Source organism: Neofelis nebulosa, chromosome 9 (genome assembly GCF_028018385.1).
Source record: "Neofelis nebulosa isolate mNeoNeb1 chromosome 9, mNeoNeb1.pri, whole genome shotgun sequence".
In the NCBI taxonomy this organism is placed as follows: domain Eukaryota; kingdom Metazoa; phylum Chordata; class Mammalia; order Carnivora; family Felidae; genus Neofelis; species Neofelis nebulosa.
Genome location: NC_080790.1, coordinates 39,818,242 through 40,024,728, shown reverse-complemented (window position 1 = coordinate 40,024,728; position 206,487 = coordinate 39,818,242). Strand labels below are relative to the sequence as shown.

Genomic DNA, 206,487 nt, shown 5'->3' with positions numbered 1-206,487 from the left:
CAAAACCTCTGAAGACTAGCGATAAGATGTACTCTTATGTTGGTTTTAAAACTGCAGGGTTTGATTTTGTGGGTGATTAGAATGCTGAAATGGATTAGAAAATCAAAGTACATCACTGCAGTAGAGTTGTTTGGTGATAAATTTTACAGTGCAGTAGAAATGTGTAGACACACATGTAGAAGTCTATCTGGTCATGATGTAAATTATTTTCCTGCTGGTAATAAAGTTTAAAAACATTGAAATAGGATATTTCTGAGATAGCCGTCAGTAGGAGCAAGGAAGTTCAGGGCAAGTTTATAGACTCCTTTAGATCAGGTCTTCAGAGGCAGAGTGGCAATTTACCAAAGGAAAGTTTTTGATTTGGTTGATGAGAAGCAATGTGTTAATAGAATGGCCAAAATAGGAGGTGCACAGGGTCTGGGTAGTGAAGGAATGTCCAGCCAGGCCCACGAAGCAGCCTAACTGTAAAAACACTGTCCATCTGATCCACACAGCTATGGACTTAGACAATTTGGGACTACTACAGATCAAGCCCAAGAATTTACACAGCTCAGCAGGATTTCAACCTCTTAAACCAAGAATGTCCAAGAGGAATCAAGGTCTTGATAGAATTTATTCCCAGGGAAACCTAAACTTTGCCACCAGTGACAGTGGGATTTGTTCTTACAACAATGGCACTTCTCCGCTGGCTCTTGCCTCATAACCCCTCCAGAACTTCCTCTTCCTAAAGATCCGGGGCAGTGTCCATACAGATAGCTTGAACTTAGAAGGCAGTGAAACCACATCACCTACCCATACACAATGGTAGAGTGGCCAAGTAAACCCTCTTTCTCTCCATCCCCCATCCATTCTTAGGTTCTCCTGCTGACCTCAGGACCCCTAAATGCATCAGGGGGGCCAAACCACGGAAGCTGAGCTTTGGTTCGGGGAAATGGTGACCACTGGACCTGATGGAAGAGTGATTTGCCTGATAATCCTTTTTATTTCCCATTTATGTATAACTCAAATTATCTGTTCTGCTGCACTGAGTTCAAGCGAGTTACTTTAAAACTGATGGGACAACTCATTTGGGACTTGGAGGCTGCTTTTTTCCAGAACCTGTTAAGAGAGCAGAGGATTTATATTAATGCTAAGCAATAGACCATGTGCCTTAAAAAGATGGTCTAAAACCGCATTTTAATTTGTTACATTATTTTGAAACTAAAAAACAATTTTACAGCAAAGACCAGAGTTTTAATGTACCTGGAGAAAGTTTAAAATGCTGAGGGATGCTATCCTATCGCACTCAAGAGTGAGGCAATAAGGTAACCCAATATAAGGCTAAAAATTGATAATGGAAGACAAACAATGATTTGCTTCACATGATCAAGTCCAAAGTGGCAGAGATTTAAAGTTTAAATGAAACATGCTAAAGTGAGTGGCCCTGCCCTCTGCCCAGGGCTATATCCACCTTCCAATCTTGTTCCTTTGGATTCTACCTCCTTGAAGAACTGAGAACCCAAGTAAAGGCCCTTTTCACTTGAAGCATTGCCGAGTCTTACTAGGCACAAGAAGAAAATCCAAGCCAGGTCAAGAGTCCCCTTTCAACATACTGTTTTCCAATATGCAGTGGAGGTAAGGAGGTTTGCTAATGGAACTACTAAAATTTGAAAGCCAGTGGTCTTTTGATTTGCAGACCTAAAATGAACCAATCAGTATTCCTAGGAGTTCAGATAATCCCATCTGATGAGAGTTGTTTCTGGGCTCCTACAGAAATTTAGATTTCCTTATAATTGGTAGTATTTTACCTACTGTATAAATTACAAACACCTTTACTATGACAAACAGGTAAGTCAGCTTTACAAGTTAATGTATTTTGCAATTTCATGCCATTCCAAAGGGGAAGGAAGGCTGAATTTAAGAACAGCCTCATTATCCCCTGGTAAAAGTCAGCTCACTGTAACTGCAGAAATTAAGAATCTACTTAGGAGGAACATAATGAATAGCATTATCAACCGAGGCCAAAATGGGACCAAAATACCCGCAAACCAAAGGGCGAGTGCCATGCAAAGTTAACGTAACAATCCAAATTCAGGGTCTGGCATTTACCCGCAGAAATATAAAAATTCATCTCTCCTTCCTCCTCTATGATCTGCAGATACTTTGCTCAGATAAAAGTGCCTCCTCAGTCTGTGAACACATAAACCCCAACAAAAAATAATTACGAAAAAAATTTTGACAGTGTTGTCAAGGAATAAAAAATCAAAAGTTAGGGATTTGTTAATGTTTACCCCGTATGGCAGTCGTCTTAAGCTTCAGAGATGTGAACTAAAAGTTCTCTGGGTTTTTATGGCAATCCAGTTTAAGTATACCACAAAATTATTCAATCCCTTTTAAGATTCCAGACTCACCACCCCCACTTCAAAGAAGACATATTCAGTCCAAGTACCAGAAAGGAACAAGGTCAATTACCAGTGTTTCAGAACTGAGAGCTGTGACCTGTTTTGAGGACTGCTGAAATTAATTTGTGAGTAGAAAAGAAACTTATTAATAGGAAACAGATCAGAAAACAGTACATCACCTGTAGAAAGGGGCTAATAAGCAGTGGTTTGAAAAGTGTTTAATGTACACACACGGGTGTGTATATATTCGTTCCCAAGAGAAAAGACAACTTTTTCTTGTAGCACCTTAAAAGTTTCAGATACATACTACTTCTGGTGCCTTGTAATCACCAGAATGCCATGTCTCCCATTGTAAATATATTGGCATTTTGGCTTGTACGTCAGTCTTGAGTTTGAGCAGGACTCAGTTCACCAGAACCTTCAAAGCCAAAAACAGACCTTGCACTTTTGGAATCCCATTCATGGCCTGGAAACTGAGTGCCCAGGACTTCCTACTTCTGCTGTTGCCGCTTCTCAAAAAAGTTTTCTGCACATACAGCAAACTAGAAATGGCACTTCTTGAAAAGGGATATGCTACTCAGTTTTCATCTTTTTGTTTTATTCAGTTTGCTCCAAGGGCAAAATCAATAGTAATAGGGATCACAAACATTATTTTTGAATGGCTCACGAGCCTAATCAGTAAAACCTGAAAAACGGAAAATGTTACACAAGTTGCAAAGAAATTACTCCTGGAGTTCACTGACATGATAGCAAGTGGAAATAATATAAATGCAACAGGTGTTAACATTTAGAACAGTACTTATAACCTGCTCCTTTCTAGACAATTCTGGGACCCTGTTGCAAACCCTTCATATATCGCTGATTCCCATTCACGTAAAATAAGACTTTACAAAACTCTTCCTAGACCTTACTCTTGCTGCACTTGAGTGGTTCCTATTCCTACGGCGCTGGCATATGCTGTCAGGATTTCCACTATCTGTTTGGTTTCTAGGGTCATTCGGGCCTCCTTCAGCCAGTCCTGGGCCACTCGTCGGGACTCCCCTTTCAGCTGGTTGACAAACTTTGCTGCCAGCTCCAGATCACCATGCTCAATGCAATAGGAGGCATAGGACAGTAATTTAAACGTGTTTATGTCCTCAGGGCAGAGCTCCGCTGGTGGCTTCAGTTGCTGAGGTGGGAATAAGAGCAAGGACTGCAAGTAGGAGAGGAAGTACTGGTATAAGCTATTTCTGGTTTCATCAATCATTGCTACCCTTCGGGCCAGTTTTTGAACAGCATAGAAACGGACTCTAAGGGTCTCTTCGCTGTACACCCCACGGGTCAGGGACTCTGGAGGGATAGCTGCAGTTAAAGCTTGGGCAAATTCACTATCAGAACAGTTGACTCTGATGGCCTCAACTGCACTACCCAGTGGAACAGTGGGCAGGTCTGCAGACGCGGTCTTCATGCTGTACTTTAATGCCTCCACCGAGAGCCACAGTTGGTGGGCTTTTCTGGCCTCCTCCTCAGCAACTGCATGACCTACAAAGAAAAAACAGGCAAAGAAACACATTTTTCTCTCCATCTGACTAAATGTCCTTCCCATACCTGCAGAGAACTGATGTAGATGTACCTGCACCCTCAACAGGCTAAATCCACACGGTAAATGATAGGGCCAGAGAGAGCCTCTTCCAACCCCACCTGACACTTATTTCTGGCATGTTCTTTCCGAGGAAGTCGGCCTCTTCATGAGGCAACACGGTAAACCTAACTTTTTAGTCAAGCCATGGAGAAAACTGGAAGGATGTATGTGCACAAGCACAAGAGAGTCTCTCCCCTCTTACTGTGACATCCAGAAAAACACACAGTATCTGATTCAAGGATAATTATTTTAGGATGTATGAGGAAAAAAACATTTAAATTAGGCTAAGACTTATTTATGCTAAGGCCATCAGAAACTTCCTGCAAAGAATGGAAGACTTCGAGTAAACTTAATGGACTACGTGATCTTGAATCTTGCAACTTCCTAGGTATTTATTTTTATACTTATCTGACAAAGATGGCTCTATAACACCCCCCAAAAAAACCCATTTTATCAACATTCTGTCAGAACATTTCCCTTTCAGTGTGCCACGCTGAAGCCTCAGAAAAACTACTGTCTGTTTGGTGGGTGGAATCAGCAAATAACCACTTCCAAACAGGGCTGGACAGCAAGCATGGGGATACGCTGACCTTTTGCTCCACTCAGGGCACATAAGACATAACCAAAGTGTGCTGGGTAACCTGCCTCGTAAACGGCGATCTCCAGTCTGACACACTCTTCAAGTATTTAGATTTAATTTTTAGATTCTTTTTAATTTCCTCTCATAAACACCCTATGTTCCAAACTTACTAAACCTGGGCTAATTTTCTCAGAAATGAATAAAATTTAATAGAATGACTTCACAGCATCTTTATGTCCTAATGCTGACGCATGTAACCCATTGTCCTAACAAAGAAGTTGGACTGAATAAAATATAAGAGGCCCATGTGCTCACTCTGAACAGCCTGTTCGATTCCTCTTAGTCTAGCATAGGCAGTGTTTATATCCAGAGTAAAGTTGTCAATTTGCTCTTGACTGAGGCGACGAAACTGTAATTCCTGTTCGGCGAGTTTCTCAGACAGGTCCTGAAATAAAACATAAATAGTGTACAGAAGAAAGTGATGCTACTTCAATGCATGTCAGTCACTGGGACCCTAGAGTCTACCACCAAATGCTACCTCCAAAAGCAAAGAGGGCCTTTAAAAATCTCAAAACATTTCTCATGAAACTCCTATATTATGTGTAAGATTTCAAAAATTTCCTAAAACTCATAGTTGATGTATGTAATTCCCTACAAATTTACTGACAGAACTCTGACTGATCAGAGGAAGTAGACCAGGAGAAGAAAGCAATTAAAAACTGAGAAAATACTAACTTTAGAAAGTAAAGTAACTGCACTGCCCCCCAATGTAATAGATTTGCTGTGATTTCCAAACTTAACCTCTCTGGGAAGTTTCCTCAGAAATAAACATCTGAGTGCTGCTACATAACCCACAGGAGATTGTGGAAATAAAGCAGGAGATCTGTGTGTCAAGTATTATCTGCATTTTTGAAACTCACTGTACCAACGCTCCCTAAAACTTGAAGGCTCCAAATGACTAGGACATAGATACAAAACACATCTGATCAATTACACACAGGTACATCTTTATGTAAAAAGGAGCAGTGTTGCAAAATACAAAAGCCCCCTGCACCAAGGCTGGGTACCATTCGCATTCTTTCCCCATTCTTCCATACCCTCAGAGGGAAGGACACACAGAGGACATGAAGAGGAGAGGAGGCTGAAGGGAGCTGATGCGCTGTAACAGGTGCCCACCTGTTCATATTCATATTTGAGTTCCTGTTCTTGTACCCTAAGGACATCGCGTAAGTGATCAGTGTGGGCAGCAGCCTGTCGGCGAAGCTGGGTTCTCATTTCATTCTCCATGGCATCTCTGACTTCCTCTACCTGTGAAACCACAAGAATGATTACTTCTCATTTCTCCACATTTGCTCTTAGAAAAAAAGACTAGTAGCAATGATGATGGCAGCTTCCATGTCCTGAACCTCTACAATGTACCAAGCATGCGGCTAACATCCCTGACATCGATCAGAGCTGAATGCTGGAAGGGGACTCACTCAGCTATGGCAAAAATCAGATTCCAAACAGGTGTCTTTCTGCCCCAAAATCTGTTTCTCCCAAATGATCAAGCTGCCTCTTATGCAAGGTAAACACTGTCATTTCCTGAATCGCACACTCCTTTGAGGATTAACAAATCCTCAAAGTTATTTTGGAAAAAATAACTACAAAGACTTGGGATCAAACACAGCTTCATCACAATAATTGGGGAATTCATCTTCTCAAGTGTCCATTTTTTCATCTAGGAATAATGCCAAGAGTGAAGTATTAAGAAAATTAATAAATTGATTAATATCTGGTACTTACTCTACAATTTCTCCTAAACAAAGAACACTGCTCTGAAACTGCTTACTTTACTATGAATTTAGATTCACAAGAGAGCCCAGATCAAAACAAAAATATGAAAAGCCTATCATGTCTTGCCTAACAATTGGCCATATTACAAATTATTTAGTACTGATTACCTGGAATTCATAACTTACTTTTTTCCTAGACACAACATTAAGTAAATCCAATCAGTGCATAGATATTTATAAAGTGCCAACCCTGTGCCAGGCAGTGCCTACTATATCCTTGGATACGATGGTGCTCAAGACACACAAACTTTTTGTTCTCATACAATGTACATTTCAATGAAGCAATCAGACAGTAAGAAGTAAACAAAATGGGCATCTCAGACTGTGATACTTCTTTTTTAAAAATAAGGCAGTATGAGAAAAATACAGAGACTCTACATTGAAGAAATAGGAGAAGCCTTGCTGACAGCATGACATCCAAGCTTAGAACTAAGTGACAGGATTTAAACTTCCAAGTCACAGGACTAGATAAGAGCACTTGGAGATAGTTTAGATGGATAAAAGGTTTCAGAACCAAGGCCAGCACATGCCAATATTGGGGAATCTGAGCAAAGAAGGGGTCCAAGGAATGGCCAGCAAGGTGGGACAAAGGCCAGGAGCTTGTGGTATCCTAACAGACTAGGGAAGAAAGCACTTCACAGAGGAAGCAGTGCTCAACTGTGCAGCTGAGAGGACAGGAAGGGAGGATGGGTACCTAGGTTCCCGAATCAACCCGCAGACACCTATCTAACACATGATGGACCCAGACAGAAAACTAGAGGAGCTGTTGCATCCATTCTTAACCAAAACACTGGCGGGGAAAAAATACCTTCAGAACCCAACAGAGAGTCTTTCCGTGGTGCTTTAGGGGACAGGCTCCACAGGGGGAAAGATAAAGTAGATAATCCTGGATACCAAGGGCTTGTTACTTTCTTACACTTCTGCATCTGCTCAACATAAAGGAACGCTGCTCCAACAATCCTTCCCTAGAAGTTCAGGCTAGAACAAGGGCCAAAGCTCCATTCAAGAGGCGGCTGGCATGACTTACATCTAATATTTTAAAGTCGGGACTGTTGGTATTATCTCTAGAAGCAGATAATCAAGTAGATTCACTTTAAATTTCTCATTTCCTCTACCTTTCTGTCCTGTTCAGCCTGTATCTCACTTCTGTGATGTTCTAACGCTTTTGCCACCGCAGAGTCAAATGCCCGCTTTTCTTCCAGCTTTTGTTTTTCCAGGGCTAATGCAATGTGCTGCTTCTCTGTGGCCTTCTGTTCTGCTAGCTCTCTGTTTAGTTGGTCAATGCGGCGATGTGCATGAGCAATCAGGGAGTTCAGATCATCGGTAGACAGCTTGTCGGCTAAACAGAAAACGACATTAAAATGTTAATGATTTCACCAAAATTACACATCTACAAGGTAACTTGCTTCAACTGATAACAATTTAACAGCTGTAAAGAAACCAAAGGGTAGCTAACATTTGAAGACAGATTTAGATTCTCCACTGCCATCAGAAATTCATAGCTTGTGTCCAACTAAGGCATCTTCAATCCCAAGCAAAGTAATTTAGTTGAGCCTTCATGTATATAATCTTTTCCAGGAACCCAAATTAATTGAACTAATTATAAATAGGCTTTATAATTCATTATAATTTTGCCTCTAAAGACAGTTTACATATATAATCAGTTCTGTACTCTCATTCATGCATAACTATGATCAGTCATAATAGGCATCCTAATATTCTTTTCTGCTAAAATTCAGATTCGAATTCTGACTCTTCCCTAGTAAGAGTTTTTGTGCCTCTTCCTAAACAGAGGTATTACCTAGGACAATGATCAGCAGCCAGACTGTCCACCAGAATCCCTTGTAGAGCTTCTCAAAAGAACACACGCCCAGAGATCCTCATTTAGGCTTAAGCATGTGTTTTGTTTTCAAATCTCACCTTCCACAAGTATTCTGATATGTTACTATGGGTTCAGAGTTACAACTTTGACAGCAAAATACAGAATGAGGGAAATACTACATAATAAATGACTCCACAATAAGAGCAACAGAGAGGCAAAAAACAAAGGGTTCAGAGATTTATTGACTAAATTCAACATGTATAGCTCCTTTGGGTACGGATTCAAATAAAACAGCTACAAAAATTCATTCTACAAAATGGGATATTTGAACACTAAATATTTGATGATATTAAGGAATTATTGTTTTAGGTGTGATAATGGTACAGTGATTGTTTTTTTTAAAACATAAAGTATTTACAACTGAAAAGGATATATCTGGGATCTGCTTCAACATAAGCTGGGGAAATAAATGACAAAAACTAGCCAAGTGCTGATAATTACTGAAGGTGGATCTATTGGGAGTTTATCATAGCTTTCTTCCTACTTTTTAATGTTTGAAATTTTACAAAATGAAAACTTAAAAAAAAAAATACACACACATATATATACACACACATACATACAACAGGTTTCCAATTGGTGAAACATTTTTGTTCCTGAGAGCACACGGATGCCAAAAATATATCCAAATCAGATTTATCACTTGCAACGTAATACTACATTATAAATTTAGATGCTTTAGTATAAAGAATCATAAGCAAACAAAAAAAACTTCAGTATTTTAAGAGTCAAAAGACTTTAAACATAAAACACGCATAATTACTCACCTAGGTCAGAAATACCTACAAAGGAAAAGAAGAACAGTTTGAAAAAAGAATGTACATGTTTCAGTTATTAAGTAGGAAGCTGCAAAAAAGAAACAAGGAACCAGGAACTAGTAGTACAAAAAATCTATTTTATTTTTATTCTATTCTATTCTAAGAAAGATTCCCATCAAACCTACCATGCAACATTAAAGTGTAGGGACAGGCATCTTTTTATTTACTTATTTTGAGAGAGAAAGAGGGCACGAGTGGGGGAAGGAGAGAGAGAGAATCCCAAGCAGGCTCCACACTCACAGTGCGGAGCCCAAGACAGGGCTCGAACTCACGAACCATGAGATCATGACCTGAGCTACATCAACAGATGCTTAACCGACTGAGCCACCCAGGCGTCCCAAAAAAAGCGTATTTTAATATTAGAAATCAAAACAATAGAGTTTATTTCCTAAAACCTAAAAGGATATAGAACAGTATAAATCAAGGTAAATTCTAACATTTTATAAAATAGGAGTCATTCATATTAAAAGTAGCTTTGGTTTTCAGGGTCATCTCTAGTTTTGCTAGAGCAATCTAAAACTTAGTTTTTACACAGAGACTACAATTCTTATTTATTCTCCTCATTTACACTAGTTCATAGAGTATTTCACTATGTCCCAGGCCAGACTCTGTTCTCAATACCAGGCCTCCCCTAACATTTCAAATACTTACGAAGCTACTGTTTCTTCTTTGGAAGCTTAAAAACAGTGAATTCACATTAAATATGCATTTAGCCTGTGCAAATTAAGCTAAGAACTATGACTGACTGATTTGATGGTAAGGAAGAAAAAGATAACATTCTAAATAATTTGGATGATGCTCCCCACCAGGATCACAGGCCCCACCTTGAGGACACGTGACAGGAAAGGGGAGCTGCAGCCAGTCTCCTGCTTCTCAGCATGAGCTTCTTAACATCATGGGTATGACCCCTGCCTGGATTCAAAAAGTTCAAAAACAGGTATTTTTTCATCCAAAATGGCTCTAAAAGGCAACTACTTAGTCTGGTATTAAACCAAAACCAATCTGTCCCAATGCTGTAGGAGGAAAAACTGGCAAGGATGGAAAAAGCTGTCAGTCCCAAGAAGGCACATGAGTATGACAATATATACTAGTCCTCAGCAATAAAGGAAATGTCCCTGGGATACAATCTACAACCTGCACTCAATCTTCCCATCCTGACAACACCCACCCACCCTCCTCCTAAGGGCTCCTCCTCCCTCCCCGCACCGTGGTATCCACTAACTGAATATGATGTGTATCATTCATTTTGTCATACTTCACGGATGTATGCATCCTAAAACAATGCGTAGTGTTGTTTTGCATGTTCTCAAGCTTCATGTAAGTGGTGTCCTACTCTACATATTCTTCTGCAACTTGTTTTCTTAACGTTTATGTGTGAGAGAGTTTTGGTTTATTCATTTATACTGCCACATGGAAGGCACATTTAGCAGTTTCTGATTTTTCTGCTCTTACAAACAGGGCTCCTATGAAAATTTTTATGAGTCTCCTTATGCACCCGTGTGTCTTCCCGAGCACATACCTAGGAGTTGACCAGCTGGATCAGGGAGAATATACATTCTGAATTTCACTAGATACTGTAAATTATGGTTCAACAAATCAAATGCTAAATGGTGACTTCTAAGTTTCTTCCTATTCTTCATCTTCAGTGCCCCTGGTACACACAACAGGCAACCCCTATCACTCTGCCCTTAAGATAACTCTAGCAGTTTTTAATTAGTTTCCTTGCCCTTAGACGTCCCTTCCTACACCCTCAATCTCATACAAGTTAATTTTCTTCATTACAATCAGATCATTTCTCTTCTCAAAAGCCTAAAAGGGGGTCCTATACTACCAGTACAAATCAGTCAGGCAGAGAACAGGGAGGCTAATGGTAAGAGTGAAATCTTGGCTCTATTCCCAACCTTGGGCAAATTACTTTAACCTGTGTCTTGGCTTGCCCATCTATAAATATGGCATAGCAACACAACTTTACCTCATAGGGGTGTTATAAGTTTTACTTTTTTTTACTTTTTATTTTTAGAGAGCACACACAAGATACAGGAGAGGGGCAGAGGAGGAGAGAATCTCAAGCAGGCTTCATGCTCAGCCAGACATGGGGCTTGATCCCACAACACTGGGATCCTGACCTGAGCCAAAATCAATAGTTGGATGCTTAACCAACTGAGCCACCCAGGCACCCCAGGGCTGTTACGAATTTTAAATACATGTGAAGCACTTAGAACACAGTGCTATATACAAAATAATGCTCAATAATGTTAGTTATTTTATGTTTAACACTGTGCTCAGCTACAGAGAAGAAAAAAAATAAAGGAGTATCAACAGGACATTTATAACTTAGTGAAATAACACAAATTAAGAGCAAAATAAGTGACAACATAAACCATTACTAAGGAGCCTGGTGTATAAGTCTTAAATGAATTCAGATTTCAGAGGTGAGGATATTTATTAATAGCTGGGGTAACTGTGAAATAATAAACTATCTCCAGGACTACACAAGAAATCAGTTACACTGGGAAGAAAACTGTGGCTATGGGAATGGGGGGTAAGGGAAATGTCACCAGATGCCATTTGTACTTTTCAAATTTTGTATCATGTGAATGTGTAATCTATTTTTAAGATTAGTAAAAGAACGATTGAGATTACGTGCGCACGCACATGGTCGGAAACTGCACTGCAGGGGTCTTTCACTTTTTATAGGATACGTTTTCTTTAATGCCAAGTTTCTCAACTTTGGTACTACTGACATTCCAGACCAAACGACTGTTTCGAGGGGCTATTCTGTGCATTGCAGGATGATCCGCAGCATCTCTGCCCTCTACCTACTGGATGTCAGTAGCACCTCCCTAATATTACAAACAAAAATGTCTTCAGACACTGCCAAATGTCCTATGGCAGGCAAAAATGCCCCGGGTTGAGAACGACTGCTTTACTATTTTCATGTTTTATAATGGGCATTTTCAAAATCAGCAAAAGAATTTTTATAGTTAGCAACTCTAGAGGTTATCATTGAAAAATCAGTAGCCTTTAACCTAGTGGGAAGTGCACAGACAAGTAGTTTAGATGAGAGAATGCACTCACTACTAACTCTCCACAGGCAGACCCTGTCCCGCCTTCCAACCTGATTTCATCTACTGCAGCCCACCGAGGCTCCCCAACTAGCCACCAATGTCCCATTTTTTGCCAAGCAGATCACACCTCATGGACAGAGATATGCAACAAACACCAAAAACAATGAAAAGAATTTCAAAAGGATAATTGGGGTGTCTGGCTGGCTCAGTCCATGGAGTATGTGACTCTTCATCTTCGAACTGTGAGTCTGAACCCCATATTGGGCATGGAGAGTACTTAAAAATAAAATCTTAAAAAAAAGATAAAATAAGGTGATATGGTAGGGTGACTTCTGGAGGAAGATGGTCAGGAAAGGTCTCTGGGGTGGTGACAACTATTTCAGCTGTAACCTCAATAAAGCACAGCCCTTGGGAAATTCCGATGAAGGAAATGGTGCAGACGTGGCTTAACCGAGCCTGCTCAAGGACAGACTGCCCACACTGCCCATTTTGCCAGCTGCTACTCAGATTAAACAACCATGTACAAATAAGATTCACTGTCCCCAGAATGAACTGTGTTTCTCCATTTCATCCTCTTACAAATCTTTTTTGATTTTCTTTGACAAGAGTCTGAATCTCCCTCTTAAATGTGTCAACTGCATTCAAAACACTTAACTGTCTGAGTTATTTGTTAACAGCTTTGACTCTGCTTCTTGCCCTTACATCTCCCTGGCTGGGCGTTACGCAGCTGAAACTCCCACAACGGTCTTGATTACCTTAGCTCCACAGACCAGCTGATGCAAACTGGTCACCTTCAGCCCCGAGAGGCCTACATACCAGTTCAGTTCCTGCCGGATGTTTAGCTTCTAACGGACGCTAGCATTTAAAGAGCATTTTGATCTGGTTGAGACTGCTAAATTCTGTGATTAGTACTCTTAGAGCACTTCAGGGACACCTGACTATTCTTTGCAGTCACTCTGTATAACTGCTTAACCATCACACTTCCCTGCAGTGTTTTTTTTTTTTTTTTTTTTTTTTTTTAACATTTACTTTTGAGACAGAGAGAGACAGAGCATGAACAGGGGAGGGGCAGACAGAGAGGGAGACACAGAATATGAAACAGGCTCCAGGCTCTGAGCGGTCAGCAAGCCCGACGCGGGGCTTGAACTCACGGACCCGTGAGATCATGACCTGAGCCGAAGTCGGACGCTCAACCGACTGAGCCACCCAGGCGCCCCCTTGCAGTCTATTTGTAAGTGGACAGTCATACAGATGATTTCCTTTCACCATGTGAGCTTTCAACCGTAGCGTTGTCACACAAGCAGTCATAAGGAGTGCCATGAGTTATTCATTACTAATATTTGTAAAGTACCAAAGGCTTTGAATAATTTTACATATATATAATATTCTAACAGATTTAAGGTTATAATGCCACTCTCACTTACTTGGATCCTAAACTTTTTTTTCCTTTTTCCTGAGTAGCAGAATCATGGGTTATAGAATTACACGCTGGCTGGAACTTGTGTCTACCATGACTAAAACCATGGGAATACTGTCACAAGTGTGTCACCTACCATGGCTCTGAATGAAATAAAATGTGGCAAACACCATACTGTACACCGCACAAGATATGCATACCACAGGGGTTTGGATTAGACGAATGGGGCTGAAGCAAGTTTAGTCAAATAGCTATTAAAAAACAAAAACAGTGAGGCACATGAATGGCTCAGTCGGTTGAACATCCAACACTTGGTTTTGGCTCGAGTCATGATCTCACGGTTTATGAGTTTGAGCCCTGCATTGGGCTCCGTCAACAGTGTGGGGCCTGCTTGAGATTCCCTCTCTCTCTACCCCTCTCCTGCTCACTCTCAAAATGAATAAACTTTTAAAAAAACTATAAAAAAATAAAACACAGAAAAGTATCAACAACAGTTCAGTTGTACTTACTCATCCCTTTCCACCCTGGCAAGACTTCTGGAGTAATACTGTCCAGTTCTCGTTTAAAGTCATCCCGGGCTTGGACCACGAGCTCATGATACTGAGACACAACCTTAGCCTCAGACTGAGCTGCTTGGACCTAAATAAATACAAGATGTATGTGGTTAAAGTGAAGACAAAATACCATAAGCATCCAAAGAAAGATAAAGTATATTTACATTATTTACACAATGGCCGGGAATATGTAAATAACAGAGAGAACACTAAAGCTCAAAGGAACATAAGCCTTGTAATTCTATTCAAATACTATGGACAGGAGCCTTTCCAACTTACTATCCCCCTGTCCCTCCTTCTCTGGGTCACAGGAAACTACCCATATAGACTACATAAATGAAGGCAGAAGATCTGAAAATTTTCATTTAATAATCATGACCAAAAATGCTGCCTATTATAAAAAATATCACTCTAATGGACATTCCAAGTAAGTTTTTAAAACCAGTAACAATATTCTTCACAGGGGAAAAGGGAGAGAGATAGGAATCTTATTATTTTCCTGAATTCTTCAAATCCTTTGACTAAAGGATTATATTTAAAAATGTTGAAATGCTGTGAAAGACCGAAGAAACCCACCTTTTGGACCACATTATCCAGATCAACTATCATGTTGTGAAGTTTCCCCTCTGCAGCAGTGATATGAGATTTGGCCCCAGCAACCTCTTCTTTCTTTGCATTTTCAATTGCACCTTTCATCTTCTCTAGCTCTTCTCTGGAAATCAATAAAGCATAACAAAGATCTAGTATTATTTCTTACCAACTTTATCAAAGACTGTGATGTCAATATAACATAACTGTTAAAAAGTCTATGAAAAAAATACAATTTGAAAGAAATTACCGAATGCGTTTTCATAACAAATATACGCAAAGAAGCTTTCCTTACAAAACAACTGAAAACAGCTTGGTCAGAAGCCAGATTTACTAAGGTGAACCAGAGAAGCAGCGTGGTATAGAGGGAAACACACAGGCTTCAGAACCAGACAAACCTGGATTCCACTCCAGATCAGCCTCTCCTCTGTTGCTCACCTTTCTGAGGGAATTAAAACTAACTGATGAGAAGAACCTGGCACAGGTGCACTCAATAAACAGCAGCTTTTCCAGGGATTAGGCTGATTCCCCTGCCAATGAGAGCTTAAGGAAGACAGCAGCAAGGGAGGAGGCCAAAGAGCTCACTGAGCAAAAGCTGGGTCTCAGGGAGCTATCATGATTCAAAATGTTCCACAAACTGGATGAACTGTGGCCTACCCACCACAAAACACAGAACTCAAGAGCCCCGACTCATGGTCGAGTGATATGAGCATAATGTCTTAAGTCTCCTAAAAGATATTCTGGCTTTACTAGAAGGCTTCTCTTTCTCCTTCGATAATATTTTGTTAAAAATGACAGCATCATTTTGAATGACCACGATCCCAAAATGTTGTTAAGAACTTTTTGTCAAATGTAAGTTTCCATAATGAGAGGTGGATCGTATACTTGGAATGCTTGACCTAGTTTTAGCCAACTTCCAGGAATCAAGCCCAAGGTGGCATAAAACTAGACCTATTAGACCTACTGCTTCCTACTTTAGTTAAGGCAAAGAGATTGTAACATACTGTCAAGATTCTGATAAAACCGTCCAAACCACCCCTGAAAAATCTTGAAATTATGGTAGGCTCTCAGGAAATCTGTAGAGCTACATCACCCAAGCAATAATCTAAAGAAAAACTGCTTTTTATACAAGATCCTTTATATAGGTCATGGCTAAATTTACTTTGGCCTAATTATATTTTATTCCCTCTTTCCTTTTTCAGGCTCTGTGTTCCTGATAACCAATACAGATCAAGGACAGGTGAAGGGAGGGAAGGGTCTCTCTGCCTTCTCTTTCTATACAGACAGTACAAAGAAAACCCAGCCCAAAGAAAGCCACCAGGAGGCCCTAATTACTTGTTAAAGTCCATGAGTAATTACTTGGCTTTGAGAAGGGCATCAGCAGCCTCGTCGACTGCCTTTCTGCGCTCTTTCAATGCACCCTCCACCGTGCGCCACTGAGCCGCCTTCTTCTCACCTGCAACCTAAACAAAACGTATAAAATGTGAATAACTGCTTTTACTGACCTAGGATAGGCCAATGTGGCTAAATTTAGAAACAAGGATATTAAATTCAATGGTAAAAACCTATATATAATATTTCATCAGAGCAGGATCTCTTAATCTAAAGTTCATGGTTAGGATCAAAGAAGTCCAAGACCCTCATCAACAGCAACCACCAAAACTGTAAGACTGTGTTCTCGTGCATATAAGCATTTTCTAAGAAGAGATGATATTTTTATTAGATTCTCCAAAGGAGAAATGAAGCAGAAAAGGTTAATAAGAACAGTAACTTCATAAATTATTTGCTGATTAAATTATTCTGCAACGAAGCACCAATACTTAAAATTTCCTTCACTGCAGGTCTACCAAAATCACAGTTTAAGTAGAAAGTTGACACACTTGTAGAGTCCTTATTCCTCCAAAACATTATCCTAAATACCCTCTGTAATTTGTAAAGTGAAAATTATTGTCAAACCCACTCCCCCTTAGGCTGAATTTCATAAAATGTTAATTACATATATATATAATTATGTATATAATGTAATTACATATGTATATGTAATTAACATTTTATGAAATTAAATAGATGTAAGTGTATACATATACACACACATACACACACACACACACACACACACAAAAATCTTAAAAACCCGTCTAGAGGTCCAAGCATAAGCTGCTCTGTAGAATAGATACCAGACTCCCCCACCATCAAGCCAAGTCCAACGGTTTCCAAACACTGCTTTAAGAAAGCAATTCAGTAAGAGTCCTTGTGCACTTGCAGGTTTTTTATTGGACGAAACAGAAGTTGGAATCTATTAACATTTCAAAACTTGCGTTCATACATGTTTCTGATTATTTTGTTAACACCAGCTAATACTTCCTAATCTAGTTAACCACTAATATAAAATGTCCTTTAGTTGTAAAATCTTGATTTCAATAGATTTCATATTATCTAATTCACATGCACTATATATTATGTGTTCACTGGGAGGAGGAAATACTCTCTTATTTAGCCTTCCACCAAAGTAAATACCATGGGCATTTAAAACTTCCAGTAAGTGTCCTTCTGAAAGATACCAGTACACTTGGGCTCAAACCCAACTTCCTGATTATCATACAACATCCAGCCTTCCCACACCTGTATAACCAAAATATTAGGCATTCTCTGTGTGGTTTCCACTTTCCTGATTGAATTCGGACTGAAATTTACATTTTTTTCTTGGACTTTGAATAAACCAGAATTTTCTTTTAAGTTTTAAAGGTTGTAATTTCTGGCTGTTTACATCAGAGCTCTAATTTAACTTTTTGTTATGTATGTACATAGGAATAAAATAACACGAAGTCTGTTTAAATTTTTTAAGCACACAGTTCTAGTGGCAAAGAAACTTCACTGATCGTACATGATCCTGATCCCTGAGATTCATAGCTTACATATTTATTTTTACTCTTTAAATAACCTGGTGTCAGGATATGTTTTTTATATACCGAATAACTGAATATAATTATAAAAGAAATTTATTAAGTCCCAGTATTATATTTTTAAATTAATGTAATTATTCTCTGAAGTGTTCAGTGTAAATTAAATAATCAGCATAAGCATTTAAAATAGCTGATATAGGGGCGCCTCGGTGGCACAGTCGGTTAAATGTCCGACTCTTGATCTCGGCTCAGGTCATGATCTCACAGTTCGTGGGTTCAGGCCCCGCATCGGGCTCTGTGCTGATGGTGCGGAGTCTGCTTGAGATTCTGTCTCTCCCTCAGCCCCTCCCCTGCTTGTGCTCTGTCTCTCAAAATAAATAAACTTAAAAAAAAAATTTTTTTAACAAAAAAAATTAAAGAAAATAAAAAAAATAAAATAGCTGGTATTTTGGGGTACATGGGATCTCTGTACTATTTCTTACAACTATGCATCCATCTAAAAGTATCTCAAAATAAAAAGTTTATTTTAAAAAGTGGTTGGCAATTTTAAAGCAAAAAAAACACAACAAATTCAAGCACTGTTAATGTATGAAAGCAAAAAATCTGACCTAATTCTTGTACCATATCACTGTCGTGATGTAAAAGCTTTATATAAAATTCATTAAAAACAACACTTAAAGGTTTTTTCCTGCCTTGTTTATTTAAATTTTTTTTTTTAACATTTATTTATTTTTGAGACAGAGAGAGACAGAGCATGAATGGGGGAGGGGCAGAGAGAGGGAGACACAGAATCAGAAGCAGGCTCCAGGCTCTGAGCCATCAGCCCAAAGCCTGACGCGGGGCTCGAATTCACAGACCGCAAGATCGTGACCTGAGCTGAAGTCGGATGCTCAACCGACTGAGCCACCCAGGCGCCCCCTGCCTTGTTTATTTAAAAATAACAATTACCCTAGACAGTCTTCACTTAGTGAGAGAAAGCCCATGGTAGAAAAATCAGTCTTAAATACCACAAGTCTACTCATTCTCTGGCTTACCTCAGAATTGTCCATGGCTGCCTTCAATATGCTGGCGTGTGCACTGACGGCCTGCACCGCGGCATTCTGGGCTATGATGGCCTGTTGAGTGATGCGAGCAGTTTGGCTCAGAGCATCTTCTAAGCTCTTAGCTACCGCTGAAATACAAAAACCGTTAGAAAACAAATCCCTCCTTCCTAAATAACTTTAAACTTCCCTGCCAATCCTACTGAGCCTTCCATTGCTTTCCCCAAAAATGTAAAAACAAAAATAACATACAGACTGAGAGAATCAGTTTCATTTGAAAGTATGGTAAAATATTAGTAATTACCAAATCTGGTGGAAACACCTATGGGGGTTCATTATACTATTTTTACTTTTATGTAGAACTGAATTTTTTCAAAATAAAAAGTGTTTGGGGATTTTTTAAGAAAAAAAAAATGCTTAAAGGCAGCTAGCATATACTTCAAAAAGGAGGAACAAAGTTTAGGACACTATAGCCCCTTTTAGCTATCAGAGGCTATAAATTTAATATAACCACCAGCATTTTTAGGTTTAAATAATGATCTTATAAAAAAAATAAAGTAAATAATGATCTTATAGAACCACAGGGAAAAAGAGGTACCCACTTCATCTACTCAGGAGGAAAGGATACTCCTAGCAAGTTATGTATATATACACACACACGTACACACATACACATGACAGACACACAAGAAAAAGAAAAAGACAAGAAAACATGCGAATAAAAAAGAAAAGTTGGTTTGGGAATGGAAAGTGTTTTGCTACAAAAGAACTCAGGAAACAGCCAGACACTGGTGTTCAAGAGGCTACGACCTATTAAGATCATATTTCTATTTGCTGCTTCAGGAATCAAAAAGAAACCTAATTAAAAAAAATAAATAAATAAAGCAAGGGATATTAGATACAATGCTAAAATGGCAAAATGATTCATTTGAAGAAAGAAAGCCAGTGAGAACAGTAATTTAAATCAGATAACAGATGATTTTTTAAAAAGGCAAAAATATTTGGCAGTTGAGACAAAAACAGAAGGTGATTCTAGGCAAAAGCAGCGTAAACTAGAACAAACGGAACCTAGGAACCACTTGTGGTACCTCTGCAACAAAGACAGAAGGAGCAAGGTGCTGACAAGAAAATACAAAGCTACGGATGTGAAGTTGAGGTTCTGAAGACACGGGATATGAAGAGAGGGATATAAAGAGGAAAAGAGGCAGGGAGAGAACATGCATGAATTAATGGGGTCACATCGAAGCAGTGTGACAAATAACAGTATACTACTTCACAGCGGCCCACAGGCTCGAAGTCTTCTTTAAGAGTCTATTCACTGTATTTGATTCCTTGTTATTGTTGTTGTTATTTTGTGGGGGGTTTTTTGCTATTGAGTTGTAGGAGTTCCATATATATTTTGTGTATCAACTTTTTTCCTATTCCATAGGTTGCCTTTTCATTTTGTTAGTTGTTTCTTCTGCCATACAAAAGCTTTTTTATTTTTAGTTCGATGTAGTTCCACTTGATTTTGTGTGCTTGGATTCTTGATCAAAATTACAAACGCATACATTCTTAAAGGAAAGCTTGGGAGAAAACTAAGAGGTGATAGACAAAATCCTTAAAATTTCCACTTTGCCCAAAATGAAATATAAGAACTGAACAACAACAAAGAGCACAATGAAACAGACATCGCCATCTTGGATTTACAACTTACTCCAAGGTGTCCATTTAATAAAAGGGGAAAAGTGAAAAGTATAAAAATATGAATAAAAGAAAAAAATAATCTTGACTTGAATTCAGGAAAAATTCTCCCAGGAAGTGGGAGTACAGAAATATTTCACTTATTTACAAGTCTTTATTCAACATTCTCAATTATTTGTAACCATGGCCAAGAACTCAGAAGAACACAAAAACACGACCAAAATCCAAGCAGCCAAACTGAAGCCCTACACCTATGCTCCTTCTGTCCCTTCCACTCTTGGCACAGGGAGGCCAATTCTAACAAACCTGCCTCCTCAGCATAGGTCAGAACCAATGCATTAGAAGGGAAACAGGAACCACTCAGGACAGACAAGCAGAAGTACGTGATGGAGAGAGACAAATAAAAACTATAAACAGCTGCCATAAGACTTTATTTTTTTTTTTGATTTTTTTTTCAACGTTTTTTATTTATTTTTGGGACAGAGAGAGACAGAGCATGAACGGGGGAGGGGCAGAGAGAGAGGGAGACACAGAATCAGAAACAGGCTCCAGGCTCCGAGCCATCAGCCCAGAGCCTGACGCGGGGCTCGAACTCACGGACCGCGAGATCGTGACCTGGCTGAAGTCGGACGCTTAACCGACTGCGCCACCCAGGCGCCCAAAACAGCTGCCATAAGACTTTAAAACAAACCTCTCTCAATCCAGCAACAACTACATATCCCCTACCTACAGAGATCACTGTATTGCAGCACAGTGCAATAAATTATGTTACCTATGCCTTCTTTAAGAGAGGAAAATATGTTTTTAGGTATCTAACATCTTTTTCTAGAACCATCAAAAAGTTTACCATAAAGTCGAAACTTAAAAAGGAATATGCTTCAGTTAGCTGGAAACCAGCCATATATACAATATTCCATCCTCCACCAATGTCAGATAAGGGGGCTACTACAGAGAGAGTCCAGAGATTGGTAATGAAGCAGAGCAGGAGCCATTCTGACCTGCACAAATACTGGAGTTAAACAACTGAAAGACTCTTCAGCAAGTTGCTAAAACATAAACAATTTCTATTCCCCAGCATACAGACTCTTTAGCACTAACCCTAATAAACACAAATGGAGAAAGTTATTATTTGGAATTTTCTCCAGATGTACACTAAGAATGCCTTTGCCACCTGGGTAAAGAAGTTTAAATGGAAAGAATACAAATGATGAAATAAAGGTGGTGCACGGAGAAATGCCACTAAAGAAACCAAACTAGCTGACAGAGGAAATGTGTGCCAATGACTGGAGAAGACAGCAACTGATGGAGATGACCCAAAGTACTTAAGAAGCCATCTGGTTTACATACACTCAATCTTAACTTGTTCTTGCTTTTCCTGTTGTGCAAGGCGAGCTGCAACTTCTTCGGGTGGTCGCTCCCGTACAGAAGTTGAGGATGCTTCCTCTTGCAGCAAAAGTAAATAAGAGGAAATCAAATTTCAGCACAGAATTTCAATAGCTCACAGGGGCATAAAAACACCACTGTACCTGCCAGCTCTATCAACTGAGGGCATTTTTGTCATCAGGATTCTAAAACCACATCATCAATGATTCCAACATGAAGAAACAGGTTTAGAATCAGCTCTAAACCTTTTGCTTTAAAAGATTTACACAGACTCCGAAATTTAAAAAATTCTCTAAGCAACACTGCAAATAAAACCAGTATATATGGGTACATACATACTGTCTAGAGGTTGCCTAGGCATTAAATAGTTCTGATGAGCAAATCGTTATAAAACCATAAATATAAATAAACTACCTGAAGCTGTAGGCTTGGATTTTCCTTCAATTCCAGGGTGATCAGTTTTTACAGATTCCTCGTGTTGAACTGCAGGGGCTGGGACTGACAGTGTATCACCTGCTGCAGAAATAATTTGAGCTGCCGCTGTAGGTCCTACAAATACACGTTACTCATGGTATTTATAGTTTCCTGGGTTAACAAAGAAGCATATAGGAATCTACTACTACTAGCACCAGGCAAGGCTTCCAGTAACAGTATTAAATGGCATTAAATCTTAAAATATAAGACACGCGCATAAGATTTACATAACACGGAAAAGTAGTAACAAAGCAGATGACCGAAAAATATTTTTTAAGAGTGGTAGAGAAGAGAGAAGAGGTGTGAGCAAGAACAGGATGACAGTTCTAAACACAAAAAGAAGAAAGGAAGGCTGAAGAAATTCAAGAGCTTATAAACAAGTGTGGGAAGAGAAAATGAGTAATTCTAGAGGTGAAAGGCAGGGGGGAAAAAAGAGCAACAGAATAGAGAGAAAAAAAAATTAAACCGAAAGCCTCATTTAAGAGATAAAGCTGGATTATCACAAAGCCTATTAACTGGTCTCTCTGCTCTGCTCTTGATCCCTTTATCTATTCTCCACCAAAGCCACTGATCTTATTAAAAGTCAGGTATCAATCAATACCCTGGCTCAGAACCCCCCTAACAGCTTCCCATCACACTCAGAATATGAAGCAAAATTCTTTTAACGGCCTCCAAAGAGTACCACAATAGGCTTTCTGCTTCCTCTCGACCTCATTTGCTACTGTTCTCTTCTCCACTCCAGCTTCATATGCTCCTTACTAGGTAAATATACCAAGCCTTTGCGCTAGCTAATCCCTCTGTGTGGGATGCTTTTCTCCCACCAGCCTTTTATACATGTCTTATTCCCTTATCTCTTTCTAGTCTTTGCCCGCTCCATTTTAAATTGCAATATTCCCCCCAACACATCACTTCTGACATCCTATACGCTTCACATGTATTTATGTGATTTTCTTCTCCTCATCCCACTAAGGAATATTTGCAGAGTTTGTGTTTGTTTTTATTGTTTTGTTCATTGCTACAGCCCCAGTGCCTAAAAGCATATTTGGCATATAGTAGACAATTAGTGAATATGTGAATAAAACAAAGAGGTTTAATCAAGGACAAAAGTGACTAAGGAGGAACACAGAAGTTCAAATGTATACTGAGCAGGTTAGTTAGGTAAGTGCCATAAATTATTGGTAACTCATGAAGGAAAAAAAAAATCCCCAGACCACAGCTAGACCAAGACACTTTCATCACTGAGAGGAGAAAGAAATGGTAAAGAGGTAAGAAAAGAGAATAAATCTTAAAATTCAAAGAGGAGAAAAGACTAGGAGTCAGAGGGGAAAAACATAAAAGGAAAAATGTTGGGGCACCTGGGTGGTGCAGTTGGTTAAGCACCTGACTCTTGATTTTGGCTCAAGTCATGATCTCACAGTTGTGAGATTGAGCCCTTCATCGGGCTCCATGCTGAACATGGAACCTGCATAGGATTCTCTCTCTCTCTCTCTCTCTCTCTCTCTCTCTCAAAATAAATATTAAGAAGAAAGAAAGAGAAAGTGTTGCAGGCAAGACAATTCTTGCTGTTATCCTCACTCAGTAGCTATTCAGAATGAGGTCCAATTCCATATCCCACTCAACTCCTCTAAAATGAGTGCCAAAATGACAGGTGTGAATGAACACTCCTTTCCCAGGGTAAGAACTAGGGACCCGAAGAGTTAACGTGGGGTGGGGGCCCCCTCTTGACTCTGAGTACAAATACATTAAAACAGTTCATTTACCTATAATTTAAAAAAAAGGATTCTAAATGTAAGTACCTGTTGTTGAAGCTGGAATGTCTCCCTTCTGTTTTTGTACTTGAGAGGCAGGCTGTTTAGACTCTTTCATTACCTCTGATACACTAGAGATTTTTAGTGGACCAGACTCACTCTTGGAAATAAAACACAGGTAACATTTCAGACACAATATTATTTTTTTTTTTAAGGCAGCATACTGTAACTTGTATTATTACAAAAGTCTTTCAGGCTTTTCATACAAAGTTAACACTTTACAATATAATGTATTTTATTAACCACAGTAAGGGAAGAGAAGTCATCATCCTAGAAAAATGCAGTCCCAAAACTTCATTCCAAATGACTGGCCCACATTTTAGTAGTAACAAAGGCTTTTCTTAGGGCAACCAATAAAGTACATGATGTAGAACCTTCCCTTTAAACACCATTTCTTTTCCACATACAACGCTGAGAAGACCATTTCCATCTGCTTTCTAAATCAAATTTTGTTGCGTTGTGTATACATTCAGTTAGAAACAAGTAATTTTCAGAGGGTCTGAGTAAAACTGAAAGTTTGTTTCTTTAATCTCCCAGATTCATGCAATTGCACACTAAAATACACAACCCAATTTTAATACCCACTTTTTCTCAGTTACCATCTGCCTCAAATTTAAGGCCTTATTCATTAACAAGACTGCCAGATGATATACTGGCAAAAGTGACTGAGTACCAAAATATTTTGCCAGAACTTGACAAGGGGACTCAGATATCTCTAACAGGACTACTCAAATATAATAAAAATAGTTCTGATCTCTGTCACTACCGGAAATTGGAAATATATGCATTTTCTTTTATTAATTTTTTATCATTTAAATCATGAAATACATGATCACTATAATAAGCAAACTAATACCGAGACATGCCTTTACTGCTCCCTTCCCTTCCAGCACTCTCAGGTAGCCATTGCCAATAGCCTGAAATCTATCTTTCCACCCCTGAGCATAAGCTCAGGTATGTATACACATATACAATTTTTCATTTTTTAAACAAACTAAAGTAGGGTTATATTATACAAATTACCACGTAACTCAGTTCCTGTTTTTGTTCTCATTTAATAATGTACCGTGGACAGTCTCTTCCAGGTCAAGAAATTATTTTTAGTTGCATAATATTCTAATTTAATTGCATATCTTAATGTAGTTGTAAACCCCACAATTTGGTCAACCATTCTATTTTGGAACATTCAAGTTGTTTTCTGCTTTTTTTGTTGTTGTGAAACATCTATGTCCACGTAACTGAAGAGTACTATAGTGTGGTCTCTGCGGGACAGTTTGCCAAAAAAGAGGAAGTGCTGGGTCAAAAAGGTTGTATATTTTTAGAAGATATTAACAGATCACTTTCACAGAAGGATCTAGCAATTCACACTTTCACAATAAACGTGTATGTACATGTATCTGTGTATAAATAAGATCTATTTTCACACTAAGTTGTTCCATTCCTCTTATTTCCAATCCTGTGTCAAAACCTTACTGTTGTATTAAAGTAGGATTATAACAAAGTCCAATTACCTGGAAAAGCAAGTGTCCTCTGACCCCTCCCCACCCCAACACTGTTCTGAAATGTTCTTAGCTAGTTTTGTACATTACTTAATCCTTTCATGTGAACGTTAAAATCATCTTATCTGATTCTTCAACATGTAGAAAAATTCATTAGAATTCTTATTAGATTTATGTGTATATGGTATGTATATACAGCTATACAAACATCATTTCTCTCGAAATTAAATCATTTCTCTCTCTCTTAAATTTCTAATCAAATTTAAGGGAAACTTGAGAGAAATGCATATATTAGAGAAAAATGACATTTTTTATGGTATTAAGTCCCATCCAGGAAAGTAACATTTGTCTCCATTTAGGCAGATCTTATTCCATGTCCATCAAAAAGATTTTAAGTTTATCTTCTCTCAATATTTATGATCTATACATAAATAATCACTTCGGCACAAAAAGGATTATCATGAAATAAAATGTAAAATGCAGTTTCTAAAAGCAACAAGTTGGTAATAATATTGAGTAGAGAATGAATAAATAGTAATAAAAACACTACCTGCTACTGTACTTCAGAGGGGAGAAAATACACTTTGGTGTATGCAGTGAAGGATGCAGGTCTTAAACAGAATATTAGTAGGCAAAAGAAAGGAAGTCACTATGGGTACAAGACCACTAACGGAAAAACTGTGCAAATGGAAAGCAGCTTTGTTCTCTGCTTTAACACAGGCCCTTGAAACACTGCCTGGTACATAATAATCACTTGATGGACATTTGCTGAATAAATGAATGGAAAGCACAAGGCATATTTGTAACGTAAACTGGCACAAAGCCAAGGATTTATGCGCAGGATGATTTGGAGATAAGGCTGGAAAGGTAAGAGCCAGACTGCTAAGTGTGTTAAATAGCAACCTGAACACCATCAAAAACCATAAACTACAGAAAATAAAGGAACAAATAGGCAGCTCCTAGGCTCACTTTTAACCACTCCTGGTTCTACTCTCCTTAGTCAGAACATGAAACAATCTCGAAAGTCTCTCTACATTCTACAGTCTCTGTCTTTCAAACGATAAGAAATGTATAAAACTTGCTGATTAAGTGATATCATGAAAATATCATGAAAATGTAATAGCACTTATTTTAGAAGATTCTCTGATACTGGTCAAGAGGATGGTCTAGGCTATGATGGGGGGTGGGGAGAGATCTCAGGGGTGGAGACTGGAAAGAAAGGGTTGGGGGCACAAAGAAACAGGTCTAGCTTGGAGATGATAAAGGTCAGAAATGGGATAAGGACAGTAGTAATGCAAGAAAAAAATTAATATCAGAGATTAAACAAGATAGGATAGCTAACAAAATATAGGCAACTATGAAGATGAATCCAAGAATCCTAACCTAACTATGTGACAGCATGGCACTATCTTTAACACAAAAAAAGCAAATCAGGAAGAGTGTAACTCTTGAGGTAGTACAGTATGGACCTGCCAAGTAATCCAAGTGGAAATGTTCAGCAAGATAGTTAGAGTGGAATAAGGGGAGGCCATGACGAGAGAGACAGACAAATCATCTACCAAAAATGACACTTGAAGTCATGTCAAGCAAGAAAAGAACACTACTCTGAACTGTTCAGCCTGTCTCCATGCTCCTAGAATTATGCCCAACCATTTCTCCTGGGTCATGTAAGTTCAAATAGACCCAACATTTTAGAATGAATCCACAGAATTCTGTTCCTTCACTACTAAAGCTGCAAAACTGTCTCTCTTGGCCAGCAAACACAGCAGTTTTAAAGTTCATATGGAAGAATAAATGATGTGGAAGACTGTTTTGAAAAAGCATGATAGGGCTGGGGGAGGGTGTGAGAGGACATTTGCCTTTCCAAATATTAACTTTGTTACAGGAATGGTCTGTAGACTACACTAGAGAAAAGAAATCCACCCAATTTCTAAGGAAGGAGTCAGCTATGTGCAGCCTCACAGCATAAACACCCAAGGCTAAATCAGCAAAAATCCACAATCTCTTTTGTAAATTTTTATTCAAAGCAGTTGTTTGAATGAAGAATATTTAAGATGTTTAAAAAAATTTTAGGCCTGATTTGGGGCGGGCGGGGGGAGGTGATACTCTGAATATGCACCAAGTCCCAGAAATACCAGAAGATATTCCTATCAACCAATCAGTAAGTAGCTCAAAATTCTGTGACTCTTGTTTTGTGGTCTAAAAAGAGCCAGTACTAACTAGAACCACTTGGGTTCTGTGTCATGACCATTCTATGTTTATGTTTTTAGTGTTCTAAGTCACAGCTTGATAGCTGCAACAGTGAAGGCTGTCAGAGAACACTCTCCGTCCACAGGGCAGACACAGTTACCTCTGCCCAATCGGCCTCTTCCATTTACCCTCGTGTGCCATGCAATTATTTTCTATGTGGTGGGTACTTAATGAGAACCCTCAACTCCAAAGGGATAAAAATCCAACTCTACAGGTTAATGTTAAAGAAAACTAACAAACACACATCTGGAAAATTCTATTTAATTATACATATATTTTCAAGATGAAAACAACATGCTTTTACAAGTACTCCGTAGGATAAACTGAAATATTTTTATGACTCTTACCGGCTTCTTTGGCAATGGAACAGGATAAGGTGGGGAACCAAGAACCATCTCAAAGAGTTTGTCTGAGTAAGGTATGGTTTTCTCTACACTTTCCCGAAAATGGGAATCCCATTTTGCATACAGGATAGTGCCACCAATACCTCCACCAACAAACAAAAGGCCAGCTCCCGCAATTTTGCCAGGAGACAACCTAAGTGAGAGAAATAGGAAACACATTTATATTCCTTGGCTCTCCCACACCAACTTCCTTAGACCAATGGTAAGGGTCTTAAAGACCCCTAACCTCTACCTCTCCACTGCTGGTTCAGATTTCAGCAGCCAAGTTTATTTCTATAGCTGCACATCATCTTTCACTGATTTGCTTTAAAACATATCTGCAATAGAAAATAACATTTATGGATAACTACATTTTTTAAGTACAGTAATATCTAGAGTAGGAAGAATTAAGTAACCTTAAAATTCAAGACGTTAAAAAATTTTCAAGATGTCCACAATCACAAGATTTCCTCTGAACCCAGAAAAGAAATACTAACTTTCAAAGCTCCTCTCTCCTTAATAACATTCCTGTAAATACAGTAAAATAAACCCTTTACAAAAGAAAGACAATATAAATATCAAATAAAACAAACACTTTTGAAGTTACAATGTGCTAAGTAGTAAATAGACATCTATTTGCCACAGAATGGAAGACAGCACATGAGGGAGGGAGGCTGTCTACCTTGGATGTCACCTAACTACAAAAGAACTAAAAGGAGGATCATAACAAATTTTCACCTACAAATAAATAATGCTCCAAAAATATTACAGCAAACCTCCAGTGTCTGTACCCCTTAACAAAAAGATTTTAAGCAGCTATTCCCATATTCATGGAAAACACATATGCACACACATTCGTCAACAACAGCTAAAAGTCTGTTGACAGGGAGACCACATACCTAGAACTGCCTGAAGTAGAGTATCTACGGCATGGTCGTAATGGACGTAGGACAAACTTCCCACAGAGACAGCTCTAGAGAGGAAAGAGAAAACGTCACAACCAATGCACAAAGAATCTGGGATGCTTTTAGGGTGGTAACTCAGATGAAGAATTTTTATTACAAATGTCTTTGTTAAACAAAAAATTATTTTACTTTGAGAAATTAACTTATAGACCCTTAACAAGAGTGATGCTTCCAGTACCCCAAGGTTCAGGTTAGATAATTTTTAAGATTAAAAAAATTATCAGATTATGATCAATTAGCACTTTCAAGTGTTATGTATGCTAATTATTTCTTGGACACAACTGGAATTTGCCATATGCTTTTCTAGTTGGCAAGAAAAAGTAAAACAATAGCATAAAACATCTATTTTTACTTTGTAAGCTTTAGACATCTGAAAAATCACCCATACAAAACACCACATTGTAGGATGTATACAAATCCATTCAGGGGAGAGATCCAATCTTAGGTTAATTTATCTAGAAAAATTTATCTTATCCCGTCTATACGATAACTATGGGGCCAGTCAATTCCCAAAGACACTCATTTAAATCTAAAAGTACATCTTGGTTTTTGCATAGTGTATAATTAAACTAAAAGCCAATAATTTTAAGAAAAAAATGTCAATGTTGTAAATGCTCAGTAATTACCTCCATGTAACTACTAATCTATTTTTACCCGAAAGCAAATGATCGGACCAACACTTTGAAATTTGTTTTAATCAAAGTAAAGCACATAAATGCAAATGTTTCTTAACAATATGCAGATCCCTTAAATAAAACAAATGAACATGTATCTAAATACCATTGGGGAAGGTTTTGATAAATTTAAAGCTATTCATAGCAATCAATCTGAAATTTCAAATTTATTGCATCAACAAAATCTTTCTTTATACCAAGTAGAAAATCAAACTGCAACAAGTCAAAGGGGAAAAATGTGTTCTCCAGGTTTCTTGATGAATTGCATTCAAAGAATGTCAGAAAAACACAAACTTTCTTTTAGAAGTATTGATCAAAGGACACATAAAATTACTCTAGAATTACAGTTGCAATTTACACTCTATTTGCCAAAGCCTAAAGGTAAACATTAATGTCACAACACGTTTAGGAAAAAAAAAACAAAACAAGCAGCTAGATGTTTTACAACATGTAAAGCAGTTATAGTTGGTATTTTAAAAGTATTTCAATTGCTACCTAACATCGAGAATTCTCAACATCTTTCTACTGCATTTAATAGAAAGGCATGTTTTCCTACTATTCTATAAAGTGGGTTATGTAGGGGCACTTGGATGGCTCAGGTCATGATCTTGCAGTGTGAGTTCAAGCCCCACATCGTCGGGCTCTGTGCTGACAACTCAGAGCCTGGAGCCTGCTTCGGATTCTGTGTCTCCCTCTCTCTCTCCGCCCCTCCCCCGCTCATGCTCTGGCTCTGTCTCTCTTTCTCTGTCAAAAATAAAAATAAACATTAAAAAAAAATTTTTTTTAAAGTGGGTTATGTGGAAGTTTAAACAGAACTGCATCTACTTTGATAGGTCAACAACTCCATCTTGTTGACTTAGAAAAGAAATATTAGGAAACCACTAAAGTTGTACTTATTTAAGGTTCTATTCTTTACTTTCAGAGGTACAAAAAAGTATTCGACTCAAAAGTTAAGACACTTTTTTTTTTTTAATTTTTTGAGAGAGAGAGAGCGCGTAAGCGGGGAAGGAGCAGAAAGAGGGAGACAGAATCTGAAGCAGGCTCCAGGCTCTGAGCTGTCAGCACAGAGCCCGACATCGGGCTCAAACCCATGAACCGAACAGTGAGATCATGACCTGAGCCGAAGTCGGCCGCTCAACCAACTGAGCCACCCAAGCACCCCTCATTTGTTTAGATTCCACACACAAGTGAAATCATGGTATCTGTCTTTCTCTGTTTTGACCACTTTTAAATAAGACTGAACTTCTTCATATTCTTTTCTCTTTATATATAAAGAGAAATTAGCCATGTGTCTGCTAATTCCAAATGTTTTTATCCAATTTGTGATCTGATTTTTTCTTTGTTCATGGTAGTTTATGCCATGCAAAAAACTACTTTCATGTAGGCAAAACTGTCAATCTTTTCTTATATGGCTTCTAGGTTTTCTCATATTCTTAGAAAGCCACCCTCAGATTATAAAGTGATTCTTCAATATTTCTTCTACTCTCATAGTTTCATTTTTTAAAATATATAAATCTTTGAAATTAGTGTAAAATATGGATTCAAGTTTATTTTTTCCAAATGTCTATTCAGTCATCCCTAAATCATAGACTGAACAATCAGTTTTTTTCCAATAATTTGAAATGCCACCTTTAAAACACACCAAATGCCTTGCTGCATTTAGATTTCTTATTTTGTTCCACTGATCTACACTAATTCTACAATGTTTTAACTACTGCATCTTAGAATTAGCTTTTGGGGCACCTGGGGAGCTCAGTCAGTTGAGCATCCAACTTCAGCTCAAGTCATGATCTCTCAGTCGTGGCTTTGAACCCCACGTCGGACTCTGTGCTGACAGCTCAGAGCCTGCAGCCTGCTTCGGATTCTGTGTCTCCCTTTCTCTCTGCCCCTCCCCAGTTCGCGCTCGGGCTTGTTCGCTCTCTCTCAAAAATAAATAAACACTAAAAAAATTTTTTTAAAAAGAAAGAATTAGCTTTTAATCTGGTAGGGCTTGTCCTCTCTTAAGTACTATTATTTTTCAGAATTTTTCTGGATATTCCCTTTTTTTTTTGAAAGCTGAGCTATCAAAATGCTTTCAATTAAACATACCATTATAAAATGAACCCTGACTTAAGAGTGTATTAAATGTGAAAAAAAATTATCTTTTATGGCCAAAAATTGATACCAATAAAGTTTCCTACTTCTGTATGAGAAAAAAGTAGAAATGATGACTGTATCATGACTCAAATTTATAGGGTGTTTATCTAAACCAGTGGCTCTTGATTTTAAAAAATTTAAGTATCCTACTCATTAGCCAACAATATGTAGCATGTAATATCCTAAAGCAGTTGTAAAAGTTAGAAATTTATGGTTTTACCACCCAAGTATGAGTATGAGCCCATATACCATACGCAGTTTTACCTATATTTAAGAAAAAAAATCTCTTCTAAGTCTCTTTTAATCTATGAGTTTTCCCTCCAATAATTAATTTATTGAAGAACCTGGGTTACTTGATCTGTAGAATTTTCCACAGACTAGATTTTGCTTAAGATACGATTTAACATGATCCTGTCTTCTGTATTTCCCGCAAACCAGAGTTAGAGCCAGACACCTGCTCAGACTCAGGTTTATTTTCTCTGGCAAAACTTTAGGTGGTGTCGTGTTCTCTCATCAGGAGGCACTCAAAGGCTGGTTATCTCTTTTTATGATGTTATCAACTGTGTTGATGTACAATGTCTAGATCCATTAATTTACTGGAAGTTGCAAAATGTGGTAATTCTACTATTTTTCATTTATTATCTGACATATTTTTCAAAGAGATATTTTTCCTCATCTACAGTTTGGTTGCCCAAAGTACAGTTCATAAGGCAGGATAAATGCTTCTTTTTATCTTTTTATCCATTTTTATCCATTTATTATCCATTTTTATCCACTTATACTCTGATAATCACCAATTGTGGGTTTTAGGGGTTTTTGTTCATTTATTCATTATGACAAATTGTATTTTCCAAAAATTATTACATTTCCCATCTGACCTGGTTTTCCAGAACCTTGCCATTTTCCCCGGAACCTTGCAACTTCATGAGACCTCAAAAATCTCCTAACACAGCCCAGAAATCTTCAGAACTAAAATGTAATATGTTATTTATATAATCAATGTTTTCATTTGTATAATTTTTACCTATATAATACATATTATTTATTATTATAAGATAATAAATGATGTTATTTAATACCACTAAGTTTGGGGTAATCTGTTATATAACCATAACCAAATGGATACTTGTACCTAGAAGCAACGGGCTGCTGCAGTAAAACATCAAGCATGTGGGGTGGATGGAGGGTGAGAGTTGGAAGGACCTTGAAGAGACTTAGCAGAAGCCTAATGGTCTTCATGGAAACCACTGGTGAGGGCTTCAGAAAAGTGAGAAAAATGTTTTGGAAACCTGGAGGAAAAAGGATCTCTGTGTGTGGTGTCTGAAGTTTGTCAAAGTTGTCACCTGTGGTAAGGCATGACAAACAGAAAATTAGGAGCCATACCTAATGAACTGATAAGATTTAGCTAGAGAGTTTCAAGCAGAATGCTCAAGAGTACCAACTAGTTTCTTTTAGCAGAGTATAAGGGTAAAAATGAGCTTCAAACAAGCCACAAAACCTGTCTAGTTTTCAAGTACAATTTAAAGGAAATATTAAGGAGCTAGGACTTGATAAGTTCAAAAATAAAACTGTTTCTCATTCTCAGCCTTTCCAGTCTACAAAAATACTTGAAGACCTCCAAGTTCTAAGGAGGTGCTCTTCACAGAATCTTTTCACACACAGAAAAGGCCCCTTGCGAATCCTAAGGGGATACTTCCACAGTCTTTTTGTTAAACAACAGGGCTACAAAGAATCTTAAGGGTTTTACTCCATAGCGGCCTCACAGGGAGTCCAAAACGGCGAAGGGCTTAATCTTAATATTTGTGGGTGTAGCTTTTGTCTCATGGAGAAAACCCCAAAAAGACCCACAGGAAACCCAAAGTTAAGATAATAATATTTTCTGGAAAAGGAAGGATAATTCAAGGGATGAAACCATGAGCCCAGAGTAGAACCAAGGGCTACGAAGGATCATTACCAACCAGTACAAATTAAGAAATCAGCAACACGTGCTGTATGTAAATACAGCTATATTCCTCTGAAAGTTAGTTTGAACACCTGTTTTCAACTTTTTGTTGAGGTGGAATTGCAGGGTCATATGGTAATTCTATGTCTAACTGCATCATTTTACATTTCCAACAGCAATGTAGGAGGGTTCAATTTCTCTACATCCTGACACCTGTTATTTTCTGTTTTTATTATAGGCATTCTAGAGAGCATGAAATGGCTATTTCATTGTGGACCTGATTTGCATTTCCCTAACGTCAACAGATTTTTAACATCTTTTCATGTGCTTTTTTTAATGTTTATTTTTGAGAGAGAGAACTCACACAGGGGAGGGGCAGAGAGCAGGGGGGGGGGGGGGGACAGAGGATCCAAAGTGGGCTCTGTGCTGACAGTATCAAGCCTGATGTGGCGCTTGAACTCACAAACCATGAGATATGACCTGAGCCGCGGTCAAACACTTAACAGACTGAGCCACCCAGGCGCCCCTCCTGTGCTTCTTAATTACTTATATATCTTGTTTGGATTAATGTCTATTCAAGTCCCTTGCCCCATGTTTTATTTGGGTTGTCTTTTAGTTGTTGACCCGTAGGAGTTCTTTACATATTCTGGATATTAGATCCTTATCAGATACGTGGTTTGAAAATATTTTCTCCCACTCTTTTCACTCCTTTGATGAATAAAAATTTTTAATTCTGATGAAATCCAATTTATCTTTTGGAGTCATATCTAAGAAACCAATGCCACATCCACTTTGACATCTAGAGCTCTCTTTCTTAAGCAGCAAGTTAATCTCTCCATATAAACTAAATATCCTACTTTAACACACTTCTGAGTTCTGGAATTCCTTTTACTAATAATACTAGATGATAATAATATCTAAACTTATGATGTAGAAAAACCTATGCTGTTTCAAAGCAATCTGCCTTGACACATGACTTTGTAATAAATATTATAAGGTTAGCATTGCTATTTCTAACCTATAGAAACATGATTTTTAAAAACTGATATGATAAAACATACAACTCCCATATTATGTTCTTGCACAAACCCCCTATTCCTTAGCTCCAAACTAACACGAACATACAAAAAGAAACCACAACCTGGAAACAAGTAACTATAATAAATAATCCCCTCACATGAACCCTATCTGGAGGTTCCAGGTTTTCCCTCTAGATATTGCTGGTTGCTATAACTGATGTTTTGGTGGGTTTTGTCATAAGGATTCCTCCCACACAAACAAGACACCCAGAAGTTAATGCCCAGTTCTACATCTGAAATGCAGATTAGTATGTGACAACTTAAGTTTTTCTACAGTTAACTTAAAATATTTTATAAGAATCATGAAGGGGCAAAAAAAAAAAAAAAAAAAAAAAAAAAGAATCATGAAGGGGCGCCTGGGTGTCGGTTAAGCCCCGACTTCGGCTCAGGTCATGATCTCACAGTTCATGAGTTCAAGCCCCGCATCAGGTTCTGTGCTGACATCCCAGAACCTGGAGCCTGCTTCAGATTCTGTGTCTCCCCCCCCCCCCCCCGCTCCTTCCCCAGTAGTGCTCTGTCTCTCAAAAATAAACAAACATTACAAAAAAAAATTTTTCTTAAAGAATCATGAATTAAGGTTAAAAATATATCACACCAAAAAAATGCAGTAAGCAGCATTATCTCTCAGCATAGACACATTCTGTATCTAAGTACCCTTCAGTTACAACAAGGAAATGGCAGATATTAATCAATATGGCAAAAGAAATAACACTTTAATTTTTCCTGCATATATGTATGTATATGATTCATATATTCTCACTCGCATGTCTTAAGTTACAGTGTAAAATTTATTCCAAAATGGTTTGAAAGCCACTGGCCTAAAGAAATGAAAATAAGGAAAAATAAAAATGACTCTAGTATGGGTAAAAGCAAACAGCAAGCTTCATGATATATTAAACTACTTTCTACCGTGTGTGCTTGGCAGACATTACTACTAACATATTGTTTCACAGTCCTAATTAAAAAAAAAGAATTCTAGACGATGACAGCTAAAAATGTCCACACACAAATTCAATCTGAAACTAGTCCTGCTATCAAACTGGTCATAAACAAACTGGCTTTGTCAACCCTCAAGAACAATGTTTCTTTCTCTTAAGTGATACACAGATAAGATTCTGTATATGCAGATGACCACTACCAAATGGATAGTTTGGGAGAGGGCTAGGCTAGGCTGAAAACCCAGGTCCTCCAAACACCCCCAACTCAACAAAGGTTGGGCCTGGTGATGCAGTCAGTACTGGGATTAAGATGACAAATGGTGTGAAGTCTGAGAAATAAACTGAGGAAAAACTAGAGCTCTGAAGCACATTTCTGGAAAGAAAGAGGACACAAAACAGAATAATTCATTTCTATTGAATATCTACACGTAAGGAATTTAGGGATGATAAGTCCAGACACAAGTAATAAGACAGATGCCATGTGACGGTTAATTTTATGTCAACTTAGAGGGTGTTTTTGGAGGAGACTAACATTTAAATCAGTGAATTGTGCCGTAAAGCAGATTGCCTTCAACAACGTAGGTGGGCCTCATCCAATCAGTTGAAGGCCTAACCAGAACAAAAAGACCAGTCTCCCCCAAAAGAGGGAGAATTCTCCAGCAGACTGCTTTCATTCTGGAACTGCACATCAGCTCCCCAGGTCACTGGCCTTCAGACTAAAACTGCACCACAGGCTCGCCTGGGTCTCTGCATACCAAGCCTGCTAGCTCCATTGCAGATGTTGGACTTGCCAGCTTCCAAAACTGCGTAAGCCAATTCCACACAATAAATCCTTTTATTTATATACGTATCCTATTGGTTCTGTTACTCTGGAGAACCCTAACACATGATCAGAGATTCTAAAACCTATGGGGCTTTAAGTGAGGTCACATGTACTCATGGAGATTAAGAAAAATTAACAGAAAATAATTTATTTTTTAATTCAAACATGTCATAAATATTTACTGAGCATCTATTAGAAGCCAAGGACTAGGGTCAGTACTAGAAATAGAGCAGTAAAGGACACAATCCCGTTGTGGAGCTTACATTTTAATGTGGCAAACACGCGATAAATATACATTATGTCAGCTTTTGGTAAGAGCTGTAAAGTAAATGTAGGGTAGGGGTAAGTTCAGAGGCATGCAAGGAAGGAGAGAGTGGTCAAAGTTCTATATTAGATAGGAGAGGCCTCTCTAAAAGGAAGGTGATATTTGAGAAAATATCAAAATGAAAGAAGCTAAGCAAAAATGTGTGGGAAGACTTCAGGGCAAAAGAAACAGCAAATGAAAAGGCAATGAGACTAAAATAAAATAGGAACAAAAGGTAATGAGGTATGTGCTAGAGATATCAAGACGGAACAAGGCAGAGTAGGAAAATGAAATAGGCAAAGAGTAGATCATGAAGGGCCCAGTGGGTGTGGTAAAGAGTTTATATTTTATTCTCAATGTGATAGGATGTGAATGAAGGGCATGTCATGATCCGTATGCTTTTAAAAAAAGACTTCATTAACTACTACATAAAGAATTGACTCTAGAAGGGCAATGGTAAAAGCAGGAAAACATTAAAGAAGATGAAGTTTGATGGAGTGGAAAGGACTGTGACAAATAGAATATTCTAGATAAAGTTGACACATCAAACAAGGAAAAGAAAATCTGAGTACAAAGTTCAAAAGAAGCTAGTTAGTCATCTGCTTCGGAATTAAAATTCTCAGAATTGATATAATCCCAAGTAAGAGTATATAGAGAGATGGAACAATGAGATCTCACTACACATGTATTAGAATGGCCCAAGTCCCTAAAACTGACAATACCAAATGCTGATGAGGATGTGGAACACAAACTCCCATTCAACACTCCTGAGAATGCAAAAACGGTTCAGCCACTCTGAAAGATAGTTTGGCAGTTTCTTACAAAACTAAACATATAATACAGCAATCATGCACCTTGGTATTTACTGAAAAAAAGCTGAAAACTTCTGTCCACACAAAACCCTGCACATGAATGTTTAGACCAGGTTTATTCGTAATTGCTAAAACTTGGAAGCAACCAAGATATCTTTCAGCAGGTGAATGGATAAATAAACCGTGGTACATTATTATTCAGTGCTTAAAAAATTAAAAGAAAAAAAAAAAAACTATCAGGCCCTGAAAAGACATGGAAGAAAGTTAAATGCATATTACTAAGTGAAAGAAGCCAATGTGAAAAGGCTACATAGTGTATGATTCCATCTATAGGACATTCTGGAAAGGCAAAACTATGGATAATAAAAAGATCAGTGGTTGCCAGGAGGTGAGGAAAGAAAGTGATAAGTGGAGAATAGAAAATTTTTAAGACCGTGAAAATGTTCTGTACAATACCATAATGACTGATACATGTCATCATATATCTGTCCAAACCCAGACAATGTACAACACCAAAAGTGAAACCCAATGTAAACTATGCACTTTGGGTGATTATAATATGCCCATGTTAAGTTCATCGATTGTAATAAACGTTCTACTCTGATGGGGGATACTGATGATGGAAGAAGCTATGCATGTGTAAAGCTAAAACCGCTCTTAATAAAGTTAAGTACTGGGGCACCTGGGTGGCTCAGTTGGTTAAGCATCTGACTTCGGCTCAGGTCATGATCTCGCAGTTCATGGGTTCAATCCCCATGTCAGGCTCTGTGCTGACAGCTCAGAGCCTGAAGCCTGCTTTGGATTCTATGTCTCCCTCTCTCTGCACCTCCCTCATTCCCACTCTGTCTCTCTCTCAAAAATAAATAATAAAACACTAATTTTTTTTTTTTTAAGTCTTAATTAAAATAAAAAGGAAGAGAGATGGGAAAAGAGGGCCTTGGGGATATATTCAGAGGTACAAGGAAGACAGATTCGAGAGGAAAAAGGAAAGAAATGAAGGGTAAAATGAGCCCCAAGATACATGAGAAAAGCCAAAAGAGTAAAAAAAAAAAAGTTTCACAAAGCAACAATATCAAATGCTACAGAACAATTGAGGAGATAGTTAACAATAAACCAATGGAGGTGCCTGGGTGGCTCAGTCGGTTAAGCCTCCAACTCTTGATTTTGGTTCAGGTCATGATCTCACGGTTGGGGAGATCGAGCCGTGCAGGGGGCTCCACACTGACAGCACGGAGCCTGCTTAGGATTCTCTCTCTCCCCCCCTCTACTCCTGTTCGCAAACATGCTCTCCCTCTACAAATAAAGTTAAAAACAAAACAAAACAAAAAGAATAAACCAGTGAATTTTACAAAATACCAATTTTAAGACCATAAGAAAATGTGAATGTTGGGGCGCCTGGGTGGTTCAGTCAGTTAAGCGTCTGACTTCAGCTTAGGTCATGATCTCACAGCTTGTGAGTTTGAGCCCCACGTAGGGCTCTGTGCTGACAGCTCAGAGCCTGGAGCCTGTTTCAGATTCTGTGTCTCCCTCTCTTCTGCCCCTCCCCTGCTCACACTCTATCTCTCCTTCAAAAATAAACATTTAAAAAAAAAAAGAAAATGTGAATGCAAGCCAGAAAAGGGTTCATATTTTAGTATGAAGCTTTAGTCTGTTTTCTTCTAACTTCCTAATTGGGAGCCCAGTAAGTGGAAAATGTTTTGATGAAGGCAAGGAAGAAAAAATAATTTTGGACTTTATGCAGAAATAGGAGACAGAGCCTATGAGATCTGGGGGAGAGCTCTGTGTGCCTTCCCAGGCTGGAGTGTTGCATGGTCACTCAGCAATTCAGCAAGGGTCTGATAGGGGAGCTGGGTAGCTTCCCAGGGTCCTGGGTGACAGGTATCAGCTGTGTAACTTGGTCGTTTGAAGGGAATGCCCAGGACACAGACATGTCAGTGATTTTCATGCATTTTTCCCCCATTACTACAGCCTCCCTGTATAAGCTCATAATTACATCTTCAGCCCTGGAGTATGTAAAGAGATTAGTATAAGGGCGCCTGGGTGGCTCAGTCGGTTAAGCATCCGACTCGGTTTCAGCTCTGGTCATGGTCTTGCAGTTTGGTGGGTTTAAGCCCCGCATCAGGCTCTGTGCTGACAGCACGGAGACTGCTTGGGATTCTCTCTCTCCTTCTCTCTCTGCCCCTCCCCCACTCACACTCCCTCTCAAAATAAATAAACTTAAAAAATTTTTAAAAGAAACTAATGGGCCTAGTGTATACTAGCCTATAGACCATATATGCATATACAGAATAGGCTGTTCTAGAATAGTCTATACTCCTGCCTCCTTAGTCTCTTAGATCTGTCTTTTGTGCTTGGATCAATTTCCTAAAACATTTTTATGTTACTTCCTTCCTCTGAAAACCTTCATTGACTCCCTGTAGCTTGAGAAGAAACCCAAAGTCCTTGACTGGCATCCACATTCAAGGCCTTCACAATTTGAGCCAAGGTAGCTTCCCATTCTTATTATCTGTGGGCCCTTGACAAGAAGTGTGTACTGTGGCCAGGCTCATCTGGTCACTGTCCCCGCAACAGGACTTGTGTTTCTCCTCCTTCATGACCCTATTGCTATCATTCTCTTTCGAGTGTGTCTGCACACCATCATCTCTAAATCCCCTCCATCCTGGCTCCCATCTCCACTGCTTTTGCTGATGGTGACATCTACCTATACTGTCACTGTGGCAATGAGATGATTGCTTTGTAAGTGTCTCAGGCTGTGCCATGAGCTCATGACAACCATGACACAAACTGAGGGCAGAATAAGAAGATTGTGCCAGGAAAGGAGAGCTCCAAAGACAAACCAACATTTCTGCCCTGAAAGGCAGCTCAACTTCCTCCATTCTTCTAGTCTCATTTGGGTACTGCATTAGGAGAGACACTAAGATGGTCCCCCAAATCCTCACCCCCTGTTAAGCCATGATGATTAGGGTTGTATGGCAAAAGGGATTTTGCAGGTGTAATTCAGGTTACTAATCAGTTGACTGAGTTCATCAGAAGGGAGGTTTTTCTGGTGGGCCTAGCCTAATCATATAAGCCCTTTACACGTTGGTCTAGAGATAAGAAGCAGGAAAGTTAAGGGAAACTTTTGAAGTCAAAGAGACAAGCTCCTCGTAGCCTGCAAGAAAGCAAACACCCATGTTATAAATTGGCGCTGAGGACCTTGTGGCAAGACACTTCTAACAGCCTCTAAGAGAGCTAGGTGAGAGCAGGCAAGAAAAGAGGAACTTCAGTCCTTCAACTGCAAGGGCCTGAATTCTGCCAATAAAATGAACTTGGAAGAGGACCCTGAGCTCCAGATGAGAACCATAGCAGCATCAACACCTTGACTGCAACTTTGTGTAGCAATGAACAAAGAACCCGGACCATCCATGACTGGAAACTGTAAAATAATAAATGGGTGTTTTTAACCTGCCAAATTTGTGGTATTTGTTATGCATCAATAAAGAACTAATACAGACCCTACTTTCCTAAAGGAGAAGCTGCTTCTATCCCGGCAACAAGTGGGGATACAAGCAAACTTAAAGGAAAAAAAAAAAAAAAAGCTGACTTTTACTATTTCTAACTCACTATGACCAGGGATTTTGTTCAATTACTGCCTGAGTAACAGTACCTGTTTTGCAATAATTTTTACAAAATATCAATGTTCTGCAAATTGTGAGCAATGTTAACAGGTTTACTTTTTTATTTCCAATTTTAGAAAATTACTTTGATAACCATGCAGGAATAAAAGTCACTGGGTGTCTAGGCTTCTTGGATGTCTGCCAAAGTTGTGCCAGCACCTGGAGAGATATATTCCTAGGCTAATCTCAGAAATGAGCCAAGGTCATGGCTCCTGTCCTTCCTTAGTACCAAGAGTTTTTACTCCATAAACCACAACCTTTCATTTTTGTTTAGAATAAGAATAGCTCAGAGGAGCTCTCAGCTACAAAAAAGAAAGTCCCTCCCTAATAATTACAACCTTGACCCCTAAAGCGCGGACTCTAACAGTCTAAACATCTTATTTAAGATTCAAAAAGCCAAGGCTATGCATTTCCTGCTGGGAACTGTAGTTCTCCCCTCGACCTTCAACCACTGGCTGCGCGAAACCTATCACGAGCCCAACCGGCGACCCCAGCGCCGGCAGCCACGATTGGTCCCCGACTGGGGCAGCGCGGGGCTGATTGGATGACAGGTCCCCGAAGCCGTGCCTACCTTCCTGCGCCCGCCTACCCGCCACCGACTCCTTTCTACACCCCATCCCGCTTCAGCAATAACCCTCAAGTCATCCTGTTGGGCTAAATCCCCAACTAACTGCCTCACGGGTCCGCCCGGGACTCTCGCGGATGAGGGCGACCCTGACACACGCCTCTCTCCCGGGGCCTAGACAGAGAGAAAGCCTCCCCCATTTTCCGTTGGTTGCATGCATGAAGTCAGCCTGACCACGCGCTCTCTCTCCTCGCGCCCCCGCGCTCACCTGGGCGGCGGCAGTCACACCCGATAACTGACAGACCCGCAGCATCTCGGCCAGGGGGACCGCACTGCTGGCGTACGCGGGAGCTACCGCGGCGGCGCTAGTAAGGGAGAGCGTGCGTGAGTGCGTGCCTGCGTCCGTGCCTCCTCTCCGCGCCGGGCGGGCGTACCGGAAGGGCAACCAACGTCGCTGCGCACGCGCAGCTCCCTCTCTCGACTCCGCCTAGGCGGCCCGGAGAGGGTGGGCCCTCCTCAGGCGGAAAAGGCGATTTCTCCTTCCGGGTCTCTTTCGGAATTCTTTGTAGCCCCAAGAAGGAGTTAGCTGGGGAATCAGGAGGGTGAAAGGGAGTCGAAAACATCAGTGCGGAAAACAGCTGTGATTCTTCGAACAATTCAAGCCAGAAAATATCTCAGCCGCCTCTTTCACCTGGATACTTAGTAGAAAGCAGTCGATCTGGCGAAAGTTAACGTAAACAATGGTGTTGTCTTGGTTTGCGTGTTCGCTTCATTTGGTAGCCTTTCTTGAGGAAGTCATCCTGATTACGGGACACTGAAGGAACAGTGGAGAGACCTTTGTGCGGCGTGTGTTTGTTGTTCACGTATCTAATAAGTGGTAGCGCAGAGATAGAAACCCAGATTCTTCGGGTTCCATCGCTTCTACTCCTAGATTAAACCACACTGATTTTTCCACCACGTTTTCATTTTACAAAAATAATTTTGGCCGCTTCTGTGGAATGGGTTGGAAGTTAAGGAGGTCAGTGCAGAAGAACTGTTCAAAGTGTTCCACTAAGTCTATACCCAAGGTTTGGCATGTTAAATACTGAACATAGTATTCTATACTATTAGCATTAATAATGATCTTATCATCAGCACAGTATCAAAGAAACTAACTTGCATAAATATTGTATTTACAAAGTACTTTCAGGTCTTAACTAGGTAATTTATTACAGTATGGTGTTGTTAGAGTTAGGGTTTATTACAGTATGGTACTGACCCCACTTGTAAAATGGAGAAGAAATTTGAAAATTACCTAAAATAATCATGTTTGTGTATGTTCGATGCTTTTCAGAGTACTTTAGTAATCACATTACACTATTTTGTATCACCATCACCTAACGGCCTACAGGGTAGTCGCCCATTTTTTAAAAGTAATTTTAGCAATTAAATTGCAATCTGCCCATCCTATCCCTGCCCACTGCTGTCATGCTGGGTGATGCCAGTGTGATGACTTTTCTAACACCTTGGCCATAAACCTGTCAATTCCAAACAGCAATTTCTGTTCGAACCATTTGTGGCCCAGCTACATCTTGGACCTGAAAATCCCTACCAACTTTTCCAGCTTCAAGATCTCAAGCTTCAAAATTAGTTTCCTGATGTCTCATTTAACCAAATCCTTAATCTTCATAACCTCTACATGCAACTTATGAAAACTTTTTTGCTTTAAAAGACTCCCCTAAAGTAATACACAACTTTTAAGTCACTTCTCTGCTCAAAAATGTGCAATAACTCCCATCGCCAGTTCAAAGAACATTTATGAAATGTCTCCGTACTTTTCCAGCATAGGGGAATGTTTTTAAGGCTCAACATGGCCATCTTAGGTGGGAGAGTAATATAGCAATGATAGTGGTCAAAGCTGATCACCCATTTACATACTCTAAAACCCAGAGGAACTAAAGGATAACCATCTCAGTGGTTCTCAAAGTGTGAACTAGGGAGTTTGAGACCTTTTCAGAAGATGCATAAAATCAACACTACCTTCATAACATTAAGATATTTGCTGTTTTCGCTCATCTCGTAATTTTAAAGTAGATTTTTTCCAGAAGCTAGGTGACAAGTGATATCACAATAGATTGAATGCATAAGCAAATTTCAGAATCCAGCTATTAAACCAGATCTTAAAAGAGATTTGCAAAAGAGGTTAAACAATGCCACTCTTCTCACTAATTTTTTTTATCTTGGAATAGTTATTTTTCCTGAGTATATTTTGTTATAAAAATAATTGTTTTAAAATTAATTACTCAGTATGATAGGCAGGATAATTATTCCCAAATATATGTACATTTTCCTAATTCCTGGAACCTATGAATACATTTACACGGCAAAAAAGATCTGCAGGTGTGATTAAATGAAAACTCTTGAGATGGGGAGACTATCCTGAATTATCTGCATAGGCCCAATGTAATGACAAGGGCCTTTATGAGTAACAGATGGGGAGAGGAGGGCCAGAGTCTGAAAAGGAGATGTGACAATGGAAGCAGAAGTCAGAGAGATGTGATTACTGGCTTTGAAGATGGAAGGAGGCACAAGGCGGGGAAGGCAGGCAGCTTCTAGAAGCTGGAAAAGGCAAGGAAACATATTATCCCCTAGAGAATATGCCTCCCCTTCTGGAGGCAGAAGGAACATAGCCCTAGATGTTTTGATATTAGCCTTGTGAAACCCATTTTAGACTTATGACCTACAGGGGTGCCTGGGTGGCTCAGCCGATTAAGCCACCCAACTTTGGCTCAGGTCATGATCTCACGGTTCGTGAGTTTGAGCCCTACATCGGACTCTGTGCTGACAGCTCGGAGCCTGGAGCCTGCTTCGGATTCTGCATCTCCTTCTATCTCTGCTTCTCCCCCACTTGCACTCTGTGTCTCTCAAAAATAAATGTGAAAAAAAAATTTAGACTTATGACCTACAGAATTACAAGATAATTTGTATTGTGTTAAGCCACTAAGTTTGAGGTAATTCATTTCAGCAGCAATTGGAAATATAATTAAAAGCTCTCTGGGGTCCTCAACTTTTAAGCATGTAAGGAAGTTCTAAGACCTAAAAGTTTGAGAACCACTGCTGTCAATAAATCCTGTCTTTCTCTCTGGCTCCCTCTTGTCTCATCTTACCTCTTTGTGTTTGTATTGCCACGAATGATCTTCCTCTTGTTAAAATCTTCACCTTTCTTTAAGCCTCACGTTATATTCTACCTACCACATCCTCTATCATTTGCCTTGTATTGATGGTCTATGCTTGTCTCCTTATTAAATGTGAACTCGTTGAGACCTGTGTTTGATCCTTACCCATTTCAACTAGTATATGGTGTCATGGATTGTATATGCATGGAATATCCTAGCCAACAAGGATGGGAGAGAGATTTGTTGTTTTGTGTGTTTGAATGACATTAGAAAAAGTGTATGATCACTAATTATGAAGAATAAAGTAAGGAATGTAGAATTGTTTAGGTAAGAAGAGTAGAGATGCTATTCTACCAAATAACAATCAGTGCTAATGATTAGAAAAGTGTGTGTGGTGTGTGTGTGTGTGTGTGTGTGGTGTGTGTGTGTGTGAGAGAGAGAGAGAGAGATCCTTAGGATATTTACATTCATTTAATTATGTTTGGCATTTAATTAAAAAAACAATTTTAATAACATTGATATTTCCCAGTCATTTAGCCTGACATTCACCAGCTTTGACTGGAAAATAGGTTCTTTTCTGAAATTGAATAAAATTGAGCATAAAGAAATTGTGTTTCAAATTGTGTGCTTTAAATAGATCTGTCAATCAAATGCTCCGTAAAAATTTGAGAGCTTACTATATGCCAGACACTCTTTATAGGCACTTCTTTTCCAGCGGTGAAGAGCAGCCTGGCGTATAGAAGACATTCAATACAGGGAATGTTCCCTTGACCGTTCCTTTATTCATTTTTTTCTCCTTCCTCGACTCCACCCAAGTTTTGTTTTTTCTTTAAATTCCCTTTTGACCTGGAGCTTTTAGACCCAATGCGACTGCCGTAGGGCGGGATGGCAAGATGGCGGCCTCTGCCTTTGCCCGTGCCTTCAGAGCTGCATCAGGTCAGTGGAAAGCGACACGCTCGATTTATCCCTTCCCAGAAAGCGGGAATGGCGCGGGATGGAGTAGGCATTTAGCATGGAGGTGAACAGGAAAAAAAAGGCCAGAGGATTGTTCCAAATTTTCTCCGGGGCTGTGTTCGGCCCCTCGCATTGGATATTCCCGACACTCTTGGATCCTCGCGGACCTGGGTGTCCCCGGTTTCTGCTTCCTTACCGGCTCCTGGTCGTTCCGCCTTACTTTGAAAACAGACTAAAAGGACGGGACGGAAGGGGGACAGAGGAGGCAGCGAAGTCCCCGCTAACCTTCTGATTTAGAGGCTAGGATTCGCCACTCGTGACCGTTGGGCTTGAAAAAGTAATTTCTCTGAACCTCAGATTCTACAGCTCTCAAACGAGGATTGACACCATCTACCTGAGGACTGAATGACCTCGTGCACGTAAAGCGCCCTGCGTAGTGCCTGGCTCACAGTAAGCTTGTATGTATGAGATTCCCACAATGTGCAGGGAATCTGACTCTTTTGCACACTCAGTCCCGGGCACAGGGGCAGTCCTAAGGATTTCTTGACCGAGAGAGATGACAGGAGTGAAGGCAATTAAGTTAAGCTGCCTTCACTAGAAGGACTTTTGCAAAAATATTTAAATGATAAAATTATGAGTAAATTAGTTAAGCACAAAATACATTAGGATAAAACTCTGTGGAAACAATAGAAATTTAAAAAAAACTACAGTGTAAATTTTCCAACTATTACAGAAGAGCGTTTTTACGTGGAGTAATTTTTGATTGTGAAAATACAACATGTAAAGAAAAACATGTAACACGTGAATGGCTTAACAAATAAGTCTAAAGCAAACGCCATGTAACACCCAAGGCAGGACTTAGAACACTACCAGGAGCCTCTTCTCTGTGTGTTTCTCCCAGTCAAAATTCCCTCTTTCTGCCAAATATAAACACTATCCTCATTTTTATTACCTTGCTTTTATTTCTGTACTAGCTTTAATATCTATGTATGCATCTCTAAGTAATATAACATATTGTTTAGTTTTGCCTGTTTTTCTACTTTACGTGAATGGAATTACACAGGTAACCCTATGTCTTTTAATTTGTGAAATTCATTCATTTTGGGTGTGGCTGTAGTGCTTTCTTGTTGCTATGTAATAGTCTCTTATGTGACCACTCCACAGTTCTCCATTTTAGGATACTGGGCATTTGAGTGTTTCCAGTTTGGGGCAATTAGGTCGAAAGCTGATTGACCTTGTGTCCTGGTACCTGAGTGCAAGTTTCTCTAAGATGTGCATGTGTGTATACTTGTAAAACTGGCCGTGGAAATTGCTGAATCAGAATGTGTGTGTGTGTGTATTGCATTGCCTGATACTGTAAAAGCGATGTGCTTCTTCAAAGTCACCCCAGCACTGTATGTGCCACATCCTCACCAACAGTTGGTATTGTTAGACCAGCAAATTTCTGTGAGTCTTATGGGTATTTAGTGGCATCTCATTGTGGTTTAAATATCATTCCCCTGCTTACTAATGAGTTTGAATACCTTTACACATGTATATTGGCGACTTGAATTTTTGATGAAATGTCTACTTAAATATTGTGCCCATTTTTCTATTGTGTTGTCTTATGGGTTCATAGTAGTTCTTTATATATTACGAATGTGCATCCTTTCTCATTTAAGTGTGTTCCCAGGATCTTCTCCCATTCTGGCTAGCCCTTTTAGTTTATTTAAAGTATCTTTTGATGAAAAGAAGTTCTTATTTTCATTGACTTGAATTTATTTTCCTTGCTTTTTTTTTTTTTTTAATTTATTTTGAGAGAGAGAGAGCTCAGGGAGGATCAGAGGGAGAGAGAGAGAGAAAGAATCCCAAGCAAGCTCCGTGCTCTAAGCTAGGAGCCCAAGGCAGGGCTCATAGTTTGTGAGCTCATGACCTGAGCTGAAATCAATAGGCAGCCATTTAACTGACTGAGCCACTCAGGTGCCCCTGTTGTTCTTGCATTTTTTTAAATAGATGATGTAGGTGGGTATCAACTCACTATGATAATTAGATTTCATTGTAAGCATTTGAAAGAGTGATGTGACAGCTTATTTTTAAATGTATTTTAAATATACTGGACATTATATCCTTTTTAACAAGTTAAACTATTTAAAATTTTAGATGTTACTTAAAATTTTGTGAAAGGGTAAATAATTTTTCAGAATTCTTTTAGAGGGTATGGGATCAAAGAAGCTTGAAGAGCACTGCTTTAGACAGTCATACTCACTTCGCTTCCCACTCCCTACCATTCTTTCGATTCCTGCCACATGGGACTATTTGTAATTCCCCAAACATACTATGCGATTTTTGCCTCTTCACCTGTGCACTCCGTTCTCTCTGCCTCCTCATTCCTTCAAAATTCTGGTTCTGTGTCACCTTCTTTGTTAAGATATCCGTGTTCTCCATACAAGAATGTGTTTAGAGAAAGCTAGTATGTATTGAAATGCCCAAACAGGGCAGAAGACCGAAGGAGCAGTTAAATTACTGCCCTTGATTTGTGTGCTACCCTTTTGTTAACACATTCCGAGTTAGACTGTGTTCAGTTTTTACAAGGTAAATCGTGTGGTTGGTCCACCTGAGAGTATGGTGGACAAGGGCCGAACTGCTCTCAAGTAAGGTTCATCCTTCATTTAATGTATTTATCCCAAATTACGTCTTAATTAATTTTGATCCATTTTACCAAGATCACTTTCAGTGCAGATAGTCTTTGGACTTTGCTTTTATGCAGATGTGACAAACATGCTTTACGCAGCTTCAGGACCTTCATAAAAATTGGGGAAAATAGTCAATTAGGGAGCCAGGAAAAGACTTTCATCAGGAGAATGGCAGTCAACTAATTTGGGGATAGTTTCTAGTCACCTTGGGATTTACCTACCTATCCTGTTATCCTGTCCACATTTATCTCTTTAGAATATAAAGAAATCTTTTCACATGCCTTTCTAAAATCAGGATATGCTGTGTCTAGACATTTCCATGATTTCCCAGGCTAGGAACTGCAATAAAAAATGAAATGAGGTACTTTTTAAGGAACAATTCACTCCCAATTGACGATGTAGATTTTTCTCCTGTGGTGAATTCTCTGTATCCATTCTAACATTTTGTTTTGTTTTGTTTCGACAGATGAGCCTGTAGTTTACCTATTTATATATTCTAGACCCTTACCTGCTCACTTCCTTCAGGAGTGGTTTCTAAGAATTTCTGAGGGTTTTTTTTGTTTTGTTTTAACCAAAACACCAAGTTTGGATGACCTTGTGAAAATTGGGACATTTTCTTGTCTACAGTCCTCCTCTTCAATTCACTTAATCTTTCAAAAATTATTTCCTAGCTTATCATGTCTGCAAATATTTTCAGTTCTTTGAAATACAGTTATTTATACCTGGAGACTTGAATGCCTTGTACTGAGTAGAGAATTTCACTTCTAAGTTCCCCCCAAAAGGGCTCTCTCAAATGTCTCCTGAATCATGGATTTCAGCTAACTTATTAATGTTTATGCTACCCTTTTTAGTTTGAAAATTGTTATCTTAGATGGAGAACAGAAAAGCAAAAATATGGGTTTTAAGTATTCAATCTTTCTCCTGCCCCCAGGTAACATTATAACATTTTTACTAAGCATTTCTCTGCTCTTTATTATCTGCCATTAGCATTCATTAAATGTTTTCCCTGTGCCAACCCTTCTTCCTAGCACTTTTCATGTTGTCTCATTTAATTCTTGTTAACCTCCTCATGATTAACCTTATTTAAATTTGAGGAAACTGGGGCAGAAAAGGGTTAAGTAACGTGCCCGTGGTCACACAGCTAGTGAGTAGTAGAGCTAGATTATGAACCTAGACAGTCTGACTCAAATACCAGTTCTTCCGTTCTACACCACACTGCCTCTTATTTGTGATGTGAAATCAGTGCAGTGGACAATAAGGCAGTGGTTCTAAGCCCTGGCTGAACATCAGACTCCCTGTGGAGTTGTTTTTTGTTTTTTTTTTTTTAAGTTTATTTTGAGAAAGAGAGTGTAGGGGAGGGGCAGAGAGAGGGAGAGAGAGAATCCCAAGCCAGTTCCATGTTATCAGCTCAGAGCCCCATGGGGGCTCGAACTCACAAACTGAGATCATGACCTGAGCCGAAATCGAAATCAAGAGTCAGATGCTCAGCTGACTGAGCCACCCAGGTGCCCCAGAGCTTTTTTTTTTTTTTAAACCAACTATTGAGGTGTAATTTACATACCATAAAATTCCTGTCTTATGTGTACAATTTGATGATTTTTAGTAAATTTAATGGGTTGTGCAACCATAAGTACAATCCAGTTTGGGGGCATTTCCATCATCCTGTGGAGCTTTTTCAGTGTGCACATTCTTGAGTCCCACACTAGACTCACAGCCTGAGTGGAGTCAGTGCTCCACTGGCTTTGCAGCCCTGGACTCTTACTTTGGCAATAATGTGAAGATTTATGCATTCAGTCCATGCATCTAGGGCCCCTCCACCCCCTTCTGATCTGTCCCCAGGCATCTCCACACATAACTTCAGGCAAGCAGTGCTCAACCTTGCGCAGGTCCAGTCCCCGCTCCAGGTGTATGTTTGCTTCAGCCCCCTTGCCTTCATGTATGTTTATCCTATCCCGACTCTCCACCTCCTCTTGTGGCCTGTTCATTTTCTAGAGGAGAGCTCAAGTACCTGTTTTGTTCTTTAGGAAACCTTCTCTTGCTACTCTGTTGCATCTGCAGGGAACGGCCAGGCTTTTGCATCTCTGCCCTGCCTTTGCCCTATGTGCTATGGAGCCCTACTTCATCAGATTGTAAGATCTGGTGGGTGGGACTTAATGTTACAACTGTTTTGTTCCCTACTGTTGAACACAGAACTAGGACACATCAGAGTGGATTGTGGTGATGGTTGTACAGCTTTCTATGTTTATTTAAAAAGTATTGAATTCACACACAGTTGGGGAGTTTTATGGTATTTATGTTCTACCTCAATAAAGTTGGTAAAGGGGCACCTGGGTGTCTCAGTCAGTTAAGTGTCTGACTTCGGCTCAGGTCATGATCTCACGGTTTGTGAGTTTGAGCCCCACGTTGGGCTCTGTGCTGACAGTTCAGAGCCTGAAGCCTGCTTTAGATTCTGTGCCTCCCTCTCTCTCTCTGCCCCACTCCTGTTTGCACTGTGTCTCTCAAAAACGAATACACATTAAAAAAAAAAAATTTTTTTTTAAATAAAGTTGGTAAAAAGCTCCACCGGTGAGTCTGATACTCACCTTGCTTTGATACATTACTTAATTTTGAACATCTGGATGCAGAATTTGGTTTATCATATTAAATATGTTTCTCTCTCTTTACAGGAGTCTTACAGCCCCTGAATGTTTTGGTGTCTTCAGCCTGTCAAAACGGTGTCAAGAATGCCTGTCTTAGTTCTGCACTGTCCATCCGGCATTTTAGTTCTCTGCAGACACCAGTTGTTTCCTCTGCTCCCAGACTTGCCACGTCTGTCAGAAACCTGACGTGTGGACATACTGCAGCAATCCTCAATAGGTAGAGTATATTTCAGTAAACATGATGCTGAGACAAAAATTCTAAAATACTCATGCCTGCAAAGATGTTTTAGAAGCAGACTTCTAATATCTAGAAGCAGACTTATTATATAGACTTTGCCTGGTGGAGGGGAGAATATGATTGATAGCCATGTGCCTACCTGCCCGACAGAGCACACTTCTGATGTTCTAGATGTGGTTTCCTGGATGGAAGCTGTCAGCCAAAGCGGAGGGTGAACGAGATGCTCAGCGGGCAAGACTGCTATCCATTTAGTCAACAAATACTTAGTTAAGGACTCCTGGGTACTCAGTACTTGGCAGAAAGGATGCGAAGATAAAGTGATGTCCTCAAGGAGTTAGAGATAACTCTGAATAGATAAGAAGTCAGATGATTGGGGCGCCTGGGTGGCTCAGTCGGTTAAGCGTCCGACTTCGGCTCAGGTCATGATCTCACGGTCCGTGGGTTCGAGCCCCGCGTCAGGCTCTTGTGCTGACAGCTCAGAGCCTGGAGCCTGTTTCAGATTCTGTATCTCCTTCTCTCTGTGACCCTCCCCCGTTCATGCTCTGTCTCTCTCTGTCTCAAAAATAAATAAACGTTAAAAAAAAAAAAAAAATTAAAAAACAAAAAAGTCAGATGATTAAAATACAATAGGATAAATTCTCTCATGGGGATTGAGGGGGCAGATTATGGAAGGCTTACATGTTGGCGATGGTTGTTATTCTTATTTATGCTTAGTGTCCAGGATCATTTGAAGTAACAACGTATATTAAAGTCAGCTGTATTCCAGTGGAGCTCCTCCACTCATTTTTTTTTTTTTTTAAGTTTATTTACTTTGAACTAAAAAAAATTTTTTTTAGTGTTTATTTTGACAGAGAGACAGCGAGCAGGGGAGGGACAGGGAGAGAGGGAGACACAGAATCCGAAGCAGGCTCCAGGCTCTGAGCTGTCAGCACAGAGCCGGACACGGGACTCAAACTCATGAACTATAAGATCATGACCTGAGCTGAAGTCAGATGCTTAACTGACTGAGCCACCCAGGCACACCTTTAAGTTTATTTATTTTGGGATAGAGAGAGGGAGAGAGAGCAAGAGAGAGAGAGAGAGTGAGTGAGTCCCAAGCAGGCTCCACACTGTCAGTGCAGAATCTGATGAGGGGCTTGAATCATGAACTGTGAGATCATGGCCTGAGCCGAAATCAAGAGTCAGATGCTTAACCAACTGAGCCACCCAAGCGCCCCCACTCATTTCTAAGTATAGAAATGGATTTTATCCTTTAATGAGTCTTATTGCTGAGTTATATTTTTAAAAATATATTTTAGAGCGGCCCCCTTGCTTCCAAATGTCCTGAAGCTACCAGTCAGAACCGTAACATACTTCAGTTCACGGAAAGGGAAGAGAAAGACTGTGAAAGCTGTCATCTACAGGTTTCTTCGACTTCATTCTGGCCTGTGGCTAAGGAGGAAGGTGAGTCTTCACACTATTAGATTGAAAAAGGATTGGGAAGAGATTAAAAAGAAGCAGAATTCAGTGAGCCTATTCACTAATGTACCTTCCTTTCATTTACCAGCAGCTTTTACAGTGCTGTGCTTAAGTACCAATTTGGCAGGCATCTCTTAATGTAAATGAATTCATGTGAAGAAAACACATTTAAGCGTGCATAAAACGAAACACTCTTCACAATAGCTAACGTCTTCAATGTAGGATGGGTCCATCTCAGGTCTTTTATATGTCTGTGCATCTAATGATCACCAGAAGCCCTTTGAAACCCCCAATGTGTAATAACCTGTGGGGAAGCTCTGTTTAAGCCTAGAGTGTTAGAGCAACAGAGTTGCCTTCAACAAGGACTTAGTCTCGTGGCTCAGATTGGGGACTGAAGAGCTTTCAACCAATTTTGGATTGGATTCTCTGTGGCTTAGTCTTTATGACAGAACATTGACCCCACATGAACTTTTTTTAACTTTATGTTTTTCTGTCTGTTGGTATGTATGATTGGGCTCCATATCAGACAGAACCCTAACACTTACTCTGACCTGGGACCATAGCCTGTGTGGGGGAATTCTGACAAATTATTACTGCTCTGTCCTCTCTCACAGCATGTCATAAGCATGAATGTGGGCTTTTTCGTTCACGTCTTTATTCATGGAAACAGATGATGATTAGAAAGCAGTTGAAGACTAGAGCTTTGTAAAACTACCTTTGAGTTTTAATAACTATTCAAATTTTAATTCCTTTTCACTACTTGGAAGTTAATGAATGATTCTTAAAGATCGAAATTTGTTTCTCCATAAAAATAAAATACTTAATTGGTGGGATTTTCACTAGTTGAAAGGTTGAAAGGATTATCTCCTATTACATAAATAATCCTAAATTTATAGGTAAATATGTTGATTGGAACTCTCCGCTCATTCCTCCTTTGGAACAATACTGTGGTAGTTCCTTTGCTACACTTGTAATTAGAAGCTCATGTAATCTGTAAGTAGCCAAACTAAATAAATGTAGTTCAGTTAATAGTTCTGAATTTTGTGAATTTTGGACCATTGGAAAATTTCCTCCCCTTTGTTGTCATATTGATTATAACCAGGTCTTCATCTAGCCCTAGATAAAATAAGATGGGTGGTTTTCTTTGCCTTCCTTTCTATGCCCCTTTTATTGGGCTCTGAAACCATCATGTTATTGTAAAGGACCTGGTCACATTCTCTAATCATAATGCCTCGTCCCCACTCAAGGTCCCAAAAGTTATTCTATATGCAGAATGGCCTGCTTCACCAAAATGCAATTTTTAGGGAAAAACAAAAAAGCTGGATGGGTTAATTTATATTCATGTTTAAAAACTGAAAATACTTTCTGCAGCACAGTTTTATTCTCTCTCATTTCTGAACCTAGACATTGTCTGAAAAGTTTCAAGCACTTTCACAGTGGTTGCATTCCATAGAATAATGATCAAAGATACTCGTGGTAATAGGACAAAAAATTAACTGTCTGTAAGTCAGAAATCCACAGGGACCCAGCTTGGCTTACAAACTAGAAAATTATTACACAAATAGGGGGATTAGATTTGAATCTTTCCATTGAAATTGTAAGCTCTGAGTAGTAAAAATCTAATCTCTGGCATTTTAAAATCAGAACTCTTAAATACTGTTTTCTTATTTCTGAGTATTAACTGTACTGTAGAAGTTGCTGGTCAGAGTGATGATATCAAGACATGTCAGAAACCCAAGATGATTTCTCAGCCCAGGGCTAAGGTTTTGTTCAGTTAGTGTAGTGCCCTAAAGAGTAAAGAGCCCTTGGCCTGAAAGGACTCAAGGGCTCTTAGCAAAAGCTTGAGTTCTAGTCTCCCGTCCCCACTAACTTTCTGTGTGGTTTTAGCCACGTATTAACCTGGGTGGCACCTAAAGTCTCTTCTGGTCTAAACAGACTATCCTTGTAGTTTTTACATTCAATCGAATCTAATTTTTCTACAAAAATTAATTATTGTCTTTCAAAATTAATAATGCTTGGATGCTGTATCTGGCAGTTCTGAGTTAAACATACAGGCTAACACCACTCCCAATAGCAATTTTATTGTATTCGGTATTCCTTAGAAAAGTACTTACACTACAGAAGTCAGTCCCTACTGTGAAAGGAGGAAATGAAGCTATAAATTTAGGTGCTGTGCTCATCGGCCCTTGTAATACCTAGTCCCCTTAAATGAACATAAATCTTATCAGCCTAGCTAGTGATGTCCTTCCTCAGCCTTACACTGGGAAAAATAGTAGAGTAGTGGTTAAGAACTCTTACTAGTTCCGTGACCTCAGTTGGCTACTTTACTTCTATAACCAGTGGTGGTTTTTCTTGAATCTGTAAAATGAGAATAATGGTATGTTGTTGAAGATTGTTGAAGAGATCATAAGGTAATGCATATAAAGTTAGCGATTATAATTATACATCATTACCCTGTACTTTCCCCACCACAAAGATTCATCAAAGTATTAAATTACTAATATTTCTTTTTCAAACTGCATATACTTTTTCTGTATCTCCCCCTCATTGAGAATCACATCTTTCTGAAAAACATGACCAGCCCCAATGAAAGTCTCATCCTTGTTCTCATTGGACCTATAAACCATGAATAGTGAAGATATCTGTTGTTTCCTACATAACGTCTTGTTTTAAATGTCTTTATAATATTATCCCACAGGCTGGTTATAAGAAAAAATTATGGAAAAAGACGACTGCAAGAAAAAGGCGCTTGAGGGAATTCGTGTTCTGCAATAAAACCCAGAGTAAGCTCTTAGATAAAATGACAACGTCTTTTTGGAAGAGGCGAAACTGGTATGCTGACGATCCTTATCAGAAGTATCATGATCGGACAAACCTGAAAGTCTAGATCAGAAGTTTTAGGACTTCCCAGTTACTGAATATGTATCTTTGTGTAAATGATGTCTTTGCAAAAATGAATAAGTGTAAAACTTGATGTAAATTGTGCCAATTGGTATGGAAACATACAGTTCCAACATTAAACTTATTAAAGTTTTAAAACTTAATGGATTAAACATTTCAAAATTTGTTCAGGGAAATGAGAGTTTAAAATTGTTGATTATTTTTAACAAATGGTAATGGCTTAACTGTTTCCACTTAGGCTTATCTAGTTGCAAGGAATTTGAAGTTAGAGCAGGCATCAGAAGACTGAAAGCCAACAAGTTACCTCAAGCAGTGTGACATTATTTGAAGTATGTGTGCCTGGGAACTCAGGAACCACCTCACCAGCTCCATCCCCCTCCCAGAAATAACCCCCAGGTCTCAGGAACGAACAGAAATTGTAGGGTGTTCCAAGATCCAAGGCACCTCTAAGGGCCTCAAGAGCAAAAGATGCTAGATTTTTAGGGTTGGGGGGGTCTGCCATGCATGTGCCTCAGTTTTTGCCCCCATCATAATCCTAGCTCATACCTTTCGGGTTGTTTTCTGCGTCCTAACCCTGAGCTCCCATCTCCAGGCTCCAGTTGCCAAGAGTCTCTAACTGGGCCAGCTTATCTCTTTACACCAGGTCTTCTCAGGGGTCATTGACCGGTGTCAGGAGCCCACCCTGCCTCAGTTGGTTGTGTTAGCAGGTTCACATGGAGCAGTTTCGCTTAGAGGTGAGCTTGGGGTTGTAGCACACATCTAGTATGCTAGGCTTATTGGTTCATAACAGTTCTCAGTTTATTGGACCAGGATTTTTATAGGGAGAAGAGTAAATCAAACAGCCTTTCTGTATGCCCATTCATGAAACAGAAGAGGCTTTACAGGTGAGGACAAAAACTTCTTATTCAAGAGTTGAAAGGTACTGTGTTTTCTAAAAGATGATTTATCTACCAGAGATTTCATGTTTTTAATTGTGAGGATAAACATTTTCCAAAGGCACATTGTAGACACTAAGCAAGAGTTAAGCATTGTTCATTTGAAGAGGGCTGGGTAAGAGGCATTAAGGAAAATTCTCTTCACCGTGTGGTTAAAGCTAGGGCAGTGGTTCTGAGCTGTCCCATCAGAGTCATCTGGGAAGCATTTTCCAACAAGAGAGCACTTGGCCTGGTTGAAAAACCACTGTAGATCTTAACCAACTTACGATGGGGTTACACCCCAGGAAACCTATTGTAAATTGGAAATATTGTTAAGTCAAAAATGCATTTAATACACCTAAGCTACCAAACATCGTAGCTTGGCCTAACCTACCTTACATGTGCTCAGAATACTTGCATTAGCTTACAGTTGAGCAAAATCATCTAACACAAAGCCTATTTTATACTGAAGTGTTGACTGTCTTGTGTTTATTGAATACGGTACCAAAAGTGAAAAACAGAAAGGTTGTGTGTGGGTGAGGATGGTTGTAAGTCTATCCGTTGTTTACCCTTCTGATCACGTGGCTGACTGGGAGCCTCGGCTCACTCCCACTGCCCAGCATCACGAGAGAATATCTTACCACATATCACTAAGCCAGGAAAAGGTCAAAATCAGAATTTTTAAAAGTACGGTTTCTACTGAATGTGTGTTGTTTCACACCATCATAAAGTCGAAAAATCTAAGACCATCGTGAGTCATGAACTGTGTCTATTAATTAGAATTCTGCCTCAATTACTACTTCAAATCCCTTAATAGTTGATGATAAGATGAAGTTTCTCTATTGTTAATAGAATAAGGTTAAAGATAACCAAGTTGAAATTCTGTGGCAAGTCAGGCTAGGATTATGAGAGGAACGTCTTGAAACCAGTGCATGTTCCTTAAAAGGAAAAGGGGTGACAATAGAGTGTTCCAAAACTAGAAGGCCACCTGTATGTCTGTTTATGTGACCAATTAATAAAGAGCAGACATTTGATTGGAGATGAGGTAAGACTGCAGCGTGCAGTGGCATTCTGTTTTGATGGGTTTTCATTTTCTTGTAGCTTCTGACATGGCAGAATCTAAGCACTTACAAGGTTTCCACATCACTTCTCACCCACCCCGCTCCCGCCTCCACTCACCCCTGGTAGCAGGATGGAACTGGTACCTGAAGAAGTTGAGGAGGAGGCCACTTTCCCACTGCCTCTGTGACTTCGCTAGTGCAAATACAGACAACAAAGCTCTCAGTTGTAGGGGCCTCAGAGCACCTTGGTTTTTCCCGTAGACCCAGGGTAGGAGGGGTAGAGACCAGGACCGGCAACCAGACCTCAGCATCCAGACACGGACTGAGGTGTGAGGGCTGCCACACATGTGATTTCGGAGAAAGGGAATTTTCGTGTATATGACTTTTGTTTTATGGGTAGCAGGGCTTATCATCGATACTGATTTTATACTCTGACAACCAAACATCTTTCATTAAAGAGCCTACTGAAATGGCACCAAACTTTATGTGAAGGTATAATTTATTGAATACCAACTGCGTTCCAGCATAGGGATGGGCATATAAATACAAAACTGAATCCTCATTCCAACTTTGCAGGGGAGGTTTTTTCTTTATTTATTTTTTTAGTAATCTCTGCACCTGTTGTGGGACTAGAACCCACGACCATCAGATCAAGAGTCTCACACTCTTCCAACTGAGCCAGCCAGGTGACCAAGGGAGATACTTTTTAATCCCTGGTTTAGATTTGAGGAAACTCCAGCTTATAGAAGGTTAAATAAATTACCCAAAATACAGCTAATAAGTCACAGAACCTAGGTCTAACTTCTTGGAATCCTATGCATTTCCTGGAGTCTTTTAACATGAAAATTCGTATCTAAATTAAGTGACTATGACCTAGCACTAGAAATACTAAATACTTATTCATGACACTGTACCAAGTCAGCCTTTGCTTTTCTGTTATTTGTCAGTTCTTCACCTGGTTAATCTCAGTTCTGTTGCCATTGGACTTGGCTCAATAAATGAATAAATGAATGGAGTTTTAGCGTTTCTTTCCACCTCTTTGTCTTCCTTTCAGCCTTCTGAATGTGGTCCTTTGCTGCTGCTTTCTTTTATAGCCCTCATGCCAACCATACAGAATATAAGACTATAAATGCAAAGAAAATGAGTGTTGCATTTTGATGTTTCAAATTTTAAGTGTTCAAGTCTTTGTGACCACCCAGTAAAGCTTATATGTGCCTGTTCACATTTTTTTTTAATGTTTTTTTTGAGAGAGAAAACGTGTGCACGTGCCTATGTGAGCAGGGGAGGGGGAGAAGGAGAGACGGGGAGAGAGAATCCCAAGCAGGTTCTATGCTGTCATCACAGAGCCTGATGTGGGGCTCGAACCCACGAACTGTGAGATCATGATCTGAGCCGAAATCAAGAGTTGAACGCTTAACCAACTGAGCCATCCAGGCACCCTGTTCATATTTTTTTTTTTTTCAACATTTTTTATTTATTTTTGGGACAGAGAGAGACAGAGCATGAACGGGGGAGGGGCAGAGAGAGGGAGACACAGAATCGGAAACAGGCTCCAGGCTCCGAGCCGTCAGCCCAGAGCCTGACGCGGGGCTCGAACTCACGGACCGCGAGATCGTGACCTGGCTGAAGTCGGACGCTTAACCGACTGCGCCACCCAGGCGCCCCACCCTGTTCATATTTTTAAGTAAACTTTGCACCCAGCATGGGGCCCAAACTCAGGACCCCAGGATCAAGAGTCATATGTTCTACCGACTGAGCCAGCCAGGTACTCCGCCTGTTCCTTTTTTTTTTTTTTTTTTTTTTCAAGATTTTAAAAAATTGTTTGTTTTTGAGAGAGGGAGAATACAAGTTGGGGAAGGGCAGAGAGAGGGAGACAGAGGATCCAAAGTGGGCTCTGCACTGACAGTGGAGAGCCTAATGTGGGGCTCAAACTCGTGAACTGTGAGATCATGACCTGGGCTGAAATCAAGAGTTGGATGCTTAACCAACTGAGCCCCCCCAGCTGCCCCAGCCTGTTCATATTTTAAAGACAAGGGCTGCAGCAGTATTAAGAGCACCCATGTCACTCAGTGCTCCTCTGCACATTCTACCCTCTTCTGACCTGCATATGTACTCCCTCACTTGCAGGCGAGGGAACAGGTACCAAGAAGGAAAACGATAGACCAAATTTCTGCTTGCACAATTAAAACTGCTTACCAGATGAGCTGCTCTATTTTCATAGCCACACAGATTCCACTAGTGACTTTTAAAAATGTAAAACATACTACCAGGTTTCTATTTACATGATCAACTATTTTTCAAAACACCCATTTTAATTTTTTTCCCACAACAATTCTATGCAGTAGGCATGGGGCCAAGGCACCGGGCCAGTTAATGACTGAGCACTCAGCTTCTAAATCCTTGCTACCTTCCACATTTTAAAAAAGTATTTTCCCTTTCTGGGGCTCCTGGGTGCCTCTGTTGGTTAAGCGTCCCAACTCTTGATTTGGGCTCAGGCCGTGATCTCATGATGATGGGATCAAGCTCCATGTTGGGCTCTGCGCTGAGCATGGAAACTGCTTGAGATTCTCTCTCTCCCTCTCTCCCTGCCCCTTCCCCCACTCAAGCTTTCTCTCTTTCAAAAAAAAAATAAAAATAAACATTCTAAAGTATTTTCTCTTTCCTCATAAGCTCGACATTACAAAGATGTTTTTTAAAAGAAAAACGTTAAGACTTTATTCAAGGTATATATCAGGCATTGTAACAAAACAGCAGAACTTCAACCTTTGGAATACTGTAATTTTACATCCCTTTGATGCACAGTCCAGTATACTATTTTATCACAGATCATTCTATAGGGACTACAGGAATAAACTAGGGAAACTGCACAGTCACAACCGAGAACGTCAGCTCTTTGAGTGTGTGCCGTTTGAGAATGAAGCACATCCTTTGCCGTTTCAAATACTGTGCAAGGCGAGGACTAGGAAGATACTCAGCTGTGGTCATGGTGGACAAGCACTGTTATCACAAACACACGGACAGTTTACACACATTTCAGAGGCCAGTGAAGTGAGCAAGCTATTCACACAAAGCCAGGAGGGATTATGACTCCATTTTCTAGTGTATAAGTACACCACCCCATCTTACCTCCTCAGAAACAGAACAGGTGCTCAATGGCAAATAACTAAAAGTTATTACATGAAAATTACAGACTTTCAAGCTAGCATTTTGTAAACAGCCTATGTCTGTAAATCAGGAAATTAAAAACGTTCAGTTATATCCTCTAGACAGAACACCACAGCACTACATGTACATTTGGAGGCATTCACATTTTATGTCAGTCCATACACAAATATACAGCTTGTTGGATAAGTAAACACATTTTGCCAGAAATATGACAGCTGCTCTCATTTGTACAGTGAGTGTTTTTAAGAGAGAAACCAACTCCCTAATCAACACTTGAAGGAAAAATAGTTACATTTACATTAAGACAGCAGTTTGGATACCTTTAAATTTTTTAAATCTTGAATGAGCAGTAATACAGCATGTCTGAGAGTAGAGTGCTTCAAACTTGTTTTTGGCATAGTTGAGTGCAAACTTGATAGCTTGTACTTGTTAAAACTTTACATTGTAAAATGGTGAAAATATAGTTTGTTCACGAAGGATCTCTGCTGCTAAAGGCATTTATTATTTTGGCAAAGAAAAGAAAAAAACACTGCTAAAAAGCTGCTTAAGCTGTTTCTCGTAATTCTGGGTACTCCCAACTAACAGGTAAATACATTTAAAGCATATATTTTTCCTCTGAAACTATTCAGTGAGCTTTAAGAAATTAGATTTTCTGTCTTCCCTAGTGGGTTTAGGGATTGGTGGGTGTGGGGGAAAGATCATAAAGAGCCTACGTTTGCCCTCTGAACCACAAATTTGCTTTTAGGTTTGTTTTCCTAAATCCCATTGTAAATTACAAACTCACCTTCAGAGGAATTGTGGGAAGAAGGGATTTAAATGTGCATATCTGGCAACAATCAACTTCAGGTAAAACCCTTTCTCGGGTGGCTAAGATCCAGCCAGTGTGCCATCAGCAAAGACTACTGATATATGTTGGTGTATGTAGCTCAGTAATGAGACGGTCTTTAACTGGGCCTGTTTATAGCTGGTTGACAGCAAGTTCTATGTGGTACATAACACTAATTCTCTAGTCTTCAGGGCATATCTATGAACAAACACAATCCAAGTATTATAAGTGACTGGTTTGTGACCACTGCATGCATTACACTGAAAGAAAACACCAACTCTAAGCACAAATATACAAGTCCTACATTTTAGGCTCAGCTCTCCAAGGGGGTGGGGAGCAGCTACCTCGGACTGAAATGCTATGTAAACCAGATTCTTCTTTTCAGATAAAGTTCTCAGTCTAAGTAGAGAGTCCCCTTAGCTAGTGCTCTATTATACTAAGCGATCTCGGCTTGCATAAGACGTCTGGTAAGACGCGGAGTGCCCATGAGTGCGACTTCTCTCGTTCACATTCTGCACAAGCCGGGAAGGGTGTGAGCCACAGCTGCCCAAGGAGCTGAGCAGCAAGTCAGTCCATAAAGATCTCAACCTCTGAAACCTTTCTAGAACCCAGCATTTTGACAGGTGTCTCAGACGTATTTGACAGCATATCTGAAACATAGTTTTAGGTTTGTTTTGGGTTGATTGGTCGGTTTTTGCTTACTGTTCTCTTGATCAAGTGCTCAGATTATAGGCTCCTCTACCTGGGGAAATAAGTCACAGAACTGGTTACTATGAAGGAGAAACAATCATTTGTCAAGCACTGATGGAACACTCAAAATGATTCCTCACAACAGCCCTGTGAGTTCACATCCCCAGGAGGTTTTACCAAAGGTGAGCCACCTGCCTAAGCCATTGGTACATCCCTCGACAAAATTCAGAAGCTCTTAACCCAGAATCCAGGGGGAGACAAGCTTCTTGTGACCTCTCTTATTCTGGGCTGTTCCGCTGGCCTCATTACACTCGTGTCTGTCATTACAATATTGTCTCTTCATTCTAAACGTCCCTGGTCTACTGACTTAACATCTATCTGAAGAATATGGACCATCGTCCTACAGGAAAAGGGCTGTTTTACTGGAGTTGTATTTGGAAGCTTTATAAGCACATCTGAGACATTCTCTAGAATCAAAATAATTTTTTACATATCTCGTAGTTTTCTTACATATCAGAACCTCTGGCAGCCCTTGCGAGTCCATTACATTAAGCCAAAAGCCATAAATATGTACACCGTAGTCCAAAGTATTAGTACCAAGAACAAAAAAAGTTTAAAAAAATTGCTTTGTTTGCATTTACAGGACTAAAAACGAAGTATGCAACAAATAAATTACAAATGTACATCTCAGCAGTGTGAGGGTGATCTCTTATATTTCTAAAACCACACTGCTGACAATCCAATTGCAGAAAACTACTAACCTCAAGACTTAAAGGTCACACCCCCCCCCCCACACACACACAAGCTACCTTTCCCTTTAGCCTCTCCCCAGCAAAATAAAGAAAAGGAAAATAAAAATCTTAAAAGTGTAAGAGGAGAGAGAGAAAAGGCTGTGTCTGTGAGGCTGCACACTCAAAGCACGCCAGCTTGCGGATTTCTATGTTATTAGTGACTAGCTCTTTAAGGCAGAGAAGAAACATTCTGTGGGTCCGGTGCTGTTGGCTCATCTCACTCACGTGGTTTCAGTGGCTGAGGATGAGGTACTTTTCTTCCTAAAGCGGGATCGAAGGACTCTAGGCGGTGCCTGGCAGAGAAAACACAAAAAGGCATCCCTCAATTTGGTGTATGCATTGAACCTTTAAAAAAAATTTTTTTTTTGAACATTTATTTTTGGGAGACAGAGCACAAGTGGATGAGGGGCAGAGAGAGGGAGACACAGAATCTGAAGCAGGCTCCAGGCTCTGAGCTGTCAGCACAGAGCCTGACGCGGGGCCCAAACTCACAAGCCGTGAGATCATGACCTGAGCCAAAGTCGGACACTTAACCGACTGAGCCACCCAGGTGCCCCTGCGTGGAACCTTTTGAGGTGAGCACCTGTGTGCGTTTTGTGTTGAGACACACAACTCCTTTGGTACACGAACACTTGTGTGACACAGTTGGCTGGGTGGAGGGCTCACTCCTAAGCAGGAATCAGGGTCACACCCCAGCATCCTGAAGCTGAGCACCTCCCTCCCTCTTCACGCTCCCTAAGTCCCTGAGTCTTGGGAGCAAAATGACCCTAACAAGTGACTCAGCACAGAGAAACGCCTCCCTAACTCTTCCCTTGTCTTTGTTATTTCCTTTGGGAACCAGCCTCATATTTCTAGGTACGTGCTAAAAATTTCCATCACCAAGTTTCCCGTGTTCTTTCTGGATGTGAAATCTTTTAATGCACAGCAAGCCACACAGCAAAAGGAAACACTGTCCTTAAGTATAAAGGTGTCCACCTCATCTCCCCCACAAATGACTATCAAGGGAGCCCTCCTACCATGGGACACACAGATCACAGAAATTCCTTCTACAATGAAAGAAAAAGAAATTTTTCTCCTGGCATAGCACTCAAGGCGGGGGGGGGGGGGGGGGGGGGGGGGGGGAGGGGAGGAGGAGGGAGGAGGGAGTGCAGTCACACAACTGGCTCCAAGCTACCCTCAACCCTTGTCTCTGTCCACTTCTCTCTACTAACTTTTGCTGTGGCATCCTTCCACACCTCTGTTCCTTCTGACCTGAAGCCCTCCCCTTCCTTCTCTGTCTTGCTGTTTATTGTCCTCTCTAGCACCCAGCTCAAAAGTCACTCCTGAGCCCCTCTCCTCACAGCCCAGTGACACACAACCAGGGCCACTTTTGTTCTCCTAGTGTTTTGCACACAAGAGGACATCAGGGGACTTTGCATCCTTGGCAGAGTGTGTTTGCTCTGGTCCCTGTCTCCCCCTCCACACTGTGAACTTCTGGAGGGCAGGTCCACATTCGCCATTTCCCAGTAAGGAGCTCAGTGCCTGGAAGGCACACAGAAGAGAAGGAGGGAGAAAGGGAGAGAACAAAACAGGAAATAGGAAGGTCTGGTCTTCCACATCCCCAGTCCCTCACATCACCATTTTGACTAGGAAATGTTTATCAGCCACCTCTGGACTCAGAGTAAAAGAGGAATCAGGGAAACCTACCTTTAGAAACCTGCCTTAGGCTGTTTAAAGTAAACAGTAAAGCAGCTTGTGCCGTTTTAACACAACAAAACCAAAATGGCAAAACCCTTAGACCCTATGATGTTTTGGGCACCTTCCATGTGAGAGCTGAGCCCCTCCCCCTATCATGGGTTGACTCAGGCTGTGTTGGAGCGAGAACATCTTTTACCAAAACCTCTAACTTCAAAATTGATCCGTATGTGCCCCACCCTTGGAAAGGAATCTGATGAATTCTGTGTACACTCAGTGGTAATAACCACGGTCCTAGTCTGAATGGGATCGATAGGTCATGGTGCTTGAGTAGGAGAACATTTCAATGCATCCCCTCAACTAAGTCTCATGGGGTCCCTACGCTGAGGACAGGGGGACTCCCAACTTGCCTCAGATGGACTTTCAGGCCACAGTATTTAGCAGATGGGGCATGGGAGAGGAGATGTGAGGGGCAGAGAGGAAGGCTAGGGGGTCCCCAATTCTGCCAGCTCCACACCTGAGTCTAAGACTGGTGACTCCCTACCCACATCACAAAGCAAGGCCCCAAGGCTCTAGGCTTAGCCCTCCTGGTGCCAAAACTCCATCCACACCTACAACTGGCCACAGTACATCTATTAAGTATATTTGATTTAGGTCGCTTTAGAGGGCTGTGCCCTTTCAATAACATTTTATCGATATTGGCTTTATACTAGGCACTATTGCTGTGTCTTGAAGATACGATGACGAACATGCTTTATTTACAAAAACTTGTCAAATAACATATTTTCTTCCCCTAAAACACACATTGGGGTTGCTTTTCATTTCCACATCATCTTATATTAGTAGTTGTAAATTTTTGATTTCTTAAAATTTTTATTAAAAAGTTTTTTAATGTTTATTTATTTTCAAGAGAGAGAGACACACACACACACACACAGTAGGAGCCGGTCAGGGAGAGAGATTGGGAATCTGAAGCAGGCTCCAGGATCTGAGCTGTCAGCACGGAGCCCAACACGGGGCTTGAACCCACGAACTGTGAGATCATGACCTGAGCCGAAGTGGGATGCCCAACCTACTGAGCCACCCAGAAGTCCCAGTAGTTGTAAATTTTTAAATTTTATTCTAAATGCTAGATCACCTCTCCTATTTCTAAATAAAATGAGCAGAGTATTTTTCACCCCTCGGCCAGTCTCTGGATGCTACCTAGTGGTCTGTCCTGTTTGATGGGGAGAGATCTTCCTACCCCAGGCGCTTGGGAGGTGCTGGGTGCCCCAAGGGATGCCACTCCTGGGCCCCCCAGGTCTCCAGGGCAAGGCCCTTGTGCAAACACATGCTCCACCACACAGCCCCAGACACCGTGTACCTCCAGGGGGAACTCCGTCTTTCGAGGCGCCTTATACTTGTACATGAAATCCAGCAGATCTTCCTCCTCCTCGTCCGAAAATGCCAACGGGTTTTGGACCTCGTGGGGCTCCCAGGCCTTCACACCACCCTCATTCACATCTCCCTCAACCACTTAATGTCCATTTACAATCTATACAAAGGAGACAAAGTACAGCAGGGAGGGATCAGCGGAGAAAGGAGCCAGGAAGGGCAGGCAAGGGCAAGGTTAGGCACACAGCATGACGAGCCATGCCTGTTAGGACAGCCGAGGTCCCCGTGTCTGAAGAAGCAGCCAGTATCCCCCAGGCCTCCCTGCAGGCCGGTCCACGACTAGGAGGTTCCAACTGGAGACTGGCAGGCACTGTGCACAGGAACAAGCACAGGCTCCGGAACCTGATAAGCTGGTGAGCAGAACCGATAAGCTGCCAAGGGAGGTGGGGGCACCGCTGCCCCGGGACAAGGAAGATGCTACCTAAACTGAGAGGTGTCAAACCCTGCAGCTTGGACATGTGACGCCACACCAAAGAGTGCTCAGGGGAAGAATCCCCTCTAGAATGGATCAGTGCGGTGATCTGAAGAGGGGACTAGAGCTCCCTCTCTTACACAGACGAGCCCTGTTGACAGTGCATTACAACTGCATACTCAGCTCACGTGTTCTTCAAGACAGGATGTCAAGTGCCAGGAAGCCTTAAGAGAGAACCTTAAGTGAAGTTATGTAGATGGTTCATTTCAAAGGCCAAGTCCTAGAGAAACAAAGAAGCCTAGTGGAAAGAGAATCTAGGAATACCCTTCCCTCCAGAATGACAGCAAGATTCCTGTTTTAATCTGCCTTGGCTAAATCCACAGGAAAAACTCCAGAATTAATTCATGTCATGGAATGCACAGGGTTTTTTTTAAATGTTCAATCCTTAAGCATATTCAACGTCCTCCTATTTCCTGCCCATACCTGGCTTATCTGACACTCAAAGACATATCCTTCTAGGTTTCACATATTGTTTTTACCTAGAATCACAGACTGCAGATGTATGGGGCCCTCATCATCCGGTCAACAGCCCTAAGGCCTGCAGGAAAAAAAAAATCAAAAACAGACCTCTTTCTGGAACACCCTGCTCCTACTCCTAAAAACATAGCCATCAATGTGTTCTCTCCATCAACACAGAACTCACTCGACTATATGAGCACCAGGTGTGGGTGAAGCAAAACTCACAACAGACCTTAATCTCGGGCAGCTTTTCCAGGTACCGCTGCTGTATTCCCAACAGCCAGCAGGAGGCAGCATGAGAGCTCGGCTGCTCGTTTGTCTTCACCACAAATTGCAAAGCAGAATTGTAGGCTGGGAATGCCCTGCACTGACAGCTCCTTGGTAAGGGCCAAGATGGAGGTTGTTAACCTTCCTTTGATTCTTTTGCTCTGTGCATCCCCCAGCCTGGGGGGTGGGGTGGGGTCAGGTTGTCCTCTGGGCCCTTCTTCCCTTGCCCAAATCAGCTGCACCCTCAGGACTCTGTTGAACATGAAGGCTGGCAACTCCAGGGAGCCCTCCCTGGCCTCCTCACCCTAGGACCACAACTGCACGTGGCATCTGTACCACATGACTTGCGGTGCGTGCCCGGGTTCTCGTATCGGCCTCATTCTGTCTGCCTCAGCCTGACAGAAAGCATCTTGAGCTTTGGGGACCGTGGCTGATCCTCGGTGCCTCTGAACACTGATGCAGGGCTGGGCGCCCAGCGGCTGCCCATTCACTAAAGCAGGTGGAATACAGGCATCATATGAGAGCTTAGGTCTCATCCCCAGTCAGACCTTGACACCCATCCACAGAGAAATTCCTTCAGGACACAGATACCTCTTGCCTGACAGGAGGAAAAAGAAACAGGCCTGCCCAGGGCCAAAAGGCCTCAGACCAGGACAGAAACCGCAGAAGCAGCCTGGCCAGGTCTGCCTCGACACAAAACTGCATCCTGGGTGTGGGCCTGGGGACTGGTTGGAGTCTGTGCCTCTGCACATGGGGTTCCCTCCAAATTTTGGTCCAGGGCTTTCCCTGTGCTGTTGCTATCCACTCCTTAAGACCCAGAGACAACCTGTGTGGGGAGTGACTCTCACTGAAGTTCATGGCCACAGCAACCACCTCTAAACCTTAGGTGATGGCAGCCAAGACCTTGAGCCTGCAAAGCTGCCACCCTGGTGCCCAAGGCTGGGCAGCCTCTAGGAAAGGACAGGAGTCCCTGCTGCCTTCCGCGGCCTTGCCTGACGTTTGATAAGAGTGAACGTGTCAGCAGAACCACAGCGGGCTGGCACGCAGCTCTCTGCCGGGGGGGGGGGGGGGGGCGGGGGCGAGGAAGAAACTGGCTGAGTCTCAGAGCCCTTGGAGGCCTGAGTAGATGTATATGCACGGAGCCCAAGGCTTCCCCACCCCCATAGTGCCAAAACACCCCCAGATTGTTAACCACCAGGTTAGCAAACACATCCCACACAGCACACATTAGTGGGAGCCATTAATGGAAGTCAGCAAACGTGTTGAAGGAGGGCACACCCGTCTGGAACACTTACATCCGCGTCCCCGACAGCCACCGAGGAGAAAGAAAACAATATTCTGTTAGGGAAGGGTCTCTGGGGAGGATACTCACACACACGTGCGAGTGTGCGTGCATATGCACAGATCCACGCACAGACATACACTCACTCGTTTCCCACACTCTAAACCTCACACAACCACTGCTGCTGTCTGAGGAAATGCGCTGCCTGGGGCCACTCTGGGAAAATGCAATTCTCTCTCTCTTTCAGTAGGAGGAATACAAGGCATGACTTTGCTTTTTTAAAATGAGGCCCCACACACTTGATTTTTCTATTTTAAAGGGGAAAAAATCCATCTTTACGACTAACTCCAAGCAGTAATACAAACTTCAGTTCTACATTACATCAGGGCAGGTAGGGAGAAAAGGGACAGGAAAGAGCTGTCGGGCGGGAAGGAGAGAGATTAATAGAAAGAGACCCGTGCAGGAAACAACAGGGAAATGGCTGACAGAAGGGCAGGAATGGAGCTGAAGTGGGGAGAGAATATTCTTGTGGGCTCTGAGATGCACAGATGAAAATCATCTCAAGGGACCAGGAGGGGCTCTGTGACCAAAGTGTCTGTGACCCCCTGAAACCCTCTCCCACGGCATCATTGCCGGAGAGCTGGCCTCCAATCCCCCAACACCATTTGCTGACACCTCACACCGGGCACCCATCACTTGCAGAGATGGCCACACTTTATGGAGGAGGGGGCCGAGCCCTGAAGAGCTGAGGGACTTTGCCACTCTCACAGACGGACGAAGCTCATCTTGCAAGCAGACCTTAGGGAGACTGGGAAGTGGGGGACAACTCCGGGGCACTGGGTGTTAAGAGGGCCTGAGAAAGGGAGGGCTGGGACAAAGGCTCCCAGATCACAGCTCTGAGCAGGGCCACCCCAGCCCAAGGCCCCCACCCAGCCCCGCCTGCTGCCCACTCCCCAACACCCCCATCCTCACAGCTCCTGGGGAGAGCAAACTCAAATGCCTACAGTCAACTGCAATTCTATTTAAATGCACTGGAAACGCAGCCTCTGATTTGGAAACCGTCAGGGGTCACAAGAGGTGAGGGCTTCCCAGGGAACAGCACAGAGTAGTCCCATGAGGAAAGAGTGGAGGGGAAGGCAGCTGTAGTCTCCCTGGTCCTCCAGGTGGTAATATCCCAGAACTAGAGGCTTTCAGAATGGCTCGAGGAATTTACAAACTCAAAATTGGTCAATAGTTAGAAATAACCACAGTCGCCTGAGGCCTCTGGGACCCCGCTCGGGGTTGTTCCCCAACAACCAGTAGGTCCACCAGGTCCAAGCATTAGCCTCTAGCACTGGAATGCAGCCCCTCCGTTTGTTTCTTCCTTTTGAAAACTGAGATATAACATGACATCATGTTAGGTTTAGGTGTACGACATAATCATTTGAGCCATATACATATGTATATATACATATACATATACATATACATATACATATACATATACATCCCTCTGTATCTGATGTGGACCAGGAGGCCCCTGAGGGACACAGAGCTGGTCTGAGTTAGAGCCAGGTTAGCACACTGGTCTCCACTGTCGCCCTGCTCAGAACTCCTTTGACAGTCGGTTCACATTGGGTTTATGGTCTCCAAAACCCCCAGGTCTTATATAGACTTTTAAAAGCCTTAGTGTCGAGAAGCCTTACAAATGAAGAAATGAAGGGGAAAGAGGACACTTCTTAAATGCAGCTCATGTCCTCTACTCCCACCACTGCAGGAGGGACGGCCACGCCTCTGCAGCCCCAGTGCTAGCTGCACAGGCAGTGGTGGGTGCCGTGCCTGCCTCCTCCCGCCTACCGCCCCCCCCCCCCCCCCCGCCATGCCAGCCAGCAGCTGCAGCTGCAGATGGGGTGGCCTTTTTACCTTCAGAGCCAAAGGCAGATTCTCCTTGGAGGGGCGCCCTCCATGGCAGGTGAAGGGGGAGCTGGGTCTGTCCAGCACCATCCCCAGTCCCTCATGTGTCTAGTCAAGGTTAGGGAAGCAGCAAGAGCAGGGCAGGAGAGAACACGGCCAACCGTGGGCGGGCGGCCATGGCTGCACCAAGCCATGGCTCGCTCACAAGGAAGGCAGCCTCACTGGGAGATCCCAGGCTCATTCCCTCTCCCGGAGGCTTTCTGGCTGCTCCCAGCTATAATAAAAAGCCTTTTTCACAGACATTTTCACAACCACGCAGTGAGGTGGGGAAGCAGGACCTTTATCTCTACTTTAAGTTGTGGAAACCGAGGCTCAGGTTGGTTAGGTGGTTCACGCACAGTTACAGAGCTAGTAAGTGGCAAAGCAGGACCAGGGCTCCCTTGGCTGCACCTGGACCAAAACCCCTGGAACTACAAGGCTTCATCGCTTCAGAGGACCTGGGTAAGTTCCTGTGTCCTCATCACCCACAGCACAAGGAAATATGACTCTGTGGCAGTTTTAAAATACCTCCACACATTTTTTGATACTCCTCCCTTCATGAGGTGGAGATTAATTCCCCTCCCTTTGAGCATGGGCTGGACCTAATGACTCACTTCCAACAAACAGAAGAAGGCAGAGGTGACTTCAAAGACTAGGTCCTAAAAGATACTGTGGCTTCCTGCATGCCCTCTCTCTGTTGGATCACTCACTCTGGGTGAAGCCAGCTGCCATGTCGTAAGGACACTCAAGCAGCCCCAGAGAGGCCCATGTGGTAAGAGGATCTGAGTCTGCAGCCAGTAGCCACAAGAGAGCTATCTTAGAAGTGGATCCTCCAGGTTCAGTCAAGCCTTTATATGACTGCAGCTCCGGCCGACATCTTGACTACGCCTGTTCACAGACCCTGAGCCAAACCACCAGGTTAAGAGGCTCCTGAATTCCTAGCCTGCAGACACTGTAAGATAACACAGGTTTGTCATTTCAGGGGGTCGACCTCCTGACTCCTGCCCCACCCCCCACCCCCCCCACCCGCTGCCGCCCAAGACTATGCAGCTGAAAGGGAGCCCCACGGTCAGGCGCCAGCTTATGGTTAGAACCTCCTCCTGAGGCGAGAGTCCAGCACGCTGCACAGAGGCTGGCTGCTTACTCACCTTTCCGGGTCCTGCAGGTAGAGCAGCAGGTACACACTGTGGGGATGGGGGACATCATCAGTGACACCCCTTACTCAATGGGAACCAGCCCCAGCAAACAGGGAGGCCCCAGTGAGGTGTGGGGATTCCAGTATGTTCAATATAAGGGCCCTGGGAATGCGGGTCTCTGTAGAGACACCAAGGTGGGAGAGGAGATCATTCTAGACTCAGCTTCCCCTCAGGTGCTAGAAAATGCCCTTGCCCGGCCCACACAGGTCAGTCCTTATATCCTCTGAGAAATAATTCTAACCGCACCTGCTCACACACCCCTCCACTCTATGCCTTCCAGTTCAGAAGGATTTCCAGAAACCCTTCTCAGACTGACCTCTGACTCCCCAGATTGCTTGGTATCAGTCATTCGGTCAAAGGCCTAAGTGACTGTTGCCTTGTACACTCCACTGGTCTTGGTGCACATGTGGGCCTTGGTATACAGTAGGTGCTTACTAAACACAAGTTGACTGAGTGTCTCCAAGTTCATGGGAAGCATGGATCATTCTTTTAACACCACCTCCACTCTTCCTGGGGTTCAATGCCAGACTTCCAATAAATGGTGTCTAAGATTCTGTAGGGAGGGCGATATGTTTCTGCAAATTCCATATTGTTATTTTACACCGTGGGCATGTATTTTTATTTTACATATATTGTTACATTATATCTCACTGTTTTGTACATTTTTCCACTGGCATCATGGTTTCAAGAACGTATTGTACATTGTATGTACATTTTAACCACTGCTGCCATACAGCTCCCTGGGGTCCAGCCACCACCTCTGACCTGTCCACCCCCAGACTGCCTTCAACAACTGCCACCTGTCCAGGGTTTGCAAATTCTCTTGTTTGCTCTCCTCACAAGCCCAAGACACAGGCTGAGTAGGGACTATGGTACCCATTTTCCAGAGGAGAAAGCTGAAGGGAACAGGGCTCATCTTCCATGCCAAGGTCAAATTCCCCGGTAGTGACCACCTGGGGTGTCATTCTGAGAAAGGTTCGGAGGCCGAACATAGGTTAGTGGGGACAAACGTGGTAGCTGCTTGGCAACATGTGCCTCACTTGCACTGCTCTGCACAGGCCTGCTGTCGCCCTGCCAGGACGGAAGCCCAGACTCAGGCCCTACCTCACCACGCCCAGTGTCCAAGGCCCACATAGCGGATAGGAAGGGCATACAAACCCTTGCAGCTGGGTCTCCTTTGTCAGACTTTCTGCCAGGCACATGGACCCCCAACTGCCCCAGAGCCTCTGATCTGGGTGCTTTTGCCCCACCCATGCCCAAGTCCTGGGTCATCTTTCACCTGTCTTTCGTTCTGAGAAGACTTTTATTTTAGGTCCCAGAACAGCTGGAGTGAGCGCCACATGGTCCCCGCCCTCCCTGCTGGGTCAGCACCTCCCTTCTCTGCCCCCTGGAATCACAGGAGCTGTGGCCCAGGGTGAGCAGGGGGCAGCGCAGGGTCATGTTGCAGCACAGCAGGTTCTCTGGTTCTCCATGAACTCTACCTGCTCACCTGCATCCAGGGTGACCCCACAGGCTCGCTGCTCCACCGGCAGAGGGCATCACTGCCAATGGAAGGCTGCAGGGCCAGCGCCAAAACAAAGCATCCCAAACCGTTTCTACTTAGTGCCGGTCTGGGAAAATGTTCAAAGCCCAGGAGACACTTCCCATCGCCTTCAGACCTCACCAGACTTCTCACTTTCCCAGTTCTGAGGCTGCCCTAAATAACCTACCAGGAGGAGGTCTGGGCAGGAGGCCTGGATTCTGGGCCTGTGTGGCCTTGGCACAGTGCATGACCTCTCTGAACCTGCTTCTTCCACTTGGTTCACTTTATAATGACAACACAGAATCTCAGAGGGAAAGGGACTGTGGAGCCACCTAGGCCCCACTTGCTGGCCAAAGCAGGAAGACCTCCCTAGAGCCCCGGTGCATGACCATTCAACTTTGGTTCGGGCCCTTCCAATGTCAGGGACCTTACTACCTCACAAGGCAGCCTACTTCTCTCCTGGACACTTTCATATGAGAAAGTGCTTTCATAGGTGAGTTAGATAACAACAGGAACAACAGTACCAGCTACTACGTAGACTGCGGGCATGATCCTAAGCACGTTTACGTGGATTATTTTATTCAAATCCTCACAACAGTCCTCCAAGTAGGTATTGTCATTCCTTGTGAACAGATAAGGAATCTGAGGTTCAGAGAGGGCAAGAGCTTGCCCAGGTCACACAGCTAGTAAGCAGCTACCCTCTTAGAACTTTACCCAATTTTATCTCATTGGTTCTTGCTCTACCCCTTAAGCCTCACAGAATTGGGGCCTGCTTTTCTTCCAAATAACAGTTTTCACTTGAGGCTCTGTGGCCAAGGAGCTGACCAAAGGTGGAAGTGATACCTAATTCCATTTCACATTTCTATTCCTGAAACAGTGCCCAACAGATCAGAAGTTGTAGATGCTCAAGGAAACCTAGATGGTCAAGGGGTGTGCAAACAGAGAGCACCATCCCAGGAGTAAGGAGGCCACAGGAGAATGCCAGTCCATGGGTGACCCTGGTGACAGTTCCCTTCCCTGGGCCTTGGTCTCTTTATTGGTAACATCTGAGGATTAGACTGAATGATCCCTGAGGTTTCTTCCTGCCTGGACTTTTGGGATTGCATTCTAAATTCTCCTGAGGGAGAGTTCACTCAGGAGATAGCCCCTCCGTGAGGTGATCCTCACCCTTACAGCCAAGCGTCTACCTTTCCAACCTTGCCAGAGTTAAAACATCTCCCTTCAGAGAGAAGCCACAATGTTCAAACCTGGGGCCAGGGTGAAGTGGGGTGTTCTGATGAACGGGAACACCCAGGAGGAAACTGATGGACACCTGGCCTGCCTCTAAGCTGGTCTCCCTTCCCTGGCAGGGAATATGAGCCATTATTCCCAGGGCGGCCACGGGACTCCTTCTTTCCCATCCCTGTCCAAGACCCCTAAAAGCCAGGTGGAGTCTTCGAGGCTCAGGGTCAAGATGCCCCCTGCAGGGTGCACCTCACAGCACGGGATCAGGGTCCAGGGGACTCACATGTCCCTGTTTCTGTGTTTAAGAGCAGGGCAGCCACCAGGCACATGTCACAGCCAGAGACTCCAAAAGGGTGGTCCAGTTCCCATCCTCGAGGCTCAATGTTCCGCCAAGGGTGAGGAGTAGAGGTGGCGATCCAGAACTGTGCCCTATACCCCTTTCACCGTTAACCCTCCGCTGGCAGCAGCAGTGCTCAGCTCCTGAGAGCCAAGGTCCCTGGAATCTCTCCAAGGAACGGCCTGGGAAAATATGAGTCCTGGCCCAGCTCCCTAGCCCCTAATCCATGCCCCTACCCTCCATAAGCCTGAAACCCACTAATGGATCAGACATCAGTGGGTCCCAAAGGGGGCTGCACCTCAACACCACCATATATGGGTCTCATCCCAGATTTACTGAATCCTCTGGGGATGGGCCCAGGACTCTGCATGTCTAACAAGGTCCCCAGGTCAAGCCTAATACAGGGAACCTGATGCCAGGCACTTGACAACCAGAGGTAGACATCGGGAACAGAGATGTGGTTTCCATAAAGCTGTGGCCTCTGCAGGAGTTAGATCTCAGAGCTAGTGTGGTCTTTGGCATGTAGGGACTGAGGGTGTGCATGGTGAACGGGGGCACAGGGATGGGAGCCGATGGTAGAGTGACAGGAAACATTCATGCAGGGAAAAGGAACCACAGGAGCCACAAGCCCTGGGTGGGCAGGAGGAGACACTCAGGTAGTCAAGACAGGTAAGCCCTCCTAGGAGTATAAGGTCGGAGAGGAAGAGAACAGAGAAAGCTGTCTTGACCCACGTCCAGCTGTGCCTGTTGCCTCCAGGCTTGGTTCACGTACTATTCTCCACCCCCCCCCAGCCCTTCGATAATCAGATGGAAGAGGCAGAACCCTTTGATGCAGGAGGCCTAACCCTGGCCCCTGTCAGAGTCCCCAGGCCAGCCTCGCATCCTGGCCAGAATGGTGCTCTGCCTCTTGGCTGTCCTGGCACGATCTGATGGACATCTGTGTTGATGGCTACTCCGGGTTACGTGCCACATGGTGGACGGGGCCTCTCTCCGTGAAAGCAAGGCCTGTGAACTGGAAAAGATGAAAAGTGAAATGATACCTACCTGAGCTGCCGGCGCTCTCAGAAGCACTCCTGGACATCTTAGGCTGGCCATGTTTGCCGCTGGCTCGCCCAGACCCCTGTGGTGGGGGGCTGGAGGGGGCAGGGGCACCGTCACCCCGGATGGTGGTGAGGTCCTGCATGCTGAAGCTCCGGAGTCTCTCCGATAAGGCACCCTGTCCCTGGATACAACACAGGAAGGGGGCACATGTCAGAGGCCTGCCCCACAGACCACAGGCAGTAGTGGGGGTGGGGGGAGTGCAGACACAACAGAGGCCAAGAGGAAGTTCTGACAGTCGGCAAGGTGAAACTCAAGACCTGGAAGGACTCTGCAGAGGGGCAGGTGCCTGGTGTACTGGCTGGAAACACTGAGAGGAGCAAGGCCTGGAATATTCCAGGGCCTCCTGTGGGTCTCAGCCATCGTGCCTCTGGCTCCCGGCTCCTTCTCCTTCATTTTTAAATTTTTTTTAATGTTTATTTTTGAAGGAGAGAGAGACAGAGCGTGGCGAGGGGTGGGGGGGGGGGGGGGCGAGGGGAGAAGGGCAGAGAGTGGGAGACACAGAAGCCAAAGCAGGCTCCAGGCTCTGAGCTGTCAGCACAGAGCTCGATGGGGCGCTCAAACTCATGGACCACGGGATCATGGCCTGAGCAGAAGTCAGACGCTTAACCGACTGAGCCACCCAGGCGCCCCTCCTTCTCCTTCAGATGCCCACATCGCATGATGAGCTAGAGCCACAAACAGACCCAGGGCGGAGGAAATGACTGCGACCTACAGTTCCTACTCTTGAGGGGTTATCTGCTGCTTCTCTGGCTTTACATAAATAAAAGTCCCCACATAGCCACATTTTTGCTCAGTTTCCAGTACACAAGAATCTGGTCAGAAAAATCAAAACCTAATAATCGATGTGCTCAGTCCTTACACTTTTCAAAGGAAATAAAAATCAGCTGGTATTTTTAAAAAAATGTATGACAACAGCAACTTCTTTTATCTGTTCATGTTACTGTTTATGAGACACATTTGTTTCCACTCTTGCATTTGAGCTTCATAAAATACCCAAAAGGTAATGAATCAGGAAAGAAAAAACATGACATTAAAAAAAAAAAAACAAACCTGCTGACTGTAACCATTTCATATTCTGAGAGAGTCACAGAATTCATCTCAGGGGAAAACTGTTCTTTTGTTTAGGAAAGCGGGAGATCAATCCATTATACTTATGAAAGGGAAGGTCCTTGCTGTCTCGATGAGAGAATCTGTGTCACAGTGAAAAGGATCATAATGAAGGCTCAGGGAGGGGGCATCGCCTTAGGGGTGCCTCGGGGGCTGGAGAGGGACCTTGTGTTTGGAGGAGAAGGAACTTGAGAGGGGGCTGGGGGCTGGTAGGAGACTGGGGTTAATTGAGAATTGGGTTGGGATTTGAGCAAAAGGTGACAGGCAAGTAACCACCAAGCAAATCAATGAAGTTGGGCATCTTCAGAAATACTGGAGGGCGTGCAGACTTCCCACAGGTACACGGGACAGCAGAGGACAGCAGAGGAGGTATTTTATTAGAATAATGAAGGGAAAGTGGTCCTAGAGGGCTGGGCTACTTGGGAACAGTAAGACACAACAGATATAATAGAACCAACAAATCAGCGCAAAATAGGTGGGAACAGCCAACAAGAGGGCTCTGGGTTGGGGGTGGGTTTAATAAAACAAACAAGGGCCACAACATGGCAAAGGGGTTGGAGGACTTTTTTCATTTTACTTAAGGAAAAAAAAAAAAAAAAAAAAACAATGAAAATGGCCAGCAAAGCACCACAGTTCATAGAAGTGACTAGTCAAAGGGCCAGTTAGATAAAGGAGCAAATGCAAATGCAGAATGAGTTAGTTAGAGGGAAGGGGGAAAACAAAAGGAGCTTGCAGACAGGTCTAGAAGAAATGTCAGAATAAAACAAAGATGCATTAAAATATGAAAAAGATAAGTTCTCAACATACCAAAGATCTAAAAACGTCTCTAGGAAACTAAGAGCAAAAAGAAAACTATTTAAATAATCAGATATATACGATCAGAATTATAAATCCAGACAAAGGAGTGTTTTATGTTAAAAAAAAAAAAAAGAGATGGAAATCACCCCCAGACACCCCTCTGATGTCTGATGGTGGCCAAGGGGTCTGAGGCCTCACCTTCTAGACATTAACAGCTGGGTTGTCTGTGCCATGAAAATGAGGTGAGACTAGCTGCCCAGTATAATCCCCTCCAAAGCTATCAGCCAATGATCTATGATTATTTAACTCAGAAGCACTTAAGGTGACATCTAGAATTTAGAGGGGCGCCTGGGTGGCTCAGATGGTTAAAGTGTCTGACTTCCGCTCAGGTCATGATTTTGTGATCCATGAGTTCAAGCCCCATGTTGGGCTCTGTGCTGACAGCTCAGAGCCTGGAGCCTCCTTCAAATTCTGTGTTTCCTGCTCTGTCTGCCCCTTCCCCCAATCTAAAAAATAAATAAACATTAAAATTTTTTTTTTAGAAATGAGAGGGCTAAGGAACAAAAATGAGTTCTGAAAAGAGGCAGGAAATATTGACAATGACAATGGAGTAATTCAGTGTCAGGTTCACATTCAGAAAGGCTACCCAGTGGTTCACTTTCAGTCGTCCTCCCATTCAGTCACTTTTGTTCAACAATTATTTATCAAGGATGTTCTCTGGGCAAGACACTATGCTAGGTGTTATTAGGAAATACCAAAAATAGAGTTCGATTTCTGACAAAATGTAAAAAGGAAAATGTACAAATAACCACACAGCTTGTGCCACACCAGAAGCTCCACAAACTGACAATTAAGAGCAATGGTTCTGGAGTCAGACCTAGAGCCAAATTACAGTCCTATCACTAAGAGCTGGGTGACCTTAACCTCTCTCCACCTCAATATTCTCCTCTGCTAAGGAGCATCCACATGGCGAGATATAGTGAGGATTACATGAGATTATGTCCATACGATAGTATAAAGCCCAATGCATGGTAAGCGTTCAAAAAATGCCAACTATGATGATGGTGATGATGGTGGTGATGATGAGCATGAGGATGATATGCTGCCTGAGACACACGAGTTGCTGTTGAAATAAAAAATTAAAAGACGACATCCGGCCAAAAGGACAAGGAGGGGCTTCATGAGCCCAAGCCCAAATAAATGGTCAGGGACTAAGTCCATCAATGTGCCTGCCAGCTCCTGCCAATGTTCAGCAATGTATCCGAGAGCAAGCAGCAACAGGCACCATACATGTCCTTTTCAGCAAAGCACTCAAGTCCACTCCCAGAAGCCAAGCCAGCCTAGCTCCAATATCACTAACATCATGAAGACTGGAAGTGGCAGAGGTTAGCAAAGAAAAGGGGATAATAATAGCTCTGTATCAACACAGTCCTGACTCAGACGAAATCATAGCAGCATGGGCACAAGGATCTTGAAAACAAATTAGCCTTTATCTGTCAAAACATTCTGAGGTGGTTAGAATTAATATGGCTCTCTCATTTGTAAACCTCTCAGCCCGTCTCCGTCTCCTCTCAAAACCTCATTTCCATTCATTTTCCACAAACCCCAATCCACCCTGCCACTTTGGCTCTGCTCTGGAGAACGTCCATTTTATTATTCTGGGAACAATCAAGAATTGTTCACTGGTACTCTGCAAAACTGGGTTCCTTATTTGGGAATATAAATTTGGATCCCCTAAGTTTGTTAAAGCTTAAAACCACATTCTCCATAATTCAATGAGCCACATCACCACATTAAAGCCTTTAAAGAGTCCTATACTGTTTCAGGTTAACTCACTGTATCTCCAATGAATTTGACCACACTGGGATATACTGTTAGTTGACCATCCAAAAGTCACTCCCAACCCCATTCTTGACACGATGAAAAAAAGAAAAAAAAAAAAACAAACAGATTTCCCAATCTCCCTTGTAGCTATGGATGGCTATGTGGTTCAATTCTGGCCAATGGGAGGTAAGGGAAATTTGCTAAGGGATTTCTGGGAAAGGCATTTCTTTCCCCAAAATGCAGGAGAAAGGCCTGAACCTGCCCCCTGTCTCCTACCTTTGACTGTGGTGGAACTGCCATCTTGTGACTAGGTGACTCACAGAGACATCCATTTAGAGCCCTGACTTCTCTGACTCACTTGGAATAATGACAGTACCCGCTTACTCCCAGACTTCTTGTGAATGATCTTCATCTATTTCAAGACATATATTTTTTCATCTCTGAAATTGAGGTGGGTCTTAAAATTGTTGTTGCCTTGACATCATTGTCATTGCCTACACATGAATGCATTTGGTTGTCATCCCCATGGCATGAATGGACAACTGAACTGAATTGAAACCATTCAGAACCACCCACAGAAGAAATATGAGTCCAGGTTGTCTAAAACACACTCCATTGACACCTCTGGTAAGATCAAGAAAGTGGCAGCATCCACACTGGCAGAATGGTTATCAGCGGCATGGATGAAAATCCCAGAGACAGCAGTCAGCTGTGTATTACCAATGCTCCGGAAGGTGGAGCGTGATACAGCATGGTCATAAACAGACACTGACGAGCTCAGTTGAAAAGTGATTCAGAAGAGTGAGACTCAGAAACTGAAGAACCGAGGTTAGGAAGAAATTCAATCAATTTATTGTGCTTATGTGTTCCTTTTAATGTATGTGCAAAGTGATACACACAAAAAATCTATGTCTAAAGTCTAAAAGGGTCCTTTTGATAAGTAGAAGTAACAATTCTAAGTGGAAAAGGATTAAGCCCTAATTTGATTGGCAATATTTTCCTCCTTTAGGGGTAGAAAACAATGTTATCTTAGATAGTCTTAGAAACTATCCCATTCTTTTTTAAAATAGGCTTCATGCCCAATGCAGAGCCCAACATGGGGTCTAACGTGGGTCCTGAACGGACAACCCCAAGATCAAGACCTGAGCTGAGACCAAGAGTCAGACACTTAGCCAACTGAGTCACCCAGGTGCCCCCAAACCACTGCGTTTTAGATTCAATACAATATGGTTGCACTTCTCAGAGAAGTTTTGTCTGACCATCTCCACTCCCTGTTGTATGCTTTCAGTGAAGTCTGTACTTCTTTGTAGCACCTCACACAATTACATTTAACTATTGGTATTGTTTGTTGGTTTGTCTTCCCCTCCAGATTGTTTCATTTATCAGTGTCTGTCATGTTACCTGACATACATTAGGGCTCAAGGAGTTGAATGAATGAACATACAGCCATTTATTGAGCAATTTCCTCAGTAAAGAGCAGTAACAGGAAATCTCCACCCCTACCCCAGTGCATCGGCCAGGGTCCCATACCTCAAGGAGCATTCTGTTGAATAGGGACATGTGCTCTGTCCACAAGGAGTATATGAGAAAGGCCAGAGGGCTGGAGGGTGCAAAGGACAGAGAGTGTGCATTGGAGCAGCCAGACATGCCAGAGGAGACTACGCTTGACCTGGCCTTAGAGGACTTGGGTAGGTGAAGATGGGGACCAGGTGGAAAGAGAAGTATATTTCTTGGTCATCCAGCACTCAGAGCTGCCCATTCAATGACAGATGAGGTCTTTGCAGTTTTGTCTGCTAAGGGGATGGGGGTCCAGTTATACTGTGTTAATGGCCAAATGAATGCATTTGTGAAAGCGCCTGCTGAAAGGTCACAGGGTTTCTTTTAAAACAGCTGGACCAGTGGGGGGCGGGGGCAGGAGTGACACATACTCTTCACTGCATGCCCTCTTTTGTGCTTTTGGAATTTTATACCATAAACATATATTACCTTTAAGAATCATTACCACTTCATTTTTAGAAACACTCATAGCACTTTCCCAAGATCACCTTGAGGATCCTATTTTGTAAATATAGGGCTTGCATGATGCTGACAAGTGCCATCTAGACCAAAACAGAATGACATGAGACTACTTAAAAAAAAAAAAAAAAAAACCCAAAAAACAAAAAACAAGATTAGAACAGAGAAGGAAGAAGTGGTGCCTCCAGAAACTGCAATATATTAGCTGTCCAGCCCCAAGAGCCTTGTCTCAACTCTGTTATGAGGGGCCTTGACCAAGTCACCTTGGTCTTTGTCAGCTTTGCAACCTCATTGGGAAATTAAAGCATTGAACAAGATTCCCTTCCAACTGGAAAATTCTAAGTTCAAGAATCTGTGACCCTCTTTGGTGGCTCATTATCTGGCTCTGATTGCAATTCCAAAATAAGGGTTTTTAGAATTAGTTGAAAATCTCTAGAATAATTGTTGGGTCTCCCACAGTAACTCTGTGTGTTTAACATGTGTGTGTGTTTAAAATTTTTTTTAATGTTTATTTATTTTGAAAGATTGAGAGAGAGGGCAGGAGGGGCACAGAGAGACAGTTGTAGAGAGAGAGAATCCCAAGCAGGCTCCACACTGCCAGCACAGAGCCCAACGTGGGGCTCGAACTTACAAACTGTGAGATCTTCACCTGAACCGAAAGCAAGAGTCAGATGCTCAACTGACTGAGCCACCTAGGCACCCCATGTGTCTGTGTTTTGAAAGTCCTATATCAATTTCCTCCCCAGCCAACACTCAGTTTAGAATATGAGCCATAGGAAAAGCTAAGGATGTGGGGGCCCTTTCATGAACCAAGGTCAGCCTACTTCAAGTACATCTGAGTACTCAAGTACATCTGAGTCTGCCCCTAGGGCTGTCATGTCACAAGTCAGCACTGTCCTTACCAGCCCACCTCTCAGCCTACCACCATATAATCTGTTGTACTCTTGACCTCTTCATTCCCTAGATGTTATAAGCATGTCTACCCAGTTTTGTTATTGTTGCTTATTTACATGTTGTTTTAACAGACCCACCTCGCTGCTTTCTGGGCAGGTCAACACAGGGCCTGGTGATTCTTTCAGGGTGCTCCTAGAATCCCCAGAAATCCCACAGAAGTGCCTTGAGGCATGGGAGGGTAATCCATTCCTGATTGTTCAATCTTTTTTTTTTTTTTTTTCTGGCTAAAACTCTTAGAAAATTAGACTTCAAGAGGTAAACTGTGTCACTGAACTTTCTGAGATCTTTAATTTCTAATCTTTCCCCCAGTTGGTAAGGGATGAGGAAGCCACTTAGCTAACACACTGCCGAATTCTGTATGTTTTGATGTTTTTCTTCTTTTTTAAAAAAGAAGTGTGTGTGTGTGTGTGTGTGTGTGTGTGTGTGTGTGTGTGTTTTAAATAAACTCTACCCCCAACATGGGGCTCAAACTCATAACTCTGAGACCAAGAATTACATGCTCTACCAACGGAGCCAGCCAAGTGCCTATTTTGATGTTTTTCTTAGTAAGGGGAACGGGTGTGTTCCTGGGAAAACCCAGACCTTTACTAATCTGGTATTCCGAGTAAAATAATTTACCACTAATAGGATGCCTGCCATGAGGGCCCACAGAGCCCAGATGCAACACAGCAACTAAGCTTGGCTGCAAGCCCCTGATGAGGTCCTTTTTTCCCGGGGGACACACCAAGTCACAGGGGAAGGCTCTAGCAGAGCCTTCATGGATATCGAATGCCTGTAACTAATGACAAGAAGAATAAAGACAACAGGTTTTAGTGAGTCAGGCAATGGATAACAAAGCCACCAGCATAACCACATTCCCCACTGGTAATTCAGAAAGAGTTAGTATTTCCTTCTCCGTACCCACCTCGCTGACAGTTAACTTCTATAGCCACACATGCTCTACATCAATGCCAAGCAGACTCCTTATCAACATGCTGATGAAAATGGGCCGCCTTGATTGTGACATCAAATTAGATTAACAAACAAAGGAGAAAGAAAGAAAGAGGATTTCTCCCCCAATAGCATCAGTCATCAAATTCAACTCGTTCTCCAGGCATTAAGCAAAGAAAAAAAAAAAATCCAAGTAAGTTAATCACAGGTTAGATGCTACCAAACTGACACAAAAAAGAGGCTCTGGAAGGATGCCGAAGTGGGACTGGTTCTGGATTAACACACACGAACACACGCAGGTGTCGGTAGGAGAAACACCTGGTTCCGATCCAGACCATGTACTGGTGGGCAGAGGTCGCTGCTGGCCTCTCTACCCGACTGGATCAGTTTGGAGTTAGTCACACCTCTCAACGGGGTTACCTGCCCTTCTCTGAGGTCCAAAGAGGAGACAAAATGAAAGAGTCGAGCCACCTGACAAATGGGAAAAGAAAAAAAGCCATGGGCACCAAGCCTACAAAACAGGATTGAAGGGAGCCATGCTGTCTTCACCACCTCACTCACTCACTCACTCACTCACTCACTTCCTCCTTCCCTCATTTGAGCGAATGCAGAGGGAGTGTTCACAAAGCTCTGTGTGAAGCCCCACAGAGGAACAAAGATGAACGTGAAACATGATGCGATCCCTACTCCCAAGGAGCTCACAGTCTAGCTAGGGCATCAAGACACAAATGCACACAAGGCAGCAAATGACAAAGATGACAAAATGCGAGGCAGAAGTTCCAGGGAGGGAGACAGCGCAGCTGGCTGACACCGGCGGAGGTCTCACACGAGAGCTCACACTCGAGTGGAGCCAGGGCTGTGGCACTGGAACAAAAGGGGAAAAATACTGCAGCCTGGTCATCTGATCCAGGCCTGCACTCTGGTGATAGGGCTTCGGGGTCACCAGGAAGGACTCTCCACACACAGCTGATGTCCCTGTCCTCGCACATAGACGTCCACCACTGAGTCTCAGCTAGAAGCTTTGCCTCGTCCAAGCTTCCTCCTTGGAAAGGCTAAGGCCCTGAGGGGAGGTTGATGTGGTAGCGATCCCACTTCCTGGGCAGGGTTGGGGGTGTGGTGCAGGCGGAAGACAGGAGAGATGTTGCTAAAGGACAATGAGGGGGAGAAAGGACTGGAGGGGGGGGGGGCGCATCCACAAGACAAATTTGTTCAGCTGTTGGTGAAAAGAGGAGCTATGGTTGTGTTTGCACATGTGCCCATATTATCATAAAAATGATGAAGCTCTAAAGAAACTCTATCTTACGGTAACATGTATTTGTAACCCCAATTCCTTCACCTAGAATGTACTATATCCTGCATTTGAGTGTTGCCCCAGCCCTGCCTCAGGGCAAAGAGGGAGCCTGCTTTGGTGGCATTTGTTGGCCGCCTCTTGTATATTAATGCACCTTCTTAATTCCCAGGGATGTTTGATATAAAATGGTCACGAGAGGAGACAGACAACCTTGACTGTCTCCAAGGCTGTGACCAATTCTAAAATTCTCAGTGGCAAGACAGTCATCTCTCAGGTACTCAGCCATGTGTTCTCAGGGGCTGGTGACGTAACCCAAGTAAATAAAGGTCAGGAAACATTAGCCCAATGTGTTGGGGGGGGGTGGGGTTGGGAGGGGGCCCGGGGGTGCTTGGAGAGATTCAGGGAAAACGGGACTGGGAACTAGAAAGTCTCACTCTGAGCCCAGCTTGGCCACTAACAGCTGTATGACCCTGAGTGAGCCACTCAACATCCGGGTCTCAGTGTCCACCCCTGAGAAGTGGTGGTGGTGGGGTTACAAAGAGGGCATCTAAGGCTCCTGCCTGCTCTAGCAACCTATGGGTTTGACATTCCTTGTCTCTTGGGGGAGGGCAGATGCTCACTGTTGTAAGCTGGCCCCAGGGACCCACTCACCACGAGGCTGAAGAGGAGGAGGAAACAACTGTATGGAAAATGGGGCCGAGAGCCACGAGGGACCTGAAGCCCAGGGCTGGAGGGTGGCTTGCCCAGGGAGACACAGCACCAGCAAGGCGGGCCGGGGACAAGAGTGCAAGTAACACCAGATCCTGTGCTCACGCTACTGCACCAGAGAAAAGATGGGAAGAGAGCCTAGATCCACAGGACAGGGAAATTCAGTTTCCTCTCCAGAAGAGTCTGAACTGTAAAGAGCTTCCCAACACCAGCATCTGACTTGTTCCTTTTATTCTGCTCAACAGAATAATGATCAACCTCAGAGATCAAACCAGCATACAGAAGTGAGTAACAGACAACCTTTATTAAGCATTTAGTATGAGCTCTGCATTCTTTGAAATCTTTATCTCCATCATCTCATGAGTGTTTTGTGGCATCATGCCTATTTTTCAGGTGAAAAGGCTGAGGCTCAGAGAGGTGCAGCAGTAATGTGGGAGCTGGGGTGTTTAATCGGGCCCTGCTTACCCCCAAAGTCCACGTGTGATGCGGAGTACTGCTCTATAAGCTATGACAGCTAAAAATATGTACGACAGTCCTTCATTCCTTTAACATTTACTGAGCACCTACTAGGGATGCAGATAAGATATGAATTCTAGGGGCACCTGAATGGCTCAGTCCAACTTCAGCTCAGGTCACGATATCGCGGTTCATGGGTTCAAGCCCCGCATCAGGCTCTGTGCTGACAGCTCAGAGCCTGTAGCCTGCTTTGGATTCTGTGTCTCCCTCTCTCTCTGCCCCTCCCTTGCTCATGCTCTGTCTCTCTCTCTCTCTCTCATACATAAACATAAAAAAAAAGATATGAATTCTAATGATGACAACAGAGTGCCATGTGGGGACCAAGAAGCAAGAGAACAGTTCCACCTGGAATCAGAACAGGTTTCCATGGAGACAGTGGCATTTGACCTTGAAGGGTGGAAAGGATTTCAAACAGGGGGTGACAGGGGCAGATGAAGGACCAACAAGAGCAGAGGCAGGAAAGAGAAAAGTCTAGAAATAGCAACTCTGTGTGCTATTTCTAGAACAGCACAGAAGGTGGTGCTGTAAGTGCAGTACAAGAGGAGCCAGAAAGGTAAGGAGGGACAAGACAGAAAGGCTAGGATCAGAGCTCAAATGGCAAAGAAGAGCAGCAGTGACTATCTGGGTGGCTACTGCAATAGTCCAAGCCAAAAGGAAGGGTGTGGGGAAGGCCTAGAGAAAGGGAAGAGATGTAAAATGGGCAGGACTTGAAGAGTAAGTAGGAAGAAGGAAGACCATCAAAGATGACTGAGATCTGGAGCCTGGAGGTCTGGAGGGGGTGGTGATTTCATTGTCATCAGAAAGATGGGACACAAGAGGAGGGGTGGATTCAGAGTTAGGAAAATACTAAGTAAAGATACCAAGGAGACAAGGTGAGGAGAAGTTCAGCAGAGAATCAGAAATGCAATACTGGAGTCCCAGGCAGAGAAGCTAATCTGGGAACCAGGCATCAGGGGACAGCTGAAGGTGAGATGATCCTGGGAGGGAGAAGAGAGCGAGGTGAGGCCCTGGAGAAATCCCACCCAACACTGCTGAGCGAGGGGAGGAGGAAGGGAGCTAGCAGGAGAGAAGAGTCTGGAAGGAGGAGGTGACTAAGAAGGCGCCACATCACCACAGCCAAGAAGAAGCTCTTCCTGCTCACAAGTGATCTTGAAAACGCTTTCTCAGACCTCATAGGTTCAACCAGGCTCCTCTCCAAGACCAGGTAAGCAGGGAGGCTTCTCTCTTCCCACCTGGACCCTTGATGCATCCAGCTATACACAACCTCCACAGGTAAACTTGGAACAGAGAGGGGGCCGGAGACATCCGTGTGAGTTCCTGGCCCTTCCTCTTTAGCTGACTGGTGGCACTGTGTCTTCTTTTGTTTTCCTCTCCCTAGCCATCTACCAGGTGGAGTGAGGTGCCATAGTCGTCCCAGCAGAAACACGGGAGAGGAGGGATCCAGGATGATGATGGGGTGTTGAACAATGAAGGCGAACATGGCAGAACCACACTGGCAAGAAGTGTTGTTTGGTTCTGATTCAACAAGTTGCAGAGAGCTTTAGCTCGGGTGCCAGCTGATTTGTTTGAGAGACTTAGACGGCAGGCAATACTTCCAAACTTTTTCAGCAGGTTGTTCAGCCGTTTAGATAATCTTGGGGTTTAAAACTGGTTGCCATGGTGAAGTGTAAATATTAATTTTATGTCACACTGTCCTTAGCTGAAACAGAAGAGAGAAGGCCAACTTGATGTAACCCAGCACAATGGCCTGAAAGTGTTCCTCAGCTACTGGATGGAGCAGACACGAGGGTGTGACAGTGAGGTGAGACACAGAGACATGGAGGGGATGGCAGTCTTCTTTCTTGGAAATGCTTTCTGAGAATGAGCTGACACAGGGAAGTTTTATAGAAGGAAAATCAATACCTGTCCTCTGATTAATTGTAAACAGGTGGTTTGCACCTAATTAATATTCAATAGATAGCCAGAAACAAAAAACAAAAAACAAAGGCAAGGAAAAACGACTCCAGTCTGGCCAGAAGCTGCAAATCACTGGTTTTATGAGCCTCTGGGAATGAGCTTCTGGTTCCAAAAATAAAGTTTCATGGTGGTTTGAAAGCAGTATTTTTTTCAAGCAAGAAGTTTAGATAAGGCAGTGATGGATAAAAGGTAAGGATAATAGGGAGGGGACTTTTTTGTTTAACTATGCCAAAAGCTATCTCGTAGAGTTTGTTTTGTTCTTAAGGCAAAATTGAGTGGGACTTTAAAAATGAGTGGGGAAACACCACAAGTTGTCTCTCTGTGGCTCTAGTACCCATGTTCAGGTGCCATCCTGTAACCGGGGCTTGGCTATCCCTTGGCGGCTGTTGACCATAACTGCAGGCAAAGTGCCTGAGTTTTGGCTGGCAGATTGGGGAAATGGAGGTCATGGCGTGAAAGCAGCACTGGGCCAAGGAAGAAGAAATAAAAGCAACACCATGGGTGATGCTATAGGTTGAGTTTCCATCTCCCTGTTTTGCTGGTGAACCTCATTTAAGGAGGCCCCACAGTGCTGAGTGGGTAAGAGAGGGGTCCTGTCAAAGCCAGGGCACTGCAGGTAAAGGGGGGAAATAAAGGCAAAGAGAACCCAAGACGTTTCATAGAGGGCTTGGGGCAGTGCTGCCCAAGAGAACCTTCCGTGATGTTGGAAACCGTCTATATCTGTGCCAGCCACCTGCTACCACAGCTGCTGAGGATTGGAAATGGGACGAGTACAACTGAGAAATTGAATTTTAAATTTACGTAATTGTAATTAATTCAAATGTAAGTAGCCGCACTGGACAGAGCGGGACTAGAGAATCAAAAACGTTTATTCTTCAGATCAACAAGGTTTGATGAGTAGCTATGAATGCAGAATGCTAAACAAGTAGGCACTGGTTCTTTATTTTGTTTTTTTCTAGGCAAGAGACAAAGGAAAAGAATCTAGAGTCCCTCATCTCCAGACGCTAACAATATAATAGGAAATATTAGATTCTAGGGAGAAAAACCCACACACAATCTGGGGAAGCAGAACCCCGAATCCACAGCACCCAGAATCCATTGCACTACTTGGAGCAGTGTCTTAACGGGTGACTTTAACAACAGAATTGGTACTGGAGGAGCTGTTCTAAGGATCGGATCTCCAGGGGGAGTAAAAAACATTATTTTTCAAGTTATGGGACAAGTAAAAAGCAAGGTTTGTTTACTAGGTCTAAGAACGGGGCAGATGGAAGAGACCTAATATGTGCTTCCTAGTTCAAGAGCGATAAGGTGGCCTTGGACACCTCACAGTTTTAAAACTTTTTATCAATTGGTTTTTCTCCTCATGGTTTCTCTTTCTTGTGAGAATGTGTTTTGTTTATTTTAGAGAATTATTTTTACTTTTCTTAGGTTTATTTATTTTGACAGAGAGGGAGAGCATGAGAAAGGGAGGGTGAGAGAGAGGGAGAGGAGAATCCCAAGCAGGCTTCATGCTGTCAATGCCGAGCCCCACGCAGGGCTCAAACCCATGGACCTTGTGATCATGACCGGAGCCAAAAACAAAACTCAGACGCTTAACCGACTGAGCCACCCAGGCGCCCCTCTAGGGCATTATTTTTAAAAAGAGAGAAAGATTTCCAATTCTAGTCTTTAAAAGACCTGGGGCTCAATTTCCCCTCTGGGTGAAATTACTGGCTGGGAAACACCCAGCTTTGAGGCTCAGAGCCCACTCAGAGACAAGGGACATTTAGACCGATGGTCCTAGAGAAGGGTGTCCTCAGGAAGGAGACAGAGCAGTTTCATAGAAAGAAAAGATGCATCGACATTTCCCAGGGACAGAAACCCTGGGGAAAACTGGGGGTGGGAGGGGGGATTAGTAGTCCTGGAGGAGAAACTTCCCATGTGTAATTGTGTTGTTTTCGTTTTTCCAGTTCTAAAATAAAATATCAACGTTAATAACAACTTATATTTGTACAATACTGTTTACAAAGTTTCTTCACTCCTGATGATGCAAAAACCCTGTAAACATCTGTTTCTTTTCTTTTCTTTTTTTTTTTTTTAAGGAAAGGGCTCAAATACAAGAAAAATTACAAGAAAAGAAGTATTAACTAAAAGTGTGGCCACATGTTGTACACCTTAAGCTAATATAATCTTACATGTCACTTATACTTTAATTAGAAAGAAAGAAGGAAAGAAAGAAAGAAAGAGAAAGAAAGAAAGAAAGAAAGAAAGAAAGAAAGAAAGAAAGTAACCAAAAGATCTTTTAAGCTCCACACTTTCCTCCTGGGGAGCCCTCAAAGGATGGGGAAAAAAAAGCAGAAGACAGAGGAGAAATGACCCTTCATCTAGTCACCTGATCCCAGCCTCCTTTTATTCTGAAGTAAGAGACAGTCTTTCGGTTACCTCACACTCTCTTGCATGTCCATCTGGCTAAACGCAGTAGATGTTTAGAGTGAGAACTGATTTGTGAGTTGAGGGTGTTTTCTGGGAGGAGAAAGGTAGGGCCCAGGAGTCGTAAAATGGAGCCATAAGTAGGGTGACCATGGGTCCCTGTTTGCTTGGGATTGGGTTCGTGTATATGGGTTCCTGGTGTAATTATTACAGAAAGGCATACTGGACTGGTCTGGACATTAAAATTTATGGTCACCCTAGTCATGGGTGACTTGGCAAAGTATCTTTTTTTCATAAAATTGCTCTGACTATTCCCGTTATCACCAAGGTGGTTCAGGGCTCAGCTGGGTGCAATGCACTGTGCTGGGCTCTTTGTAGCATTATAAAGAGGGAGAAGAATTTGTATTCCCACCATAATATTTCTCAAGTGGCATGAAGTCTTGAGGAAATGAAACATTCACACACACACACACACACACACACACACACACACACACACACACACACACACACCTGCCTCACTTTCTCATTCGCAAGGTTAATGCTTCTAAGAAGCCAAATCTGCATCCCAGGAATGTTAAAGAAGTTAAGTGTTTTAACCCTAATCACCTGTGCGTTTCTGGTTCTGGGTGGGGCCTCAGGCAGTGACCTGTTCAGAACTGGCTGTTTAACAATCATCCGGGCAACTTGTTAAAAATACAGATTGAGCCTACTGCCTGAGATTCTGAATCAGCACATCTGAGAATCTATTAAAAAAAATAAAAACAAAGCTTCCCAGGTGGTTTGGACATGAAAGCCAGATTTGGACTCACTGGTGAGTCATCATCCTTTGACCCCTGCCTAGAGCGATCCATTGTTGCTGTGGAAACCACTGATTTACTCCTCAGCCAGACTGGATTCCACATCTGTTTCAAAAATAGAGGGCATTATTTTTAGAAGACAAGATGTGTTTTCTCCCTTAAGATATTTATATTTGGAGAGGAAAAGCAAAGCCCCCAAAAGGCAGAAAACTTTCTCATCTGAAACAAACTCAACAGGAAGCGGGCATCCTCACGACTTGAGCACAACTAGAAAGAACTAGTGAGTGGTTATTTCCTGAGGCAAGTTTCAGATTGTCTGGAGCTTCCTTCACGTTTAGTTGTTGTAAGGTGCCCGGCTGGAGGCTTGGGCTCATGGGGTTCCCCGCATGGTCTGAGCGGCTGGTGGCGGCTCGCCAACACGGTATCAAGACTCTGGAGGCTCCAGCTTGAGGCAGACCTGGAAAAGGACGGCCCTACAGAATTACCATCGGAGTAAAATTTACCCACACGCAGCTGTATGGCCAGGAGGCCACACTGAGCCAACCCGACAAATATACCGCACTTATGCTCTATGACTGAGCTGAGGAAACAGCAGCACCCATCTTTCTTCAGGCTTCAGAAGCAGAGGAGATGGGGTGGAGAGAGGAACTGACAGAAGGTTTCTGGAGCTTTATGTCGCAAAGTTGCCCTGATGACTTAAGAATTTAGCAAGTCAGAGTTCTCTTATCTTTCAGCTTAAAAAAGGAAAGCACAAAATGGTTACATCTCAAATAGAAGGATCTTGGCATTCGCTGCTCTTTGTAAATCCTGACACATCTCCTTGGGATACCACAGCAGAATGTCCCCTCCAAAGATACTCACTGGGATCCATCACCTTGCCAGCAACGATTGGACTAAGAGGGACACCTCACTACAGTTCTGTGTTATAGAAGGAGCTGGTCCTTCTCTGAATAGGAATCATTCCGTTTTGGTGTCCCTTCTCTTTCTCCCAGCCTTTGTCTGTAGAACTCCCTGACTTCAGGTAGACAGTACTTTTCAAACAAATGCTCAGCCCCAGTGGGTAAATCTTTCTTCCTACTGTGCTTCTCTTGGGTAAGGACATAGAAAACCCAGCTCGGGCCCCTGATCCTGGCTGTCAACATGCTCCATCCCACCATCCACTCAGAGCCCATGGAGCACCAAGGTCGGTATCAACTGACTTCTTCCAAAGCCTTTCACAAGTCTGCCCCCTTGCCTACAACCCTCACGCCACCACCTAGGACATACAGCTTCCCTTTGCTCATACAACTCCCTTCCCAGTCAGTGTGTCTGCCCAAACATTAGCATAACTGCCTCTCTTCCATCCCCAGCCGACTGTAGACCCCTACTCCACATTTGGACTGGGGGTAAGGGACTGTCACCAGGAAACACAAGGCCATCTCCTGAATTTACTCTGAGGGAAGATGTCTACCAATCGAATTTTTCAGGGCTGAGCACACAATGAGAAATGGACATAATGACAAGGAGAATGTGATGTGAGAAGAAGCTAGGAAGGAACACAGAGGACGTGAATGGGGCTGGATGGAAAAGAGAAGTGATGCTTACATCACAGACCAGAGTTTACTTTGAACCTCCTTCAATGTTAATTGCGGCTGCTACAGGCATCCTCCTCCTCCATGTCTGTACCACTCACCTCCTCTGGGACCCTGGGTTCCTTCCCTCAGGTCAGGTGGGCCACATGAGCTTGGAGCCCACCCACTCACTCAGGTAGTCTCCCCACCTGGCTATTTTGAGTGTAGGTGACTCTCCCAGTGCACCCTGGGAAATTGTAGAGAAGAACTCCCTCCCTCCCTTTTCATTTTCTCTTTCTCCCAGGCTTTAGCTCCAACTCAGTCAGAGGTTCTTAATCTGGGACCCACAATGAGTTTCAGGAGCTCTGGGAAACTCTTAATATCACATACATCATTTGTGCGTGTGTGTGCACACACACAATTTTCTGGGGGTGAGATTCACTATTTTTTCCATCAGATTTTCAAAGGGACCCCCCAAAAAGATGAGGAATCCCTGATTGGTCCTGAGCCTGCCTTGTCCCATTTGTGTGGGTGAAGCAGGGCATGCTGACAGGGTCAAGATCCTCCCATGGTTGTAGTGCTCAGGGCCCCACACAGTACCTTGGAAGCAGCCATCACGGCTGCTGTGGCCGCCACATTCAAGCCCCGCTTCCCAAAGTGCACAAGGGCATCATAACTTCGGTCTTTTGCTTGGACCAGGCAATCATCGATTTCCTGTTGAAGGAAAAACGGAGGCACACTGAGTTGGAAGGTTCAAACAAATCTCTGTTCTTTCTCCCTTCTCCTGAACACTGAGCTTGGCAGCTTGCCCAATCACGGATTCTCACTGGAACTGAAAAGTCACTGGCACTTTGGGGTGTGCATTCAGAGAGGGGAAGGTAGACGGGAGAAAGGAAGGAAACGAAAGAGATACAGGGAAGTAAAAAAGGAATTTTGAAAAAACAGCCATTTACCGACCCAGGAAGGTTTCCTTCTAGCAGCACCCTACGATTGTTCCTGAAGTCCTCTAACCTCCCAGGGAGGCTCCAGGGGTCCTGGATGTGGACAGGCGTGCCATTCCACACACAGCCATCCTATGTGACACTGAAGGAACTGAGGGTGGAGAGAATGCCAAGAGTGAAGCCTCTAACCTGAGACCTGCCACTAACTGGTTGTCAGGCTTCGGCAAGTGTTTATTTAGCCTTCTGAAAAATGAGGACAGTGATAGTACCTAATTGGTGGAGCACGGGGAGGATCACATGAGATCATTCCAGTAAAGTATCTAACACAATGGCTGGTTTCAGTGGAGTGAGAACCACTGTCATCTTTCTATCTCAAGGGGATCAGGCCCTTGCAGTTCTAAAATTCTACAATTCTTAAGAAGTGCCTGGGTACTTCAGTCAGTCTGACTCTTGATTTCGGCTCAGGTCATGATCTCATGGTTTGTGAGATCGAGTCCCGCATTGGGCTTTGCACTGCCAGCATGGAACCTGCTTGGGATTCTCTCTCTCCCTCTCTCTCTCTCTGCCCCTCCCCTGCACGTGTTCTCTCTCTCTCTCTCTCTCTCAAAATAAATAAACTTTAATAAAATAAAATTCTACTATTCTGTAACTATTAAATACTCTATCCAAATACCTCTCCATGTAAGATATTGAGGGGAGATATTAGGACACAGAAAGAGATACTTGTGCTATTTTTGTTGATAAGGGAGATCATTTTACAGATAATGAAATAAAAGCAGAGATGAGAAGTCATCCAGCATCATCCCCAGGGTAAGAGGGAGGTTGGAAAAAGGATTGAAGTCTCTCTCCTTCAGGGGCAAAAATAATGGCTTACTTCAGATCTGCTTCAACGCTGGCTTTTTCTTTCTGTTTGTTACGTTTGGGTTGTTATCACTGTTGTAGGAGAACAGCTGTTTTGTAACTTACAGTAGCTCATTTCGGAGTTCAGTAACACAACGACACCTGGCCTCAGGCTCATTTGAAGTTCAGCACATTAGTGCATTTCCTTTGCTTTGAGGCATATCGTGGGTGAGTCAACCCCTGTGCATTCCTGGTTTAAGGCTTCCCCAGGAAGTCACCACACTAAGTTTTCATTGTGACCCCTGACTGACTCTGGTAGGGATTCTTGGCAGCTCTTAAGTCAGCCACGTTCACTTCAATGGAAATTAGATTGGTGGCTTCAGGGTGAGCCCAGCATCTGGGGAAAGGGAAACGGAAAGAGTAGGGATTTGACAACCAGGGGAAGAGGGAGATCCTATTCCTCAAAACCCACCCTTCTGAGACAGGCAGTGCTGTATCCTAGTTCCTAAAAGCGTTCTCAGAAATGTCTATAGTAATCTGCTCATGCAATTAACATGTTCCCTCAAAGCTTCCCTGAGAAGTCCAAAGTACTCAACTTTCAGAGACAACAGAAATTGATATACAAAGCCACCTACAGTGCTCCTATTTTATGTTAAGAATCATATCCCAATCAGTTTAGAAGGTCATGTAATATAATTAATGAATGATACAATATTGGGCTCAATAATCCCACCCTTGGCAATTTATTCTAAGACAAGAAGTCAAAAGAAGAAATCCATCTCTATGTATTGTGGTGTTCATGAATCATGAATCAAGATCAAGTACAAATGGCTTATGTGCAAACATGTTTAAGATCTCAGACACAAATATTATATGTATATTAAGTGTTTTTGTTGTTTTTAGGTATTTGGGTTTGTTTGGGTTTTTTTTGGTTCACTTAAAATTTTATTTTAAAGAAAGGTTTAATAGACTGCTATCCATAAAAAAGAAGTTACCAAAACAAATTAGTGAGGCAGAGGTAATGGATAATGGACTTTGCATTCATTATTGTATGAAACCTTAAAAAAAAACAAAACAAACAAAAAAAAAACTATAGAACAAGTCACTGAAAGCAAATCCAGCAAATTAAGTTCAGCGGAGATGTTAAACAAAAAAATCATTTTACAGACAGTGACATTGTCTTATAAGAAGCTTAGGATTAAATTTCTTTTCAAGAGATAGAAGTTGTAATTCTTACTTGAATTCTTACTTATTACTGACCCTTTCCTGCAATTTTCCCCTGTCTTATTTTTTCCATCTCTGACATTAGACAAATCTATATTTTCATTGCCAAGATATTTGTGAAGTACTTTGATGCAAAATAAACACAAAAGGTAAACAGCATGAACAAATTATTATGACTGTTCTCATTAGTACTTACCAACCGATAATTACAAAAACAGCAGGGATTCCACTGGTAACACATATTGTATCACTGAACAATAAAGCAACCCTGCACAAGAAATTTATTATCTTCTAGTCTCTGTTGGTAGCTGCCTGGGTACACGCTCAAGGCATTTAATCTCTTTATGCCTCCACTTTTCTATGTTAAGTTTTAAAAGTGATTTTTAATAGTCTATGTAAAAATCAGATCTATAGAAGGACAGGAGCTGAGCATGATAAAAGGAAGGAAATTCAGTTTAGGGAGTTGAATTATGAGCAACTCTTTTGTTGTTTGTTGTTGCAAGGTACGCAAATGTTTTTTAGCAAGTAATGATAAATAACATCTTTTTGAGGATTTCACCACTATTTCTAAACATGTCAAAAAATAGATTAAAAAGAAGATTAGAAGGAACAAATTGTTGGGGGCAAATACGGGACAATCTAGGGTCCCCTACAATAAAACACTCTGTCCTTTTTACTTATCACTTTTAAATTTTTTACTCGCTGGAAGGAGTGACAAAGGCTTAGCAGCATAAATTACCTTTTCTTTTGAAGACAGCGTGGGATGTACAAACTTCCTGTATAGGAGGCTGGAGCCTTTTGTGTAGGGAGACAGCAGCCAGGCGACAAATGCTATTTTTAGTTCATAATAGAATGGAAACCTGGAGAGAGATGAGAAAATACACATTCTGTTAGGTTCTTAGCAACACTGCCTGGGCCTATGAAGGACGAGCCCAGCACCTCTCGTGCCTGCCCAAGGCTGCAAGGCTCCCAGATTCCTCCTTTCTCCACCCATGAAGCTATACGCGTACACTTGCAAACACAGAGCAAAAGCCCAAGGCCTCTATTTTTTTTTTTTAAGATTTTATTTTTATTTATTTTTAATTTTTTTAACGTCTATTTATTTTTGAAGGAGAAAGAGAGACAGAATGTGAGCAGGGGAGGGGAGAGAGAGAGAGAGAGAGAGAGAGAGAGACAGAATCCGAAGCAGGCTCCAGGCTCTGAGCTGTCAGCACAGAGCCCGACACAGGGCTCGAACTCACATACCGTGAGATCATGACCTGAGCCGAAGCTGGACACTTAACTGACCGAGCCACCCAGGCGCCCCTAAAGATTTAATTTTTTTAAGTACTCTCTATACCCAACATGGGACTCAAACTCACAACCCCAAGGTCAAGAGCCACATGTTCTACTGACTGAGGCAGCCAGGCGCCCCCTAAGGCTTCTTTGGAAAGTCTGTTCTTGTTTTCATTTTTTGTCAAAGCCAGCCAGGGATCCAGGTTGTCTCCAGCCATCACCCTGCGGGCTATGCCTGGCAACTGCTCGTGTTTCTTGCAGGGTTCTGCTTGTTTAGGTTGGAGCTGGGGCTCCAACCACAGCCTGTAGGTTCGGAAGGCCATGTTCCTCTGTGCCCTACATCCAGTCACTCACTCTTCACTTGTGGCCAAGAAAGCACAAGCACCTGAAGGCTTTATAACAGGGAGGAGCTGACAAAGAATCTTCAGACTGAGAATAAAAGCCTCCCCTTCTTGGCTGGGACAGGAGCCAAATTCTTGACAGCAAAAAGGATGCTACTCACCCTACGTAAGTCGACGGCAGGCAAAAAGAGCTTGATCTTTTTGGTGCCAAAAGAAAGAAGGGTTCAGGGTGCAGGTAACATACAACTCCAGAGTCTGAAGTCCTGCACACTATTCATTTATGCATCACAGAAACACTGACCAGCACCAACAAGTGTCAGCTTGTGCTGAGCACTGTGTAGACAATGGTGAATAAAGAAGACCTGATCCCTGCTCTCTTGGAGCTTTTAGTCTAGTGGGAAACAGATAAGACTTTCTTGCACCCTTGGAACTGATAGTCCAGTCGGAAAAACAGTTTGATCAAATAATCACAAATCATATAGAATAGCAACCTGAGACAAGTGCTATAATGGGTCTCTGCCAGCTCACATGGTGCCTTCGTATATATAAGAAAAAGCCACCCCTCGAATGGATGCAGACCTGTGAGCACATGACTAGTGAATGAGCCTTCATTTGAACTTTAGCCCCACTTGCCACATTGGCCAGGTATCTTGCTCTATGAACAACCTGTGCAACAACACTTGGCTATCCTGATGTGTACTGATACCATGTCTTTTTTATTTTCTATATTCTGATGCTTTGACATCTTGGGTCCTTGCTGACTCTGGAGAGGGTACCCCTCCTGGGATTAACCAATTCCCAAAGATAGGAAACAACTCACCCACAAGCAAGCCTTTCATATGCAAACTGACCAATCCAGAGCCCTTACCCCTACCACCTCTTTTGTGAGCTCACACTCTGGGCCACTCTCCAGCTGCCCTCACCATCCCAGGGCCAGGTTTCAGCCACCAAAGGACAGCCCCTTCACCCCAGAGCCCACTGAAATTATTCAGTCCAGCTAATCCTAAACATGTTTACTCTGCCTTGCGTGCTCCTTCCATGGAAACCACAATAAAGGTTCTTGCCCACACTTCCTACTTCTGCCTCTTGACTGACCTCAGGGTGTGCTGTGCCCCCAATTTCTAGGGATCTGTGATTTTTTTTTTTTTAATTCTGGGGAATTTTTTTTTAATTTTTTTTTAAATGTTTTTATTTATTTTTGCGACAGAGAGAGACAGAACATGAGCAGGAGAGGGCCAGAGAGAGAGAGGGAGACACAGAATCGGAAGCAGGCTCCAGGCTCTGAGCTGTCAGCACAGAGCTGGATGCGGGGCTCGAACCCACAGACTGTGTGATCATGACCTGAGCCGAAGGCAGACGCTTAACTGATGAGCCACCCAGGTGCCCCTAGGGATCTGTGATTTTAACAAACTTCTTCCTTCATGACAGTCATTTCTGCATCTATGTGTTTTACCATACCTGATTAAAACAAATCCTGGGTACCCTTAAAACATGATACTCTGAGGGAAAAGGACACCTGTGCTATTCTGAAGAATCAGAAAAGTAAGTTCCTCCCATGTACCTTCTTTCCCAGCCCCCCTTCCCCCACCAAGGGAGCTGAAAATAAAGAGCAATTTCTGGCAAGTCAGTTCAGAGCCTTCAAGTCTCACACAGGACCCCCAAATCAGCAGCTCCACCCACTCTGCTTTCCTCATCCAGGTCTCTGGTCTGTCTTCTTCTGCCTCTGGCAGGCTCTTCCTGGATATTCCCTCAGCAACTCTAGAACACTGTCATGTCGAGATTGTTTAATGTTTCACAGCCATCACAGACAAGAGGCTGAAGGAACAGAGGCATGATTCTCCCACACTTGAACACTCTAGTGATTAATAATGGAGGAAATTTTGTCTTGGAAACAAGTATTTGCCAACCCCAAGGGGAAAGCAAATGAATCTAGCAAGCTCAGGCATCAACACAAGATACACACATAATCCCAAAGGATCTGTCACACGGCAGTGCCTTTGTTGTTTATGTAAAAGATGTGTTTTTTTCAAAACAGGTAATGCATGCATATATAGTTTTAAAAATCCAAATATCCAGAAGAGTATACAGCAAAGAATCTCCTTCCCATCCCAGACCCTTAGTCCCTTTTCCAAAAGCAAAATCATTATCAGTAGTAAACTTCAGATGCCTAAGATATAAAATCATGTGGGTATATATGGCTCCTTTATCACCCCCCCAAATATACACATTAACATTCTATAACCCCTTCCCCCCCCACCCCCCACCCCAACACGCAATTAACAGTATACTTTGGGGATTATCTCAAACTGCCTCTGGAATTATCGCACCAGGCCCTCATCAGGTATCATAAGGGGCTCCCAGTTGAGCCACTCAGACCCTGTGTTTCGCAGACACCTTGGGCCCACTTGGTTCCACCAATGCAATCACCACCAACCAGGTCACTTTCCAACTGATCTACCACAGTCCCAGCCTTCACCAAGAAGTGGAGAAGGACCCTGATCATTCCTTAATGATTAACCCTTGAACTGTCCAGAACTCTAGGATGTATTGTTTCCCCTAGGTGCAGGTGCATAGTTCTTGGGTGTATGTGGGAGGTACAGACTTCCACCCTTCTGATGTTACACTTTCACACTCCTGAGGGCTATTTTTTTTTCAATTTTATTTTATTTTATTTTATTTTATTGCTATTATTTTTTCCAACCTTATTATCCTTAATATACAGAAAGTTGCACATATTTAATGTATACATTTTGATGAGTTTGGACATAGGCATATACCCATGATACCACCACCATAGGAAGTACATATGTCCATCACCTCCAAAAGATTTCTGTCCCTTTGCTTTTTTTTTTTAATTTTATTTTTTATTTTTTAAAATTTACATCCAAATTAGTTAGCATATAGTGAAACAATGATTTCAGGAGTAGATTCCTTAATGCCCCTTACCCATTTATCCCATCCGCCCTCCCACAACTCCTCCAGTAACCCTCAGTTTGTTCTCCATATCTATGAGTCTCTTCTGTTTTGTCCCCCTCCCTGTTTTTATATTATTTTTGTTTCCCTTCCCTTATGTTCATCTGTTTTGTCTCTTAAAGTCTTCATATGAGTGAAGTCATATGATTTTTGTCTTTCTCTGACTAATTTCACTTAGCATAATACCTTCCAGTTCCATCCACGTAGTTGCAAATGGCAAGATTTCATTCTTTTTGATTGCCAAGTAATACTCCATTGTATATATATATACCATATCTTCTTTATCCATTCATCCATCGATGGACATTTGGGCTCTTTCCATACTTTGGCTACTGTTGATAGTGCTGCTATAAACGTGGGGGTGCACGTGTCCCTTTGAAACAGCACACCTGTATCCCGTGGATAAATGCCTAGTAGTGCAATTGCTGGGTTGTAGGGTAGTTCCATTTTTAGTTTTTTGAGGAACCTCCATACTGTTTTCCAGAGTGGCTGCACCAGCTTGCATTCCCATAGCTATTTTCTAAGAGGGTTGGACAAGTGATGGAATTGTCAAAATACATGCAATTAATGGGTATAGAAAATTTCTGGAAGAGAACACAAGTAACTTTTAACAGGGGTGCCCCCGGGGAGACAGACTGAAGGCCTGGAGAGAGGAGGGACTTAGTTTTTGGTGTACTGTTTCAATTTCATTTTGCCATGTGATATAGTATTTTATAATTGTTAAAAAAAAAAAACTAAATTAAATCACCTGTAGAAATTAGGAAGCAAGCCACCGTCTATCTGTCCTGTGACCATATACAATTGCTGTTTACATCAAGATAGAAAGTCTTAACTATGAAGAGAAAACTGCCCCAGGGGAGGGGCGGAGAGAGAGGAGTGAGGATGAGTGAGGAGTGTGGGGCCATCTCCAATCTTGGAAGTGAACCAAAGTTAACGATGCTCCCCAGGAAGCCAGAAGGTGCTTCCAGGAAAAACAGCAATCTCTCTCTTTCTCTCTCATTATAAAAAGAGGTCAGAGCTGCTGAGCTGGTGTCCATATCCCTGAAAGGGAAATAGGGGCTCTGTCTGTGTGATCAGCCTGTTCTGCGCCATTCCCAGAGCAAGAAGGAGGAAGGATTACGAAGATTCTGCCAGAGGACAACTATGACCTATAATGGCTGGAGGTTGGCAGAAAAAGAGAAAGCAGTCTGAGGGCATGACCAGGCTGTAGAATAAAGCCGGCAGGGAAGGTTCCCAACCTCTTCCCTGCAGAAGCAGCAGGACATGGGCAACACCTTCACTTCCCACCCATAAGCCACCTGGGCAGCTACCACTAAGATGGGCCAGATGAGGCCTCCACGTGGATCAGGAAGAGAGGGATTCTACTACCCATACCTATGCACACATGCCCAATACACCAGGTATCAGAGGCCCTTCTGTGGTAGGCAGAATTTTGGTCCTATGACTTTCTCATTCTGATGTTACTCCCAGACTTTGTTCCCTTAACATGGTAAAAGGGATTCTGAAGAAGTAACTGAGATTATTAATCAGCTGACTTTAAAATAGGGAAATTATATTGGGTTATTGGGGTAGGCCTAATCTAATAACATGATCCCTTAAAAGCAAAAGCAGAGACCTTCCTCTGGCTGGTAGCAGAAGGCGGAGATTTGAAGCATGAAAAGGATTTGACACGCCATTGTTGGCTTGAAGACGAAAGGAGGCAGGCCAAGGAAATGGGGACCTCAGTCTTACAGCCACAAGGAACTGAATTCTGCCAACAATCAAAATGAGCCTGAAGTAGACTCTCCCCCCAATCTCCAGATAAGAGCCCAGACTGGCCCACACCGATTTTGGCCTTGTGAGTCCCTAAGCAGAGGACTTAGTTGATTCTACCTGGACTTCTGACTCATAGAAACTGAAATGATACATTTCTGTTGCTTTAAGCTCCTAACTTTGTGACAGTTTGTTACAGCAGCAATGGAAAGCTAATATACTTCCCAAAATCAAAATCAAATCAACTCCAGAAATAGTTGCTAAGCATTTATTAGGTATGAAACTCTAAAGTTCCGGGGCCATGGGTAAAAACATAGTCCAGCTACCAGGGAGGGGCACATCCATCATTAGACTGGATTTTCACTTAGTCAAAAGCAGTGAGACTGAAATGCCGATGTCCCTGAGAAAGAGCTCGTAAGACTAACACTATCCCCCTTGAAGTTCATGAGGAGGGATAGGAGGACAGGAGGCCACTCAGCACCAGGCACAGGACATTGTTAAGAGGGAAGACTTAGCCATGAAGTGCTAGCCATGATGCTTAAATGACTATACAGTCCTTCACTGGGCCTAGCCTGTTGCTCTCATCTCCATGGGACACAGGAGCCTCCCCAATGCAGCTCTGAACAATATGGGGTCTGACTCGTACTGCCAGCCCCTGGACCTGGGGAAGATGAAAAATAGCTCAGCAGAGCTCTTTCTTCACTCCCAGAGACTCAGCCCCATCCTGAGTCTGTTATTTATCTGGGGGCAGGGCAGTGCAGGATGGCACAAACTTGTTAAATTAGGTAATCCACATTTCTTCCCTACAGCTTGAGGCCACAATGGTTAAGACATCTATTTCTCCCAGTGGAAGTGAAAGCTGGGATCCCTCAGGGAAGAAACTATATACTAAGGTCATTAAGACCACTGATTCAAAATAGGATTCACAGGGGACGCCTGGGTGGCTTAGTTGGTTAAGCATCTGACTCTCGGTTTTGGCTCAGGTTGTGCTGGAGAATAAATAAATAAACTTAAAAAAACAAAACCAAATAGGATTCACAGAAACAGTGTTCAGGTCTGGCCCTTGGCCTGTGACATCCTGGAGAATAAATTCATACTGCTCCTTTTTGGGTATGGACTTTCTCCAAAATGGAAATATTTTTACTATCTTCTCCGATGATAACTGATCATGGTATAACATTCATGCAAAACAGCAAATACAAAACTAACCCCATGATTCCAAGTTGCAAAAATACCTCTGGTTAACTGATAGGTATTTCCAAGCTCCTTTAATATATATTCACATATGTACAGAGAAACCCAGGCCCTTTCAATATAAATAAGATACTATATATTATTCATAGTCTCTCTCACCTAAGAAGATACAGTATATCAATACATAGACCTAGCTTACAATTTTTACTTGCTCCATTGCTGTAATAGCTGCATTGTTTATAACGGGAAATTTTTTTTCATCCAAAGGGGATTGATTAAATAAATTATGGTCCGTCTATACCATGAAATTCCATGTGGCCATTGAAAAAATATGTAGATCTATTTATGCTTATATGAAAGTGTTTAAAAAATAAATTTAATAAGCAAAGTGAGAACTGTTACGTATACTATAATATCATTGTTTAAAAAAGAAAGAAATATTTAAGTAAATATTTAAAAAGTATATACAGCTGTAAATAGTAGTTATGGTGAGAGTGAATGGTGTTTGAGAGAAACCCAGTTTTATTAGTTAAGGAGAAACTTTTGTATACTTTCTTTGCCTTTTTTTTGACATCTGAATGCTTCTTTACTAATTCCATTAACTGAGGAACTCCTTATTCTGTCCATCATTATATCATTGTATTTTAAGAAAAATACCTGCTCTTATAAAGTCACTGAATAAATATTTACTTGAAGACTTTATAGACTAATTTATTAAAAATATCCCAGTTAACATCCTGCACTTGCTTTTCTGTTCTGAAGTAAGGTTTGAGACTGCTTTCAGACCTTTCCCATCTCTCCACTGACACAAGGCAACATCTTCCCTTGAAAAGTCCCAGTTCCTGGAGTAACTTACCAACAAAGGAAGATGTCAGTAAATGTCTCTGCTGTGGTGAAAAGTGCAAATATAATCCAGTACATCATCCATTTGACCTGTTGAAAGAGAAAGCAACAAAGCTAGTAGAAAACATCGGGGCTAAATGGCCAGCTGCCCAACATCAAGAAGAAGAGGAAAAAGTGGACAATGAGGTATGTTCCGGTAGTGTATCCAGCATTCGTAACCCTTTCTCCCTATTCTTCCATAGCCCATGTCCAGTTCCACTCCAGGCCTTGGGTCTGGAGGCAAACACACTTTTTCCACAAGTGATCAGGGCTCCAGGTCCAAGTAGTCTCTGGGTGACCTTCAGTAGCCCTCAGGTAAGCTAGGGGGACCTGCAGACCAGGAGTGACTCAGGATTCAGTTAGGCCATTTTTTCCAAGACTAACACCAGGTTAGTAAACTCTCCAGAGTTTACACTGAAGAGACACACTTTGGAAAGAACTTTAACCAGATGAGACTTTCTGGAATGTAATGGTGGTCACTTAAGAAAGCTTTCCTGTGGAAAAGTCTCACAACTCCTCACAGAAACTGGATCGTTTTAAAAAAGTCTCTCCCACGTGAACATCTCTATCCATTTCAACTGCCTCTCTCCCCCAGTAAAGTCTTTGTCACCTATCTCCTGAACTACTGCAAGAGTCTTCCAACTGCTTCCTTTGTCTTAGGGTTTCCCCCTGCTCCCACCAACCCATCCTATAAACAACCTCTATACTAATCTCCCAAAACCAAAAACTTATCAGACTACTCCCTAACTTAAAATCTTCCAGACTGCAGAATTAAGTCCAAATTCCTTAGTCTTCTCCTTCTAGTTTCTGGTCATGGTGGAGTGAGGTATTTGACTAGCTTTCCTGCCAACAATGATAACAAACTCTAAACAAAATATTTAATTTTTTTAATGTTTGCTTATTTTTGAAAGAGAGAGAGAGAGCACAAGTGTAGGAGGGGCAGAGAATGAAGGGAACAGAGGATCTGAAGCAGGCTCTGCGCTGATACCAGTGAGCCCGATGTGGGGCTCAAACTCATGAACTGTGAGATCATGACCTGAACCAAAGTCGGGTATTTAACTGAATGAGTCACCCAGGCACCCCTAAACAAAATATTTAAAAACAACTGTTTGAAGGTACTAGGAAACTATCAAAAGCTGGCAGAAACTGGAAGGGATTTAACTCTTAAAATAAGGAAACCACACCAGGATAGATCCATGTTAATGTGGCTGGGAACAATCCCCAGCTGGCAAATCATGGGGCAGATAGAACTCAAGAAGAAACCCATAGTCCTTTTCTTTTTCTTTTCTTTTCTTTTTTTTTTTTTTTTAAAGAGAGTGACATGCACATGTGCATGAACAGGGGAGGGGCAAAAGGAGAGGAAGAGAGAGAATCTTAAGCAGGCTCCATACCCAGTGCAGAGCTGAACACAGGGCTAGTTCCCATGACCATGAAATCATCAGCTGAGCCAAAATCAAGAGGTGGATGCTTAACTGACTGAGTCATCCAGGTGCCCCAGGAAGAAACTCATTATCTTTTTGCCTGAGGAACTGCAGAATGAAATTTGAGACCCTAGAAATGTTGGAAATTAAGAGGGAAAAAATCACAGACAGGGATGCTATAAGGGGGCAGGACACAAAATCCACATATAAATTCCCTTTAAATATTTGCCTGGCCCCTGAATTGCACAGAATCAGGTAATACTCCAAGGTTTCTGAGAAAAAACAAAGATGGAAAGCTGAAAAAGTTGAGCAGAAATTTAATTTCACCCCACTGTAGTAGAAACAGAGTTTGGAGTTCAAGTCCTAAGTTAGAGCAACTTGGTAAACATTTGAGAATTTCCACTGAAACATCTAAAAGGCCATACCTTAGGAAGAAACATTACATCCCAGGACTAAGAGATCAGCTCTAAGACTACGGACAAAACTGAAATACCCTTGCCCCAATAAAATGTAAAATTTAGCTGCCATAAGATCAAGATGAGTTTAACTACCTACTAGAACAAAACTCAACATTCTTTACAAGAATGTAACATAACCTTATAGCAAGATTACAGGATATAAGGTTAATATATAAAAGTCAATTGCATTCCTAAACATCTGGACAAATGGAACTTGAAAGTTAAAAAAACAGTATCATTTACATTAGCAGCAAAAAAATGAATTTCTCAGGAATATATCTAACAAAATGTATAAAAGATCTATATGAAGAAAACTACAAACTCTGAAGAAAGAAATCAAAGAAGAGCTAAATAAATGGAGACATATGCTATGTTCAGGGACAGGAAGACTCAATATTATCAAAATGTCAGTTCCTCCCCAATTAATCTATAGATTCAATGAATCTAAATCAGAATGCCAGAAAATCCTTTTGTGGATGTGAACAAACTGATTCTAAAGTTTATCTGGAAAGGTGAAAGACCAAGAATAGCCAACATAATACTGAAGAAGAACAAAGTTGTAGGCCTGACACTATCTGACTTCAAGACTTACTGTAAAGCTACAATGATCAAGACAGTGTTATTGCTAAAGGAATAAATAAATAGATCTATTTTTATTTTTATTTTTTATTTATTTTTTTTTTAATTTTTTTTTCAACGTTTTTTATTTATTTTTGGGACAGAGAGAGACAGAGCATGAACAGGGGAGGGGCAGAGAGAGAGGGAGACACAGAATCGGAAACAGGCTCCAGGCTCCGAGCCATCAGCCCAGAGCCTGACGCGGGGCTCGAACTCACGGACCGCGAGATCGTGACCTGGCTGAAGTCGGACGCTTAACCGACTGCGCCACCCAGGTGCCCCTAGATCTATTTTTAGAATAGAGAAATATAATAGAGAGCCCAGAAATAGACCCTATAAGTATAGTTAATCGATCTTTGACATAGCAGCACAGGCAATTCAATGGAGAAAGAATAGTGTTTTTTTTCTCCCCCAAATGGTGCTAGAACAACTGGACATCACATGAAATAAAAAGATAAGTAAATTAGTAAGTGAATAAGAAAATGAGTGAATAAATAAATGAATGAATCTAGGCACTGGTCTTACAACTTTCACAAAAATTAACTCCAAATGTATCATAGGCCTAAAAGAAGATGCAAAACTATAAAACTTCTAGAAGATAACACAGAAGAAAACCTAGGTGACCTTGGGCTTGGCAATGAGGTTTCAAATACAACAGCAATAGCATGAACCATGGAAGAAAAAAATTCATAATTTGGACTTCATTAAAATTAAAAACTTCTGCTCTGCAAGACACTGTTAAGATAATTAAAAGATAAGCCACAAAATGGGAGAAAATATTTTCAATACATATATCTGATAAAGAACCCATATCCAAAAATACAAAGAACTCTTAAATTCATAAAAATCTCATAAAAAATAAACAACCCAATTAAAAACTGGGCAAAACACCTGAACACCTCACCAAAAAAGATATACAAATACATAACGACTTATTAACAAATCTTTTTTTATGAAACCTAAATTTTTCTTCTGTCACCACTTAACAAGACACTTATCCTAGGAGGACAAGGTAGGATTCAATATTATTTTTCTTGAAAAATATAAATATGTTAAACAATCTATAGGAAAAAGTAGATATAATGAGTGAAGAGATGAGGAATTTCAAGAGAAAGAAGGAAACTCTTTAAAAAGAACCAAATGAGGGGCGCCTGGGTGGCGCAGTCGGTTTGGCGTCCGACTTCAGCCAGGTCACGATCTCGCGGTCCGTGAGTTCGAGCCCCGCGTCAGGCTCTGGGCTGATGGCTCGGAGCCTGGAGCCTGTTTCCGATTCTGTGTCTCCCTCTCTCTCTGACCCTCCCCCGTTCATGCTCTGTCTCTCTCTGTCCCAAAAATAAATAAAAAAAAATAATAATAAAAAATTAAAAAATAAAAAGAACCAAATGATACCCTAAAACTGAAAAACAGAATATTTGAAATTTTTTAAATTACTGAACAGAATCAAGAGCAGGCTGGATGCAACAAAAGAAAGGATCTGTGAACTTGAGTACAAGACAATAAGTCAATAAGACAAAAATATAGATTGGAAAAAACAGAGAGGCTCAATACCTAAAGAACAGCATCAAGAACTAACATATGTGGAATAGGAATTTTCAGAGGAAAAAGAGAATGGGACATAAAAATTATTTTAAGAAATAATGACTGAATTCTCCAGAATCAATCAAAAATAGCAAATCCAAAGAACCAGGGAGCTCAGAAAACCTCCAACAAGATAAATACAAAGAAAACCACACCCAGGCACATCACAGTAAAATTGCTGAAAAAGAAAGAAAATCTTAAGAGGTGGGGGGAAAGACATACTACCTACAGGGGAACAACAATAGATGACTTTTCATAGGAAATGATGAATACCAGAAGAAATAAAATAACATATTTAAAGTGCTGAAAGAAAATAAATCAACCTAGAATTCTATACCCAGCAAAAATATCTTTCAAAAATAAAGGCAGTTCTGGTGAATGCACATTGTCGTTGTGATTCTGAAACATGTGGCTCAAGAGATTATTTAGAGGTCTTCTTTATTCAGAAAAATGACTGTCCCCTGGTAACCACCCTGGTTTAATCCATCAAAAGTAACTACTGTCTCAGAGACTACATGTTATCAAGAGTACCTGCAGCAGAACAGGACTGTCAGTAGGGGGCAAAGAAGGTACATTTCAAGGCATGCTAGGGCCCAGGATCCAGGAATTCCCAACAATGGTATCCAGATACAAAACCAGCAGCCTGATTTCCCACTCTATTGTCTTTTTCTTCTTAGCACTCAAACCATGCTTTAATATCTTCAATTAAAAACAAAGGACAATGAGGGGCACCTGGGTGGCTCAGTTGATTAAGCATCCAACTCTTTATTTCAGCCCAAGTCATGATCTCACCACTTGTGAGTTCAAGCCCTGTATCTGTGCCCTGGCAGTACAGAGCCTGCTTGGGATTGTCTCTCCCCATCTCTCTCTGCCCGGCCCCCACTTTCTCTTTTTCTCTCAAAACAAACTTTAAAAAAAAGGACAGTGATAACAACAATAAAAAATCCCTTTCCTTGAAACAACCCTTAGCTATAAACTTCTCTAGTGAGTCATCTATACTCGCAGTGTCTACTTCCTCATCCTCCACTTAGTGCACTACATTCATTAAATTAATACTGCTCTCACTGGGGTTCCCACTTTATAACATACTTCAAGGGAGTATAGCTGACCCTTTTTCAGTTTGTTTACTAAATTTGCTTGACTTTCAGATGGATACAAAGCTATCATTTCCTGAAAAGCTCCCCAAACACCACAACTGTCCTGGTTTCCCTCTTGACTTTCTGGCTACTTCTCAGGTTCACCAGTTCGCCCACAAGGCTTTGTCCTAGACATTCTCTTCTAACTCTAAATAAGACAATCTCCCTGGGAAAACTCTGCATTCCTCACCTAATACAGACAATCAATTCTGTCACTTCCTGTCTTTTATTTCTGTTGAATCTATCTTCTCTTCATCCCCTTTGCCATTTGCTTACTTCAGACCACCAATATCTCCTATCTAGAATAGAACTACAGCCTTTTTCTTGGTCTCTAAACCCCTGACCTAATCTGACCTTTAATCAAATCTACTAATCTATCCTCCATATTCCAGTGAGAATGATCTTCTTAAATCCAAATTTGAGATTCTCCTTCCTACTGTAAAGTCTTCAACAGTGCCATACTGTTGTTAAGACTACTGTTGTTGTTCTTAAATTGGTTTACAAGTTCTTGCATAAATGAAACCCTCATTATTTCCATAAAAAGCTCCCTTCCACCCCAATACTTTCTTGAAATTTTCACTCCAATTATAATGAACCTCTTTCAGTTCTCTGAACAGTGCACCTTCTTTTGCCTACAGATTTCAGCCCTCAGATCTCAGCCTAAATATCATTTTCTCAAGGAAGTGTCCAAAGTTTGAGTAAGTACCCCCTCCTTTCTTCCTCCCACGCTGTCATACATGCTCCCTGTCATACACTTACCAGTCTGCTTTGAAAGTACCTATTTATTTCTATGATTTTATTACTAAATTGTAAGCTACCTAAGAGTGGAGACAAGTTATTCTTGTACATCAGTATATCTCTAGTACTTAAAACCATTATTGGCACATAGTAGATACTACAGGGATATGTTTTGAATGACTCGATTAGAATGTTGGCTTTGTGAATGGGAAAGAAACGATGGGTTTTGTTTGTTTGTTTCGAGAGAGAGAGAGAGGGTACAAGTGATTGAGGGGCAGAGGTAGAGGGAGAGAGAGAATCCTATTGGGGCAGAGAGAGAGGAGGGATACAGAGAGAAGTGGGGCTCACCTGAAACAGGGCTTGTGCTCACTGGAAGCAGGACTCAAGCTCACCCAGTATGGGGCTCGAACTCAAGAACTGTGAAATCATGACCTGAGTCAAAGTCAGATGCTTAACTGACTAAGCCACCCAGATGCCCCAAGAAAGGATGGTTTTTATATGTTGAGAAAGAATATACTTTGGTAAATACTGGTTTAGGTGGCTTTTTGAGGAGAAGAGACAAAATTAGACAGCTTGCAAGGCAATAGATGTTCCCCATGAGTGCCTGTTGAATGGATGGCTGGGTATACATAGGGGGAAAGGGGCTTACTGAAGCTAAGGCATAGTGTGATATGGAGCCACTCACACCAGCAAGAAAATAAAGAAAAAGGCAATTTAGGGAGGAAGTTGAGCTGCATAATGTTGAGGAGAGTCTGAGAGGACATTCAAGAAGAATGCCTAACAGGCTCCTGATAAAGGATAAGACCAAATCTCAGAAGGGAGGTTGAACTATGGACAAAGATGAGGGAGCCATGGCAAAGAGGAGGCTTGAAGTGTTAACCTAAAGAAGTTTCCATCATGCACTCCTTCACTTTAAATATTGTCATGCAGAAAGAAGGGTCTGAGAATGATTTGCTGAGTGAGACTAACAGGGTAAATGGAATATGTGACTCAGAGATGGAAACCATAAATAAATTACCAGGAAATGGTTTTCCCCATCATGCCACGGAGAAACCAAGTAATGGCTGTTTTTCCCCAAGGTTTGAAATAGAACTTGCCAAGTTTGAGGGATTCTATGTAATACTTACTATAAGATGAGGGGAAGCCTGAGTGGGCCAGCATCCAGAATAGAGAGCACCAGAATAGAGAGAGGAAGCTAGGCTGATTTGAGAAGGAATGTCCAGAAGCAACTCAGGAATAGATCGTTGACAGCATGACTGGGAAGTCCCTCTCAACTGGTCAGGGGCAGGATTCAGGAGTGAGGAGATAGGTGAGGAGCTGAGACTCTAGACCATAGCAAGAGGGTAGGAAGCAGAGCCTAGACACTTTTCATGAACCACAAAGGCAGGCTGAGATCTCACAGCTCATCAGACCCTACCTCCCAGAACTCCTGGCAGCCTTCAAAAGGCCTCCCCCATGGGCTGGGGAGGTAGTAGGCTTAGTCACCACTTTTGCCTCACCTCATCTTTGGACCTTCCCCTACACCAGCCACACTAATATTTCTTGAGCCTTTCACACGCTCTTTCATATCTGAGCCTTGCTTCAGCCCCACAGAGAATTACCTATGCCTGTGACTGAGAAAGAAAAAATATGAGCCTGGTTTACAGATCACTCTGCACCATCTGTTAGCATGAGCTCACAGCAGACAGCTGTACAGTCAGGGGTGACCTGGAGAGAGTAGCAAAAGTGACAGTCCCCTGCAGGCAGAACTTTGAACAGTGCACTTAGCTTGGAAGGAGAAATGTCCTGAGGTGATGCCTTTACACTGCCACCAGGTATATTAACTGTATTTTCTTATTTTCTGTATTCCTGATTCTCTGGCATCTGAAGTTTCACTGGCTGGGGAAAGACCGCCCCTCCCAGCACTAGCCAAGACTTAGAGATAGCAAAGGACTTGCCCTGGAGCACATCTTTCATATGCAAACTGACCAGTCCAGACCCCATACTCCAAACTCCCTCTTTCACAGAGCTCTCACAGATTGAGCCAATATTCCCCAGCCCTAATCACTCCAGAACCCACTGAAATTACTCAAACTAGCCAATCCTAAACCTGCTTACACTGCTTAGCCTTGGCTTTCCCAAAGACACCACAATAAAGAGTGTGGCTCCCTCTGACTCCTGACAGACCCTGGTGTTCCCCCATGTGGCCCTCCATGGCACGCTGGGCCTCCTACTTCCGGGAAATGGTAAGAACTTCTTCCTTCATGACAGTCACTTCTATGTCTGCATGCCTTACCTAACCCGATGAAAACAAATCCCAGGTACATTTTATTTTTTTATTATTTTTTTTATTTATTTTTGAGACAGAGAGAGACAGAGCATGAGCAGGGGAGGGGCAGAGAGAGAAGGAGTCACAGAATTCGCTGTTAGCTGTTAGCAGGCTGTTAGCAGAGCCTGACATGGGGCTCGAACTCACAGACCTCAAGATCATGACCTGAGCCGAAGTCGGATGCTTATCCGACTGAGCCATCCAGGTGCCCCAACAAATCCCAGGTACATTTTAAAACACCAGATAAGGATCGACTAAATAGTAAGGTACCCGGAAGGAACAAGATTGAGCCATTGGTGTCGAAGTGGTTTAGGAATGATGTGAATCGGCCCACGGAATTTAGATATTTGTGGTTCTTGCTCATGCTCACCAAAAGGTCCCCATGGCAGAGGATGCTTTTGGTAATCAAGAGGATAGATGACAAGCCCTGTGGATGTCAGCAAGACACTTTCCTCAGGGTGATAGGGCATGTTCAATGTGCTCATAAACCAGTGGCCATGGGGAAGTGACAGAGGTAGCAGATGGGCTTAGTGATGTGGAATCCCTCTCACCAAGGCCGACCTGACCACAACCACTGCTCAGAGACCAAGCTGCCAGCAGCAGCAAAAACCTCCATGATGGTACCCTATCTCATGGCCTCAGCCAGACTCCTGGGAGCAGGCTCATCGTACCAGACATCTTCCCTCACAGAAAAAGTAGGAGAGTCTTTTCTGGAACATTCATTTATTCTGCATGTGGACTTGCTTTCTCCCCCCCCCCCCCCCCATGTTTCTGGCAGCCACAGAGTAAGCTGTGGACTCAGTGTCCTTTTCATTTTGATGCGTGCCACACCACACTCTTTCTAACCAAGAACCTTCTTTTATAGCAAAAGAAATCCAAGACTGTTAATAGGGTGATCCTTTTGGAAGTCTCTGATCTTACCATGCTCCCCCTCCCCCCCACCCCTCTGCCTCCATTGCCCTGAGGCAGCTGGCCTTAAATTGTGTTGCAACAGCTTTGGGAGAGTTCAGGAAGAGAACCAGGTGGGAACAGTGAGCATTCTGTGTGGTTGATGCACTGCCCAGGAAGATATAGTTTCTTCCCTGAACCGGTAACCAACACAGGCTTCCCCAGCTGAGCCAGAATCTAAAGGTTCAGGGACCAAGGAAATGAGAGTGGTGTTTCTTATGATTGGGCCTTTTGCTAGCTCCTTGCAACTCAATTTGTGGCTCATGGACCAGGACCACTGGAACCACCTAGGAACTTATTAGAGATGCAGAATCTCAGGACACATCCCAGACCTAATGGATCAGCGTCTGCATTTTAGTAAAACCCTCTGTTCGTTCCATATGCACACTGAAGTTTGAGAATCACTGGTCTAACGGATTCACATTTTTCTTTTTGCCCTCAAACCTCTGAGTTCTGCTTTTCTTTTAAATTTTTTTTTAATGTTTATTTATTTTTGAGACAGAGAGAGACAGAGCATGAACGGGGGTCAGAGAGAGAGGGAGACACAGAATCTGAAGCAGGCTCCAGGCTCTGAGCACAGGCTCTGAGCCTCAGCACAGAGCCCGATGCGGGACTCGAACTCACGGACTGCGAGATCATGACCTGAGCTGAAGTCGGACGCTCAACCGACTGAGCCACCCAGGCGCCCCTGAGTTCTGCTTTTTAATACTTAACGGTACCTGAGGGATGAATGCTTTCATTGGGGATACCAAATGCTTCCAATGAAGTGAAAGCAGAAACTATACTGTTACCTGGCCATTTCAGGACTGCGATGTCCCTAGGAAATAGACAGTAAAGCGACTCATGGGCTTTCATGGGTGACTGATTCTGATTATCAAGGGGAACCAGAGTGGCCGCTAAACAACATGGCAGGAAGGAGGGTGCATGGAAGTTAAGGAACCTTGGGGGGGAATCTGAGTGTGATCATTCATATAAGCGAGTACAGCCTTGTTCAGAGGTAAAAGTCAGTGGATCATTACCATGGCCTTACAGAGGCAAGATTACTAAGGCCTCAGATTCCCTAATAATGAAGATTTAGGCCACACCCTGGATAAGGAACCCCACTCACTAATGCGCTAACTGAAGACAAAGGGAACATGGATTAAATGGTAGAAAAAGGAAGTAATAGGAAAAATGGTGAAAGATTTTGGAATGGGTACCCTGTAGAATGCTAGATGCTGTCCAGAGCCCCCTTCTGAATTATGTTGATTCTACATGTCTTGTTTTTCAGTATCTTTGAGCTATTTTTAAATGTTGTAGGGGTGCCTGGGTGTCTCAGTCGGTTAAGTGTCTGACTTCAGCTCAGGTCATGATCTCACAGTTAGTGGGTTTGAGCCCTGTGTCGGGCTCTGTGCTGACAGCTCAGAGCCTGGAACCTGTTTCAGATTCTGTGTCTCCCTCTCTCTGCCCCTCCCCTGCTCATGCCCTGTCTCTCTCTCAAAAATAAATAAACATAAAAATTGTTTTTTAATTTAAAACATTGTAAGCTATAGAAAACTGACTACAACGCAAATGATTTTGTCCATAGAGGTACAACTGATCTCCCCACACTCCCCCAAAGTCAGCTGAATATCTATTAACAAATTCATTTAATCATTCCTGCCTGCTTATATAACGTCTGTTCTTTGGCATCTCCTTTGAATTGTTTTTATTTTTGTAACACCTTACTGGTTCCCTTATTAATTAATAAGTTAAGTAAAACTTTCAATGTGTGTCAACTTTATTTTTGTACAAAAGTCATGAGTTTGCCTTTAAAAAATTATCTTTTAGCAGAATACATAATATCACCTATGAACTCATGACTACTTACATGACTAAGGATTTATTTCTTAGTCTATATCTTATAGAAAATAGAAAGGATATAGAAGGATATAGAAAATATCCTTAGAAAATATCTAAGGATATTTTCTTCCTTTCTGTGTTATGTATAGACTTAAATATTTTAACTAGTTTTATTCTTATGCATTCTCTTTCTCTCCCTCATATAGTATATGGGGTATGTCAATGATGGTTCACTTGCTAATTTAATTTTTAGAGTTCTGCACATTAAGGTCAGAGTCTGAGGAGAAGGCTTTGCCAGAAATACTGGATCTGGTGCTGGACTCAGGTAAAAAAATAAAAATAAAATCTGGATTTGCCAAGGACATAAATTATATAGCATTCTTGTTGGAAAGTTTTTTTTAAAGCCAAAATATGGGCAAAGGAGTGAATGTGGGTGTTGATCAGCCAAAGAGGTAACTGACATGGAGATGTATATTTGTTTTTTTCTACCAACATCCAATGCCTTCTAATTTGGGGAAAGTCTCCCAGTACGAGGATGTTTGTGGGAGGCAAGGCCTGTTATATAGGCTTAGAAAAAAAAATCAAACACTTGCATTTAGGATTTTTGACTCTTCAGGGAATGTTCCCACGGCACAGATAGCTGGCAGCCAGTGTCCCTGGTGGTGACACTGGCAGCAGATTCCTCACCAGAGCCTTCCTGTGACGTGAGCTTGGCTGTCATCTCAGTGAGATGTGACTATGGAAGAATGGTCAGAGATGCTACTCGCTGGCTCTGAAGATGGAGGAAGGGGCACGAGCCAAGGGACACAGCTGGCCTGTAGGAACTGGGACAGACGAGGAAATGGACTCTCCCCTAAAGTCTCCTGCGGCGCCTGGGTGGCTCAGTCAGTTAAGCGGCCGACTTCGGCTCAGGTCATGATCTCGCGGTCTGTGAGTTCGAGCCCTGCGTCGGGGTCTGTGCTGACAGCTCAGAGCCTGAAGCCTGTTTCGGATTCTGTGTCTCCCTCTCTCTCTTTGACCCTCCCCTGTTCATGCTCTGTCTCTCCCTGTCTCAAAAATAAAAATAAAAATGTTAAAAAAAAAAGTCTCCAGAGGGAAGATAGCCCTGCTTGATTTGAACACAGTGAGACCCATGACACTTCGGACTTCTAGCACTGGGAGACAATACCTTTGTGTTGTTCTAGGGCCCTGCATTCCGGTAATTTGTTACAGTGGCAATAAAAAACTAATACAGTGGGCTACTGTAACACGCCAGGGAAAACACGAAGAGAAGTGCATTTAAGAGAGTGGCAGCACAGGAGGAGAGGCCTGGTTGAAGGATCATTAGGGGGGCAGGGACGAGGGATGCCGTCTCGAACCAGGTGTGTGTACAGGGCTGGGTGGTGAGGGGGAGGCGGAAGTTGGAAGCAATTCCAGGTTTCTTTCTTGGATAAATGGGCTTAGTGGTCAAAAGGAGGAAAAGAGGTGAGTGTAATGGTGAGTGTGAATGTGTGTGAGAGTGCATGTGAGAGTGTGGGGTGTGAGGGGTGTGTGTGGGTGTGTGAGAGTGAGAGAACATGTGTGAGAGCACATGAGTGTATGTGAGAGCACATGAGAACGTGAGAACATGTTGGGGAGCATGTAAGTGTGTGTGAGTGTGAGAGTGAGAGCACATGTGAGAGCAAGTGAGAGGGAGTGAGAGTGTGAGTGCGTGTGAACGAGTGCAGGGAAAGCAGACGGGTCTCTCCTAATACCACGCGGCTCCTCTGTCTCGATGCCATTTTTACCAAGAAACTTTCTAATCTTAACTCTCAGGTTTTCCCTCCTGGGAAAAGCTCGTGCTTGCCAGCCAACGCAAACAGCTGCTCAGCTCGTCAGTGATATTTTTCACTCCAAATTAATGAATTGCCATTTTAGTCATAAACCAGGCTCCTGTGAGTTTGGTCAGAGCAAAACAATTTACCGGCGTCTGAGCTTCCCCCAGATGAGTTGACAGAATTGAGTTTCTGCCCCTGCAAAGTAGAGGATCAGACCCCGCACCACGGTGGCCCCCATTAGGCCTCCTTACCGGGCTCAGCTTTCCCGCACCCCAGGCTGAAAGGAAGAGAGAGACAAGGCTCTCTCTTGGAAAGGCTGCCTTGTGTTTTACCCCTGTGCCAAGCCAATCTCCAATCATGAGGTTCTGTGCTTGCAACCTGACACCTATTTATAGTTCACACTCCGAGGTTCCCTCGAATATACCAGGGACCCAGTCTCCAGAGAACACACCCCTATCTAGACCCCCTGCTTCATAGCAGATGCAAGCCCAGGCCAGCAGTTCTGGGAAACTGAGGGAACGGGGCGGGGGTGGGGGGGGAAGTTCTGGTAGCAGTTGATCTGGAGGTGGCTGATTTCATCATAAAGGCACCCTGGAAAATCTGAGAAAGAAAGTGACTTTCAAATATGCTTTATTTCTTTACCTGTGCCAAACTTCCAAAATGACAGCTGAGTAAAAGAGGGAGAACAAAGACCCTTTGTCCCTCGCAACGCTAGGGGCCGGGATTGTTGATATCCACCCCTCAGATTAGGATCCAAGGCTCTTGGAAGTTAGGTTTCCTGTCCAGCATTGCATCAATCAAATGACAGAGCCAGAACTTGACTTCAGACTCCTGATGCCCAAATCCACATGCTTTGTACTTTGACCTGGGTTTCTGTGCTACCATGGGATGGGGTACCCTTTCCTCATCACCCACCCCATGTAGGTCTTTGTCGAGCAGGGGCAGTCTGATGATTCTCTTGCCTAGAGGGGCCCCGCACATCTAGAGCTGTGATGGTGCCACCCAGCAGTAATATGGTCCTCCAACCTCTAAGTATTCTGGATTCCCTTCTCAGCGCCTGCACCAAGGAGGGCATAGGGCATCCTGTTTCTCTCAACACTTCACATCCAGCTTCCCCGCAACCATCAGGCCCCCACCAATAAGAGCTACTTACATATTCTTTAATGTCCTTTGATTTCACAGCCTTGTAGGAATAATACGCAGGGTAAAGGGTGCCAAATATAAGCCTGGAGGGAAGACAGAGAGAGAGAGAGAAAAGAGAAATGTCATTTTCATTCATCCTATTTGATGGAAAAGGTCTGTCTACAATGCCAAAAACACTTCTCCATGCTCCAGAAAATGCTGCTGAGAGGCTTGATCTAGTTTTATGAATGCCCTAAAGGTTTCCTCCCCTAGCTGGGATGTGCTTGGAACCTCTGTCTTCTATTTCAGTGGCACATCCACCTTCCTTCAGTCTGTGATTTGGCAACATGAAAGAGTGATCCAGGGTCATGGAAGCCAAAACCGGGGGTGAGAGTGGGTGTGGGAAGCCAAGTTGAGCAGCCATGACCCCTGAAATTAAAGGTCAAACTCTCCTCTCCTGCTAATCCCCACTGCTGCTCTATAAAGCCCACCCATACCTTGGGCTTCCTCCTCTAAAATAAACTTTTCACTTAAAGTTCCTTCAAATTTCACTCCCCTCACGCTTGATTCCCACATCCTGCAGCCAGAATCAGCTTTTCAAATCGTAAATCCAATCAAGCCAACCCCTCTTTCCCAATACACACATCCCCAGCCTGCATTAACCTGCTTCTCACTGCTCTTAATAAGAGGAAGGAAAAGTGAGACCAGCACAACCGCTTGGGTATCAGCTCCCACTGATCCCTGCCCGGCTGCAGGGGGTCATTGAATAATTTGACTCTCACCCTCTCACCCCTGCCCCTAAGGACCTGCATGGCATAGCTCCACCACCTTGCAGCATCCCCTCTCAAAGCCTCTGCCTGTGCTGTTCTCACTTTCTGGAATCTTCCCTTTCCCTTCTTTGCTTGTTAATGCCTGTTCATCTATCAGATCCTGGCTCTATCATGACTTCCTCACGGAAGATATCCCCAACTTTACCGACTAGGTCAAATCTCCTACTACATGAGGTACACAACATCAAAATGCTCTTTTACTACTATCTGTGACACTTTGATGGACAACATCTCCCGAACTCTAAGTGCCTGCAGACCACAGAATGAATCTGTTTCATTCCACAATGTGTTCTCAGCACCTCAATGGCTCTCAATGGATATTGAGACACCTCCAAGTGTCAATTCAAGTGTAAGCTGATTGGGAACAGAGGCACTCTGGTCCCAGACCCCACATGAGCCAACATCTCCTCTAACAACCCCACAGATAGAGAGCCTCTAGGGTCCCTGCAAGGAGACACCACACTCAGGAAGCCCAAAGCCATGGCTTCCTCATCAGGTATTTAGAGGCCATACAGAGAGATTCCAGTCCAGATTCAATGTACCAAGCAGGGGTCAATTTTACTAAAAGCTCTGTGGCCAGGTAACACCTTCACATTTCACATTCATCAGGTTTCCGGGGAAAAACGGAAAGTGAGTGGAACTGAGTCCATTTCTGATGCTGAAAGAGAAAGGGCTTTGTAACCTTGACTCATATAGGCCTTGCACTAAGTGCTTTATACACATTACCTCAGGCCTCAGACTGCCTTGATTAAAAAACAAAAAACAAAACCTCTTTTACAGACAGGATACCAACACATGGAGTAGGCAGTCACTTGCTTCTCTAAGGTTGTGGGACCATAAGAAGTAAATCAGGGGCTAGGACCCAGCCAGGTTGGCCTCCTCCAAGCCTGGCTTCTAACCACCACTGCCTACTGCTTTGGAGAGCCAGGCCATCCTTTGGGAAGGCCAGAATTATGTGTGGGGAGCAAGAGAAGCCAGCAAAGGGGACAACAGAGTAGTCTGAAAGGAAGGGGAGAATGAAGGACTGGGGGAGGCAGGAAGGGAATTTTAAGAAAGAGAAAGAAGGCAACAGTTTCAAAGGCACTGGGCAGGCCAAGGGGGATATCTCTTGTGGGAGTCCACTGGGCTGAATAATGAGCCAGCTTGGTGAGGGAGGTCTCCCCAACCACTCCTCCCAAGCATCCTCAGATGTCAGGGAGTCTTAGTTTCTTGTGAGGCCTTTCCCCTTATCCAAACCACCCGTAATGGTTTCTTCAATGTCTGTCTCTCTTAAAAGACTATATGTTTTCCAAAGCCCAGGATGGTATCTGTCTCATTCATAATGCACCCCCCCCCCCAACCCGGGGCCTGGCAGGTGCTCAATAAGTACCCATTCACTGTGTGAAGTTTCAAGAGTGGGGAAGTGAAAGCCAGAGCCATCCAGGGCACAATTGTGACCTTGGGACTGAGGTCTCAGCATCCAGCGGGGAAGCCAGACGGCACCAGGCTGATTCAGCAAAGCCTCAGGCACAGTGCCACAGGTTCCGGAGAAATAAACACACCGCTCCTTTGGCACAGATGCCCTGGTTATTAGCCACGTCTGCCAGGATGGCTTCCAGCCCCTGCCTTGAGGCAGCATGTGAGCTTCAGAAATGAGAGAGGTGGAAAACACATCATGACCCAGGGCCAGCTTATTGATTTGTTCCTCTGTGAACCCCAGCAAGTAGAGTGGAGACACTGACACCATCTGAGTGGTCACAAAACCGGAAAGCCTCAAGGGCACCCAGACAAGAGAGGCTGTGCTCCATCTGCTGGACCCCTGCTGTGACATGGTGGCCAGTGTTCCCCTGCGTGCTACCCCACCCCATGTTTGACGGCACAGGGACCACAAGACAAATTTGTTTTCCAGCCTCCAAAGCTTCAATTATGCCAGCAGGTAGTGGGAAACACCTAGCTCTTCACTGCTCAGGAAAGAAGAATGAGATTAAAACGGCAAGTTCTGGGGTGCCTGGGTGGCTCAGTCAGTTAAGCATCTAACTCTGAATTGTAGCTGAGGTCATGATGTCACGGTTTGTGAGTTCGAGCCCTGCGTTGGGCTCCGCGCTGACAGTGCTTGGGATTCTCTCTCCCTCCCTCTCTGCCTGTCCCCCCACTTGTCCCCCACCCCAAAATAAATAAATTTTTTTTTTTTAATTTTTTTTCAACGTTTTTTATTTATTTTTGGGACAGAGAGAGACAGAGCATGAACGGGGGAGGGGCAGAGAGAGAGGGAGACACAGAGTCGGAAACAGGCTCCAGGCTCCGAGCCATCAGCCCAGAGCCCGACGCGGGGCTCGAACTCACGGACCGCGAGATCGTGACCTGGCTGAAGTCGGACGCTTAACCGACTGCGCCACCCAGGCGCCCCCCAAAATAAATAAATTTTTAAAAATTATTTTAAAAATGGCAACTTCTCCCAAATCTCTTCTGGAGAAAAGAAATAACAAATGAAGCAGATCCAAGCCAAAGGGTTTTGGCACTTAATGTCCATTCAGATCAAGTCCCTTCTCCAGCGCAACACTCCCCCCGCCCCCCACCTTCCTTCCCAGCCTCAGCCTCCGGATGTCACAGCCAGCAGCTCTACCCTATAAGCCATGCTCACTTGCTCCCAATCTGTGACTTCCTGCCCGCATCTCAGTGCGTGACCTTTCCACAACTCCCCAACTTCTTTTTTCCTGATAAAGTCCGACTAATCCTTTAAGACCCATCTCAAAAAAGCCACTTCTGTGTACCTTTGGTCACTTGCCTCTCAGAACGTTCTTGGCACTCTATTACAGCCTTTTATGCTGTAGTATAATAATAACAATAACAAATCAATATAATAAATAATAATAAACATAGTAAATCAATGTTGATAATGATATTAATATTGCTGAGTGCTCACTAATGCCAGGCACTGCTCTACAGGCTGTACACATTCTCTCACTTCATCCTCTGAACACCCATTCGGGTCAAGAATTCTCCATTTTACAGACAAGGACACTGAGACCTAAGGAGACAGAACAGCCAGGAGCAGAGGTGGGATGTGGACCTGGGAAGCCTGACTATGGGGCCCGCCTTATTTCTTCTCCCCGGGTTGCCTGTCCTGGCTGAGTTGTCTCCCCAACCAGAATATGCAGGTCTGGTCTGATTAGTTGGGTTCCTATTGCCTGGCGCAGCCCCTGCCCAAGTGGGTGCTTGATAAATGTCTGTTGAGTGAATAAAGATAAAAGAATTGCGATCTTGCTCCAAGGAGCTTAACCCACTTGATAGATTCATGTTACTCTCCCCACAAGGTCAGGAGGAAAGCAGTAAAATACTTAGGAGGATTTAAAGTGCTCCAGGTATTCAAGGCTGGCTCCAGCAGAGGGAAGGTGGGGGGCTTCAGCGCCTCCCTCTGGAGAGGAGACCAGGTTCTGGCTAACACCTTCGTTCCTGTTGTTACTGAACAGAACCTCACGCCACACCCCACAGCCTCAGGGCCCTGCACCTACCCTCTCTTCTCGCTGCTGTCATTTACTGCTACCCTGAAGCCCCTACCCCTAACTTAATGGCTCTATTTATCTGCTTGACTCATTTCTCCTATCTTGGCCTTGCATTCTTTCTCTTGCTCCAAGTTAAGGGCCTTCATCCAAGGGCTGCCTCTCCCACCACTTCCACAGCTGTAGTATCTAGAAGGGACCATGAGTCTCATCTTCCAAGGCAGTGGTTCCCCACCAGAGGTGATTTAGTTTCCTCAGACATCTGGACAATGTCTGGAAATACTCTGGTTGTCACACTGAGAGAGTGCTACTGGCATCTAGCAGGTGGAGGCCAGGGATGCTGTGAAATATCTTCCAATGCAAAGGACACCCCTCCCCCCAACAAATAATGATTGAGCTCAAAGAGTCCAAAGTGCCAAAGTGGAGAAACCCTGGTCTAGTGTGCTGTTTCCCAGTCCTTGGCCATGGATTCTTCACTCAGTCATCAAGGACAATCTGCCCGAGTTTGATTTTTGTTTTGTCGTTTGTTTGTGTGTGTGTGTGTGTGTGTGTGTGTGTGTGTGCGCGCCAAGATGGGGGGGTAAGGGGGAAGCCCAGTATCCCAGGCAAGACAGCAGATGCTCAGATAGGAAGGGGCTACCCAAAATGGCAAAGACCACATACCTATCCCATCGGTCAGTGTCAGGGAAAACACAACTCTGAAGCTACTTATCAACTTCCTGGAGCTCTGGCCAGGAGAACAGAGGTATTGCTCACATGCATAAACCGTAACTATGATGCCAGTTACAGTTACCAAGGAGGAGTGCTTACCATTCCGGGAGCCTGCAGGGGAGCAATTGCTGGCCTGGAGCTCAAGTACAAGCTGTGGGACAGGCCGTTGCTAACCTTGGCCAAGACTTCCACAAACCACGAAACAGTATTTTCTACAGTCTTCTCAGACATCCTAGTGTTGGACTGACATTTCCCAATCCCAAATTATGTTGAAAATTTAAAAATCAATGTTAAGGACATTTTTTTCTAAAATTAATTTCTCAATATAAGAAACATAACAGGCCTAGTGTATGGTTGTTCATATTATGATAAAACAAATTGAATTTAAGGAATAGTACACCACACACAGGCTTCTGGAATGCTGAATTTCTAGACCTGCACAGTAGTTATGCAGAGTTCTGCTTTGTAATTACAAATGTATATGAAAATGTACACATATATTCTATGCACTTTTTATATATTTGTGGATATTTTATAATTTTTAAAAGCAGTGTCCCATATCCAAAAAAATGAATTTGCACAAAAGGTCTTCCAAATCATGAAGGTACACTGTTTCTTTTGGACATCAAAAGGCTAGTAAATTTTTTTTTTAATCTTTTTAATGTTTATTCAGCTTTTGAGAGAGAGACACACACACAGAATCCGAAGCAGGTTCCAGGCTCTGAGCTGTCAGCAGAGAGCCCAATGCGGGGCTTAAACTCACTGACCGTGTGATCATGACCTGAGCCAAAGTCCACAGCTTAATCGACTGAGCCACCCAGGCACCCTGCTATTAAATTTTACATTGATTACATTTTGTGCTTTCTGTTCTTAATAAAATAAAAAATAAATAATTTCTAATAGTTTTACTCAGAAGGTTTTTTCCTAAAAGCTTATGAATCAATTTTTATTACTCTCTATGAGAATTAATCCCCAAGACCACTTTGCTCTCTATGCTAATAGAAGGATGCTCCTTGGTTTTTGAGTTCCTATTGGCATTCGAGTAAGTATACCATAATTCTTAATACGAAAAAACTTTAAGACATGGCATATATCTGAAGTTTCCTATATATTCTTTCCTGATGCATTCCATTCCCTCCCTCCCCAAAATAACCACTATCTTGAATTTGGTGTTTATCATTCTCACTATGTTTTTATTAACTACATAAGTCATGCAAAAAAAAAATTATAACTGCTTAAACATTATATATATGGAATTACACCCCATGTATCCCACTGAAATACGTTATTTATTTATTTTTGAGAGAGAGAAAGACAGCACAAGCAGGGGATAGGGGCAGAAGGAGAGAGAGATAATCTTAAGCATGGTCCATGCTCAGCAAGGGGCTCAATCCCACAACTCTGGGATCATGACCTGAGCAGAAATCAAGAGTCAGACACTCAACTTACTGAGCCACCCAGGTGCCCGTGAAATAAGTTTTTAAATTCAACTTTGTGTTTTTGAAATTTGATCTATGTTGATACATGTCTTTCTAGACCATTTAAACCACCAAATGGTATTTCACCATGTGAATATATCACAATTTGTTTATCTCTATATAAATATGCATTTATTTATGCATATTTAGGTTCTTTCCAATTTTTTACTATTTCAAACAGGGCTGTAATGACCATTCTAATACACATCTCCTGTGCAGTGTGAGTCATGGGGTACAGCACCTTTTACCGTACAATGCAAATCCACTCACCAGAGAGGTTCTGGCAGTTTCAACTCCTCCCTGCAGTGGAGAAGACTTCCCATGCTAGCCATTCTTGCCAAACTGATATAGATTTACAACTTTTTGCCAGTCTGGGGGTGCCTGGGTGGCTCAGTCGATTAAGTGCCTGACTCTTGGTTTCAGCTCAGGTCATGATCTCGCGGTTTGTGGGTTTGAGCCCCATGTTGGTCTCTGCACTGACAGTGTGGAGCCTGCTTGAGATTCCCTCTCTGTCCCTCTCTCTCGGCCCCTTCCCTGCACCTGCTCTCTCTCTCAAAATAAACAAACAAACAAACTTAAAAAAATTGTTCGCCAGTCTGATAGATGTGAAATGGTATCTCATGCTTGTTTTAATTTGTATTTCCCCAATTACAAGTGAGGGTGAGCAGCCTCTTATGCCTATTGGCCACTTGGCCTGCTTAACTGGCCTATTTACATCCTCATTAGGTTATGTTTTTCTTACTGATATTTAGGACTTCTTTGTGAATTCTGAGTATAAATCCTTCCTTGAACATGTTCATTACAAACACCTTTCTCCAATAAAAAACTATTTTAACTTTGTTTGTAGTACCTTCTGTTGTAGAAGTTTTAAATTTTACATGGACAGGGATGCCTGGGTGGCTCAGCCGGTTAAGCATCAGACTCTTGATTTCAGCTTAGGTCATGATCTCACAGTCATGGGATTGAGCAGGCTCAGTGTGGAGCCTGCTTGGGGTTCTCTCTCCCCCCCTTCTCTCTTTCCTCCTCCACTCCTGCTCTCTCTCTCTCTCTCTCTCTCTCTCTCTCTCAAAAATAAGCATTTCTTTTAAAAGTCTCTTTAAAAAAATAAGTACATTTTACATGGACAAATATATCAATCTTTTATAGTTTGTTTTTGTATCTTGCTAAGGAAATCCTGGTCACATATTTTTTCCCAAAATATGTTTAACTTTTGCTTCCTCACTATAGGTTTGAATTCATGTGGATTTATCTTTATGTATGCTGCAAGTTCAGGATCCAATTTTATTCTTTTCTGTATGGATTCCAATTGTCCCAGTAATATTTACTGAATCCTTTCCCATTGGTTTTGAGTTCTATCCATCACATATAAAGTTTTCCAATGTGTAGAGGTAGTATTTCAGCTCTCTATTCCATTCTACTGGTCTACCATCTAACTATGCACCTATACCACAGTATCTTAATTCTCATAGCTTTATAATAAATTCTGATATTATTAAAATGGTCTTGCCTATTCTCAGCTTTTTTCTATATGAATTTCCTGACAGCTTCTCAAGTTCCATGAAAAACTTAATTTGGATTTTGGTTGGAATTGCACTGAACTTGTAGGTTTACTCAGGAAGAAACACCATCTTTATGTTAACTGGGTATCTCCTTTTGAACATTATCCTTTCCATCTACTCATGCTTTCTTCAACGTCTTTTCATGATACGTTATAAATTTTTCCATAAATATCTTGGACATGTTTTGTTTTATTTACTGCTAAGTACTTCAGGGATTTTAGGTGGTATTGTGAATTTTTAAGTTAGATTTTCTTTTGGTTACTAATGGCATACAGGAATGTTATTGATTTTCCACACTGATCTCAGAACTGCTAATCCTTCTGCAATCAAAAGCACTTGGAGTCTCAAATGCATTACATTATATGAAAAGGCCAGACTAAAGAGTCAACATGCTGTACGATTCCATTTACATGCTATTCTGAAAAAGGGAAATTTATAGAGACAAAAAAAAAAAATAGATCAGTGGTTGTTGGGGCTAAGGGTGGGAGGGACTGACTACAAAGGAGAGTGAAAGAATTTGGGGAAATGATGAAACCATCCTGCATGTTGATTGTGGTGGTGGTTACAAACTGCATTTATCTAAACTTGGAATTCAAACTCAAGATTAAAAGAAAAATCACACTAAAAAGAGTGACCTTTACTAATTATAGCTCAATAAACACGACCTTCAAAAAAAACATTTGAAAAAAATAATAATAATTAAAAAAAATAAAAATAAAAAAAAGCATTTGGAGGAATCCACACTCTTAAGTGTGAGTGTAAGTGTATGTGTGTGTCTCCAAAAATGGATAAAACCAACTGATGCCTCCAAGCTCTGAGACAACTTCCTGACAGCAGAGGGTCCATATGTAATGAAACAGGACTCGCAAAAACCATAATGCACCTCCAGGGCTTGTTAATACTCTAGTCCTGAAAGACGCGCCATGGACCTGGGTTCTAAATACAGCTGAGCCAGCCCGATCTTTACCATGCTGCTGCAGGGAACATCCTCACAGCAGTAATCCAGAAGCTTACCTGGGCAGAGTTGCTCAGGCTGGGCACACAGCTCTGGGTTCCCAACGGCACAGTGAACCACCTGGGAAATGGCTGCCATGAATCCTAACCCTTGGGCCTCTGCTTCTGCTCACCCACTGTGACCTTCTAAAAGGATAGAGGAGAAACAATGAAAACAGCAGAACCGGCCCATTTGCATTTTGGCTCCTTGACAGTTATATGATTAAGATGTATAAACAACTATTTATTTATTAAATGCCCATTATGTGCCAAGAACTGTGCAAACCTCATTATAAGCATTATTACTTTAATTTTATATAACCCTGTGAGACAACTATTATCATTGTCCTTGTATTGCAGATGGGGAATCTGGGGTTTAGGGAAATTAAGTAACTGAGTTTAACATTAGTTAGGGGAGGAGGCCAGACTCGAACCCAGGTCTATCTGACTCCACTGCCCAAGATTTGTTGCTTTATTAACTTGACTGCAATGCATGGCTCAGAGTCTGCCATGATCCCTGAATGAATGAATGAATGAATGAGGATCAGAGAGAGAGAGAAAGAGGGAGAGAATATCGCCTGATTTCTTGCCCAAGACAATTCAACCCTGGCACTGTATTATATATTTATTGACACAGGTGACAGTATAACTTACAGGGTTCCAAATGCACAAACTTTTCACACAAACGAGGTTCTCTCCCTCAACCTCTGCCAAGATCAGAACACAAACAAGCCACATCTTTTGGACCACAGCATGTGATTCTGCTGACCTCTCTCTGCAGTCTTTCTTTCCCAGTGTGTTCCACCCCCCTCCTCCTCTCCAGATTTGGAACTAACACACACAAAACTCCTCCTGGGGTTATGCCCCTCACAAATATCTCATTTGCTTATTTGCTCGTTTGATCCACACCACAAGTGTCTGAGATCACTGGGGTTACTTTCCCGGTGTGCATGAAAATCAAACAAGGAAAACCACGGAACAATGAAAACCTGAGGCTTAGAGTGGTTCAGGGGTCTGCCAAAGGCCCTCCCCATCCAACCAGATGCAAACTCAGACCTCCTGCCTCCAAGTCCACAACCATTGTCCAGCCCACACTGCCTCTCTTAGCACAGAGAGGGGGGCTTTTATTGCTTACCTAGAGCTGTCTGTAATTGGTGCGATAAAAAGCATGATTCAGACTGGATTACAGAAATACTCCCAAACCCAATTTAGAAAAGCACAAAACGGAACAAACATTCTGCAAATTTTCAATTCATGCTGTTAAGCTTGAAACTCTGCAATCCAACCCACTCAAATCCTGCTCAAGTATCAGTTTGGATATTTTTTAAGTCTAACTTGTAGAGATTTTTTTTTAATTTTTTTTTAACGTTTATTCATTCTCGAGAGACAGAGAGAGACACAGCACGAGCAGCGAAGGGGCAGAAAGAGGGAGACACAGAATCTGAAGCAGGCTCCAGGCTCCGAGCTGTCAGCACAGAGCCTGACGCAAGAGCTCGAACTCACGAACCGAGAGATCATGACCTGAGTGGAAGTCGGACACTCAACTGACTGAGCCACCCAGGTGCCCCTAAATTGTAGAGATTTCTATTCTTAAGAAATCTAGAGGCTGAGTTTTGGCATCAGACCGGAGACTGAATCCAGCTCCCATCACTGACTACTATGGGACTGTGGGCACATTTCTTAACAACTCTCAGCCAGTGTCCTTGATTGTACAAACCAAAATACTTTCAACAGCTGCTATGCAGATTAAATGAGACTAGAGGTAAAGATTTAACATACTAGAAACCCCATAGATGAATGACAAATATTAATTCCCTTCCTTTCTGTAGAAATAATAACTTCAAATGACAATTACTAAACATAAAATATTTTTCGTTCAATATTAAATATCTGTTGAGCTCTTAGTATGTGCCCTGTGTCCTCTGGTAGGGAAGGCAGCCAGCACACAGGTAATTATACAAATGATGATTAATAACAATCCTGTGTTGAGTGTTGCTGAGTATTTTTTTTAATGTTTATTTGTTTATTTTGAGAGAGAGTGTGTGTGCATGTGAGCAGGGGGAAGGGCAGAGAGAGAAGGAGAGAGAGAATCTCAAGCAGGCTCTGCATTATCATCACAGAGCCTGATGCGGGGCTCGAACTCACAAAGTGTAAGATAATGACAGGAGCCCAAATAGTGTTGGACTCCTTAACCAGCTAAGCCACTCAGGCACCCTGCTGAGTGTGTTTTGAAGGGAAGAACAGATTTCTTTACAATGACCATCTCCCAGCTCATGCTCCTCCCCCCTCCCTGGGTCTGAGAGCCTGAGACCTGACACTCAGCCAGAGGGTCCCCTGGTAAAGGGGTTATGGTTTTCTCCTCCCAGTGAACTTCCCGTGAAGCCCCCTACAAGGAATGTATTTCGTGAGAGGAATGGACTGACAGAGTCTGAGAATTAGTGGGAGGGGCTCTTTGAGCTGTACTTGTGGGCTGATACCTGGGTGGTTTCCTGGGGACGTGTCTGCTCAGCTCATGCCCTTCCTGCCTCCCATACAGCAAGTGCTGGTATCATCCTGCCTAGCCCACTTAGAGGTCTGCACAGCGTGAATGTGCCTGTCTGGGGGAGGGTATCACAGGGCTCTCGGGAAGGAGAGGGGAACAAACCTTTACCGATACCCACCAGGCACTGTATCCCCCCAGCAGTCAGGTGAAGTTGCGACTATTATTCCCTTTTTACACAGGAGGGACCTGGGACTTAAGGAGGCTTCCTTCATTCATTTATTCAACAGATATTTACTCAATACATTCTGTGCCAAATTCTGAGTCCAACACAAAGTCACGGAACTACTAAGTGGGTGAGGTGGATTTGGAAGACTCCGAATGGGGTCTGGTTTCAAACCCCTTACTCTTCCCCATCCAATATGATGCCTCAAGAAGGTCAGAGATTTTATCCTCAGGGTGATCACAAAGTGGCAGGGGTGCCAGTATATCAGAACAAGATAGGTAGTAGGACAAAGCTGTGCATACTAAGTATCAAAGGAAAACTCTACGATGATGGGGCCAAGTGCCTCCTCCATTAGACTGTGAGCTCTCTGAGGGCAAGGACTGGGCCTTCTCCATCTCAGCATCTCCAAGGTTGAGCATAGAGTAAGTAATGCATACAATGACGGTGATGAAATTCAAATGCACTAGCCTAAGTGAAAGAAGTCAGGTTCAAAAGGCTATATGCTACATGACTCCAATTATGCCACTCTGGAAACAATAAAACTATGAAGATAGAAAACAGGTGAGTTGCCAGAGGCTGGGGTGGGAGGAGAAGATGACTACAAAAGATAACCTTTTCCAAAAAGGAAAATTTTGGAGGTAATGGAACTGTTCTATATATTTTGACAGTGGTTACACAACTATAAGCATTTGTCAAAGCTTGTAGCAATACACAATAGAAATAGTGAATTTCACTGTATGCAAATTATACCTTAATTTTTTTTTAAGTTTATTTACTTAAGCAATCTCTACCCCAAAGTGGGGCTCAAACTCACAACCCTGAGATCAAGAGCCACATGGTCCACCCGCTGAGCTGGCCAGATGTCTCCTCTAATTTTTAAAATGGGGGGAAAAAAAGAGAGGGGGAGTGAGAAAAAGAATGAATACAAGCAGAAGTAGATTTACAGTGAAGCTAATGAAGTTAAAGCTTCAGGGCTCCTCAACTGCATGGGTCCTGGGAGGGGTCCCAGCTATGTGTTCATCAAATTTTGTATGATTTTTTCTGAAAAAGCTCCTTCTCTCCACCCTAAAAGCTTCAGGCCCCAGGAGAAGTAGGTCCATCCCTGAAACAAGTACAAGAGAGTAAAAATGGCAGGCTCCCAAGGAGTTGTGGACTCAAGTGGAACCCTAGAGAAAGGGAAGACCTGGTTCTCACAGACAGAGGTACAAAAGACAATCCACAGAGAGGAACCAGCATGGACCAAAGTGCAGAAGCCTTCCAGGATTTCCAGTGATGGCACAAGCACCAGGAATTTGGTGGTTCTACACTACAGGTTCCCTATCCCAGACCGGTTGTCATGGCGTGATCTCCGAAGCCACACCAAGCCGTTCTAGGCAAGTAGGAAAGCTGTGACCTAACGTGATGTGAAAATTCTAGATGCCGCTAAGCTGGTCTAACAAGCATTTATCATCCTTCTGGTTCCCTGAATAGCAAAGACACCCCCCACCCCGACAACCGCCCTGTGCAGGGAGGTTTTCACCTTACATACCTGAAGCTGAGAATGGTCAATGCTCCAGCTTCCCTGGCAGCAGGGATGTGGGCTTGTGGCAGACACACCTGCCCACGTATGAACCCAGGTCCTTCCAACCTCTCACTCAGCCATAAGGAGGCTACACTCCTCAGGCTTACAATCCCATGATGCCACATGAACACACATTGCCAAAGAGGCTGGTGTTGAATGTCAAGTCACCGAGTTCTTGATGGTTAAAATAAGCCAAGTTAATATATATATTTTATATATATAAAATGGGTGAGATAAGTTATAAATATAAATATAAATATAAATATAAATAAATATAATGGAATACTATTCAGCCTTAAAAATAAAGAAATCCTGACACCTGCTATAACACAAATAGACTTTGTGGACATTATGCTAAGTGAAATAAGCCAGACACAAAAAAGACAAATATTGTATGATTCCATTTACATGAATAGACAACCTCAGATAAATCTACTACTCATGTAGATACTACTCTAGATAGGCCAAATTCATAGGAACAGAATATAAATGATAGTTGCCAGGGGCTGGTGGGGGGAGAAGAAATAGGGAGTTGTTGCTTAACAGGCATAGAGCTTCAATTTTTAATTTTGCAAGATGAAAAATTCCCAGAGATTGGTTGTACAATAACACAAATATACTTAAACTACTGAACTGTACATTTAAGATGGTAAATTTTGTTATATCTTTTTTTTTGCCACAATTAAAGTAAAATAAAATAAATGTATGATGTTTATGAACCAAAAACAAAATTTTTGACATGGAGCACCTGGGCGGCTCAGTCGGTTAAGCGTCTGACTCCTGGGTTTGGCTCAGGTCATGATCTCACGGTTTATCAGTTCGAGCCCCGCATTGGGCTCTGTGCTGACAGCCTGCTTGGGATCTTCTCTCTCCCTCTCTCACTGCCCCTTCTCTGCTCACTCTCTCTCTTTCAAAAAAAAAAAAAATCTTGACATGAATATTTGTTAAAATCATCCATATTTGAAAACTTAAAAGAACACAATTTACTTCATATAAGCCATCAGCTCATTTAATCCACAAATGGTTCATTCTCACAAATTCTAACAAAAATTCTAACAAATTCTAGCAAATTTTTAAAAAGTGGAACATATAATTGTTCAAGTTACACCTGTTCTGTTTCATGGTACAATGCTATTTATTTAATTTACTGAAATTTTCAAACAAAAGAAAATTTACCAACTTTAGAAGGCACTGTCATCTCAATTCATTACAGAGGATATCATGACATAAAATGAGTGAAAATTAACAAGTGATGCAAATATCCATTTTTTAAATGGTTTTGGTTGTAGAGAAAGAAAGAAAATGCTGTATGTTATGTTCTATCCAGAAGTCACACTACTAAATATGTTCCCTCTATTGATATTTTAAATATTTTTTTACACCTTGATTTGTTCCAGAAAGGATCTGAGGGGGCTCGGTTATAAATAGTCGTGTGATTCATAAGAAACTACCATGATTCCAGGCCACTGGGCTTGTCCGCAGAAAGGCTCGGGGCAGCTAACACAATCGCTGCTGTCATCCCACTCGAAGGGGAGGAAGGAGCTAGAGGAAGGCGAACCTTGTCTACACCTGACCCACGTGCTCATGGAAGAACAAAGATGGTCTGAAACGGGGATGTCTGGCTCATGCCCAGAATGCCTCCCTGATCAGACCATAAGAGCTGGAGAAAAGAAAGCAAGCTGGCCAACAGCCACGTTTCCTTTGGAGAGAGAAGTTTAAGTTTTGAGAGAAGAATCTCCAGCACATGTCTTCATTATGAGGGAGTTACGCTAATTATGAGAGGGAAGGCACAAACACAGCTGATGGCTGCGTAAGAACGGTCCTGCTGGGTGTTCTCCTGAGGCGGCTCCAGGGCTGGCCAGCCTGTACCCCCCACAGGGAACACCTGCCCTGCAGATGATGTAAAGCAAGTCCACTGCTTCCCTGGGAGGTGGCCAGCAAGTGTGGACCTCTCCACTTTCCTAGCTGCACCGCTCCAGGGGCTCTGGACACCAATGCAAACAGGCCTTGAGTAAGGAAGGTGAGGCCCCAGGCTGGGTAATAATGTTTGTTTTTAATGCTTATAAAGGTAATCCTTGGTACTGCTCTAAAAGGTATGGGGGAATACTGCTTCATAGTTAAGAAGGAGGAATATAACACAGTTTGCTTTGTTTAGAAAATAAAGATATTCCTCCCAATCACAGAATGGGAATTACTTTTTTTTTTTTTTTTAAGTATGATCCATGCTCAATGTGGGGCCCAAACCCACAACACTGAGATCAAGAGGCGCATGATCCACTAACTGAGCCAGCCAGGTGCCCCAAGCACCACTCTTTAACAAGTATGCCATTTGTTTCTGCAGATTTGAAAAGAATGGATAAAACTAGGTCACTGAGAAGGAGAGAAAAATTCCAAGACAGAAAGAATCGGTTTTGAGGCTGGAGATATAAGAAATTTGGTTTGCTTCAGGATGAAAACAACATGCATTCTTTCCATCTGTGAGTCCCCAGTGGCCACGATTACAGGGAGGGCATAAGGGAGTGTCTAGTGAGGGAAATTCTATTATCCAGAGAACCAACACCAAGAAGGAAAGCTTCACAGTTAGAAGAAAGAAGTTAGGGGCACCTGGGTGGCTCAGTCGGTTAAACGCCCAGCTTTGGCGAAGGTCATGATCTTGAGGTTCAGGAGTTTGAGCCCCGAATCGGGCTCTGTGCTGACAGCTGGGAGCCCAGAGCCTGCTTTGGATTGTGTCTCCTCTCTCTGCCCCTCCCCCTCCCCTGCTCATGCTCTGTCTCTCTCAAAAAGAAAACAAAACAAAACAAAATAGAAGAAAAAAGTTAACATCACATAATAACCAGTGGCTGTACTGAATGCTTGCTGGGCATGGTTTTTTTGTTTTTTTTTTTTTTTTAATTCTAGTACAATATTTTAATATTTACCTTTTTACTGATACCACATGTATGTAGTGAGTACATGACTGTGGGCACAGGAGAAATAAATTACTTTTAGAATCACATACTTAGTCTTTGCCATGGCTCAGTTTTCCTGTTGCAGTTGGTGGGGAGCCTTGGGATGAAGAGGTGGGAAACTGAGCCTGGGCAGGAGCAGGCTACAGTGAGAGAGTGAAGAGACACCTCTCCAGATGTCACAAACACTCTCTCTCAGGTTTTTTAATCCAGTAATTTCCTTCAGGAATTAAGTAATAACTGTGTTGTTTGGGGAATAAAATATTTTAATGACCCCATTAAATTCTGATGGTAACTTTAGTTATAATACATTATTTCTCTTTGACTTTTTGCCCAAATTTTTGTAAGTCCCTATAACATTTTTTTTATTTTTTTTATTTTTTATTTTATTTATTTATTTATTTATTTATTTATTTTTTTTAATATATGAAATTTACTGTCAAATTGGTTTCCATACAACACCCAGTGCTCATCCCAAAAGGTGGCTGGGCATGGTTTTAAGCACTCACGGTACATGCATTTGCATGTACAAAAACTGTGCGAAGGAGGCATGTTTACAATCTCCATGGACTAGAAATAAGAATCAGAGAAGTTAAATAATTGGGCTACAATCACACAACGAGTCTGTGGCAGGGCTGGAACTAGAATGTGAGATTTCAAACCCTGGGTGCTAAAACCACTGATGTCCCCACTTTTTTTTTTTTTTTTTTTAAGAGAGAGAGAGAGAGCACAAGCATAAGCCGGGGAGAGGGGCAGTGGCAGATACATATATATATAGAGAGAGAGAGAGACAGAGAGAGACAGAGAGAGAGAGAGGGAGAGAGACAGAGAGAGACAGAGAGAGACAGAGAGAGAGAGAGGGAGAGAATCCTAAGCAGAGTTCATGCTCAGCACAGAGCCCGACTCATGGCTGGATCCCATGATCACAGTCTGAGCAGAAATCAAAAGTCAGATACTCTATCTACTGAGCCACCAAGGCACCCTCCCACCCCCGCACTTTTTCGATAGCACAAAAGTCAGTAAAATATTTAGGTCACACATTCCTTGTATCATCACATTATTTGTGGGCTTTGCTGAGGAAATCCTTTTAAGTTATCATCAGGGTTATTAATTAATTTTTTAAATGTGTATTTATTTTTGAGAGAGAGAGAGAGAGACAGAGCGCGAGTGGGGGAGAGGTAGAGAGAGAGAAGGGACACAGAATCCGAAGCAGGCACCAGACTCTGAGTTGTCAGCACAGAGCCCAATGCGGGGCTCAAACACGTGAACTGTGAGATCATGGCCTGAGCCAAAGTCAGATGCTTAACCGACGAAGCCATCCAGGCGCCCCTTATCAGGGTTATTAATTTAAAATGATGGGCGCCTGGGTGGCTTGGTCGGTTAAGTGTCCGAATTCGGCTCAGGTCATGATCTCACGGTCCGTGAGTTCGAGCCCCGCGTCGGGCTCTGTGCTGACAGCTCAGAGCCTGGAGCCTGTTTCAGATTCTGTGTCTCTCTCTCTGCTCCTCCCCTGTTCATGCTCTGTCTCTCTCTGTCTCAAAAATAAATAAACGTTAAAAAAAATTTTTTTAAATGAGATTGTCCAATACAGAGGCCCACACACCAAGGCTCATGCCATCTGTAACACAACTTGGTTTCTGCCGAAGGCAAACAAGAGTGAGGGACTGTGTCAGGGCCGGCCACTTCTTCCTCACTCCCATGGGAGTATGTGCCACAAGTTCGGTGCACATGCAGACCCAGTACCCACTCTGGGCTGTGCACTGTGCTACAAACCACCCACTTGATCTTCCATACTCACAGAGCCTAGCGGCTTTCCCTGACCCCAGAGCTGGTCAGCATCTGTGAATGGGGGATGTGCCTGGCTGTAAATCTGCCTGCACCCTAAGCTGCCCACAGACGCAGGAACAACCTCAGAGGCTGGGGGACCTAGGCGCTGATGCACTGCACGCCTGCCAGATAAGGGTCCTTGGACAAGTGCCTGGGAACCTCACTTGTTTTATCTCCTTTGCATGATGGTGTATCCTCGAAGGTGCTGGTGGGAGGGTCAAATGGGATGATACACATGAAAATACTTTGAAAACAGAAATGCTGCACAGATCTGCAAAATTATTTTCCCTATGAGGGAAGCTCTGAGCAGAGGACCATGGACTGTAGTGTCCCCCCACCAAGAGGGGTGATGTGGGAGACCTCATGGGAGTTATTTAACCAGTCCAAGAGTGACGCTGGGTCAAGCCTTTAGGCCTATAAGACCCGGGAAGGTTCTGCATCTGGGAGACCAAGGGTAGCCATTGCCCACAAGGCAGATTCTCCCTGGGGGTTGGCGTGGGGAAGAGAACACTGACATTTCAACGCAGATATTTTTTGGAGGTATGAGGAAAGGTCCCACTGTCTCAGTAGAATCATCAAAGTGCCTGATCGCTTGGTTCTAGGTGGGTGACATCAGGGAAATGCCTCTTCCCAAAAGGTTCTGGGGGATCTCAGAGGACCCCCAGTCTGGGTCCTCCCAGAATAAAAAGAGAAAAAAATGGACAAGTTCACATGATTCCCTTTACCAGGGGAGACCCATTTACTATAAATGGTATAGATGGCCACAACTTCAGCACTTACTGGTTATTTCCTCCCACCCCACCCCAACCGGTCTGCTAAGAAATGCCTGGGCTGAGGCATCCCTGGAGATACCCCTGAGGTGTATAAGGAAGTAACTGGCAGTCTCTGACATTTCACTATAGATGGAGTAGCTCTCCAGCTCATTTGCCATGGCAGCTGGTAGAGACAGCAAGTTGTTTCTTAGGGTGGGTTGGTCAGTTAGTTGGTTGGTTTAGGGAGCTGCGGAAATCAAGGACCAGGAGGGCTTTGGAACATACACCGCTGGGTAAAGGTGCCTGGTCTGGGGGAAGATCCATGTCCACTAGGCCTCAGGATGACATCTCTGGGACCCTGGGCTCAGAAGGGGGGAAGTGGCATAGGAGAGGGGCTCCCAACTGAGGGTCAGGTTCAGCTCTGAGCCCAACTGGCAGGGTGATCCTGAGCTCTTGCAACTCCACACTCCTTTCTCCCAGACCTCGGTCTCCTCATTCTTGCACTCAGAAAACCCTGACCTACTGCCCTGGTACATATTGTACTGACCTAGCACAGTAGGTGTCCAGCACTGTTCTATTGCTGGCTAGCCAGCAGTGAACAGATGGGGTGAGCACACTGTTGAGTCCTGGGGCACCCTGCCCCACATCAGCTCAGGCATTCTTTCCTGCAATGACTGCAGTCCTACCCAGGCCCAGCCCTGGTGTCTGCTCGGCTGCTTGCACAGTACGGACACCACTGAGCATGAACTATCCCCCACCCCCAACTCTGCACCCTGAGATAGTGTGAGGACGTTAGCAAAAACCCGAATCATGGTGATAAGCCAAAAACCAAAGCTGCTACAAGGCCATCAGGGCAGACCTGGACAGTCACCTGCCACTGTAGTACTGTGGTATATTCCTGGCAGCAAAAAGTAGTGTCATCAAAGGGAGATTTTTTTTTTTTTTTTCTGTATCCCTTTGTCACCAGCAGATGGGAATCATGGTCAGAAAGGCAGAGTGCTGACAGAGCTTTCCTTCAGATTGAGGAAAACAACAAAGAATGGATGGACTGGGGTGGAAAACAGGAAAATACAGGTGTGTTTTAGTTTCCGTGGATGTGCAGATGAGCAAGCAATGAAGCAAAGTGGGGGTGCCAAGAAATGACACCATTCTTGATGAAGCAATTCCACTACTCAAAAACATTCCATGGTTCCCTGCTGCCTTCAGGAAAACATCCACACTGCTTGCCTTGGGATTGAGGGCTTCCACCATCTAGCCATGGCCCACCCCACCAGTGTCATGCGCCCTCCACCAATTCCTGTGTGCACCCCATGCACTTCTTGCCACTGTGCTCCGCCATCATTCTCTTTGCCTGGAATGTTCTTCCCCTATCTCTGTCGGCCAAAATCCTGTTTCTAGCGCACTGGATAAGAAGCCTTAGAACTACCGACCTTGGGGGCCAGATACTTCTTTGTTGGGTGGGGGGCTGTCCTGAGCAATGTGAAGCGTTCAGCAATATCCCCAGGCTCTGAATGCCAGGAACTCCAGATGTCAGTAACATTCCCTCCATCCCAGGTGTGACAGCCAGAAATGTCTCTAGGGGGGCACCTGGGTGGCTCAGTTGGTTGAGCATCTGACTTCGGCTCAGCTCATGATCTCGCGGTTTATGGGTTCAAGCCCCGCATCTGGCTCTCTGCTGTCCGTGCAGAACCTGCTTCGGATCCTCTGTCCCCCTCACTCTGCTCCTCCCCTGCTTGAGCTCTCTCAAAAATAACCATGAAAAAAAAAGTATTTCGGGGCGCCTGCCTGGGTTCCTCAGTTGGTTGAGCATCTGACTCTTAGTTTTAGCTCAGATCACGATCTCTCAGTTCATGGGTTTGGGCCCCATGTCAGGCTCTGTGCTAACAGCACAGAGACTGTTTGGGATTCTCTCTTTCTGTGTCCCTCCCCTGCTCATGCTCTCTCATTCTCTCTCTCAAAAGAATAAATAAACTTAAAAAAAAAATGTTTCTAGATACTTCCAAATGTCTCCTGGGGGCAAAATAGCCTCTGTTTGAGAACCATTGTTCTACACCCAGACCCGGTGATACTCTTTTCAAGAAACCCTTCTCTGAGCTTCTTAGAAGGAGAGTTATATCATCAGGGCACCTGGGCGGTTCAGCTGGTTAAGCATCTGACTCTTGATTTCAGCTTAGTCATGGTCTTACGGTGAGATCAAGCCTTGCGTTGGGCTCTGTGCTGAGAGCTCAGAGCCTGCTGGGGATTCTCTCTCTCTCTCTCTCTCTGTCCCTCCCCCACTGTGTGCACTCTCTCTCTTTCTCTCTCTCCAAATATATAAACTTTTTTTTTTAAAAAGAAGGAAAGTTATATCATATATATGTGCCTTCCATACACTTTGTAATATTCTACTAGCACTTAACGTGGTCTCCTTTCACTTTGATTTATGTGTGGTTATATCACCCCCTCCCAAGTTTCTTGAGGGCAAAGACCACATTTTGTTCATCTTACACAAGCCAGAACACCATCCAGAGTAGATAATACCTACTGGTCTAGTGAAATTCGATTGTTGGGTTTCACGTGCTTACTGTTAAAACGAGTTAAACATAACTCGTTCATGCAACTTGTCTATGTCTACTGCAGAAAAAGATTAATTACAGAAAAGAATAAAACAACAATCAAAACCACCCACAAACCTACCACTAGCAATAACAGTAGCCAAAATACTGCTATACTAGCTATATCCCCCCAATGCTGGCATATGGATAAAATACTTGTATATGTCCCTCTAAACTTTTCCATGCACAGAGTCCAGGGGAAGTACCTGCAGCAGAGGTGGCAGCTCACGGCCAGACTGTCATGGCCCCGGGGGACCTTGAGAGCCATCTGGCCCAACCCTAGTACATGCCTGGATCCCCTTGAGGAGGCTACTCCTGACTCTGAACCACTGCACATGCAGGAACTTGCTATCACCCAAACAAAGCAGCTTGGCCCCCCTTGGACCGTTCTAGAGCTCTTGCATCTACTGACCTGAAATCTGTTATTCGGGGAGCTTCCGTTCCTTGGTCCAATTCAAATTCTACCTCGTTAGCCAAACTGGTCCACTCAGTCTATCTCCCACTGACAGGGTGTCAATCCAGCCCTCCTTCTTCCCCTCTGAGAACTCCCCCCACCCAACCAGTGGGGTGGGCTCCAGCAGCCATGTTTACACTACAGGGCCTCCTCCTGATCCTGAGCAGTAAGGTCTCATCTCTCAGGGGTTGGTATTAGAGTTGAGAAACTGGAGTTCATAGTTGCTGGATGCTTGGAGGCAGAACTGCCATGGTAGGTGTCCATGAAAAATAGAAGTCTGGAGAGGGAGATGAAGTCAGAGAAAGCAACAGATACACACACACACACACACACACACACACACACACACAGGCACACACACACAGGCACACGTGCACAGAAAAATAAAGCAGATGTGGCTAGAGAGGCAGAGCGGTGAGGCCAGGGGGTGGGAGAAGTTTCCGAATAGCTTCCAAGCCTGGGGTCTAGTACACCACAGAGTCCAGCTGCAACTCTCTGATTCTTCATAATGAGTCCCTTAGTCCAGCTGGTTTTAACTACCCTGGTTCATGCAACAAAAACAGAAAGAAAAAGAGGTCTTGACTAAGACACAGCCCCTTGGACCTCTGACAACTGACACCTGAAAGCTCAGGCCCCCCTCAGTCATCTCCTTTCCAATCTGAACGCACAACTGCCTCTCTGACAGTAGATTGTGCATCTAATCTACTTCAACGTCGGTACCACCAATGAACCCGACTTATACAACAGTACCAAAAGGTGAGGATCTCATTCCTGAGTTGAGGGGGCTGGAAATCCAGGCCAACAGTACCCAGGATTGAATAAAGTGGCCACCAAAAGTGTATGTTTGTGCAAAAACTCTCATCAGCCCCAGTAAACACAAACAGCCAGAGAAGCACCTCTCAGAGCTCAGCCCGGCCCCAGCAGAGGCCACACAGACTTTCCCAGGGGTGCACAGCCCTATCCTCCTGAGCTGCAAATAACAGTAGCTGGCTTACACCGCCCTCTCCTCCAGCTCCTGCCACAGGCAGGCGTAAAAGAACCCCCCCGAAATACTGAGAAGGGCAGGGGTTCTGGAACAGACAGATAGAGATTCTCGTCTCATTTCTACCACTTACTAACTTTATGGCTTTGATCAAGTTACTTCTCTAAGTTTTCAGTTTCCTCGTCTACAAAAATAAGAAACAACAACCATTCCCATTTTAAGGATTAAATGAACAAGAGAGTTTTAAAGGGACCAGAGTATTAACGCAAGAGAGTTTTACACTCACCAGGTACTAGTTTATTGTCTATCCTGTTCATATTAAATATCTTCATTCATATTTTTCAATTTACTAAGTGACAATATAACATCACTTAGTTTTACAACATATAATTGCAAGACATAACTTAAGAGAGATGGTCCTCATTATATACAATCAGCTGGAAAATAAAAACTTGATTAGGGTTCGTTTGACTTTATTTTCTAGGTGTACCTTAAATGGCACCAATGCCAGAATTATGTCAACAAAAATAAGCAATACCAACAGAGCATACGTAACACTTTCACAGATGTACAAGAGGCAGCAAGTTCACTTTCCAGGCAGGTCCAATTCCTATCAGGCAAATAACCTCTTAAAACCAGTATTTGCTCCTGAGCTTAGCTGGCCAGGGGGCCCCTGCAGATGAATGCACTATAGTGACCTCCCTCCCTGCACTATGACAGCAATAAATGCTTCATCCATGCTCCATATTCCTTTAATTCCTGATAGGCTTTTTAAAACGAGACATGCTCCCCAAACCTTGAGTTCTTCATTAATGGATGTGTGGCTAATGGAGTGCTGCCTGGAACCTCATCCCCAAAGGTCAGCAAGCAGCTTCTTCCCCCCTGCTGCTTCAGAGACCTGTGCAGTCCCTCCAGGGGGCTCCTGAGTCCCAGCATCCTGCCTGGAAAGGAGCCGCTGTGCTGACAGCATTGGCCCTTGTCATTAACAGCCAAGCTCCCAGCCAAGGGCTGCAGAGCAACAGGCCTTTCTCCACCCGCGCGGCTCCTGACACAGGAAAAGCTGCCACATCCTCCAAATTGAAGCCATAGTCAATTACGAGGCCATTGGTGCTTCGTTTTTTGCCTCCATCTTCTTTAAGAATTTAAAGCCTAGCCATCAAAAAACTGGATGGGAGCAGAGATTGCTACAATCTTTCTGGGAGGCAAGTTGCCATTATTTCTCAAATTGTAACAGCTGTTGCTACCCTCTGACCTAGTAATCGTACTCCTGGGAATCCATCCAAAAGAAATCATCAGAGGCAAACAAAGATTAAGGCACAAATACCTTATTACATGGCTTTTTTATTATGTCAAAGAAAATGAAAATAATATAAACATCTAACAATTTAAAAAAAAAGGAATTGATTATAAGATTTTAAAAGATCACTAAAATCCTGTTTAGAAATCTTCTGGACACAAAGACAATATTAATTTATTAATGATTAATAAGCAAGAGACACAGTAACCTCATATAAAATTCTTGTGTTCAAAAAATCTTAAGGATCCCTCCAGAATGTATCTCTGGGTGCAGAGAATTATGAGCAGTTTTTATTTTCTTCTTTACACTTTCCTTTTCTCCCTGATCCTGCTGCCCACAGTAGCGTTTGATCCCTTATCCATCAGTGTCATGAGATAAAGATGACAGTCCTAAACATCACTAGGTTCAAGTCTAGCTGGATGACACTCAAGGAGACCATCATATCCATAATTATGCTCTGTGAGCCAAGGCTAAGCTTCTAAATCAGCAACATCCCCAGACAGGGGATGTTCCAGCAGATCCCGAAAAGTAAGCTGGCCAGGGGGTGGGGGTGGGGGGCAGTGAATCAGCCCTCTGGTAGACTGGGAAGGCAGGTGGGGGTGGGGAAGCATTCCAGAAATGGGAGAACAGCATGAGCAAACCCAAAAACAGGAGACAGCATCGTGGATTGGGGGCTATAAATGTCTCAGTGCAGCTGAGGGGAGCCAACTCTTCCCAGAGCACATTCTGCCAGCATCCATCTAAAGGCTATGGGTTGGTGGGGGAGGGAAAACTAAAGAGGGCAGAGGCAAGCCCAAGTGACTGATGTGAAGTAGGAAGAACTCCACCTCCTAGCACAGTGCTTGGCACGTAGTGCACATGCACTAAATATGAATGAGTGAATGAATGGTTGAATGGCTCAGGAGCAGAGAGGTTAGAGAAGCAGTTTATAAGACTGAAGGAAACCAGTGAGTTGAAGTTCCCCTTCTAAGGAAGGTGGGTAAAGATCCATTCACACATACGCCCTGTGGTGTAAATATACCAATAGATTCCAATATAACAAAGAAATGATTCCTGTAAAACCATTAGCAATCAAGCCCTAGATTTTACAGCAAAGAAAGATGAATGCATCCAAACTCACCACAGGCAGCACTAACTGGATGAAAGATACGTCTACTCTAGCCAAGAGGAAGGCACACAGAAGCCGCTGTGATGCCCTCTCTCCTCTCTGAGCCAAAAACCCGTCCTTCAGGCTTGCACTCCCAAACTCTGTTGTTTCATTTGTCATCACAGACCTCAGGGTCGGGGAGCAACTGAAGGCTATATACCCACCCCCACAGCAGTTCCATTCCTAAGCATGTAGCCAACAGAAGCAAAGACATAAGTGTACACAGACTTTACTTGAACGTTCATAGCAGCTTTATTCTTAACAGCCAGAGGGTACGAGCAGGAGAGTGCCTGAGGAGAACTGGGCCCCCGGCAGATGAGTCTGGCTGTGATGCGCAAGGTGGGCCACGTTTGGCCAGAGCAAAGGGAGGGAGAGATGGTTGGAAGGTTCTCGAAGTCCCCCCGACATGATGAGAAGAGTCAGGGTGGTCAGAGGAATAAGAAAGGACTGAGCAGGACAGTCCCCACAGAGAAGGCCACAACTTGAAGCCTGCTTAGTGTAGGTGCCGAGAGAGAAATCTGAACGGGTGGCAGATGTGGTGTCGCGGATGGAAACAGGGCAGTGGTCTTCAGAGCACGGTGCCTGGGCCAGCAGCAACAACAGCGCCATCTGAGGAATTGTTAGAAATGCAGTCTCCCAGGCCCTTCTTCAGACCTACTGAGTCAGACACTGACTATCTACCCACTCCCAGAAGAAAAAAAGCAATGCATCAATGTCCTCTGTACCAACAAGCTCCTTCCCAACAAAGGTTTCTGATAATTAGCGCAAACAAATCCGCAGTGGGCCTTCCCATCCCCGCCCCGCCCCCCCCCCCCCCCCCCCCAGAAGCAGCCACATCATTGCTGGAGTACTCTGTTAAGAAGTTCATTATGAAAGAAAAACAAAAACCATTTCTCCCCCACAGGTCACATTAGTAAAGAGGAAAACAGTGTGCTGTGGAATAGATACTGTTTGGCACAGCCGTGCCGCTCGGTTCCCCTCTTATAAGGACCCCCACCCCCACCCCCAGGTCATGTACCAAGGACCCTGCCTCCAGCCAGAGCTGATTCAACCAACACTGGGCCTAAACTGTGCCTCTCAGATTTTCTCCCCCAAGGATTTAGAACTGGGGCTGAGAGGTCTGAAGGCTACCTAAAAGGAAGACTGTAAACTAGCAGTTTACGGTGGCCACACCTAAGCATTTTGCTCACCAAAGCAAAAATGGACGTCTCCAGAGGCAGAAAGAAGAACAGAGAAGCAGAGACAACATTTCATGCTAAGAGAGACAGACAGACATGCCCTAGGAGGGCATGAGCTGAGTCTTTGTTTTTTTGTTTGTTTTCTTTTTAGCTCGTCACTGTTACCTAAAACTGTCACACAGGAGTTGAATAGATCCTGGTTCCATGAATTAAAAGAGGGAGAGAGACAGGAGCTGTCTGCATTCTCACTATTGTTCCCACGTTTCAGTCCTTCATGAGGTCCTAATGGACTCTACCCTCATATGCCAGAAGCTGCCCCAGCATCCTTCCTGTAAATGTTCCTCTCTTGCGGAAGCTGATCTGAAGCGGATTTCTGTTACTGGCAACCAGAGGAGTCTCACCGAGACACTCCCAAGATTGCCTTTCCAGGAGTCCTACCTGGTTATACGTGATTCCCCTTTATGAAATCTAGCATAGGGAAAACATCTGAAAAACAAAAGCAAAGACTGTACTATTACCTGTAGTCACACACATACACAAAACCAGAAATGAACGAAATGTCTCGCAAAGAGGCATCTCACATTTATCGTCCGTTCATGCCAAAAAGGACTCACTATACACTTTATTGTGCTCAATATATTAGAACGCATACAGCCCTAAAAATGACACTTACAAAATGTGTGGAATGGAACAAAACTGTTTATATCATCATGTTTAGGGGGAAAGTGGAACTCAAAGTTGTTAATATCTACAGTTACAGCTACACAGTTTTATGAATTAAGTTCACAAGTAGAAAACTACTAGTTATTGGCAGTTGTGCTGAAATGGTGGAGATAGTAATAACTTTTCCTTTCTATGTTATATATTTTCCAATTAATGATGAACTCATTTTAAAGCTATATCATAAAAATGAGGCACCTGGGTGGCTTTGTCGGTTGAGCGTCTGACTCTTGATTTCAGCTCAGGTCACAGTCCCAAGGTTGTGTCTGGCTCTGTGAAGCCTGCTTGGGATTCTTTCTCTCTATCTCAACCCCTCTCCTGTCCTCTCTTTGTCTCTAAAATTAAAATAAAAATATGGGGCACCTGGGTGGCCCAGTCGGTTAAGTGGCTGACTTTGGCGCAGGTCATGATCTCACGGTTCATGAGTTCGAGCCCCGCGTCGGGCTCTGTGCTGTCAGCTCCTTTGGATTCTGTGTCTCCCTCTCTTTCTGCCCCTCTCCTGCTCACACTCTGTGTGTGTGTGTGTGTCTCTCTCTCTCAAAAATGAATACACATTAAAATAGTAATAATAATAATAATAAACCATTTAAATAAAAATAGGGGCGCCTGGGTGGCTCAGTTGATTAAGCATCTGACTTCGGCTCAGATTGTGATCTCACAGTCCATGAGTTTGAGCCCCACGTCGGGCTCTGTGCTGACAGCTCAGCGCCTGGAGCCTGCTTCGTCGGATTCTGTGTCTCCCTCTCTCTCTGCCCCACCCCTGCTCATGCTCTCTCTCTCTCTCTCTCTCTCTCTCTCTCTCTCTCTCTCTCTCTCAAAAATAAATAAATAAACATTACAAACATTTAAAATAAAAATAAACTATATCATAAAACAAATATGAAAACCTAACAGGGCACAGGTGCCAGGCATGCCCTGTCATATAGCTCAGAGAAGATCCCTGGCTCGTGATAGAAATGTGTATCAGATTACAAGAACAAAGGAAGACAAATGCAAAGAAAATATGAAGGTCTAGGAAGACCTTGGCTGTCAGCCAGTGCGCCGTGCTAAGAATCTCCTGGATGCAAAGTTCAAAGGCAAGGATGCAAGTGGTGACAGCCCTGCGGGATTACAGAAGAAAGGGGCCAACACATGTGATGTTGGAAAGACACGTTCCAGTACGACAGAACACAGGTCTTGTTTTAAAAGGTTGGTAGCAGAGGAATAACAGCATCTCTCTCCACATAGTTTCAGAACCTCCCCGGGTCTGTTTAACAAGTTCACTGTGATAACCTGGAGGGCAAGAAAGGGAGACTGCTGGTCTAAAGACCTGAACTGCAGCCTGAACTCTGTCACTCACCACGGTAGCCCTGGGCCTCTCAGCTCCGGTTTCCCTCATCTGTAAAATGGGAGGGCAGACATTCTTTTGGTTGTAACTAACAGGAACTGACTCAAGCTGGCATAAGCAATAATGGGAATTTGTGGGGAGGACTCGGGGGTAGTGCAAGACCCCCCAGGGCAGCTGGGGCTTGCGAGTGTCTGGAACCAGGGACTGACGAGTCCTGGGGAAACCATGCAGCATCTCAGCCACCTCAGTTCTCTGAACATCTCTGTCTTCTTCCTGCTCTGCTGGCCCACCTTCTACATGCTCTTCGTGGCAGAACACAGCCTTCACACCTCCTCACTCTTACACTTGCTGTTCCTGCCTCTTGATAAACTGGTGTCTTAGCTCAGGCAACCATAACCAAATACCACAGATTGGGTGACTTAAACAACAGAAATTTATTCTTTTTTTTTTTTTTTTAATTTGAGAGAGAGAGAGAGAGAGAGCGCGCATGTAAGCAGGGGAGAGGGGCAGAGGGAGACAGAGAAAATCCCAAGCAGGCTCCATTCTCAACACAGATATGGGGCTTGATCCCACAACCCTGGGACCACAAGCAAAGCCAAAATCAAGAGTCAGACAATCAACTGACTGAGCCACCCAGGTGCCCCAGAAATGTATTCTCCCACAATTCTAGAGCTGGAAGTCAAGAATGGCCCAGTTCTGCTGAGGACTTACTAACATCCTCCTTCTCCCTGTGTCCTCACATGACAGAAAGAGAGCTCTCTGGTGTCTCTTCTTATAAGCGCACCTCCCATCATGGGAGGCTCCACCCTCATGACCTCATCTGAACCCAATTACCTCCCAAGGGCCCCACGTCCAAATATCATCACATTGGGTTAGTGCTTCAACATATGAATTTGGGGAGAGCACAACTCAGTCCACAGCAACTGGCTACTTCAAAATCTCACTTCCGTGGTGCCTGGAGAGGAGAAATGTAACTGGCTCAGTGTGAGTCAGATGCACATTTTGATCCAATCAGTCATAGTCGAGTAGAGAAGGCAGGTCATGCAGTACAAACATGGCTGCCAGAGCCTAGTATGACCTCCAGGCCTAACTGTACCTTGTCACCTGAATGAAAAGCCATTGGCAGCAGGTCAAGAAGTATTCATTTCCTTTTTGCCAGTATTCCCACAAAACTAAACACTCATTGAGGATAAAGCTTATATCTGTCTTATTCTCTACCACCTTCCCATGGCCCATCACAGACCCAGGCACACAGGAGATGTTCAATGACTGCGTTGTTGTTTTCTGGATATATGAGGTTGGGCTTGCTGAGAGAAGGATAAAGAATTTGTGCCCCAAGGATATGTACAGACATATCATCACCTTGTAGGAGCCAGGCTATGCTTTCTACCCTAAAGGTCAAGAAGATGTCTCTTCAAGTCAAACTTTCTTCTTTTTAATCTTTCCCAAACAAATAAAAATTGTCATCTATCATTGTTTAGAAACTCCTCTATATGTATGTCGAGTTTTTAAAAAATGTACAAAGTGTATAGAGGAGAAAAGGAAGCAAAAGACAGGCTGTCTACCTTTAAGCGACTAAGACCTGAGACTAAGACACAAGCCATCGATACCGGTGAAGTTAAAAAACAAAAAACAAAAAACAAATTTATGAGTTAATAAATACAAAAACATGGGAGATGCCTCAGGACAGCTGGGTAGGATATTGCCCAATGATTGGTGATAGCTAGCAGTGTGTGCTTTGAGCTTATAGGACCAAACATCCAATTTAGAATGGTCTAGGAAGAAAAAATGGGCCTTAAACATGGAAGGATATAGTTGGGGGCTGGGAGGGATGCCATTCTAGAAGAGAGGTAGTAATGACTCAAGTTGGAGCATGGAAAGCTCATGACATATGTAGGGATGGTCATGGGGAACAGTGAAAAATAAGGTCATTTAGAAGTATATTATGGAGGGCCTGAACATCAGAGCAAAATTCTACACTAGATTATTAAAATGTGAGTACTACAAACAAGAGACAAGAAACTGGGGACTGCATCGGTTCTCTAAGGACAAGTCATGCCAGGTAGCCATTGTTTCCTCTTATGATAGGGAGGCCAGCAAGGGACTATGGGTTCTCCAAGGTAATGGCCACTACATCCATTTCCTAGAGCTGTTGTAACAAAGCGCCCCAAACTTGGTGGCTTACAACAACAGAAATTTATTCTCTCAAAGTTCTGGAGGCTAGAAGTCTAAAACCAAGGTGTTGGTACAGCCACATTCCCTCCAAGGGCTCTGAGGGAGAGTCTTCCCTTGCCTTCTCCTAATTTCTAGCGACTGTCTGCAGTCCTTTGTGTTCCTCAGCCTGTGGAGGCATCACTCCAAAATGCTTCAATTGTCACATGGTATTCTGCCTGCGTGTCTCAGTCTGCATCCAAATTTCCTTCTCCTTATAAGGACACCAGTCATTGGATTAGAGCCAACCCTAACCCAGTATGAACTCACCCGAACTTGATTACATTGGCAAAGACCCTATTCCCAAATAAAGTCATATTCTGAGGTCTCAGGTGGACATGAATTTGGGGAGGGACACTATCCACCCCAGGGCAGACATGAGTAACTCTCACCCTTATGTGCTAGCTTTAGAAGCTAACAGCCATGTAAGAAACTGTTCCACTATCTATCCCTGGGCACCGGCTGAGTGACTGACAGCTCCAGGGCTCCTAAGTCTAAACGGGGACATAGACATAGAGCCAAAGGAAGGGAATGGCCATAAGGAGGGCCACTGGAAGTGACTTGCTGCCCAGCTGTCACAGATGTCACCAAAGTGGTCCTTATGCCAGAACAAAATAGGACTAACTGACTTCTAAAACCCCTTCTGATTCTACACATGTGTGGTTCAAGGTCCTGTCAATTACTTCTTTTCTGCTGATTCACCGATTCAGCCCTCTTCTTTCCTTTCCAACTGCCAAGACTCCGGTTCAACCCTGATTGCTTCAATCTGACATCAATACACTGCTCTCACGTCACTCCCCCTCACAAAATCCTTCCCTGGCTCACCCCTGCCTAAAAGCAAAGTTCTGTATTTTGACCTCAAATCTACCTTTCCCATCTGAACTCTCAAGATGTCACTACACTAATTCTCATCTCAAGCCAGCACCACTGGCACATTCTCACCACTACACCTAACCTCATAGCAACTGGAACATGCCTCCTACCCTGCAGAAGGATACCCAAAGTGCGTTTGGATGATCACTTACCCCTCTTTCGTGCAGCCTCCCCAGACCAGCCAGTCCAGCCCACAGCACCTCAGAATTTCTCTGAGTCTTACTGCTTGGACTCTCACTCTCACCGTCTTCTACTATTAATGCTCCTTTCACACACACAGGTGATGCGGCAACACTCAGGCAAAGACAAAGCGAAGGCTGTGATATAGGACAGATCCAAGGCTCTAACATTCAAGAGCCAGGCAAATTCCTTAGCCTTTCAAAACCTCAGATGGGTTATCTGGAAAATGGAAATACTACTACCTACCCCGTAGAACCTCTGTCGGGATTCAGTGAAACAAAGCGTGCACACTGCAAAGCCGACATCTGCCACAGAGTATAGACATGAGTCAGTAAAAGCACGTATTTGTATTTTGGTAGAACGGATCTAAGTTTTGCTTGTAGGTTAGGATAACAAGGCACAGATCTGTGTCAGACTGGTGCTGCAAATGACAGGTGTAAGATGAGAAATGGTAACCACCAGCAGCCCGCAGTACCTGGGCCAGGCGGAAGCTGAGCAGGTCTGGGAGCATGTACCCCGTGGGCAACCACGGCTCTGCTCAGCTGCTGCCTCTCTGGAATCCTCCTGTGGTGCCAGATGTTCTGATTCTTCATCAGAAGACAGAAATCTGCATTTAAGGGCCACATCTCTCAAATGTTAGACGTTGGTGACAGACCCAAATCTGTTAAGCACCACTTCCAGGCTGTTCTCAGCCTGGAAGCCACCACATTTGTGACCCTGTATCCAATAACAGACATGAAAGCAGTCTGAAAACCATCAGAGGCACCAGGGTGGCTCAGTCGGTTAAGTGTCTCTTAACTCTTGGTTTCGGTTCAGGTCATGATCTCAGGGTTTCGTGAGTTTGAGCCCCACACTGGGCTCTGCGCTGTCAGTGGGGATCCTGCTTGGGATTCTCTCTCTCTGCTCCTTCCCTGCTCATGCTCTCTTTCTCTCAAAATAAATAAACTTTTTTTAAAAAGCCTATGAAAACCATCAAGGTGCACACTCATGTAAAGGAAGGGCTGACCTTCAGTGACTAGTATAGCTCATCTACCCAGGAAGCTGTCTTCACATTCTCCCCCCGAGATCAGAGCTCCCACTCCGAGTGACTTCAGCCAGCCCCAGAGCCCCTTGCCTGGTGCCAGGCATATGGCAACCACAGCTGACCTCATCCTGCTGCTAGCCTGCCAGCCCAGCGGCGGCAGCTCGGCTACCTAGGCATCCGTGACAGCCAGGGGATCTGCCCACGTCCTGCAGGGAAACCACCTCCCCGCCCAGAGCCTTATTAAGCTGGATAAGCTGCCTCCGGGGAAGCGCTGAGCTCCAGTCACGCCTGAGAGGACACTGCGGGGCTGGACGGGCCCAGGCTGACCTCAGAGTTTGGATCCCAGCCTGTCCTAAGATGAGGCAGGCACAGGTGCGGTGAGGTAGGTGGCGGGCGGGGCTGAGCCAGCCAGGACAGGAAACCCAGCAAGTCGGCTAACCTGCTACCAAAGAAGGATAAAAGCATATCCAGCAGCTCCTTAAACTGATTCTCTTGGGTCTGGGTGGGCAGAAGCCACACCAACAACTCACCAGCCACTCCAGTTCTCCTCACCTCCACTTTATTCCCCCCACAGGAGTGGAAGGAGGCAGTTCCTGAAGGCCCTGCCTCTTTCCTCCTTACACCACTTGTTCTCAACAACTTCTCATCATAACATCAAAGACCCTGCAGGACTCCTGAGACTCTGGGGCGAGGCTCAGTGGGTGAGATCCTAGGGTGCCCGGAGCAGTCAACACTTCTAGGAGATACAGATGGCGAGGTGGTGTGAACCAGAGAACCTGCATGGCCAGAGGTTCAGCCCAACTCCACAAAGAGGAAGGGATGCCCAAGATCATACAGCCCATCCAGGTAGAGCTGGTACCATAATCTAAACCCCGAGTCCCACCCAGGCCTGGGCCAGGCGGTGCTGCTGGCCATGTTAGTTTCTCTGGACGTGGCTCCACCACTAACTTGCTGGGGAACCTGGGGCTAGCGACTTAGCTCTCTGGGCTCCAGTTTTATCATTTAGGAAAGAGGTAGTAATGCCCACCTTGTATGACTGCTGTATTCATGATATCACAGAGCCTTACACGAAAACTGCTATGATGGCAGTTGATGGAGATGGACTCCATTCTCCCTCGTGGTGGCCCAGCCCTCAGCCCACAGTAGCACCTCACTAAATACCAGATGCCTGAGCGCACTTGCTGAGGGAATAAAGAATGGCTTGGCAGGTACTCAGTAAAGTCTTTGACATTATTATGGAAACTAAACCTTGGTGGATATTTGCCTGTGTCTTAGTAACAGGATGCGGATGTTTTCTGGGTCCTTCCCCCAGCCCCATGCAGCCCCTGTAATTTGGAGAAGCTGATCATGGCCCCAGATCTTGGGTGGGTCTTGGTGGGTTTATGTAAGTCAGAACATACCATCCTCCTGACACAAGGATTGGCTCTGGGACAGATGTGTGGCCAAAATCAGGAGACCAAGATGCTTGATAGGAGTTTTTGAGGGAAGAAACCTCCTTGGGTCCCACAGAAGATGCTCTCCTCTGCTGGACATCAATGAGAAACTCAAACCCCTGAAAGCTTCTGGCAACCACCTTGGGTCTACAAGGGGAGCCAACCTTAACCACGGGTGCAGGGGAGAGACCAAGAGAATCTTGTGCTACTGAATGAGGCCTCGCTTGAAGTCAGTGCCATTCTAGACCTTAAGTGCTGTAAGCCAGCATGAACTGGAGACGGGTGGAGAGAACTGTTCCAGATTGGTCAAAAGACATATAGCCAAGTTCAAAGAGTAAACTTTAACTGGATCCAAATACAAGCAAGAAAAAAATAAAGGACTTTTAAAAATTGGAATTAATTTGAGTAAACTGACCACATGTTAGATGCTGCTGCACAATTAGAGTTGATTTTCTTAGGTATGGTAATGGTTTTTGGTTATACAGAATAGTGAGTGGTACTCCAAGTGCGATCCAGACTCCTAGGAGACCTCAGAACCCTTTGAGGGGGTTCCCAGGGCCCTTTCAGAGGGTTCATGGGGTCAGAGCAGTTTTAACAATAATACTAACACATTTGCCTTTTTTACTGTGTTGAACTTACACTGACGGTACAGAAACAGTGAAGGTTAAAACTGCTGTGGGATCTTTGCATGAGTCCAGGCAGTGACACTAATCTCTGCCAGCAGTTACCATATTCTCTACCATGACACACAGTAGAGGGGGAAATGCTCATTTCATTTAGGAATGTCATGAAAATCATCAATTTTATTAAATTTTGACTCTTGAATACAGGCATTTTTAATATTCTACAATAAAATGATAAGTACACATGAAGTCCCGCTGCATACCAAAGTATGACAACTGCCTTGAGGAAGAGCACCCTCATCACTGAGTTGTATGCTGATTGTCCCCTTTTGTTCATGGAACACCACTGTTATATGAATGACTTAACAAACTATGGTTATTCAGACTTGGGTATCTGGCAAGTGTTTTCTAGAAAATGAACAACATGAGCCCATTTTTTCAAGAAAAACAAACAGTATTTGTTGCCAATGAAAAAGTTTGAAATTTCAAGCTAAAATTTGAATTTTGGAAAATTTGCATTCACTACCACGAGCATCCCAACACTTAAAGACTCTTCTAATGAGCTTGATGGTGTTACTAGTTAAAGTGATTTTTGAATACTGTATAAATGCAATGTGTCATCATTTAGAAGATATGCATTTAATTTGGTAAACCAATAGTTTCCAAATGACAAATGCATGATGTTACAAATCATGCATGGATAAAATCTCTTCAAAGTGTAAGACAGATCAGGGGCGCCTGGATGTCTCAGTAGGTTAAGCTTCTGACTCAGTATGGGCTCAGGTCATGACCTCCAGGTCATAGGATCAAGCCCCACATCAGGCTCTGTGCTGGCAGTGTGGAGCCTGCTTGGAATTCTCTCTCTCCCTATCTCTCTGCCCCTCCCCTGCTCATGTACTTGCACACTCTCTCTCAAAATAAATAAACTTTAAAAACAAAAAACAAAGTGTAAGTCAGATCAACCTTTATAATAAGGCTTCAACTTCCAGATTGTGATTAAGTTTGACATGAAAGAGACTTACAAAAATGTACAATTCCCTCTTCTCACCATTTGTTTTTGTTCTGGAAAATGTAGTTATTTTGGGTAGAAAAAAATGTTATTTAACATTAAAAAGCCATGTAATGGCTTTTTATTTTAAAATTAATTGATAAATACGTATTTCAAAATGTCTCTATTTTAATTTTTAACATAGTAAGTATTGAAAAATATAAGCCACAGAAAAATTTTTTGGGATCCCCAGTTTTAAGAGTATAAAGGGTGAGGGGTGCCTGGGTGGCTCAGTCGATTGAGCATTTGACTTTGGCTCAGGTCATGATCTTGCAGCTTGTGAGATGGAGCCCAGCATCAGTCTCTGTATTGACCGCTCAGTGCCTGGAGCCTTCTTCAGGTTCTGTGTCCCTCTCTTTCTGCCCCTTCCCCGCTTATGCTCTGTCTCTCTCTCTCTCTCTCTCTCTCTCTCTCAAAAATGAATAAACATTAAAAAAAAAAAAAAAGAGTATAGGGGCGCCTGGGTGGCTCAGTCGGTTGGGCGACCGACTTCGGCTCAAGTCATGATCTCACAGTCTGTGAGTTCGAGCCCCGCATCAGGCTCTGTGCTGACAGCTCGGAGCCTGGAGCCTGTTTCAGATTCTGTGTCTCCCTCTCTCTCTGACCCTCCCCCGTTCATGCTCTGTCTCTCTATGTCTCAAAAATAAATAAATGTCAAATAAAAAAAAAATTAAAAAAAAAAGAGTATAAAGGGTGAAACCAACAAGTTTGAGAATCACTAGTGTAGGAGAATAATCTAGTCCTTGAGTGACACACTGAAGTATTAGGGAGCAAAGAGGGGTGATATCTGCAGCCTACTTTCAGATGGTTAAGCAGGAGGGAAATGTGGGTATTTATGGAGAACGAGATGGAGTGGGTATATCCAGGTTAAAGTAACACACATATTTGGGGCACCTGGGTGGCTCAGTTGGTTAAGCACCTGACTCTTGATTTCAGCTCGGGTCACGATCTCACAGTTCATGGGCTGACAGTGCGGAGCCTGCTTGGGATTCTCTGTCTCCCTCTCTCTCTGCCTCTCCCCTGTTCTCTCACTCTCTCTCTGTCCAAAATAAACATTTTTTTTTTAAAGTAACAGGTATTCACTGCGTTGTTCTTTCAACTTTTCTGTGGTTTAGAGTTTTTTTAATAAAAAAGTAATAAATTTAAAGAATCTTCCTAAGTTTATTTATTTTGAAAGAGACAGCATGGTGTGCAGGGGCAAGGGAAGGGGGGCAGGGAGGAGGGGCAGAGAGAGAGGGAGAGGCAGAATCCCAAGCAGGCTCCACACTGTCAGCTTGGAGCCCATGAACCATGAAATCATGACCTGAGCCAAAATCAAGATGCTTAACTGACTGAGCCACCCAGGTGTCACAATTTAAAGAATCTTTTAAGACATATTGACATACTATATCAATGTATGGATGTCTTACAGGCCAAACACCAAGTGAAATGAGTGCCCCAGAAAGGTAAATTAAGGGCACTTGCTGAACTGAGGCATTGAACTTTAGATTATAAGGCTTGGCCAGATGTCAACTACAGAAGACAAACTCTAGGGCAGTGCTTGTGAAAATGCAGCCTGCATAAGAAAGTTTGGGGAGCTTATTAATACACAGATTCCCAGGCCCCACCCTCAGGCATTCTCATTCAGTAGGTCTGGGGCGGGGGCCCAAAAATGTATACAGTTCTAATAAATTCCCAGATGAGGTGATGCTCGGATCCTCAGAGTGCACTTGGAGTAACCCTGCCCCAGGGCACCCTGCTATAAAGTTTGGACTCTGTTATGAACTGAACTGTGTCCCTGAAGAAGATATAAAGAAGCTCTAACCCCAGTACCTGTGTATGTGACCTTACTTGGAAATAGCCTTTGCAGATGAAATCAAGTTAAGATGAGATCATCAGGGTGGGCCCTATGCAATGACTAGTGTCCTTATAAGAAAAGAAGACACACAAAGAGAAAGAAAATCATGTGACAGCTGATGCAGAGGAAGGCCAAGGACTGCTAACAACCACCAACACCGAGAAAGGCATGGAACAGATTCTCCTGTGGAGCCTTCAGTGACAACATGGCCCTGACATTGCACTGATGTCAGACTTCTAGCCTCCACTACTATGAAAGAATAAATTACTGGTGTTTTAAGCTATCCAGTTTGTGGTACTTTGGTACAGCAGCCCTGGGAAATAAAAAGAGACCCCAGGGGTGCCCTGGGTGGCTCAGTCAGTTAAACTTCCGACTTTGGGTCAGGTCTTGATCTCATGGTTTGTGAGTTTGAGTCCCGCATCAGGCTCTGTGCTAACAGCTCAGAGCCTGGAGCATGCTTCGGATTCTGTGTCTCCCTCTCTCTCTCTGCCCCTTCCCCACTCACACTCTGTTTCTCTCTCAAAAATAAATGGCTATTAAAAAAATTAAAAAAAAAAAAAGAGACCCCAAAGAAGTAAAAGGGTGAACAAGAGACAGCCTGCTACCATGCCTGAGGGTACACACAAGGAAAATGCCCATTGTTTAGCCATAATAGTAGGTGGACAAAAAACAGTATTTCCCCCAGGGAATCTGTAATCACAGCCTGCCCTCACCCATTTGCAGCTCAAATTTATACCAACCAAGTGGACAAATAAAAAATCTCAATAATTTATTTTCTATGGGTCTAATATTGGTGCTGTCCCTAGACCCCCAAAAGAAGCAAATGCAAACTTGGAGGAAACTACCTTTAACCCAGGCCTCAAAGTATTCCTACAGATAAAGTCCCAGAGAATATAAGCTTTAGACAGACAGACAGACAGAAAAGCAAGCAAGCAAGCAAGCAAGCAGGAGGGAGGGAGGGAGGAACGGAGGAAGGAAGAAATAAAGAAACATTAAAAAAAATTTTTTTTTAACATTTATTCATTTTTGAGAGTGAGAAAGACAGAGCGTGAGTAGGGGAGGGGCAGAGAGAGTGAGAGATACAGAATCAGAAGCAGGCTGCAGGCTCTGAGCTGTCAGCACAGAGTTGACACTGGGCCTGAACTCATGGACTGCGAGATCATGACCTGAGCTGAAGTCAGACGCTTAACCAACTGAGCCACCCAGGCGCCCCAAGAAGCATTTTTGATTGGAAAACACACAATGTACCTTACACAATGTAGCCAACAGAAACAAAAGATAGTTGAGTTAGACCTTCGAAAATAATTTAGATGTTAGAATTATCAGACTCAGAATATAAAATATGTTTAATGTGTTTAAAGGAATAAACTTGATTTTAAAATATGTGGAAGGAAAAGAGACCACGAAACATGTCCAAACAGTTCTGAAACAACTAAATAAAATTTTGGAGATACAATAAATGAAATTTAACAATTACTGAGTATGTTCAGCAGCTGAGTAGAAATGCCTGAGGAGATCAATGTGAAGGAAATTATTCCTTCAAAGACAGAAAAAGGAATCAGAAAAAAGAGATGAAGAGTTATGGGGATCAAGTAACAGTATCTAACATATCGAATGCGTGTGCTAGAAGGAGAGGGAAAAAATAATGGGATGGGGGCACCTGGGTGGCTCAGTTAAGCATCTGACTCTTGATATCAGCTCAGGTCTTGATCTCATGGTTCATGGGTTCAAGCCCCGCATTGGGCTCTGTGCTGACAGCATGGGCCCTGCTTGGGGTTCTCTCTCCCTCTGCCACTCCCCTGCTTGCACTCTCTCTCTCCCTCTCTCTCAAAATAAATAAACTTAAGCAATGTTAACTATCGATAACATGGAAAAATTTTAAATGAATGAAATCGTCAAATGAATTGATTCAAGAAAATAGAGAAAATTTATAATCATGAAAGAAATGGAATAACTAGTTTAAGATCTTCCTACATAAAAGCATCTGGCCCTGATGATTTCACTGGCAGTTTTCACTGATCATTCCAGAAAGAAATCCAATCTTACAGAAACTAGTCCAGAGCATAGAAAAAGAGGATACACTTTCAACTTCATTTATGAGGTTAGCATAATCTTTTTTTTTTTTTTTAAGTTTATTTGAGAGAGAGCGCGTGCACATGTGTGCATGTGCGTGTGAGCAGGGGAGGGGCAGAGAGAGAGAGAATCTCAAACAGGCTCCACGCTGTCAGGTGTGGAGCCCAATATGGGGCTTAAATACTGAACCATGAGATCATGACCTGAGTCGAAATCAGGAGTCAGGTGCTTAACTGGCTGAGCCACCCAGGTTAGCATAATCTTAATAGCAAGACCAGACAAGGACAATATAGCCAATACATAACTTAAAAAAAAAAAAAAAGTTAAACTAAATATTAACAAATTGAATCAAGGATTGTTCTAACAACACAAAAAAGAAAAGTTGTGTGACTAAATTCAGTTTATTTGGAAGGCAAGGTTAGCTTAATGGCAAAAATAATTAATACAACTTGCCATTTAACAGATAAAGGGCCAGAAAAAAATATATTGTCATCTTAAAGGGAGCATTAGAGAAAATACAGTATCACTCATTATAAAAAGTCTTAGCAAACTAAGAACACAAAGAAACTTAGAGTGATAAAGTTTATTTCTGAAAACCCTATAGCAAGCACAATAATTTATGGGAAAATGTTGAAGCATTCCTTTCAAGATCAGGAACAAAGAAAGCATGCTTGCCTTCACAACTTTAAGTCTCCTTGCATTAGCGATCACCTTGCAGTAAAAGGGTAAAAAAAGGAATAATTTTCTGGAAAGACACACATTGTGCTATGGTCTCAGATGACATGACTATTTATCTGGAAACCCCAAAAGAATGTACAGTTTAGCAAGCTTTCATTCTTCTAACAAAGAGCTGGAAGATGAAAATTTTATTAGTATACTAAATATACTGGCATCAAAAAATACCAAGTACTGGGAATAAATTTAACAAATGACATGCAAGACACAGCAAAAATCACAACATTTTATTGAAAATCATTAAAGACCTAAATAAATAAAGAGATAGATAACCATGTTTATGGATTAGAACACTCATTATCCTTAAGAACATCAACTTTCCATTGGCCCATACATTCAACGCTATTCCAATCAAACTCCCAACATATTTTTCAGTGAGTGCGAGCATGTGTGTGTTGTAAAACATAATTCTAAGATAATTCTAGGGGCGCCTGGGTGGTTCAGTTGCTTAAGTGTCTGAATTCAGCTCAGGTCATGATCTCGCATTTCATGAGTTCAAGCCCCACATCGGGCTCTATACTGACAGCTCAAAGCCTGGAGCCTGCTTCAGATTCTGTGTCTCCCTCTCTCTCTGCCCCTCCCCCCACTTGTGCTCTGTCTCTCTCTCTCTCTCTCTCTCTCTCTCTCAAAAAATGAATAAACATTAAAAAAAAAATAATTCTAAACATATATACGAAAGAGGAGAGTGCTAAGGCACTCTTGAAGGTGGGGAACTTGCCCCTCCAGACATCAAGACTTTTCACAAAGCTATGGTCATTAAGACAGTGTTACTGCTGCAGAGCCAAACTGTTCAACAGAATAAACAGCCCAGAAACACACATCTATGGAAACTTAATTTACGATATGGCTAAGCATTGCAGATCTGAAGAGAAGGAATGAGCTTTATAATAAATGGTGCTAGGGCAATGTTTTCCTTATAAAAAAAAAAGAAAAAAAAGAAAAAATTCTGGAGTCCTATTTCACATCATATATAAAAATAATCTCCAGATGGAGAAAGAAATTAAATGTGAATGGCAAAACAATGAAACTGTGAGGAGCACTGTAGGAGAATATCTTCATTATTTCAGGTAGGTAAGGTTTTCTGGGGACACAGGAAGTATAAACTATAAAATAAAAAAATTGACAAATCCATTGCATTAATATTAAGAACTTCTGTTCATCAAAATACACCATAAAGGAAAATGGAAAAATAAACCACAGACTTGGAGAAGACATTTGTAACACATAAGTGACAGAGGATTAGAGTCCAGAATATTTAAAGAACTCCTTCTAACTAATAAGGTAAGGACAAGAGAAAATTTGGCAAGACTTGAAGGGGCCCTTCACAGAAGAGAGAACATGAATGGGCAATAAACATATGAAAAGATGTTCAATCTCATTAGTATTCAGGGAAATGCAAATTAAAACCATAATGAGATTCCATTTTGTACCCACCAGACTGGCAAAAATTCTAAACTGTGACAATATCAAGTGACGGTAAAGCCATGGTGCAACTGAAGTTATTTATATGCATCGCTGAAGGAAAACCATTTTGGAAAATAATTTATAAAGAGTAAGATATGGATGAGCCTTGCCATGCCAGAGAGCAAGAATTCTCAAAAAGTTATTATAATTAATACAGTGAAGTCCTAATGCAGGCTCAGACAAACTGACTAACTGAACATAACAAAGAGCCCAGAAATGGACTTACACATCTATGAACATTTAATTTATGTTATTTAGGCAAGTGAAAAAAGCATAGACCCTATGTCTCAGCTATTCCATTCCTAAAGAAATTTGTGCACAGGTGTACCCAGAAACATGTACAAGAAAGTTCATTGCAGAGCTCTTTCCAAGAATAAAAGAAAAACAAAAACCTAGAAAAAATCCAAATGTTCATTAACAGTGGTGATATACTGCTACAATGAAGGTAATATTCTACTTTTTTTTTTTTAATGTTTTTATTTAGTTTTGAGAGAGAGAGAGAGGGAGACAGAGCTCAAGCAGGGGAGGCGCAGAGAGACAGGGAGACACAGAATCTGAAGCAGGCTCCGAGCTATCATATCAGCCCCAACGGGGGGCTCGAACTCACAAACCGCAAGATCATGACCTGAGCCAAAGTTGGACACTCAACCGACTGAGCCACCCACACACCCTGGTAATGTTCTACTTCTTTTTTTTTCAATGTTTTTTATTTATTTTTGGGACAGAGAGAGACAGAGCATGAACGGGGGAGGGGCAGAGAGAGAGGGAGACACAGAAGCGGAAACAGGCTCCAGGCTCTGAGCCATCAGCCCAGAGCCTGACGCGGGGCTCGAACTCACGGACCGCGAGATCGTGACCTGGCTGAAGTCGGACGCTTAACCGACTGCGCCACCCAGGCGCCCCGGTAATGTTCTACTTCTTAAGCAGGCACTGAGTAAAGGAGTGTTCATTGTATTGTTATCCATTATACCCTCACCATTTGCAGTCTTTTCTGTTGATTTCTACAAATCAAGGAAAGTCTGGAAATGGAGACAAGAGATGTTAGAACATCAGAGTCTTCACCTTTCTTAAGTCTGTTTTTAGATGAACTTTCTTCAGCTTAATGGCAGCAGAACCGGCAGCCATGGGTATGGGAGGCTGAACAGTGATCCCCCCAAATAGCTGGGGCCTAGTCCCTAGAACCTATGAATGTTACCCCATATAGCAAAAGAGACATTATAGGTGTGGTAACCTTAAGGATTTTGAGCTGGGGAGTGTATCCAGGATTACCCAGGTGGGCCCTAAATGTAATCACAAGAGTGACTGAAGACAGATACGAAGACAGAAGAGAAGAAAAAGTGACTACAGCAGTAGGGACTGAAGGGATGTGGTCACGAGGAATGCCAACAGCCACCAGAAGCTGGAAGAAGCAAGGAATGGATTTTCCCCTGGAGCTTCCAGAAGTCCTAATGGCATCTGGATTTCAGCCCCAAAAGACTGACTTCAGACTTCGGGCCTCCAAAACCCTAAGAGACTAATTTCTGTTGCGTTAAGCCACGATGTTTGTGGCTCTCACAGCTGCAATTATAGACTAATACAGTGGGTGAGAATGCTCAACCTCACCCCTCTGTCAGTCCCAGACTGTTTTCACTCAGTACACCCTCTCCTCTGCCTCTTCTCTCCCAACACTGGATGCCCCAGGGTTCCCCAGGCAGAGAGATGCGGCAGCGGTTACACGCATTCATATGTGAGATGCACCACTTCCCCTGCTGAAAGGGCTCCTCCCTACAATTTCCAACCAAAGCCAGAAAAGTCATTTACACATACCCACTCAATGGAAAGAGCACTGGCTGGGCAGGAGGGACATTTGAATCCAAGTCCGAGTTTCCCACTGACTGGCGGTGTGACCTTATCAGCTTCTCAAAGATGGAACTGAAATGCATTCATCTTTACGTTCCTGGTGCCCAGAGCAGTGTGTGGTCCAAAACAAATGGTCAATAAGCAGGCAGTGAGTCAATGAATGAATCAATCAGTCAATCTTGCACAACAATGGAAAGCCTACCCACTGAAAAAGAGAATCTTTCCAATAACTCTTACCTCTCTTCCTCTACCACTATAAGGGAAAATATTAAAATCATAGTTTTAGAGCTGGAAGGTCTTAGGGCTAGAAGCCAAGAACTCATTGCCTCACATTAGCACCAATTACTAGAAATCCTGCCCTTCTATCAAGCCAAAAGTTTGTCTTCTAGTCACCACCAGTCCTAGTCCAACCCCTGTTAACAACATAAAATTAAGCATCTTCAGAAACTAAGACCCGGCCTCAAATCTTGGCCTCGCCAATCAGGCTACTGACCTTGATGAATGACCTCAGCCCTCCGGTCCTATCTTCTTTCTAGTGTCAAACAAAAACCTGAGATCACTAAAATGCCTTCTAGCTCCAAGATAAGTAGTGTTGAAAACACTCCTCCCTTGGTATTCAATCGCTCATCATTTAAACAATCCACTGAGTTTTTATTTCAATTCGTTATTTTTTATGTTTAGAATTGCTTCTTTTCCAATGGGCCCATTCCTCTCCCTACTCTGCCCCAGGATCTGTTGTTTTCTTGTATTTTCAATTCTTGATTTATTTTTTCACTTAGGAAGGCTTATTCTAAAGTCTCTAAGTAGTGGCAATTGTAGATAAATAATATATATAATTAATATATGTGTGTTATTCATTTATTTATGTCTGTGGGGCTAACCCTGCTGCTGGTAGTGTTTAACTCCAGGTTAGGGGTGGTCAGTACTTCAGGTGTTTTGTAATTTTGGGGTGTGAATTCATGTTCTTTGAGCTAATTCTGTACAATGCGTATTGAAGGTTCTTAGAGAGACTTGATTAATTCTTACAAGGTACCCCAGGGGCAACACTGGCCCAGGACCAATTATTTCTCAGATATGGGTATTCAGACCATGCAGGATGCAATCATTTAGACTCCAAAACCATATGAGGACAGATCCATGAGTGGTTTCAAAGTCCCAAGGGAGATTTCACCCCCACCAAGAACACAGAGCAAGACAGACAAGCTTCACTGTCATCTCCCTGTGCTCATAGGTTTATCCTTCTATTCAGGACTACACTGTACCCTAATGCTTCAAGTGTCAGCTATATGTAAATGTTCAGCCTCCACAGACCCAGACCCCTGTTTTCTCTATATAGACATTAAAACCAAGCTGGCCAATTCTCTGAGTTGATATGTTAAAAATGTCTGTAAATTATTTGATACCCCACCACTGAGAGATGGAGTCTAATCTGCCCCCCTTCAAATCTATTATGGCCTTAGTATTTGCTTGGCCAATAGAATGTAGTAGAACTGTCATCCTAGGACCTCTGTTACAAGGTCATAAGAAGTCCTACAGTTTCTACTGATGCTTCTTGGACATTAAATCTTGGAGCCCTGAGCCACTACATAAGAAATATGACTGTCTTCAGGTCTCCATGCTGGAGAAATCACATAGGAAGACCACATGCAGAGGCCTTGGAACAAATGTCTAGTCTGCCACTGACAATTGTACCGTCCCAGCTAAAGATCCAGACGTCATGGAGTGGAGATGAGTTTTGTGTCCTGTGCCTTGTCCAAATTCCTGAACCACAGAGCCAGGAGAGATGATAGCAAAATGACTGTTGATTTAAACTAAATTTCAGGGTGATCCATTAGGTCCCTGCTACAGTACTAGTTTATACCCTTGCAAAATGATTCCCTATCTCTTCTGTCTCCTGGCAAGGATCCTTACTTAAAAGCTCAGCTATGCTTTTGAGGGGATCAGTTATATCTTATCCAAATTTTGTAGAAATTTGAAAATTCAGCTTTATTATGGGAAGACTTCCAGACTATTTAGTTTTTCATATCTCCAGAAAGAGAGAAATCACATCTTTTATTTTATAGATGAGAAACTTGAGGCTTGAGTCAAGTCACTTGCCATGGTCACAAATCAAGGTTCTGTAAATGCAGGTTTAAAAAGGATCCTCTAAACTCAAAGGGAATACTAAGTCATCACTCATTCAACAAATATTTTTTAAACACCTAGTATGAGCGTAGTACTACTTTAGGTACTGGGAGAACAGCTATGAACAAGATCAAAGTCTCAAAAGTCATGGAGATCAAACTCTATGTGAAGAGACAGACCATAAGCCAGTAAATAAATGAATTAAAAGCATAATTTCAGGGGATAGAGCAATATGTGGGGTGTCTTTTGGAGAAGATGGTCAGAAAAGGCCTCTCCTGGATAGGTGACATATGAGCAGAGATCTAAATGGAAAGAGAGTGAGGACCATGGACCACTTAGGGGAGTGCATCCTGGACAGAGGGCAAAGTGCCAGTATAAAGGCCCTTGAGTGACACAAGCTTGCTGCCTTCCAGGGACAGTCAGGAAGCTGGAGCTGAGTGTGGAGAGAGCAGTACAAGGTGAAGTCAGGGCAGTGAGCAGGGGCCAGGCCTTGCTGCATCTCATTAAGAATGGTAAGGAATCTGAATTTTATTCTTATTTATTTATTTTTATTTTTTAGAGAAAGAGAAAGCACAAGCAGGGTAGAGGGGCAGAGGGGGAGGGACGGAGGGAGGGAGGGAGAGAGAGAGAAAGGGAATCTTAAGCAGACACCATGCTCAGCACAGAGCCTGCCTGATGCGGGACATGATCCCATGACCCTGGGACTGTGACTTGAGCCAAAATCAATAGTCTGATGCTCAACCAACTGAGGGTGCCACCCAGGCACCCCTGAATTATATTCTTAATATCACGGGAGTTCTTTGGACAATTTTTATTTTTTTTTTTTTATTTATTTTTTTTTTATTTTTTTTTATTTTTGGGACAGAGAGAGACAGAGCACGAACGGGGGAGGGGCAGAGAGAGAGGGAGACACAGAATCGGAAACAGGCTCCAGGCTCCGAGCCATCAGCCCAGAGCCTGACGCGGGGCTCGAACTCACGGACCGCGAGATCGTGACCTGGCTGAAGTCGGACGCTTAACCGACTGCGCCACCCAGGCGCCCCACTTTGGACAATTTTTAAACAGCAGGGGAAAGCTATGATCTATCTTATATTTTAAACAAATCATTGGAGGCATATGAATAGAAGCAAGAAAACAATTAGGAGGCTTTTGAATGGTCCAGGAGAGAAATAATTGGGGACTGGAACATGGAACATGATGGTGGCAGCAGAGACAGAAGTCAGTTGGATGGGGAAATGTTCTGAAGACAGAGCGAAGAGGTCTCCCTCATAAAACTGTGGTATATGAGCACACAGAGCCTGGCCTGAAGAGGTTATAGATCCTACTGGATCCTGCAACTTCCTCAGTAGGGACACATAGGGACAAGTGGTTCTCAGCCTGTTGTGCTCATGAGAAAAGGTCTCTGCATGTTCCTGAAAATCAACTGTAAGCCATCAGCATCAGCTGGCTGTGTTTTATCATGCCTTTCTCAAGGTGGGCTGTATCCCACTCTCTCTCGAGTAGTGTGATCCGCTCAGCATATTATGTCTGACAGGCATTGTCTTGGCAGTCTAAACCCCAAGTTGGGCAAAAGTAAATTCTACACAGATCACAATTAGGCAGCCCATCTGTGAAAGGTTCGTGGTTGGGCACTGGGTTAGGGAAGTCCAAGGATGCCATTCAGAACTCATGAAAAGTCATAGCTGTGATCTCTCAGAACCAGGAAGGATGGGTCACAGTCCAGCACAAATGGCTCATTGGGGATTGAATCCTGGTTCTGTAGCCAATAATGAGAATCTTAGACAAGTTCCCATTGGACCTGAGCTGAGATCGAGAGTCGGAAATAGGATGGCCAGGAAATATGTTGCCAGATGGGAAGAGGAAATTCATTCTGAAGCCCAGAGTTTCATACATAGACCCTAAAAGGAGGCAGAAAGGATGTGAATGCATAAGTACACAAGAGAAGACCAAGGTAGAATTTAACTGAGCTGTAACTGGTGAAAGGAAAAGAGAAAAAAAGAGGGGAATGTAGTATATGAGTGATTGTCCTAAGAGGAATAAGGCAGACCAGAGAGCCACTAGGCTGGACAGCCCCTATACTGGCAAGAAGGAGGTGCCATTGCCCTAGAGCTGCCTGGTGGCTGACAAGGCCTACTAGAGGTGGGATGCTGCAGGGAAGGGGGGGATGTTAACTTAGGTAGGGAAGTGTATACAATTCTGACACTGGGATTCTCCCATTTGATCAGGAATGGGCTAAATCTGGGAGAGCAAATGCTGTACCATTAGGTGTGCCCCCATTATCATCTTCCCTGAATGAAACATTCACAGGACTCCTTCCCCATGGAGCCCAAACCAGATTCATACTTCTCAAGATAGTGTTCCAGGCAACCTCCTATCAGTCATGAGATGCCACTCATTTGCAATCCCTGGTCTAGGTACACATGTCATTTTTGAAAGCCTAAACCAGATTACCTGTCAAGATTCCTTCAGATTGTGTCCTAAACACTTGGTCCTTTATATTTCCTTTAAAAAAACAAAAAACAAAACAAACAAACAAAAAAACCCTGTAATCCCAGAAAAGCTTCTGGGTGCAACTAAAAACAAACAAACAAACAAACAAACAAACAAAAAACCTAAAAGGAAAACAATGTGTTTCTTTGTGGAGATGGATGGATTTGAAAGTTCAAAACAAATATAATAGAACTATCCATCTTCCAATCCATCAGGGCCAATCCACCCAAGTCCCAGGAGTGAGAGGAAAATGTCCTCATAGCCGAAATGCAAACCCCTTAAGTTCTTGTTGGTTCTTGGAAAAATTCTCAGAGACACCAACTGGGCATGTGTGCGGCTCATCCCTGACAATAAAAATCCAAATGTGCCATATACTGTGACTATTGTCTTCCCATACCCCCCACCCCCAGACTCTTGAACCTCCTTGGAAAACACACACACACACACACACACACACACAACACACACACACACACACACTACAAAATGGCAGTCTCACTAGGTGGCCACTGAGGGCCTGACTCTCTCTTCTGTCATTCTTCCCGGAGCTCTTGCTCCCTCAAAGAATACACACTCCAAAGAAGATAGCTCACTTCAGAAGGGAAGGGGAAACTGACCCAGTAATAACTAGGTAAGGCTCTCACTTGTCAGCCACCCTTCAAATAAGACACAGTGCGGGGAAAGTGCACAAAAGCTACTTCCCAGCAGGCAGACAGGATTAATAAACAACAAGGCAGCAGAAAAGCAATGATACCTAAGCTGGTATTTTTCACTTCCTTGAGGATGTTCTTCTTGTTTATAAATAAATATGGTGCATGTTGACTAGCTGGGGGAGGAGGGGAATGGGAGGAGGACTAGAACAATTAGGACCTCCAAGGTGATGCTGGCCAACACCCGTGTCTCACAGACCAGAAGCAGGGCCCCAGCGTAGGTGCAAGTTGGCCTTAGGACTGTAACAGTGAGTCGGTCCAGTGCTGGGACTAGAACCCAAATCCTTCAACTTCCAGCTCAACATTTTCCCTCTCACAATCCAACTGAAATATTTCCCCAGATCCTACCCTATACCATACCAGGGTGCCAGGAAATAAATCCTCAACCAACCTGAACCCATAATTAATAGGATCATTTTTCTGCATTCCACTTTTTAAAGGAAGCCCCAGAGAAAGGCAAGCCCATGTTTAAGGACTTATGGCCTTTTTTCTTGATTTCCATTTGTTTTGCAACAGTTGGGGAATATCTTGAGGGCAACTCACATTCCTTCCAGTCTTCTCTGCTTGTATATCCCTGACCAGGACAACTAGACTTCATGCTCCAAATCACAGTCCTGGGACAGAGCCAGATCTGCAGCCATTAAACTAAGACTCTTGTCTTAAACATCAGATGGTACCTTCTAAAAACTAGTTTTTATTTTTTGGGTTTTTCTTTTCTTTTTTTTTTTTAAGATGTGCAATGTGGAAATAAAGGTTTCTTCTGCATAGCTTTCAGTTACCTTGAGAATTTTTAAAATTAGAATTCTCTTTTCCCCACACAGTGAATTGGACTTTTGGTCTCATAACCAAAGGGGAACCTCTGGATTCATTTAGCCAACATTTTGGGCCTTAGTCAAAATTCTATCCAAAGACAATGAGGCAACACCCTCTCCTTGGAATAAATGCTTCAAGATAGTGCATTCTCCCAAGAAGGCAGAGAGCAACCTCTGTGTGAATCCCCCAGTGCACATAAACATACTCTCCCCAGTTTGAATTTCATTGGTGCCCAAGACTTCAGTTCTCTGTAATGAAAACAAAGTATTTTAAAGGAGGCAAGCAGACCAGTCATAAATGAGCCCCTGTGTTCCATCCAGATATCAACCAGGTTTTAACAGGGCCAACCTTGCTACTACATTGAGTATTCTTTAATTTTTCCTAGGCCCAGCCAATGGAGTTAGGAGGAAGAGAACTCGCAAAACAGCAGCTTCTCAAACTGGTCCTCACTTCAAGAGCTTTGCCCAGTGGGTACAAGCAAGTCCCGATACCCACTAACCTCCATCTCCAGGGGATAACATTTGCTGGCTCTCCTGCTTACCCCAGGGACTCTGATCTCCTTCAACATAACCAGCCTTTACTGAGTGCATACAAGTGCCAGGTACTTCAAAAAAAGAGGCTTGGGAGGGGGCAAGGGGTCAGAGAGGGAAATAAACCATGGTTACAGTCCTAAAACCCCTCATAGCCAAAGGCAAGACAGATATCTAAAGGCACGGTCTGGCTGTGCCTGGATGCCACCCTCTTGTCCTGAGGCCTCTGGTTGGAAGGAAGATACTCCCTCTCCATCCTCAGAACACAGTCATAGGTCTTCCTTAAATGTTCTCTGATGTCACAGAAGTTTACAATGCCTTGAAAAAGTTTCTTACAGGAAATGGGACTGATGGATAAAATCACAGGATGCCATAGAAGAGGTCTTGAGAGCTTGAAAGAGATCAATTTTGGACAACTGTCAAGGACAGGCAGAGGTGGAAAGGGCATTGGACCAAAATTCTGGAGCCTGTTTTCTTTACCAGCTTACCTGGTGTCCTTGGGCAAGGCACATTCCCTCTGCAGTTTTAGAAATGATAGGGGAGAACTGATGTGTGGCTTTTTATTAACACTAAAACCCATATATTTTCCAAGTTATTTTTTATTTAGAACCCAAATATACAAACCAAACAAAAAGGGAGTTGTTCCCATTGATCAGGGCTGGGAGCCCAGAGCCCACCCACTCAGGCTGGGTGGCCCTCAGGGAAGCCAGTTTGAAAAACACAGGAGTAGGGGTACCTGGGTTGCTCAGTCATTTAAGTGTCTGATTCCTGATTTCAACTCAGGTCATGATTTTGCAGTTTGTGTGATCGAGCCCCACGTCAGGGCGTGGGATTCTCTCTCCCTCTCTCTGCCTCTTCCCCCCATGTTCTCTTTTTCTCTCAAATTAACTACGAAGGAAGGAAGGAAGGAAGGAAGGAAGGAAGGAAGGAAGGAAGGAAGGAAAGAGGAAGGAAGGAAGGGAAAGAGGGAGGGGGGAGGGAGGAAGGAAGGTAGGAAGAAAGGAAGGAAGAGAAGGAGGGAGGGGGGAGGGAGGGAGGGAGGAAGGAAAGAAAAGAAAAACACAGGAGGAGATTAAGTCTGTACGCATAGGGGAAAACATCTAGAAGAATATACCTCTCAAAATTACCATTAGCTATCTCTATGTGGTAATAATGTGATTTTCAATCTATTTATCTATACTTTCTAATTTCCCTATAATGAACAGGTATTATTTATGTGGAATAGGTACTGCTTATTAAATTGGTTTTAATAATTCACAACGGACACTTCCACATTGGGTTTCTATAAAGATGGTGACTGGGGGGATAGGTGGTATCTCTGACCTTCTGGAGTTGACATGGGAATAACATCCCCAAATCCCACAAATTCTTCCTTGGGGCAGAGGGTCCTGGGCTGACCTGAGGGGCAGCGCTCATGGTCACTGAAGTTCTCTGAAGCTTCTGGGGAGTGTGGTTTTAGAATGTAACAGCAACCCTGAGCCCCCTCCCAAATATATGCCTCTCTTCTCCACCCGCCTCAGCTCCCTTGGGTAGCAGAAGAGGGGGAATGCTAATGAAATTAAAGATGGTCACACAGACCCCAACTAGAAGCCCTTACTCTCCAGTGGGCCAGCCCCAGCCCAGTAGGACCTATAGAAAATGAGCCCTCCAGTCAGGCCAAGGAAAGTCTCCGGCCACACCCTGACGTCCCTCCAGAAGCCACTGCCAAATATGAAGATCACACACTAGTTCAGGAGAGAAAATACCACCCTGAAGGCAAGATAGGCCTTGGTCAGGCATGAGGTGGGACAAGGCGTTCCAGCCACTTCCCTGTATTATTCATGCCAACTCTGCCTTCAGAAATCTTCTAAATATTTAACATGCCACCTCGAGGTACAGCACAAACCCTCGGCAGTCCGCAACAGCTGTGGAGAGGCCTGCATGGAATGAATGACTTGGGGGCCAAGAGGCACATACACTCTGGCTTTGGGAAGAAAGCCCAGAATGGTGGCGGGGATACAATGCTGAGAATGACTTCAGAAAGCTGCTCCTGGCTGCTTCTTTGAAAATCAGTGAAGAAGAGTAGGAGATGGGAGAGGTTTCACAACGCTGGGAGTGATAGCGCACAATCAGAGTCTGGAGCCTCTCTTTCCCAGACAAAGAAAAAGACTGAGGTGCACCTCCGGCCCTCACTGTGCAGGCCAATTTCAGCCCCCTGGTCCCCTGAGCATGTGGCAAATCTGTCCTGACTCAGGCAAAAATAGTTAGGGAAGGAAAGGAATAGGAACAGCCATGTATATCTCCAAAGGGAAACGAATCCACGAGGGAAGGAGCTCTTCAAATGTCTACTCAGCTCTGGGGCTGGAGGGAGAAAAACGCCCCCCACGCCCACCCTCCCAATGACTTCACACAGGCCTCACCCCAGATGACTCTGCGCTCTCCTACAAGGCCTGGGAGGTGTCACCGCCACCACCCAAGTAGCTGTCTGTCACTTAGAAATTTCCCGTGAATTCCTGGAGATGCCTGCCTCTCTCTCTCCCACAAAACCCCGCCAAAGGAATCAGACATAGGGGACGCGAGGCGTCTACCCCAAGATTCATACACGTCCTGCTCTGTCCCACTTGCCTTGGCCGCTGTCAATTTGAGAAACCTAAAAAGGAGTATTCTTTCAATCCCATTAGGAGCCCCGCCTTCATCTCTCCACCCTTCCGCACGCTGACCCCTCCAGGCAGCGCCCCAGGCTCATCTGGGCTATGTCATTTTCACCTGACAAAAGCGTGGCGGCGGGGCGCGGCGAAGGGAGACCCCGCCAGCATTTATCCCAAAGGAGACAGATGCGTGTCCCCGCGGCGCGCCCATTCGGGGCCTCTGCAAATCCCACCCACCCGAGAAACAAAGCGGTCGGGGCGCGCGGCGGGACGCAGCCCCCAGCGCAGCCCCTGTGCGCCCCGGCCCTCGCCGCCCCGCCCGCCGGTCCCCCGCGCCCGGGCCTGGCCCCGCTGGGCAGCAGCCGCGTCCTGTGTCGCCCGCTTGCAGGCGTCCTCGGCAGCTACTGTACCTGCTAAATTTAGCGGCCGCCGGGTATTAATAGCCGGAGCGAACCGGGCCGGGTGCTGCAGGGGCGCGCGCAGCCCGGGGGTCGGGGGCGGAGAAGAAGGGAAAGGAAGGGGCGCGGGGAAGGCCACTTACACCACCAGCCTGGAGATGATCCATGACACCATGGCGGGCGGGCGGGCGGGCGCGGCCGGGGCAGCGCGGCGCGGCGCGGCTCGGCTGCGGGCGGCGCGGACGGCTGCGACGCTCCGGGCACGTCTGTCCGCGCACGGCAGCCGCCGCCACCAGACTGAGCGCTCCCGCCGCCCTGCCCGGCGCTCGCGCGTCAGCGCAGCCGCGGCACGTTCCGGCGGCGGCGGCGGCGGCGGCGGCGGCGGCGGCGGCGGCGGCGGCGGCGGCGGCGGCGGCGGCGGCGGCCCCAGCCCCCCGGGGCTCGGCGGGTCCGCGGCGATTGGGCGGTGAGCCGGTCGGGCACACGCGGGACCCGCCCCGTTCCTATTGCCGCGGCCCGCGGCTGAATTGGGGCGGTTCCTCTGCGCGCCCTGGTGCACCGGCCGCTCAAATGGAACCCCGAGGTGGCTCAGTTGGCAGGGCCGAAAGAGACCCGCGTGCCGCCCCACCCTCAGTGTGATGGTGGGGAAACCGAGGCCTGGAGCGGGACTTTGGGAGTATCTCTACACCTGTTCTGATTGGGGATCTGGTCATCCCTCACTTGGACACTCCACTAGCCTCCTAAGGGACTTACTGTATCCGGACCTGACCCCTCCAGTCTGTCCCCAACAAGGCATTATCTGCATAAGAAACAAATCTGGGCATGTATCTCTCCTAGTTAAAATACTCAAGTTTCTACATCATCTGGTCCCTGCCTGCAAACTCATTGCCACCACCATTCCCCAAATAGCCCTCTAGCTCTTTCCAACTCAGGCATTTTGGATTTACATGTGTTTTGTTCCCTGTCTCCCGTTCATACACTCCAAGCCTCACCTTCCTCCAGGCTCAGATAAAAGGTTATTTCCTGAGGAAGGCCTTTCCTAGGGGACTGCTCCAGCATTTCAGTGTGGAATTGGCTCAGGGGTACAATCTGACCTGGAAGAAGCTGGAAGCTGCTACGGAGTAGGACCAGTGTCCTGCTGAGCCATTTTTGAGCCTTACGCAGAAGGGAAAATGTATACACTATATACAGGTCCTTATGTATTTTTTAATTTGCATTAAATATTATTTATCTTCGTAACTGCATTTTATGGCACCCCCTTAAATTTTGCCTCTGAGGCAAATGCCTCACTTTCTTCACCCTAGTCCTGGCCCTCATTATATCAGTTCTAGTACATTATTCCCTTATGCTTGGAAAACCTTTGTCCACTGTTCCTCTGCTCTGCTGCTGCCTTCCTCCCCCCCCCCACCCCCACCCATGGTGCTCTTCTAGAGCACTCTTCTCCTTTACTGATGCTCATGTCATGTATAATTCAGTGTCAGATGTGAGAGGCACCAGAGAGAGCTAGCTTGAAGCTTTCTTTAAAGGAACCCTGCCCAACACAGCTTCCTAGCAGAGGCAAGGAGACCTCTGACCTTGACAGAAAGAGACTGGAAATATTCCAGCAGTGTGTGTGTGTGTGTGTGGGTGTGTGTGTGTGTGTGTGTGTGTGTGTGTGTGTGTGAGAGAGAGAGAGAGAGAGAGACAGAGAGACAGAGAGACAGAGAGAGAAGGGGGTGGAGGGAGAAAGAGAAAGAGATAGAGAGAGAGACAGAGATAGAGATAGAGATAGAGATAGAGATAGGGCAGAAGAAAGACCTTGCCCACAATAAGGGCAAGATGAGGTGAGACATTATAACAAGGGTCTTCAAAGGACCCATAAAATACCTGTAATTTAGTTCAGTTTTGTTGTTGTTGTTGTTGTTGTTTAATGCTGTCTTGACCCAGTTTTGAGGCCCTAGCTAGAAGCCAGTCATTTCTCTTTCTTGGACAGCCAATTAAGTCCACACCCCCAACCACCTCCCTTATCAAGTTCTTACACTTCAGGCTGCTGTATACCTGCCCTAATCACTGCAGGGTCAGGTACCATACAACCAGAGACAGCTCCTATGCCCTAGAGCCCCCTGAAATTATACAAACGAGCCAGTCCTAACTCTGCTTGTTCTGCCTTGCCCTTTCCTTCCTGCAGAAACCACAGTGCCCCTGTCTCTCTCTGCATTGTACCCTACATCGGTGTTTACCCTGAGTGACCATGCATGGCATGCTGTGCTCTGTCCAGGGAACTGTTAGTGTAACAAAACTGTAAAACTTTCTCTCTCCTGATCTGTGTCTAGCTTCACCATACCCTCCTTACCCAGGGTAACATAGTTAAAACAACACCCCACAAGAAAAACCTTGGAATACCTACTAGGTAGATCAGGACAGTACCAAACAAATAGGCCCTCCTGAGACTTCCCCTTCCCTCCCTCCATGCCCTTCTGCCCTGTACCCCCACTCCCTGGAGAGGTCAGAATATGCTGTTAGCAATCTTGGGGAGTAGAATATTATGGTTCAAATATATCTTTTTGGTGAAAAAACAGAAGAATCTCAACACATGCTGTTTCTCTTTCGGATCATGTCCCCTGTTGCAATAAATGGAATTCTCCTATAAATGGAATTTTACTATTATGTAGAACTGGACAGTTTAATTAATGAAATGAGATGATTCATGGCATTAAAATATCTGGAGGTTTCTCTGGCGTCTGAAGAAGACCAGAAATCTAACTGGATGAACCCCAGATTTCAGTGGAGGGTTGGGAAAAAAACATGTTCCACACAGAAAATGTCAACAGGCAGAGGAGGGGAAAGATTAGAGAGAGAAGAAAGTTTCATATTTACTTCATTCTATCTCAGTGCAACTGTTACACATATTACATCTCTCTACCCTGGGCCCCTTCCAGTTTGTCCCTGACCCTGGAGAACATGAGGCCAGGGGATGGACACAGTCTTCTTGACAATGGAACTCTTACAACCTTATCAGTTGGTTGGCTTTAAGTTCTTTCTCACATGAACTGCTATTATAAGACATGATTATTCTGTTTTTGCCCTACATCCTTCCCCTTTCATCTGAGAAGACCTCCCCATTTTGTATTGAAGAATGATTCTTCCCACACTCCAGTCTTAAAAAGTGTCATTTTCTCACATGTCCTTACCACTTTGGTTCAAGGGTGATCACTGGACATAAGCTGGATCAAAGTTCTCCCCCAGGATTATTAAAGTTGTAAATAGGAAAAAGAGGCTTTCGCTCTCATCCATGAAGCATTAACTGCCATGGGAATGGTCCTCATACTGTAAGTAGCTAGAAAACTAGAAAAATACATACCAAACACCTGTTTGTAAGCATTGGACAACAGGCAGCCCCGGACTGTGATAGCTATGAAAAGGGAATGAGTCCTGTAATTGCCAAAGGTGCTTGCTGTCTCAAGGAAATTTGCAGGTATTACTGCAGAAGGGGGAACCCAAACAGAGCCCAGCAATCTCAAAGAGTTCAGGAGACAGAGATCTGAGTTCAGGAAGACTGCAGCAGCTGGAATTTGTGGAGCAGAGGTTCAGAGAGGAGGGAGCTGCATAAACAGAGAGAGAGAGAGAGAGAGAGAGAGAGAGAGAGATCTGCAGAAGGAGCCCCCCAAGTCTTCAGCTGAGTACTGTTCAGAGCATGCATGGGTGAAATTGCAGGAGACCAGGGGAAGAAACACCAGAAAACAGTGTGCCCAACAATTGCTAGAGCTCACATGGAGCTGGGAATATTGTGTCTTCACACAGACAAAATGGAGAGACCTCTCAATATATGACGCACGGGCTAGAGTTCTCAAGAGGGTACTTAGTATTGGAGAGAAATTAGTTCTAGGCTGAACCTTCCTTAAAACAGCTTAAAAGGAAGACCGCAAAAGATTAAATTTATCCCAAGTAACTTAACTGTGCTCCAGAAAAACAAATAAACAGTTCAATATTATTTTTAAAGAAAAACAGGAAAATGAGGCACCTGGGTGGCCCAGTCAGTTAAGTGTCTGACTCTTGATTTTGGCTCGGGTCACAATCTCATGGTTTGTGAGTTCAAGCCCCACATGGGGCTCTATGCTGACAGTGCACAGCCTGCTTGGGACTCTCTCTCTCTCTCTCTCTCTCTCTCTCTCTCTCTCTCTCTCTCTCTCTGCCCTTCCCCAACTTGCATGCTCACCCACTCCCTCTCGCTCAAAACTAAATAAATCAATAAACTTAAAAAAAAACAGGAAAATCCAATACTCAATAAGGTAAATTTTATAATGCCCAACATGCAAACAAAAATTATCAGGCATGAAAAAGAACATGACTCATAAGTGGGAGAAAGAAAAATGATTGATAGAAACAGACCAAGAAATGAAAGAAATGATGGAATTAGCCAAGATCTTAAAATATATAATATTCAAACAGACATTTCGCTAAAGAAAATATAGAAATGACAGAAAAAGAAAAAAAAAGTACATGAAAAGATGCTCAACATCATGAGGGAAGTATAACTTGATGCCACAATGAGATACCACTGCATGTCTATAAAAATGGCTAAAATTAAAGACTGACCATACCCAGTCCTGACAAGGATGTGAAGCATCTAGAACTCCCATACACTGCCGGTGAGAATGTAAAATGATTTCTCCAAAAATGGTTTGGCATTTTCTTTTAAAGTTAAATATATACTTATACACGATTTAGAAATTCCACTTTTTATTCAGCCAAGAGTAGTGAATACGCCTGTCCTTATAAAGAATTGTCCACTGTAGCTTTATTTATAATTCACATACATAATTTTGCATGTATGGTTTTGAGGACGAAGCTCCCCAATTCTTTAAGTTTCAGGCCTGCCTATGCCCCTGCATGTTTTATTGTATTTAATTTGCATTCCCTACCGTGGTCAGTGAGGTTGAATTTTATCTGTTAGTTAGCTATTTATGTTTCTTCTTTTGAGAACTGCCTTTTCTTATTCCTTACCATTTCTCTATCGGAGTGCTTTTGCCATTTTCTTACTGGTTGGCAAAAGTTCTTTGTATAAGGATACCAACCTCTTGTCTGTTATATATGCTAGAATTTTCCCACTCTGCCAGTTGCCTTTTAAATTTGTCTATTATATTTTTGACAGACATAATTTTTAATATCTATATTCATTTATATTTTATGCCAATACAGAAATTAATCTTTATCTCTACTGCAGAAACTTTATATTCATCTCTGTTCTATTTTGTCTTTTTTATTTAGGGCTAGTGTTCCAGTTGAATCAAATTATATTTAATCCTGTTACCAGTGGTATTAACTATTATACCCAGTGTATCTGTTAGATTGTTTTCAGCTGCAAGTAGGACACCCAACCAAACAACAGGAGTTTATTTTTCTCACGTAACAAGAAGCACAGCAGAGGTTGGGGGGTTGACAGCTCATTGGCATTAGGGACTTGGGTCAGCCCCTCTGCAATACACTTGGTCTTTCTCTCATGGCTAGAAGGCTGCAGCCGTATCAAGCAATATGCCCTCACACAACCATGTCCAAAGGCAGGAAGGAAAGTGCAGAAGACTCTCTCATTTATAATAAAGAGGAGATATTTCCCAGAAGGAGCCCCCCACCAGCCCTGAATTCTCCTTACATTTCAGAGACCAGAACAGGGCCAAAAGGTCACTCCATCTAATCCCCAGTAAAAAGGGAATGAATGTTTTCTGGTTTGACTCATTTAATTTTTTTTCCTCAAGAGCTCTGCCATCTTCCCTGAGCACGTTGCTGTCTGATATTGAACAAAATCGGGGTTGGGAGAGTCAGAAAGAATGGTGAACAGCAGTCGGGTGGGCAACCGACAGTGTCTTATTGACAAGATTGATGAGGTCACTGTATTAGTTTGTTTGAGCTGCCACGACAAATTACCATAAGCTAGATGGCTTAAAACAGCAAAAATTCACTCTCTCATAGTTATGGAAGCTGGAAGTCCAAAACCAGGGTATTTGCAAGGCCATACACCTTCTGAAGTCTCCAGGGAAGAATCCTTTCTTACCTCTTCCTAGCTCCTGATGGTTGCTGTCAGTTCTTGGTGTTCCTTTTTGTAGCTGGATCGCTCCAATTTCTGCTTCTATCTTCATATGACCAACTTCCTTTCATGTCTGTCTGTGTATCTTCATATGGCCTTCTCATAAGGATACCAGTCATTGAATTTAGGGCCCACCCTAATCCAATATGACCTCATTTTAACTTAACTAATTGTATCTGCAAAGACTCTATTTTCAAATTAGGTCACATTCATAGGAACTGAGGGTTAGAACTTTAACACATCTTTTGGGGAACACAATTCAACCCCCAACAATCACCATCTATACCTACATCCAAATCTCTGATGCAATGTTGAGAGAATAGAGCCTAAGATAGACCTCAGCACACACTGCCAGTGACCTCAGCTGTAACAGTCAGGTGCCACATTATGGCAGCCTTGATAATTCATGTTCTAAAAACTCTCCCTGCTTTCCTGAAACAAGTTCTGTTATTGCCAGTCTCCCAGCCTGCAGCATCTCCTAGAATCCACTCTAGAGCATTTATTTGACTCATCATGTGTTACATGGCTTAGCTCCTGTCAACTTCCTTATCCAATGGCAATTCTGAACCTTCCTTCAAATAACCCCACTCTATTACCAAATCTTGCCTCCAGGTTCAGAACACCTACTACATCAAAGTAACTTCTTTAAGGCTACCATCATCTTTAGACAGGAGAAAGGAAGAAGGGAGGTTAGGAGGGAAAGGAGGAAGAGACAACAAGGAAAATTAAATGGTCTGGGTGAACATACAAAAGCAAGAAGGAAAGAAAGAAAGAAAGAAAGAAAGAAAGAAAGAAAGAAAGAAAGAAAGAAAGGGAATTAGAGAAAGGAATGGAAGAAATATATAATAGAAAGGAAGTGGTGCCGAGGGAGATGGTCAATGGTCTCCAACAATGGTCTCAGCTACTCATTGGATTCCTGGCTATACTTAGAAAGACCCACACCAAGGCACTGACCACAAGGGCAATTCTGGGGCTGTGGTGGGGAAAGGAAAGATGTAACAAACTTAATCCTGAGCCCTACCCCTGGCTGAAACATCTCTGAAATCCACCTGGCCTGCTTGACCCACATCTCATCTTCCCAGTATACTGAGCATGTAAAGAGCTCAGTCATCTACTTGAATGTGCCCTCGGTACCCCCAGAGTCAACACTGGCCTTTGTCCCCAGGCTCTAACAGGGCAACTCTGCACCCACTTGAGCTTAAAGACTGTGGCAAGTTCAGCACCATCTTCCACACGACCTTCCTTGATACTGAGCTCAGAGAATGAGGTAGCCACAACAACAAAACAGTTGCTCACAGGTCACCCTTGTGACTATGGGCAGCAAGTTCCTCTCTGCACTTTGGAACTAAGTGAGCAGACAATTTGGAGTATCTGCCTAATTGGTTAGAAAGTGGGAATATCTCAAAGCAGTCAATAGATGGGGCTATCTGTACCACATCAAACTAAATGTGGGACTTTCTCTCCTCATTCTGTTAATGGATTCCTGCTGAAATTACTGAATAGAACAGAAGTCCATGTAAGGTGTAGACTGTAGGGACACTAACTCCATTCACATCCTATTCACACTGTTCTGAGGTTTATCCAGGAGCCTGGACACCAAGAAGATGACTGTAGTATAAATTGAGAAATGGTCAACATTTCTCTAATGCTCAGTCTAATATTCTAAGGCAAGGCCAGCGGTCTCTGCCTGGCACCCATAGATTTTGGTCATGTCATATTGAAGTACACAATACCTGGGGTGGCGACCTGACTCATATGGAAATACTCAGATATGGGAGGGTAGAGTCCAAGAAGTCAACTCTGGGCTGTTGACACCTCCTCCCTGGTTATAGTTGATTGGTCCAAAGGTAGATACCTGACTCAAGCCAGGCCAATCAGAACACTTACTTCAGATTTTTCAAGCTAGAATTAGGGAAATGTAATAATCCCACTCTGATGAAGGATGCATCAGAAGCTGTTCTCATTTTTCTCTTCATATGGAAAAAGACCATCAGAATTATGAGGAATTTAAGCTGACATACAGATACAAGAGCAAGGAAGAAATGTCAGCAGCATTCAAAACCTTGTTTTTAGGGGCACCTGGGTGACTCATTCAGTTAAGTGCCTGGCTCTTGGTTTTAGCTCAGGTCATGATCTCACAGTTCATGAGATCTAGTCCCAGGTTGGGTTCTGAGCTGACAACTAGGAGCCTGCTTGAGATATTCTCTCTCTCTCTCTCTCTCTCTCTCTCTCTCTCTCTCCTCCTGCCCCTTCTCCCTGTTTGCACTAGTGTGCTTGCTCTGTCTCTGTCTCTCTCTCTCTCTCTCAAAACAAATAAACTTACAAAAAAAAACTTGGTTCTAGAGCTCTGAGCCCAGCTTTATCCCTACCCTTCACATATTATACAAGTATCCATACCACACATCTTACCTTGGGCATAGGGTGGCTTCTGGCACTTGCAAACAAGAGTCCTGAGATATAATTGTATTACCTTGACTATAAGGCCCTGGGCCCCTCGCCAGCCCACCTCCTCAGGGACCTCAGCGATGAATGGGCCAGCAGTCACTGCTAACTCTTATCATACTGTGTCATGACTGTTGAATGTTTCAAGTTATTCAAATCTCCTGGCCATATGCCAGGCCAGCATAGATCCAGGTGCCAGCCATGTGGGTCAATACCATGCATCAACCTGCTGAAGGCAGAGGGACAAGTCAGGGCAAAGTCCTTGAAGGCAAATGGATAGTTAAAACTCAGATAAGCAAAACCCAACATGAAGTCCGAAGGGAAGCATTAGAGCCCAAGAATGGGAGGCAGAGCTGGTAACCTGGAAAACCAATTTATTGGAGTAGATCAGCCAAGGTGGAAGTTGGGTACCTGGTCTTCCTTCAAGCCGTATTAGACACCTGTAGCTCCTTCACCCACTAGGTAAGAGGGTGTGGTCTGTTGGTTTAACAGCTCGGGTTGAGAGGCCATGAGCATAAGAAAGATCCGGGAGTCAGATATTGTCTCAGTACTTTACTAGTTTGTGGTGAGTTTCTTGGCCCTTATGATCCTCGTTTCTTCACTTATAAAATGGGGATAATGATACATAACTAGTTTTGTTGTGAAAATTAAACACAACAACCTCCATAAGGTGGCTTCAAAAAATGGTTACAAATTCTTTGGCATGTCTACCACCAAGAGGTGGGGTCCATGTCCCATCCTATTGGATCTGGGTGAGGATGTGAATGATTTGTCCAATATTTTACAGAGGAAGTGACACCATATGACTTCCAAGGCCAGGTCATAAAAGTCCATGTAGTTTCCGCCATGCTATGAGGAAGCCCAAGTCACATGAAGAGGCTACATGTGGGCACTCCCATTGGCAGTCCCAGCCCAGTCACCAGAGATGTGAGGGAAGAAACCCCCAGATGATTCTAGCCCCTAGTCATTAGAGTCACCCCAGCTATTTGAGTCATCCCAGCTGAGTTTCCATATATACTGGAGCAGATAAGCCATCCTGTGCTGTGTCTAAATTCCTGACCCACAGAATATATAAGTGTAATAAAATGGTGGTTGCTTTTGCCACTAAGTTTTGGGGTATTTTGTTACACAGCAATAGATAGCTAGCCAGAATGCCATGTAAAGGGGTAGAGTAACAGAGTTTGATTTGAAGGTATCTCTCTGATTTCTTCAGACCATGAACTTTCTACTTCACTAGTAGATTCTGAGAACAAAAACCTGGCAATGATAGTGTTTTCACTAAGAAAAATCAGGATAATGTAGTGAATTTTTCATAAAGCTACTGTACCCCATTTAAAAGACCATCTCTTATGCTAAGATCCTCATTTCTACCTTTGGGGTTATTAATATGTCCTTTCTTTTATGACATAATGGTGATAGTGATTAGTGATTGTTGCTTTATTAATGTCCTTCTTGGCAAAGTAAAAAGCTACTAAACTTACGTCACTCTTTTCAGTTTGTTTGTCTGTTTGTTTGTTCATTTGTTTGTTTGTTTTAAGTCTTATTGGTGTTTGAAATCCAAATGTCCAGGAGCCACTGCTCTGTCCTATTCTTTGAGTGTCACAGAATCAGAATGGATACACTGGAAACTTGACATCGTTGTAGAATTTCGTATTTTCTTTGGCTCTTCCCTATTCCCTTATAGGACTAGCACACTTAGTGCTTAGTGTTCACTTATAATTTATACCCCCACCTGTTTCCAAAAAGGATTCAAAGCAGTAGGATAGTCTTTCCCCTGTCACACCCCAGATTCCTCTAATAGTTACTGAGTCAGACAGTGCCCTTCCCCAGGCGCCAACAGGATTCAAACAGCAGAAGGGGGTGGATGGGGGACAACACTGCACTATCTGTTGAAAGCAGAGCTCCCATGTTGCCCTGTGGCAGGGCTCAGCAGGGAAAAACAGAGATGGAGACTGGGGGCCCTTGACCCTCATCCTGGCCAAACCCCACACGTGGGCTGGTAGGGGCAGCTTCTTCTGTTTCCTGGTGTGTGGCTCTTCAGACATCTATCTTTTACCCTGTAAAGCTTTATCTTAGGCAACACTTATTTTCTTCAGGTGACTGGCTGCTGTTTCCAACCCTCCTTATAAAGAGGTAGAAACCAAGAACTTCTTGGGGAGGTTAATGCAGCGGAGAGGTTAAGAATTTGACTTCTGGAACCAGAATGCCTAGATTGATCCCTGGCTCTTCCACTTACTAGGTATGTCATGACCTCGGGCAAACTATTTCACCTTTCTGTGCCTCTGTCTCTGCATATGTAAAATGGGGATGGTAATAACAATAGCACATATTTCATAAGATTATTGTGATAAGTAAGTTAATGAAGCACTTAAAACAGTGCCTGGGAAAGCCAATTAAAAACCATGATGAGATGTAATCCCTATCAAAATAACACCAGCATTCTTCACAAAACTAGAACAAACAATCCTAAAATTTTTATGGAACCAGAAAAGACCCCGAATAGCCAAAACAATCCTGAAAAAGAAAACCAAAGCTGGAGGCATCACAATTCCAGACTTCAAGCTGTATTATAAAGCTGTAATCATCAAGACAGTACATGCACAAAAACAGACACACAGATCAATGGAACAGAATAGAGAACCAGAAATGGACCCACAAATGTATGGCCAACTAATCTTTGACAAAGCAGAAAAAAATATCCAGTGGAAAAAAAGACAGTCTCTTCAGCTGGACAGCAACATGCAGATGAATGCACCTGGACCACTTTCCCACACCATACACAAAAATAAATTCAAAATGATAAAAGACCTAAATGTAAGAAAGGAAGCCATCAAAATCCTAGAGGAGAAAACAGGCAACAACCTTTTTGACCTTAGCCACAGCAACTTCTTACTTGACATGTCTCCGGAGGCAAGGGAAAGAAAAGCAAAAATGAACTACTGGGACCTCATCAAGATGAAAAGATTCTGCACAGCAGAGGAAAATAATCAGCAAAACTAAAAGGCAACTGACAGAATGGCAGAAGATATTTGCAAATGACATATTAGATAAAGGGTTAGTATACAAAATCTATAAGGAAATTATCAAACTCAACACCCAAAAAACAAATAAGACATGAATAGACACTTCTCCAAAGAAGACATCCAGGTGGCTAACAGATACATGAAAAAATGCTCAACATCACTCATCATCAAGGAAATACAAATCAAAACCTCAAGGAGATACCACCTCACACCTGTCAGAATGGCTAAAATGAACAACTCAGGCAACAACAGATGTTGGTGAGCATGTGGAGAAAGAAGGAACCCTTTTGCACTGTTGGCAGGAATGCAAACTGGTGCAGCCACTCTGGAAAACAGTATGGAGGTTCCTCAAAAAAACTAAAGATAGAACTACCTTCAGACCCAGCAATTGCACTACTGGGTATTCATGCAAAGGATACAGGAGTGCTGATTCGAAGGGGCACATGCACCCCAATGTTTATAGTGACATTATTGACAATAGCCAAAGTATGGAAAGAGCCCAAATGTCCATCAACTGAAGAATGGATAAAGAAGATGTGTTTTATACACACACACACACACACACACACACACACACACACAATGGAATATTACTAGGCAGTCAAAAAGAATTAAATCTTGGGGCACCTGGGTTGGCTCAGTTGGTTAAGCAGCCGACTTCAGCTCAGGTCATGATGTCATGGTTCATGAGTTCGAGCCCCACATCAGGCTCTTTGCTGATAACTTGGAGCCTGCTAAGGATTCGGTGTCTCCCTCTCTCTCTGCCCCTCCCCCACTTGCTCTCTCTCTCTCTCTCTCTTTCTCTCAAAAATAAACTTTAAAAATTAAAAAAAAAAGAATAAAATCTTGCCATTTGCAACAATGTGGATGGAACTACAGTGTATTATGCTAAGCAAAATAAGTCAGTCAGAGAAAGACAAACATCATATGATTTCACTTATGTGGAATTTCAGATACAAAACAGATGAACATAAGAGAAGGGAAGCTAAAATAATATAGAAACAGAAAGGGAGCAAACCATAGGAGATTCTTAAATACAGAGAACAAACTGAAGGTTGCTGGCAGGGTGTTGGGTAGGGGAAAGGGCTCAAAGGGTGAGGGGCATTAAGGAGGACACTTGTTGGGATGAGCACTGGGTATTATATATAGGTGATGAATCACTAAATTCTATTCCTGAAATTAATATTACACTATATATTAACTAACTTAGATTTAAATTTTTAAAAAGAATTAAAAATTAAAAAATAAAACCACAATGAGATAGGGGTGCCTGGGTGATTCAGTTTGTTAAGTGTCCAACTTCGGCTCAGGTTATGGTCTGGTGGTTCATGAGTTTGAGCCCTAGGTTGGGTTCTATGCTGACAGCTCAGAGCCCAGCGCCTGCTTCAGATTCTATATCTCCCTGTCTCTCTGCCCCTCCCCTGCTCGCTCTGTCTCTCTCTCAAAAATAAACATTAAAAAATTTTTTAAAATAAAAAATAAATAAAACCATGATGAGATATTCCCACCCATGAGGATGGCTAAATTTTAGAAGACTGACCCTACCGAGGAAGACAAGCATGAGGAACAAGTGGAACTCTTCTACATTGTTGATGGGAATGTAGAATGATATAACCACTTGGAAAAATAGGTTGGCAGTTTCTTACAGAATGAAATATATATACAAAATGTATAAATATGAAAATGTATGTCTTTACAAAAAAAGAAATGTATATTTACTGCATAGCCCAACAACCTTACTACCTAAGAGTAATAAAAATAGATCATCACAAAAGACTGGTACACAAATGTTTATAATAGTATTATTTGTAACAGCTAAAAAGTAAACAACTCAAATAGCCATCAACAGGTGAACGGATAAGCAAAATGTGGTAGATCCATGCAATGGAATACTGCTCAGCAGTAAGAAGGACTGAATTACTGATACATGCAACAACATGCATGAATCTCAAAAAACTTTATGCTAAAAAATATCTTTGGAATTCTGAAGGGAAAACACAAATGTAGATGGAAAAACAAACTACCGCTTAACATTTGCAAGAAGTTGTCTGTCTCTAGAGCTCTGTTCTGGAATGGAAACCACACAAGGGCAGGGCTCCCGGTTGGTTTTTCTCTGCGATGGATCCCAAACACCCACCAATTAGTACCTGAAACTTGGTTGGGACTCTATTAACATGTATTGAGTGAATGTACCTTTGGGGGCATACTGTTTCTTTGACTTGATGAAAGACTGGGACAGGCTTTTACATTTCCTATTGTAAAATGTACATTTCTTGGGGAAGATGCAGGCATTACTGTCATATGGATCCAGGCTTTGAGATTGCTGGTCGGGGATGTGAAACTGTATTCTCTTGTACCCTGTAACCTGTCTCTCTGTATATCTTTTCTTTTAAGGCATGGGTGTGAGCGAATGTTATTTGACTGTGAATGAATGTCTTTGAGAGGGTTGCCTCTTGCTGTGGTGATGAGGGTGGAGTCCAGTTTTGGTTTTGTGAGGGGAAGGGTGTTGCTTGCAGGATCTGAGAGGTGGGTGGGACAAGAGGAAGGGCCTGATTTAATAAGAGACTATGTGGGACCCCAGACACAAGCTGGGCTGTTTGGGACAGAAGTAAAGATGTGTGGTGTTAGGAGGGAGGAAAAGACGTCCTTGACCTCTTCAGACAGAATCCAAATCTGCTTTGGCATGTGGACGAATAGGCAGGGAGCCAGGGAGGCAGCTTATTTTGGTAGGATGCTCGTGGTCTCTCAGGGCACTATTTGCAGCACCCATGGGGATACTCCCTCAGGTGTTTGGAATAGGAAGTGAAGGACATGGCAGGTGCTATATGGAAACCTTTGTGATCTGAGAAACTTGTGAGCTCATAGGAAGTGCCCTGTTGGGGACCCGATAGACAATGGGGAGACACTTGATGGGGTGAAGAGAATCAGAATCGAAAATCAAATCAGTAGAGGGCTTGAACTCTTGTTTATTCAGTACTAAAGTTAATGAGAATCTAACAACCAATACTGTGTAGTATTTATAAACACACACATATAAAGTAAAAATAGAAATGAAAAAATACTGGGGCGCCTGAGTGGCTGAGTCGGGTAAGCATCCAACCTTGGCTCAGGTCATGATCTCACGGTTGGTGAGTTCGAACCCTGCATCAGGTTCTGTGCTGACAGCTCAGAGCCTGGAGCCTGCTTCAGAATCTGTGTCTCCTCTCTCTCTGCCCCTCCCCTACTTGCTCTCTCTCTCTCTCTCTCTGTGTCTCTCTCTCTTTCTCTCTCAAAAATAAACATTAAACATTTTCAAATATTACACATTTAAAAAAAGAAATGAAAAATACTCAATTTGAAATCCTGATTCTTTCTGGGCAGAGGATGGCAGGGGATGTAATCAGGTAGAAGTACATAAGTATATCCATCAGAGAGGCAAAATTTCACGAAGATATCTACCCATCCCTAACTATCCACCTGTCTACTTACACCTATCTCTATATGTTCCTTGTTACAGGATTTAACCTTATACAATTGTGGGGGCAGGTTAAATAGTTTCTGAAGGCTATTTCTTCTCTGATGCTGCAGCTAGAAGTCCACAGTTCAGGGGGTCAGGAGGAGAAAATTGAGGTAAAGCGGAGAAGAATGAGAAAAAGGTGAGACCCACAAGCATGGACTGAAACCCACAAGAATGGACAGGAAGTTTTGTCAGTCACTCACCACCGCCAGCCTTGGTGAAGAGTTCCTACAGGAGAAGGTGGCATCCTTTGTTGTGGAACGAAGCGCACACCTGGCTCAGCAGCCAGAGAAAGAAACCAAAGAGAGAGGGGGGCAAGATGGAGCATTACAAGGCTGGATGCCGCCCCTGCTGACAAGGTGAGCAGAGAAGAAGCAATGTGCAATAAAACACCTGCTCTGACCTTCTGTGTGTAAAGAATAATACAACTCCTGCTTCAGCTCTGTCCTCTGATCTCAGAAAAAGTCTCTTGTGGCCTACCTTAAGCAAAAAGATATAGGAAAGGGAGTTTCAGGAAATGAAATTCAGCCCAGCCAAGACACAATACAAAGCAACCTTGAATTTGAAGTTTCATGTCTTAAAGCTGGTAGGTAGGTACTTTAATATTCGTTATGTTGTTCTCTGTATTTTTCGTACCTCTGAAATGCTTGATAATATTTAACAATGTACCTCACAGCTGGGGAATTATAAAGAGGTGGATTACACTTGTCCCTGATCTGTATGGCCTGTACACATTTATTTTACTTTATTTTCTAAAATAATTGATCATTTATTTTTTTAATATTTGTGAAAGAAAATTTGATAATCCATGCTATGGAAAAGATTAATTTAGGGGCTCCTGGGTGGCTCAGTCAGTGAAGCATCCGACTTCGGCTCAGGTCATGATCTCACAGTTCGTGGGTTTGAACCCCGTGTTGGGCTCTGTGCTGACAGCTCAGAGCCTGGGGCCTGCTTTGGATTCTGTGTCTCATTCTCTTTCTGCCCTTTCCCTGCTTGTGCTCTGTCTCTGAATCTGTCTCTCTCTCTCAAAAATAAATAAACATTAAAATTTAAAAAAAGAAAAGATTAATATATGTCTGTTTTTGTATCATTTTTAAAATGAAAAAATTAGATTTCATCTATAATTCATTTCATTCTTTTTTTTAATTTTACTTCTGAGTTTTTGTTTTTTTTTTAATTGTCTAGTTAGCTCACATACAGTGTAGTCTTGGCTTCAGGAGTAGATTCCCATAATTCATCACTTACGTACAACACCCAGTGCTCATCCCAACAAGTGCCTTCCTCGGTGTCCATCACCCATTTTTCCCCACCCCCATCAACCCTCCGTTTGTTCTCCGTATTTAAGAGTCTCTCATGGTTTGCCTTCCTCTCTGTTTGTATCTTATTCTTCCTTCCCTTCCTCTATGGTCATCTGTTAAGTTTCTCAACTTCCACATGAGTGAATTCATATGATATCTGTCTTTCTCTGCCTGACTTATTTTGCTTAGCATAATACCCTCCATTTCCATCCACGTTGTTGCAAATGGAATGATTTTATTCTTTCTCATCACCAAGTAGTATTCCATTGTATATATAAACCACATCTTCTTTGTCCATTCATCAGTTGATGGGCATTTGGGCTTTTCCCACAATTTGGCTATTGTTGATAGTGCTGCTATAAACATTGGGGTGCATGTGCCCCTTCGAATCAGCACTCTGGTATCCTTTGGATAAATTCTTAGTAGTGCAATTGCTGGGTCATAGGGTAATTCTATTTTTAATTTTTTGAGGGACCTCCATACTGTTTTCCAGAGTGGCTGCGCCAGTTTGCATTCCCACCAACAGTGCAAGAGGGTTCTTCTTTCTCCACATCCTCACCAACATCTGTTGTTGCCTGAGTTGTTCATTTTAGCCACTCTGACAGGTGTGAGATGGTATCTCCCTGTGTTTTTGATTTGTATTTCCCTGATGATGAGTGATGTTGAGCATCTTTTCATGTGTCTATTTGCCATCTGGAGGTCTTCTTTGGGAAAGTGTTTATTTATGTCTTCTGCCCATTTCTTCACTGGATTATTTGTTTTTTGGGTGTTTGGTAAATTCTTTATAGATTTTGTATACTAACCCTTTATCTGATGTGTCATTTGCAAATATCTTCTCCCATTCCATCCATTGTCTTTTAGTTTTGTTGATTGTTTCCTTTGCTGTGCAGAATCTTTTTATCTTGATGAGGTCTCAGTCCATTTTTGCTTTTATGTCCCTTGCCTTTGGACACGTGTCAAGTAAGTTGCTGTTGCTGAAGTCAAAGAGGGTGCTGCCTGTTTTCTCCTGTAGGATTTTTATGACTTCCTGTCTTATATTTAGGTCTTTCATCCATTTTGAATTTACTTTTGTATATGGTGTAAGAAAGTGGTCCAGGTTCATTCTTCTGCATGTTGCTGTCCAGTTCTCCCAGCACCATTTGCTAAAGAGGCTGTTTTTTTTCCATTGGATACTCTTTCCTGCTTTGTCAAAGATTAGTTGGCCATATATCTGTGGGTCCATTTCTGGGTTATCTAGTCTATTCCATTCGTCTATGTGTCTGTTTTTGTGACAATACCATACTGTCTTGATGATTACAGCTTTGTAATACAGCTTGAAGTCTGGAATTGTGATGCTTCCAGCTTTGGTTTTCTTTTACAGGATTGCTTTGGCTATTCAGGGTCTTTTCTGGTTCCATACAAATTTTAGGATTGTTTGTTCTAGCTTTGTGAAGAATGCTGGTGTTATTTTGATTGGGATTGCATTGAATGTGTAGATCGCCTTGAGTAGTATCAACATTTTAACAATATTTGTTCTTTCAATCCATAAGCATGGAATGTTTTTCCATTTCTTTGTGCCTTCTTCAATATTTTTCATAAGCTTTCTATAGTTTTTGGCATACAGATCTTTTACCTCTTTGGTTAGGTTTATTCCTAGGTATTTTATAGTTCCTGATGCAATTGTAAGTAGGATTGATTCCTTGATCTCTTTCTGTTGTTTCATTATTTGTATGTAGAAAAGCAGCTGATTTCTGTACATTGATTTTATATCCTGTGACTTTGCTGAATTCATGTATCAGGCTCTAGCAGTTTTTTGGTGGAGTCTTTGGGTCTTCCATGTACAGTATCCTGTTATCTGTGAAGAGTGGAAGTGTGACTTTTTCTTTGCCAATTTGGATGCTTTTTATTTGGTTTTGTTGTTTGAGTGTTGAGGCTAAGACTTCCAACACTATGTCAAACATGTGGTGAGAGTGGACATCCCTGTCGTGTTCCTGACCTTAGGGGGAAAGCTCTCAGTTTTTTCCCCCACTGAGGGTGATATTAGCTGTTGGCTTTTCATATATGGCTTTTATGACATTAAGGTATGTTCCTTCAATCCCGACTTTCTTGAGGGTTTTTATTAAGAATGGATGCTGTATTTTGTCAAGTGCCTCTCTGCATCTATTTACAGGATCATGTGGTTCCTATCCTTTCTTCTATTAATGTGATGTATCACACTGATTGATTTGCAAATATTGAACCAGCCCTGCAGCCCAGGAATGAATCCCACTTGATCATGGTGAATAATTCTTTTAATATACTGCTGAATTTGATTTGCTAGTAACTTGTTGAGAATTTTTGCATCCGTGTTCATCAGGGAAATTGGCCTATAATTCTCCTTTTTAGTGGGGTCTTTGTCTGGTTTGGGAATAAAGGTAATGCTGGCTTCATAGAATGAGTCCAGAAGATTTCCTTCCATTTCTGTTTTTTGAAACAGGTTGAGAAGAATAGGTATTAACTCTGCTAGCAAAATGTCTAGTAGAATTACCCTGGGAAGCCATCTGGCCTCGGACTCTTATTTGTTGCAAGATTTTTGTAACTGATTCAATTTCTTCACTGGTTATAGGTCTGTTCAAAATTATTATTTCTTCCCTTTTGAGTTTTGGTAGTGTGTGAGTGTCTAGGAATTTTTCCATTTCTTCCAGATTGTCCTGTTTGTTGGCATATAATTTTTCATAGTATTATCTAATAATTGTTTGTATTTCTGGGGTGTTGGTTATGATCTCTCCTCTTTCATTCATTATTTTATCTATTTGGGTCCTCTCTCTTTTATTTTTGAAAGTCTGTCTAGGGATTTGTCAACTTTGCTTATTCTTTCAAAAAACCAGCTCCTAAAAAAACAAAAAACAAACAAACAAAAAAACCAGCTCTTAGATTCATTGATTCTATTCTACTGGGTTGTGTTGTTTGTTTGTTTGTTTGTTTGTTTGTTTGTTTGTTTTGGATTCTATACTGTTTATCTCTGCTCTAATATTTATTATTTCTCTTCATCTTCTGGCTTTGGGCTTTCTTTGCTGCTGCCTTTCTAGTTCCTTTAGGTGTGAGGTTAGATTATGCATTTAGGACCGTCCTTGCTTCTTTACATAGGCCTGAATTGCAGTGTATTTTCCTCTTAGGATTGCCTTTGTTGCATCCCAAAGGGTTTGGACTGTTGTGTTTTCATTCTCGTTTGCTTCCATATATTTTTAAATTTCCTCTTTAATTTCCTGGTTGACCCATTCATTCTTTAGTAGGATGTTCTTTAACCTCCATATATTTGGGGGCTTTCCAATTTTTTGTGTGTAGTTGATTTCATATTTCATAGTGTTGTGATCTGAAAATATGCATGGTATGATCTCAGTTCTTTTATATTTGTTGAGGGATGTTTTGTGACCCAGTATGTGATCTATTTTGGAGAATGTTCCATGTGCACTAGAGAAGAATGTGTATTCTGCTGCTTTTGAATGAAAAGTTCTGAATATATCTGTTAAGTCCATCTGGTCCAGTGTGTCATTCAAAGCCATTGTTTCCTTATTGATTTTCTGCCTAGATGATCTGTACATTGTTGTAAGTGGAGTATTAAAGTCCCCTACAATCATGGCATTATTATCTATACATTTATTTATGTTTGTGATCAACTGATTTACATATTTGGGAATATAGGAATATTGGGGGCATAAACATTTACAATTGTTAGCTCTTTTTGATGGATAGACCCCTTAATTATGATATAATGCCCTTCTTCATCTCTTGTTACAACAAGAGATGTTTTAAAATCTAGTTTTAAAATCTAATTTATCTGATATAAGTATGGCTACTATGGCTTCCTTTTGCCATCCAGCAGCATGAGAGATGGTTCTCCAATCTCTCACTTGTAATTTGCAGTGTCCCCAGGTCTAAAATGAGTAGGCAGTATATAGATGGGTCTTGTTTTTTTAATCCATTCTGATACCCTATGTCTTTTGATTGTGGCATTTAGTCCATTTACATTCAGAGTGATTATTGAAAGACTGATTTAGTGTCATTGTGTTATCTGTAGGTTTTGTGCTTGTGGTTATGTCTCTGGTCCTTTGTCCTCTTTGCTGCTTTCCACTCATAGAGTCCCCCTTAGAATCTCCTGCAGGGCTGGTTTAGTGGTCATCAACTCCTTTAGGTTTTGTTTGTCTGGGAAAGCCTTTATCTCTCCTTCTGTTCTGAATGACAGCCTTGCTGGATAAAGAATTCTTGGCTGCATATTTTTCCTATTCAGCACATTGAATATTTCCTGCCACTCCCTTCTTGTATGGCCTATACACATTTAGAATCATAGCTGGGGCAACTGGGACTCAAGGCCACTCAGCCAGCAGATGGCAGCACTGAGGCCAGGACAACTTTCCATGCTCTTCTTCTATTCTAGGCTACCTACAACAAACTTGAGTTAGAGGTGATCTAAAGAGGCAGCTGCTAATGCATACTGTCTTTTTAATTTAATTTTCTTGTTTCTCATTTGTCTTGTAACCAAAATGCAAGCTCCACGAAAACAAGGATATTTGTTCATTTGTTCATTGTGGTGTCCTCAGAACCTAGAACAGCGACTGGCACACAGCAGATATACAGTCATTATTTGTTGAATGAATGAATAAATGTTCCAAGAGGAATCAGAAAGGATTATATTCCTTACATCACATGAGAGCTTTGGATACACGCTTGTTTAACCTAACAAGACATTGCAGGGAGTCTGAAGTGGGACATGTTCCACATTCTGCCTCTAGCCTAAAGCTTCTAAATACCAGCCAATGTTCCAGAGACATTATGATTATCACATAGCATTGAATTGTGGTCTATAATCATAAGAGAAGAACAGATCCTAAGGAATTCGCTAGCATTGTTGAGAAGGGCCCTACATCCTGAAGACCGAGTCAGTGGGACTGAGTTGTGTGCCTGAATGGTGTGATTCCAACGGTGCTCAACTACTGAGCATGAAGATACAGCCCCTATTACCTCCTTGCACCAGGATGCCTAGGGCAGTCTATACTGTTTTATGGGTTCAGGTGTATCAATCAAGAGAGGCCAGATTTTGCCACAGTAACAAACAACCCCAAACTCCCCAAGGTTGTTACGCAAATTTACTTCTCAGTTGTCACTATGTGACAATTACAGTTTGACTGGGGGCTCTACTCCATGTCTCTTCACTCCAGGACTGAGGCTGACAGAACAGCCACTACTGGAATACTGTTCAGGAAAGAGTACTCTGGAGAGTCTCACACTGGTGACCATTGAGTTCATACCCCATTGACCAGACCCCCTCATATAGTTCTACCTTACCACAAAGAAGCTAAGAAGTGCAATCCTATCATATGACCCAAAGCAAGAAGCTAGACATAACAATCACTACCATATCAGGACTCTCCACCTGCCATAACCTACTGTATTTCCCTTTCCCTGATGATGCCCAGGCTTCTCCTACTCTCTTATCTATTAAAAGGCAAAACTGACCTGTCTAGTCCCCATTCTTTCAGGATCCTGTGCTCTACTCTCCATGGTGACATCTGGCTAAATTGATCCGCTAACTCAGATTGTGTGAATAGTGCTAATATTTCACAGATTAGGTTGCTGTGGACTGAACTGTGCTCCCCCAAAATTAATATGTTGAAGTCCTAACCCCCAATGTGATGGTATTTGGAGATGGAGTATCTAGGACATAATTAGGTTTAGACAAGGTCCTCATATGGGATTAGTAAGAAGAGACACCAGAAGGCTTGCTCCCTTTTTCTCTCCACATTGTGAGGACACAATGAAAAGGTGGCCAGTGCAAACCAAGAAAAGAGTCCTCACTGGGAACCAAATGGGCCAGCACCTCAATTTTGGACTTCCCAGCCCAGAACTGTGGGAAATAAATTCTTGTTGTTTAAGCCCCTGGTCTATGGTACTTTTATTATAGCAGCCCAAGCTTTAGGGTCTGCAAGGTAGGAACCCTGCATTTAAAGAAGGGCTATCTGGAGACAAAAATCTTCAACTCAGGCATGGAGGGAAGCTCTTTGGGGATAGCAGTTCAGGATCTATGGGTCCTCTGGGGCCTCTGAACTCATCACACACAAGGTTAGCTACTAAACATGCATGAGAAGGTATACACCAAAGAAACAATATGGATTGAGCAATAGAGACTGTCTTGGGAATCAGAATTTCCAGATTTCTGCCTCTGCCACAAATGAGCTGTTGACCTGGGAGCAAATCACAACCTGTCTGAGCTTCAGGTTTTTATTTCCTGTAGCAGGGAAAATTACTTTTGCCCTGCCTACCTGTGAGGCTGTTGTGAGGCTCAAATGAGATGCTCAAAAGTCCATAATACAACCCCATTATTCTTATGAGATGTGTAACATTCTGGGAGTGGAAAGGTGGACATAAACAGGATCACAGGTAGACGTGTAAAGGGCCAACTATTCCCGTCAAAGGATTTCTGACCATTGGGGACCCCTGGAGGCTAAGGGATATTCACCAACAGCCAACAACAAGCATAGCAAGCCCATAGTACCAGCTCTCTGAGGGTGGGAACCCTAATGCCCCCACCCACAGCCCAAACCCTTCAAGCCACCCCCCCCAGCTCAGACAGGTCCTTAAGAGAGCTTTATTTACCTTTATAATTTATCATCTTTTGGTATACTACACATTGTTCATTTTCATTGTTTTATTCCATATTTGTGAATTCACCTAATTGCTAAAATTTATCTGTAACCTCCAATCAATACATGCAGCACTTTCACGGTCACTTGTGGACATGCCCAGAGTTCTGAAAAATTGAGTCACCCAGAGCACACATTCCCAATTGAGGTCAAACAAAGCAATGCTTTGCCTTCCTGTTTTCATTCTCCTATAGACAAGTGTCCTTTCTGTGATCTCTTTAGTGCTATTTTACTTACCCAGAGTTTGTGCTTTTTGTGGCGATTTCATTGTTTAAAGTGGTCCCAGGAGCAGTGTTGAAGGGTTGACTGGTGTTCCTAAGTGCAAGAGATGTGATGAGCCTTACACAGAAAATATGTGTGTTGGATAAGCTCCATTCAGGCATAAAACATAATGCTGTTGGCCGTGAGCTCAATGTCAATGAATCAGTGGTATATATTAAATAGGGTGTCTTTCAACATAAAAACACATAAAACAGGGTTAATGTTGATTGGGTGATGGAAATGTTGTGACAGGGCTCCCAAGAACCTAACCCTAGATTTCCCATAGAAACAGCTGTTCAGTGTTTGCTAATTCAGTGCTAGTGGAGACTTTATAGAACTACCATGAACAAAGAAAATAGACTATACTTTTTTTAATGCTTATTTATTTATTTTAAGAGGAGAGAGGCAGAAAGAGAGTGTGAGAGAGGATCCCAAGCAGGCTCCATCCTCTGGGTGGAGCCTGACACGGAGCTTGGTCTCACTACCATGAGATCACGACCTGAACTGAAATCGAGAGTCAGACGCTTAACCAACTGAGCCATGCAGGCACCCTGAAAATAGACTATACTTTGTTAATTTATCTTATTTGCTGTCTGTCTCCCCCACTAAGTGTAAGCTCATGAGGACAGAGATTTTTGTCTTTTTTTTTTTTTATTCAATCTGCTGTGTTCCTTGCTGCTTCCGTGGTACCTGTGCCAAGCACAGAGCAAGCACTCGGTGAATGAAGTGCAAACCTGTCATATGGCCTATCATATGGAATGAGTGGGTGGGAAGGGAGGAATGGGGCTCAAGTCCACAGCACAGGCCCTCCTATAAGTAGATTTTGTTACCGCTTCCCCTATTACTGGCTTTCTCCCATGACACACAGAACAGCAGCATCGGCCTCGTACTTATCCTGGCTGCACTCAGTGTCAGCAAGACCCTTCCCTGATCTCTCTGTTCTCTTGTACATCTTGTACGATCTGGTCTGGAGCAAATCTAATTACTCTCTACTTTGCACACCTAACAGGTGGTGGTGAAATGGCTTGTATTTGATTATGTATCATTCAAACCCAGTAGACTGGGAGATCCAGGAGAGCATGGGCCTGGCTTATTCATCTATAATTTCTGGCTCTTTGGCTCATGGACTTAAGGTAAACATGTGGCAGTTGTTACGTATAAATTTGTTGAATGAATTAATTAATGAATAAATGAAAAATACAAACTCCCAAACTGCCTACTTTACTCATATCACCCCCATTGAGCTCTGTCTCACTCTGCCTTGCTGATATTTGTGTCTGAATGGAAGGGGTGGCCACAAAGACAGCCAAAGACAGATGGCCCAGTGGCCCCAGACTTTTATCCCCCGCGGTAGACAGATCCAGAAGAATGAGCCTCTAAGGGGCGCCTGGGTGGCTCAGTCTGTTAAGCATCTGACTCTGGATTTCGGTTCAGGTCATGATCTCACATTTCATGAGACTAAGCTCCACGTCTGGTTCTGGGCCGACAGCATGGAGCTTGCTTGGGATTCTCTCTGTCTCTCCCTCTCTCTCTGTCCCTCACCCCCTAGTGCTCTCTCTCTCTCTCTCTCTCTGTCTCTTTCTATTCCAAAATAAATGATAACTAAACTTTAAAAAAAACACTTAAAAAAAAAAAGAAGCTCAATTCCCCCAGGTACACATATCAAACCCAGAGAAGAAGCTGATTGGTCCTCTCTCCCCATCCCCACTTTCTACCCAACCTCTTTTAACTTACCGATGGATGTCTTCTCATTGGTGATCACCTATAAGGGGTTCATTTATTACTCCACAGAGCTGATGCTATAGACTGAATATGTTCCCCCTGACCCCCCCCCCCCCCGTCCCGATTCATGTTGAAACCTAATCCCTGATGTGACAGTAGTAATGGGATCTTTGGGAGGTAACTAGGTCAAGAGAGAGGAGCCCTCATGAATAGGATTATCGCCCTTATAAATGAGACCCCAGAGAGATCCTCCACCCCATCTGCCACATGAGGGCACAGCAAAGAAGACAGCTTACTGTGAACCAGGAAGTGAGTTCCTACTAGACGTGGAATCTGCCAGCCTCTTGATCTTGGACTTCCCAGCCTCCAGAATGGTGAGAAATAAAGTTTTGTTTTTTAAGCCATTCAGTCTATATTTTGTTATGGCAGCTGGAGCAGACTAAGACAGCTGGGCTGGACAAATGTTGAGCAGAGCTGACTGCACACACTTCCTTTCCCATAGGTCCGGGGTCCTCTGGGTGAGGGCCTAGAGAGAGCTGGTTAGATTTCAGGATAACATCCCACTGAGAAATGTGAAGGAAGTTCATGCTTCCCTGCAATGCCATTGTTCTAGAAGACCTGGCTGACCAGTCTGGAAAAACAAGTAGCTCTCCCTCCAAATGGGAGAATTAATGTGGATTGTACAAGTAGAAAATTGCTAGAGCAAAATAAACCTGGCTCATGTCCCATCTTCAGGAAACAGTACAGTTTAAGCTATGCAAGAAACAAGGGTCTCAGTAGAAATCAGAATCATAACCATCGTCATTACCATCATAATAAACCACAGCTCTCAGAACCTTAGTTTCTTACCCACAAGTAAGTATCTCCCACAGGGTTGTTTACAAAATAAAATTAAATGAAATAATACATACAAAGCAGGTAGCAAGTATCAGGGTGACACAAAAGAAGCACTCCCTAAATTTCAGCTACTTCTCTGCCACAATCGGCCTCTATCCCACCGCAGTTGGGAATAAAAATTTATGAACAATAGCTTAAATGAATATACACACACATTTATTCTGGATATTTATATTCTTTTCATTCAATGATCAGGTACTATTATTTTAACATAATAATCTTTTGCTTTTATATTTTAATTGATTTAGTTAAAAATGAGATCAACATTAATCATTTAAGTCTGCTGAGTGTGTAAAACTTGAAATTCTGACGTCTACAGCCAGCTTAAATTTCAGTTTGCTTACTCTGATTGGTAGCCTGGAGAGATTTTTTTTTCTAGTTATTTTAATTCAGAATTAATTAAAGCCATTTCTTTTTCTCTCTAGGCAGAAGCAGGTTCTCTGGAAGCTGGGTGAATTACTAACCATAAACTCTAATTAATCCACCCGGAGTCCAGTTATTGTGACGAGCGCTGGCTAGCCATGGCACAGGAGAGCAATGCTTGCAGAACACTCGGATTTGGAGGTGGGAAGCATTTCAACTCAGAGCCAGGGCCACAGAAAAGGCCCAGAAAAGGCTGCTTTGTCTCTTCTTACTGTTGAGCTCATTAAAGTGGATTACCATCAGGACAACCAACCCCCAAATCACAAACTCTGTTGTGCTGCAAGAGCCCTTTAGAGTCTGTTGTGGAAGCAAGCTTGCATTTCCCCTTGGAAACTGTGTTGCCCAGTAAGCGGTTAGGTCCGGATCAGCACTGCTTTCTGATTAATGCACAAAGCTGCTGCGTGTTTCCAGCCTGAATGCCAGGAGCAAGGGAGTCTATGGTGTGGGAGGGAGATGGTCCTGGGGTACTGCTGTTCTTTTCCAGAGTATATGTTGTCACTCTGGAACAGAGGGTGTTAACCTGGGGCCCACAGGCCCTTTGTTGACCCCAAAAAGTTTGTGTAAACATTGGTTTATGTGTGTATATGGGCACTGTTCCAGGGAGTGGATTCAAAGTTTACTTGTGACTCAGAGATGTCATTGACAACTCTGTCTGCCCTATCTCCCCCACTCCCACCCCCATCCTGGAATGTTAGAGTTAACTGTGCCACACTCCAAAATGAGCCGCAGTCTGGTCATATCTGTCTGTCCAGATTCCCCTCTAATACCTCATCCCTCTCAGATCCCCATTCTGCTCCCCCCAGCCACTGCCACCTGAACTAGGGTGGCAAAACTGTGGTTCATTGGTGGAACATAATCCTTTGGCAGGGCTGGTTAGAATGCAGATTTTGGGGGGGGGGGTGCCTGGGTGGCTCAGTTGGTTAAGTGTCCGACTCTTGAATTTGTGAGTTTGAGCCCCACATTGGGCTCCCCACTGACAGTGCTGAGCCTGCTTGAGATTTTCTCTCTCTCTCCCTCTTTCTCTGCCCTTCCTCTGCTCACACCCTCTGTCTCCCCCCCCCCCACACACACACAAAAGAACGCAGATTTTTGGGCCCTACTCTTTGGATAGAAGTGGGGGGTAGGGGTAGGGTTGGGGGATGCATGTGACAAAGCCAGGCCTCCTGGGCCTGGAAGCCAGCCAACCTGTTGTCTTGGCCCCCAAACCTCACCCATGGCCCTGCCTGAAAACTTGGTTCTTGGTTTCCCTACCACTGGAAGGGGTGGGGTGGGGGTGGCAGTGGGGGATGCTCAGCCTTAGATTCTGCTGCAAGTTAGCCATGGTTAGTCTGGAGTCAGCACTGCCTCACCCCTGCCAGCTCTGTGTTAGTCTGAGAGACTGTGCACATACCACGTCCATTCATGCTTCTTCTTCCTGGACAGAACATTCTCTCTTAAGGAAAGCTTCTCCTGACCTCCAGATGGGAGCAGTGCTCCTGTCGCTCATACACCCTCTGAATTCCCAGAAGCCTCCTTCATTTCCTAGTACTCTCACTGATGATTATGCTTTGTGATATTGATGAGCAACCTGGGATAGGAACAATATGTATTCCAAACAGCCCCATTGGCGCCCTGGTACCTGCACATAGTAGGTGCCCGGTTGTTGAATGAAAGACTGACTATGGGGGAACTGGGGTGGTTCAGTTGGTCAACTCTTAATTTCAGCTCAGGTCATGATCCCAGGATCCCATGATCCCATGGCACTCCGCACTGAGGAGTGTGGAGCCTGCTTAAGATCCTGTCTCTTCCTCTCTGCCCCTCTCCCCTGCTTGTGTACTCTCTCTCTCTCTCAAAAAAAAATATTTCTTTTTTTTTTTTTTCAACGTTTTTTATTTATTTTTGGGACAGAGAGAGACAGAGCATGAACGGGGGAGGGGCAGAGAGAGAGGGAGACACAGAATCGGAAACAGGCTCCAGGCTCCGAGCCATCGGCCCAGAGCCTGACGCGGGGCTCGAACTCACGGACTGCGAGATCGTGACCCGGCTGAAGTCGGACGCTTAACCGACTGCGCCACCCAGGCGCCCCCAAAAAAAATATTTCTTAAAAAAATACTATGTGTTAAGGACTGGGTAAAGTTTTTTTTTTTTTGTTTTGTTTTTTTTTGCCCCCAAATTGGGACAGCAGTCTGACAAATGTGTGTGTGTGTGTGTGTGTGTGTGTGTGTAGCTTTGGATAACAGGAAGAATATTTAAAAGGGGGATTGTTTCTGAGAATACAGAAGGCAGAGAGGCCTTAGCTATAAACCTCAAACATTTAGGCTGCATCTCAAACACCCAGTATTTAAAAATTTTTCAAGCCAAGACAGCTCTCTTTACATCTTATCCAAATTCCCTCAATCTCTGGCTTTGGTGAACTTCTACAAATATCCATAAACACTATCTGGCATTTTCTCAAAGATCATTAGAAGGCCTTCCTCTCAGCACTGTGAGATTTGTGCAGAAATACTTGAAGTGAGGGTCAAATTTGTCACACTGCACTGTTTTTTTTTTTTTCTATTTCATCCCTAACACCATTCTCCCATCCATCAGTGAATGATAGAGTTAAAGCAATTCAAACATGATATTCAAGCTAGCAAAGATTCCTCAATTAAAAGAACATCTATGTGTGTTTCTTTGAACCTAAGCATAGTCTCACCTTGGTAGACCATGTATCTCTCTCTCTGTGAGGGACCAGGACCACCTTCTAGGAGCAGTAACAACCCCACCGGTGGGATGGGAGGTGAGGGAGTGTAGTGGCATGAACAATGTCCCCCAGAATTCCTATCTATCCAGACCTCAGAATGAGACCTTATTTGGACACAGAGTCTTGTAGATATACGTAACTAAGATGAGGCCACACGAGATTAGGCCAGTCCTAGGACTTAGGACCAATGACTGCTGTCCTTAGAAGAAGAGGACAGGATACACAGAGTCACACAGGAAGGTCACGTGATGATGGAGACAGGGATTGGAGTGAGGCATCCAGAAGCCAAGGAAGACCAAGGGCAGCCGACCGCCACCAGAAGCTAGGAAAGAGGCACAGGACAGATTCTCCTCAGAGTCTCCAGAAGGAACCAGCTCGACCAACACCTTGGTTTCGGACTTCCGGTCTCCAGAACTGTGAGAGAATAAGTGTCCGTTGTTTTAAGCTACCCAGTTTGTGCTAATTTGTCATAGCAGCTCGAGGAAACTAATACGAGTGGCCGCCTTCAGAATCCTCGGGGACCTGCCTTTGTGTCTCCACGTTCTCTGTGGTCTGGGCTCTTTCTGCATCACCTGCAGGGCCCAAGGTGGGAATCACAGTCATATTAGGCAAGCATACAAGGCCATGGGTTTGTGACAGCCAGCCACAGGGCAACCTCCTTGAAAATAACTCTGCAAAGTCCAATCATGGGTCCGGGGACAGGATGCACTGCTCACCTCAGTTGCCCCCTGTCTACAGTAGAGATGATAATATGGCCCCAGTGTGCAGGTAGTGTTCGTGAATGAGAAGAATTTTGCTAAAAATAGGCAAGGCTGGTGCTCGGGAAAGAACAAGGAGTCAAAAGCATTTGGAGGTTATGATGCGGTTCTTATTAATTATGTAATGATAAGACCTACCATTTATTGGGCACTTAGCATGCCAGGCACCCATGCTAAGACTATACAAGCGTTGTCTCAGTTTAGCCTCCCATCGGGCCTGTTGACATAAATAACATGTCCAAGGTCAAAAAGCTAGGCAGTAACAGAGAAGGGCAGATAAGACACGTGTACATTAAAAGAAAGAAGAAACAACAGAGCCGAAGATAGGATGTGCTTAGGATACGACTTAGCACCAGAAACAGCATGCGGTGTAGAAAAATCTGTAAAATAGAGACAAAAATAATTCCAACCTCATAGGGTTGTCCCGAAGCCTAAATGAGCTAATGTTTCAAGGGATTTTTTTCTAAAGTGTCTAGCAGAGAGTAAGCTCTCAATATTAGGAAATCTAATTATTAGTCAAATGGGTGGGGCAGACAGCCAGAGCCTTCCAGATGGAAAGACTATCTCAAGAAAAGTAGAGATTCTGGAGTGGGTATTCCGTCCTGGAGGCAGATGTCTACAATGAGCATGGAGATGAGGAAGGCACACACGTGTGGCTAATAAAATAACAGGCGGTGGGAAAGTGATCGGTGATCTCCTGAGCCAGAGGGCCCACAGAGTTGCTGTGGGAGGAGTGAGCAGGAGGCAGATGTTCTAGGCCCTTCCCTACCTCTCCCACCCTGAGCCAAACTGCACTGAGCTGCTTCACCCACAGGACTTCATTATGGGATTACGTCTGAAAAAAGGGATTCTGATTCCCAGCTTTGCCCCTCCTAGCTCCATGATGTTGGGCACATCGCTGCACCTGTCCGAGCCTCAGCGTCCCCATTGTGATAATATTAGCCCTTCTCTCCCAGGGTGGTCATGAGCAGTGCTTGATTCAACATGTCAAGAAGGTAGAACACTACCTTACAGAGGAGGAAATGACTGCCACCACCTCATAGAGGAGGAAACTGCTGATCAGAGACAGGAGATGACTCCTTGAGTTGCCAGGCTGACTAGTAGCAAAGCCAAGCCAAATCAATCTTTGACAAGTCAGATCCACTCCATAACCCCGACCCATGCCACCTCTATGCCAGACACGGTGCTAAGGACCTCACAAATATAACCCACTTAAGCTCCTGACAGCCGTAGGAGGCAAGTATTATTATTCTCCCATTTTACAGATAAGGGCACTGAGGCCCAGAACAGTTGAGTCACTTGCCTGAGGCGTCAGAGCTGGTCAGTGGCTGGGCTGGGATGCAAACCAAGGCAGGCTGGTACCAGACTTAAATTTTGCCTCGAATGACTTAACTGTTTGTAATTAGGAGGACTGAAATACAAATTCAGGGGCAGAGTACAAGTGGCTTGCTGGGCTGATTGTGGGACAGGCCAACTCGGGCTGCCTTTGGGAAGCAGCCCTCTGGGGACCGTGTCTTCCAGGACCCAAGTGCTCTTGCTGAGTCTCCTTTGCCCTTCCCCAGGTGCCCTGGCTTCCACTGGATAAAGAAAAGCTTTTCAACTCCGGGGTTCAAACCCCAGCTCTTTGTCGTGCTAACTGTGGGCAGGTTATGTAACCTGCCTACACCCCACTCACTATCTCTACAGTAGGGATGGTTTTCTTGTATTTTCTTTGCTTTACTGGGAGAATTACATTAACAGCGTCTATAAAGCAAGTGGCATATAGTATTCCCAGAATCCTTCTTGCTTCCTCCCTCACCCCCACCCTGCTAAGCCCCTCCTCATCTACCCACACCTTCCCTCTAATTGCAGAATCCTGTGCCCTGGCTCTTTCCTGCAAACATCCCTCCATCAGATGAGAAAATACTCAACTCAGATGGAAATTAATGGATCCAAATTTAATAATAGCAACTTCCATTTAGAACACTGTTATGCACCAAGCTGGTGGTAAGTGCTTTAAATGCAGCTTCTTGTTAAATCGTCACACTAATCCTGCAATTTCCTGAGGTTTTAGGGACGGTGAGTACCTTGCCCGAGGTCGCGCAGGAATTTAGCGTCCGAGCGGGACCCAGCAATCCGACCCCCAGCCCAGGCAGAGGCCCCGCCCCCAGTGCCTGCGCCCCACGGTCCGTCCCACTGAGAAGCAAGCCTGGGCGACCCAATTTCTCTCCCAGCTAGGGCGGTCCAGGCGAGAAGAGGCTTGCGGTGCGCGGCCCAGGGAAGGGGACTCCCCCGGGATCGGCCTGGGGCGGGTGCGCCCCCTGGGGGAGCGGGCGGAGAGAGCCCGAGGAAAGCCACAGCTGCAGGTGGGGAGGAAGCAGGAGGTTTGGAAGCCCCCTCTGCCTTCAGTAGGTTTTGGCTCTTTGCTAGGGATGAGAATTAAGTGAGGTCCCCAAGTTAAACCCAAGTTCAAATTCGGACTGTTCGAATGCTTAGGACCTATGAAGGGGGTGGGGTAGCATGAATCAGGAACAGGTGGGTGAGAATTTTCAAAACAAGAGAGGTTCCCAGATCCCCCTTCACAGGCGACAGTCCCTGGTGCCGGCCAGCGGACATCATCTTCGGTCCTGGGCTGGTCAGAGGCAGCCGGGGGAGGTGAAAGCTGTTCATGTCCAACTCAGGTAGTCAATGAGGGGACTAGGACAGTGGACTATTACAGAGGGAGAAGTTTCAAGTGCAAAGGACCACTTGGATGGGGAAGAGGATTCCTGTTTGGGACACAAAGTTGGAATTAAAAGAAAACTCTGAAGTTTCTCTGATTAAAGCTTCTGTGTCAAGAATCCGTGGTTCTGTGACAGGTACCTCCCTAGGGAAAAGTGCACCTTGGAAGTCTTCCCACACCTGGGGCTAATCTGAGCATTACAGAAGCACATTTGGAGGGAATAGTGTGAAAGATGGGTGTGAACTAGCTTAGTGGTTCTCAAAATGTGGTCCCTGACCAGCTGCTGTAACATCACCTGGAAACGTGTTATAAATGCAGATTTAGGATCCCCCCCCCCCCCCAGACCCATGGCATTAGAAAGTCTATGGGTGGGGCCCAGGAATCTGCATTTTAACAAGCCCTTCTCTCCCAGCACCCCTTACCTCCACCCTCTCTACCCCCACCTTGGGATTCCGATGTAACCTTAAGTTTGAGAACCACTTGTCTGAGTTCATCTTTTTCTGGTTGTTTTTGTCCTCTGCCTGTTTATCGCTTAGTATCAGTTCTGTTACTGGCACTGTAACAATACAGCATTGGTTAATGAGGCACTAGTGGTTTAACACAAAAATGAAGAAAACATGGTACCTTCTTAGTAGAATGCACAATCTAATGGGAAACTTGACTGTAACCCAGACAAACTGTGATCTGCTCTGCAGCCAAGGGATAAACACGATAGGGGCACAGAGGAGAGAGGGGATTCATTCCTACCGATAAGTTCAGAGAAAGCATTACTGAGACATGTGATTTGGATCTTGAAGGATGTGTGTGATTTCCAGGAAGCAGAGGAGGAGGAATTTCTTATGACTCAATAGCAGTTCAGATACCCTTCAACTGAGTTTTTGTTTTTGTTTTTAATGCTCAACAGAGCAGAATAGCTATTATCCTTGGTGTCTCTTGTATACCCAACAAGTCAGGGAGCCTCATTTGCTGGTAGCTCTGCATACGCACAGGAAAGGGAAAATAAATGATCTTCATTAGTTTACAAGGTTAGTAATCACGTAGGGTCATGGCTGGGGACTGTTAACCCAGATGCCACTGGTTTTGTGTAGAGAAGCAATATGCAGAGATAATTACCTGGTGACAGCCAGAATGCATCGTTGTGCAAAGAGGATTAGATGCCTGAAATGGAGAGAGGGGAACGGAGAGACACCAACAGAGAGAAGGAGAGAAGAAATGGAGAAGTAATTGACTGAACTAGTGGCTGCTGCATAGACGCCATCGGAAAAGATAAGCAATAGTTCAGTAGTGGCTACACTGAATTCAATGTCAATAAGGCTTTCAACCTGAAAGCTCCAAAGGAAATTTAAGTCAGAGTTTCAATTATTTAATACTGCAACATAGGCTATTTGGGGCTGGCAGAGCTGAGATCCGAGTTGGCTTGAGGGATTAGGCTGCATTACCCATGAGAGAGATGAGGACAGTCTCGCCCCTGGATCAGTCAGGGTCCAATCAGAAAAGAGAAACCACACAGCAAGTTGAACAGGGAAGGTTTAATATAACGAATTATTAACTGCAATAGTGGATTGGAGTCACAAGGGGTTGGCTGGAGGGAAGCAAAGGAACTCTAAAGAATGTGGAAACAGTGGGTACAGGGAGCAGCTGCTGGCCCTAGGGCTGCCTGGTGCACAGGATGGAAGGGTTGCTGAGATGCTGCAGCAGCAGAACTTGCCAGGAATCAACCCCCTAGGGTGCTGGGGAAAGCTGCACATGGGGAGGTGTCACCAGAGGTGCTCTGCTACAAAACTGCCAGTGGTGTGGGGCCAGCAG

General features: G+C 43.2%; 3 protein-coding genes and 1 long non-coding RNA gene across 29 annotated transcripts; 2 read left to right on the top strand and 2 right to left on the bottom strand.

Moving 5' to 3' along the window:
* Nucleotides 1–2,958: 2,958 nt before the first annotated feature.
* IMMT (inner membrane mitochondrial protein) lies at nt 2,959–42,514 on the bottom strand. 13 transcript variants are annotated; one of them, XM_058683427.1, is made up of 15 exons: nt 42,330–42,510; nt 29,067–29,140; nt 28,132–28,321; nt 24,024–24,135; nt 22,168–22,302; nt 21,718–21,813; nt 18,682–18,818; nt 16,104–16,207; nt 14,733–14,868; nt 14,112–14,241; nt 9,067–9,081; nt 7,533–7,756; nt 5,759–5,890; nt 4,898–5,027; nt 2,959–3,902 (listed from the first exon to the last, which is right to left on the bottom strand). In XM_058683427.1, exons 1-15 carry the CDS (start codon nt 42,372–42,374, stop codon nt 3,289–3,291), a joined length of 2,274 nt encoding a protein of 757 aa, XP_058539410.1. In that variant the 5' UTR covers nt 42,375–42,510; the 3' UTR covers nt 2,959–3,288. The 13 variants fall into 13 exon arrangements, with proteins under 13 accessions (XP_058539410.1, XP_058539413.1, XP_058539414.1 ...); XM_058683430.1 differs by having other exon boundaries at nt 22,168–22,269; XM_058683431.1 differs by having other exon boundaries at nt 22,168–22,266.
* A 3,374-nt stretch (nt 42,515–45,888) lies between these two features.
* On the top strand, nt 45,889–56,221 carry MRPL35 (mitochondrial ribosomal protein L35). 2 transcript variants are annotated; one of them, XM_058683444.1, is made up of 4 exons: nt 45,889–46,152; nt 51,509–51,698; nt 53,018–53,162; nt 55,876–56,221. In XM_058683444.1, the coding sequence occupies exons 1-4, from the start codon at nt 46,110–46,112 to the stop codon at nt 56,062–56,064; spliced, it is 567 nt and encodes a 188-aa protein (XP_058539427.1). In that variant the 5' UTR covers nt 45,889–46,109; the 3' UTR covers nt 56,065–56,221. The 2 variants fall into 2 exon arrangements, with proteins under 2 accessions (XP_058539427.1, XP_058539428.1); XM_058683445.1 differs by lacking the exon at nt 45,889–46,152 and adding an exon at nt 49,395–49,773.
* A 4,520-nt stretch (nt 56,222–60,741) lies between these two features.
* Nucleotides 60,742–172,595, bottom strand: REEP1 (receptor accessory protein 1). 12 transcript variants are annotated; one of them, XM_058683419.1, is made up of 11 exons: nt 172,365–172,595; nt 118,682–118,754; nt 104,681–104,757; nt 97,029–97,149; nt 93,885–93,998; nt 84,373–84,525; nt 76,369–76,546; nt 72,194–72,229; nt 66,563–66,714; nt 63,751–63,818; nt 60,742–62,786 (listed from the first exon to the last, which is right to left on the bottom strand). In XM_058683419.1, the coding sequence occupies exons 1-11, from the start codon at nt 172,394–172,396 to the stop codon at nt 62,783–62,785; spliced, it is 1,008 nt and encodes a 335-aa protein (XP_058539402.1). In that variant the 5' UTR covers nt 172,397–172,595; the 3' UTR covers nt 60,742–62,782. The 12 variants fall into 12 exon arrangements, 8 of the variants coding, with proteins under 8 accessions (XP_058539402.1, XP_058539400.1, XP_058539403.1 ...); XM_058683417.1 differs by having other exon boundaries at nt 60,742–62,242; XM_058683420.1 differs by having other exon boundaries at nt 60,742–62,242; nt 84,475–84,525.
* LOC131484796 (uncharacterized) lies at nt 86,969–90,875 on the top strand. 2 transcript variants are annotated; one of them, XR_009248454.1, is made up of 4 exons: nt 86,969–87,122; nt 87,737–87,773; nt 88,269–88,370; nt 90,607–90,875. It is a non-coding gene; the product is annotated as an uncharacterized LOC131484796 (long non-coding RNA). The 2 variants fall into 2 exon arrangements; XR_009248453.1 differs by having other exon boundaries at nt 86,969–87,773.
* Nucleotides 172,596–206,487: the final 33,892 nt, after the last annotated feature.

Bases quoted from the DNA above. Each gene is read 5' to 3' on its own strand.
- IMMT (XM_058683427.1), bottom strand. From the start codon at position 42,374: ATGCTGCGGGTCTGTCAGTTATCGGGTGTGACTGCCGCCGCCCAG. The intron at 29,141-42,329 runs GTGAGCGCGGGG...TTTCCTCTCTAG, and splicing joins GTGTGACTGCCGCCGCCCAG to AGCTGTCTCTGTGGGAAGTT. The intron at 16,208-18,681 runs GTAAGCCAGAGA...CGTTTTGTTTAG, and splicing joins CAGCCATGGACAATTCTGAG to GTTGCAGGTGAGAAGAAGGC.
- MRPL35 (XM_058683444.1), top strand. From the start codon at position 46,110: ATGGCGGCCTCTGCCTTTGCCCGTGCCTTCAGAGCTGCATCAG. The intron at 46,153-51,508 runs GTCAGTGGAAAG...CTCTCTTTACAG, and splicing joins TGCCTTCAGAGCTGCATCAG to GAGTCTTACAGCCCCTGAAT. The intron at 51,699-53,017 runs GTAGAGTATATT...AATATATTTTAG, and splicing joins ACTGCAGCAATCCTCAATAG to AGCGGCCCCCTTGCTTCCAA.
- REEP1 (XM_058683417.1), bottom strand. From the start codon at position 172,396: ATGGTGTCATGGATCATCTCCAGGCTGGTGGT. The intron at 118,755-172,364 runs GTAAGTGGCCTT...TCTTCCCTCCAG, and splicing joins ATCATCTCCAGGCTGGTGGT to GCTTATATTTGGCACCCTTT. The intron at 72,230-76,368 runs GTAGGTATCATT...CCATCCCCACAG, and splicing joins TGAGAGCGCCGGCAGCTCAG to TGTGTACCTGCTGCTCTACC.